The 288,358-nt window shown below is 40.3% G+C and overlaps 2 protein-coding genes across 6 annotated transcripts in view; one reads left to right on the top strand and one right to left on the bottom strand.

Moving 5' to 3' along the window:
• The window catches only part of LOC124795484 (zeta-crystallin-like), a 155,060-nt gene extending 74,762 nt beyond the window's left edge, over window positions 1-80,298 (top strand). For 2 of the 3 annotated variants that reach the window (XM_047259528.1, XM_047259529.1), the window contains exons 3-8: window positions 854-1,017; window positions 24,554-24,642; window positions 35,726-35,810; window positions 38,658-38,787; window positions 55,663-55,758; window positions 79,647-80,298. In XM_047259528.1, the coding sequence (XP_047115484.1) occupies window positions 854-1,017; window positions 24,554-24,642; window positions 35,726-35,810; window positions 38,658-38,787; window positions 55,663-55,758; window positions 79,647-79,808 (726 nt within the window). In that variant the 3' untranslated portion in view covers window positions 79,809-80,298. The remainder of the gene's footprint in view (window positions 1-853; window positions 1,018-24,553; window positions 24,643-35,725; window positions 35,811-38,657; window positions 38,788-55,662; window positions 55,759-79,646) is intronic. The other variant, XM_047259526.1, reaches the window with a different exon arrangement.
• A 34,998-nt stretch (window positions 80,299-115,296) lies between these two features.
• LOC124795021 (mothers against decapentaplegic homolog 4) lies at window positions 115,297-277,188 on the bottom strand. 3 transcript variants are annotated; one of them, XM_047258787.1, is made up of 13 exons: window positions 276,732-277,188; window positions 276,489-276,637; window positions 274,272-274,376; window positions 243,365-243,539; window positions 242,022-242,213; window positions 212,201-212,338; window positions 203,474-203,905; window positions 191,760-191,957; window positions 181,309-181,558; window positions 172,766-172,934; window positions 148,017-148,155; window positions 134,129-134,259; window positions 115,297-117,542 (listed from the first exon to the last, which is right to left on the bottom strand). In XM_047258787.1, the coding sequence occupies exons 2-13, from the start codon at window positions 276,627-276,629 to the stop codon at window positions 117,462-117,464; spliced, it is 2,151 nt and encodes a 716-aa protein (XP_047114743.1). In that variant the 5' UTR covers window positions 276,630-276,637; window positions 276,732-277,188; the 3' UTR covers window positions 115,297-117,461. The 3 variants fall into 3 exon arrangements, with proteins under 3 accessions (XP_047114743.1, XP_047114742.1, XP_047114744.1); XM_047258786.1 differs by having other exon boundaries at window positions 276,955-277,188; XM_047258788.1 differs by lacking the exon at window positions 212,201-212,338 and having other exon boundaries at window positions 276,955-277,188.
• Between the last annotated feature and the right edge of the window lie 11,170 nt (window positions 277,189-288,358).

Raw genomic sequence — 288,358 nt, 5'->3', positions numbered from 1 at the left:
ATGGTGCAAGACCCCAGTCCTCAGCAGTAGTGAACTGAATTTTCTCATGCTGTTGCCCAACACCGCACTGCCTTGTTCACCATCTTGAGTGAAGCAGGGTAGAGAAATTATAAATATTCAGTACTTTGTCTTTGGCTTCTGTCACATACTCCACACCAGCCTTCGGTATTGTGTGGACAAACCAGCTTTGACTGTGTTTAGCCGTATCACCTGCAGGCTGCTGGTCTACAAGCTGCCTTTAAACCTGATGGTAGCGGGGCTCAAACCAGTGCCACCAAGAGGGGCCTACCGTTGACTACATCTTATCTCTGGATGTCTCTGAGGCGTCCTGAGTTTGGCACTTTGACACCAGTTTGCTGTGCACTTGACTGATTACTAGGACCAGCCAGCTAAGGCCACACAAGCCACTGCTACTTTGCTGAGGCAACAGTCGGCCACTATGTGTACTCACAGTGCCGTAGGCCAAGCACACCGCTGTGTGTTATGCTGCCTGGGTGCCTGGGTGCCTGGGGTTACATATGCCATTGAATTGCCATCATAAACATCTCTATGAATGTCTTACTGAATAAAGAATGTTATCACTAATTGAGCTCTTCTGATTCCATAACTACTGGGTAGTTGGTAGTATGCAATTCATTATTGTGCACACACTGTCGTCAGACAACCATCCTGGAATTTAATAGTGCCCGCACCTCCAACACTATCACAAGTGTGTAAGCAGGATCTACTGTTGCTCATATTCATTTTCTGCTGTTGGCAATTTTGGAGCCATTAACTTGTGGTTCAAAGTACTGTATTGTTTGTGTTTTATGCAGACATGAATTATAATTTTGTGATTGTACTGTTGTTCCAGGAAGGGGATAGAGTATTCACATGCTTGCCAGATAATGGAGGCTATGCAGAATATGTTACGTGCAAGAAAAACTATGTCTTCCCGCTCTCAGAAAGGCTGTCATTTAGTCAAGGTGCAGGGCTATATGTACCGTACTTTACAGCATATAGAGCTTTGGTGACTAAGTAAGTGTTTACTGTTGTTGTGTAATCAAATGTATTGTTGAAATGTATGGGTAAATATTGTTTGGTGTGGTTGTTAATAAGTGCAAATAGAGCCAACTTTCACAAAGTTAGTTTCTACTGTACTTCTTACAAAAAGGAAAATGTGGCATAAGGGGCTGTGTTAACATGAATGTAATGTGAATCAAAAGTAGCGTCATTCTTTGGTGTGGTGGTATCACTGCAATTTAGGCTAATTTCTATTTATGAGAGACTCCAGTTGAAAAATATACTTGAGAAGGTAATATGACAAATAGGTGCATACTGTGCTACTCACTTGACTACCTAGGAGACTTCTCCGAAATGATTAAAATTGGGATACTTAACTATTAGCTGTACACAATCACATTTATAAAAATTGTTTAGCTTCCATTTTGTGTAATCATTGAAATTCTTTTCAGTCTCTAATGTTATGCACCCCTATATCCTCTGTTCTTTGTATGTCTGTCTGAAATAATTAAATTGGAATACTTAACTACAAGCTGTATACAAACATGTTTATAAAAATTGTTTAACTACCATTTTCTGTAATCTTTGAAATTCTTTTCAGTGTCTAATGCTATTGCGCCCCTGTTTTCTCTTTTCTTTGTATGTCTTCTGTTATTGAACACTCTATCACGTCGATTTGTCAGTCTCTTGCCTCTTCGAGCATGATATCCTCTACATCTGCTTTTTTCCCTCGTGTTTATTCACTCTTTTTCCCTTTTTCTCCCTTTGCACCCATGCTTTTCTCCCTGTTAGACACTTTCCATGGGGTTGGGGACTGCTCATGAGGGCACATAAACTGATTTACGATATTCTGGTAGATAAACATCATTTATTTGAACCATAAGAATCTTATTGTTAGTTTGTGGCACAAGGATGACACTGTTCTTTTGAGCTATAAAATTGGGATTAGATTCCTAATTTGAACCATAAGGATTGGATTGATCTTTTAAGCTGTAACACAAATTTAGGTTAATGGTGAAATGAAAATTAGCAAACAACCATAGTACAGTCAAGCATTGAGTAATGGATGGTTAGCTGCATAAATGTGAACCTAATCATATTAGCGCAGCTTATGAACTGGTTATACTCTTCCTCACATACAATACAAATGGGGACACGCAAGCCGCTGCCTCCCTCTGCTCCCCCCTCCCCTCCCCCCTCCCCCCCCCCTCCCCCCCCCCCTCCCCCCTCTCTCCTGACCACCTGCCAGTTTTCCCACTTTTTGCCCTTTTTGTTATCCAGTGTTTCGACTGTTCCTTTGATTGGTATGTAGTGATATATTTATTTGTTTGTTTTGTGTTCATTATGTTCAGGTAATGGGTGATTCCGAAGGATGTGAAATGTGCCAAATTGTGCTTAACTCAAATATAACTCGCGTAATGTTGAGACTGGGAGGCGACTCCAACAGTGATGGGGGAAACAGCAGTACAGAGGTCAGGATGGAGCACAGCTTCTTTTGTTTGGATGTGGGTTGAGAGTGGTGGTGGTGGTGACGAATTGAGTGGCAGACGTCTAGTAAGATATTCCTGAATAAATTCCTTTTTTTGTTAGGTACAAAGGTGTGGTCACTCCTGAAGTGGAGGCTGTTGGTCCTGAGATGACATAGTGAGCCATAGAAGTTCAGCGAGCCATCACCATGTTGGCAGTGGTGTGCATAGCTAGGATGACCTGTTTATCTCAGCAGGAAGAGGTAGCTGACAGGCAGTGCACACCATGGCCTATACAAGGCATCTATGTACAAGCTGTGTGCCTAACTCAGGCTGTGGAATACAGCACATAGGACTGTACTCATATCCTAGACCCCAGCTTGTCATAGGGGTTGTGGCCCGCCCTGAGCAGTAATCAGCAACAAGGCGATCCACAAGGAGTGGAGTGCAGTGGCAGCTTAGTCAGCAGCTAACAGTCTAGACTCAAACACACATCCTGGGAGGTGGACATCCTCAGGAGGTAGTCACCCAGTAAGTGACTTGGAAGACGACGTGTAGTCTGCATATAATATGCTCACGCTGGTTCCTGTAGCGTCTGGGAGCCTATGTCCAAAGTATATGATTGGCTGTACCACTGTGTACTGCAAATGGTCTCCATCTAGAAGTTGGAGGATGGTGCTGGAAGTGTAGCTAGACATCACGTACACACCTGGATAATATCAGAGAATGAATATATTTTAGAGAGAGAGAGGGCCTGATATTCAAGTACTGTTTATGTGATCCTGGCTAGCTAGTGTTTTTCTCTTGCCAACACTTTAGCCCAGAAAGTAAAACAAGTTAGCATGCTCACTCATCACCGTAAAGCACCTCGTTCCTTATGACGCCGTTTTGTTGTATCAGCATCAGGCAGTTCCGTGCTCCAGACTAAGTCATGGTACAAAAATAAATAAGAAATACAAATTAAACAAGACATCAGCTACAGAACATGACTCCAAGTAATGGAAAATTATGTAACACTGTTGAAGGATAGGTAATATACGAAAGCAAAGTTAAGCTACATATTACAATAAATAAATAAATAAATCCATGAATACCAAAAACCACATTTTCACATGCCTATTATTGAGCACAAAATAAAATTAATTAATTAAAACTAGTTCTGAAGCTGTTGTACAGTTTGTGGTGGTATTCATTTCCTCTCAGATGTTCACTGAGCATGTAAAAAGATTTCTCCATTAGGTACTCTCTGAGATTCGTTTGAATTTCAGCAATTGTTTATCAAGACATTTGATAGTAGTTGTAATGCACTAAAGAGCTTAATGTTGGGGTAAGAAACTCCTTTTTGAAGCAGAGTAAGACTTTTCAATTCAGTGTGCAGACAGGTTTTGGTTTGCGTGTTGTAGTGATGATATCTGCTGTTGTCTTTGCATTGAGAAAAGTTAGTACGGACAAAAGTGAACAAGTAAAATATCTACTGTGAAGAGGTGGTAAGGATCCTAATGGTGAAAGAAGTACACGATGTATTTTTCTGATGACTTGTTTGAGTGAGCTTTGAGCAGCCGCTGGTGAAGTATCAGTGCAGCAGCAGTGCAGTAGCGAGTCGCATATTTAGCTTTTGTAATTTGATTCTTAATTTCTTTCTGAGTGTTTGTGCGCTTACATATTTAATTACATAAAATCCTTGCGTATTCTCGTATTTGAGAGGAGTAATATTGCTTATTGATAGCCGTAGAGTATAAATTTGCAGAGTCTTTAGATATTAGCATTAGGATGGATAGGGTGTGTGCGTGCTGTGTGCGGGCACAGGAGGAACTGGCCGCGGTTTGCGAGCAGCTGAGTGTGCTGTTGGTCACGGTCAGCCGCCTTCAGGCTGATGCCTCAAGGTGCAGCGACGGCAGAGGGTCTGGCACGTCGCTTGAGACACCCCAGGTGTCGCTTGCTGCGTCCGCTGACTCAGCCGCCGAGGCACCTTCTAGTGTACCCAGCGCCTTGGAGCCGCCCTCACCTCAGGGTGAGTGGCGAACTGCAACGCGTTCGCGTCGCTCGAGGTGGAGGGCCGATGTGGAAGCTGGCCGGGTGGCCTTGCCCGTTCATCCTGTCAGTGGACAGGTGGCCGCTCCTTCAGCAGGGCCCGAGCAGGCACACGGGGGCAAGGGCTTGCTGGTTATTGGGAGCTCCAACGTTAGGCGGGTGATGGAGCCCCTTAGGGAAATAGCGTACAGGGCTGGAAAGAAATCGAACGTGCACTCGGTTTGTCTGCTGGGGGGCCTCATCCAAGATGTGGACGCGGCCTTGCCTGCGGCTATCGAGCATACGGGGTGTAGTCGTCTGCAAGTAGTTTCCTGCCGCTTGGTTTCTGAGCCGATCCTCAGTTCATACAGGTGGCTGGCGGATTTGGTGAAGACCACTGCCCTCGCACGCAGGGTGCAAGCAGAGCTCTCTATTTGCAACTTCGTTCCCAGAGTGGATCGGGGTCCTTTGGTTTGGAGCCAAGTGGAGGGTCTCAGTCAGAGGCTTCGTCGACTCTGTGACGGTCTTGGCTGCAGATTTCTAGACTTGTGCTATTGGGTGGGGTATTGTAGGACGCCCCTAGATAGGTCAGGAGTGCACTACACAAAGGAAGCGGCTACTCTGGTAGCAGAGTACTTGTGTCATGCACATGAGGTTTTTTTTAGGCTAGGCAGTAGTGCGAGGTGTTCTGTGATGAAAACTCACCAGTTGACGTGCAGGCAGGGAAATCAGGACGCTCTCAGTATAAAGACACTTCAGCTATCAAGATATTAGCAGTAAATTTTCAGAGTGTTCGGAATAAAGTTCCTGAATTTACTGCCCTCCAAGAAGCGTGTGGCACACAAATTATTCTCGGGACTGAGACCTGGCTGAATCCTGAGATAGGAAGTTCTGAAATATTTAGTGAGGGTTGGAACGTGTATCGGAAAGACAGATTAGACACTGTAGGAGGTGGTGTCTTCATTTCAGTTGACAAAAATATTGTGTCTACTGAGGTCGAAGTACAGTGTGATTGTGAAGTTATGTGGACACGTTTAACGGGGCTAGGAGAAATAAAGTTAATTGTTGGGTGTTATTACTGGCCACCAGGTTCCACCGTGACAGTTCTAGAATCATTCAAAGGCAGTCTACACTCTGTATCGCAGAAGTACCCGGATCATGCTATATTAGTCAGAGGCGACATCAACCTACCTAGAATAGACTGGGATGTCTATGGATTCATTACAGGTGGTTCAGACAAGCCGTCGTGTGAATTACTTTTGAACACATTATCCGAAAACTGTCTTGAGCAGCTAAATCGACAGCCAACGCGTAATGGAAATATTTTAGATTTGGTAGCCACGAACAGACCAGACCTCATCGATGGTGTCAGTGTTGAGACAGGGATTAGTGATAATGATGTTGTCATTACGACTATGGTTATGAAAGTTAAAAAGTCGGTCAAGAAGGCTAGGAGAGTATTCTTACCAGAAAGAGCAGATAAGCAGTTGTTAGCATCCCAGTTAGTAAATGAATCAACTCCATTTACTTCTGGTACGATGGACGTGGAAGAATTATGGGCAAATTTTAAACACATTGTAAATCACGCATTGGACAAGTATGTGCCAAAAAAGTGGGTTACGGATGGAAAAGACCCACCATGGTTTAACAGCGCAATTCGGAGAATGCTCAGGAAGCAAAGGCAGTTGCACTCGCGGTACAAGAAAGATCGGGAGAATGAGGGCAGGCAAAAGTTAGTAGAGATTTGTGCTGCTGTAAAAAGAGTGATGCGCGAAGCGTTCAACCCTACCACCATCATACCTTAGCAAAAGATCTTGCTGAAAACCCAAGGAAATTCTGGTCTTACGTAAAATCAGTAAGCGGGTCTAAGTCTTCCATCCAGTCACTCACTGACCAGTCTGGCCTGGCAACGGAAGACAGCAAACGAAAGCTGAAATTTTAAATTTAGCATTTGGGAAATCTTTCACGCAGGAGGATCGTACAAACATACCGACATTTGAGTCTCGTACAGATTCTCGTATGGAGGACATAGTGATAGACATCCCTGGGGTTGTGAAGCAGCTGAATGGGTTGAAAATAAATAAATCGCCAGGTCCTGATGGGCTTCCAATTTGGTTTTACAGAGAGTACTCTACTGCATTGGCTCCTTACTTAGCTTGCATTTATCGTGAATCTCTTGCCCAACGTAAAGTCCTGAGCAACTGGAATAAAGCGCAGGTGACGCATGTATATAAGAAAGGTAGAAGGACGGATCCTCAAAATTACAGACCAATATCCTTAACATCGGTTTGTTGCAGGATTCTCGAACATATTCTCAGTTCGAATATAATGAATTTCCTCGAGACAGAGAAGTTGCTGTCCATGCATCAGCACGGCTTTAGAAAGCATCGCTCCTGCGAAACGCAACTCGCCATTTTTTCACATGATATCTTGTGAACCATGGATGAAGGGTATCAGTCGGATGCCATATTCCTTGACTTCCGGAAAGCGTTTGACTCGGTTCTCCACTGCAGACTCCTAACTAAGGTACGAGCATATGGGATCGTTTCCCAAGTATGTGATTGCTCCAAGACTTCTTAAGTAATAGAACCCAGTACATTGTCCTCGGTGGTGAGTGTTCATCGGAGGTGAGGGTATCATCTGGAGTGCCACAGAGAAGTGTGGTAGGTCCGCTGTTGTTTTCTATCTACATAAATGATCTTTTGGGTAGGGTGGATAGCGATGTGCGCCTGTTTGCTGATGATGCTGTGGTGTACGGGAAGGTGTCGTCGTTGAGTGACTGTAGGAGAATACAAGATGACTTGCTCAGGATTTGTGATTGGTGTAAAGAATGGCAGCTAACTCTAAATATAGATAGATGTAAATTAATGCAGATGAATAGGAAAAAGAATCCCGTAATGTTTGAATACTCCATTAGTAGTGTAGTGCTTGACACAGTCATGTCAATTAAATATTTGGGCGTAACATTGCAGAGTGATATGAAGTGGGACAAGCATGTAATGGCAGTTGTGGGGAAGGCGGATAGTCGTCTTCGGTCATTGGTAGAATTTTGGGAAGAAGTGGTTCATCTGTAAAGGAGACCACTTATAAAACCCTAATATGACCTATTCTTGAGTACTGCTCAAGCGTTTGGGATCCCTATCAGGTCGGATTGAGGGAGGACATAGAAGCAATTCAGAGGCGGGCTGCTAGATTTGTTACTGGTAGGTTTGATCATCACGCGATTGTTACGGAAATGCTTCAGGAACTCAGGTGGGTGTCTCTGGAGGAAAGGAGGCGTTCTTTTCGTGAATCACTACTGAGCAAATTTAGAGAACCTGCATTTGAGACTGACTGCAGTACAATTTTACTGCCGCCAACTTATATTTCGTGGAAAGACCACAAAGATAAGATAAGAGAGATTAGGGCTCGTACAGAGGCATATAGGCAGTCATTTTCCTTTGTTCTGTTTGGGAGTGGAACAGGGAGAGAAGATGCTAGTTGTGGTACGAGCTACCCTCCGCCACGCACCATTTGGTGGATTGCGGAGTATGTATGTAGATGTAGATGTAAATCCATTGAACTTTCTTGAATAGGTTGTTACTCAGAGAATATAATAGCATACAACATTAATGAATGAAAGTAGCCAAAGTAGGAATGGTTAAAGGTATCTGCTTCAGCTTGTGAAGCAATAACCTGTACTGCAAATATGACTGAGATAAGTCTTTTAAAAAGCTGAAGAATGTGGGGCAACTATTTAAATTTCCTGCTGACTAATTACATTTGCTGTCTTTATAAGCCCCCAGGAATTTTGTATCCTCACCTTTTTGCTTTGATTGAATTTTGAACTTTGTTAATTTCTTAAAGATTTATTTGTGGTGTATTGAACCTCATTAGTGAGAGACGATTTGAAGGAAACCAGTTTGACATAAATGAAAACTTCGTTCAGTTTGTTCAAGATTATTATCTGAAAATTTGTCAATGATAAATTGTAATCATCTGTGAAATGGGCAAATTACTCTTTTTGTCAGAACAAAAAGAAATGTCATTGATGAAATTAAGAAAAAGCAATGGATCTAAAACAGTGGGTCCCATTTAGATGAAAAAAGTTTTCTGGATGAGCCATTCAGCATAACAAAATGGTTCAAATGGCTCTGAGCACTATGGATTCAGTATAACAGTCTGCTCTCACTCCTGTATGTGTGACTGAAGCCACGAGCTGACAGCTCCACAGTATAAAGATGAGCAAGAGAATCAAATGTATTATTGTTGAGGATATTGTGGAAGGTAATTGGAGAGGGAGACAAAGAGATGAATACACTAAACAGATTCAGAAAGATGTAGGTTGCAGTAGGTACTGGGAGATGAAGAAGCTTGCACAGGATAGAGTAGCATGGAAAGCTGCATCAAACCAGTCTCTGGACTGAAGACCACAACAACAACAACAACAACAACAACAACATTGTGGAAGGTGAGATGACGTATGATCAGTCTGTGTATTGGTTTTTCAAGAATTTTGGAAAAGATGGTTAAAAGCAAGATTGGGTAATAGTTCATGAAATTAGGTTTATCACTTTTTTTTAAATTGGGTATCACTACTGTCAGTTTTAGTGTTTCAGGGACAATTTCTACTTGCAGAGAAGTATTGAGTATGTTGCATAAAACTGGATGTATGCATTTACAATAATGTTTCAGTAGAAATATTGCACAGATTAACAGCCTTTATATTTTTAATGGGTTTATTATTCTTTCAGTCTCATTTACTGTAACAGGAGGTAAGGATATCTACGGGGTTCTGTTGCTAATAGCTTTCTGTAGGAGAGCCATTGGTTTGTCCACACATCCATTTACGCCTTCTCTGGTGCTGGTAAAAAATGTTTTTCAAGATTTCTGCAACCATTTCAGGTTCCATTACAATATTGCATCCTGTTTAATTTGTATGTGAGCCATGGCCCATGATTTTCTGCCAGTTTCCTCTTTATTGCATTTCAAATAGTTTTTATTTTGCTTTCTCACTTCTTAATTTCAAGTTTTATGCACATACTTTTAATCTTATTCAACATCTGCTTTAGTGTACTACAGTAAAGTTCTGTAGTGAGCCATGTCTTCTCGTTGGTGCCTACATGACTGTTTCTAATTATTTTTTGGGGAAAAGTAGCTACAAAGAGACATGAATTCATTTAAAAATTTATTACACTTTTTGTTTACATTTGTGTCACTGAAAATTGGACTCCAATATGTCTCTTGCAGTCTGTAAATGAAATTTTTAAGGGTCCTGTCATTTATTGTCCAAGATTGCTCAAATCTGTTTTTAGTTTGATGTGTGAGCAATTGACCACCATGGTCAGAAAGTCATTAACAATTGGATGTACACTGACTCTGTTGACTCTTGATGTATCTATAAATGTATTGTGAACTGAATTTTTTATCAGTAACCTTAATTGGAAAATCTACTTCTGTCTTCAGATTAAAAGACTCAACTAAATGTTTTACATCTGCTTCATTCCTGGTCCCATTTAGAAATTTTAAATTAAAAGCATTTGCAGTTATTAAATTCTTGGGCTTGGAGGACACTTGGGATAAAAGAGGGTATAACTGCCTCACAAACACATTCATGTTCCCTGCAGAAACTCTGTAAAGTGCTGTCACTACAACTGACAAGTTATTTGTAGTAATCTCTCCCCCACATATTTTAATATATTGCCCTATACAGTGATTCTTTAAATCTAATGCTTTGTGTGGAAGTGCTGAAGATGACATAGAACCCACGAAGGAGCATCAGAACAGCGAACAGTTTGTCCTGTAACAGCAGGAAACAGCAAGGTAGAATTGGCAGGCATCAGTAGTTGATGGGAGATAGAAGCTTGACCAACGATTGCAGTGAGGCTAAGCCACCATGTCACCAATTTTTGCCTGTGGGTGGACAAGCTGTTAGGTGCCTCGAGGACAATGGCACTCTCCAGACATCAGGGGTCGGCAGCTGGTGGGAGCATGGCTCTGCCAAATGCTGCTGCTGGTGCGATGATGATACTTCCGGGATGTTGAGCATCAGCAGCTGATAGGAGCCAGCTCTACCCAAGACAACTGCCAGTGGGATGACAGGCATGGTTCTGCAAGGCAGGCTGCAGCAGTTAGTAAGGTGAGATGTGTGGGACTGTTGTTGCCAGCCGCACTGTTAACCAGTGCAGTGCGGCATGACTGGAGCATCTCATCGTAGACTTTTGTGTCCTTGCACAGTAACAAGAGCATGGAAAATAAACAAAGGCTCACAGTGACATCTGCAAGAGTTTCTGCACAAAGTTACAATAACATGACACATGATATTGTATATTCTGTATCTGGTCTGTACCTGGCATGGTGCTGTGCTAGGGTGCGCAGGTGCCCGGTGATGGTGGGCAGTGCGTGGCAGGCACCTGGTGATTGATGTTGTGGCAAGAGGGGTGTGGCTGTACACAGCAAGACAGGCAGCATCGGTAGCCCAGTGAGCTGGCATTGGTAGGCATCAGCAGCTGCTGGGAGACAATGTTTGATTAGGTGTGAGATGACCTGGGATGTGGCAAGATCAATGAGCCGGTGAGGTTGAAGTTGCTCTGGGTAATGAAGGCATTGACAGCAGAAGGCGGCAGTCAACCAGCAGGACTGCCCAGGATGTGATGACGCCAATGGAGTGCACTGGCATAGAGATGATGAGCCAGTGACGATATTGGCTGCGGTTGGGGATCAGTAGGGTTGACGGCTCAATCATTGGCAGCACCCGAGGACATGGCAATACTGATGGGCTGGCGAGATGGACAGTGATGCTCTGAGTGGTGGTCCGGTAATGGCTGACATAATTGGCCAGATTGGGAAAACTGTTGGCCTGCTTGTGGCCTTGGCACAGCCTTTAAAGGCAGGTGGGCGGATAAGTGCAAAATCAAGTGACTGTGATTGCAGTGCTGCTATGGATGGTGTGTCTGCAGATGTGTGTAGACATGTGATTATGGGTGTAAAATAGTTCCACAATCACTGTGCCACTATTGGTGGTGTGCACATAGCTAACAGGAAACTGGCACCTGTGTGAGGAAATGCCTGTGGCCCAATCACTAGACAACCCGCGAGACATGGGAGTAATGTTGGTGGTTGTAATGGCACAGTTAGGGGCTGGGTACAGTAGACCTACTTGATCAATAGTTGAACTGTGTCAAAGTTCAACTGGGTACGTAGGGCCTATATGATGTCTGCCCTGTGTCGAACACATCCAACAACTTCCACAGTGTCCAGTACATAGCAAAAAGTCAACCGTTCTGAAATTAGTTCAGCTGAGATGACTTTCACTAGTATTCCTAAACTGGGTTAGACTCTAGCGATTAACAATGACTTGAAGAGCCAATATACCATCTGTACTCACAGCTTATGTGTAAACAAAAGGGACCAGTATTATCACTTTCAAACCTACACACAACGTATATGTAACATCTTCAATTACATAATGTATTATCAAAACTACTGCTTTAATGCCATTTCTAATGTTTGCAAAGACTCTCAAAAACCCCTTTAATTACTATAGCAAACCTATTGTCAGTAGAAAACCACTGTAATTAATGCAAAGTTGTACCTTCTCACTACGATAATGCAATGTAATTCAGTTTTAACTCTTGTTGTTGTTGTTGTTGTTGTTGTTGTGGTCTTCAGTCCTGAGACTGGTTTGATGCAGCTCTCCATGCTAATCTATCCTGCACAAGCTTCATCATCTCCCAGTACCTACTGCAACCTTCATCCTTCTGAATCTGCTTAGTGTATACATCTCTTGGTCTCCCTCTACAATTTTTACCCTCCACGCTGCCCAACTTCTCTTCTCCCCAATCCTATTCAATACTTCCTCATTAGTTATGTGATCTACCCATCTAATATTCAGCATTCTTCTGTAGCACCACATTTCAAAAGCTTCTATTCTCTTCTTGTCCAAACTATTTATCATCCATGTTTCACTTCCATACATGGCTACACTCCGTACAAATACTTTCAGAAATGACTTCCTGACACTTAAATCTATACTCGATGTTAACAAATTTCTCTTCTTCAGAAACGCTTTCCTTGCCATTGCCAGTCTACATTTTATATCCTCTCTACTTCGACCATCATCAGTTATTTTGCTCCCGAAATAGCAAAATTCCTTTACTACTTTAAGTGTCTCATTTCTTAATCTAATTCCCTCAGCATCACCCAACTTCATTTGACTACATTCCATTATCCTTGTTTTGCTTTTGTTGATGTTCATCTTATACCCTCCTTTCAAGACACTATCCATTCCATTCAACTGCTCTTCCAAGTCCTTTGCTGTCTCTGACAGAATTACAATGTCATTGGCGAACTTCAAAGTTTTTATTTCTTCTCCATGGATATTAATACCTACTTCGAATTTTCTTTTGTTTCCTTCACTGCTTGCTCAATATACAGGTAGAATAACATCGGGGAGAGACTACAACCCTGTCTCACTCCCGTCCCAACCACTGCTTCCCTTTCATACCCCTCGGCTCTTATAACTGCCATCTGGTTTCTGTACAAATTGTAAATAGCCTTTCGCTCCCTGTATTTTACCCCTGCCACCTTCAGAATTTGAAAGAGCGTATTCCAGTCAACATTGTCAAAAGCTTTCTCTAAGTCTACAAATGCTAGAAACGTAGGTTTGCTTTTCCTTAATCTAGCTTCTAAGATAAGTCGTAGGGTCAGTATTGCCTCACGTGTCCCAACATTTCTACGGAATCCAAACTGATCTTCCCCGAGGTCGGCTTCTACTAGTTTTTCCATTCGTATGTAAAGAATTCGTGTTAGTATTTTGCAGCCGTGACTTATTAAACTGATAGTTTGGTAATTTTCACATTTGTCAACACCTGCTTTCTTTGGGATTGGAATTATTATATTCTTCTTGAAGTCTGAGGGTATTTCGCCTGTTTCATACATCTTGCTCACCAGATGGTAGAGTTTTGTCAGGACTGGCTCTCCCAAGGCTGTCAGTAGTGCAAATGGAATGTTGTCTACTCCGGGGGCCTTGTTTTGACTCAGGTCATTCAGTGCTCTGTCAAACTCTTCACGCAGTATCATATCTCCCATTTCATCTTCATGTACATCCTCTTCCATTTCCATAATATTGTCCTCAAGTACATCGCCCTTGTATAGACCCTCTATATACTCCTTCCACCTTTCTGCTTTCCCTTCTTTGCTTAGAACTGAGTTTCCATATGAGCTTTTGATATTCAGACAAGTGGTTCTCTTTTCTCTGAAGGCCTCTTTAATTTTCCTGTAGGCTGTATCTATCTTACCCCTACTGAGATAAGCCTCTACATCCTTACATTTGTACTCTAGCCATCCCTGCTTAGCCACTTTGCACTTCCTGTCGATCTCATTTTTGAGACTTTTGTATTCCTTTTTGCCTGCTTCATTTACTGCATTTTTATATTTTCTCCTTTCATCAATTAAATTCAGTATTTCTTCTGTCACCCAAGGATTTCTACTAGCCCTCATCTTTTTACCTACTTGATCCTCAGCTGCCTTCACTACTTCATCCCTCAAAGCTACCCGTTCTTCTTCTACTGTATTTCTTTCCCCCATTCCTGTCAATTGTTCCCTTATGCTCTCCCTGAAACTCTGTACAACTTCTGGTTTAGTCAGTTTATCCAGGTCCCATCTCCTTAAATTCCCACCTTTTTGCAATTTCTTCAGTTTTAATCTACAGTTCATAACCAATAGATTGTGGTCAGAATCCACATCTGCCCCTGGAAATGTCTTACAAATTAAATCCTGGTTCCTAAATTTCTGTCTTACCATTGTATAATGTATCTGAAACCTGTCAGTATCTCCAGGTTTCTTCCATGTATACAACCTTCTTTCATGATTCTTGAACCAAGTGTTAGCTATGATTAAGTTGTGCTCTGTGCAAAACTCTACCAGGCAGCTTCCTCTTTCATTTCTTACCCCCAATCCCTATTCACCTACTACGTTTCCTTCTCTCCCTTTTCCTACTGCCGAATTCCAGTCACTCATGACTATTAAATTTTCGTCTCCCTTCACAATATGAATAATTTCTTTTATTTGATCATACATTTCTTCAATTTCTTCGTCATCTGCAGAGCTAGTTGGCATATAACCTTGTACTACTGTAGTAGGTGTGGGCTTCGTATCTATCTTGGCCACAATAATGTGTTCACTATGTTGTTTGTAGTAGCTTACCCGCATTCCTATTTTCCTATTCGTTATTAAACCTACTCCTGCATTACCCCTATTTGATTTTGTGTTTATAACCCTGTAGTCACCTGACCAGAAGTCTTGTGCCTCCTTCCACCGAACTTAACTAATTCCCACTATATCTAACTTTAACCTATCCATTTCCCTTTTTAAATTTTCTAACCTACCTGCCCGATTAAGGGACCTGACATTCCACGCTCCGATCCGTAGAACGCCAGTTTTCTTTCTCTTGATAATGACATCCTCTTGAGTAGTCCCCGCCCGGAGATCTGAATGGGGGACTATTTTACCTCCGGAATATTTTACCCAAGAGGACGCCTTCATCATTTAACCATACAGTAAAGCTGCATGCTCTCGGGAAAAATTACGGCTGTAGTTTCCCCTTGCTTTCAGCCGTTTGCAGTACCAGCACAGCAAGGCCGTTTTGGTTAGTGTTACAAGGCCAGATCAGTCAATCATCCAGACTGTTGCCCTTGCAACTATTGAAAAGGCTGCTGCCCCTTTTCAGGCACCACACGTTTGTCTGGCCTCTCAACAGATACCCCTCCATTGTGATTGCACCTACGGTACAGCTATCTGTATCTTTGAGGCACACAAGCCTCCCCACCAATGGCAAGGTCCATGGTTCATGGGGGGGGGGGGGGAGGGGGGGGGGGGCAGTTTTAACTAACCATGAAAATATTGAGAGTAGTCGGTTTATTCTCATACACCATTACTGATTGCATAATATATTGGTGCCCTTGTTAAAATAACTTGGATTAAATTGCTTTAATAATTTTTTTTATGTAATTATTTCTCGAGTCTTGTTATTTATCTTTTCTTTTGTTGACTCAATGATGTGGTAAATTTCTCACTCGGATGCACTATTATGTAAATAACATCACTGATCTAGAATTCTTATTGCTAAAATGTTAATAATAATTTCATTTAACTTTACTCTCTTACCTCCACTGTCAAGTTATTTTCCAGTAAATATAACCCCTTTAATAACTTTCAGGTTTTACCGTTTTAATTAACGTGAGTTTGTTTGGGAATATTGTCATTTTGTTATACATAATCAGTAAAGAACTTTCCAAATATCATGACAAATATCCACTCTATTTGAAATTTGTTGCATCTCACAGCACACGTTAATACTCAAAGTTTGAAATTTGAAGACGAATTTTTTAAGTTTTACTTTCTTTAGCCAGTCGTGGCTCACTTCTTTTATGATTTATTGGTAAAATCTAATTCTCAATGCATTTTCTGAATACATGCATGATCGATCGCAAACTTCACATAACACGCTGCCTGCAGCAGCAAAATAACACTCAATTACCAATCTATGAATCATTAGTGACAGCAGAAACCACAGTAATCATACAACCAACCACCACCAAATAAGCATGTATTCTTATCATTTCAGAGTCGGCCAGCAGGTTCACTAACCCATTTTCATGCAACTGTAGGACCCCAGAAGTCCAAATAAACTAACTTGCACTGGAATTATTCATCCTCACAAATACACATCTTACTGCACCGACTCCTAAGTCAAACAGTCAATCTCCCTAATCCATATAACTGCATTGTCAGCTTAATTAATCAAATTCTAACATGCGGAGCCATGCCGTTAGGAACACTCTAAATTTCTCTAACCATGCAAATTTTGGAACGAGCTAACAACGACCTCTCTCAGCAGTTTGACTTAACATGTTACCCATATTATCTCCCATCGGACGATCTGCTGAATTTTATGGCAAAACGGGATGCAGGTAACTGTCTGGCAATGTCAAAATCTCCAGGAACCACATCACGGGCAAAATACAATGAATTTTTTGCTTCACAGTATTGTTTACATTGTTGAAAAAAGCTCCCACGGCATTGTATAGCGGCCAGATACATGTGATGGTGGACTCCACTGTCACTGCTGTCCAGTGTCTGCTTTGCTGTATAGTTGATGGGTTTTGGAGCCGTCTATTGATTTGGATATCTAGAACTTATAAACAAAAATGCTTCATCAATATTTATAACATGATTTCATTAAAACCCTTCATATTTCTTCTCACCCAGGTGACGTATACGTGGAGGTGAACGATGTCTTTTAATGTACGTGAAATCTGACACAATAATAAATCACAGTCATGTAAAATACACTGGATTATACATCACATATCCTGCTCATCATGCTTACAAACATATCCAAAAAAATTGTGGTTGTTTACGTGCTAGTTATTATTAAAGTAGTCTTTACGCACAGCTTTACTCGCATATGCATTCTACTGATATATTGCTCATATCTCCTCCTCCCCCATCTCTTTGTCCATATCTTCATTAGCTCTCTCTGTCCACCTCATCCTCCCACTGTTATCTGTCCACCTCCTCCTCCCCACTCTCTCTGACCATGTCTTCCTCCCCTGGCCCCCTCCCTCTCCCTGTCCCCTCTCCCTGTCCCCTCTCCCACTCCCTCTCCCCTCTCCCACTCCCTCTCCCTGTCCCCTCTCCCACTCCCTCTCCCCTCTCCCCATCTCCCCATCTCCCCCCTTCTCCCCCCCCCTTTCTACCACCTCTCCCCCCTACCCCGCTCTCCCCCCTCTGCCACCTTGCCCCCTCTGCCCCCTCTCACCCCTCTCTCACCCCCCTGTGCTCGCTCTCACTCGCGCGCTCCCCCTCCCCCTCCTTCCTCTCACTATCCATCTCCTCCTCCCCTCTCTCTGGTCATCTATGCCCGCATGCACATGTAGCCCCTGCAAAGCATGCCAATACTACTCGCACAACACCCCTCACCCCCCTTTCTATACATCTCCTTCTCCCCCTTATCTCTGTCCATGCCCTTCCTCCCCCTGTTTTACTGTCAGTGCTCCTCCTGCTCCACCACCCTATTTTCCCATGCCCTTTCTCCCCCTCTTTCTATCACCTCCTTGCCACTTTCTGTGTGTCCACCACCTCTTCCCCAGTCTCTCAGGACAACCCCCCCTACCCATTGCATTTGCCAATCTCCTCCTCCTCCTCCTCCTCCTCCTCTCTCTGTAGTGTCCATCTTCTCGTACATTGTTCCTATCTATCCATCTCCTCCTCCCCTTCCAGTCCCTGTACATCTGCTCCTGCTCCCCTATCACCATATCTATATTCTCCTCCACCCTCTCCGTGTTCATCCCCTCCTCTATCATTTCAATTGTCTCAGCTGTGCCCATCCAGACGTGTAGCCTCTGCAAAACAGGTCAATAAAGGAGGCCGATACTACAGTTAATAATTGTGTGTTGATTGTATAAAGTTCACTTCTATCATTAATTTGTTTGTTACATAGGGTGGTCAGAAGTGTGTAAGCTTGTAAGTGTGTTGCAGAACAGTTGTGCTGAGAAATAATTGTTCAGAAAAAAATATATATGTTGTGCCATTTCAGAATTAATTAGCGTTGAAGTTAGTCAATCAGGCTGTGGCACATGCAGAGTCAAACGGTCCACAAGAAACAATTGTTGTCAGTTGTTCCTATAGTGTAGATGACAGCACATGAGACTGAGCCGGGATCAATCCTTATTAAAGTTAATATCCAGTTTTTGTATCTTTCTCTTATTTGGTTTGAGGATACCAGATAAACAACACATTTGGCAACGCTGTCTCTGGCGGGCTGCTTCAATTAATGACATGTATTATTATCTTTTGCTATAAAAAGTTCTGTACTGCATCTTGATTGTTCTTGGTTTTTTAGCCCGGTGACATGGTCTGGATGACGCGATATTTCACTAAGGTGACTTGTTGCCCGGCAGTGCTGATGACTGTTTGTCTTTGTGTGGGTATGTTGTTGTTCTCCTGTTATCTATCCTGGGCCCTTGGAGACTGCGTGTGGCTTAGTTAGTGAGGGGAGGGGAGAAGTGCACCCTTGGTGCATAAGTTGTTTTCCTCTGTTTCTGTACTGCCGCCAATGTGTTCAGGACACTGTTAGAGTAGAGGAGGCACATCATTGTGATATTGTATCAGCTTTTCAGTAAGATCTTCAAATTGAGTTTAGGCAGGCTCAGAGGTTGGTCCCACATTTTCTTAAATTGGAAACCACAGTTTTTATTTATAAGCCTGCCATATAGTTGGACCTCCACCAGTTCCTTTGGGCCACAGTCCCAGAAATTATTGGCCTTTTTGTAACACTTTGGTCCCGTCACACTCCACACTGCTTCCTGTGGAGAAGCAGTATTGTGTGACATATAACTTTGTTGACTGTTGTTTTTATCAGTGTGGCATCCACCCTGTGCTGCTCTCCTGAACCACCTGGATGCAACAGTATAGGCAAGCTGTGTAAATCTGCCAAAATATTGCACCATCTAGACCAGGCTGATCCAATGCTTCTGCTTAGGGCTCGAGCACCTGTGAGTGCCCATCGTATCTCCCATGGGCAGACACAGGTAGCATAGATTACCTGGTAAGTATCCCACTGCACGTGTTTTGTGTGTGCACAAATCACTTGGTGATCCCTGCCCGGTATCACTCGGCAGGGCAGTATTGTTGTCTAAGGTACAACACAGCTGACTGACTGCTTTTGCTTCAACTGTTTGCCCACCTCTGTTCCTGCACCCCACTGCCCACAAGCAGGCACATGAGCTGGAACAGCCTGATCCAGATGATGCTACCAAGCTGAATACCTGAAAGCAGCCCAAAATGACCCTACGTAGAGAAAGCGCAAGGTTACACGTATTGTACTTTAATTGTTGTTGTTTTTGTGGTGGTGGTCTTCAGTCCAGAGACTGGTTTGATGCAGCACTCCATGCTACTCTATCCTATGCAAGCTGCTTCATCTCCCAGTACCTACTGCAACCTACATCCTTCTGAATCTGGTTAGTGGATTCATCTCTTGGTACCCCTCTATGACTTTTACCCTACACGCTGCCCTCCAATACTAAATTGGTGATCCCTTGATGCCTCAGAACATGTCTATCAACCGATCCCTTCTGCTAGTCAAGGTGTGCCACAAATTTCTCTTCTCCGTAATTCTATTCAATACCTCCTCATTAGTTACGTGATCTACCCATATAATCTTCAGCATTCTTCTGTAGCACCACATTTCGAAAGTTTCTATTCTCTTCTTGTCCAAACTATTTATTGTTCTCGTTTCACTTCCATACATGGCCACACTCCATACAAATACTTTCAGAAACGACTTCCTGACACTTAAATGTATAACAAATTTATCTTCTTCAGAAACACTTTCCTTGCCATTTTATATCCTCTCTACTTCGACCATCATCAGTTCTTTTGTTCCCTAAATAGCAAAACTTAATTACTACTTTAAGCGTCTCATTTCCTAATCCAATACCCTCAGCATCACCCGATTTAAGTCGACCACATTCCATTACCCTCGTTTTGCTTTTGTTGACATTCATCTTATATCCTCCTTTCAAGACACTGTCCATTTTGTTCAACTGCTCTTCCAGGTTCTTTGCCGTCTCTGACAAATTACAATGTCATCGGCGAACCTCAAAAGTTTTTATTTCTTCTCCATGGATTTTAATTCCTACTCCGAATTTTTCTTTCGCTCCCTTTACTGCTTGCTCAATATACAGATTGAATAACATTGGGGATAGGTTACAACCCTGTCTCACTCCCTTCCCAACCACTGCTTCCCTTTCATGCCCCTCGACTCTTATAACTGCCTTCTGGTTTCCGTAAAAACCGTAAATAGCCTTTCACTCCCTGTATTTTACCCCTGCCACCTTCAGGATTTGGAAGAGTATTCGAGTCAACATTGTCAAAAGCTTTCTCTAAGTCTACAAATGCTTGAAATGTAGTTTGGCCTTTCCTTAATCTATTTTCTAAGATAAGTCGTAATGTCAGTACTGCCTCACATGTTCCAACATTTCTACAGAATCCAAACTGATCTTCCCCGAGGTCGGCTTCTACTAGTTTTTCCATTTGTCTGTAAAGAATTCGTGTTAGTATTTTGCAGCCGTGGCTTATTAAACTGATAGTTCGGTAATTTTCACATGTGTCAACACCTGCTTTCTTTGGGATTGGAATTATTACATTCTTCTTGAAGTCTGAGGGTATCTCACCTGTCTCATACATCTTGCTCACCAGATGTTAGAGTTTTGTCAGGGCTGGCTCTCCCAGGCCTTGTTTCGGCTTAGGTCTTTCAGTGCTCTGTCAAACTCTTCACGCAGTATCATATCTCCCATTTCATCTCCATCTACATCCTCTTCCATTTCCATAATATTGTCCTCAAGTACATCACCCTTGTACAGACCCTCTATTTACTCCTCCCATCTTTCTGCTTTCTCCTCTTAGCTTAAAACTGCGTAACCATCTGAGCTCTTCTGCGTATCCATCTGTGCTCTTCTGCGTATCCATCTGTGCTCTTCTGCGTATCCATCTGTGCTCTTGATATTCATACAAGTGGTTCTTTTTTCTCCAAAAGTCTTATTTAATTTTCCTGTAGGCAGTATCTATCTTACCCTAGTGAGACATGCCTCTACATCCTTACACTTGCCTTCTAGCCATCCCTGCTTAGCCATTTTGCGTCTCCTGTTGATCTCATTTTTGAGACGTTTGTGTTACTTTTTGTCTGCTTCATTTACTGCATTATTGTATTTTCTCCTTTCATCAATTAAATTCAATATATCTTCCATTACCCAAGGATTTCTACTAGCCCTCATCTTTTTACCTACTTGATCCTCAGCTGCCTTCACTATTTCGTCTCTCAAAGCTACCCATTCTTCTTCTACTGTATTTCTTTCCCCCATTCCTGTCAGTCGTTCCCTTATGCTCTCCCTGAAACTCTGTACAACCTCTTGTTCTGTCAGTTTATCCAGGTCCCACCTCCTTAAATTCCTACCTTTTTGCAGTGTCTTACCATTATATAATCTGTCTGAAACCTTCGAGTATCTCCAGGCCTCTTCCATGTATACAACCTTCTTTAAAGATTCTTGAACCAAGTGTTAGCTATGATTAAGTTATGATCTATGCAAAATTCTACCAGGTGGCTACCCCCATTCCATATTCACCTACTACGTTTCCTTCTCTTCCTTTTCCTGCTATAGAATTCCAGTCACCCATGACTATTAAATTTTTGTCTCCCTTCACTACCTGAATAATTTCTTTTATCTCATCATACATTTCATTAATCTCTTCATCATCTGCGGTGCTAGTTGGCATATAAACTTGTACTACTGTGGTAGGCGTGGGCTTCGTGTCTGTCTTGGCCACATTAATGTGTTCACTATGCTGTTTGTACCTGCACTCCTATTTTTTAATTCATTATTATACCTACTCCTGCATTACACCTATTTGATTTTGTATTTACAACCCTGTATTTATCTGACCAAAAGTCTTGTTCCTTGTGCCACCGAACTTCATTAATTCCCACTATATCAAACTTTAACCTATCCATTTCCCTTTTTAAATTTTCTAACCTACCTGCCTGATTAAGGGATCTGACATTCCATGCTTTGATCCGTAGAATGCCATTTTCTTTCTCCTGATAACAATGTCCTCCTGAGTAGTACCCCCCCCCCCCCCCTCACCCCTCCGGAGATCCGAATGGGGGACTATTTTACCTCTGGAATATTTTACCCAGGAGGACGCCATAATCATTTAACCATACAGTAAAGCTGCATGCCCTCGGGAAAAATTACGGCTGTAGTTTCCCCTTGCTTTCAGCCGTTCGCAGTACTAGCACAGAAAGGCCGTTTTGGCTAGTGTTACAAGGCCAGATCAGTCAATCATCCAGACTGTTGCCTCTGCAACTACTGAAAAGGCTGCTGCCCCTCTTCAGGAACGACACGTTTGTCTGACCTGTCAACAGATAGCCCTCCGCTGTGGTTGCACTTAACGGTATGGCTATCTGTATCGCTGAAGCATGCAAGCCTCCCCACCAACGGCAAGGTCCGTGGTTCATTGGGGGGGGGGGGGGGGTACTTTAATTACATATCTAAAAACAGATCACCAGACTGAGAAATATTTTCTCCTCTCAGCACTCCATTTCATACACTATTTGCGTTATAAGAGGAATTTTTAAGATAAATGAACACAAGATGTGGTTGAGACAATTGATAATGTATGAAATAGCTCATATGTGAACTCCCATTATCTTGTATCAATGAGATATTAACCTTCAGACTTCATTCAAACATATGGCACATGGTTGTTAGAGATATGCTTTCTGGATTGATCAATGTTGCATTGGGTGATCAGATGCTCAATACTCCATTATTTTTTTGGAACATACCACTCGCAAAATGCCTGCATTTGCTGTAGCGATCAATTTATTTTATTTTATTTTATTTTATTTTTTGTTTACTATATTCAACAGTTGTCTAGCAGCCTCTGGTTGTGCCCATATCAACTCTAGTCTGATACTTTTGTGTGGAAACCCTCAAATACATCACATAGCAGCTACCTGTAAGACCAAATCTCCAGTTCTCCAACCCTTGTTCATTCACTCATTTCTTCATGCCGTATGGTCTGTAAATCCCATCCTAAAAGAGAGCCTTCAGGAATGTGTTATGTGACAAGATACCACACTGCCTCTGAGCAATCTGAATTAGGTACTTTCATGAATTTTCAGTAGGAAAACCTAACAGGGGCCGTGCAGACAAGTGCTTCTTCTAGCTTCATGAAGTAATGAATAGGGGAAAATTTGTAGTCAATGGAAATTAATGTTTATAATTTTACAATGACCATCCTTTATTTTATTGCGTAAGGAAAATATTTAAATAGTAAGCAGTGTGGTGCTGACTTTGGCGAGTCAGTTGACATACCTTGATGACACGACCTGAGCCATAGTATCCTGTTACGATGCTAATTCAGCTGATATTATTGCTGCTGTTAATGATGACTGCAAAAAAGGGGATAACTTTATTCATATTGTGAAGTATTAGAGTAAGGATTACATCATTACTTTTTGAATTTTTATTTTCAAGTGGTGTCCCATGTGCTGATTAAATAAGTTTCATTATTTTGTCAGCAGATTGTATAGGGCACTGGCTTGAATTTCTTTGTCTGTTGGACAGAAAAATTAAATTCAAATTTGGGACCAATGTAAATAAGAGAAATCAGTCATTATGACATGACCCAAACTTCCTTGAAGAAATAATAGAACAGATGAAAATTGAAATATCTTATATTGTGGAATGCCTTCTAGCTCCTCCATAATTTATTCTTGAGCAAAAGCCAATGTAGCATTTTCTTTCTATAATGTATATGGATGCTTATTAACAGTGTACTTGCTGGTCATGTTACTATGCACTGTACATATGCCTGAAGGATTATCACTAACATTACGATAAAATGATGATGTATATGGATGCTTATTAACAGTGTACTTGCTGGTCATGTTACTATGCACTGTACATATGCTTGAAGGATTATCACTAACATTACGATAAAATGATGATCACTTAGTGTATAGGAACAGCCTCTCCCCCTCCCCCTCCCCCTCCCTCTCCCCCTCCCCATCCCCCTCCCTCTCCCCCTCCCTCTCCCCCTCCCCTTCCCCCACACCCTCCCCCACACCCTCACCCTCACCCTCCCTCTCCCTGTCTGCCTGCCTAAAACTTGATTCTGTCCTCTTGCATTCCCCTTTCCTCTTCTCTCTGTTCTCTTGTTGCACATCTTTTGCTTAATCTCCTGTTCATAATGCAGTTCACCTTCAAAGTGGTCTCAGATCTTTGTAATTTTCCCAGTCATTATTTAATTTTTCTATTTTGCGCTTCATTTTTCTCTTCCCACCTTCTCTCCATTCTTTTTGTCTCTGGGTATTCATTTTTTCTGACTTGTTCCCTCTTTCCTGTATGCCAAATGCCCCTTCAGCCCACCCCACTACATGTGTAAGTTATGTCATGCCGTCAGAAGTGCATTTGTGTGACAGAGAACTATTCTATGGTGAATTAACTAAATAGTTAATTTTTTTATAGGTGTCGCATTAAACCGGGAGAAGTCCTTCTAATTCATGGTGCAAGTGGTGCAGTTGGAATTGCGGCATTACAGTTGGCCAAAGCATGTGGTAAATTCTTTTTGTTTATTATGTAGTCAGAATTATTTACAGAAGGCAGAATGACACTACTTGTGTATCACAAGTCAGGCTTAATAGAAGTAAGCAGTTATCCAAAGGCCGTGGCCTTTAATATGCAAGTTCTAAACAGGTGTCCTTCTAAATTAGCAGTTTAGCAGGAGATAAGGCACAGGCAGTGAAATTAAGTTCTACTCAGCCTTGCCATAGGAAGATACATTGTTTTTGAAACAATGAGGTTTTTTTTTTGTCTGTGGTCCAAGAAAGTGATAATGCCAGCACATTTTACATCATTATGTTACTGAGTGTTAAAAACCTCTCCTCATCTTGTAAAAACAATGTGAAATAGATAGATAGTTACAAACAGCAGTCAGGCTTTAGTATCATGAGATGACAGTGGCCATGTGTATGTGAACTGGGCATGTATGCATGTGTGTGTGGTTTTTCTTTCTTTCTTTCTCTGTGTTTATTAGCTTACTCTGCTTTTAAATGTGTGTTTCTGCCGCTCAGTGCCACCTCTATGTGGTGAGGAGCAGTCTATCATAGTTGTTATTCCACCCAGATTTTTGTCCATTATTCTCTCCTGGATTCTCCTCATCCTGTTATATTCATGTAGGAAATAGGGAAGAATTGCTGGCTTCATGTGCTGAATGTGACATAATCTGGCTTACTGTACTCTCCTGATTACTCCATGAGGTATGCAGTGGGGATGGTCTGAAATCCTGGTTCTATGAATTTACCAGGTAGCAAGAAAGGCATTGATTTTCTTCCAATGATCCTATTTACATTCTCTGTTGCACTTCAGCATTTCTCAGAATTGTTTCAACATTCTTCATAATGCCAGCTAGATAAGAACAGCAAATCAGTATCCTAAAATAGGTCATACAAGAATTTGGCATGCTGTTTCCTTAACAAATACATTGTATTTGTTCAGAATTCTCCCAGCCCATTTACAGTTGTGATAAAGAGAACATGGCTTTGATAGCTGTTAGAAGTTAATGATACAGACTGGAACAGCTCTTCCTCTGCATGCAACAACGATGAATAATAGGAAGTGTACACAATGAATCATGGGTCAGTTGTTGGCAGTCAGTGACAGTCACTGAATGTATTAATTTCTTTTTGGCCAAACATGCAAATTGATTACATTTGTATGGGGAGTGTGAATAAACCTAGATGTTCTGACAGACTGACTGTAGCTAAGCCCAAGGCCCAGATTAGATTGGAATGTGACAATTTGGTTGGCAAACTGAAAGAATCTCAAGACAAAATTACGATTGCCATAGTAGATTGGTGTGTAGCATAGTTGGAGATATACGTTCATCATTGCAATAACCTACTTGTATGTCTTATTTCCAGTTTTACTGAAAATTCTGAAAATGTGGTTAAATTCTAACCTAATATAATTAAATAGTAGCTATCACTATTTATGAACCATAGGAAATTACAAATGAACATTCTGATTCAATACCAACAACCTTTCATTGCAGTTGCCAAGTGCAACAAGCAATGAGAGACCCAGAACTATCACTACTTTGTTGATTTATGGATAGTAGGCCATGGTCAAATGCATTTTCCTGCGCCTAACGTTTCATCTTCCAGTGCTAAAGACATCATCAGAGGCTGCACTGGGATAAGGAATTACTTGGCTCATTTCTCCTTACTATGGTTTTATCAAGATCCAGTAGCTACTGTGCTAGGATGTACAGATAGACCATAGAAATTCAAAATCACAAAAGTAAATTTAACAGAAAAGACACAAAAACAGTTTTAACAGAAAAGAAGGTGTGGAATTAGACAATTTGTGATCCTTAGTGCTAAATGAAGCAAACACCACTGACCCTTGTCCTCTACTAGTGCCATAACACGTCAGTGTGACTCTGCGATTTTAGGCAGTGGCTTGATGATGGCAGAACCTACAGTTGCTGTGATACATGCAGACAGTTTGACTTGCTGATGTTATGTAAGTTTGTAACTGCTTTCTTAGCCATTATAGCTTCTGATGATGTATACAGCACTGGACGATGAAACATTAGGCACAGAAACATGCCCTGGACGTCAGCCTAACGCCTATAAGAGAAAAATCATGAAGGATGCAAATACTGGCTGTGAAAGCCTGTTGTGTGTGATTAATCTCTGATGCTTTCACCAATTATGGATTATGTCTGCAGTTTGTGTAGCAAGACTAGTGCAGCCATGTTAATTTCATGTGAATTTGCTATCGTACAGAAATATAAAGAGCTATTTTCACAACTAGAGTGCCATATTCACGCGTTAAACCTAAACACTAATTTCCTCCAATAATTACCGTGTTGTCTGTAATTTACTGTAACTGGAACTAAGATTGTTAAGTGTCACATAACGAGACAGTAATCACACATTTAAAGACTGACAATCTCTTCAGTACCTTGATAGAGAACACAAGGCAAAATATTAACCACTGAAAACATATTTAGAACACTGATTCATGGTGCTGTATTTGGCACAACATTGTACACCTGTTACAGTGCAACACACTCTTTATTATACAGAAAATATGGATACATTGTAATCACTTCATAGCTCACAATTCCAGTCCTCACCGGGTTGTTGTAAATTGTAAACCACACCAAGAGAATAATGCAGATTGTCCAGAGTCAAGCAGGTCTGCCATTAACCCATAGCACAGCAATCCAAATCGTAGCCCAGCTAAATTCCAGTAAAGGGCCAGGTTATGACAGTACAGTGTAAGCGAGGTAGGGAGTTTGGCACGGTACAATCTGAAGTGTCTTGCATCTGCCCCAGTGACTGGGTTTTATATCTGGCTTAAATTTAGCTGCCAGGCCCGTGTGACAGCTTGATGCCCCCCCCCCCCCCCCCCACTCTCCAATACCAGAGAAGGAAAGTTACTACTCACCATATAGCAGAGATGGTGAGTCGCAGTGGGCACAATAAAAAGATTCACACAATAAGTGTGGTCTCAGCTCTCTGAGACTGCTGATGTGTGTGCAAGTTGCGTTTGAGTGTGTGTATGTGTGCGTGTGTGTATGTGTGTCTACTGCTGACAGAGGCCTTAATGGCCGAAAGCTTTAATTGTGTGAATCTTTTTATTGTGTCTATCACGACTCAGCATCTCCGCTACATGCTGAGTAGCAACTTTCCTTCTCTGGTATTGTTACATTCCATTGTTTGAAATAAATAAATAAATAAATGGTACAATAATTTGAGAATTGTAGCCAGTTGCATGTATAAAATGTAGCTGCGCAACACAGTTTATAATGTCAAATATAGTCTGCCAGGTGCAACACAGTGTGATTGAATCTAATACACATTTCCATTCAGGTCTAGTAAATATGTTGGATGATCTTTTAAGTGATTATTCTAGATACAATAAAAATTATGGCTCATGATACTAGTAATATTCAGGACGGAGAAACTGCTTGGTTGCAGTAACAAAGTACTTTACACTGAACTACAAAGTTAATTTTGACTAAAATGCCGGTATAAGAAGATCATGATAGCTAACATCATTGTTGCCAGCTTTCAGCTGTGTAGCACAAATGGTTGCAGGTGAAAACGAGTCATCTATATATGACATTGCCATAGAAATGTGTGCAAAATTGCATTACAGATGTTAGCACTTGGAGCTGCGGCACCCAGTCCAATGCAACTGTCGGGGATCTACTTACACCGATTCAACTACAGGCCTTAATTGAGATTCCAGTGCTTCGCCAACTGATTACCATAGCAGTTGCACTGTTGGATCTTCTGCTGGCATCTTCAGTTGCATGTACAAGTAAACCAATGCTATCATAATGATGGTGTTGGCGTCTTTCTCCTACTTACAACACTCTTGGCTAAGCTTACTGTTATAGCAAGGACAGGTATGATTTATGAAACACAGTGCTTTATATAGCCAATGTAAGATACAGTTTAGTACAGGTTGTGCATAGCATTGAACACATTGACTGGACAACTGTAATACAGGTTACAGAATAGGCTGAGCACTAGTTTGCGATCACTTAAATAATACAGTTTCTGTTGTGGCTCACCAATGTGTGCCAGGAGGCCAACCCAGGTGGCCTCTATAAACGGGCCTGTGAACTGTATGGACACACAATCTCTGAAATCGTGCACATCATGAGTGAAGGTTCATTGCTCTCCCTTCCAGTGGTGGGAAAAGCACGTACATAACACTAGACACAGAAAAATGCATGGTACAGAAAAAATGCATGGTACAGAAAAAATGCATGGTACAGAAAAAAATCACTGGTACAGAAGAAAATACTGGCACCAAAATGCACTGGTACTGAAAATGCGCCGGTACCACGAAAGAAAAAAAGCATTGATCTCACAAGGCACTGAGATTGAGTAACGAAGAACACCAATGACTGCGCTGACATCCCTTTAGTGCCCGACAACAGTGGTTGCCACAGCAAGTAGGGGTAGAAGTGATTAGGGGGCAGTTTGACATGCCTTCGCCACTTACATAAGAGGCCGTAGGACAGGACTGGGGATGGCGTCTCCATAGCGACATCCTCAACGAGGTCAACAGTCAGCGGCAATGGTGTCGGCGGGGACATAGGTGACAGCAGCCACACAGGACCCAGTAACAGAGGAGGTGACAGCTGTGGCATTGTGTGCAATGAGGGTTGCTCCAGCGACGGCAGTCAAGGAATGAAGGTGGAGGCAGGAATGCCAGACAACGATCTGCCAGACGGGGACCCCTGCTGTGGAGCCGGATGATTGGTGGCACAGGAACAGAGATCGGTGGGGGTATTGAAGGCGGTGGCCCCTCTGGAAAAGAATCTACCATTCACAGCCACAGCTGGTTGAAGTGGCGGGATGTCTGTCCATCAGGAGTACAGATGATGCGCATGCGCTGACCCGACAACTCTCGATGATTTTAGGAACCCATGTTGGCCGATGGCTGAAACCACAAGACCAGACAGGTGCACCCGCCCGAAACTGTTGTGGAGCAGGCAGCTCTGGATGAAGTGATGTCTGATGCAGCAGGTGGAGGAGGATCCAAGGTTGATATCCATGTAGAAGCTCTGCCGGGTTGCTGTCCCCCACCGGAGTGAAACGTTACAAACTCAGAAAACAGTCTGAAGTAGCTTCAGTGGACCTGCTGGATACATACGTCCACATCTGAGTTTTAGACTTCTGAACCATGTATTCAGCCTCGCCGTTATGTTGAGGATGAAACAGGGGAGCTGCAAGATAGTGAACACCAGTAGCCTGACAAAAAGATGCAAATTATTGAGAAACGAACTGAGGGCTGTTATTGGTAACCTGGGTACACAGAAATCCCTCAGTTGCAAAAATCTTAGACAGGGCCGAAAAAGTCGCCGCCACAGACGTGGACAAATGATGCACCATGTAGGGAAACTGGGAATAGGCGTCAACTACAATGAGCCAATACTGATTTAGGAGAAACCCAGCAAAAATGACATGTAGACGCTCCCATGGGTGCTGTGTATTGGCCAGGGGGAAAAGACTCCTGCAGGGCCACCTGTTGCTGAACACAGTGAGTGAAATTGATGATAAGCCACTTAATGTCCCCATCTGTGCCCAGCCAATACACATGCCGGCAGGCTAAAGCTTTGGTGCAAGCGGTTCCCCAATGACTGATGTGCAGAAGCTGCAGCACATTACGGTGTAAGGAAATGGGAATTACAACCGGAGAGCATTGTCCTCCAAAGCTAACAAAAGAACCCCATCAAACACAGAAAGGCAGTGTTGGAGGGAGAAGTAATTACGCAAGGGATCCGAGACATGGCCTGGTGGTTTTTCTATCCAACTACGCTGCACAAAAATGAGGACCCTACTAAGTAAAAGATCCATGCCGAACCAAAACCATTGACTGCGTTCTGGTTCTCATTATCCAAACAGAAACAAAGGAACTCTTCCTGATTGAACGATGGGTCTGGCCCAATCGGAAGGCAAGATAAGGCATCAGCATTGGCGAGTTGCACCTGCTGGTCAGTAATGGATCTGATATTGATAACAGGAGAGCCAACCACTGCAAACGATGCGCTGCCTTGTCTGGCATCAAAGCTGAAAGGTTAAAAAGAGCAACCAACGGCTTATGATATGTGATTAAATGGAACTTAGAACCATACAACAAGAGGTGAAATTACTTGGGGGAAAACACAAATGCTAATGCATCTTTTTCAATCTGAGAATAACGCTGCTGGGTGGTACTTAAAGTCTTAGCACTGTAAGCATTGGGTCGTTCAGATCCATCCAGGTATTTGTGCTCCAATACTCAGCGCAAAGACCATGCTGAGAGGCATCTGTAGCCAACATGAGATGCTGACCTGGATGAAAAGTGGCCAGGCACGGGGCAGATTGAGGCTTAGATTTAAACAAAGTGAATGCTTGATCACAAGCTGGGGACCAGAAAAAGACACATTTTTGTGAAAAAGTGTATCCAGGGGCTGAGCAACAGTGGATGCGTCCAGTAAAAACTTATGGTAGTGCACAGCTTCACTTAAAACACCTACAACTCGTTAACAGAGGTTGGCCCCAGCAAAGCTGTCAACATGGTGACACAATAGATTGACCCCTATGTGAGAAACATCAAAACTTACATACTCAACTGACAGCTGAAAAAATTAAGATCTGGCAAAATTGCATGTGAGGCGCTCAGACTGTAAAACAGAAAACAATAATTGGAGATTGTTAAGCTGGGCCTTGGGGGAGGAACCCGAAAGGATATAAGATGAACATCAACAAAAGCAAAACGAGGATAATGGAATGTAGTCGAATTAATTCGGGTGATGCTGAGGGAATTAGATTAGGAAATGAGACACTTAAAGTAGTAAAGGAGTTTTGCTATTTGGGGAGCAAAATAACTGATGATGGTAGAAGTAGAGAGGATATAAAATGTAGACTGGCAATGGCAAGGAAAGCGTTTCTGAAGAAGAGAAATTTAACATCGATTATAGATTGAAGTGTCGGGAAGTCGTTTCTGAAAGTATTTGTATGGAGTGTAGCCATGTATGCAAGTGAAACAGGGATGATAAATAGTTTGGAAAAGAAGAGAATAGAAGCTTTTGAAATGTGATGCTACAGAAGAATGCTGAAGATTAGATGGGTAGATCACATAACTAATGAGGAGGTATTGAAAATAGAATTGGGGAGGAGTTTGTGGCACAACTTGACAAGAAGAAGGGATTGGTTGGTAGGACATGTTCTGGGGCATCAAGGGATCACAAATTTAGCACTGAAGGGAGCGTGGAGGGTAAAAATCGTAGAGGGAGACAAAGAGATGAATACACTAAGCAGATTCAGAAGGATGTAGGTTGCAGTAAGTACTGGGAGATGAAGAAGCTTGCACAGGATAGAGTAGCATGGAGAGCTGCATCAAACCAGTCTCAGGACTGAAGACCACAACAACAACAACAACAACAACAACAACAACAATATATGCAGCTGGGTACATACACTATCAGCTGTTCTAAAAAATGCTGAAAAATTGTGGGTGCACTAGCAATGCCAAAAGGCAAGTGTCGATATTGGTACATGTTGAAAGGTGTATTGACAATGAGAAGGCACCTAGTGGCCTCATCCAAAGGAAGCTGGAGGATACTTCTGACAAATCAATCTTAGAAAAATAGTGGCCATCTGACAATTTCATGAGCAACTTGTCAGGGTAGGGCAAAGGGTACATATCTATCACGGACTGTGCATTAGTCGTGACATAGAAGTTGCCACAGAGGCAGAGCTTACCTGTCAGTTTCTTAACAATGACCAGTGGTGTAGCCCGTTCACTGGAAGAAATTGGCGGAATGACACCAAGAAACATCAAAAAGGTCCAATTCAGCCTTGACAGAGTTGCGCAATGTGACAAGCAGCTGTTGTGCCCGAAAAAAACAAGAGTGGGCAGACTCTTTTCATGGTAGTGTGGGCTTGATAATTGGTAGCACAGCTAAGCCCAGAGGAAAAATGGAGACACAAACCAAGTGCAGAGGGACTCCAGTTGCTGATGTTGTACGTGATCTGACTCTAAAATTTTCCTCATCGGCAATGGAGAAACCGAAAGCGTTAAACGCTTGTAACCAGAACAGGTCTGGAGTGTGGGAATGACCACAACAAGGAAGGTGAGAAGGTGAACAACAGATATGAAAGAGATAGGAGCAGAGAACTAATTTAGGATCAGAAACTGCTGTTTATTGTAGGTAACCAGCTTCATGAAGCCTGTGTGGAGGAATGGAGCCCAAATCCACTTATGTTTGTGCGTTTACTAAAGTCACTGCAGCTCCTATGTCTACTGCATTTTTAGCAGTTTATTAAACACTTGCAAGTCAGTAAACAATTTGTTTGGGAGAACAGTCATTGTAGAGATACTGTTTATGTCCATCAGTACTGCTGTGTCCTCTACGTTTGAAGTGGAGTATACACTGATGCGATGTGGCCTTTCTCTGACAACTGTTGCAAACTGCCCAATGCTTAGTGTGCAGCACACTTTTGTTGGACAAAGCAGTATGGGCAAGACAGAAGGGGTAACGCGGCCACTGTTTTGACGAGTTCTGTTGCTGCTGTGGATGTAACCGACACTGCCCCTGCAGCACTGAGTCAAAGGCTGTACTGCTGCAATGGCTTCCCCATCATCCTGAACACTTGCTTTGTGCCTAACAGAGATTGACTAAGCAACTTCCGATACCTCCCCTACCCCTACATAGTAGTGATCGCCTGCAGCCTGTGACACTTCAAAGGACTGCAGTATATTGATTAGACCTGTAAGCATTGGATTCTCACATTGAAGTGCTCTTTCGTGGGCTTCCCTATCTGGGGCCAGATGAATAATATCACACACCATGTGATCAGTGTAGTATTCGTGATGGATACCAGTAACAAATTTACTATGACAGTTCAACCCGTGTAATTCTGCAGCCCAGATGTTGTAAGATTGGTTTGGGCACTTCTGACAAAGGTAAAATTGTAGACACGCCACAATGACACACATTCTGTCACTGTAATAGATTGAGAGAAACTTACACATTGCATCAAATGATAAGCTGCACAGTTCTTGCAAAGATGCAAGTTGGCACAACTACTACTGATATGTGCATGGAAAAAGTGGGGAAAGAGAGAAGGCCTTACACAGTTCTGCATTGCACATGTGAAAAACCTGGAAATGTTGGCATAACTGTGTCTCGTTGAGTCCTAATCTTAAGTGGATTCATCATATGTCAGAAAGAGCGACGGTTACAATGATGGTAGAGTAACGTGCAGCCAACAAGCAGGTGCCACCTGATTGAGAACAGTGGTGAGAGCCTGCTGTTGTTCCGTGAAAGGTTGCTGCTGGGCAGTGATACATTGGAGTGTTTCTTCCATCGAGGTGTTTTGTTGGGTGACTTGACACTGACACTAACACACAGAGAAAACATAAACCTCAGTCATTATTATAGCAAGAACAAAGGCAATTTATGGGACATAATACTTGCAGAGCCAACGTGAGGTACAGTGAAGTACAGGTTGTGCCTAATGCTGAATACGTTGACTGGACAACAGTAATACAGGTTACAGAATGGGCCAAGCATTCATTTGCGAGCACTTAAATAATACAGTTTCTTTGGTGGGTTACCAGAATGTGCCAGGGGTCCAATCCAGGAAGCCTCTATAAGCGGGTGTATTGAACTGTATGGACATGCGATCTCTGAAATTGCATGCATCATGGGTGAAGCTACATCACTTACCACTCATTGCAAGCATCATTTCATGATGCACACAGTAGGTTCTGAGACCAACAAGGAACTCAAGGAAAACTAGTCTTTGGCTCACCTGCAAACAAGCAGCTAGTGCAAACTATTGAAATGGATGCTTGATCACTCACCAAAATATTTATTCTTCACAAAGTTTTTCATATATAAATAACATGTTTTGTTCAACATTTTTGTGATACACCCCAGTTTGCATATTTTCTGTTATTAAATTGAATAAATTAACATTAAAACAGTACTGTGTAAAGTAGAATAAATAGCATTTACATTTGAAGACACAGCGATTTATTTGGAGGTGTAAATTCAAAATGTAGTACAAGAAGCTACAATTAAGTTACAGATTGTGAAATAACTATGACAGTTGGAAACTATGAAGATGAGACAGAAACATATCTAGAAGCTGTAGTTAGCAGCTCTGTGAGAGGCTTTGCATACTGACAGCCTTTACAGTGTTCAGATTTAGTCAGCTTGTTGCAATATATTGAGAAAGACATTTTTTATCTGTATAAATCAACACTTCTTGTTTCTTTGGGAAATAATGTTCCTTGTCTAGTCAATGAATGTACACTTGTTGAAGGAGGATAAAATATTTTTTTTCCTGTACACATTATACTTGACCTTGTATTTTTTGCTTTGCAAACTTTCCTTTCCAAACTCTACCCCTTTTTCCCAAAGCTAACCAGTCCCATTCCTTCACACCTCTTCCTTCTCCTTCAACTCTTCTGCCAGAAGAAGGAACCACTGGCTCCAAAAGTTTGTGAATTTTGATACCTTTATATATGTGATCTCTTACCACAACTTGGTGAGAATATTTTTTTAAAATTGTAACATGTGAGTATTTTATAAAATTCACAAAGATTTGAATGGCTCTTCTTGAGAGATGGTATCTTACTTCAGTGGGCTTCCATGTTGGTAGTTATCCTATAATACATGATATTCATCTTGAGTGCACCCAAGAAAAGTCTTCCATTTATGATGTGCTAGATTCATTTGCATATTTTCACTACTGTGTGTAAAATAAAAATTTAACATCTTGTTGTTCATCTTGAATACCCCTGTGTTTAACAATTAAACCACAGTGATCAGTGTCAGTTTGGAAAACTCATACATAAAAGTTCATTGAAAAAAGATAAAAGACATCTCTACTAACAAACCTTGAAAAGTGACTAAATTAACGTTCCATACCAGTATTTTTAGATTTTTTGCTGAAATAGGTTGGAAGAACTATATTGAGCAATTATTACTACAGCAAGTGGCTTTTGCAGTATCTGTGTAATGTAGATTGATGTATGACATAGTACTTGTTAGCTCATTGTTTGTAACAGCATTATATTTAAATATGAGAACAGAAGTAAATTTTTTTCCAGGAGTTTCTGTTGTTGGCACGGCTGGAACATTGGAAGGCATGGAACTAGTAAAGAGTCTGGGAGCAGACTTCGTATTTAATCATAAGTAAGTAATTTCAAGTTTGTGCACTGTATAGAATGAAATCATTTGAAAGTGCAGTAAATGAAACAGCGCATAATGGAAAAAAGTAACACACGAAAAAGAATCATGTTTTTTAATCCAATAAAAGATCTCCAAAGTAGAGATTGAATAATGATTTTCATAGATTACGTTCTTCACCTTGGTAGCTGAGGGGGGCGGGGGTAGATAAACATTGATGTGGGGATTACATGGTTTAAAATTATTGTTATTATATCCATTAGTGAAGCATAATAAAAATAAGGATAACAGCTTATAACTGATGATTCAGTTATGTGAAGTTGCTGACTTACGGCTTAAGGTGAGTTCACTTACTTCTTGTCATTTAATTTATTTCTTACTTGTAATTGTTCTGTTGGTGTAATGTGCCCTGTAATTTTTTCTCAGTACAAACAATTTTTTGAACTAACTCATGAGAATTTTGATGTAACTCAGTGATGCGGTCTTCATTCCTTGGTTCTATGAGCTTACATGTCCTAGCACTTTAAGAAAAAGTTTATGTAACACACGTATTCAGACTGATTACTCTTCAGTAAATTCAGATACTACAGGTCAGAAAAAAGGAACTAACTACCTTCAGTGGGTAACCAATGAATAATATGTATGAATTTTTAAATCACAAAGATGTTTAGGAAAGGTGGAGGTGGATGTGGTGATTTCCAAGGTAGTTCTCTTTGAGTTGTTCACATTTGGTAACTGTGCCTGTCAGCATTGGAAAATGTAATTGAATTTATTCTGTGAATTTGCTATTAGAGTTGTCTGTTCTTTATTAAGACTCAAACTGACCACAACATTGTTCTGATTTAAGTCAAGTGAAAAGTTGCACGAAGAGTGCAGCACCCTTTTGTTTTCACCAGGCAGTGATACGTTTGGTTATTTGAAACTGTGCATTGATGTTGTACTGGCACACAAATGGAATAGTATTAGCTACATATGGCACTGGTAGGCTCTGTTGTACCCAGCCTGTGCCTGCATGTTTGCATTCAGAGTGATATTGATTAAGGGAACGTTAAAGACGAAATTGCGGTAGGCCCTTAAATGTCACACTAAAAGTCATGTAAGTCCATTCACCTCCATTTCTGTTTAAAAATTAGCAGTCACAGTGCTCATACTGTGCACGTGATCTTGCAAAAATGTGAACACATCAACATGAAAAATGTCAGAATATATCTTGAGAGCAGTGTGCAGAATTCTGTGCAGGAAGATATAGGATAAACTGGTGATGTTGCAGTATTTTCTCTGTCTTTTAGTCCCACAGAGCAGGCTGCATCTACACTCTATTAGCGGTTGTCAGTGCCGGGAGTTCTCCTTGTGGAAAGATTTAGATTTTGCTGCTACATTTTATTGAACACCGTGGCTGTTACTTGTTTGTGTACTCTTAGTGACAAACAATTTGAGAAGAAAATAGCCATTGAACATACATTTGATAGACCAATGCTGTTCACTAATGTGAAAAAGGTACACTCCATCATATTACTTCGAGTCTCCTCTCCTTTTTATCCTGTATAATTGGATCACCATCACTTACAATTATTGTGACTTTATTGCTCATTGATCTCATTCACAGCTGTTGTTTAGTGGACCTGGAATGCCTTGCTAGGAACTTTAAAATGTGGCTTGCATCAAATTGTTCAAAACTCCAAAATGAAATATTTGGAGGAAGAATGTCATCTCACATCTGCAATAACATTCATACATTTCTGTGGGAGATTTCTGCTTATGGAAGTAAAGTTTCAAAATGCGAACCAGGTGTAAGTGGCTGTTTGTCCACCAGGCTTTATTCTGATCCTTATGTCAGATGCAGAGGTATGGAAAGGGGATTGGGGGGGGGGGGGGGAGGAGGGTCAGGCTTTTGTATGAGTGTGTGCTGCATCTGGAAGGGGATCTTGTCTGAAAGTTTGACTGGTTAAGTGTCATTTTTGTTTGCTGTGCAGCATTGCTTCTGTTCAGAGAATTCTATTCCACCTCATACAGCTATTTACTGTATAGGAATGTTGTAGCTTATATGAATGTAAGAAAATATAAATGTATTTTGATGAATTGAAGAGCCCTTAATGATTTTTTGCAGCTCTCAACATTACCTTAAGGCTTTTTTACTTTAGCCTCATGAAAAATAAATTTGCAGGTTGATAGGTTTGATGAGGTCCTAACTGTACAGTGTACCATTGTCAGTAAGTTGTTTGGATAAATAGGTATGTACATGCTTTTAGCAATGTTCTGTGTTGTCAATTGGTATGTCATGTTAAAAACAAAAATAAAGTGGTTGTCAGTGCAAAGATTGCTTTGAACAACAAAATGCTCTGACGGTGATGGTCCTTTCAAATGAAGTATGATGTTATCGCCCTCTGATCCACGAACTGAATTACGCAGCCAGTTATTTGAGTCCTACAGTATAATGTAGAATTCGAACCACTGTGCTACTTCCCATTTTTCTCTTTGTAAAGACATATCATGAGTGCCCTGTGCTAGGAAAGGATACTCCTAAAACACCAGGCATTGAAACCCATTCAGTTAGACATTTATCCAAGGAGTCTCCCTCCAAGATACATAATTTTTTTGTACTTTGGTCATTGTAGACAACTTCATTAAGAGCTGCTGATATTTAAATTTTTATGTATATAGGTATTTGAAATAACCTACTTTGTGAACAGCAGCAGCCTGATTTTCATGAACAAAAGATGACAGAATTACTAGTTTTTGTCATTGTATTGCATAATGTGTTGTTATGCCATGACTGCCTCCTCTGATATTTACAGTTTTAAATGTTATTGACTGAAGTTACTTTAAAGTAACTTGTTGCTGTTTTATTTTCAGAGAAAAGGGTTATCTCAACAATGCCGTAGCCGCAATAGGAGGGCAAGGTTTCAATGTTGTTTTGGAAAATCTTGCTAATATTAACCTTGGTGCTGACCTCACAGTTCTGAATCAACAAGCAAGAGTTGCTGTAAGAATTCCAATACATAATATTCATTGCATTGTTTTTGTTGAATATGTAATAATGTTTAATGATAACATAATGAAAAGGAGAGATTGCTACCCACCATATAATGGAGGTGCTGAGTCATAGACAGGCACAACAAAAAGACTATTAAACACGTAAGCTTGCAGCCATAAGTCTTCTTCTGAAATAGTCATCATAGACACACATTCATGCTAATGCAGCTCACACTGTCTGGACAAGTCGGGGCGGAACAGGGCAGGAGCAAAGGCAGTGTACAGTTTTCTGCAAACACCTGAAGCTGAGTCAATAGTCATGTGTGTGTGTGAGCTGCGTTTGCATGAATGTGTGTGTGTAAGTTGTCTATTTCACAAGAAGGCCTTTTGGCTGAAAGCTTAACATGTTCAGTAGCCTTTCTGTTGTACCTGTCTGCGACTCAACATTTCCACTATATGGTGAGTAGCAATCTATCCTTTTCATAATATTGGCATTATTCCATCCTGGCTTTTCTATTGTTTGATATAATATTGTTTGATATAATATTGTTTGATATAATATTGTTTGATATAATAGTAATGTTTGATATAATAGTAATGTTTGATATAATAGTAATGTTTGATATAATAATGTTTGATTGACTTAAGCTAATACTTTGTTAATTTTTTATTTTATTTAAATTTCACCTAAATAAGATGTAAATCCTGTTACCTATTATTCTACAATAGGTTGTATTTTCTGTCTGCAGTTGTATTTCTTTATTTACTTCAGGTTAAATAATAACGATGAGGTATATACTCTAAATACTATTACTACTACTACTACTACTACTACTACTACTACTACTACTACTGATACTACCACTGACATCATAGTTGCTGCTGCTGATGCTACTACTGCTACAACATCAATAGCAACAACAACAATGACAACATCAATAGCAACGATGACAACGACAACATTAATAGCAACAAAAACAACAACAACTACTACTACAACATCAGGTTTTGCATCAGAGACTCCTCACAGTCAGTTCGTAGTATGCTGATCTGTAGCTGCAGTCCTGGCTTATGATGTGCCTCCCAGGCCTTAATGGACACTGCATGGGCAATGTTTCCCAGAATGTGTCAGGTTGACGCATGAAGCAGAGTCAATTGTTACCTGGCACTGGCCACATCTGTCTACAGAGTGCATTACCATATAGTGTCCTCAGAAGTGCCTACTTCTCCCTCTGATGTTGTGGCAGTATGTGGCATATGGACCACCATAGTCAGAAAGTGGGCCAGTTCTCTTGAGGAGTCTTGTAATCCAAGCCTTTGTTTGATGTTTGGGAAGAAGCTCTCTTTGTTGTTGGTGATAATGCTTCAGGAGAAAGTAGTAAGGAAACCTTTTCTATTTCAAATCACAAATGATGTTACGTGATGGTTCCCAGCAGAGCTGACTAATATCATTTTGTGCTCAAAATTTCATTGACTGATCTAATTGTCATCTACAGGTACTCCTGCAATGTCCTTTGATGCTTGCTTATTGTCATGTCACAGGGCACCTGCTAATTATCCAGGGTGGAAGCCGCCACCCGTACTTCAGTGCTGGCCAGTGACAATAAAATGTAGTGTGTTTGCCTTGCTGAGCTGGTACATCATGTATTGGAATTAAATAAAGACATTCTTCCACTAGGTCTGCCTCCCTGTCACCACCTACTCACCCCCTGAGTGCAGCCGCTCTTTTCAGAATGGTGTCAGATTGGTTGTCTGCTCCGGGTACCCTTAAGAATGGTGTCAGGAGAACTGATGGTGCCAAAAGCAGCAGCAGATTGTCTGTCACTCTGCTGTGTAATGTCCGACTCACAAGTCGCAATATCATTGGTTACAGTGAATTGGACCATTTTGTTCTTGTGTGGTGACTGTCATGGGAATGAAGTCTAGGGAGTGTAATTGATAATACAAGTAGCTGTGGAGTGTTCTGTCTGTGTTAGTGCGGTATTATTGTTTTTGTGTTATTTTTGATATATTATCGCACAGTGTTTTCATGAGCAATTGGTTATGGTTTCCAGAAGGCATAATTCGGCAGTAGAGGACTTTGCCTATAGAGTTATGAAGTTGAATTTACACATTTATGAATTGTCATATAGTGAGGAGGTAGATAAAGTAGTACTACAGGAGGCTGAGCAACTAACACTGGATGTTTCCTTTATACATATAGATAGTTTATCACCAGAAATGTCGAGGAGGGTGCACACTGGGGTATCTAAAAATCTGTGTGCGGGGATTGGTTAGCATTGGAGTATGAGAAAATCGATACTTTTGTGGGGGTAAGGGAGCGGAGAGGCATGTGTTTACATCAAATGTAAAATTTTTTAATTGTGGGGATACCTGGCATATGCAAAAGCAGTGCTACCAGCCACAAAGAAGTGTTGGGAATAGCATGGCCTATCACCAATTTAATGGGAATAGTAGTTGGGGGTAGTACAGGTCATCAACAGGGATATATGGGTAGTGTCAGTGACCTTGAGAGGCCATAGGAGGCATTTGGAACCCACCACGTTACAAGTTGCGTGAAACAGGAGGGCATAGGATGTTGCTAGGACTGCATTTCATGAAAAATTGAAGCATCTGGAAGGGATAAAGAGGACAGAGATGGAGGATCTGTTACTGGAATTCCAAGATCTACATATTTTTTTTTTTTTTCACAAGGGCCGTTGGCTGCTACACCAGTGCCACAGCACAGGATTCCGACAAGGAATGAAGCACAGGTGTATCAGAGAGCTTACAGAATACCATGATAACTGCAACCATTTCTGGAGGAATTTATAAATCAACAATTGGCTGATGAGATAATAGAAGAAAGTAGTAGCCATGGGAGATGGGAATTGTTATCATGCCCAAGAAGTCTGTGGTGGCTTGAAGAAGTTATGTTTTTGCTCGATTACCACCATTTAAATTGTAAAGGTATGACAGATGCCTAACCAATTCCAAGCGTTACAGAAATGATAGATAACATGGGGCAATGCCACTAATTCTTGACAATGAACTCGAAGGGTGGATACCATCGTTTGGAAGTAGCTCTGGAAGATACATCAGAAACTGTGTTTTCATCATCTTTGGGACAGTATCAGATTAGAAGAATGCCTTTTCGGTTAAAAAAAATTGTAGGCAACATTCCAGCAAGTATTGGTTGAGATTCTGAAAGGATTAAAATCTTATCAGTGTCTGGTGTATCTTGACAAGACAATTGTCTTTTGAAGGAATATGTAGGAGCATAGGCAACGGTTGAGGGACGTGTTGGAAAGATGTGTGGAAAAAGGTCACTTTGCGCTGGAGAAGTCAACTATTTAGGCCATATTATTGGTTATGATGGTGTGAGGGCAGATCCTAGATTAATACAAGCAGTACAAGACTTTCCAGTACCAGGAACAAACAAGGAATTACAATCATTTGTGGGTCTCTGAGATTACTATAGGAAGTTTGTGAGGGGATTTGTTGATACAGCACAACTGCTTACAAAGTTGTTGAGAAAGGGTACTAAGTTTGTGGGTCAGAGGAATACCATGGAGCATTTGTCAAATTGAAAAAGATGTTGACGTGGGTTTGGTGTTTGTTTTTCCAGACTTAACAGAAGGCATTTCTATTATCATGTGATGTATCAAACCATGCTCTTGGGTGCATTTTATGAGATGTGTGAGAAAAGACTTTTTATCTACCAAAGTTTATACTTTATTTCAACCAATATTGTCCCCTTCAAAGTAGTTCCCTTCAGTAGCTATACACTGACTGTCTTGGTAGCTATGCTGAAAGGCTTCAGTTGATAGGGACTGTAATTGTTGGTTACATTCTTATGAATGTCCTCCATGCCAGTACTTCTTGACAATGAACTTAAACAGTGGATACCATCAGTGGGAAGTAGCTCCGCAGGATACACCAAAAACTCTGTTTTCAGCACCTTTGGGACACTACCAACATAGAAGGATACCTTGTGGTTTTAAATTAAAAAAAAAAAAAAAAAAAAACCCTCACTGGCAATATTCCAGCAGTTAATGGTAAAGATGCTGAAAGGATTAAAACTGTGCCAGTGTCTGGTGTATCTTGCGACACAATCGTCCTTTCAGCGATGTTCTTGTAAGACATTTTTCAATTTCAGGAAAAGAAAAAAAGTCACAAGGACTGAGATCAGATGAATAGAGGGCTCTGGTACAACAGGCATGCCTTTTGAGACCACAAATTCCATGATGGAAGTGGCCATGTGATGTGGAGTGTTGTCATGATGCAGCTTCCACTTGTCTGCAGTGTCTGGTCATCTCACTTGAGTCACCTATTTCTTGAGCCTTTCAAGGATATCTTTGTAAAAAAATCAGTTGGTGTTAAACATCAGTCTGATCTCAGAAGAGCATACACATTTGACTTTTTGAAGTTTAAGGTCTCTGTGAGTGAAATTCACCTTCAATGTGTTCTTGGCCTTCCAAAAATGATTTGTGCCAGCAAAAGCTGGTGCTCTTCGTAAGTGATGTTCCCTGTAGGCCTGTATCAACTTTTCAGTGGACACACTCATGGAGTCCTCAAGTTTAACACAAAACTAGGTGGCAGCGTTGCTCTAACAATAATCTGTCATGCATGCCGAACTGGTTGTGCTTGCCATATCGTTTACATTCCGCATCAGTTCTGATGAGGAATATAAATATTTTAGAAATCATGTAGAGTATGCGCAACGTGCAGATTTGAATTGAAAGTAGGCTGGTACTGTTGCAAAGGTTGCAAGAGGCAGTGGAATGTTTAATTTCATAGGGGTGGATGTGGTAGGACCATTCATCTGAACAGCAGTGGGTAACCATTTTGTACTGGCCATAATAGACAGTTTTTTTCATTACATAGGCCAACATGCAGTCAGTCGCACAGGTGTCAGTGAAAAGTTGGATACGGAAGTTTGTAGTGCCGGGAACAGTAATTACGGAACAGGGGACAAACTTTGTCAGACCTGATGAAAAAGTTCTTTTGGTTATTAAGAGAAAGAAAAGAGCAAGTCCAGAAAAGTTAAGAACAAGTCCACTTCATCCTGAGGCCAATGGAAGGATGGAATGAGTTCATTAGGCAGTTGGATAGATACTTGGTTGTGATGTGAGTGCACACCATTCAGATTGGGACACAAATTTATCCCTTGTAATGAGTGCGTATAATTCCCAAGTACACACTAGCAAAGGTTGTCACTATTTGAGGTGGCATACGGGAAAAAGATGCCCTCACCATTTGCCACGATTGTAGAGAAAGGAGGCAGGAACAAGGAGTCAGTTGGAGAATTCGCAAGAAAAGTGAAGGAAGTTTTGAGAAAGGTCCAACGAGCGCATAGTAAGACTTTGGAGAAGCAAGAAAGTTCAGTGAACTGAGCGATGTTATCAAGTCTATATACTCTGAAGGGAAAATGAATAAATTTGTAATACTGTTCTAGGGCCCTTACCACGTGATTGAGACCACTTCATCAGCTAATGTAAAGCTACAGCTATTACAGTTACCAGCAAGGTCAACAATTGTGCATGTTGGACATCTATGGCCATTCAAGGATACGCAAGAAATGATTCCAAAGGAGATAGAATTGAAAGTGAAGAAGGAGCCAGAGTAGAAGGGATGAGGGGTGAACAACAGGAGGAGGTGGTCCAGGTACCTCATGCTCAATATTTGTTAAGGCCAAGGAAATAAACAATATGTAATGTATTTTTGTGATCTTAGGTACTTTTTTCACATATGTAGTATAGGTTGTTTATGTCCTTTCAGATCAGGTTGTATATTTTGTTAGAGAAGGATATATCGGTAGTCTGTTGAGATTTGCCATTGGAGACGATGCGCTTCTGGGGAAGGTTAGGTGATAATGGGCCCTGTCCTCAGGTTGCATATTCAGAAAGGGCCAGAGGAGAGGAATATTAGTTTTCGCAAAGGGTATTACCACCAGAATTACAGTTAGTCGCAGAGCCGGGTAGCCAGACCTTGCTGTTCTACCACCATAGTGTGACAGTGGATGTGGTCACAGATAAAGCAAAGTTATATGTATCAATGAGGATGCTGGTAGTAAGCATGCATGCATTATTAGATGTTACATGATACACACCTATGTGGTGAAGTTAGTGGCAGTTGGAAAGTTTGCACAAGTGAGAGAAGAAGGCATAATACAGGGGTAGACATGTGGTAATGATCAGGGGTGAGCTTCAGCAGAGTGATCACCTTATGCCAAGCACATGAAGTGGCAGTGGGTGAGAGTACAAGTATTGAGCAATTGCTCAGAGGTGGAGCAGAGGGGTGTCAATGTCCATAAGAGGTAATCAAACCAAAACCATATTTTTGGAGAAAAGGACATTGGATATGTTCAGTATATGACGATGTAGTAGTAGTGGTGGTTTGTTGCTGTGAGCAAGGGAAACTCAAGACAGCAAGGCATTTAGATTTCCGAGGTAGTGGGTTGTTGATCAAAGGAACTAAGTGTGATGTTATGGTACCTACATTTCATTTACTAGCCACTATGACAGTCTAATGACACGTGGGAACCCAGACTGGACCACTTATTGAGTCATATGAAAGCCATACAGGAGTGGCGATTCACAGTGGAACAGTTGTTGCAGCATGTAAGACAATATTGGCATGGAAGATGTCAGGTAACTATGAGTTCCTAGTGCCATACTGACTCTCATTTTGCTTGGCTTAACTTTTACATATATGAGATGATGAGTAATTCAGACACATGATCCAGAGACAGTTCAAGTTCTCAAGTCCAGGCTCTACTGTTTGGCAAACCAAGTCTAAATCAGTTCAGGTAAACAGCCATGGCAGCCAGAGTTCACTTGTGGAAGTAAAGTTGGATAATAGCAACTGAATAAGAGACCACCACTGTGTAGCCTTATATTTTCCCACTAAGAAAGTTCATCTTGTTGACCTGCAGTAACTTCCATTTGTATGCCCAGCAGTATTACCAAACAGATGACAAGTGGAGAGTCTATTTGTACCACAACAAACAGTCAAAGAAGAGAGTGAGACCGAGAGCAGCAAAAAAGTCAAGGGTCACCTTCAAGCCCTGCACTAGTCTAATCTTTGGAAAATTGGTAGAGTCCTAAAGAAATATTGCATCCAATGTGTATCACTCTCACTTATGAAGATGGAAGCATTGCTGCAACATTAAAGGTAATCCAGTCCTCAAAAAATGGGTTGTGTATGATGCAAACATGGCATTTGATTCACAGACAGATGATCAGAACAATTGCAGAGCGATGCAAGCAACATCAGTGACACGCCTAAAGGAAGCTGCTGTTGTCCAGCACTGATTGGTGTAGAAAGATGTGGCAAGACAGGTATTCTGTTTCAGGTAATTAAGGAGTTTATTGAAACAAAGGTGTTAAGAAAGTTACAAACAGGAACAGAGGTTTTGCATTAGGAAGGCATGGTATTTGGCACTTGGTTTGTAAAGATATCACTGTTCATTTCAGAGCTTGAAAACATAGAGAAAATGTATGTTTTATGAAATAATGGAATGGGAGCAGAAAAATAAATGTGCATAAAAGGATGTAGCAAGCATATAGAGTTGAATTTGGCTATACACACATGACACCAACAGTTCCTCACAATTTGGTTGAAGTCAAGACGGTGAGCACCTGCTCATGCAAGATGATAGCTTGGAGTACCTGAAGATGATTAGGTCTGTAGAAATAAATATTGTGTGCCAAATGTAACTGTCAAGTGAGCTAGGAACCCAAAAGCATTATCAACCTATCATATAGAGAGAACCTTAACAGTCACACCACTGTGGCTATCTCTGTGGACAATATCTTCAGTGGAAGAAGATAACTGTATCTGCTAAGTTGCCACTAACCCTTTGACTTTACAGATGTGTTCTCAGCATTCCGTGCTGACTGCAGCTTTGTTGTTGCGGTACTGCTTCCCAATGCTGCTACCTGTGCTGAGAGATAGTGTTCTGGCCGCTATGAAACACTTATCATCTGATTTTAAGAAAACTATTCAGTGAAAATATTTGATTTTTGCATGTCTCAGTGTCTGTGATATCTTCTCTTGATAGAGGACTGAATTTCTTTTTGTTATTTATCATGGTTACTGTGCTGCATCAACTCAAGTAAAGCATTGGATGAAATTACAAAACCCTACAGAGGTAAAAATGCTCATACATCGATGTTTATGAAATGTAGATAAAATATTGAAATTTTATGTAAAATTAAGAGCAGAACGAAATCTCACCTTGTTCTCTAGTTATTGGTTTTTATAGCTGGCGGACAGTTCCATCTTTGCGCATTGGGAATAATGGCCATAACAGCCATCATATTTCGTAATCGGTTCAATATACTGAAACATGGTTCTTTGGAAATGACAGTATGCAAAGAGGCACATATGTTGTATTATAAATACTTGAAACTATTTTAATTCATCGAAATATGGAAGTAACTCATTCACAGCAGTGAGAGGGTTGGCAGAACAGCACACATTGACACATCGACAGCACTTACGGAAAGCCCAGATGCTCCATTTACACGCATCCTCAGAACCTGCGAAGCAGTGCAGCATGACGAGTTAACTTGCCCACAGCATTCAAAGGGTTAATTAATGCTTACCAGGTCATTAATATAAAATAATGAGCATCAAGGGTTCTAACACAATCTGCTGGGGCATACCTGATGTTACTTCTATGGCTGTCAATGACTCTCCATCCTAACTAACATGCTACGTCCTCCCTACCAGAAATCCTCAATTGCATCGTACACTTTGTTTTAATACACATTATTATTGTAGTATCATTAATAAGTGCTGGTGTAGTATGGAGTCAAATGCTTTTAATAAGTCAAGAAATACTGCGTTATCTGATTGCCGTGATCCATGGCTTTTTGGCTGTCACATGAGAAAAGCACGTGATGGGTTTCATGTGATGAATGCTGATTTGCTTAGGTATCATTTTATTTGAGATACCTCATTATATTTGAGCTAGAAATATGTTATATGATTCTGCAACTGATGGATGTTGATGGTGTTAGATGATAGTTTTGTGGTTAACTTCTGCTGCCCTTCTTGTAGCTGGGTGTGACCTGCCCTTTCTTCCAACTACTAGGCACAGTTTTTGATTGAGGGATCTACAGTATATTATCGTTGAAAGAGGGGCCAACTCAGCTGCAAATTCTGTTTAGAATCTGATAGGGATTCCATCAGGACCTGATGAGGAAAAGTGATAAAAATAGTTCAGTAGTTACGTTCAGAGATGATGATGGCAGTTCCACAGAATGGGGCAGAGGAAAGAGGATCCAGGTAGGAATAATATGTAAGTATATTTTATACTGGTTATGGCTGCTGGGGTGTGCATCAATTTCAGTAACCGGGCAATAAAGTTCGTTGCTGGTTGCAGTTTAGCAATGGTCATTTTTACACATGTTGCTGTTGTGGTCTTCAGTCCTGAGACTGGTTTGATGCAGCTCTCCATGATACTCTATCCTGTGCAAGCTTCTTCATCTCCCAGTACTTACTGCAACCTACATCCTTCTGAATCTGCTTAGTGTATTCATCTCTTGGTCTCCCTCTACGATTTTTACCCTCCACACTGCCCTCCAATGCGAAATTTGTGATCCCCTGATGCTTCAGAACATGTCCTACCAACCGATCCCTTCTTCTGGTCAAGTTGTGCCACAAACTCCTCTTCTCCCCAATTCTATTCAATACCTCCTCATTAGTTATGTGATCTACCCATCTAATCTTCAGCATTCTTCTGTAGCATCACATTTCGAAAGCTTCTATTCAAATTTAGCATTGGAGGGCAGCGTGGAGGGTAAAAATCGTAGAGGGAGACCAAGAGATCAATACACTAAGCAGATTCAGAAGGATGTAGGTTGCAGTGGGTACTGGGAGATGAAGAAGCTTGCACAGGATAGAGCAGCATGGAGAGCTGCATCAAACCGGTCTCAGGACTAAAGACCACAACAACAACTACTATTCTCTTTATTGTCCAAACTATTTAAAGTCCAAGTTTCACTTCCATACATGGCTACACTCCCTACAAATACTTTCAGAAACGACTTCCTGTCACTTAAATCTATACTAAATGTTAACAAATTTCTCTTCTTCAGAAACGCTTTCCTTGCCATTGCCAGTCTGCATTTTATATCCTCTCTACTTCGACCATCATCAGTTAATTTGCTCCCCAAATAGCAAAACTCATTTACTACTTTAAGTGTCTCATTTCCTAATCTAATTCCCTCAGCATCACCAGACTTAATTCGACTACATTCCATTATCCTTGTTTTGCTTTTGTTGATGTTCATCTTATATCCTCCTTTCAAGACACTGTCCATTCTGTTCAACTGCTCTTCCAAGTCCTTTGCTGTCTCTGACAGAATTACAATGTCATCGGCGAACCTCAAAGTTTTTATTTCTTCTCCATGGATTTTAATACCTACTCCGAACTTTTCCTTTGTTTCCTTTACTGCTTGCTCAATATAGAGGTAGAATAACATCGGGGAAACACTACAAACCTGTCTCACTCCCTTCCCAACCACTGCTTCCCTTTCATGTCCCTCGACTCTTATAACTGCCATCTGGTTTCTATACAAATTGTAAATAGCCTTTTGCTCCCTGTATTTTACCCCTACCATCTTAAGAATTTGAAAGAGAGTATTCCAGTCAACATTGTGAAAGCTTTCTCTTAGTCTACAAGTGCTAGAAACATAGGTTTGCCTTTCCTTAATCTTTCTTCTAAGATATGGCGTAAGGTCTGTATTGCCTCAGGTGTTCCAACATTTCTACGGAATTCAAACTGATCTTCCCCGAGGTCGGCTTCTACCAGTTTTTCCATTCGTCTGTAAAGAATTCGCGTTAGTATTTTGCAGCCATGACTTATTAAACTGATAGTTCGATAATTTTCACATCTGTCAACACCTGCTTTCTTTGGGATTGGAATTATTATATTCTTCTTGAAGTCTGAGGGTATTTCGCCTGTCTCATACATCTTGCTCACCAGATGGTAGAGTTTTGTCAGGACTGGCTCTCCCAAGGCCGTCAGTAGTTCTAATGGAATGTTGTCTACTCCCGGGGCCTTGTTTCGACTCAGGTCTTTCAGTGCTGTGTCAAACTCTTCACGCAGTATCATGTCTCCCATTTCATCTTCATCTATGTCCTCTCCCATTTCCATAATATTGTCCTCAAGTACATCGCCCTTGTATAGACCCTCTATATACTCCTTCCACCTTTCTGCTTTCCCTTCTTTGCTTAAAACTGGGTTTCCATCTAAGCTCTTGATATTCATACAAGTGGTTCTCTTTTCTCCAAAGGTCTCTGTAATTTTTCTGTAGGCAGTATCTATCTTACCCCTAGTGAGATAAGCCTCTACATTCTTACATTTGTCCTCTAGCCATGCCTGCTTAGCCATTTTGCACTTCCTGTCGATCTCATTTTTGAGACGTTTGTATTCCTTTTTTCCTGCTTCATTTACTGCATTTTTATATTTTCTCCTTTCATCAATTAAATTCAATATTTCTTCTGTTATCCAAGGATTTCTACTAGCCCTTGTCTTTTTACCTACTTGATCCTCTGCTGCCTTCACTACTTCATCCCTCAAAGCTACCCATTCTTCTTCTACTGTATTTCTTTCCCCCATTCCTGTCAATTGTTCCCTTATGCTCTCCCTGAAACTCTTGTTCTGTCAGTGTATCCAGATTCCTTAAACTCCCAACTTTTTAGCTGTTTCTTCAGTTTTAATCTACAGTTCATAACCAATAGATTTTGGTCAGAGTCCACATCTGCCCCTGGAAATGTCTTACAATTTAAAACCTGGTTCCTAAATCTCTGTCTTCCCATTATATAATGTATCTGATACCTACTAGTATCTCCAGGATTAATCCATGTATACAACCTTCTTTTATGATTCTTGAACCAAGTGTTAGCTATGATTAAGTTATGCTCTGTGCAAAATTCTACCAGACGGCTTCCTCTTTCATTTCTTACCCCCAATCCATATTCGCCTACTATGTTTCCTTCTCTCCCTTTTCCTACTCTCAAATTCCAGTCACCCATGACTATTAAATTTTCGTCTCCCTTCACTACTACATAGACATCTAATTAGTTATGATTCCTACATACAATACTGCTTAGTGAAATGACATGTTCCCAGTTGTGCTCCACTGGATCACATCTTCAACAACTACTTCAATACACATAATATTTGGATCCTCCTCCTCCTCCTCTTCATAATAATAATAATAATAATAATAATAATAATAATAATAATTCAAGACTTCACACTTTACTTCACACCACAAATGCCTTGAGGAATCTACATCTACACCTACATCCATACTCCGAAAGCCACCTGACGGTGTGCAGCAGAGGGTACCTTGGGTACCTCTATCAGTTCTCCCTTCTATTTCAGTCTCGTATTGTTCGTGGAAAGGAGGATTGTCAGTATGCCTCTTTGTGGGCTCTAATCTCTCTGATTTTATCCTCAGTCTCTTCGCGAGGTATACATAGGAGGGAGCAATATACTGCTTGACTCCTTGGTTAAGGTATGTTCTCGAAACTTCAACAAAAGCCTGTACCGAGCTACTGAGCGTCTCTCCTGCAGAGTCTTCCACTGGAGTTTATCTATCATCTCCGTAACGCTTTCGCAATTACTAAATGATCTTGTAACGAAGCGCGCTGCTCTCCGTTGGATCTTCTCTATCTCTTCTATCAACCCTATCTGGTACAGATCCCACACTGCTGAGCAGTATTCAAGCAGTGGGCGAACAAGCATTTCCTTAGGATTCTTCCAATGAAACTCAGTCTGGCATCTGATTTACCGACGATCAACTTTATATGATCATTCCATTTTAAATCACTCCTAATGCCTACTCTCAGATAATTTATGGAATTAACTGCTTCCAGTTGCTGATCTGCTATATTGTAGCTAAATGATAAGGGATCTTTCTTTCTGTGTATTCGCAGTACATTACACTTCTCTACATTGAGTTTCAATTGCCGTTCCCTGCACCATGCGTCAATTCGCTGCAGACCCTCCTGCATTTCAGTACAATTTTCCATTGTTACAACCTCTCGATATATCACAGCATCATCCGCAAAAAGCCCCAGTGAACTTCCGATGTCATCCACAAGGTCATTTATGTATATTGTGAATAGCAACGGTCCTATGACACTCCCCTGCGGCACACCTGAAATGACTCTTACTTCGGAAGACTTCTCTCCATTGAGAATGACATGCTGCGTTCTGTTATCTAGGAACTCTTCAATCCAATCACACAATTGGTCTTATAGTCCATATGCTCTTACTTTGTTCATTAAACGACTGTGGGGAACTGTATCGAACGCCTTGCGGAAGTCAAGAAACACGGCATCTACCTGGGAACCCGTGTCTATGGCCCTTTGAGTCTCGTGGACGAATAGCGCGACCTGGGTTTCACATGATCGTCTTTTACGAAACCCATGCTGATTCCTACAGAGTAGATTTCTAGTCTCCAGAAAAGTCATTATACTCGAACATAATACGTGTTCCAAAATTCTACAACTGATAGACGTTAGAGATATAGGTCTACAGTTCTGCACATCTGTTCAATGTCCCTTCTTGAAAATGGGGATGACCTGTGCCCTTTTCCAATCCTTTGGAACGCTACGCTCCTCTAGAGACCTACGGTACACCGCTGCAAGTAGGGGGGCAAGTTCCTTCGCGTACTCTGTGTAAAATCGAACTGGTATCCCATCAGGTCCAGCGGCCTTTCCTCTTTTGAGCGATTTTCATTGTTCCTCTCTCTCTCTCTCTCTCTCTCTCTCTCTCTCTCTCTCTCTCTCTCTCTCTCTGTCGTCTATTTCGATTTCTACCATTTTGTCATCTGTGCGACAATCTAGAGAAGGAACTACAGTGCAGTCTTCCTCTGTGAAACAGCTTTGGAAAAGACATTTAGTATTTCTGCCTTTATTCTGTCATCCCCTGTTTCAGTACCATTTTGGTCACAGAGGTCTGGACATTTTGTTTTGATCCACCTACCGCTTTGACATAAGACCAAAATTTCTTAGGATTTTGTGCCAAGTCAGTACATAGAACTTTGCTTTCAAATTCATTGAACACCTCTCGCATAGCCCTCCTCACACTACATTTCACTTCGCGTAATTTTTGTTTGTCTGCAAGGCTTTGGCTATTTTTATGTTTGCTGTGAAGTTCCCTTTGCTTCCACAGCAGTTTTCTAACTCGGTTGTTGTACCGCGGTGGCTCTTTTCCATCTCTTACGATCTTGCTTGGCACATACTCATCTAACGCATATTGTACGATGGTTTTGAACTTTGTCCACTGATCCTCAACACTATCTGCACTTGAGACAAAACTTTTGTGCTGAGCCATGAGGTACTCTGAAATATGCTTTTTGTCACTTTTGCTAAACAGAAAAATCTTCCTACCTTTTTTAATATTTCTATTCACGGCTGAAATCATTGATGCAGTAACCGCTTTATGATTGCTGATTCCTTGTTCTGCATTAACTGTTTCAAATAGTTCGGGTCTGTTTGTCACCAGAAGGTCTAATATGTTATCGCCACAAGTTGGTCCTCTGTTTAACTGCTCAATGTAGTTTTCAGATAAAGCACTTAAAAAAATTTCACTGGATTCTTTGTCCCTGCCACCCGTTATGAATGTTTGATCCTCCCAGTCCATATCCAAATATTTTCCAAATTATCCTTCAGGTGCTCAGCCACAACAGCTGCTGAGCCAGGGGGCCTATAGAGACATCCAATTACCATGTCTGAGCCTGCTTTAACCTTGACCTTCACCCAAATTATTTCACATTTCGGATCTCCATCAATTTCCTTTGATAGTATTGCACTTCTTATCGCTATAAAAACGCCTCCCCGTTCATTGTCCAGCCTGTCTCTGTGGTATACATTCCAATCTGAGTTTAGAGTTTCATTAGTGTTTACATCTGGTTTCAGCCAACTTTCTGTCCCTAATACTATGTGGGCATTGTGACCGTTTATTATAGACGCTCCTGCAGTTTACTATTAGCACATTAATATTGTTATTCCCTGTTGCATTTTGCCTACTCCTACCTTGCCACATCTCAGGAGGCATCTTGTCGGGCCTAGGGAGGGAATTCTCTAACCTAAAAAACCCACATGTGCACTCAACATGTACTCCGCTACCCTATTAGGCGCTTCCTGCGTGTAGTGCACGCCTGACCTGTTCAGGGGGACCCTACATTTCTCGACCCGATAGCGGAGGTCGAGAAATTTTCACCCCAGATCTCCGCAGAATCATCTGAGCCTCTGGTTTAAGCCTTCCACTCGGCTCCAAACCAGAGGACCACGATTGGTTCTGGGAACGATGCTACAAAAAGTTAGCTCAGATTCCACCCCGTGAGCGAGGCTTTCCGCCTTCACCAACTCCGCCAACAGCCTGTATGAACTGAGGATGACCTCTAAGCCCAGACGGCAGGAGTCATTGGTACTGACATGAGGAACAATTTGCAGTCGGGTGCACCCAGTGCTCTCTATCGCCGCCGGCAGGGCCTCCTCCACATCTCGGATGAGACCCCCCGGCAAGCAGGCAGAGTGAACACTGGCCTTCTTCTTCCCTGACCTTTCCGCTATTTCCCTAAGGGGCTCCATCACCTGCCTAACATTGGAGCCCCCAATAACTAATAAACCCCTCCCCCCATGTGCCTGCTCAGACCTTGCTGAAGGAGCGGCCACATGTCCACCCACAGGCAGAGCAGACGATGCCACATGGCCAGCCTCCACATTGACCCTCCACCTCGTGCACCACGAACGCCGCTGAACCTGCCACTCCCCTTGGGGAGAGGGTGGCCCAACCACACCCGGTACCCGTGAAGATGTCTCGACAGCAGGGACAGTGGGTGAAGCATGTAACACCTGGGGTGTACCATGCGACTCACCAGACTCCCCACTGCCACTACAATCCGAGGCAGCAGCCTGAAGACGGCTGACCGTGGCCATCAACACGTTCAGCTGTTCGCGAACAGTGGCCAGCTCCTCCTGCGTCCGTACACAGCAGTCACACATCCTATCCGTCCTAAGAAATCAATTTACTGTAGAGAGTTAATCAACTTTTAACTAGACTGCTAATTCACTAAAGGCAGCTGATAGTTGACTAAACTGTGTTTACTAGACACTTCTTGTAGAAAACAATGAAAGTAGCACTACCTGTCTCTGGACTGTATTCAAAACAAACACTAGCACTACTGGCACTATGGCTGACTAAAGGGACTCTGTCTGACTGTATTCAAAACAAACACGAAATCTATGGAACACTATTACTAGCACTCAACAATTAAAGCTTCCTAAAAGCAAAAACACATGGAAGAAGAAGTGACAAGTAAGAAAAATACAGTTAATACTTAAATTAACGTAGCTCGCTGCACAGCAGACGTGATGAGAAAGGGCAGTTACGACGGCACTGCAGATCCATAACTGTCGTTTTCAGTTTCATATCTAGGACATGATAGGATGACGTACTTTCATAACAGCCTCCAGCCAGCAGTCTGAATGAATGAAGCATTTGTTTCAGGGAAGAAATTTATCAGCATGACATTTGGAGGCTATTTGCTTCTGTACCACAACAAATAAGAGTGTATTCGTGGCCTTGAAGAGTCAGATTGAGGATGATGATGGGATCTCAGCTTTGAACAGAATGAAAGTTTAATATTTTAATCCCCATTATGTGATGAACATCACAAATAGAATAAATATCAATCTGGTGCTTCATGATGTAACACTTTCCATTTTAATCAGTGAATTTTGTTACAGTGGTGTAAATATACTAAGTTTCTTGTGAAATATTTCTTGATATTGTATTTGTTGCAGTTAATATGTCTTTTTTTAAACTTACCAGCATTTTTGGAACAGCCGTTCTAATATGCAACTCTTACAGGTTGTAGGTTCTCGTGGATCAGTTGAAGTGAATCCTCGTTCACTCATGCTGACTGAAAGTACCATCATAGGTGTTAAGCTGATGGGGAATACAGAGGTATGTTTTAAACACAGTTTGGAAACTAAGACTTAATATATTAAAACTGAAATAAAGAGCATTAATGTCCACAATAATATTTATTTTTTATTTCATTGTGAACTATTTTTTGGCTTTCTTAAGACTAAACACGGTCCACTCAACAGCAGAGAGGGCTTGAATCTGGATGAATATTGTTATTTTCAAAGATACGTGACTATTTTATGGCTATATATCAACTGTGAGGGTTCAGTCATTGTATAAATTATCTCATTGCTGGTCTTCAGCTCTGAGAAGCTTCTGAACCCCCGACTCATTGATAATTCTTATGGCTATAGAAGAGCTCAACTTCCACTAAAACCAGGGCTCATCAACTCAGATTTATAGAAAGGCTTTTATTGTGCCTTTAATTACAAAATGTGATTAAAGGTTAATCATCTAGCTACAACACATCTGAAGCAAACACCGAAACTTTCCTTTAAAAACAAGAGTATCAATACATCAGTATATACATTATTGTTACAATCTTCTGGCCACAGTTCACACATAAGATTCTTTGCCACGTCTGATTACTTTGCACATAATGATTCCAACTACAGCTTTAATGCTCTTGTGATGGCATGGAGACCACGCGGAATACCTCAGACGAGTAATAGAACATATGAAACAAGACTTGCTCCTTATTAAAGCCTTTGAAATAATAATTAAACTTAAGTTCAGGAAGATTTTTCATAATTAAAAAAATGAAAAGATCTTTTGCTAATAAAGTTTGTTCATTTATATTCAAAATTAGTATTACATTTCACATTCAGTCAATGAATTGATATATTTCCAAAAATTTTGGCTACTAAACACCTGGAAAATCTCATACCCCAACACAACACTAAAAATACAAATTGCAGTATTTCAGTTTGATATGTGTTCAAAACAAGAAATATTCTGTAATGATATGCAGAATGTTTAGACTCTAAAGATGGAGAGTGAATCCCTAAACCCACTGACTGAGTGACATACAACATATTGTGCTATCCACATTAATATAAATACTGGTTAATGTCTCTCACTTATACAGAAACTGATAAATCGTCATTAAGGATACTGACATAGACACAAAGAAGGTATGAAGAGATAAACATTATATTAGATTCATAGATTAAAAGCAAAATGGGATGGTGGAGGGAGGGGGGGGGGGGGCAAAAGGGAGTAAGGAATCAGTGCAATGTGGGGAGTGGGAAACAGTTCAACTATTTACAACAAGGACGTTACCATATGGTGGGTAAAATGTTAACTGGCTTCTGCTACTTTCGTGAAGATGAATAGTGGAACTTTATTTGATCATTAATCCTCTGGTCAGGATTCTGAGATTTGTGCGTACTGATAGCCAGAAATTCTAGTAATGTTAGTTTTCTTCCTTTATTTGGTCTGTGGAAAACATCACATTTACTATCATGACACTCATTCTCAACGTGCTCAGCAAAGGAAGAATCTTTCTTTTTTGTTCTCCAACTCGTTTCATGTTCAGTCAGTCTAGTAGTTGTAGGCCTACCTAATTGACTTACATATAATTGGCAACACAAATTGCAGAAAATCCTGTAAATTCCACTCTGTTCTAAAGGTAGAATCTTATCTTTGCTGTTGAAAAAAATATGAGCAACATTATTCTGAATGTAGAGAGCAACAGTATTCTGAATGTAGAGAGCAACAGTATTCTGAATGTAGAAAGTTGACGTATATTTCCTACCTACAAATAACATGGGGGCCAATTTGCTGTCAGTATCATTTAATGCCTTCTGAGGAGGATACAGATGTGATGTTATCCCCTACTATGTATGATATCAATCAGGATAGGGCTAGAACCATTACTGCATGCAATTTCTTTAATTATTTTTAAGTAATTTCAAAATTTGATTTGGTTTGTGGGGTAGATAGCAGGCAGTTGCGAGCTATGACTCCCTTTTGCAGACTACAATCCTTCCTAGTGAGGAAACATAAATGTACAATCGGATTTTATCATAATTTTGGTTCATCAGACTTTGTATATGGTCAGTTGTACACTGCTATGAAATAGTTCTCTTTAAAATGATCTCAAGTTTATAATGTCCTAGCCGACCAGCTACCTGCATTCTAACCAAATCTGTGTAGCTGGAGTTGGATTTTACAAATGAAACTAGATGACACAATGAACTTTGTTTATTTAATAACAACTGTTTACCAATGATACTTCTTATCTGTCGCTTCTGCTGTAGTCAGTTTACCAGGCAGACACAAAATCTTACTTAATAGTTTGGAAAAAACTACTCTAATGTTCCTGAGCCCGGCCACACTAACATGATTTTTTTGGCTTAGATGTGATGTTACTGGCCAGAGTAATCCAAAAGAGAGAAATCCATTGAACGCTCAAAACTCTTAAAGTTCAACCACACAAAAATCTTCTAAAATGCGGTATACTCTTGACAAAAAGCAAAATTTGGAGACTTACACATTTCAGAAAACACAGCTCCTTCTAAGACCGATATGCCTTTTCCTTCTTGAGCCCCGACCGAAGTCCCTAATCCATTTAAAGGAAATGTCTCATATCCCCTCTACATTCTTCAGTCTCTTGCTATTGGCTGACTGCCTCCCTGGATGTTATTTCATCATTGTGCTGTGAAATAAGATACAATTACATATGATGTGAACCAGTTGGCCAGCCTTAACAACTATAACCAAACAAAAGTTATTTCCTAAGTTACACTTAAATGCTGATTTTAATGATATCAAACACTGTATATTTACAAAGTCTGCTCTGTCTTTATCTTGCATTATTCTATTACCATGTACTAATTTTGTCATTGAATTAAATACACAGATGTTTTCCACGTCACTGATACACACTGCTATTCATATTTTGATGTGATAAGACAGTTAATTAAAAGAAAAAGAAAAAAAGAAAAGGAACAGCCAATCTAATACTCTGTGTCCCTACATTACTTACCCTGATAAGGGTGGTGAGCCTCAAGCAATGCTGACAATACGTACAATACGATATTATAGTGTCTGCATTATTCTGAATTACGATGCAAAGTTCCTTTGGACATGCAAAGGAACAGGCACTGCGGTTACTACAATCATTGCGAAATGCATTAAATGTATTCGAAATGGCACTTATGGATGACCATCAGCTGTAGACTGGAATTACGACAATGAAAATTTGTGCTGGACTGGTACTCAAACCCGGATTTGCTGCTTATCGCAAGTGGTCGGCATACCTTTTAGCTATCCATACATGACTCACAGGCAGGCCCAAACTTTCATATGTCGTCAACCATGTGTCCATAGCCTGTACTCATACATCCATTATGTATATTTCCATATAGCTGAGACATTTTACTTGAAAGTCGCTTGCCCAGTGTCGGTGGATAAATATGATTTTGCAGTGCCTCTGTTGTTCCAAATTACGATCCAAAGTTCCTTTGGACATGCATATACATTTAATGTAATACGTACAATAGTTCTTTTGAAAGTGTTGCAAGACAGGATGCCTCTTTGGCGCTTGTCTTTCATGCAGTGTTTAACAAATAGCATACAATATTTTGGGTGACTGACACACACTGCCAGTTCCCCACAGGTGGCAAAATCATGCATTCATTTCGAGTATTTGAGGAGATGAAGGCCCTTTGAAAATCCTTTTGAAAAAAAACTTGCTTTGGAGGCATCTAACAAATGTGCTGGTTTGAGTTCAAAGCAGCACGACGAGCCCCTGTTCGTGAAAGAGACAAAACCCTTTTATATCACATTTTAAAAGAAGCATCCCCTTATCCTAAACATGTCTGAAGTGAGTAATATGTCAAGCAGTTTAATGCGGGACACTTCTGAAGAGTGTGACCCTCTTGGTCTTATGTGCTTTAAACATGCATCTCACTTGTGCTGGTATCCTCAGCTCACTCAAACTCGTGGGCACCCTATGCGTGATGCATGTAAAAGACATGGCATTCTACCACTCTAACTAGCCCTGGAGATCCAACAGAGCTATTGCAACTTGGCACATTTAAGCACATAGAATGCTCAGCCTGGAGATCTCTTGGCCTACCTGTAGCTCTCACAGTGCACCATTAAGTGGGAGGCTGCATGCTTTTGTGTTACAGGATGCTGAAAAGTGGCAGGTATTACTTGTCTGTAGAAGTTACTTTTTGCTGTGTGCCTTAAATGTTTTAGCTTGCTAATGTCGTGGTAAGGTCTAAGAAGGTTATTGAGTGTCCTTCCAACTCCACTGTAAACTTACCTTTCAAGGATGTGAATTTAAATATAAAAAAAAGTGTTTCTTTGGAATTAAAGGAGGAAAACTGGCATTACAACATTACTTGAAATTCTGGCTCTCAGTATACACCAACCACAGAAGCTTCACTTAATACTAAAGGGCCATATACACCAATTTATTGTCCAACCAACCAACCAATTTGTGCACAACCTACACATTTCCCAATCAATTACACTAAGTGATTGCAGTGGCACTCTGTTCCAGTCAGTGGTTGTAAATTATTTATAGTAAATTCATTGAGGTTTTGTTTGATGTGATGCCACCTTTTTTGACACAGAAAAAAATTGAGATTTATCTTGGCTGTTTTAGAGGTAACAAAGCCGAGAAAACAGAGAGAAAGCTGTGGGCAAAGAAGTAACTGATGCAAAGAAGTAACTGATGCAAAGAAAGAAATTCACCCATGCTCTTTACTTAAGGACCTGTGAGCTTGATTATTTTCATGATTACCTAAGAATTGATGAAAATGCTTTGTGGAGCTGCTGAATGTCATGAAAACATTGTTAATGAAAAAGAACAGTTACGAGAGAGACTGTACGCTGCAAGGAGAAGCTGTTAGAAACATTGTGGTTTCTAGCCTCTGGAAGAAGTTAAAGGATCTCAGATTCACTGCTGTTGTTTCTCCACAATTATTGTCCAGAATGATTCCTAAGACCTGCAACATGATTTATAGTTGCCTGAGGAAATATATCAAGATAAATTAAAACAAATACCAAAATGAAATAAATAATATTCAGGTAAACAATATTATTGTCATTTGTAGCATAAATAGTCATAATAAATAATAGTAATGAAGCAGAAGGCATCTCTCTATAAATTATCTCATAACACCTTTATCTTCCTTGCTATCTGCCACATTAGCCATTTTAAAAAGCATATCTGTTCATGCACGCAAACTGCAGATGATCATTTCAGGAAGTTGGTCGGACAGCGTAATGCATGGCACAATTTGTTGAGTGAAGTGGTGGTGGTCAGAGGGAGGTGTGTGTTGGATATCAGACGGTCAGACCCAACTGACCACCTGACAAGAAAAATTGGTTGGGAAGCCCCTGCACACATCCAATTTATTGGAAGGCTGATTATAAATTGGTACACATGTAGGGCCCATGCTAAAATAGCAGCAGCCAGTTAACACACTTTTTCACCATTAGATAATGTTTGTGTTCCCCTCTCCCCACATTGCGTTGACTCCTTCCTCCTCTCTGCCCTCTGATCCCCAATCCCCCATTTTGGCTGTTCCTTACTTTCACCTGTAATTTTGTCCATATAATGTAGTAGCCTGTGCCAATACTCACTTGGTGTACTATTTTGGCCTTTATATTATTATACTGTTAATCTTTGAAGTTAATATAAGGTTTATTTGTCCAGAGCTTCTTTGTGTCTACTTCAGTATGCTTAAGGACAGTGTATCAGTATGTGTATAGTTGAGAGACTTTAATCAACATCTGTATAACATGAATAGTACAGTATGTTTGTCGGTCACTCAGGGGGTTCAGGGATTTATACTCGCGTCTTTAGTGTCCAATACATTCAGCAAATGATTACAGAATATTTATTGTTTTGCACCAATATCAGATTGAGATATTGCAATGTGTGTTTTTCATGTAGGTATATAGCCATAAAAGTGTCGCATATCTTTGAAAAGAACCATATTTGTCCAGATACAAGCTCTCTTTTGATGTTTTATCGACTGTCTGTCTAGTCTTAAGTTGTCTGATGGTGACCTAGAAAGCCAAAAATGTGTTAAATATAAAATAAGTATTGATGTGAACATTAATTCTTTATATTTCAGTTTTAATATGTCTATGTTCCTCCATGTGCCCATGGAATATTACATAAATGTTTTTTTAGTATGTTGGCTCTACGAGTCTGAGATAAATTTGTTGAAAAATTCAGCAGCTCGCTGTCAGTGGAGTTAATATTAGTACATATTTATAGCATCTTCTTTAATAAAAAAAAAAAAAAAACTGTAAAAAATGCAGATAATATATACTTTGAGTCATGCAAATTTTGTGGTGCTATAGTATGCTTTTTGGAGTTAATTATACAATTATGAAGCATTCTATGTAATAATCATTTGATTATTCATCAGTTTAAAAATTTTCTTTTAGTAATATTAATTAAGATATTCACTTGCAAAATACAGCACTTGCATTATGTAAAATTTCTTAATGTTTTCATAACATCAGCTGGGTTTTTGTGATTTCTGTGTGGAAAATATGCAAATAAAAGTAATCTATTATGTACAGATAATGGTAATTGCAGTGAAGTTTTCAGGTGCACAACTGCATTCACAAGTGTAACACACTGCGTTACAGTAAGAATCTTACCTTAAATCAACCAAACCATTACTGCTGTCACATTCCTTGGGTCCACTCATCTGCCATCATACATGGCAAAAATTACAAAAATGGAGATTCTAGTATGGAAACAACAAATATGAGAAAAGGCAACTACTCACTTGCAAGGCAGGGGACTGATAGTTTTCCTTCATTAGTAAAGACTGTACTCTAAAAGTTTGACATCTTTTTTTTTCCATTGCAGCATACTTTAAAACTACTGACAAATGCATGTGACATTCCATTTGTGAGTACTGTGATATGCTGTGTGTTCTCTGTGCTGAAAGAAAACAAATCATGATATACGTTTCCCCAAATACCCAGATATGTAGCACCTTCACCATTTTTTTTAAACTCTCATTGTGCTAATATTCTGCTTCACTGCTTTGCACACTGTGTGCTGCTTATCATTGACATTGCAAACTGGAAGTAGTGTAAATTACAACAAAATCAGTTTGGTTGACTAAACTTTTGGAAGCTTTCACCCACTGTGTTTTTTAAAGTTGTTTATGTGTTGAAGTCATTTATTAAATTTAGTCAGCTGATAGGTATTCCTGCTTAAAGGAAGTCCCTCTAACAAAGGAATCACATTCAGAGGAGGTAAGTAGAGAAGGAATTAGCACATTTCATCAAAATGTAAGAGGTTTTAGAGATAAAGTTAGTGAACTGCTTATAGATGCTGACTCTGACAGAATTGGTATATTGGAGCACCACTTAAATTATTTGACAGTTCAGAGTTGGAGCAAATGACCAAAGCACTAAAGGAGGCTACCACCAAATTTGTGCTAAACATAAACGAAGCCAAGACAGAGTCCCTCGTTATGACGTGTGGTCATTGTCAGACTGCTGATCATGTACAATCACGGCAGGTTGGGGACCAGTCCTACAAGAGAGTACATGAATTCAAATACCTAGGGGCACTTTTCACTGAGAACTCGTCATGTGAAGCAGAGATCAATGCCAGAATACAAGCAGGAAACCAATCTTACCACATCCTAGCACACTGCTTCAGTCCAGATATCTCTCCATCAGTTCAAGACCCGACTGTACAAAACCCTGATCCAGCCTGTTGTTCTATATGGCTGTGAGACATGAAGTATCCGGAAACAGGACTTCCATAAGCTCCTTGTTTTTGAGAGAAAAGTGCCTCAGAAGACCTTCGGTCCGGTTCTGGATGCAAATACGGGGGAATGGAGGATCAGATACAACCAAGAGCTTGAGGAACTATACCAACAGCCCAACATAGCAGGAACTGTCAAAGCCAAATGAATGCAGTGGGCCGGCCATGTGGCCCGGATAGAGGATCACAGATGGCCTCGGACGCTCCTGGATTTCACACCTACAGGAAAGAGACCGCCAGGGAGACCCAAGAAGCGTTGGAGGGATGGACTCCATGAAGATTTAAACCAAGTGTCAATAGATGTCGACGGATGGCGGATAGCAGCAATGGACAGAATACAGTGGAGGAGGAAACTTGTAGATGCGTGCGGTCCACTGGGCCAGATCACGTCGTAGTAGTAGTAGTAGTAGTAGTAGTAGTAGAGGCTTTCTTTACCAGGATAAAGATTAGCTGGCTGTTCTTAGAGCAGTTCTTTGTGGAGCAGGGGAGTGGCCATGTACATAAAAAAACAGTATCCAAATTGATGATATGAATATAATGGAGGGAAACATTCCACGTGGGAAAAATATATCTAAAAACAAAGATGATGTAACTTACCGAACGAAAGCGTTGGTATGTTGATAGACACACAAATATAAACAAACACACACACACACACACACACACACACACACACACACACACACACACACACACACACAAAATTCAAGCTTTCCCAACCGACGGTTGCTTCATCAGGAAAGAGGGAAGGAGAGGGAAAACGAAAGGATGTGGGTTTTAAGGGAGAGGGTAAAGAGTCATTCCAATCCCAGGAGTGAAAAGACTTACCTTAGGGGGGAAAAAGGACAGGTATACACTCGTGCGCGCACACACACACACACACACACACACACACACACACACACACACACACATATCCATCCACACATATACAGACACAAGCAGACATTTGTAAAGGCAAAGAGTTTAGGCTAAACTCTTTGCCTTTACAAATGTCTGCTTGTGTCTGTATATGTGCGGATGGATGTGTGTGTGTGTGTGCGAGTGTATACCTGTCCTTTTTTCCCCCTAAGGTAAGTCTTTTCGCTCCCAGGATTGGAATGACTCCTTACCCTCTTCCTTAAAACCCACATCCTTTCGTGTTTCCCTCTCCTTCCCTCTTTCCTGATGAAGCAACCGTTGGTTGCGAAAGCTTGGATTTTGTGTTTGTGTTTGTGTTTATTTGTGTGTTTATCAACATACCAATGCTTTCGTTTGGTAAGTTACATCATCTTTGTTTTTAGATAAAAAACAGTATTCCATAGATGTATCGCGGCACTGCACTCAACAAGTATTTGAATGTTGTGCAGGGGCAGTTGAATTTAGAGAAACTAAACTTCTAATTGTTGTTGTTTATAGATCCCCAAACTCGTGACTTCAGATCATTTTTGCTCAATCTAGAGAGGGTTCTTGGTTCATTTTATAGGACGTACATACCAAAAGTTAGTTATATGTGGTGACTTCAGTATTAATTTTGTATGTGATTGTGCTAGAAAAAGGATGCTGGGACATCTCCTAAATTCATATGATCTAATGCTGACTGTGTTTTTTCCAGCCAGGGTGCAGGGGAACAGTAACACAGCCATAATAATATTTTTATTGATTCTTCATTATTAGATTGGCATTCTCTTAGTAAAATGGTGAATGGCCTTTCAGACCATGATGCACAAATTTTAGCACTGAAAGGTTTTGGTACTCAAAAATTACACAGTATGTTGAAAAACTAATCCAATGGCAATAGAGTGTTTTTTAAACCTCATTGAGGAACAAAAGTGGCAGGATGTTCATAGTGCCGATAACATAGTGCGGTGGCCCGGTGTAATGTTAAGCTCTCTCTATACAGCTTAAGCGTTTTCATGGACTTACTTGTTGAAGAATGCTGGTTCTGCTTTCTTGCAGCGCCAATGTCTCCGGCTAGCACCGGACACTTCTCCGAAGATTTTACTGCTAGGAAAGGGAAATTTTCACTCTTTCACTCTCTCGCGCTCTCTCTCTCTCTCTCTCTCTCTCTCTCTCTCTCTCTCTCTCTCTCTTCTTATTTAAAAAATACGCAACTCTTGGAATATCATTCAATCCACCAGAACATATTTATTTCCACTTTGTACAAAAAAACAACGAAACTTTGACGTAAGGCCACACGTTACCGGGTACCCAGAATCAATTAATTACACATTTTTGAACACAATTAATACATAAGCTTTTATCATGGTTGACTATCCACGTACTCTCAACAGCAGTTCAACGTCTAATAAACAGTCACTATTTCGAGTATCTCCATTTATTTTTTAACAATACAATGCTGCATTACTCTTTGCAGCCAGCCACGGAGCTTCCGGGCTGTATTTGCTTAATCTTGGCAGGTCGCGCTGAACACTTGCCAGTGCCGACGAATTATCTCCCTTCCAGTTTCGCCTACACAAACAATAAATGGGCGCAGTATCCCATGCTCATCCTTATGACCTGCTTTAAAATAACGCGTGTTCAAAATGGCTGGAACACAAGTGTCTCCAGACTTTTGTGAAATTCTGGGGGCACTACCATAGGTGACTAATATAATGCTTTCCTTAACACATTTCTCATGCTCTTTGAAAGCTGCTTTCCATTAGAACATTCTAAACAGGGTACTAGTAGTAAAAGGCAGTCTGGGTGGGTGACTAGTGGGATAAGAATATCATGTAGAACAAAGTGGGATTTGTATCATAATGTTAGAAGCTATCATAGCCCATTTCAAACGGTATTGTAAGTTGCTTAAAAATGTTAATAGGAAGGGAAAAGGTAGAACAGCTAATTCACTGGATAAAATTAAAACCATATGGCCAGGAAGTGTCTGATCAGCAGCACAAGGTTGATGATATAAAGTCAGTTTGTAGTAAAAATATTTCTGTTGCTGATAGATAGATATGTGTACAATATTTAAAATCACTTTCTGAGCATTGCTGTTGCTGAATTAAATAAAATCGTAGTTTCTACAGGGAATCATATAAATCTCTTGGAAAATGCCTTTCTGAGATTGATGTCTGAAATACTCCTCTGTGATACTGACAAGGGGGAGATTGGGTCAATAATTAAATCACTGAAGACTAAGGGCTCTTATGGATATGATGGAGTGACTAGCACATGTTAGTCCTATACTTAGGCATATTTGTAATTTTTCCTTGAAGAATGGTCGGTTTCCTGATCGAGTAAAGCACTAAGTAGTAAAGCTACTTTATAAAAATGGATAAAGGGATAATGTAGACAATTTAGATCTATTTCTATGCTATTAGTATTTGCTGAAGTTATTGAAAAGGCTGTGTAAGGATAATTGATCATTTTATTTCTCATAAATTGCTGTCAAATGTACAGATCGGTTTTAGAAGTGGTTTAGCAACTAAAAATGTTTTATTCTCTTTTCTCTGTGAGGTACTGGATGGGTTAAACAAAAGGTTTTGAATGCTAGTCATCTTTTTTGATTTAACTAAGGCATTTGATTGTGTTGATCACAAAATATTGCTCCAGAAGTTATGGAATACGTGTAGTAGCTCACAATTGGTTCACCTCTTACTTTAGCAAGAGACAGCAAAAGGTCATTATCCAGTGTTGAGAATGGCTACGATATGGGGTCTGAGGGAGGGTTATAGTCAAATGGGGGGGGGGGGGGGGGAGCAGTGTGCTGAGATATCAGTGCTGGGGGGGGGGGGAGGGGGGACGGCACTCCTGTTTCTTATTTATATAAATGATATGCCCTCTAGTATTACAGGTGATTCTAAAATATTTGTATGTGCTGCTGACACGAGCTTGGCAGTAAAGGATGTTGAGTGTAACATTGGCACTGCTTCAAGTACTACAGTTCATGACAGAAGTTCATAGCTTGTAGAAAATAAGCTAACTCTAAATCACAGTAATACTCAGTTTTTACAGTTTCTAACACACAGTTCAGCAAAACTCTACATTTTAATTTCACAGAATGGGCATATGATAAGTGAAACTGAGCAGTTGAAATTTCTAGGTGTTCAGATAGACAGTAAACTGTCATGGAAAGCCCACATTCAGGATCTTGTTCAAAGACTTAATGCTACCATTTTTAGTATTCAAATGGTATCTGAAGTGTTAGTTCAACATGACAAATAGCGAGCTTTACTTATTTTAATTTGATTATGACATATGGTATTATATTCTGGGGTAATTCTTCCCAGTCTCAAAAGATATTTTTGGCACAGAAATGGGTGGTTTGGGCAGTAAGTGGCGTAAGTTAACAAACTTCTTGTATATCACTGTTCATTAATTTGGGTGTTCTGACATTGGCATCTCAATATATATATTCTTTACTGTTGTCTCTTGTTAACAGTATCAGCTTATTCCCAAGAATTAGAAACTTTCATTCAGTTAATACTAGGCACAAATTTAATCTGCATTTGGGTCGCGCTTCCTTGACTCTTGTGCAGAAGGGTGTGCAGTATACTGCTGCATCCATTTTCAATAAGCTACCACAAGAATTGAAAAATCTTAGCAGTAATCCACACGCTCTCAAGTCAAAACTGAAGAGTTTCCGCATGGGTCACTTGTTCTATTCTGTCAATGCGTTCCTTGAATAATTAAGCTGATTCCTGCATTATATTGTTGATTGTGTTTAGATAAACTTGTGGCTTGGTTTTGTTTTTCTTCATAAACATTTTATTTTATCTGTTATTACTTTTATGTTGTAATTTCATGTACTGACACATTCCATGACCTTGGAGATTTGCTACTGAATTTGATCCTACGGAACTAGACGCGTAAAATATAACTAAAATACATACTTGAATAAGAAAATTAACAACAGTTGTACTTCGTTAGTGTACCACACTGATAAAGTATGATTTGCCAAGGTTTTTACAGAGACAGATAGGCTGGACAGTAATTACATGCAGAAGGCACAATACTCATTAATTAATTAATTAATTAAAGGGAAGCAGTGGTTGGGAAGGGAGTGAGACAAGGTTATAGCCTATCCGCGATGTTATTCAATCTGTATATAGAGCATGCAGTAAAGGAAACAAAAGAAAAATCCAGAGTAGGTATTAAAATCCGTGGAGAAGAAATAAAAACTTTGAGGTTTGCCGATGACGTTGTAATTCTGTCAGAGAGAGCAAAGGACTTGGAAGAGCAGTTGAACAGAATGGACAGTGTCGTGAAAGGAGGATATAAGATGAACATCAACAAAATCAAAATGAGGATAATCGAATGTAGTCAAATTAAGTCGAGTGACGCTGTGGGAATTAGATTAGGAAATGAGACACTCAACACTTTCAACACTGCCCTCTTTACACCCGGCACTTGGCTGTGAACTGGCATATATAATGGATGTTTGAAATTAGATTGCAAAGAACAGAAAAAGTTAGGAATATGGTTCTTACATCATTTAAAAGGAAAATAGTAAGAGCTTTACATGAATGTGAGTTTATTTTACAATATAAAATACAAATGGGTGTTATAATTAAATAAAGAAAACACAAAAATGTCGTGGACAAAAAAGTTTTACAAGATCTCTTTCCTGAGTAATGCCATTCTACTGTATCTAAATTTTAAAAAAATATCACTGGAATGCCTAACTGCAGGTATCTGTAAACTAGAGTATTTTAATAGTTCAGATGTAGTAGCCTTTGTGTGAAAATCCTGGAAACGCTGTGGGACACAAAGGCCAACACCACAGTCCTTGCACCTCCATCTACTTTCCTTCCTGATGCGCTTTCTTCCCCCTGTCTGAACATACTTTCCAATACCTAATAGTATTCACCTTGTTTGCAGTGGGTGGGACCTTCTCTGGACAGTGCCTTGCAAATTTGTGAGGATGAAGCAGCTTGTTGCTGAAAATTACTTCTGCCCTTCTCAGCCAATTTCTTCCCCACTTCGTGAATTAAGTCTACTAGGAATACATTCTTCCTAGTCTTCTCTTTATATAAAATAAAACTGTTGACAGTTGACATGTTAAACAAGTGGAAAAACAGCTTTTTCCACCACTTCAAAGTTTTTCGGGCAAACGGATAATAGCTGGAGAACTAATCTGCTCTGTCAACCCCAGCTTTATTCTTATTGTAATCAATAATAGCGTCTGGCTTTACAATTTCCACCTTTGGCCCTCACTTGAATACTAGTGCTGGTAGACTTAATGCTTTGTGGAAAGACAAAAAACGTCTCGTTTTGACTTCCACTTCACTGCCAAGAGATGGTGTTTCCTTTGAAAACTATCTGATCTTTTTTTAGTTTTAGTGTTTTGAATATTCATGGTAAACCTTTCTTGTTTTTCATTACAGTTCCCACTCCAAGAGTTTTATTTTCCCACAACAAGTCCAAAAGAGATGGACTGGTGTAGTACCTATCCATATAAATGCAATGTCCTTTGCCAAAGTACTATGAACACAACCTTTTTACAGGGCCCTGTATACTACTGTCAACATTCCCTGCAGAACCTGTATATACATCACAGTTTAGCATATAACCAGTTGATGAATCGCAGAGAGCATACAATTTTATTCCATATTTATTGGGTTTGTTTTTCATGTATATTCTGAAGCCTATTCTACCACGAAAGGGACACATTGCCTCATCTGTTGTCAGATTCATGCCTGGATGAAAACTACTTTTGCTTTTAAAAAGGCCTCACTTTGTGAAGTGGGTCATGCTTTTCTTCACCTCTGCTAATGAACGTAGCATTGTCATTCAAGTGTAACATTGACAATATAGCGCAAAATCGGTCGCGACTCAACAATTTACTCCCAAATCCTGTCTGCAAAAATGGGTCTGTTGACCAATAATCACTGATTTTCGGCAATTTGACGATGCACATACGCAAAATAATCCTGAAAAACCAGTAAATCTCTTGCGATTTTACTGCAGACCACTTATGCCAAACAGAGTTTATTTTCAGGCTACCTTTGTGTTTCATTGCCGTAATAACGTTACCAGCGTACCAATTCGTTTCACTTTTGATGAGCCGAATAATGTCGTCATCAAACAAATAACTAAAATATTGAAGCTCCTCAGTGGCATCTGAAAAATGTGATGTTACGCCGACTACTTCCTGGAAATCCAGCAGTACTGGCTGATTGTCTAGTTCCGACCAATCTTGCTCTTTGTGCTCAGTGAGGCACACACGACCAGGTACCACAGATGGTGACTGATGGTCTGTACCACTGTCTGCATAGAAAAAAAATAATGCTAAGATTGGTACTAAGAAGTACTAAATGCAAGTGAAGTAATGAGCACTACTCAAAATACAAAATGCGGTAATGAAACTCTTCACTTTATAAACAATTGAGACACATACATACCTGAATCACCACTTGTACTTTCGTCTGGAGAGTACGAATCCTCTTTGTCAGAATCGTCAATTTCAGATCCTGCATCTCCATAAAGAATATGTAAGATCTCGGCCTCCGTCAACTCGCTGCACGCCATTTTCTTGATTGTAAGCACCTGTGAATGAACTGCAGACAACTTCGTCTTTGCAGTGCTCACAACCGCTCCCAGAATGAGATTGCGGAAGAAGAATGAACTACCTCCACAATAGTTGACGAAACTTTTTTGGAGACCCGTTAAACGCGCTTACAGAGCTAAATAAAGGCTCGTCTGTACGGTATACGGGCGCTGTCACCAATGTTAGGGTGGCAGCGCCCATATGACGTATGGGCACCGTGCTGTAAGTGTTAAAGTAGTAAATGAGTTTTGCTATTTGGGGAGCAAAATCACTGATGATGGTCGAAGTAGAGAGGATATAAAATGTAGACTGGCAATGGCAAGGAAAGCATTTCTGAAGAAGGGAAATTTGTAAACATCAAGTGTAGATTTAAATGTCAGGAAGTAGTTTCTGAAAATATTTGAATGGAGTGTAGCCATGTATGGAAGTGAAACATGGATGATAAATAGTTTAGACAAGAAGGGAATAGAAGCTTTTGAAATAGAAGAATGCTGAAGATTAGATGGGTAGATCACATAACTAATGAGGAGGTATTGAATAGAATTGGGGAGAAGAGAAATTGTGGCACAACTTGACTAGAAGAAGGGATCGGTTGGTAGGACATGTTCTGAGGCGTGAAGGGATCACCAATTTAGTATTGGGAGGGCAGCATGGAGGGTAAAAATCGTAGATTGAGACCAATAAATGAATACACTAAGCAGATTCAGAAAGATGTAGGTTGCAGTAGGTACTGGGAGGTGAAGAAGCTTGTACAAGATAGAGTAGCATGGACAGCCGCATCAAACCAGTTGTTGGACTGAAGACGACAACAACAACAAACAACAAAATGCCATCAAGAACAAAAATCTCCAGCAATGTGGAATCAGTAAAGTTGTACACTAACGTGAGACTAAGACATCATAGGAACCTAATCTGTATACTGTGTTAACAATAAACTAACTCTGTGCTGCACACATGATAAGAGTCTTTCCTTCTCTTCCATCCAGTAAGTCTCTGGTGACTTGAGGTTCTGGGTGACTTTTATGAGATCTACTCCTTTCCCTTTACCTATCCAGTCTTTTCCTTCACCCTCTTCTTTCCCCTTCAACCCTTCTGCCAGGAGGAGGAGTTGCTGGCTCTGAAAGCTTGCATACATCAAACATTTTTGTGTGTTTTCTCCTGTTGCCACTCGGGAGTAGGTTTTTAATATATTCACTTACTTTATATTTCCAAAAATAGATTATTTTCATTGTTTAAAAGACTTTTGGAAGATGTAGGATTATCCTCTTTACATAATATTCATACTGCTCACATCTGCTGAAGAAATACTTTGTTTACTTTAGGTATACTCCCTCAAAGACGAGACAACAGAGAGTGAAAATGTGCAAAATAAACCAACATTCTTCTCGTTAGATCAACACAGCGAGCGATGCTTCCAAGGCTTCATACATTCAGTACATAATGCTTAACTGAGCTTCTTGATTAGTTTATTCACGTGTTGCCTCCTTTTGAACTTGTTATCCAGCTGGAGCCCAAGGGATTTTAAATACTGGGCTTCATTCAGTGTATGACTATTAATGTCTACTTTGATGTCAAAAAGTAATTACTGTTTGTTTGAAATTGCATAAAATAAGTCTCTGCGAGGATAAAATTGAAATTGTTATCTGTGGACCACTTATAGGCCTGTTCAGCTGTCACCTGGTCTGTCTCTGTTATGGTTGAATTTGTACCCTTCATTAGCATGCTTGTGTTGTCAACAGCCATTAAAATTTTTGAACACCTATGTAGTTTAGAAACAAGATTTGGCCCCAGTACTGATATCTGTGGCACTCACATGTTATGTTCCCCCACTCTAAAGTTATTTTCATGCCAGAGATAGTCTGTTAATAAGACGAACTGCTTCCTGTTAAGGTGGTGAGATTCCATCCATGCAAGATGGGTACCATTAATGCCATAACACTTTACTTTAATAAGTACAATTTTGTGATCCACACTCTCAAAGTCTGTCAGGAAATGTGCTCTGATTCATTGATTGATTACAAAGATAGACTGAAGGTAATCTTGTAAGTCAGCACAAGATTTTTATGTTCTGCTAGAAACACCATCATTGCCAGCAGAATTTCTATTTGTAGTGACCTTATGAATTATGTAATCTCCTTAGGGGTTGTATTTTTTAAACTAATGCCCGTGGATGATGCATGCACTGTTCGCACAAGAAAATCTAACAAATCTTTATTCCATTCTTTATTACTGGCTGTAGTGTTTGCAGCCACAACTGATGGTAACAGAGTTTCACATCTTGACTACTGATTGTTGTCTGAATTACATAGTGATCTAACTTCCTAACACAAGATACTTCAATCCCAGGAGTTATCCACCCTTTACCCTTTGTCCTTACTTGTTTTAGGAAAAACAGTACTTGGAAGTGTTGTATTATTTACTGTTAACAATGCCTGCTGCATGAATTTTTCCCCGGCGTTCTTCTCGTAATTTCTCTCTGAACATAGTTATGGAGTCATTGTTTATGATTCTGTGTTACAATACTTTCCTTGTATGAGCTTTACCAAACTGGTCAGTAAATTATATTGTTAACATTTGGTGATCATGGGCAGATAAACCATAAGATATTGGTTTTACAGCTAAATCACTGCAGGTTGTTGGGTCTAAAAACAAATGCTGTAGCTGTTGCAGTATGTCTTTCAATCCTCATAGGGAATTTTGCTGAGAACAATAATTCAGACGCAACTCTCAGTACTAACTGAGGGCACAATCTGACAGAAAATCAATGATAAAGTCTCCACAAACAATAATTTTCCTTTTACATCTGCATAACCTTATTAAAGCTATTTCCAGCTGTTTTAAGAAGCTTAAGATACTTCTCACTAGTAGGGTCATTGTCATTAATAGAATTGTATGTAACTAAATGGAAAGCACTTGGAGCTTTTAAAACTACAGGTTCCTTCCCGAAGATAAAAGAGAAGGGGAAAGATGAGCAAGCTACCATGGTGTATTTGGTGGAATTCTTATTTGTACTTTTGTAATACGAAAATTTGCAGTATACATGTTGCCACACATCAGAGATCTTTTCAAAATGCTTTGTTTTTTGCTGGGTTTCGTTTTGTAAAGTGCTGGGAAGCTGTAAGCCAGTGTATAAAACCTTTACCATTCAAGGGATTGATAAGTTTTAAAGCTTCGAGGAATAGTCTATTGTCACTTGCCACAGAAATAATGTACTTTATCTCAAGTATAGTGCATTTTCAGTAGAAAAACTGTATTTTTAACTGGGAAATTCAGGATTTTTTTTCCTTGTCTGTGTTTATGGGGGAGGGGTTGGGGAGGGGTAGCTGGCAGATTAGAGGGAGACCAGCCAGTGTGTGGGATGAGAGTACAGAAACAGGAGGCAGCGGATGTGAGGTATAAGAATGCAACACACGGTGCCAGTGACTTATGTTGCACACAGTGACTATGACATAAAGTTGTGGTATGGGAAGGGTTGACAATACAGAGGAGGGGGAGAGACTGTTGGGTAGATGGTGTGGGTGCAGTGGCCTGGCTGTCCATGGATGCTGAAGGTCTTCTAAAGGCCTTCACAGACAGGCACTCTCACCCGTCCTCCCTGGTAGTCCACAAACATATTAAAGATTTCTACATCTACATCTACATTTATACTCCGCAAGCCACCCAACGGTGTGTGGCGGAGGGCACCTTTACGTGCCACTGTCATTACCTCCCCTTCCTGTTCCAGTCGCGTATGGTTCGCGGGAAGAACGACTGTCTGAAAGCCTCCGTGCGCGCTCTAATCTCTCTAATTTTACAATCGTGATCTCGGGAGGTATAAGGAGGGGGAAGCAATATATTCGATACTTCATCCAGAAACGCACCCTCTCGAAACCTGGCGAGCAAGCTACACCGCGATGCAGAGCGCCTCTCTTGCAGAGTCTGCCACTTGAGTTTGTTAAACATCTCCGTAATGCTATCACGGTTACCAAATAACCCTGTGACGAAACGCGCCGCTCTTCTTTGGATCTTCTCTATCTCCTCTGTCAATCCCACACTGATGAGCAATACTCAAGTATAGGTCGAACGAGTGTTTTGTAAGCCACCTCCTTTGTTGATGGACTACATTTTCTAAGGACTCTCCCAATGAATCTCAACCTGGTACCCACCTTACCAACAATTAATTTTATATGATCATTCCACTTCAAATCGTTCTGCACGCATACTCCCAGGTATTTTACAGAAGTAACTCCTACCAGTGTTTGTTCCGCTATCATATAATCATACAATAAAGGATCCTTCTTTCTATGTATTCGCAATACATTACATTTGTCTATGCTAAGGGTCAGTTGCCACTCCCTGCACCAAGTGCCTATCCGCTGCAGATCTTCCTGCATTTCGCTACAATTTTCTAATGCTGCAACTTCTCTGTATACTACAGCATCATCCACGAAAAGCCGCATGGAACTTCCGACACTATCTACTAGGTCATTTATATATATTGTGAAAAGCAATGGTCCCATAACACTCCCCTGTGGCACGCCAGAGGTTACTTTGTCTGTAGACGTCTCTCCATTGAGAACAACATGCTGTGTTCTGTTTGCTAAAAACTCTTCAATCCAGCCACACAGCTGGTCTGATATTCCGTAGGCTCTTACTTTGTTTATCAGGTGACAGTGCGGAACTGTATCGAATATCTTCCGGAAGTCAAGAAAAATAGCATCTACCTGGGAGCCTGTATCTAATATTTTCTGGGTCTCATGAACAAATAAAGCGAGTTAGGTCTCACACGATCGCTGTTTTCGGAATCCATGTTGATTCCTACATAGTAGATTCTGGGTTTCCAAAAACGACATGATACTCGAGCAAAAAACATGTTCTAAAATTCTACAACAGATCGACGTCAGAGATATAGGTCTATAGTTTTGCGCATCTGCTCGACGACCCTTCTTGAAGACTGGGACTACCTGTGCTCTTTTCCAATCATTTGGAACCTTCTGTTCCTCTAGAGACTTGCGTTACACGGCTGTTAGAAGGGGGGCAAGTTCTTTCGCGTTCTCTGTGTAGAATCGAATTGGTATCCCGTCAGGTCCAGTGGACTTTCCTCTGTTGAGTGATTCCAGTTGCTTTTCTATTCCTTGGACACTTATTTCGATGTCAGCCATTTTTTCATTTGTGCGAGGACTTAGAGAAGGAACTGCAGTGTGGTCTTCCTCTGTGAAACAGCTTTGGAAAAAGGTGTTTAGTATTTCAGCTTTACACGTGTCATCCTCTGTTTCAATGCCATCATCATCCCGGAGTGTCTGGATATGCTGTTTCGAGCCACTTACTGATTTAACGTAGGACCAGAACTTCCTAGGATTTTCTGTCAAGTCGGTACATAGAATTTTACTTTCGAATTCACTGAACGCTTCACGCATAGCCCTCCTTACGCTAACTTTGACATCGTTTAGCTTCTGTTTGTCTGAGAGGTTTTGGCTGCGTTTAAACTTGGAGTGAAGCTCTATTTGATTTCGCAGTAGTTTCCTAACTTTGTTGTTGTACCATGGTGGGTTTTTCCCGTCCCTCACTGTTTTACTCGGCACATGCCTGTCCAAAACGCATTTTACGATTGCCTTGAACTTTTCCATAAACACTCAACATTGTCAGTGTCGGAACAGAAATTTTCATTTTGATCTGTTAGGTAGTCTGAAATCTGCCTTCTATTACTCTTGCTAAACAGATAAACCTTCCTCCCTTTTTTTATATTCCTATTAACTTCCATATTCAGGGATGCTGCAACGGCCTTATGATCACTGATTCCCTGTTCTGCACATAGAGTCGAAAAGTTCGGGTCTGTTTGTTATCAGTAGGTCCAAGATGTTATCTCCATGAGTCGGTTTTCTGTTTAATTGCTCGAGGGTGTAATTGCTCGAGGTAATTTTCGGATAGTGCACTCAGTATAATGTCACTCGATGCTCTGTCCCTACCACCCGTCCTAAACATCTGAGTGTCCCAGTCTATATCTGGTAAATTGAAATCGCCACCTAAGACTATAAAATGCTGAGAAAATTTATGTGAAATGTATTCCAAATTTTCTCTCAGTTGTTCTGCCACTAATGGTGCTGAGTCGGGAGGTCGGTAAAAGGAGCCAATTATTAACCTAGCTCGGTTGTCGAGTGTAACCTCCACCCATAATAATTCACAGGAACTATCCACTTCTACTTCACTACAGGATAAACTACTACTAACAGCGACGAACACTCCACCACTGGTTGGATGCAATCTATCCTTTCTAAACACCGTCTGTACCTTTGTAAACATTTCGGCAGAATTTATCTCTGGCTTCAGCCAGCTTTCTGTACCTATAACGATTTGAGCTTCGATGCTTTCTATCAGCGCTTGAAGTTCCGGTACTTTACCAACGCAGCTTCGACAGTTTACAATTACAATACCGATTGCTGCTTGGTCCCCGCATGTCCTGACTTTGCCCCGCACCCGTTGAGGCTTTTGACCTTTCTGTGCTTGCCCAAGGCCATCTAACCTAAAAAACCGCCCAGCCCACGCCACACAACCCCTGCTACCCATGTAGCCGCTTGTTGCGTGTAGTGGACTCCTGACCTATCCAGCGGAACCTGAAACCCCACCACTCTATGGCGCAAGTCGAGGAATCTGCAGCCCACACGGCCGCAGAACCGTCTCAGCCTCTGATTCAGACCCTCCACTCGGCTCTGTACCAAAGGTCCGCAGTCAGTCCTGTCAATGATGCTGCAGATGGTGAGCTCTGCTTTCATCCCGCTAGCGAGACTGGCAGTCTTCACCAAATCAGATAGCCGCCAGAAGCCAGAGAGGATTTCCTCCGATCCATAGCGACACACATCATTGTTGCCGACATGAGCTACCACCTGCAGATGGGTGCACCCTGTACCCTTCATGGCATCCGGAAGGACCCTTTCCACATCTGGAATGACTCCCCCGGTATGCACACTGAGTGCACGTTGGTTTTCTTCCCCTCTCTTGCTGCCATATCCCTAAGGGGCCCCATTACGCGCCTGACGTTGGAGCTCCCAACTACCATTAAGCCCACCCTCTGCAACCGCCCGGATCTTGCAGACTGAGGGGCAACCTTTGGAACAGGACAAGCAGCCATGTCAGGCCGAAGATCAGTATCAGCCTGAGACAGAGCCTGAAACCGGTTTGTCAGACAAACTGGAAAGGCCTTCTGTTCAGCCCTCCGGAATGTCTTTCGCCCCCTGCCACACCTTGAGACGACCTCCCACTCTACCACAGGTGAGGGATCAGCCTCAGTGCGGGCAGTATCCCGGGCAACCACAGTCGTAGTCCGATCGGGGGATGCGTGGGACGAGCTGGCCATCCCCGTCAAACCCCCATCCGGACCCCCACAGTGATGCCCATTGGCATTTCCTGTAACATATCCTCACAACCCCACTAATCATCTCACCACTCCCAGGAACTAGCCGCAAAGGATTGTCCTGGACTGCAGCAACTGAACTGTGTCATTTGTCAAAGCTTTGATTATTTGTCGTCATGGCTGGAAATGAAGGACCTCCCACCCCACCGCCAGTTGTCTACCGGACTCAGTGGGCACTGCCAAACTGTGGCCAACAACCAAGTTGACCACTCAGTGACGGAACATGCTGCTGAGCACAACCCATGCCATCTGAATTACTCAATTATCCCCCCCCCCCCTCTCCTTAGCAAAGCACCAGCTTTTCTGAACTACATATTTGGGGAGTTATCCTTGAAATACATCATTCACTACTGTAATCCTCTGTCCTCAGTCTGTTAACCTACTGCACTCACTAATCCTCTGTCCTCAGTCTGTTAACCTACTGCACTCACACCTTCTACCCAACACTCTCTCCCTCCTCAGTCCTGTCTCCCACTCTCAATCCATATCTTCATGTCATTGTCATGGTGCAGCATACGACTTGCTGACTCCAGTGCTCATGTGTCGCATTCTTATCCTGTACAACTGCTGCCTTCCCCTTCTGCATTCCTATCTTGCACACTGGCTGCCTTCCTTTGAACCACCAGCTAACCCTCCCCGACACCTGCCCTCCTGCTCTCTGCCTTTTCCTTCCCCTACCAAAGCTCATTAAATAATTGGTCCAAAAGATAACAAGTTTACATTTCTTTTTGTGTTCCTGTTGATGACTCAAGCTTATACTATCAGTGAGTGGTCTACTTTATTCCTAAATTAATTACATTCTACCAGAACTTTCATTACTGTGATTTATGTTGTTACTTTTTGTATTTTCTTCTAGATCCTTATTTTTTACTCTGTCAGCTGTCTGTCACCTCCCAATGGATGATGGGACAATTAAACTGATCTTTCTTTGACCTTACAGTCCCTTTAATACATTTCCATTCATCTTTGCCTGCTATTCTCCTCATACCTCATGGAGTTTCTCTTAACATGGGGTCAAAGTGACCTGCCAATGCCCCCTTTTGGCCTTTTGATCTTTTCTCACCCTGAAGGTGGAATCAGTGGTCCCATATATTGGAGGTAATTTTCATTTGTGTCCTTTTCTGTCGTGTGTGCCAAGTGTTGTATCTCCGAAAGTGAAGTAGACATTAACACTAGCTTTCTATTCCTCATCATTTATAACTCGTAGTGTTATAAGAGATTAAGATTGTAGATACTGTTAATATTTACTGATGATGTAAATTGTGATCAGTGTTTGACATATTCATAAATTCCAGGAAGAACATTTGGAGGCTGCTGGTGTGATTCTGAAAGGAATTGAAGATGGATGGGTCAAACCTATAATTGCCAGAGAATATGCACTTGAGGAAGCTTCCCAAGCTCATCATGACATTATTCATAATAAGGGTGCTAGAGGGAAACTTGTTTTCAAGGTGTGAATTTTGTAAAATGGAAATTTACTTTATGGTACCCTAAAGATATGAAATGCAAACAGTTTGCTCAGCATTAATCATACCAATTTGAACTCTTATGTTCCTGCATATGGCTTTTATAGAGAATGAGTTCAGTTTATGGCAGTATTGAATACATTATGTAATACATTTTAGTTTCTAAAGCAACAGGTTATTTTGGATTACAACATTGGAGATACTTACAGATATTAATTTACAACGCATTTGACGTAAATTAGTATTTGTAATGTCTCTATTGAAACCAGTCTATACTGTTACTGTTGGAGAAGTTCTGAACATTGCTTCAGTGGCAAAATTAGGGACTGGATCATTGTTGAAATAATTGTATGGTCCTTAAGTATTGAAGGAAGACGTTAAGATTACAGAATTAGTTTTTCATTTTTAAAATGCATCAGTCAACTCTCTCTCTCTCTCTCTCTCTCTCTCTCTCTCTCTCTCTCTCTCTCTCTCTCTCTCTCTCTCTTTTTTTTTGGGGGGGGGGGGGGGTACTGTAAAGTAAATGTGTATCATAGTAACTTATTGTTTGATTTATATGACTTCTGTGCCTCTTGTATGTTTTTTCTTATAGATATGCTTTGTAAAAGATCAACTTATTATTATACATTTGGACAAAGCATTTTATGTTATTTTGGCAAAAGTCAGTTGTCAGTTTGGAACATATTTTTTTATTGTGATATATTAATTGAAGCTAAAGAAAGAAAATATTAAACATTTACAGTTACACAGTGATAAACAAGCTACTGCATGCACTGCATATCATGGATTACATGAATGCTGTAATACATCACTGCACATATGATCCTGCACAATTAATCATTGGAACATTTTTAATTATTTGTGTGTTCAGAATGAAGGACAAGTGTGGTTACTTCATATTAATAATCTTCATCCAGGCCTATATGTTGAGGAGTGTAAAATGGAAACATTTGTGATGTAATACGGAGTTCCCAATGCAACCCAGTTTTCATTCAGATTTTCATGATCTCGTATACATTAGTGATAAAATTCTTTGTCATAAGTGAGCAGACATTTGAGAAAATTCATGGAAAAACTGGTATATTTAACCAGTAAGTTTGCACTAAAGCACCATCATGTGATGGAATGCCTGTGGACTCATTTTATTAAATAGGCTGGGAAGTGTCTATTTGTTTGATGCACATTAAACAGAAATAAATATTTAAGTATTTTTTACACCACAGTATTGCTTAACCTTTATTGTGATCTGTGAGCTTTAAAAATGTCAGAATTGTGACTGATAGAATGGCAATTGTTTGCAGTGCTCAGAAGTTCTTGTTTAAACATATTTTGCTAGTTGCCTGTGCATTTATGCTTGGCATTTGGTCAAGACAGCTGCTATGTATTGTAATGTTTTATTACTGTTAATAAATACATTCCTTAAATAACATACATGTATGTGAAATTATTTAAATAGAATATGTAAGAAGTATGAGTTAACCAAGACTGTCATGTAAAGTATAGTGTACACACTATTCTAGAGATCTGTATACATGGAAAACTGAGTTCGCAGCAGTTCCAGTACATGTACTGCCATAATACATTATGTTACAAAATTTAAACCTAATTCACATAACAAAACTTAACGTAGTTCACATCACACTTATTCAGCAGTTGGCTGACAAGCATTTTTATAATCCTGTATAAGAAAGTAGTCTTTTTAAATATTTCTTTGAACTCATAGAATCTGAGTTCTTTACATTTTCTATTGTTAACTTACCTGGAGGCTTCTTTCTTAGTAGTTCCTCCAAATGATTGATTTTTGATTATGGCTGTTGTTTTCACTGTTGTGTGTGTTACATCTTCCATTGCATGCCGTGTGGTTCTTTGGTGGATATAGGAGGAGGAACAGATAATGTTCATGAACAGAGAATTAAGATATTAATTTATTCTACATCTAATATCAAATAGTAAAAATAATACATAACTTTGTTGCTATAGTGGCAGCATCAGTCGCGAACATAGATTTGAATGTAGAAATATATACAGGTACAAAAGATTTATGAATCTGTCACTCTGCATTACAATGTCTACTCAGAAGTTGTTGAGCACTGGTCTATGAAATGTTATTCAATTGGTAAATACAGAAAATGCGGCTCAGTGCTTGAAAGTTCGAACTTAAGTACATCCTTTGCTGGAGCTCTGGAGAGGTATGCTTGCATCTCAGTGGCAGTGGCATAATCATTCATGGCAGCACCCTCGGGCTGTGGTAGTGGCTGTAGGAAATGCAGCGGCGTAACTGGTGGCATACGTATTTCAAAGTGCGGCTGACTAGATACTGGCTGATACCGCAGTATTCATTAAATACTAGCTGTTCCCCTCCATGCATTGCTGTGACTCAGTCTGGTTAAATGGAAAAGGAAGCAAAGAGAAAGCCCACATTTCTAATACATATGAGAATTGTAATCTCCTCCTCCTCCTCCTCCTCCTCCTCTGTCCATGTCCTCCTCCCTGGTCTTTGTCCATCTCCTCCTCTTTCCCCTCTGTCTCATGCTCCTCTCTCTGTCCACCTCATCCTTTCTGCTTTCAATGTCCACTTCCTCCCACCCGTTTGTCAACTTTGTCCATCTCCTATTCCTCCCTCTCTCCCACCTTGAGCCTTGTTTATTGTTGTCAAAAATTCAAATTTTGTAGTAATATTACAGGTGGGTAGTGGGCGTGTGCGGTGTGCATGTGACCACACATTTATTACAGTAATACATAAAAATTTGAAGTAAATTGGTCAATATATTTTGAAATGTTTGCTAACACTGTTTCCCCTTTATATATTACATATATAATTACATACTGTATATATTAAAAATACATACGCTATGTCTGATGTAACTTTCATCAGAGTAGGTCAGGAACTTGTCAAGATTTTTGGTAATAGTGTTTTTTCGTTATGCATTACATGTTTATTTATGTATTACATATTTTTTAAAAAATGGTATATATAAAAACCAGCATATTCACATGCAACATAGTGTCAAAAATTTGAAGCACTTCTGTGGATTTAGGGTTTTGAACGAAAGAACATTTACATTTTTTTTATAGATTTCCCCTGTACACTGTATTGCACTCCAGTGGGTACAGTCAGTTCCACAAGAAAGTGTATGCCATATTGTTAAATGTAATGTCCACAGTGATGTGTCTGATAGTGGTCTCAAATCTATACTCAATGCGCTTTTGCACAGTGTTTGGGTAAATAGTATGAGATTTGAATGTTTTGTTTTGTCAATTGCAGTTTTGGCTATTTGCACTTATTTACAGCCAATTTAAATGCTGAAAAACGTGCAGTATTGCCTTCTGAGGTCTGTTAAGAAGCTATTTGGCTCGAACAAGGCAAACTGGGTGCTTCAAGAGGATAATGATCTGAAACATCGCAGCCATCTCTACAGTGTGGAAACAAGACAGTGGGGTGTCATGATGGATTGGCCTGCAATGTCTCTGGATGCAATTGCGATTGAAAATGTTTGGTCGTATATTAAGATGAAGCTTGAAGGAAAGCCAATATATACTTTGAAGGAGCTGTCGTATAAAATCAGGATGATATGGATACGCTTTCTTGTGAAACTGACTGTAGATAAAGACGTGTGTATTCAAATATAATGTTGTGTCAGAATTTGAAAGTAATCGGTGAACAAGTTTCCAATGTTTAAGATTTTGAACAAAGAACATTTACCTTATTGTTTATATAGATGTAAATGTTCATTTGTTCTAAATCTGAAATCTACACAAGTTCTTCAGTGATCCCTTGGTTATTTTGACACAACATTGCATTTGAATATGTGCATTGTTATAAACCTATGGGAGCATCCTAATGTGTCTCTGAGACAATGTTGCATTCAAATATGTGCATGTTTTTATATACTTACTAGATGGTGCTCCAGTAAGTATATAAAGATGTGCATATTTGAATGCAACATTGTGCCAAAATTTCAAGGGAATCTGTGAAGAATTACCAGGGATTTTAAGATTTTGAACAAACAAACATAAAGGTTTTGCTAACAACATATCCCCTTATCACACACACAGAGCGTATGGCATTCCAGTAGATGTAAAGCCATACTCGTATTCAAATGCAACTATTTGTAAAAATTTTAAAGCAGTTGGTGAAGAACTTTCAGAGATACATGATTTTGAAGAAACAAACATTTATATTTTTGTTTGTATAGATGCTGATCACTCTTGCTGTCTGAGGATCTCACCTCATGAAGAATCTGCTGTGCGTATCAACTGGCTCTTCTTCTTTTCTTTCAGTTTCAACTTTGCTGTAACATTTTTCTACTACACAAGTTTTAATTAGTGCTGATGCTGTTGGCATTTCTTCCATTACTGTATTTACTTCACCCTTTATTTGCTATGTCTCTCTATTTTCCTCTTAATCTGCTTGAAAAGCGTTTTCCCCCCTCAAACAAGGCCCGCCTCTCTTTACTCTTCTGCAAAAGCTTTATTACTACTAAATCCTTCTCCCAATTCCTTTCTTTCTTTTCATGTCTAATGGTGACTCTCATGTTTCTCAGAATGCTTTACATTTTGTCTACAACTTACAACTACAACTGTATTCTCCTTCTTTAGTGAAACTGTCTTGGCACAGTCTTCATTTTCAACACTAATAGCTTAACCAATTACATCTTTATTTTGTACTGCACAGTCTATCAGAGGTTCCAAGGTGGGGCTCATCTGGAATGAAATTTAGTTTTCCTGTGTGCACTTCTTTTTCATGCTCGAATCATTGGTTGATCTTTGTTCGCCTCTCATCAAAACTTCTATAATTGTGTTGGCAGTATCATTCTTGTTCATCTCTGAATCTGTCTGGTAAGTATCTGGCCTCTTGTGCATCTGTTTGGCCAGTTATTTTGTGACACCAGATGTCTACACAAAGGTGATGTAATTTCCATAAATTACCAGCTGGTGGTTTGTGAGCATTGGCCTCGTGTGCAGTACCATCCCAGATCAAGCAAATTTGGTGGCAAAGACATCAATGTGAGTGCACCATCATGATCCTCAAACCACTGTAATGTGATTACAGTCTCGAGACATGGGCAGTTATCCTGCTGAAGTGGTTATTGCCTTTGGTGAAGACATGAAGCATGAAGGGATGAAGGTGCTCTGCAATAATGTTCATGTAGTCCACAGGTATTTTGGTGCCTTTGATTACTACCACAGTTCTCATAGAAGCTGAGGTGAATCCATAGGATAGCATTGTCCCTACTGGCCTGTGTCATCCAATTAAGTAATTAGATTTCGTGTAGAGTTTGCACATTGATGTCGGTAACCTTAGATTTTGTGTTCTTGTAGAAAATTTGATAGGGATGCTTGTCATCCAAAACTGTTTGATAGTAAATTTTATTTTGCAAGTGACACAGAATACTACATACTACTAGGTCTACTACTTCGCTTCTGCCATTTTTTCTCGAAATTCGGGGCTTTATTGTGAGAAACTCTCAAAAAAATTATGGTTCATAGTATTGCCCATCGCTGGCCACTACATTCTCCGATCTTTTGGATAGCATATGAACCCTGTAGCGGAAGAACTGGGCATCTTTTGTTGGGATCAAATAATCGATTCAATTTTGCACTTGTTCATATGATCGGAAGTGCTGGTCAGCCAGACTGTATGCCACTGATCAAAAGAGGTGGTAGTCACAGATAGCAACATATGGAGAATACAGCAGGAAGGATAGGACTTCTCATGTCAATGTTTCCGTGTATATTTTGACGGGTTTTGCGACATGGGTTTGAGTACTGACGTGCTGCAAAATTGCCTTTACATGTCTATTGCTGTATTGTGGCCGTTTGTGTTTCAGTGCTGGGTTTGAGTACATCTATTGCTTTTGATGATAATGTCCTGTGACTGTCTTCGTCAGTTTCAGTAGCTACGAAAATGTTCTGTCTTCCATTACCATGCTGGTCTTCGACATCAAAATCACCTTTCTTAAAGCATTGAAAACATTCTCTGCATTTTCTTCCACTAATAGTTCCCTCACCATTGGTCTTACCCAGCATTTTAAGAGCCATAGCTGCAGATTTCTTCATGTTAAAGCAGAAGATTAAAACTTCCTGCAAATGGCAAGAAATAGGTACGTAAGTTGATGTACCGAGAATAACCTTATCATGCAATCACAAATCGACAATATTCGTATGGCATTATGTTTACAGATGCTTAAGCTTATTGTGCCCCCCCCCCCCCCCCCCCCCCCTCCATGAACCATAGACCTTGCCGTTGGTGGGGAGGCTTGTGTGCCTCAGCGATACAGATAGCCGTACCATAGGTGCAACCACAACGGAGGGGTATCTGTTGAGAGGCCAGACAAACGTGTGGTTCCTGAAGAGGGGCAGCAGCCTTTTCAGTAGTTGCAGGGGCAACAGTCTGGATTATTGACTGATCAGGCCTTGTAACAATAACCAAACCGGCCTTGCTGTGCTGGTACTGCGAACGGCTGAAAGCAAGGGGAAACTATGGCCGTAATTTTTCCCGAGAGCATGCAGCTTTACTGTATGAATAAATGATGATGTCGTCCTCTTGGGTAAAATATTCCGGAGGTAAAATAGTCCCCCATTCGGATCTCCGGGTGGGGACCACTCAGGAGGATGTCGTTATCAGGAGAAAGAAACCTGGCGTTCTACGGATCGGAGCGTGGAATGTCAGATCCCTTAATCGGGCAGGTAGGTTAGAAAATTTAAAAAGGGAAATGGATAGGTTAAAGTTGGATATAGTGGGAATTAGAGACGTTCGGTGGCAGGAGGAACAAGACTTTTAGTTAGGTGAATACAGGGTTATAAATACAAAATCAAATAGGGGTAATGCAGGAGTAGGTTTAATAATGAATAAAACAATAGGAATGTGGGTAAGCTACTACAAACAGCACAGCGAATGCATTGTTGTGGCCGAGATAGACATGAAGCCCACGCCTACGAGAGTAGTACAAGTCTATATGCCAACTAGCTCTGCAGATTACGAAGAAATTGAAGACATGTATGATGAAATAAAAGAAATTATTCAGATAGTGAAGGGAGACGAAAATTTAATAGTCATGGGTGCCTGGAATTCGGTAGTAGGAAAGGGAGAGAAGGAAACGTGTAGGTGAATATGGATTGGGGGTAAGAAATGAAAGAGGAAGCCGCCTGGTAGAATTTTGCGCAGAGCATAACCTAATCATAGCTAACACTTGGTTCAAGAATCATGAAAGAAGGTTGTATACATGGAAGAACCCTGGAGATACTAAAAGGTATCAGATAGATTATATAATGGTAAGACAGAGATTTAGGAACCAGGTTTTAAATTGTAAGGCATTTCCAGGGGCAGATGTGGACTCCGACCACAATCTATTGGTTATGAACTGTAGATTAAAACTGAAGAAATTGCGAAAAGGTGGGAATTTACGGAGATGGGACCTGGATAAATTGACTAAACCAGAGGTTGTACAGAGTTTCAGGGAGAGCATAAGGGAACAATTGACAGGAATGGGGGAAAGAAATACAGTAGAAGAAGAATGGGTAGCTTTGAGGGATGAAGTAGTGAAGGCAGCAGAGGATCAAGTAGTTAAAAAGACGAGGGCTAATAGAAATCCTTGGGTGACAGAAGAAATATTGAATTTAATTGACAAAAGGAGAAAATATAAAAATGCAGTAAATGAAGCAAGCAAAAAGGAATACAAATGTCTCAAAAATGAGATCGACAGGAAGTGCAAAATGGCTAAGCAGGCATGGCTAGAGGACAAATGTAAGGATATAGAGGCTTATCTCACTAGAGGTAAGATAGATACTGCCTACAGGAAAATTAAAGAGACCTTTGGAGAAAAGAGAGCCACTTCTATGAATATCAAGAGCTCAGATCGAAACCCAGTTCTAAGCAAAGAAGGGAAAGCAGAAAGGTGGAAAGAGTATATAGGGGGTCTATACAAGGGCGATGTACTTGAGGACAATATTATGGAAATGGAGGAGGATGTAGATGAAGATGAAATGGGAGATATGATACTGCGTGAAGAGTTTGACAGAGCATTGAAAGACCTGAGTCGAAACAAGGCCCCGGGAGTAGACACATTCCATTTGCACTACTGACAGCCTTGGGAGAGCCAGTCCTGACAAAACTCTACCATCTGGTGAGCAAGATGTATGAGACAGGCGAAATACCCTCAGACTTCAAGAAGAATATAATAATTCCAATCCCAAAGAAAGCAGGCGTTGACAGATGTGAAAATTATCGAACTATCAGTTTAATAAGTCATGGCTGCAAAATACTAACGCGAATTCTTTACAGACGAATGGAAAAACTGGTAGAAGCCGACCTTGGGGAAGATCAGTTTGGATTCCATAGAAATATGGGGACACGTGAGGCAATACTGACCCTACAACTTATTTTAGAAAATAGATTAAGGAAAGGCAAACCTACGTTTCTAGCATTTGTAGACTTAGAGAAAGCTTTTGACAATGTTGACTGGAATACTCTCTTTCAAATTCTGAAGGTGGCAGGAGTAAAATACAGGGAGTGAAAGGCTATTTACAATTTGTACAGAAACCAGAGTTATAAGAGTCGAGGGACATGAAAGGGAAGCAGTGGTTGGGAAGGGAGTGAGACAGGGTTGTAGCCTATCCCCGATGTTATTCGATCTGTATATTGAGCAAGCAGTAAAGGAAACAAAAGAAAAGTTCGGAGTAGGTATTAAAATCCATGGAGAAGAAATAAAAACTTTGAGGTTCGCCGATGACATTGTAATTCTGTCAGAGACAGCAAAGGACTTGGAAGAGCAGTTGAACGGAATGGACATTGTCTTGAAAGGAGGATATAAGATGAACATCAACAAAAGCAAAACAAGAGTAATGGAATATAGTCGAATTAAGTCGGGTGATGCTGAGGGAATTAGATTAGGAAATGAGACACTTAAAGTAGTAAAGGAGTTTTGCTATTTGGGGAGCAAAATAACTGATTATGGTCGAAGTAGAGAGGATATAAAATGTAGACTGGCAATGGCCAGGAAAGCGTTTCTGAAGAAGAGAAATTTGTTAACATCGAGTATAGATTTAAGTGTCAGGAAGTCGTTTGTGAAAGTATATGTATGGGGTGTAGCCATGTATGGAAGTGAAACATGGACGGTAAATAGTTTGGACAAGAAGAGAATAGAAGCTTTCGAAATGTGGTGCTACAGAAGAATGCTGAAGATTAGATGGGTAGATCACATAACTAATGAGGAGATACTGAATAGGATTGGGGAGAAGAGGAGTTTGTGGCACAACTTGACCAGAAGAAGGGATCGGTTGGCAGGACATGTTCTGAGGCATCAAGGGATCACAAATTTAGTATTGGAGGGCAGCGTGGAGGGTAAAAATCGTAGAGGGAGACCAAGAGATGAATACACTAAGCAGATTCAGAAGGATGTAGGTTGCAGTAGGTACTGGGAGATGAAGAAGCTTGCACAGGATAGAGTAGCGTGGAGAGCTGCATCAAACCAGTCTCAGAACTGAAGACAACAACAACAACAACAAGCTTATTGTATTACACCTATGACCAAACACCCAATCCCCACTTGCCGCAACTGACGTCTATTGCAAAACGGCGGAAGCAAAGTTGTAGACCTAATATATTATGACAATTTGTTGTTGCTCCATGCCATCATGATAAATTATATTAAGATAGTGTCCCAGGAGTACTAAATAGGATTTAAGTAAGATGACACAGGAGCCAAACAAATACAGTTATAACTTCGGAGTAAACAGAAGTGACGGGGTGGTGCACTGTCTTGCTGCAGGAACAGGTTGTCTTGTGGGGTACTGTAGGCAAATAAACAGATGTGCTTGATTAGACAGTAGGTTCCTGGGTCTTTGCCAGTAAGAGATGATGACAGATGACAAGCTATTCTTAAAAGCGTTAGACCCAGTATCACACAAATGCTTGTCAACAAAAGTATAATTGTACTGGGTATCAAACCAAATTTATGACTGGATTGAGTATTTCTTGAAAGGGGTATGCAGCATGTTATTTTGGATGGAGAGTTGCTGAAGATGTAGAAGTAACTTCAAGCATTCCTTGGGTAAGTGTGCTGGGATCCTTACTGTTCATATTGCACATTAATGACTGGATAGAATATATTAATGATAACCTCAGAGTTTTGCAGATAACACAACTATCTATAATGAGATACTGTCTGAAAAGAGAAGTTGCACAAATATCCAGTCGTATCTTGGTAAGGGTCCAACACAGTACAAAGAGTGGCATCTTGCTTTAAATGTTCATTAATATAAAACTGTCCATTTTACAAATGCAAAAAATATAGGACTTTGTGGCTGAAAATCAATGAATTAGAACTGGAACCATTTAACTCATGTGAGAGCAGTTGAATGAAGGCAAGACAGATGGGAACAAAGTAAGTACTGTTGATTGTTTCAAATGTAATCACCATAACTGTTAATACATTTATCCCACTGTGAGACAAGATGGTCAATGCCTTCATGATGTTTGCATTTGCCTGTGGAATCACTATTTTACCCAAGCATGCACCTCTTTATCCAAAGCAAACTGATGGCCACAAAAGTCTTTCTTCAGGGCTTCGAATATATGAAAATAGCATGGGGAAAGATTGGGACTGCACAGAGGATTTGTAAAGACTTTGCAGTGAAACTTCTGCAGCATAGTTGAGACAACCTTGGCAACATGTAGGTGGGCCCATGGAGTGGGTCCTCAGTTTCCTTGAAGGAGAAGATGCCCATTGTCGCTCTGTGCCTCAGGACTGTAGTAGACTTTATATGGAGGAGAGGGGGCAGGAGGGCATGTATGAAGTACCTGCACTTTTGTTGTGGTCATGAAAGGTCATAATCCAAAACTTCACATCCAACAAGTGACTAAGAATGTAATACTGCCCAAAGTGACACCTTGATAACTATTCTGATAGTTTCACTTTCTGCGCAGTCGAAAAATTCATACCAAGTGTCCCAGGCTGTATCTCACTGGCCAGTGCTTGGTGTTACAGTGCTCTCAGTCTTCCTTCTGAGTGTCTGGGCTCTGTATGCAAACAACCCGTCTTCCTTCTTCAGTCCTGGTGGTGATTGGTTTCACATAGTCATCTTGAGTACTATCCAGTTGAAACAGGCAGAATGTACCCATTATCATTTTGGGCCTTGGAACTGTGGAGCAAAAGAATGGTATGAAAGCCTGTAGAGTCTTCAGAATGAAATTTTTACTCAGCAGTGGAATGTGCACTGTTGTGAAACTTCCTGGAAGATTAAAACTGTATGCTGGACTGAGACTCAAACTTGGGACCTTTGCCTTTCGTCGGCAAGTGTTCTATCGACTGAGCTACCCAGGCATGACTCACGATCTGTCCTCACAGCTTTACTTCTGCCAGTACCTTGTCTCCTGCCTTCCAAACTACACAGAAGCTCTCATGCAAATCTTGCAAGACTTCACTTTTGGAACGAAGGATATTGCGGAGACGTTGCTTAGCTACAGCCTGGGGATTATTTCCAGAATGAAATTTTCACTTTGCAGGAGAGCTTCTGTGAAGTTTGGAATGTAGGAGATGAGGTACTGGTGGAAGTAAAGCTGTGAGCATGGGTCGTAAGTTGAGCTTGGGTAGCTCGGTCAGTAGAGTACGTGTCCGCGAAAGGCAAAGGTCCCGAGTTCGATGTTTGGGTCTGGGTCCGGCCCAGTTTTAATCTGCCTGTGGAGTCTTGCTTTGCTGTGTCACATGCAGATATCATGATGGACAGTATCGTATCCCAGTTTCTCTGTTTATCAGTGTGCATGAAGAGCATATGTACTGATGTCTTATTAAAGTATTTTGTGAGACCATTCATATGTGAGTGGTACACAGTTGTCATATTGTGGGTGGTTTCACAAAGTGAAATTACATCTGATATTAGTCTCAACTGGAAAAGTTTACCACAATCAGAGAGCAGCACAATGTAGCAGGTAAGGTAGTCAGTGCAGACTGTTACCCATCTATTGCTGTTTGTTGACTGTGAGAACATCCACAAAAGGTCGCTTCCAATGTAATGGAATGGCGTTACTGTAGGCAGAATTGATACCAGGTAACTGCAAAATGTGCTTTGGTTGCTGGCATTCCTCACATAATGTCTGCTGGATCAATAGAGATCTGGCAAGTAATACCTGCATCTGATTCTGTCTTGAATCCTAAGTAACCAGATGAGGGAGCATCGTGGATATACCTCAGGTTAACTGGCCACAAATGATCTGTGATGATGAGTAACCATTTCTGTCCCACTGGATCATTGTTCCTCATACATAATGTTCCCTTTATGAATTGGAATCTCCTTTGGCCAGTTCCTCATTCTCAAAGGCACTTATGGTTTCCAGCAATGCCAGATCTTCCCTCTTTTCGGCAACAGTACCATTTAATACAGCGATGATTAAGATTTCATCCACGCTGTTGGGTTCTGCCATAGGATTCCTCGAACGGCAGTTGGTGTTTTTCTGTTGGCATTTTTATATTACTGTGAAGTCATATTGCTGAAGCCTCAGTGCCCATCTCACCAGTTGACCTGATGGATCCTTCAGGTTAGTCAGCCAGCATAGAGAATATTGGTCCGTCATAGTGGTTTGTCAAAGAAATACAGCCAGAATTTGTGGATGGCTCAAAAAACTGCAAGGCACATTTTCTCAGTTGTAGAGTAGTCCTCCTTGAACTTGGAGAACACTATGGAAACATTAGTTATCACCTTTTCAACACTACCTGGATTTGCACCAGGACAGCACCTAGCCCATAACCATTAGCATTGGCGTGAAGTTCGATCTCATTATTCTCATAATTGATTTCTAGGGCGGAAGAAGGTGTTACACCTCTTTAAAAACAAAGAAAGATCTTCCTTGCACCCTAGTCAAGGAAAATTTGGCATTGCCCTGCAGTAGGCCTTGCAAGAAATGTGCCCTCATTCAAATGTTATTTATGACTCGTTGATAGTATGACCACATTCTGAGAAAACATCTCAATGTCAGGAGGAGAATTGGAAAATCTGTGACTGCTCTTACTTTCTTTGGATTGGGGTGGACTCCATTGCCATTCACTTGGTGCCCCAAAAATTTTATTTACCAGGTGGCAAAGAGATTTTTCAGGTTCAAGCAGAAGCCAGCTGTATGAACACACATTGACATGGTTGCCAGGTGTCTTAGATGTTCTTTGAATGTCTTAAAAAAACAGTAAAGAAATGTCCATTAAAGATGTTGAAGCTGGTTGTCATTCATATGCTCAAAGGCAACTGGGGCATTACATAGTCCAAACAGCATAACTTTGGAACCACAGAAGCCATGATGAGTTAATGGAGGCTGTCATTCTCCCAGTCAGTCTCATCAGCCTGTCCATAGTTGGGAAATACTTTGCTCCTCTCAGTGAGGCAATGTGTAGACATTTTTTTGTGATTTTTTTTTTTAAGCTGTTGGTAGTCAACGTAGAAATGCCAGATGTCATCCTCCTTCTTCACAAGGACCACAGGATAGAACCAAGAACACTCTGAAGTTCAGTGTCATTTTGGAGCACCTTTTCAATTTACACTCCAGTTATCTGTTGTTCAGGTTACCGTGGGTTGCTTTGTCTGTTTTTTTTTTGCCACTCCAGATTTGAAAGCATAAAAAAATTGGTGCAAATGGCTAATACATACCGATTGGCTAACACATACCGACGTTATTCCTCAGACAGGCTGGACCCTGTTGGTAGTCCAGTAGCTTCCTCCCATGTATTGTCTGTAGTTGTAGCAGCGACAGTGGCAAAGTATGATTCTTTGTCAATGGCTGCCCTTCCTGGACTGGTTTGGGTGTCGCTACACTCATACCATTTGGGATGAGTTGTGGCTGCTTGTCACAATTAGTGATCTGAAGTTCTCCTTGATCATCTACAGTGCTTATTGTGAGCCTGAGTAGATTTTTTCATTCAACAAAAGCTTCACAGTTTAACTGAACATCTAGATTGACAACTAGAACTTGTGTCATTGATTGTGGCGGGATAACAGTGTCTTCAATTAGAAGCAACTGCCCAAAGCAATCTTTGTTACATGTGTGTCCCAAAATAGCTTCACAAGTTTGGAACTCCGATCTTCTGTAGTCTTTGACTGGTTATGATGCCTGCGGGAAGTTCCTTTTGAGAATAACATCATGACTACATGACAAATTCAAAGGGCTGTGTTCTGTCATTGATAGTTATTGTTGCAATACATGTCATCTGGACGTATTTCCCATTTCTGACTTTCAGCACAGTTGCTTTCTCTTCATATAACATAGTCTTCTTTAGCACCTGACAAATAGTGCCCAAGCAGGCTGGCCATTGATGTTGACACCAATGCGATTTCCTGATGTCTTGATGACTGTTGTCTAGGAAGGATTTTCATCTGTGATGGCCTCACCACCATAGGGAGTTGCCTCACTGGCTAGATGAATGGCAAGTACATCCATATGGTGGCAGGGGAACAGCTGCCATGTGTTAGAGAGTGACCTTGTCCAGGGTACATACAGTAGTTGTCAAAAATTGCCCTCGTTCTCTGTACTAGCATACTTGTCCATACTGATACACCTCTCCAACATTCTTTATTACCTCCTAATATGTAGGGTTGACTTTCATGGCTGCTGTGTCTTGCTTACTCGGGTCTCACAGTTCTGGCTGCCATAAAATATTGTATCTCTTCTCTTACAAGAAGTCTTTTCTCTAATCTTCTCTGTTTTCTGTTATATTTCCTTGATGTGCTGGCACCATTTGTTGACTTCATCTGACACTGTGACAGCTTTTGCCAGAAGAGATTTGATACAAGTCTTCTATGACTCCTTTCATCAAGTGTGAGATTTTGTCAGCTTGTGTCGTATTCAGATTCACAATGTGGCATAAAACCAGAACACTCTGTGTGTTAGAACTGTGTTGTTTTCCCATGACACTGAGCCCTGTTCTTCAATGTTTCTTCAGCTAAGTGGACATACTGCTGATTGATACCAAACATTTTTTTCAGTTTGTACTGGAATTTATCAAAGCTATTGATCGTCTCACATTCCTGCTGGGCTGTGCCATCTAAGAAAGGTACACATTTGCCAAACACATCATGTCATCCCACCTGTTGTTTGAATGACTCGATCAAATCCTGCCAGCCATTTTGTTGGATCCTGACCAGTGTCTTCCTACAAGAGTGATGGATGCCTGACGTGTAGTGGCCTTGTTGCTATTTTGGAATCTGTTGGTCTTCTGAACACACGCACCGTGGGAAAAACGCACTGCTAATTGGCATAATAGTGGTGGATGCTTTCAAGTACCCAGTGCCTCCAGCAAAAAATATTACATTGTAACCACAATCAAGTCGAGATCTGAAGGCAAGGTAATCAGTGAAATATGACATTTAGCACTGAAAGCATGTTTATTACGTATACCAACTTAACTAACAAACAGCGAGAACAGAGCTGATCAGCTGGACAGTGTGTGCAGTTATTTATACGAGCATCATATATTCTATAATATACATAACAAATTTTGAGAACTAGCAAGCTAAGTGGACATACTGCTGATTGATACCAAACATTTTTTTCAGTTTGTACTGGAATTTATCAAAGCTATTGATCGTCTCACATTCCTGCTGGGCTGTGCCATCTAAGAAAGGTACACATTTGCCAAACACATCATGTCATCCCACCTGTTGTTTGAATGACTCGATCAAATCCTGCCAGCCATTTTGTTGGATCCTGACCAGTGTCTTCCTACAAGAGTGATGGATGCCTGACGTGTAGTGGCCTTGTTGCTATTTTGGAATCTGTTGGTCTTCTGAACACACGCACCGTGGGAAAAACGCACTGCTAATTGGCATAATAGTGGTGGATGCTTTCAAGTACCCAGTGCCTCCAGCAAAAAATATTACATTGTAACCACAATCAAGTCGAGATCTGAAGGCAAGGTAATCAGTGAAATATGACATTTAGCACTGAAAGCATGTTTATTACGTATACCAACTTAACTAACAAACGGCGAGAACAGAGCTGATCAGCTGGACAGTGTGTGCAGTTATTTATACGAGCATCATATATTCTATAACATACATAACAAATTTTGAGAACTAGCAACATGCTAGCCAGTGATACCAACCACTACACAACACTGCACTTGGCATAGCTTGTGGCAATATAAAATAAGTCTGATCACAGTAATAACGGATTTTACATTGTCATTTGCTTACACTGACGAGTGCAATTACCATGGCAGTTATTGGTATTGCAATACAATGACAGGTACAGCTGCCATAATGCTGTCACAGGGATATTAACAAATTTTTGGACTTTTCCAGTTTGTGGTATGACATAAAGAATCACTAAGCTGTATCCAAGGTTCTCGAGTGTCCACTCGGATCCGATCGTCGAAGTTCCATGATATTTCGGTGAATAACTGTTCCGCCATCATCAGGTGGTACTGATGGAATTCCACCAACACCACCTGATGATGGCAGAATGGTTATTCACCAAAATATCGTAGAACTTTGACAATCGGATCCGGCTGGACACCCGAGAACCTTGGATACAGCACATTCGCCGGGAAAGCCTCAGATCACATACGATCACTAAGCTATGTTTCCCGCAGTATGAGCAGGCATAAAAATTTGAGTGGGAGGCAGGCTTTCTTATCCTATAATGAAACGGTGACTCTGGTTGGTATGGCAGAACAAAGTAGTTGTTCTGAAGTACTGAATAGTTGTGTGGAGTTTTCAGCTATGTGGTTCATCTGTCCACTGCTACAATCAGCAAGAGTCAACAATGATTCGCCAACATACACACAGCTACATTGGTTGATTCGGGTGACATTGGCTTTCCCCATATCAAGGTATAGTTGATACCTTTTATGGTGCATTGCTTTTAGTGATGTATCAGTTATGACATCAAAATCTAATGGTGGCATCTACCTTTATGTAAACGCTATTACATTGTAAACACTTATTGCAACTTATAAAATGAAATGACTTCAGTTCTAAAACCAGGGAATTATAAAATCTACGTTAATACACTACAGGGAACTTCAGGTGATGAACATGCTACAAAAAATTGAAGAAGATAAAGAAACAGTTTTCAACATTATTAATGGCATTTTAATGATAATGTAAGTGTGGGAAAATATTGCTCAAAAGATAAGAGGATAGTTCCAAAAGTAATGCCTCCTATTTTTGTCTGGTGGCTTTGTATGTCCACGCCAAGTGTCGTTGGTGTAGTTCTAGTGCTTGAACCTTCCTCTTTCATTTGCAGATGGTTCCATTGTCTTGCAGTAGTTGGTGCCAGCAGAGGAGTGTTCCAGAATGGAGTCTGATATGGACGCGCGTGTAAAACAATGATGTGTTATTGAATTCCTCACTGCTGAAGAAATTGCACCAATTGAAATTCAGATGTATGGAGACAATACGATAGACATAGCAATGCGTGGCGATGGGTATGGCATTTTCAAAGTGGTGAAAAGGGTGTGCACGACAAGCCACGGCACAGTTGACCCAGCACAGCTGTCATCCCTCGCACGCAATGAAGAGAATCTCGATCAACTCATCCCTGTTGATCGGCGGATAATGACCCACAATAGCTGAATGTCAGCTATAATGTCTTGGAAACAATGCTGGAACATCTTGGTTATTGCAAAGTCTGTGCGAGATGGGTCCTGCAGATGCTTACAGAAAAACAAAAATACTCATCGAATGGAAATGTCGGGACCTGCTGGACCAATATGAAGCTAAAGGTGACAATTTTCTGAATAGCATCATCACTGGAGATGAGATGCGGTGTCACCATTATGAGCTGGATCCAAGAAGCACTCCATGAAATGGTGACATGCGAATTCCCCGTCAATGAAGAAATTCAAGACACAGCCATGTGCAGGCAAAGTGATGTGGACAGTCTTCTGGGAAAGCCAGAATGTGGTTCTTTTGGATGTCCTGGAACCTGGAGAAACTGTCAATTCAGCACTCTGCAAGATGACACTAAGTTGAAAGCCTGAATTTCCAAGGTAATGCCACAGAAGAAGATAAAATTTCACCTGCAACATGATAACACCAGGCCCCACACCAGTTTTGCAACCATGCAACTCACTGCAAAATTTGCCTGGGCTATCTTACCACATCCACCGAACAGTCCTGATTTAATGCTTGACACTTGCATCTCTTCAGACCTCTGAAAGATGGACTACATGCTGAACATTTTCAAGATTTGGATACTGTTCTCAAAGCTGTAAGGAACTGGTTAGCCTCAGCTGGTTCTGATTTTTACAAGTGTGGCATGCAGGCTCTGATTCATCACTGGCAAAAGTGCATAACGAATAGTGGTGACTGTGGAAAAATGACAGTCTGTAGCTGAAATATTGAATATTGTTCTATTTAGCTGTGCTGTTGTGTATATCCTGTAATTTCCATGAATAAAAATAGGAAGCATTACTTTCAGAACAACCCGCATAATTGTCAGTCGTTTTAAACATGCAGGACCCATAAGTCTTTCATCATCATCCCTCTGAGGGCGACACATTTTCAGCAACAACTGGTGGTAGACAAAGATGAGAGTGACATTCCTCGGGGGAAATTAGTCCATCTTTGTCAACTTGTGAAATGAGGACTTTGCCCAAGTAGACAACAGTCTTACCATGCATGCCTCAATGACTGAGGAAGAAACAGTTGCTGTTTAGATTAGATTAGATTTACTTTCATTCCAATTGATCGTAGTGAGGAGGTCCTCCAGGATGTAGAACATATCAGAAAAACAACAATGCATGACAAATATTTAGAACTAAAACAAATACGCTAATGTACCATTCCACAGGTCCCAAGCGGAATGATAGTCATTTTTTAGTGAACACTATATGAAAGAGTCATTTTACAAATACTAATGCACTGAATTTAAAATACAAAAGTTTTTTATTTATTTATAAGGTAATAAATGTGTAATACAACTACTATAATACTTATTTACAATGAACACATACTGCACTGAAATGGTGCAGAAGTTAGATTGTACTCTCACACACACACATTTATAATGAACACATTACTGCACTGAAATTGAGCAAAAGTTATATATAAATCAGTTGGTTTTACTGAGAAATTCATCAATGGAGTAGAAGGAGTTGGCCACCAATAAATCCTTTAGGCTTCTCTTAAACCGAATTTCATTGGTTGTTAAGCTTTTTATGGCTGCTGGCAAGTTATTGAAAATGTGTGTTCCTGAATAATGCACACCTTTTTGTACAAGACTAAGTGACTTTAAATCCTTGTGGAGATTATTCTTATTTCTAGTACTGATTGCATGAATTAAGCTGTTGGTTTGAAAAAGTGATATATTTTTAATGACAAATTTCATTAAGGAATAAATATATTGGGAAGCGGTAGTTAGTATCCCTAGTTCCCTAAACAGGATTCTGCAGGATGTTCTTGAGTTCACACCACATATAACCCTTACTGCACGTTTTTGTGCCCGGAAAACTTTAGCTTGGCTTGATGAATTACCCCAAAAAACAATCCCATATGACATTATGGAATGAAAGTAAGCATAGTATGCCAGCTTTTTCATTTTTATATCCCCTATGTCTGACTCATGAACCATGGACCTTGCCATTGGTGGGGAGGCTTGCGTGCCTCAACGATACAGATAGCCGTACCATAGGTGCAACCACAATAGAGGGGCATCTGTTGAGAGGTCAGACAAATGTGTGGTTCCTGAAGAGGGGCAGCAGCCTTTTCAGTAGTTGCAGGGGCAACAGTCTGGATTATTGACTGATCTGGCCTTGTAACACTAACCAAAATGGCCTTGTTGTTCTGGTACTGCGAACGACTGAAAGCAAGGGGAAACCACAGCCGTAATTTTTCCTGAGGGCATGCAGCTTTACTGTACGATTAAATGATGATGGTGTCCTCTTGGGTAAAATATTCCGGAGGTAAAATAGTCCCCCATTTGGATCTCTGGGCGAGGACTACTCAAGAGGACATCATTATCAGGAGAAAGAAAACTGGCGTTCTACGGATCGGAGCGTGGAATGTCAGATCCCTTAATCGGGCAGGTAGGTTAAAAAATTTAAAAAGGAAAATGGATAGGTTAAAGTTAGATATAGTGGGAATTAGTGAAGTTAGGTGGCAGGAGGAACAAGACTTTTGGTCTGGTGAATACTGGGTTACAAATACAAAATCAAACAGGGGTAATACAGGAGTAGGTTTAATAATGAATAAAACAATAGGAATGCGGGTAAGCTACTACAAACAGCATAGTGAACGCATTATTGTGGTCAAGATAGACACAAAGCCCACGCCTACTACAGTAGTACAAGTCTATATGCCAACTGGCTCTGCAGATGACGAGGAAATTGATGAAATGTACGATGAAATAAAAGAAATAATTCAGGTAGTGAAGGGAGGCGAAAATTTAATAGTCATGGGTGACTGGAATTCAAGAGTAGGAAAAGGGAGAGAAGGAAACATAGTAGGTGAATATGGATTGGGGCTAATAAATGAAAGAGGAAGCCGCCTGGTAGAATTTTGCACAGAGCATAACTTAATCATAGCTAACACTTGGTTCAAGAATCATAAAAGAAGGTTGTATACATGGAAGAATCCTGGAGATACTAGAAGGTATCAGATAGACTATATAATGGTAAGACAGAGATTTAGGAACCAGGTTTTAAATTGTAAGACATTTCCAGGGGCAGATGTGGACTCTGACCACAATCTATTGGTTATGAACTGTAGATTAAAACTGAAGAAATTGCGAAAAGGTGGGAATTTAAGGAGATGGTACCTGGATAAATTGAAAGAACCTGAGGTTGTACAGAGTTTCAGGGAGAGCATAAGGGAACAATTGACAGGAATGGGGGAAAGAAATACAGTAGAAGAAGAATGGGTAGCTTTGAGGGATGAAATAGTGAAGGCAGCAGAGGATCAAATAGATAAAAAGACAAGGGCTAGTAGAAACCCTTGGGTAACAGAAGAAATATTGAATTTAATTGATGAAAGGAGAAAATATAAAAATGCAGTAAATGAAGCAGTCAAAAAGGAATACAAACGTCTCAAAAATGAGATTGACAGGAAGTGCAAAATGGCTAAGCAGGGATGGCTAGAAGGCAAGTGTAAGGATGTAGAGGCTTATCTCACTAGGGGTAAGATAGATACTGCCTACAGGAAAATTAAAGAGACCTTTGGAGAAAAGAGAACCACTTGTATGAATATCAAGAGCTCAGATGGAACCCAGTTCTAAGCAAAGAAGCAAAAGCAGAGAGGTGGTAGGAGTATATAGAGGGTCTATACAAGGGCGATGTACTTGAAGACAATATTATGGAAATGGGAGAGGACATAGATGAAGATGAAATGGGAGATATGATACTGCGTGAAGAGTTTGACAGAGCACTGAAAGACCTGAGTCGAAACAAGGCCCCCGGAGTAGACAACATTCCATTAGCACTACTGATGGCCTTGGGAGAGCCAGTCCTGACAAAACTCTACCATCTGGTGAGCAAGATGTATGAGACAGGCGAAATACCCTCAGACTTCAAGAAGAATATAATAATTCCAATCCCAAAGAAAGCAGGTGTTGACACATGTGAAAATTACCGAACAGTCAGTTTAATAAGTCACAGCTGCAAAATACTAACGCGAATTCTTTACACACGAATGGAAAAACTAGTAGAAGCCGACCTCGGGGTAGATCAATTTGGATTCTGTAGAAATGTTGGAACATGTGAGGCATTACTGACCCTACGACTTATCTTAGAAGAAAGACTAAGGAAAGGCAAACCTACGTTTCTGGCATTTGTAGACTTAGAGAAAGCTTTTGACAATGTTGATTGGAATACTCTCTTTCAAATTCTGAAGGTGGCAGGGGTAAAATACAGGGAGCGAAAGGCTATTTACAATTTGTACAGAAAGCAGATGGCAGTTATAAGTCGAGGGGTATGAAAGGGAAGCAGTGGTTGGGAAGGGAGTGAGACAGGGTTGTAGCCTATCCCCGATGTTATTCGATCTGTATATTGAGCAAGCAGTAAAGGAAACAAAAGAAAAGTTCGGAGTAGGTATTAAAATCCATGGAGAAGAAATAAAAACTTTGAGGTTCGCCAATGACATTGTAATTCTGTCAGAGACAGCAAAGGACTTGGAAGAGCAGTTGAACGGAATGGACATTGTCTTGAAAGGAGGATATAAGATGAACATCAACAAAGGAAAACAAGAGTAATGGAATATAGTCGAATTAAGTCGGGTGATGCTGAGGGAATTAGATTAGGAAATGAGACACTTAAATCAGTAAAGGAGTTTTGCTATTTGGGGAGCAAAATAACTGATGATGGTCGAAGTAGAGAGGATATAAAATGTAGACTGGCAATGGCAAGGAAAGCGTTTCTGAAGAAGAGAAATTTGTTAACATTGGGTATAGATTTAAGTGTCAGGAAGTCGTTTCAGAAAGTATATGTATGGAGTGTAGCCATGTATGGAAGTGAAACATGGATGATAAATAGTTTGGACAAGAAGAGAATAGAAGCTTTCGAAATGTGGTGCTACAGAAGAATGCTGAAGATTAGATGGGTAGATCACATAACGAATGAGGAGGTACTGAATAGAATTGGGGAGAAGAGGAGCTTGCGGCACAACTTGACTAGAAGAAGGGATCGGTTGGTAGGACATGTTCTGAGACATCGAGGGATCACCAATTTAGTATTGGAGGGCAGTGTGGAGAGTAAAAACCGAAGAGGGAGTCCAAGAGATGAATACACTAAGCAGATCCAGAAGGATGCAGGCTGCAGTAGGTACTGGGAGATGAAGAAGCTTGCACAGGATAGAGTAGCATGGAGAGCTGCATCAAACCAGTCTCAGGACTGAAGACCACAACAACAACAACAACATGTCTGACATAATTCGCATTGCAAATAGAGATTTATTAAGACGCTTCAGCAGTTCTGTGGTGTGCTCCTCCCAGTTGAATTTGTTATCAACCTGTAATCCCAAGAATTTAACACTGGCCACTTCTTCTATCTGCTTGTCATCATATGTTAGGAATATACTCGTGGGACACCCGTTATAAGTTCTGAACTGCATGTAGTGTGTTTTTTCAATGTTTAGTGACAAAGAATTGGCTAGGAACCAGTGATTACTGTCCACAAATATTTTATTAGCTGATCTTTCTAAGAATACACTTGATTTGCTATTTATTGCAATGTTTGTATCATTGGCAAACAAAACGAACTTGGCATCTGGTAATGTCACTGATGAAAGGTCATTGATATACACAAGAAAAAGCAAGGGCCCCAAAATGGAACCTTGTGGGACCCCACACGCAATTAGTTCCCAGTTGGATAATGCCTGATAGCTTGATCCATGTGTCTTTCCTAATAACACCCTTTGTTTCCTGCCAGAAATATAAGATTTGAACCATTTTGCAGCATTTCCTGTTACACTATAATATTCTAATTTATTTAAAAGGATATTGTGATTTGCACAGTCAAATGCCTTTGACAGATCACAGAATATACCAGTTGCCTGCAATTTTTTGACTCATGAATTCAGCACATTTTCACTGTAAGTGTAGATAGCCTTCTCAATATCAGAACCCTTTAGAAATCCAAACTGTGACTTTGACAGTATGTTATTCGAGGTAAGATGGTTACTTTTTCTAAAATTTTTGAGAATGCTGGCAACAGTGAAATTCTTGCAAGTCACTGAAACCATCACGTGGTCAATGCAAACAAGAACAACAGTTTGTTGTACCATCACTTAATGAGGCTCTCAGTGCAGTGTAAGCTTTACAAAAATTTCTTATTTTCAAAGAAGATTTCAATCCCAAATTAAAATATCGGCATTAAAATGAATGCATCATAAAATGCAAAAAGGAAAGATGACTGATTACCTTAAGACAATATATTGTAGTACGCATTACTGTAGAACGTTTTAAACATAATGCAGTTAGTTAAAAAACTAAACAGTTGTTTTGCTGTGATTGTAGGAAACTAGAAAATTCCTATACATATTATTTCAAAGTATAGAAGTGGAATAACAGTGTATTTATTACTGACGTTTTGTGGTTATGTATGTTGCATGTTTTCAATGTTTTAGGTAAAGTTCATCATATTTGTACAGCATTTTAAAAAAGAAACATAAGAAAATATACAGGGCTTCATGAAATTATGTTCAGAATACTGTCTTTCCATTTATTAATGTTTGTAATACAGTAACTGGAACAAATATGTGTTATACTGTACAGAACTTACACGTAGTTTTGAACATGCTCAACATTTCATCTCATTTATTGTCCAAAACCATGTTTGACATTACTGAACAATTTACATTGTTGCTGCTTCTTTATTCACTTACTAAAAGTTTTTACATTTTGCTGGCATGGTAGTGCTGTATGTACTGCATAAACATATGAATAACTCCTCTTCAGTCTCAATCCACAAATATTGTGTTGCAATTACTGTAGCTATACTGTATTTCTGCTAAGTTTTGAAGTTTTAACTCTATGGCAGCCTAAAAGGTCTTCACACTTTATGACCGGTTTCGGCTTATCGCCATCTTCAGATCGTTAAAATAGTCTGATATAAATCATCATCAAGTTAAACATGTGTGATTTAATGATCTGAAGATGGCGATAAGCTGAAACCAGTCATAAAGTGTAAAGAAATCTATATGATCAAGACGGACTTGTGAAAATAAAAGTGCTAAAAATAAAATGATCACAGACTCATATAGACTTCATGTTTTAAATTTAAAACTGAGGTTAACAGTCTGTCGAGATGATGATAGTGGACATGGAGCTCAAGCTCAAAATATGCAAAGATGGGAAAAGAAAATTGGCATGTTTACTTTTCAAAGTAACAATTCCTGCATTTACCTTAAACATTTTGGTGAAGCCATGGAAAACCTAAATCTGGATGGCCAGATAGGAATTCGAACCTTACTCCTCATGTGGTGAGTTCACTTATTTAAGTACTGTACCTCCTTGCTAAGGGAATAATGGTAAGCTGCCTTGCGAAATTACACATTATGGTACGGCACATGGAACTGCTTATGTATTCTGGTAAACACTGCTTTATAACAACGAACAGTACATTTTTATGATCTCCACATGTTTCACAGTGGTTAACAACATAAAAAATTACAACCCACCCACAGAAATGTAGTAGATATTAAGTTAGGTTAGGCTGTACACTGAAGAATTGCTTGTTTTTTGTCTGCTCTGTGACTGTGGAGCTTATAATTCTTGTAATTGTCAGACTTTCAAGAAGCTGAAATGCTGTCAAACATAATTTTTCATACTCTTGACAGATTTTTTTTCGAAAACAACAGTGAACAGTGAAGTCCTGCCATGGAACCAGGCACCCCCCTCTTTTAAAATTTTTTACCATCATTGTCATTCGTCAACAAGAAGTCAGCATAAAGAACTTGAATTTCTGTCATTTATAATTTTGAAGAGCTAATTTCCCTGCATCATGTGCTGGAAGGAGCTTGACACTGTACTTCATTGTTGACTACTAACGAAGATACAATCATAGATATTATCTTTCCAGACATGTGATTGGCTTGATTTTTTGTTAATAGAACCCTGCACTTTTTCCTGGGTGGTGTAAAGTTGCTATCTTATTCTTCTCCAGTATCTTCATAGTCACAGTTGATAAACATCTTTAATTTAGTTAATATAATTCTGGTCAGAAAGGAACCTGGTTGTTATGTTAGAGGATGGGTACCAATCACAATCAGGTACAGATTTTATTGATCGCAAGAAATGTGTTAAGTCACAAATATGCTGATTTATTAACATGTAAATGTCAATAAGCCACACTTTTCACGTTCTAGCATTTGACAAAATACGTAAATAATACTGTGGCCTCTACCATCTGATAAATGTAACGAGTGTACAGGTACACATACATCTTACATGAAGGAAAGCTTGCTAGTCACTACTGTATGGCTTAAACAATACAACTCATAGCCAGTACTGCCCTGCATGTTATTATGTCAGCCTACAACAACTTTACAGTGGCGAATATTCAGCACAAACAAAAATTAGTGCACTGTCAAAAAGTAGTTATTTCCAGGATACACCGCACTAATAATGTCTAATGCTGCCTCCTGCCTGGATAGTGGCCTCAGTTTGGCACAGAAGAGAGGCCACAAATTTCTTCAGTTATGTTATATCCAACTGAAACCACAACTGATAATTAGATCCTGTAGAGTGGGGATGTTGACTGAAACATTTCACCTGCTGTTCCAGACAGTCCCCAATATTTTTCATGGGATTGTGATAGAGTGATTTAGTTTGCCAGTTGAGGTGCATTAGGGTGCCTGAGTAACATATGCATGCAGCCCTGTGAACACAGCTGTTTTCATCTTGAAAAATGGGAGCATCAACAGAATAGTCATCATGAAGATGTAGAAGAAAAGGCAACATTTGGTCACCAGAAATTTTAAAATAAATACTCCGGTTCATGTTAAGGGTAACACCTGAGTGAATGGGCACAACTCACGGTAGAAAAAACACCCAGAAAACATCATATAACCAATCCCGACTTAAACGACATGCTCCATACAGGTTAAACGCCTCAGTTGGCCACTGGCACACGCAGTGCCTTACATCATTTGAAAAGAGGTAAAAATCACGAATTTTTGTGTTGTACTACTTGCCTTCAGTGGACTACTCTCCATTTTTAATGCTGTTTGCCCCAATGAAGACATGGAGCTTTGTGTGCTGCTGTAAGTAACAATCTTTTGTTCAGTATCCTACCCCAAATGTCCAATGCAATCATTTCCCTTTTGAATGCTTTATCAGAAACTTGTTGAAATGGACCTGCATTAGCTGACAGCAGCAGCTGCTGCCAGGTTTGAAACCAATTGTCACTGACAAGGCATGGCACTTGTCTTCAGCCCCTATCTGTTAGGACCTTTTACAGGTATTGTTTTTACACTGATTGTATACAGCTGTAAGTTGTATACCATTCCTTGTTGACACCTGGAACAGTACACATTGATACACCAACAAATCAAGCAACTTCTTAGCAGTGTTGACAAGGGCACATCCAAAATGATACCGGTAGCTTCTTTCTGCTGTTCCATCACATGTTCATGTAGAAACATATTAGTGTGCTCATTCCATATAATTAACTAAGACATGCACACCACTTCACTGCCTTGACTTAATGTCAGTGACTGCCTGTACCAGTTCTACATCTACAGTAGTCTAAAGTGATCAGTTGGCTCTTCTAAGGGGGGTGGAGGCGTGACTAACAGGCCAATCAGTTTTACAGCTTATGCACATGCATGTTCTGTACACTTGTTAGAATAGGTGCTCTTATTATGCATCCTTCTCCCAACTACCCTTTGCAAAAAAGTTGAACAGCCTGTTCATTTCTGGGTGTCATATGGTCTTTTCATTGCTTGACAAAACTACAGTAAACTTCTATTACAAGGATGATGTTAACATGTCAAATACACCGTATTCTATTAAAGAATTTAGCTGTTTTCCCTATTTTGTAATCAATTATGAGCAACAAATTTTATTTGGGATTCCAGGAAACAGTCTGAATATATGAGAATGCTCCTCGCATTGCTATGAAGATTGTGTCCCTCTTTGAGTGAACAAGTGTTGGATGAAGCTTTTTGTCAAATCTGTTAATGCAGAACTTGGATCATTACTTAGGAGAAAGAGAATTGTTCACATGGGGTTGTCAGTGATGCACAACCTCTTTCTTGGTCACGCCAAAGTAACATGATCTGCATGGGAATGGTTCTGAATAGGTAAATTCTTCCTCAAGACAGAGCTTCCGAGTATAATAGGTCACAGCTGAAACAGTTACTAGTGAAGAAAAAACTACATGTTGAATGAAACCTCTTGCATAAATTGGATAAAAACTTTAATATCAATACAGGAAAATAAAAAGGGCAAATGGAAAATCAGCCAACATGTTATGTTTGTCATCACTGAAATCAAATGCATACATGTAGATGTGCACAAGCTAATTAGCCCATGTAGTCACAAATTTTTGTAAAGTCATAGGAATGAGTGTTATGAACAATGAACCAAAAATCCTGAATGGTGGAGTGTGAACGGGGTGGGGAGCGGCGTGCAGTTTAATGGTCATTTTGTTTTTATTGAGTAACTCCAAAACCGCAGCAGCTAGTGAAAATGTTTCACAGTATGAAATTAATCTATATTAAATTTCTTACAAGAAAAAAGTGTTGTTCATTTTTTCTCTAAGACTAATAGTTTGTGCACTGCAGGAGATGGAAAAATTGCTGATTATTAAAAGTAGTGTTTTAATGGCATAAAATTGAGGGTCCCTTTTAAATGAAGTTAAGTAGAAATATTTTAAAGGTATAAATTGTGTTTTTGAGTGTGTGACAGGTGGGTGAAGGATAGGTGTCTGAGGGAAAGCAGGTCACTTGATTGGGGTCGTGCACTTCCCTTCTTCATAGGTCTGCAAACTGAAGAGTGAATAGGCGAGTCCTACTCTCTCTACTCCACTATGTCACAAGAAGCAACTACAGAGTGTTCCAAAAGTTATATCAATCCTCCTCTGCACTTCTTATGAACCAATGGTTAACACTACATGGAATACAGATAGGTGTTACTAATAATGATAAAAATGCATATGTACAAAACCTAAGTAAATCTGCACCCTGTTTTACACTGATAGAGGAAAAAAATAATTCTGAGTCATTCTGTGAAGCAGTTGTAGTGTTCTTCCGGGAGAGGTGTGTTCTCCCACTACAAGTGCTGCTTCCTTTTCAGTTTACAGACCCACTATACCTCCCCAGCATTTCATATCCAGTTATCTTTCATGAATAGACAGTTTGTATTGTATACAGGGTGATTCATGAATATATGCAAATATTTTAATAAGTTATTTTACAAGTAAAACTAATGAAAAAAGTTCATAGGTCCACAAATGCTTAGTTACAGCTAACAACAGACTTTGGCTGAAATTTACTAACTTTGCTTATATGAAGCCATCACAAAACTTACGAGGTTAAAATAAAGCATGATTTCCATTTATTTTGTTGTTATTGATCTAGTGAATCTAATAAAACATGTCCCAGATGTGTATCTGCAGTAGTTTTCCAGAATATTCAGAGAAGCAAAGATGTAGTTTTGTAACATTTTAAATTTATTAATTACTTGGCCCAATTTCTATTTTAAATTCCAGACAATTGCACAAAGTTTTCAACAGAAGTTGTAAAGAATTTAATTTTTGGAAGAATGATGGTAATAATGTTAACTGAAACTGTATGAATGTGTCAGATAACTGCTTTTATTAATACCATAGCACATGTGAATTCATGTTAAACCGGAAAAAATAAAACTCAGTGTTAAGGAAGTTGTACAGTGCACATACGATTTCACAATAAATGTTCAAAAAGGTCTCTACTGTGTGTTCAATGCATTTAGCTGCATGTGTGTGAACTGATTTTGTTGCTCGTTTCAGTTTCACAGGGTTATTCTTAATTTCGTCAATTTGCATTCATAATGCAAGCAAGTAATGCCTCACGTGTATTGACTTTGTCCCCATAAACTATGTCTTTCATCCATCCCCATACACAAAGATACATTGATGTCAAATTGGGTGATCCGGGTGGCCACAGACGTGTAGCACTATGACAAATCCATTTCTGCTGAAAATGTTCATTTAAATGTGCAGTGACAGTGTTGGTATACACGGCCTAGGAAAATGACTGGCCCAATAAAGTGTGTGTGGATTATACCACACCAAACATTGATGTTAAATCGTTGTTGGAAATTGCGTTGCACTGTTGCATGTGGGTTTCCTTCAGACCTTACCACTGCTCGTTATGTAAATTGTTTATACCACCTTGAGTAAACTGTGCCTCATCAGTAAATAAAATGTATTTGTGTAACTGCCAATTAGTATTTAACCAGTTGCACAACTCCAAGCAAAGGGCAGGATCTCCCAAATGTAAATGATACAGTTTTTGTTTATGGTAAGGATACAGATTATTGTACTTCAGTGTATGCTATACCTTAGATTGTGAAATGCCTGATCATTGAGTGATCTGTCATGTACTGGTACCCAGGCTATGTTGAACAGCATCCACAATATCATCATCATCTTCTTCTTCACATATCAAGCTCTTACTGATTATGAATGCTAGGTAGAGAATGTGTAACATTGGTTTGGTATTCGGAATCCTCCGAGTTGGATAACGTACATGATATTCGTCAACTGCAGCCATCGAATTATCACCAAATTTGCCATAAACACCATATAGACATATTCCTGTGTCGTAAATTTGAAAGGCATCCCTATTTCATAAATAATATACAAACTACAACAGTTACTATGTGGTTTCACTTAAATACACTTGTTGTCATGTTCTTTAATTGAACAATACAGAAAACTAACTTCTTTCAAGGTTAGGAAACAACTCATTAATGGTTGCCAACAATGACGTACACATTTCTACATTGTTAATGGAAAGTAAACAAATTTACTTGTATAATAATCTCTGCTTCTCCAGGTGTTCTGGAAAACTACTGCAGATACATGTCTGGGACATGTTTCATTAGATTCACCAGACCAATAACAACAATAAAAAATGGAAAACATTCATTGCTTTAACCTCGTACAGGTTTTTGATGGCTTCATGTTAGTGAAGCTGCTAAATTTCAGGCAAAATCTTTTATTAGCTGTAACTCCGTAACTAAACTTTGTGGACCTTTGCTTATATGAATGTTTTTCTTTTTTCTTTAGTTTTACTTGTAGAATAACATGTTAAAATATTTACATATCTTCATGAATTTCCCTATATAGTGGAGTTATTTTCAGTTTATTAAGTGTGCACCACCCTGAAGAACCATGCCTCACATGTAACGTGTGTCAATATATATTTGAGAATATTGATTTCATTGTCTCCACCATCAGTGGCTGGAATACTTTCCGCGGCATGAGCAGCACCAAATTCATCTCCCCTCTCTCAGCCCTCTGAACATCTGAAAAGACCCAGGGGCTTAAATTGGCTCCCTCTGCAGCAGATGTGGGTCACTAGGTGACCTAGGTGTTATGCAGCTACAAACACTATGTGATCAAAAGTATCTGGACTCCCCCAAAAACATATGTTTTTCATATTAGGTGCATTGTTCTGCCACTTACTGCCAGGTATCCCATATCAGCGATCTCAGTAGTCAATAGACATCGTGAGAAAGCAGAATGGGGCACTCTGCAGAGCTCATGGACTTCGAACGTGGTCAGGTGATTGGGTGTCACTTGTCATACGTCTGTAAATGATATTCCCACACTCCTAAACATCCCTAGGTCCACCGTTTCCGATGTGATAGTGAAGTGGAAATGTGAAGGGACATGTACAGTACAAAAGCGTGCAGGCTGACCTTGTCTGTTGACTGACAGAGACTGCTGACAGATGAACAGGGTTGTAATGTGTAATAGGCAGACATCTATCCAGATCATCATACAGTAATTCCAAACTGTGTCAGGGATCCACTCCAAGTACTATGACAGTTAGGCGGAAGGTGAGAAAGCTTGGATTTCATGGTCAAGCAGCTGCTCATAAGCCACACATCACGCCGGTAAATGTTAAACGACACCTCACTTGGTGTAAGGAGTGTAAACACTGGTCGACTGAACAGTGGAAAAATGTGTGAAGTGACGAATCATGTTACACAATGTGGAGATCCGACGGCAGGGTGTGGGTATGGCGAATGCCCGGTGATTGTCATCTGCCAGCGTGTGTAGTACCAACAGTAAAATTCGGAGGTGGTGGTGTTTTTCATGGAGGGGGCTTGCACCCCCTTGTTTTGTGTGGCACTATCACAGCACAGGCCTACATTGATGTTTTAAGCACTTTCTTGCTTCCCACTGTTGCGGAACAACTCTTGGATGGCGACTGCATCTTTCAACATGATCGAGCATCATTCATAATGCATGGCCTGAATCGGAGTGCTTACACGACAATAACATTCCTGTAATGGACTGGCCTGTATGGAGTCCTGACCTGAATCCCATAGAACACCTTTGGGATGTTTTGGAATGCCGACTTCGTGCCAGGCACCACCGACCGACAACGATAACTCTCCTCAGTGCAGCACTCCGTGAAGAATGGGCTGCCATTCCCCAAGAAACCCACCTGACTGAATGTATGCCTACGAGAGTGTATGCTGTCATCAGGGCTAAGGGTGGGCCAACACCATATTGAATTCCAGTATTACCACTGGAGGGGGCCACAGACTTTTAAGTCATTTTCAGGCAGGTGTCTGGATACTTTTGATCATACAGTGTATATTTTAACAGAAGTTGCAAGACTTACTGTGAGCATGTGTTAAGCTGCTCCTCTCAGTGCAGCCCACTCTACAATCCTGAGCAGTTCCTGAATCTACCAGTAACATAAACAGCGAAGAAAGAATTGCAGTAACTTTTTGGTCAAAAAAAATGGCTCTGAGCACTATGGGACTTAACTTCTGAGGTCATCAGTCCCGTAGAACTTAGAACTACTTAAATCTACCTAAACTAAGGACATCACACACATCCATGCCCGAGGCAGGATTCGAACCTGCGACCATAGCGGTCACGCGGTTCCAGACTGTAGCGCTTAGAACCACTCGGCCACACCGGCCGGCCTTTTTGGTCATTCACTATTCACCACCAGCTGACTAAAACACATTTACCTTGATGTACAATATTCTGCCAGTGATATAGTGGTGATGTACTACATTTATCATTCCCATCCTTTTCACCAACACTACAAAGTTCACTGACAACATTGCTCTACCTGTTTTACATACAGCTCACTTAACAACTGATAATTACTCACTTAATGAACTGCAAATAGTTCCACCATATGAACACTGGTTAAGTCAAGTCATTTTGTCTACTCGCATGAGAGGACTGGACTGGAACTGGTGGCGAGGCATCGTGGGTCTGTAAACTGAAAAGGGAGCAGCACTCCCAGTGGGGGAAGTTGCCTTTCCCACAAGAATGTTACAACTGCTGTACAGAAAAACTAAGAATTAATTTCTGCTCCAGCAGTGTAGAACAGTGTGCAGAGATTTATATAGATTCTGTCCATATATTTCTTGTGATAATACACTTTGAAACTCGCATCTGTATTCCGTGAGTGTTAATGCATTTTGTGGAAAAACACGCTCAGGGCATATCTGCACAATGTGTCACCAGTGAATCATAAGGCACACTGCGGAGGGTCAGTGTAATGTTGTGAAACACCCTGTAGTTGCTTCTTGTAATGTAGTGGAGCAGAGAAAGTGGGGACTTGACTGCTCACATCAGCTTGCAGACCTCTGGAGGAGGGAAGTGCATGAGCACAATCCGGCTACCTGACTTCCCTCATACGTCTATCATCCTGTTACACATCCAGAACGCAATTTATCCCTTCAAAGGTTTCTACTGCGCTTAGATGTGGTACATATATTTAATATCTGCCGGCCGGAGTGGCCGTGCGGTTCTAGGCACTGCAGTCTGGAGCCGAGCGACCGCTACGGTTGCAGGTTCGAATCCTGCCTCGGGCATGGATGTGTGTGATGTCCTTAGGTTAGTTAGGTTTAATTAGTTCTAAGTTCTAGGCGACTGATGACCTCAGAAGTTAAGTCACATAGTGCTCAGAGCCATTTGAACCATTTTTTAATATCTGTTCTCAGCCTACTTCATTTAACAATAAGCAACAGTTTTATGCCATTAAAAAAATATTTTTAATTAACTGTGTTCTTCCATCTCCTGCAACATGAAAACTATTGGTTCTACAGAAAGAATGAGCAGTACCCTTTTTTGTAGGGAATTTACATGTATATTGCCCCGTAATTTTCCTTCAACTGGACTATTTGGCAGCCAGTAAAAGGAAATGGAGGAACAGTTATAGATACAAAAATTTGCGGTAAATACCAGGCCTCGCAGATTTGTGTTGAATCACTCTTTGAAAGCTGTGCCATGAAAGAGCATTTTGAAACATTTGTGATGTATTCTGATCATATTGTAACACTAAATCAGACAGTCAATAAAAAATAGTTTGCGATTAATTCTTTGTCTTTACTATTCTTGCACATATACTAAATGCATATAACCAACTCTCTAATTTGAAAAGAACGTTGACTAGTCTCTTCTTTGTCTAAGGCTGTATCATTTATTGCACACCAGTCAGTAGTCATAAAATCCCTACTCAAACAAAGAGAACTGTTACTGATATATTAATACAAACCTTAATTATATCCATCCAGTGGAGGATGCAGAGTTTTTTCATGCAGTCCGCCCCTGTAGCTGAGTGGTCAGTGCGACAGACTGCCATGCCAAGGGGCCTGGGTTCGATTCCCGGTTGGGTCGGAGATTTTCTCCACTCAGGGACTGGGTGTTGTGTTGTCCTAATTATCATCATCTCATCTCCATCAACGCGCAAGTCACTGAAGCGGCATCAACTCAAAAGAATTGCACCAACGGACCGGCCTACCTGACGGGAGGCCCTAGACACAGGACATTTCTTTTCATTTCTTCATCCATTTAAATGGGCAACTATTATACAAAAATTAAAATGGAAATAATACCTAGCAATATCTACAATTTCTCTCATTCAGTCTCCTATTATTGTCAAAGTACATTTCCTGTGGAACCATACTGACTGAACAGAGTTTTAAGTCGTCGTCAAAGCTTTTTCTTAAGTAATATTCCATATACCCTTTTTTTTCCAAAACACCAGTAAATACCCACTTTCTGTATCAGTGTGCATATCAGTGGTAAAGAATAAATTATCGATCATACTGTAATGTCAATAACTTACGTAAATTAGCAAATTAGCGCAGCCTTAATAGTTAAAGTGGCTATTTTCTAGAAATTCTTCTCCAGTACAGTATATGAAGCACGAAAATCTCATAGAAAGGATAGCATAGAATTACATGTCAATTTCCTTCCAATACAATTACAATGTTTGCAAAAGAAAGCGATAAAATGGACCAAAATAGCAGACTATATTAATAATTGTGATTCGTGCCAAAATAGTTCACCTATGAACTATTTCATCATGAATACATTCAATACATATTTTTTTCCAAGTGTGTTTCAACTCAATTTCTCAAAAAGCATTTTCAATGGGAAAATGTTTAACTTTGCTTACATGTGTGCCTGCTCTTACTTGTGGAGAAATACTTGTTTTTATGTTTTTAATGCTGTGCTGAAATATGTACATAAGTCTGTGCACTGTGGTGAAAAACATTTATAGTGGTCGAAGTAATAGCTTTACTAGCTGTAAGGCAAACACACAAGTGCAAGACAACTTTGTTACTGAAGAAGCTTATTGATAAATTAAAGCAGAATATAAATTGCATTTATTCAGTTACAAATGCATGACAAAAAAACTATCAATATAGTACTACTAGCAAACAACTGAAGATCAACAGGGGAATTATACATAATACCTGAGTGGATTGGTGATACTCTATATAATGGGAAACGGCACCCTAAAAGAGTTCCTGAAATTAATGTGAACAAGTAGAAATATTTTTTTTGAAATTATGAAACAATTAACCACAGTGATTTCTTAAGATAAAATTTATTTTCTTTCGCATACAAAGTAAAACATCTCAGTAGAAATAGGTGCAAGTTTGCTCTTCAGCAGCAAGATGCTAAAGCTTTTCATGAAGACATGCTTCTTTCATTTCTAGCATTACATAAATGATTGCAATGCTCTAAGAACATAAATTTTTTGTTAACATCCACTGACATACACAGAAATCTTCTGAATGCATGAGGATTCCATATAGTTCTTATGTTCACAATTATACCAGTTTATCCACATGAGTAATATTTACATTATCAGTTATGTGTATTTTTCACTGTCAGCAAGGTGCATTAACTGAATAATATTACTGATTGGGCAAAAAATACAGTCCACTTCCAAATGCATTCAGTATTACATTCACACAATTTCTTAAGCAGTGCTCTTAGTCACGTACATAACCTGCTACATAGAATCTCAATCATCCACCACTCTAAGCTTTTAATACATTTGATTAGTTTAGGAACTATAATCCCATGGTCATGTTCCTCGATGTACAAGTTGCTGTTAGTAAATGTGTGGCACAACCTTCTCAGAGTCCATCAGCTATGACAGAATGACATACTACCAATGACTTGAAACTATGTGACTCATGCCAAAAGATAACAAAATCAAATGCTTCGGGAATAGGTTAGGCCTGTTGAGGCTAACATATGCATCAAAAAGCAGGGCAGGCATTAGGATAAAAAAATTATAAAAGCAAGCAAATAGCTCTTTCAGTTATGACTGATTTACATAGCAAGACTTAATACAATAACTAAAGAATCTTCATAAAGGAAGGAGCATGCTGGGAACCATAATATACAGCAGGGAATGACCACCTACTTGCCTATCAGGAACAATGAAACCAATTTAACAACCTTACATCATACTGACACTATTTCATTTATCACTGTCCATGATAATGCCATTAGAGGCAGTCACCATTTTTATATTATCTACAAATGTGTGTAAAGAAACAAGCTAAAAAGTCAATACATACTAAATCTTTACTGAAAACTGACTTGATGCCACACTATCAGGGTCACATGCAGCAAATACAAACATTTGAACTAAATTAATTCATCAGGCTTTTGTAATAGCAGTCACTTTTCCATACATTTACCTTAGATTCTGTGAAACTTATTACTTTTATGAATCCAAGCTAGGTATACAATATTAGCATATGTCTTTCATGCTTTTCTTCTGGTTTCACGAAGGAGACATGTACTTTCCACTTCTATAAAAAGCCTCCACTGATTAAAAATCAGTTGAAGAAAATCTCACAACAGTAGACACACAAGCTTTAACATCTGTCTTTTGCAGAAAGGATCACTCACTCATTTATTTCGAAGTTGCATCTTATTACAACTGAACTCTACTTCCATTATGCAACTATCTTCTTGGAGACACACACAGCTCTTACCTAAATACAAACTGCTGTGAAGATTCACATTTCACAGAGTTCCTACACTCGACTCTGCTCTGGTCAACAAATCTGACAGGAGTTACATTTCTCTGTCTGTGGACGTGATCCACTGCCCACCAGACCTTATCATATATTAAAAACAGGGAAACAGCCTCATTCAAATGCTGTCACTTGTTCCCAAGAGCATTACATCACAATATCCTTATATTTATTTTGCAAAACAACTCCAACATTAATGATTTCCTTGCATTTTCACCTCACAAAATCCTTTGCTGCCAGCATTGTTTCCTATAAACTACAATGTTTAAGTGGTTACCTTCATTTTATACAATGTGCTAGATTGCACATACATGCCTCGTTACAAAGACTGCTCTTCTATTTAGGCTGATAGAAGGGAGCTGTAGTTGCCAATCAGCACAGATTCTACCACAAAGATTCTCTGCACCTATATGTAATGTTTAAACTGCATTACAATTTGGCACACGTCTGTTTAAATATCAAACTTCCATCCTGAACGTAACTTTGTGCCATTTCTGATAAACACTTGACTGTACAGCATAACGAACATCAAAAAGTAGTAAAAATGCTTTGATAAAATACTTTAAGTGTAGTCTCAAAGGGAATGGATTGTATCGACTGATACATCCTGACTTGTAGTCAGAAACAGTAATAAAGTACAAAATAAATACAGATGGGCAGTGTAACATAACATCATGGAACAATAACCTCTTTCACTCGATGCCTCTTGGTCCATCAATTGGCATCGTGTGTAGAACCTCGTCCAGCAACTGCAATGCTCTGTGCAGGTGTACCTGAAATAAATTACTTTTATTAGCTGCTGAGGAGTGCCCACACTACACAGGAAAAATCAATCTCCCTCTCTCATGTGTGTAAGGGGGAGAGTGAGGGGTAGAGGGATAGAGTGATGGGGAGGAGTTAATGAAGGGGAGGGAAGGCGTGAAGGCAGAAGTGAGGGGTGGAGGCCGGGAAGGAAAGGAGTGGAGTGAAGTGAGGGAGGTAGGGAAAAAGGCAGAGTGTGAGGGGAGTAGTAGTATGGGAGATAATGAGGAGTAGTAACAGGTAATGGGTGGTGGGGGACAGGGAAGTGAGAGTGTGGTGTTGGAGGGAGAGAGTGAAGGGGGGTAGGTGACTGGATGAGATTGGCGAGGGAAGTGGGAATGGGGCCAGAATATTATTAGAATATAAGAGAAAACCTAGCTAGCTCTTCAATAAAAATAATTAAATATCGTACACAAAAAGATCTTGACATTTTTGCAGCAGCTTTTTTTGATGCAATGAGAGGAATTGCAAAGTGAAGGAAAGAAATATGTAGAAAATTTCATTGGCAGTGGAGAAATCAAGAAGCATGCAGGGGAAAAAAATATGGGAGTGGACAGTCAAAATACAGACCAATAGCACCACAATGGTCCATCTCTGTAGCTGATTGGTCAACACAGCTGAATACCTTTTGGGGGACCGAGCCTCGATTCTTGGTACTGCCGGGGATTTTATCTTGGCGGTATGACTGGAACTGTGTGCATTCGGCATTGTGAGGCCAACCGAGGTGTTATTGAACTACATAATAGCAGTTCCAATGTCAATAAACTGGACAGTGGATAGAAGGACAGTGTGGCAACCACGTGTCCCTTGATTCTGCATCCAATAACGCCATTGACAGAGCATGACACACTAGTGGATCACACTCAATTGGCCCATCTAAGGCCAGAATGAGTAACATTATGTATCTTTACCTAGCAGCACAATGAGAGGGAGTAGAAAAGAAAGCAAATGGGGATGGAAATAAGTGTAGAGTAAAGGGGGAAACTATCAGGAATCAAAAAGCACCTTACAAAAGTTAGATACTGTGAGGGAAGGAAATACTGTGAAATACTGCAGTTCAGGGAAAAACCACAAAAGATAGCAACAAGAAGACATTAAAATACAAAAAAAATAATATAAAGTTGATATTAACAGACGTGGACGTGTATACCTCTTGGAAGTATTGTTTGCTACCCCCCTCTCCATATTCTGCTGACGTGGCACCCACTGATTTCTTCCTCTTTCTTTGTGTGAAGAAACCACTGCATGGCAGACATTTGCAGAATTACATCAAGGTGATTGTCAAGATTTAATGGCTTCCTGAACAGCCAAAAATAGTCATCTAGAACCAAGATCTCTGCCAAGTCACCCATTGTGGGGAATATAGTTCTGCTGTAGCTAGCAAGTTAATTGTCGTCACATTTGCCTTGCTTAGTATAATTGGAAGGAAAAAAAAAAAAAATACAAATTGATTGACACATTCGTTTTTTTTGTTACCATGAAGTAACTGCACGTTCTTGTGTCAATTTGCAGGCATAAAGTTTCCCCTATTGTGGTTTAGGGTAATGACATTCTGTAAAAGATACAGTGAAAGCATGTAGCAAAGACCCAAAGCTACAAAATGATACATGAATATGACACGCCTCTCTTTAATTGATGCTCTCCTAGTTATTTTACTCTTCTTGAACTGTGTTATTTCATGAATAGCCTTACCACACATCCAGTTTTTGGGAGGATTGTCCTATAATTTAAAGTGCTGTCCAGAATCCCAGCTAAAAGGACTCACGACATACTTTTACTCTAATCTGTAAATCACGTGAAGGAAGAGAAAATAACTGTGTGAGAATTTACTCCTCCAACCACTATATATGATCCAAAAATACACACTTGCCTGTTAAATTGGGGATTATTTGGTGGCTAAGTTGCCAGCACCTTTAACATCCCTAATGATGAAGAAAGTTCATCAACTTTGAGGAGGAAAGTTAAAAGGTATACAGCTTTCAACAAAGACTGGTTAGACATCAGAGATTTTCATCCATGGTGGATGAAAGAATATGACATCATAACAAAGTTTGTGAATTGCCTTGCCACGTGTTTGATAAAACTTGAAGGAAGAAATGCTGTAGTGGATTATCAGAAGATACAAATATGTATGCTGGCACAACAGCAGAGTTATAAAAACCCACAAAGAAATTTTCCATGCAACAAAGAATATTACAGAATCTAATTGCTTCCATCTAAAACAAGTATGTGCATGCAGTGCTGACAGTGCTCTGGTGAACTATGGAAAAACGACTCAGTTTTCGTCTTACTGAAAAACGAATGTCCATCCGTATAGAGGGCTGACTGCAACTGCCTTGTCGTAAGTAATACTGTAAAACATGATTTGAAAACCTTTCGTTATGATGAAGAGGCATTAGTTCTCAAAATCTACAGTGAATTTGGTTGGGCTGTATCAAATGTCAGTCACTGAGAGAATTTTCACAGTGGAGACAGAGTTTAAGGGAATTTTATGACAGAGCCATACAAGATGGCTCTTGCTACTTCCTCAATTGACAAAGTTGTATACTGCTGGTCTGCCATCAAATTGTATTTTATTTCAAAGACAAGAAAGATTGTTCAAGATTGATTTGACAGTTTGCGACATCAAGTGGGGAGCAGGATGCTGAAGAAACTGAACATTCACTTCCTGAATGCTATCTATATTCTCTGCAACATATTTTGCCCCTATTTAAAACTGCCATTAGAAAACTGGAAAACAGCTCTATTATTTCTGTTTAGTTGGACATAATGATAAGGGGCTTTAAGAGCAAGCTAGAGAGCAGAAAACAAGAATGAAAGTTTATGAAAGCCTGGAACAAATTGCAAGATCACAGAGGCTGGGGTTTTGAAAATGTTGTACAATCTTTCTTGTCAAATTGCATTGATTATTTGTCCTAAAACTGTAACTTTTCTGAGAACAACATGTTCAATTTGCTTAACAAAAAATAAGAATTTTGTCTGCACTGGCATTATTTTTTAAAGGTTACAAACCAACTGAATCTCACCATGCATGAAAATCAGCTACACAATGAATTCTGCGACTTCTGTAATGCGTATCCTGGACTTGATAAAACTAGGGAGATTTGGATGGATTTCTTCAAGCAGCAGACAATTTATTGATGTCTTCCGTTCCCAACTGCTTAAGCTTATATCATACATATTTTCAGTCCCTACCAGTAACTCATTCGCTGAAAGAATCTACAGTTTGATGAAGACCCAATGGTCAGACGAAAGATATCAGATGTCCATGTCCTTAGTGGAAAGAAAACTTTTGACTTATCTGAATGTGGGGGACGACAGTGAAGAACTACCGAAAACAGCAATCAATAACACAAAGTATTATGGACAGTGTAAATTACTGTAGGTCTAGCACGTTTCAGACAACCTATCATACCGTAACCACTCCTCAATTTTCTTTATTCTTCCCCCCTCCCTGTAACAGCAAAATCACAAATGCACCTCATGTATACTAGTGTTTGTCAACTATTTAATTTCTTGAAGTATGTTACATTCTATTATTATAGTTATAGAGTTTTTATTTTTAACACTGTGATGCAATTAATTTTGCATAAAGTTAACTGGTTCATGAGCTAGCTTGATTTGAAGATTTCGTAAGTTCACCTCTATGCAAAAATCTAAAACCTTAAATTTAATTTTCAGAACCAACCATCAACCAGTTTTTTTTATGGATGTCCATCCTATTGCATGGACGAGGGACGTCAGCTGATGTATATATGAGAGAAAGTACCACTACAGCAGAGAATGTCTTTATTGTCTTACACGACTAGTTTTGGCGGCACATTACCACCATCCCTAGGCCCCACCACTGCCAAAAGAGTATTAGATTTCCTCGGTGATTTATTGTGGATTTCTTGTTACTAGTACACGTGGGCTAGCTTTCTTCAGGAGTCTCTACTCGACATCGTGTTGTCTCCAATTCAGTCACATGTACATAACCAAAGCCAAATATTGTTGAGCTTGAGAAAATGATTAGTTTCTCTCCAAAATCTACATTTTAAAAGTTATTAGTTAAATAAGATTTGATTGTTAAAGTTGTAAACCAATGTAGATGATAAGTTCTCTAAATTTTGCACATTGTTTAAATTAACTTTTAAGGCAACATTTCCTCAAGTAGGCATTTCAAATCAGCAGCAACCAATTTTGTTGGCCAAGTATTGTTGACCCTGGAAAAATAATTAGTTTCTCTCAAAAATCTGATTTTTAAAGGTGTAAACCAATGCAGATGCTGATTTCTCTAGATTCCGCACATTGTTTACATTAATTTTTTGAGGAAACGTTTCCTAAAGTAGGCACTTCTAAGTAGCATCTAAGGAAGACACTCATGTTTCTCAGTTCTTCACAGAACTGCTACAGTAGTCCACAGTTCCTAGACACTATTAGAGCTATAAAAAATATGACAATACTGAATAAAAAAGAATTAATGACAAAAAATATGTAATGCAAAAAATAAAAGCAAAGTAGTACAGGATGTCGTAAAGCACGAAACTGGAAAAGGCAAACTCATGTATAATTACACACAAATCAAAGATGGAGGTAGAATAAAAGAAAATCATCAAGAACTGGCAAATTTTTGTAAATGACTACACACTAAACTATCATTACTCTGGCCCTCAATAGTCCATCCTCTCAGTAATCTGGCCCACAATCAGCCTCAAGCAGGAACGATGAAAACAATAATGAATTCTCTTGTGCAACAATATTGTTAGGCTTGAACAGACAAAGAGAGAATCAAAAACGTACAAGAAAGTTATGATGAAAGTGATAAGGAATAGCACACAAAAGGAGAGAACATAAAGATATCTCATACTGCTGGTGCTGAAGCTGCAGATGTTTTTCTGCAGTACATTATGCAACAATCAGAAAAATACAGTACTGATGTAATGCTCGTAAAACTGTTGTGTGATAAAGCACACTGCTGTCGTGTCTCATCATTGTGACAATAAAAATTTGGGATGTGTTTCATAGTGAGTGATACTACTGTATATGTACACACTCAAGAACTAAGTTTCCTATGAAAATGAATGTATCTTTGGATAAAGTATAACCTCTGTGTGTTTACATTAAATTTAAGACACTCTCAATAATCTGGCACCTGTATGTGTATGGAATGGTCAGATTATAAGTGTCTATCATATTTCTCTGGTATTTTGTGTGTGTGTGTGTGTGTGTGTGTGTGTGTGTGTGTGTGTGTTTGGGATCTTATGGGCGCCCAACGGCGAGGTTATCAGCGCCCTGACATTTACTAAAACAAACGAATATGGATAAGAACTAAAACTGTCATACACATACGCACTCAAAATGACAACACAATCACACTATCGCACAGGCACTCTCACATGCACTAAAACCAATGAGGAAGCAAGATAGCTAATCAAGAAATTAAAACAGAGGGAAAACAAAACACAGAAATTTAAAAGAACAGTACAGGGAAATGTAAAACTTGGTTGAGCCAGCCACCCTGTTGACACTTTGAAAACATCTCCCCAAAATCTTATTAAAAACGTGGGACAATTCACAAAACTTTAAAACGTGAACCACATTCGTCTGACGATTACATAAAATAGACTGCAGATCTGCCGGCAAATCCGCTGCTGTCCACTAGTTAGCAAATAAAATGCAGTCCAATAAAATGTGGCGCACCGTGATCTGCACGCCAGAAGCACCACACATTGGAGGGTCCTCTCGCTGGAGTCAAAATCCATGCGTCATAGGGCTGTGGCCAATGCGAAGAAGAGTAAGGAGGACCTCGTCCCGTCAACGTGGCTAGTAGGAAGTTTGGCACAGCCGAGTTGTGGGCTTGACGACATGGAGCTTGTTGTCGGTCACTTCTAGCTACTCATCTTCCCAACAACACAGGACTTTATACCTCAACAGTAAGGTGAGAACATGCAGGTGCAGGGGGATAGTACACCGAAAGACCTGATGGTCAGGACATGCCTCCTTGGCTGCTCGATCAGTCCTTTTGTTCCCCAGAATTCCCACGTGACCTGGTACCCAGCAGAAAGACACCTCCTTCCCCAGTCGCTATTGTTGGAGGAGGGTGTCCTGGATAGTCTGGGTTACTTTATCTGCTGGGTACAAATGTTGGAAAGAGTAAAGGGTGCTCAGAGAACCTGAACAGATGAGAAATCTAACACTTTGAGACTGTCTCATCTGCTCCAGTGCCCGCAAGATCACATAGAATTCTGCATCGAAGATGGTAAATTCGGGAGGCAGTCTGACCTTGAAGACATAATCAGGGAAAATGAGAGAGCAACCAACACTGTCACCCTGCTTAGACCCATCCGTAAAACAGCTACACGATTGTGGTGCACAGATAAAATGGTATAAAATACCGCACTAAAAACAGAAGCAGGAGCGCTATCTCTCCTGTACCGCACCAAATCTAAAATCACTCTGGGCCGCTCCAGTAACTAGCGTGGCAGACAGTTAAAACCCTGGATTTAGGGTTGGACTGGTGCCAGATCGAGTGACTCCAGCACATGCTGCACATGGATCCCAAATGGCATCGGGCTTAGATAAAAATATTCGAGGAGGATTTCCTGGAACACCGCTGGCACATGTGGAAGCATGCATACTGGATGTGGTTGTGACTGGGTGCAGTGTCTTAAGTCTCAGCCAGTGCCGATTCGAGCTCCCACATGGAGAAAGGGCAGTTGTAGGCCTCAGAACCGTTGGACCTGAAGTCCAACTTTCCCCTCTCTACATATGCTCGGTAGCGATGAAACATGGATCCTGACTTGCAGTGGCAGTAGTTCGTGCAAAATGCTCGGCCAGCATCTGAGCAAAGTCTCTGGGTGTCATCTGAAGGCACCCTTGTTTCAGCATTGCTGCTATTGGTAAATGGCTGCATGTACTGGAAATCCTCTGGATGGCTTCCCATACTTTTGTGGAACAAGTGGAACAGTTGACGGAAACCAGGAACTCCTTTGATGACCGTTTTTTGCTCTCTTTAAAGACATGGTGAGCCTTGGCTCTCGCAATTCGAAAGGCGGTGAGATTGTCCGCTTTGGGGTGGCATTTAAACTGTTGAAGAGGTGCACACGTGTCCCACATGGCTGAATGGCACTTTTCTGTCCACCAAGGTACAGGTTGCCGCTTAAGTGGGCCGAAAGACTTTGGTATGGTCAGGTCAGCAGCATGGTGGATCACACGTGTGATGTGATCCACCCATTCCTGGATGCTGTCACAGCATTCTAAGACAGGAATGAAGGTCATCAATGACCTCCCAATCGGTTTGGGCTGGAGAGCAGAGGGATAGGTTGATGGCTAAGAATGATCCAAGTAGCAGCACAGAAATGAGTCGGAGTACCAGTGTTGAGGATGCACACAACACTTGAGATGACAGGAGGCTCTCCAAAACTCGACCCTGAGGGCAAGTAGAGGTTGAGCTCCACAGGACATGATGGGCATTGAAGTCTCCCAGGAGGGGAAATGGTCAAGGAGTTGTTCTATAAGATCGAAGTCTACTGCATCCAGAGGAGGTAAATAAAGGGAGCAAACTGTAAGCCTCCAATGCGAATGAATTTCACCTGTAACTGCTTGCAGGTTGGTACCCAGGTGGAAAGCAGACGAGTGGTGGCCATTATTGACAAACATGGCGACCCCTTCTTTGGCCCTTTCCCCAGTCAGGTCATCCTTGCGACAGAGCATATAGCCCCTTAGTACAGGAGCATCAGATGTTTTTAAATGTGTTTCCTGTAAACTCATGCACGGGGACATTGCTGTGCTACGAGTTTCAGTTCCTCCACAAGTGTCCAGAATCCATTCATCCTAACTTTCTGCCAGGGAGGGGAGCCCACAATCAGTGGAGGCTCTGTTTTGGGGTGAGATGATTGCCCCAGTCTGACATCAATCTCCATCGCCTCTGAAGAAGAGTCAAGAGAGACGTCAGAGAGAATGACATCAACATCAGTTTCTGCAGTCTCCTTCAGTGGGTTAGTCTTTGCTTTTGATTTCAATTTTTTGGTTTGAGGCGGCTTTGGAGTCAGAACCTCAGAAGTGGTGGGGGTGTAGCAGTGCTGGGTGGTGCACAAGACTTGACATGTGGAGGAGCTGGAAGGGCTACGATATCAGCAACCACGGCCTTTTCTGAAGTTCAGGGAGGAGGGGCATGCTTCAAAGTAACTGCAGCAGCACATGTCCATTGATAAACACAGGTGATAGTGCTGACAGTAGCAACCTCCTTTTGTGTAGCAGCATCAGTTTTCATGACAGGCCAATTCAGAATGGAAGAAAAAGGAGGCAGCGAACGTGGGTGGCTGCACATGGACCTGTATAACTTCTTCGCTTCACCATACGGGATGTGCTTTGTGGTTTTGATCTCCTGGACCTTTCACTCCTCGAGGAAAACTCTGCAGTCCCTGCTCCACACAGTGTGATCCCCAGAGCAGTTGACACACTTTGGAGGAGAGGAGCAACCAATTCCCTCATGGGTGGCTTTCCCACATTTCCCGCAAGTGGCTTCCTCTCTGCAGCCAACAGTAGTGTGCCCAAAGTGCTGGCATTTAATACACCACATTGGATTGGGGTAATAAGGCCGTACACTGAGATGATGAAACCCATCTTCACTTGCCCTGGTAGTTTGGTGCTGTTAAAAGTAAGGATAAACGAGTCTGATTTGACGAGAGCACCATCCACCCGTTTCATAATGTGTTGCACGTCGACAATGCTTTCCCGGGACCATTCAGCTTTCAGTTCTTCTTGGGAAATGTCAACTAGATCCCTGCAAGTCACAACAACTTTGCTGTAGTTCAAGGTATTGTGCAATTCAGTTTCTATCGCAAACTCCCCAAGGCATTATGCTTTCTGAAGGTTCTTGACTTGTTGGAAGCAAGATGTTTCAACCAACAGGGTCTCATTTCACAAGCGATTAAAAGATTTTAAGGTGCCAACAATGCCTTCTACGCCTTTCTGTATGTAAAATGGTGAAACTTTGTCAAAACTCCCCTCTTTTCTTTTAACTATAAGAAACACATTCTGCGAAGCAGCATGCATTTTGTTACTACTGACTGAATCAGGAGGACTGGCTACACGAGCCCTCTTGTTGGACTGGACATTGGTACCATCCAGCGGCCCACCCTTTCCGCTGGGTGGAGGGAGGTAAGGAGAATTTCGGAGGATCCATTTCGGCCCCACAAGCAGCTAGGAAAATAAAGGTTCACTGAGACAGAGCCCCAAGTGCCTGAGTAAGCCTTATACAACTGAGATGCGGCAGGTTTCCCAGAGGTTGCCCGCTAATGACTGTTCCACCTCAACAGCTATGCATCTCATCAGTGCGCAGCACACCTTGAGACTGAGGGTATTTTTTTTTTTTTTTATAGAGGTTTAAGATCTCTGTTCCCTGTGACACACAAAATTCCACCGTCGCAATGTGCGGTGGTCACTGAAGCATGTCCAGAGCTTACAGTGGCAGAGAACTGGCGGCACTTACCAGTCCCCAGCTTAGGAACCCCGGGGTCGCCAAGCCCGTACTCAGCAAACAAATGCCGAGCCCCTGAGGGCTCTGGTATTGTGGAGAAGTTGCAATAACATCTTTGTAAAACACAGGTAGGACTCATAGAGATGTACACAACAAGCACACTGATGTTTCCCATAATGGAACTTGCAGTCAGGAAGACCATAGGAAAATTTAAAAAAAATAAGAAGTCAGCAGGAGTAGAAGAGACTCCAGGCCATCTTCTGAATGCATGCATAGACAGCATACAAGCCCCATTAACAAACATAATAAATGAATCAATCATAAAGGATAGTCTAATGTGTTACACAAATAAATACTTTTTTAATGAAGCACAGCTTTATTTCCAGTGGGAGAAGTACATTATCGGCTGTTACACATTTCAAAAAAGTGGTACTTGAAGCTATTATCAAGGATGACCATGTTACAGGCATATTCTTAAGCTTTACCAAGGCTTTAGACACTGCTGACCATAAAATACTACTAAACAAGCTAGAAGCACTACGTGTAATAGGAATAGCAAATGAGTGGTTCCAGACTTTCCTGGAACAGTGGGTGCAGATGGCAGGAGAGGTTACATGACTGCTGGTAACAAATTTTTAGTAGAACAATTGTCAGGCCAAGAAAAATATAAACACAAGTGTCCGTCAGGGTAGTATACAGGGTCCAATTCCGTTCTTAATATATATATCCATGACTTTCCAGACAGTTTAAGACATGGTGTTTGCTGATGACAGAAACATCATGCTCACTGATAAAACACCAAAATGCAAAGAAAAGTAAATGAAACCTTCGAGGACATTTATGACTGAGCAGTGCGTGATAAGTTATGTTGAATATAAAGAAAACAAACAATATGCACTTCAGCATAATGAGGGAAAACAACTGTCACATTAAGCGTAGGTGATGAATCTAAATACTGTGTAACAAACACAAAGTTTTTAGGGATGAATACTGATAGTCAGTTATCATGAAATGAACACAGAAAGGTACTGACAAAAATAGTGTCATCAGCGTGTTGTGCTCTTAGCATCTTATCATCAGTGTGTAGCAGCCAATGTATTGCAGTGACGTGCAGTTCCTATGTACGCACAATTCTTAGCTAGGCGATTCTTCTCTGGGTATCGAAGACACACAAAGCATGGAAACAGGTTTTGAACTGCAGAAAAGGGCCATAAGAGCAATAATTAGATGTAGTAGTTGGGCTTACTGTAAAGAACTATTTAAAAAATGGTATCCTTATTGCACCAAGTGAGGACATCTACCAATGTGTTGTGCATATTGTGGAAAACAGTTCTAAGTACTTCATTAATAGTTCTACACATAATTATGAAACAAGAGCCAGTTTGGACTTATATTTATCAAGGAAACCAGACAAAAAAACTCAAAACAGTATTTCCTAACAGGGAATAAAATTGTACTATAAACTGTCCAAGGAGATGAAAAGATCACTGAAATAAAACTGCTTAAAATGGGAACTAAAATATTCTTCATAAGTAATGCACTCTACACAATTAAAATCTATTTTGAGGACTGAAGAGCAGTGGTTAATGACGGGGAAAACTATAATGCCCTCTCAAATTACAAAACGTGATCACAATGTAATGCTTTTTACAAGAAAATCATGTCCAATGATCGAAAGGATATGACAGTATTGCCATGTCATTGTCCTTAGATCAATACCTCACTCATCATGAGGGGATGCTGACTCAGTTTTTCAGGTGTACTGAGGGGAGAACATGAAGAGGCACATGGGGCATAGTTGCATGTTTACAAGCCCGTAGTCAGTTTTCTGAATAGATTGGAGTTAGTGCAAGGGGTACAACAGTGTTTGTAGTCCAAAAGTCACCAGTGGGATGTTGTTAGTGTGTGCAGTGATGCATTGAAACACCATGTTTTATGCAGGGTGTATCAAAAAGAATTGTCTGATTTAAAAAATCATAACTATTATATTATTTGAGATATGTGCGTGAACAACGTACTGTTGGAAAGAGCAAACTCTTGAGTTTTACATCGTTCCCACTAGGTAGCAGCAGTGTGCCTCTGTTACCAACAACAATTAATGAACTGAGGCATCGCATAACAGCAACTGTGGAAGCTGTCACTCAAGACATGCTTGCTGCAGTGTGGGAACATTTTGAATTCCGCACTGACATATGCCATGCAGTTCAAGGGGGGCATATTACCTATGAAAATGCATGAAAAAATTTTTTTTCAGTTTCCCATTCATGAAAAAACAAAATTCATTGTATATGTTTATTAGTTTCAGAAATATAGATGTACCAAAGTGGACAGTTCTTTTTGATAGACCCTGTATTATGAGTTATCTGGTGCAAGTATTACATCAAAGAATATTGTGCAATAGGGACCAACTGAATGAGGCAGTGCAGTTGTAAGACGCTGACCTCATACAGTGGAACTTCAATTTTACGTTCTCTCATTTTATGTTCTCTGTGATAGTACACCACAAATTTGTATCAACAGTGAAAAACTCATAATATCAATGCTAAAAATTTTCTGTTTTTACCTTTATTCCTGGTAAAGTTTATTTGATTCAAAATTCTTGTTCAATGTCTCGCTTGACCTCATCCTGTTTTCTTCCTACTGACATTTGATGTGACTGAATGAGTTATAAGTGGCACAAAAGAAAATGGTTCACACTGTGGGTGATGGCAGAGTTAGGGAATATTTTGACCTGCTGCGGAGAGGGAGATGTGATAGAGGAAATGTTGACATAATCCACTATCAGCATAGCCAACAGAACTTGCATAATTTAGCTTCACCATGCAATGATGATGGGTCGAGTACATTTCACACTGTTTTTTTTTTTTTTTTTTTTTGCAAGAACTGATGTAATCATGATGTGGTGGCGCAGTGAAGGCAACCAGGAATGAGGATATTGATTTGTCGATCACTATAGCGTCAAGTTGATGTTTATGGGTTGTTAGTGACAGGAGAGTTGTAGCAAGAACTCTTTAGGGAAATATGTGTTTGTGCAATATGCAAAATATTTGTGGCAAGTAAGAATATGAATGTTATTGCTCAATGTTTCACCTCTTAGGTTCCTGCCCAACCACACACTCAGAAATCACCACACATTTGGAAATTAACAGAAAAATATTTGTTTCATCCTACATTTTCTAACCAGAAACAAATGTTTACCATCATCAAATATTGCAGAACATATTGTATTACAATCCTAAAGAACATGATAGCAAAGCTAAGTTGAAAGGGGGGGGGAATGGTATGCAGCAAGTTGCGCAAACTTATAACCTCTAATTCAGCTAACCACAATGTTAGCCATTACATTACACCTTAATCATCTGAATTTTGTACTGTGTATTAGTTATCATAATATCTCCTGAAGCCTTACATCGTTGAGCACATTTCACACTATCTTTTGCAGGAAATGACATAATCGTGACATGGTGGCACTGTGAAGACAACCAGGAATGAGGCTATTGATTTGTCGATAATGACATTTAATGATAATTGGGACATATTTGTGATATGCTTTCATTGCACCATCACTTTTAAATGGCATACTGTGCACACATGTCACACACTACAAAGGAAATGAATAATCAAAATGCACGCAGTCCACATAGGAGTCATTCAAAAGCACTCACAAAAGCTGACATTCGGAAGTCCACTAGTGACGTCGTCACAAAAAAAAAAAAAAAGTGTAAAGGTGGTGGTTAGTGTTTAACGTCCCGTCGACAACGAGGTCATTAGAGACGGAGCTCATGCTCGGGTTAGGGAAGGATTGGGAAGGAAATCGGCCGTGCCCTTTCAAAGGAACCATCCCGGCATTTGCCTGAAGCAATTTAGGGAAATCACGGAAAACCTAAATCAGGATGGCTGGAGACGGGATTGAACCGTCGTCCTCCCGAATGCGAGTCCAGTGTGCTAACCACTGCGGAAAAAAGTGTAAAGCTGCGTACACACTGTCACTGGAAACATGCTTCTGTTGGGAACATTATTTCCTACAATGTTTCACATCTATTTTGGATTTTGTTTCTGTCCATACTGGCAGCAAACATTTCTCGGTGTATTCACACTGTCTGCAATGCTATGTGTTGTATTGTTTTCATATTGTCTGCCATGTCACGTCTAGAGACGAGGAAACTGTAACAAGTGTTGCTGCATTATTAATACATGAAGGTTCATGGAAACAAAATGAAAGACATCATCGTCATTCATCCTTCCTTATTTATTGTCACTTGAGACTTGAAGGCCATACACAGTGTTTTGTAGCTTTAGGAATAAGATTGCATTTATCAAAGAATTTTGTAATTGGTTTTAAAAACGACGATGGAGAGTTTGTATAGTAATTGGTAATGGTTGATAAAATTGTTTTAGCTGTTCTTTGAAATCTAATTGTTGGGGGAACTGAATATGGAATATGGAAGACAGCTCTAGCTTCCATAATTTTACTTGGATATTGTCTAATGATTTTGATTTATGTGAGTTTATCTTATTCCCCCGGCCACCAAACTCCCCAGATTCAAACACAACTGAGAATATGTGGGACCACCTAAATCGAGCTTTTCGTGTCATTTATCCTCAACTGAGAAACTTAGTGCAGCTGGGCATGGCACTGGAGCCATCATGACTCAAAATCACTGTCAGTATATTCCAGAACATCGTTGATTCTTTTCCCATGTGCCTCACAGCAGTCTGTGCTGCAAAAGAGAGTTATTCAGGCTTTTGACAGGTGATCACATTAATGTGACTGGATAGTGTATATCCTGTATGTATACAGCAGAGACATTCAGAGACAAACTGATACAGAAAAATACCTGTGAATTTTTACACAATTAGATTTTTACTACTTCTCAATGCAACCCCCACCAATATTAATACACTTATCACAACTATGAACTACTTTCTTCCATACCGGTCTTGTTATTTGAGCCACTTTCCCACAATTTCTCTGACCATCTCACGTCGCTGAACTTTTTTCCGTATAATGTCTCCCAACACAATGGTGTCCTTGATCAGCTGTGCAGTGTGATGGCATGTAGAAATATCATACCTTTTCTTTGAGATCCATGATATTTTTCTCTCATTGCTCATTTTACTTCGTTCATCAAATGGCTCTGAGCACTATGGGACTTAACATCAGAGGTCATCATTCCCCTAGAACTTAGAACTACTTAAACCTAACTAACCTAAGGACATCACACACATCCATGCTCGAGGCAGGATTCGAACCTGCGACTGTAGCAGTCGCAGGGTTCCAGACTTAAGCGCCTAGAACTGCTTGGCCACACTGGCCGGCTCTTTGTTCATCAGCATGTCTGAGTAGCGGAAACTATTTATTGTATGAAATAATCACAAAAAATGACACCTTGGGCATCCATGATTTTCCTGCTGATGCTTTTGAACTGAATTTCTTTTAGACAGATGAGCTGGTGTGCTTCCATTCCAAGTTTTATCTTTTGCATTCTAGTTCAATATGGTGAACCCAAGTATCATCACACATTAAAATCTTGTTTAGAAAAGGGTCACCTTCCATCTCATTGGTGTCCTTCAAGTCTGCACACAGTCTTGTTTCCTTGCGTTGTTGGTTAACTATTTTGAGACCCACCTTGCACTTGTTTCACTGTAATTGAGCTTCTTATTGATTATGTTATGAACTATGCCAACAATTACTACAACTGTGTTTGCTATATGTTCAACTGTAACACTTTGGTCTTCATGAATAATGATATCAATGTAAATTTCAAGTGAAAAAGCTGACACTTCTAGAAGCCAAGCCAGAATGCTGCTCATCAGTCACTCCCGTTAAGACCATTTTTGTACTGTTCTACCTATTTATAATAATTTCCATAGTTCATCCAACTTTCACCATATTGTAAAATCATTTGACAAAATATTTTAGGTGGTTTTTCACCTTTGGAAAGCAAAAAACGGATCACTGAATGTCATTCAACTAATTTGGAAACTTTAAGTGGATGTGTCACCATTAAATGCAATATTGAGGTTATAAGCAACACAATTTTTATCTGTCAGCTGTTCTCAGCTCATCCCAGCGATGCCACCCTAAGGTTACGAAAGTGCAAAACTTGTCCTACCAACTGTTTCTTACACAGTTCGTCTCCTTAAGTAATGAATGTCCCTTATATATTTTGAGCTATTTATTTGCACTGTGTTATGACGACACGTCCTACATCATTGTGAAATGGTCACTGAATGAGTAAATCTAATAAGGAAGTATCTGGCACCGTCAGAGTACTGGTAAATATTTAAGTGAATGAACTGCCCATAAGCAGCAATTACTTAATTTCAGTTTTTTTCAATTAACACCAAAACAGTAAGCAACTCCATATCCCACTGTATCACAAGTTCCATTGTTTCTGACTTTTCAGGTCACAGTTTTAGTGGGCTATAAAGCAGTATATGATAAGAAACAGAACTGTTTCAAGTGAAAGATACAAATTTTTTTTTTTGTCTGTGTGGCCTATAAGCAGGTGATGTTTCTACCTTTACTCAAATAAAGCTTTATTTTGGACATTTTTCCGTAAATGAGCTTTATGATGTGAGATACTCACGTTAATGTCTCAGATTTTGTTGAACTACTCAAAATTAAAAAAAAAAGAATTCTAACCTTATCTTTGACAGAAGAGGAAACAGACACTTCTCATCAGTTATGCTCACAATCATCTCTGTTCAGAGTGACTTGTCGAATGCAGAAAGTATTGTTTAACATGCACATAACATATGAGATGACTGAGGTGGATAAAGTAGAAACAACAAGAATATCAACAAATATGCTATGGACTTCGAAGCAAACAAATAGTACACTCCATACCTCATGCACTAACAATTTGTTCTCCATGAAATAAAAGAACAGAAAGAGGTTCTGTAAGTATAATCCATCTTAACCCATGGTTCTTTATGCAAATGTATGTGAGGGAGAAATTAGCAAAAGCAAAGTGAACTGGTTAGAAAACAAGATGGAAGCAATATATATTGTAGGAAGAGAGCTTGATGATTACTAAGTGATTACAAAAACTAGATTTTTGAAAACTGTATTTTACAGGGCATTATTACCTCAATCCAGCATGGAGTTTCCTTTATGGACTGGCGTGGGTAGTCTGGACCCCAACCCTTCACAAAACTCAGTCGTAAGATGCAAAGCCTCCTCAAATCATCGACTCCAATTCCTGCAGCTGCACTTAAACCTAAAAGTAACACATGGAAAGTCCATATTACAGACACTGAAATAATTACTACAGGTTCTTCTCATCCACTTCTGTGGTACAAGTGGTTAGAGTTCAAAAACTAACAGCTGATATCATTTTACACATGTAACTTAATTTTATTCTTCAGACATTTAGCTGTTTACAATCAAACTTTCTTCCCTAAACCAATAACAAGGTTATAAAAAGTAAGATTACTATTATAATTTTCATCTTTTATAAGTTATATCACGTCAATAATGAGTTTTGTAGTTTCAAAATCGAACAAATACTGCTCCATTTTGTGTAAAGAGCTGCCTTTTTGATCTACAAATTCTCAGTCTACTCAGAGAATAAATAATAAATCCAACAATTATTTTTCCACGTATAAGCAACAAGAGTCTTCCAGATTTCAAGAAACATCATCACTTTATATGACCAAAACTGTCACAGGGAGACAAATGACAATGTCTATAGTAATCTAGATCAAACAATGGAAAACCAGGACGGAGGTAACAATATTATGAAAAGGAAAGTTGCTATTCACAATATAGCGAAGATGCTGAATCACAGAAAGGCACAATAAAAAGACTGTCACAAATATAACTTTCAGCTGGTAAGGCTTTTGTCAAAATTAGATGACACACACACACACACACACACACACGACTGCAGTCTCAGGCAACTGGGCCACACTGCTGTGTGTGTGTGTGTGTGTGTGTGTGTGTGTGTGTGTCATCTAATTTTGATGAAGACCTTACTGGTCAAAAGCTATATTTGTGACAGTCTTTTTATTGTACCTATCTGTGACTCAGCATCCCCGCTATATGGTGAGTAGCAACTTTCCTTTTCATAATATTGTTAGAGTAATATAGACATGTACATAACTTTAACAAAGTGCTGTTTAATATATTTAAGTGGAGGAATCTCAGCAAGCAATGCCCCCTCCCCCCCTCTAAATAGCATGAATGTGTACTCTGCAACAGAGTAGCCATGGCATTGGTGCTTAATTGGGCATTATATGGATCATCCTCCTTAATACTGAAAGCTCAGGTCTTCACAGATTGCAATTTCCTCTACAGCATGTGCTGCTTTTCAAAAACTAATTTACCCTCAACTAATGTCAACTGCTTCACTGATGTTTACCTACTTTCCAATCTCCCTTAGTCATTGTCATCAATGGCAATCCTCTACATCCCTTTCATATAGGCTATTTTCTTTCCTTTGCTCCATCCCCCCCCCCCCCCCCCCCCCCTTCTAGTTTCGGTTTGTCCTTTCCTTAACTATTACTTGTTAACTGCACTCTCTGTCACTTTTAGCTGCTTTGGTTAAAAAAAATTTCTTGTTACAAGCATTTAACTTTGTAATTCTCTCCCCCCTCCTGCCTTGCTCTTTTGTTTGGATTCCTGGCTAATTGTTGCAGTTAATTCCAGAACTGTCTCATTTTCTGAGTAAGGTGTAAGTTGTTAGGGTACTGGACTCACATTTTTGAGGAATAAGTGAAACAGAGCAAGTGCAGATGACTGGAATGGATGTGTGTAGTGTGGTGTTATGTTTGTGCTGGATGATGACAAGAGAAGGGAGTGTGTGAAACATGGTGCCAGCACACAGGCTACTCTTATCAAATAACACCAGGGGACTGCCATGCTCTCAGTCGGATCACCATCAACAGTATCACATGCTCTCATTCCATGAGATGCTGCACAGAAGTTTGGAATTTAATCCAGGACACTGGTGCAAAGCCTGGTGAGCAGGATCTCTTGGCACCAGCCGTCTTTCCCTTTGCCTGTGAAGAAGCTAGCGATATGCCACAGTCAGGCCATCTGCAGAGAATATCTTTAACTGCAAAACAAAGGATGCCTTTGACTAAAATGGTCTTCTAGATAAAAATGTACAATTATTGGCAACAAATCTAAATTAAAAACTACTATGAGGAGGTAAAAAAAAGGGGCGGGGTACAGTTGTCCCATCAGTGCTTCCACTGTTCGAAACGTTTTTGTAGTCATATGGCTGACAGCTCCTTCCTCGTTTTATTCCTTGACTTCTTCAATGTTGTCAAGTCAGTGTCCTTTCATGACCTTTTTCATGCATACTAATTAGAAAGTCACAAAGAGCCAGGTTAGGTGAATAAGGTGCATGGGGCAATGGAACAATACCATTTTTAGCCAAAAACTGCATAATAGAGATGGTTGTGTGTGCAGGTGTGTCGTCGTGGTGGAAGAAACAGTTTCCTGTCTGTCACAAATCGGGTCTTTTTTAATAAACACTACTGTGCAATCTTCTTAAAACTTCCAAATTAAAGGTTACATTGACGGTCTGACCTGGGGCAACAAATCCCGAATGAATCCTTGGCATCATAAAAGCAAATCAGCATTGTTTTGATGCTTCATTTGACTTGACAACATTTTTTTGGATGGGATGACGATGATGTCTTCCATTGACTTGACTGTTGATTTGTTTCTGGGTCATAACCATACCGTGATTCATCAACAGTAATGACATTTGACAGAAAATTTGGATCAGTTTCAAGCTGTTGTTTCAAAGCATTACATGTTTCAACTCGCCGTTCCTTTTGATTGTCAGTCAGAATCCAAGGTACAAACTTGGCAGCAATCCTTTTCATTCCCAAATCTTCTGTTAAAATTCACTGAACCAAGCTCCAAGATAACCCATTAATCTCTTACACTTGATCAATTGTCTGTCGATGGGCTGTGGGCACAAGCTCTTGAATTTTTTCAATATTTTCATTGATTTGGGCAGTTTATGGACATCCAGAATGAGGTTTGGCATCAATTGACATGTCACCATTTTTAAATAGAGCAAACCTTTCGTACATTTGAGTTTTCCCCATAGTGTCATCTTGGTAAGCTGTTTTCAACATTAAAACAGTTTCAGCAGCATTTTTATCGAGTAGAAAACAAAATTCCACAGCTGCATGTTGTTCACTTAAACTTGCCATCATAAAAAACAAAACAAGAACAAAACAGCGCTAGCGAAAGCAATCACAGCAGGTGAACAGAATACGCCAGGTCGACAATACAGGCGGCACTGAACTGGCAATGAGTTGCGTTATACACGCCCAGCCGCAGAAATGTGTATTACACAAGCTCCGCCCATGGCAATGTTATTCCGTCCCCCTGTGCACACGCACATTCACTGCTATCAGTGCGTGACTACTGCACAAAAAATGAAATCACTATGCTGCCTCATCCTCTGCTCTCTCCAGACCTGGTCCCTATGGACTTTTTTTTTTATTTCCAAAGTTGAAATCCCCATTGAAAGGATGAAGATTTGCGATGACAGATGAGATAAAAGAAAATTCGCAGATGGCGTTTCGCGTAATCCAGTAAGAGGCGTATCAAGACTGCTTCTGGAAGTGGAAACTGTGTTGGGAGCAGTGCATCAATTGTAGAGGAGATTATTTTGAAGCAGATTGTGCACAATAAGTAAAAGGTAAGCATAGAAAAATTTTGTGGACAAAGTTCCAGAATTTTTTAAACAGACCTTGTATTAGCAAAAGGAAGTCACAGCCTATAAACATGGTGGATCAAAATAGTCAAAATAGTTTTAAAGAAGTCAAAAAGAAAATACGCCACAACCTTGAATCTCTTTTCTGGTGCCTGGCTTAGGCAAATGTAAAATCTACAAAGCAGTCATGAAATTGAAGACAGGAGCAACACCAAAATTTTTCAAGCACTGACCAATATCATTGGCTATGATGGATAAAGTTAAAGAAAGACTGAACAAAGAAGAAATCTGGAAGCCAGTGAAACCCAGTTAATGAGCTACACAACTGTGGCTGTACCAGAGCCAAATGGATCAATAAGAAGCTGTGGAGATTTTAAAGAATGACCAGTATCCAATCCCTACGCCAAAGGAGCTCTTTCAAAAAATTAGATATGGCAAATGTTTTACAAAAACTGATGTATTGGACACACATCCTGTTGTGTCGGTAGCTGGGCCGACACCGTGAAGTTGAGATGGCTGAAAATGCACGCTAGACCAACGCAGACGGGCGTGATGTACTGGAACAGGATACGTAATTAATGTTAGGAAGAAAAGTACGGAGCAGGATTAATACTTATCTTTAATATCATTGTGGTACATCGATATTGACGATACACAGGAGACTTTAAGTACAATCACTGTATGGCTAATGGCGCCTTGCTAGTTCGTAGCCATTAACTTAGCTGATGGCTATTCTGTCTCTCGGCTAATGAGAGAGAAAGGCTTCGTACATCTGGTCGGTAGCTAGGTTCTCGTACAACTGGGCGGTAGCTAGGTTCTCGTACAACTGGGCGGTAGCTAGGTTCTCGTACAACTGGGGCGAGTGCTCTCTCGTATCACGAGACCTGCCTTGGTGGTGGCGCTAGGTCTGCGATTACACAGTGGCGACACGCGGGTCCGGCATGTACTAAATGGACCGCGGCCGATTTAAGCTACCACCTAGCAAGTGTGGTGTCTGGCGGTGACACCACACATCCGCAGTGGGAAGTAGATGTAGAACTCAACAAGATGACAGTTGGCAATACTCCAGTTGGTCTGTTTGTTTAGCAGATGTTACCATTCGGCATAACAAGTGCTCCTGCAATATACTAACAATTTGTGGAAGAAATGACAAGTATGAGGGTAATCCCAAAAGTAAGGTCTCCTATTTTTTTAAAAGTACATAGACTTTTTTATTTCTACAATGGTTGACATCAGTTTACAGCTTGAACATTTAGCTTATTTTTTGACATAATCACCATTTCTGTTGATGCATTTTTGTAGATGCTGTGGCAATTTTTATATGCCCATGTCATACCAGCTCGCCGCCATGCTGTTCAGAAAGCTATGAACCTCTTCTTTCACCTCGTCGTCAGAGCTGAATCGCTTTCTGGCCAAATGTTCTTTTAACCTAGGGAACAGGTGATAAGTCACTGGGCACCAAGTCAGGACTATAGGGGTGGGTGGGTGATTATGTTGTACTGAAACTTTTGCAGGAGAGCAATGGTTTGCCGAGCGATGTGTGAGCGAGCGTTGTCATGGAGAATGTGTACGCCCTTGCACAACATTCCTATTTCCCGGTTCCGAACTGCCTGTTTGAGTTTTTTCAGAGTCTAACAGTACCTGTCAGTGTTAATTGTGGTCCCAGTGGGCATAAAGTCGATCAACAATACCTCTTTCTGATCGCAAAAGACGGTTGTCATGACTTTACCGGCAGACCGTGTTTGTTTGAATTTCCGTGTCTTTGGTGAAGAAGGATGCCACCACTGGCGCGATTGTTGCTTGGTCTCAGGTGTAAAGTGGTATGCCCCGGTTTCGTCACCCATGACTATTGAGTCCAGAAAGTTATTCTGTTCAGCTGCAACGCGGTGAAGGAATGCATGGGAAGCATCAACTCATTGCCGCATGTGGTCCTCAGTCAGCACGCGTGGCACCCATCTTGCGCACACCCTCTGGTAGTTCAATCTTTCTGGTAAAATTCTGTAAGCAGTGCTTTGGGAAACCTCAGGAACCAACATGCAGAGATCATACAGGGTGACCCGCCGATCTTCACGCATGCTTTGCTAAACCTTCAACACTGTCTCCTCAGAAATTGACGATCTCCTGCTCCTTTGTTCGTCGTGAATTTCGGTCCGACCAGCTGCAAATTCTTTACACCACTTATGAACATATTTGACATCCATGCATGACTCACCATACACTTCCATCAATTGGCGATGGATTTCAATCGGTGCAGTGCCCTTTGCATTCAAAAACCGAATAACTGCGCGCAATTCTCACTTGGCGGTAACATTCAATGGGAGCTCCAGTCTCAACGGCTGCCAAGCCAAGACTGAGTGCCTCAGCATGGTGTGCGCGTATTTACAAACAGCATGTGAAGCACTCTTCATAACAGTGTGACCAACTGCCACACAAACAGACCTCTGTACTTATAAAAAAATAGGAGACCTTACTTTTGGGATTACCCTCGTACCATACCAGAACATGCTGATTACTTGGATGACATAACTGTCACAGGCACAAACGTCGATGAACACGTGGAGAATTTGGACAAGCTTTTCACATGACTGGAAGAACATGGCCTCACATGCAATAGAAAGAAATGTGAATTCCTTCAAAAACAAAGTAGAATACCTAGGCCACGAGGAATCCAGCAATCCACCAACATTGGTAGGCACTGGTATCAACAAGCTTAGAGCAATCTAAGCTTGTTGATACCAGTGCCTACCAATTTTAATTGTATATTACAGCACTGAGGATGGTCACTAAGTGACCGAAAATCAATTTTGCGGATAATAAAACAAAAAAATACGACCAATGCTGTTTCTGCTTCCAATTAAATGCCAAGAAGATATTGTTGGTCGCCAAAAACTGACTAAGAAATTGAAGAAATGGTCGTACAATGTGAACTTTGTCAAATGGCAAAACCAAACCCCAGAAAGGATCCTCAAAAGGTCCCAAACAACCGAAGCATGGGAAAGGAATTCACACTAACTACATTGAACCATTCTGGAAAACATCTTGGTCCATATTTGTGGATGCATGTCATATTTCCGTTATATATTTGACATAACCTCAGCAACAAGCCACAACAAAAGCAGTCAAAAAAATCTATGCTATATGATGATTCCCCAATACCACAGTTTCTGACAATGGTACAAAATTTGTATCAAAGAAATTCAAAAATTCTATGACATGAATCACACACACCACCTGACTACACCTCAATGGTGAAGAAGAAAGACTTGTCAGGACTTTCAAGGACGACATGAAAAGGGCTAAGTGGGGACAAGGGAACAAGCAAGATGCTATACAGAAAATTCTGATTCTTATCACACAACTCCAATTCCAATAACTGGAAAATCACCTGCTGAATTACTTCATGACAATCACCCAAAAATCACACTGTCAAGATACTTAAGCCAAAAGATGCAGCTTCTAAAACATTGTGCACAAGTTAATAGGTGTGAAAAACTAAGTGTGTTGCATGTAAAAGAGGTGGGAGGGGGGACGGCCAAAAATAGACAGGTCAGGAAATGACAGATGTAGAAAACTAAAATGGCAAGAAAAAAGGAGTAGTTACTGTGAAGAAATGCTGGGACGGAAGGAATTTATGTAATATAAGGCCAGATGGGTAGCGAGAACCAAGGCCATATTGTAGCACTAGTTCCCACTTGTTGAGTTCGGAGAAACTGGTATCTGGGGGAAGAATCCAGATGGAACATGTGATGAAACAGGTGCCGAGGTCTTGGCTCTTATGTTGTAGAACATGCTCTGCAACAGGATATTGAGTGTTGCCAGTATACACCCTCTGCCTATGCCCTGACTGATAACTGGGTGGTAGTCAAGCTAATGTAAAAGGCCAAACAGTGTTAACATAACAGCTGGTATATGATGTGTCGTTTCACAGGTGGCTCTCCCTTTGATAATATACGTCTTGCCAGTCACAAGGCTGGAATAAGTGGTAGTAGGAGGGTGCACAGGGCAATTTTTGCAGTGAGGACAGTCACAGGGGTAGGAGCCAGTGGGTAGGGAGACGGGTGCAGAAGGAGCAGCGGGTTTGACAAGGATATTGAGGATGTTGTGAGCATGATGAAAAGCTATTCTAGGTATGGTAGGCAAAATCTCAGACAGAATGGATCTCATTTCAGGGCATTATTTTACAAAGTCGTGACCTTGTCAAAGTAGCTGATTTATACTTTCAAGATAGTAGCTGATTAATTTATTCAAGACCAGGGCAACACTGGGTGACAAGTAATGTGCACCGAAGTTGTTTTTTGGAGGGATCAGCAGTACCAGGATTGGATGTGATAACCCGGGAAATGTACATTTGAACTAGGCTGTTGGGGTAATTACGTCCAGTGAAGGCTTAAGTGAGAATGGTGGTGTATTGCTCTAAAGAGTTTGCATTCAAACAAATATGTTTGCCTCAAATGCCAAGGCTGTATGGAAGGGAACATTTGACTAGGAAAGGATGGAAGCTGCCAAAATGTAAGTACTGTTGTCTGTTAGTAGGTTTAATGTGGATGGAAATGTGTGTACGGCCATAGGAACCAGGATGGCTCCTTCCTAATCCAACCTTTCATGGCTCACTTGCAGGAGACATTCCTGGGATCCATAAGCCTTCAGCCCCTGTTTTGGTTTAGATACAATGATGACACCTTTGCCATATGGACTTATGATAAGGCTGACCTGTTAAAATTCCTGGAACTTCTACATACCTTCTTCCAATTAAATTTGTCATGTTCTTATTCCAAATTCCACGCCACTTTTCTTGATGTTGATCTCATCCTCACTGAAAGCCCGCTACACACTTCTGTTCACATTACGAGGGTTAGAAAAGAAAGTCAGTCTGACCGACTTAGCAGGAGAGGCACCACAGGACATTTTAATTTCCACTGTCTATACTTTTACACATAAATTCATAAAACTTTGTCAGCATGACCAGGAAGGATAAAGTATTCACACTCACAGCAGTGGAAGTTCAAAAACATAACAATATAAATTTTTTATATGTGAAATTTCATCATTTTTTTCACTGACTATTGGCCGCATTTGTTGCTACAGGTACACTTTTCTTCCTAAGTAAGAGAGATTCTTTGATGAATTTTGCACAGCATACAAATCATACTTACAGGTGTATGAAACTCTAGAATTTACTTACTTTATGAAGCAATGAAAAAGCTGTTACATTTTAAACTTCATGTTGAACTCAAATTTTATAGTTAATTGCAGTAAAAGTTCATTTATATGTTTTTCAATGGACTACAGAAAAAAAGAGTATAAGTGTGAAACACGTATACATGAAATATAGCACCATACTATCAAATTAATTGGAAAACACAAATGAAAAATCCAGTAAATAAAAAGTTACGTTCTACAGAACATTATACAGGCTTACTAGGTACCATACTTAACAAGGATATGAAGAAAAATGTAAACCTCTACACAGAAGAAAACGTCATTTTGTAAAAAAAAAAAAAGTATGTAATTTTTGCTTGTTTTTTCTTTGATGCGGCAATAGCATACACTGTACACTCAAAATGGGATAACTCTGTCATTATTTCATCAGAAACATTGTGGCACATCACAAATTGTTTCATTATTTCTAATGTATTTACTGCATTGTAAAAATGTCACACTTTGTGGTGAAATGAATTCCCAGCCATGAATGGTTGTTGCCAACATCAACACACTAAACCACCGAAGCCATAAGTAAAATTATACCTGGTCTGCAGTTGCTTGCACTGCAATTGCATCTGCACGAAAAGCAGAATAAAAGGAAACTTACTTGGGTGAAGCTGTGGACTTCACGGCGAAATGCGAAAGATATACAACAAAATTTGCTATGGGAGCTGCAAGTCAAGGACATAAAGTTGCACGAAAATCCCTATGGGAATGGACGAAAGTACATTTCAATATGTGCTCAAGAAAGTGGCTCCTCATATTATGAAGCTGAACACTCTCCTCAGACATGGTACATCCGCAAAAGACAGACTTACCATAATACTGTGATTTCTAGCTACTCTAGTTTACAGTGCTGGTATTGCGCTCTAATGTTGCAGTGCACATTGACGAAAATAAATACCAGAAATGCTTGAAGCTATTTATAATGCACTGAAGGAGGAATATGTGAAGGCAAATAAATTTCATACGTACTGCAGTCATGAAAAATTTTTATTTCCACAGAAGTTGTAGATTTTCTCCTTTATATTCTTGGGGGTATATCCTGGCCATAATTCATGGCTAATAGCATCTGCAATTTTTTTATAGCTCTCTTTTTATTTTGTTTTTGTATCTGCCTCAAATATTTCCATCAATTTTGTTATATATGCGATGTACCATGTAAATTTGGGAGTCATACTGAAAAACATTATGTGTCAGACGGCTGCAGCGGTACTAGAGCTCCAAGCAGTTGATTTCTCCAAGCAGTAAATGTGAAACGAACGCTTCCTTTGATCAAATCTAAAGTGAGGCGCTAGATTTGATCAAAGAAAATTTGACAAATGCCTAACGTTGATAAAGTTCCTTATTACACTACCAAATTTTATTATAGTCTAATAGCGGCCTTACCAATCCACTTCCCAGCAATCCACTCTGAAACGCTGTGTCTTAACTTGTGCACACTGTGGATATTTTGCTGGGAAAAAAACCGTATAAGTGAGAAAAAAGTATAAAAATGTATAAATGAATTTTTACTGTACCTCAATTTTTACCACAGTTTTTAACAAATTGGAAAATTCTAGAGTTTCATAGATCTGTAAGTATGGTTAGTATGCTGTGCAAAATTCATCGAAGAATCTCTCTTACTTATGAAGAAAAGTGTACCTATAGCAACAAATACAGCCAATAGTAAGTGAAAAAATGATGAAATTTCACATGTAAAAAAAAAAAAAATTTATGTTTTTGAACTTCCAATGCTATGAGTGTGAATCCTGAATCCTTTCTGGTCATGCTGACAAAGATTTATGATTTTATTTGTAAAAGTTCAAACAGTGGAAATTAAAATTTCCTGTGGTGCCTCTCCTGCTCCAAGTGTGGTCATTTGACATCGTACCACACTTAAACCTACTAACAAACAACAGTACTTGCATTCTGATGGTTGCCATCCTTTCCATGTCAAACATTCCCTCACATACAGCCTTGGCATTTGAGGCAAACATATTTGTTCAGACGCAGACTCTTTAAAGCAATACATCAACATTCACACTTCCGCCTTCAATGGATGTAATTACTGCAACAGTCTAGTTCAAAAGCAGATTTCCCAGGCCACCACATCAAATTTTGGCACTGCTGATCCCTCCAAAAAACAACTTCGGAGCACACCACCTGCCACCCTGTATTCTCCTGGTCTTATATGTATCAATCAGCTACTTCAACAAGGTTATGGATTCCTAATATCATGCCCTGAAATGAGATCCATTCTGTCTGAGATTTTGCCAACCACACCTAGAAGAGCTTTTTGTCACCCTCCCATCACCGCAATATTCTTGTCAGACCCTATGCTCCTCCTACACCCATCTCTCTACCCCATGACTCCTAACCCTGTGACTGTCCCTGCTGCAAGACTTTTCCTACGCACCCTTTTACCATCACTTATTCCAGCCCTGTAACGTGCAAAACTTATATTATCAAAGGGAGAGGCACCTGTGAAACAACACGTGATATACTAGCTGTTATGTAAACACTGTTCAGCCTTTTACATCAGCATGACTACCACCCAGTTATCAGTCAGGGCATAGGCAGAGGGTGTATACTGGTAACACACGTTATCCTGTTGCAGAGCATGCTCTACAACATGAGAGCCATAAGCTCAGCGCCTGTTTCATCACACGTGCCATCTGGATTCTTCCCCCAGATACCAGTTTCTCCTAACTCAACAAGTGGGAACTAGTGCTGTATCATGTACTTGGTGCTCACCACCCACCTGACCTTAATTTATGTAAATGCCTTCCATCTCAGCATTTCTTCACAGTAAATACTCCTTTTTTTCACTCCATTGTAGTTTCCTACATCAGGATTCACACTCGTAGCATTGGAAGTTCAAAAACATAATGTTTTTTTTTTACATATGAAATTTCACCATCCCCCTCCCACCTCTTTTACATGCAACACACTTAGCTTTTCACTCTTGTGCATGATGATTTAGTAGTAATCTCTGTCTTGCATACTACTCTGTCTTCCACCTTTAAGCTCTCAAGTTTTCAAATCTCATATGGTGCAGTCCCCAACAGTTGGTCTTTCCTTCTCACCCTGTCTGGTAAATCTCCATTGACCCTGGGTGACTTCTCTGAGCTGTACCCATTTTCCTAAACCTATCCATCCTTTTCCTTCACTCCTCATCATCCTTGCCCTTCAATTCCTCTGCCAGAAGAAGGAACTACTGGTTCTGAAGGTTGTAAAAGTTAAACCTTTGTGTGAGTGTTTTCTCCTGCTGCCTCAAGGTGAGTAAATTTTTAATCTAGCCATTTACATTAATTTGTTAAGTGTGTTATATCCACATGTAGCTGGATATCAGAGCACATGTCGGTACTCAGAGGAGAAACAGGTGAAGCGCAAGGTGGAAGGGCTGTCTGTGTAAGAGAACACACTTCCAAGCAGTAGTCGAGCTAAACACAACTGACCGACAGCAGAGAAAATAACAGACTAGAAAAACCACTTAAGCAACCTAGGCAACAAAGAGAGGTAAAGCAAGAACCTTCACCACAATTATGTCAACAAGCCAAAAACAAAGATAGGGAGACAATCCAAAACACTATCAGGTAGAAGAACCAAGTGGCAAGCTAGGTTGTTATTAGTTCATAGTACAGAAATGACAGTAATCAGCAATATCAGATGCAAGTACAGAACAGACTGACTGTTTGCTGGTCAGCCATATTTATATGGGGTGTGAAGAACACTACTGGCCAGCATATTTATGTGGTGAGATGGGTGGCGAACTCGTTATGAGCATGCAATGCTGCTGTGAAACTATGTCCTCTACTGGCCACTTAGGTCCATTTCCTCCAGCGGATATTTAATTTCCGCTGAGTCTGATACCATACCTTCCTCCTCCCCCCAAAAACAGGTATGTATGGACAGAAACGCCCCGGACGGTGCTGTGGAGGTAAGGACGAAGACCCATGCCTTTCGATTGCAGGCAGTGGGAAGGAAGGTGTCCGACAGCATCTATCAGTACATTGCTGGTGATGAGCATGCAAGGGGGATCCACCAATCCATATGTACACAGAAGGTATTGCTTGGGGAGCTGCTACCAGGAGTGCTGGCTGTGGCGCCTCGGTGTCACCAGAATGCTTGTACTCAGGGTCAGACCTGGTTGTGGCGGCGGCGCTCGAGTCCCTTCTCTTTTTTGGAGCAACGTAACTCGCTACCCATGGGTCTCCACTACCTTTACTGACATTTGAGTAATTGTAGATCATGCTGCTCAGCAGACTGTGGTTTACTTTAACAGCTGCTTTACAGCCGGCACCATCTCAAACCTCACTTTTGGTTGGTCCCCATCCTCCACAGTCGCTCCCATCCTTGTTCATTCCATCCTCTTGTAACCTCCACCATACGATCTAGATACCCCCTAGCACTTTTTAACTCCACAATAGTTATCCCATATCTCCATTCCTTTATATTTTTCGCATCCTTGGGTCTCTCACTGTGCTATTTTCTTAACGTATTCTGTCCCTCCTTATGGATATAGGAACCAACAACTTCCTCTGTGCATATTTGCATACCTACACATTTCACCCCATTGTTCTTCTTCGGCCCTCATCTCACACCCCTTCCTTGATCCTCTCAATAGTCTGGTTAGTAGTGACATATCTCCATTTACATTTACCTGCCCCATATAGGTTTTTCCATAAATAAACTAGTGGAAAGAGTGATGATGACAAAGAGAACATTTTGAAAAACACTTTGAATGTATTCATATTTTGGTATCTCAAAAAGTGACAGACAAGCCTCCATCAGATGTTTCATATCACACAGGAAAACTTCGAAGTGTGTATCTGCAAAAGTTTACTTTGCTATAGTATGTCAGGTAGTATGTATCACATGACCCCTGTCACACCTCCATCCCCAAGAAAGGAGAAGACCACTGTTTCAACTCTACTAACAGACGTCGATTTATGCACACACAGAAAAATCTGTTTGGTTTGCTTTACTTATTCAATACCGATTTTATAAACAGTGTTTCAATATTCACGACTTAAAATTATATTTTTTAACTGCAATATAGAATTTGGTGGCACAAAAATTCAAATCAACATTCATTTTTTGCTTACTGATAGCAGGTGCAATGCCGCCGACAGAGTGTGGGCCTGGGATGTGCCCTGCCACGGCTGCTGCCTGAGCTGCTGCAGCAGCCTGAGCAGTCATTGCTTGCTGCTGCATCTGCTTGTGACACTGGCGTAAATCAAAAACCTGGGGGGAAAAAAATCAATGCTCCATTTCATATCTTATCCTAACAAAAGAATCACGTAAGCACGAAAAATGGTTTGCCAGGAAATAATATTAAGAAATACATCTGGCAAATTAAGCAGCACAACACACAAAAAAAGAACTACCGGTAACACTTAAGCCGAAAGATTTAGTCACTTTCACACTGAGTCATCTGTGGTGAGAGCAAGAACCAGCCCCATTACTGGAGCTGAAGGAGGCCCTATCTATTGGTTTTCATCTTCCATATACAACTTTAAGTTCCTTAATTGACTGAAAATGGGAGTTTTGAGATATAAAACCAGTCTTGTTAAAGGCAGTTGAAAGATGTGACTGTGGACTGCCACAAACTGAAGAACATCTGCTAGACTTCAGAACCTGAATGCAATCTGCCCCGACTGAGATTTTACAATATGCAGTGACAAGGATATTCTTGTAGCTACATACTGGTAAAACCAAATAGGAAATGTGATTTTAATCTATTACTATTGGTTTATTATTACAACTGTTATTGGTGAAGTATTGATATCCATATCTTGATGTATTAACATTTATAGTTGTATCCAGACCATGCCTGAGAAATGATTTGAATAAACTTATAGTATCACAGACCTTCAGCTAGGGTTGGTGGTCTAGTGGTAAAATGCACACCTGGAAGATGAGAGATACAGACCTTGAAATTTTTTAGTCTGCCTCAACCCTAGTCTTCACTTCTCAAAGATGTGAATATATGTCAGGAATGACATATGGCTTGGATTTCTAGTTAAACTATAGATCTCCTTTTGCCAGTAATATTACTGGAGTAGATTAGAGTAGACAAGTCACTGAGTGGTGCCCAACTGAGAGACTTGCAGCAAGTGGCTGAACGTCCCTTTTCAGGGGTTACCAGTAAATCAGGTCATACTACTATATTTTTAGTTTTCATTTACACTGAGGGAAATGATTATCCATTTTGCACAAACTACACCATGAGTGATTTGACACCACAACAGTAATATGAGTTTCACAAGGGAAACATGTTCTTTAAGAAATACACCAAGACACGATGAGAAGGGAAAAGGTCGAAGTTTAACATGGTGTTAACATCACAGTTATTAAAAATGAAGCACTTGCTCAGATGGATGAGAATGAAGGAGTTAATCAATAGGCCCTTGCTGACTGAACGAATCTGGTATCTCAATAAAATGAGATAAGGAAATTACAGGGAACCTAAGTCAGTACTGCCATTGGAGGCACTATTACGTCCGAGTAAGAGTCAAGTGTTATAACAACTGAACCACAGACCTTGCTATGAGAAGAATTGGAGAAAATATGAGTACAAAAGTGCAACGAAACATCAATGTGACAGAGAAATGTTGAAAGTCAGTACCCTGCTTTTAAATATTATGAATATTAACTTGGAAGACAATAAAGTGGTGTTATGTTACATTATAAATGCATCAGAGGGTGTCTAAATGCTAAAATATACGTAACTGAAAATGGGAAGGTAATAAAATCACATAATTTTTATCGATGTTCTGCTGCAGAACTGATTTTCCAATAGAAGCAAACTGTCAAGTGTACTTGCAGACCACTAAAAATAGAAGCTGAATCGATGGTAATCATATTCCCGACAAGAAGAAATTCACAATTAGATGATCCCATCATGTTCTACTTGGGGTGACACAGACAAATGAATTCTAGGGAAAGTTTACAAAATAATCGAATAAAATTAAAACTGAAGAAAATATTTAACGAAGATGCTGGTCTGCAGAAAGTGTGGCACTGTATGCACCACTAACAAAAATAGTCCTGGTACAAATGGCAAAGAAGGAAAACACTATCACATAAGACAATGAATTAAGGACTAGTGACATAAAAAACAATAGACTGTGTATAAAGGCTCACACTGCCATTAACAGCACTGCATTAATGCTACCAGATACACCATTTTACTTAAATTACAGTAAAACCAGTAAAAACAAACTCTGGATGGTGTTATGTAGGCAATGTGACCAGCCACATGTGGACAGCTCATTGCACATTGCAGGGAAGAGTTTGCACCAAGTAGCCAACATGTACAGGGCTGGGCAACTGAGAAGGGGTGCTTACAACCTCTTGTAATCCTGCTGGACATACAGGTGCATCTCTTGAAATAATTATGCACATGTCCGGCAAAGTTGCTAGGAAACACTGTGTGGAAGCACTTCTATTATCTACAAAGCCACAGCTTTATTATCAAGTGAAAAACTGGCCCTTTATCTGATGTCAGAGCTGCTTCTCACCACTATTCACTTGCTTGTAAGTGAATATTTTGCTACAAAAATGCAAGTGCTGGGCATTCATTAGAGTTCCTTCAACATTGTAAGGCACCAGACAGTTATGTATCATGGATCATAGACCTACAAGGCCTGAGCAGGAAATGCAATCATTGTGGCAGTCAGATCCCTCTTTAGCTGAAATTTTGCGTATTGCTAGGACTTTCAAGATTTCTAAATAGCTCAGGCTTTCATTTCCTGACTGTAAGATATCAGAATTGTCATCTCGATCAGCAAATGTGGTGAAACTTAGTCCATCTGATGGTGAAAATGCAAAAATGTGTAATTCAGGTAGCAGTGGAGTGGCTCCCATTTGAACGGACAGGAATCAGACTCAACACCATAACAATTTTTCCACCTCAGTTTAGCAAAATTGTTGCAGACTGCCCAGTTGTTCTGATTGTTTTCATATACATGCCAGACATAGTTGTTTACATTATAATGATGTTTGTCAAGTGTTTTTGCCAGTGTCGTACAGCAGATGTCCGTCAGAGCTAGCTGTGCCATCAGCAGTTGAATGCACCAATGTAAATGAGCAACATCCCAGAGTCAAGGGTAGCATCATGCCATTTTATGATGTCAGCAATGGTTCACGGCCTTCCCATTTATTCCTTTTTAAACAGGGCATTGGTTTTGATTATTAATCACCGTACATATTTCAGTTTGGAATCCCCACCCTTAAAATCAGTAGCAGCACAGTTGTGGAATTACATTCATAGTGAAATTCTGATACAAGACCAGATATTTCTGGAATTAATGTGTAAATCAGTAATCTTTCCTTGTGGTAGCAGAAAAGTTACTGGAAATATTTTTCACCTACATGCATATAAATCCCTTGTATTTTATATCCAGTACTCCGTCCAACGAAATAAGAATACCATTTAATGTGCTTAAGTGGACTCTTCATATCTCCAATACGCTGCCTTGTTTTCCCCAGGCCTGGGAAACAATTCTAATTTTAGCACCTACATTGCTTTAAAAGAGTTTGCAGTGTCAAAATTAATTTTTCAAAGCCCACACAATACCTTTAGCCTCGAATGACCAGGTTCATGGAGAATTGGATCACTTAGAGGAGTTAAAAATGCTATCCTCAAGTACTTGTAGCAGATGGGTATTACATTTAGTCACTGTTCGCAAGTCAGAGGGTGCATTATGCCTTAGTGGGGACTTCAAATACATGGTAAACACTCGGTCAATTGTGGTCTCATATTCACTTCCGATTCCTGATGAATTATTTTCAAAATTGGCAGGGGTGCGGGTGGTCAGCATTTCTCCCAAGATTGATCTTTCAGAAGCTTATTTTCAACTTCCAAAGCAATTTTGGTATTAAATACTCCTTTTGCTTTCTATCCATATACCAGATTGCCTTTTGGCATCAGCAAGCTTTCAGAAATTGTTGAAAAAAACTAATGCCAATATCCCACAGTGAACGAACTATTTGGATGCTTTAGTAAAAACAGGAAAGACTCAGGAGAAGCTTCTGTTGAATCTCTGGTTAGCATTTTCAATTCTTTTGCAAGTTGGTTAAAGTGTAACTTGGTGAGATGCTCCTCCTTTTAGTCTTCAATTAACTGTATAGCATATATCCTTAGTCAGGATGATGATAACCCAACATCAGAGAATGGGACAGCATTTCCCATATTCCTACACCAAAGAATGCAAAGGACCTGCAGGATTTTATATACAATAGTGCATTTGTTTAATCAACTGAGGAGAAAAGGGGTCCCTTTATAGATGTCTGCAACCTATCACCAAGCATTTCTTAAACTGAAGGAATGTCGCCAAACTGCATATTTGGTTAATCTTTGATCAGCCTCATTTACCTCATCTGTTGACTATAAACATGTCACCATGCTCTGTTGTCATAAGTATCACAATGGTTCAGAATGGCCTATTATGTTAACTTTTAAGAGGCTAACCCCGAAATTTATTCCCAAATACAAGAGGAAGCTTTCGCAATTATCTTTTGTATTCAGATGTTCCTTGTTTTACTGTATGGCAGTCTGTTTCAGCTGTTCACAGATCACAAGCTGCTGTTACCTAAATGAACATCTCGCAGGTTACAATTTTTTTTTTTAACATCAAGTTACCATTATACCATACATTATTGTACATCTGTTCAGCATGCAAATTTACCTAGAAATGTTGTCATGGTGCCTTATGGATTCTAATGAGGAATTTGATAAACAAGAGAACGTTTGCTGTCACAGTGATCACAACTGCAACAGTCAGTGGAAGATATTCCCAACACTTCTGGAGATGTCACAGTGACACTATGCTTTTTGTTATTTCAAATGTGTCTTACTAGTGAGTCAAGATGACCGTCAGTATTGAGTGATGATTCCAGAGGTTCTGCACTTAGTATATTGCAACTACTGCAACAACCCCACTGGAGCATTTCCAGAATGAAAATTCCAACCTGTCAATGTGCATTGGCCACAGGTCAATGAAGATAATGTGCATGTGGCTCAACATCGCCAAGCTTGTCAGATGCCTCAAGCTGTGGCCCCTACCAGCTGTGGCTTGTGCCTGCCCAGCTGTGGGATCAACTGCACAAGCATTTTGTGGGGCCATTCTATGGAGTCATACAGCTGATTTTAACACAGCTGTTCTCACTTCTCATTTATCATCAAGAAACAAGACCACAGCAGGAATAACTATAAGGACCTGGCCATCATTTTTTTTCTAGTGAAGGATCTCATACAGGCTCTCATCACTGACAATGAACCGCAGATTGCATCTGGTGGTTTCCAATGGTTTTGCACCCGGAATGGAAGAAGCGTATTATTATACTTCCATTTTAGCATGCCTCTAATGTAAGGGCAGAATACATTGTGTGAAGGTTGAAAATGCAAATGGGAAAAATATTTAGTTCCTTGCCTATCGATTCTGCACTACTTTCCTTTCCATCCTCTTACAAGGTGACACCTATACACAATCTAAGCCTGGAAGAAGACTTGCATGGACACTCTATTGTCCCTTGGTAGATTTGTTGCAGCCTCCATCGGTACAAGAAGAAACAGCAACAGCAGAAGCAGCAACAACACACCTTTTGAGGTAGGTGCTCCTATCTGGGTGTGCATGTTCGAACATACACATGGCAGGATGTATGGCTCACTTTCGAACAGGGCTGCCATTTGGTCCTGGTGGCCACTTCTCGAGACGTCCTCCGCTGGCAATGGAGCCAGCTCCTTTGGTGTCATCCGGCCAGACTCTGTCTCAAGATTTGCCAGACTGGTGGAATTAGTCCACCATCCTCAAACCAAAGTCTAACATCAACTGACATGGTGTCTGGTTTCAGGACTACATCCCAGGTGGTGGCACCTGGAATTCCTGGATTTCCAGCTGTCATTATCACTCCTACGGATCTGGACCAGAGCAAAAATAGCCGCCCCCCAGCCTGCACTGAGCCTTCTCCAGAGCTAGTGGCAAGCCGCAAGTCAGAACCACTGTCATCTCCTGCCTCTCTGATGTCAGACCGAAGTGACTTCCTTACCACTTGCAGCACCTGAAGAAGCACCCCAGCCTTCACAGCAGGCTATGCCCACCTCTTACTCCCTTGCATTGGCCAAAATGGTTCTGGCCTTATGGGCCAGTTCAAGGGGGAGGAATCTTGTGATTCCAATGGATATACTAACAGAGCAATTGATATAATAATGCATACATATAGTGAGGTCATTAGATGCAGTGCAGAAGTATACACCAGCCAGCACCAGGTCACATACGATCAACACCATACAGGTATCATATTTACTCGAATCTAAGCCGCACCTGAAAAACGAGACTCGAAATCAAGGAAAAAAAATTTTCCCGAATCTAAGCCGCATCTGAAATTTGAAACTCGAAATTCAAGGGGAGAGAAAAGTTTTAGGCCACACCTCCAAATCAAAACAAAGTTGGTCCATTGTAATATGAGACACAATTTAGGTCGAATGAATGACGATACAGCTACAGTAGTTTGGTTCGAGTCGTAAGCTTAGCAGTCAAGCTTTACCAGGTAGCCATTGCTACGTGTCAGGTGCTCCGTCCGTATTTATGCGGGTACCCTTCCTTTTTCACGTGCTTCGTCTAGTTTGAATTGATTGCTTATTTTTCTTTGATCTGATACGTGCCGTTCTCTTTGTTATAGGTGTTTACGTAACTCTAAGCTGAAAATGCATTATTGTACTGTGTCATGCATTGTTTGTCGCATTCTGATAATGAGTGTTTACGACCTGTCGCCGCTCGCGGCATGGCTTGCTTTTGTGCGCCCTACCGCCACTTCCAATTAAAAAAAAAGTGAGGAATCGTCTCATTAGCGAAACAATGGCAAGAGACTGCTATTTGTTGTTACTTACACTGCTGCTTTCTTTGATAATGATCAACAAGAACCAAATAATAGACTGCGTGTGACAGAAGATGCTGTGAAGGAGAGTTTAGCAAAACTTTTTCCCAGTTTGAAAATCTTTGCAGACGCCACTTCAGTACATTACATTCTGCACAGAAATTAGAGTCATCTTAGATTTAAAAATCTAGTCAGTTGTCATGCTTCATTTCTGACTGTATCACTGTTAGGCATAAGAATAATACGAATATAAACATGACACAATACGTATATTCTTCCGCGTTTGCTGTTGTCTCACTCTAGTTTCGTAGTTTATTAGGCAGACAGGATTTAAATGAGATAGCAGCAAACACGAAACAATACATGGCAAAATGTTTATATTCGTAGTATTCTTATGGTGAAGAGAATACTGCATGCGATTCACATTTCATCAGGTTCCTATTACAAACCATCTCTTCTCACAGGTAGGAAAAAAATTCAGAACGTAGAGTTGGCCATATTGACAAACATCCCAAACAGTTTTGCCAGTCAGATTTTCGTAGTACACTGAAATTCTGCTACATTCGAAGATGAACAATACGGAATTTGTATTTACTTCGTTGGATAATGTATGAAAATGCAGTGGTCGAAATTCGGGGCGGAGAAAAAAGCTCGTCTTCTACCTTTTTTAAAATTTATTTACTGACGCAGAGGTTTTGGCGCCAGTATTTATCATTGTGCCTGCAAAGCATGCCTATGTAGCGCTACATATATTCAACGGCAGGAGTTAGTTGTGGCGGCACCTGCCAACATTTTACAGAACTTCCGTTTACTTTGCACTCGATTCTAAGCCGCAGGCAGTTTTTTGGATTACAAAAACTGGAAAAAAAGTACGGCTTAGATTCGAGCAAATATGGTATTTGAGTGCTTCCCAGACAATCTTGCGCACAGTTTTCTCCTGCACTAAAAATTGAGTTATTCAACCAGCTTCTGTAGCACTATTGGCTAAGAGGTATTCACTTCCAGAAGTTTTTTCTTTTGTGTATTCTGGTCCAGTAAGAAGCTGTTACTTCCTATGATTTATTTGTAAATAATTTATGCAGATCATAAGAAAGATGGAGAATCAGGTGGCCAAGGATCTTCACATAACTGGAGCAATGAAAGATAACGTCAAGAACAGGACACTGTTGAGGAGGTTACTTGAGGCCAAAAACCTTCTGTGGTTTGCGGGATCATGAGAGTATGAGTGTGTAATTTGTACTTAAAATCTGTGTTGTTGAAGAAGCAGACTTACACCAGTTGGCAATGTGAATTTACTAAAACAAGGTTAATTAACCTGGCCATAATAGGCCAGCAATGATATTTGAGGCAATGTTTCATAAACAACCACTCCATTATGCCTCATGCGTCACAGCTGCAACAATATTGCAACACGCCAAAATCATGGTTACTATGTAAGGTAATCATAGTTAAAATATTTTTTTAATTGTACATTGATGAACCTGAATCAGAAAATGTACTAAAATTTTTTCTAACTTTGTTAAGACAAGTGGAGAGCCTGTACTTGTAGGGAAATTTCAAAGTGCAGTGAACAGTGATAGCAATAAGTGTAATATTTTTATCTTTTTAGAAGATACGGAGGATGAAAATAAAAAGTAGACAACAGAGGCACAAGTTACTCAGAATGGAGTACTGATGGAGAATGCTATGTGCAGCTCTCTATGTTGACATAAACATAATGGAACTTCCTCTATGGAGTAATGGACAAGGGTTAAAATGCATACTAACCAATACACATTACTTTATTTTCAGTTTTGTTTCATAATTTCAGCCACTTAAGTACAGCAACCCAACACCAGTGACTTTAGAGATATAGATGGTAGCTGGTCTCAAAATTGGCCACAATGCCCTTAACACATACCACTCTTTTTTGTTACTGTCTGTTCTCTGTCCACAGCCTTGTTTCATCTTACTTCAAATCTTTTCTGTCATTTCTCAATGTTTCATCTCTGTTCTTATCATCTTCAGTACATATATATTTTCTTAAACTGGATTCTGTCTTACTCCACTCTTTCTGCTGCCCCTCTTGTTGAGTTCCAAAACAAGAAATAATATAATTCCAAAGATTCAAGCTTTATACTCTCTGGCTTTGATGACTAACCTATTCTCTTACTTACAGGGGAACTTGTTAACATATTCTACAAATAAAAGTAAATGCCAGCCATGAACAAGTCTTTCAATATGACAACCGTAGTGGCGGGTGTCAGTTTTGCTTATTTTTATTTATTTTATTTTATTTAAATGTCAAGTTCCGTAGGACCAAATTGAGGAGCAAATCTCCAAGGTCATGGAACGTGTCAGTACATGAACTTACAACATAAAAGGTAATAACAGATAAAAATAAATGTTCATGAACCTGAAAGAAAATCAGTCCATAAGTTTAAGCAAACGCTATCAGCAATACAATGAGAATCGTCTTAATTTTTCAAGGAACTCCTCGACAGAATAGAAGGAGTGACCCATGAGGAAACTCTTCAGTTTCGATTTGAAAGCGCTTGGATTACTGCTAAGATTTTTGAATTCGAGTGGCAGCTCATTGAAAATGGATACAGCAGTATACTGCACACCTTTTTGCACAAGAGTTAAGGAAGTCCGATCCAAATGGAGGTTTGATTTCTGCCGAGTATAAACCGAGTGAAAGCTGCTTATTGTTGGAAATAAACTAATATTGGTAACAAGAAATGACAATAAGGAATACACATATTGAGAGGCCAATGTCAAAATACCCAGACTCGTGAAGAGAGGTCGACAAGAGGTTCGTGAACTCACACCACTTATTGCCCGAACCGCCCGTTTCTGAGCCAAAAATATCCTTCTAGAATGGGAAGAGTTACCCCAAAACATAATACCATATGACATAAGTGAATGAAAATAAGCAAAGTAGACTAATTTACGTGTCGAAATATCACTCACTTTCGATACCGTTCGAATAGTGAAAATGGCAGTATTAAGTCCTTGAACAAGATCCTGAACGTGGGCTTTCCACGACAGCTTACTATCTATCTGAACACCTAGGAATTTGAACTGTTCAGTTTCACTAATCATATGCCCGTTCTGTGAGATTAAAATGCCAGGTTTTGTTGAATTGTGTGTTAGGAACTGTAAAAACTGAGTCTTACTGTGATTTAACGTTAGTTTATTTTCTACAAGCCATGAACTGAGATCATGTACTGCTCTACTTGAAACCGAGTCAATGTTGCACACAACATCCTTTACTACCAAGCGAGTGTCATCAGCAAACAGAAATATTTTTGAGTTACCAGTAATACTAGAGGGCATATCATTTATATAAATAAGGAACAGGAGCGGCTCCAACACTGATCCCTGGGGCACCCCCCCCCCCCCCCCCCTCCCATTTTACAATACCCCACTCAGATCCCACATCACAGCCATTATCAACAATCAACATTGTGAATAATGACCTTTTGCTGCCTGTTGCTAAAGTAAGAGGTGAACCAATTGTGAGCTACTACCCTTATTCCGTAACGGTCCAATTTCTGGAGCAATATTGTGTGATCAACACAGTCAAATGCCTTTGTTAAATCAAAAAATATGCCAAGCGTTCGAAACTTTTTGTTTAGCCCATCCAGCTGCTTATCTACTCAAGTAGCTTCTCATTAGGCATCACAATCAAATCTCCCACATCACACCTTTCTACAGCAGGAAAATCTGAGGCAGTAGCCAGGAATGAACCCATAACATCCCCATCGCCAATTGGTGCCAGCAGCCATCACACTACCGAAGCAAGCTTAATGTATACTTACCAAGTGTGAGTGCAATACTTACGACAAATGAAGTGGGAGACATAAATATGGCTTAAAACTTAAACTGATATTTAAGTGTGTTAAACATACTGAAATGTTGTGACTGGAAGCATGTTACACAAGAATGAACTATAAACCACATTTGGTTCACCAATGTGAACTGCCATACGGATAAACATTTACTAGGTACCGGTAGGTTGCTATACAAAATGGTGACAGAGACATACATATATTTAAACATTAAATAAGGGTTAATATCATACAATTACTTAAATCTTCATAAAACGTGAACTTGGAGCTATCTGACACATTAGTAATTAACAAATAAAATACAATAAGAAAGAGTGCCTTGAAAGTATCAGCAAACCTCTATAATTAATACGGGAATAACATGTATTTGGAAAACGTATAAATGACTGCTTAGGAGATATGCAGTTTGCAGTGTTTACTGTGCTGCAAGACTCCTCCTTCACGCAAAATGAACCAGATTGCACACGTGACTGAGGAACTATTTGTTGTGCCATATTAATATGTGATTGTTTTTTGATCTTGAGCTGTTACTAAAGTCAATCAACTCAGAGGCAGCAGCTTTGAGATATATAACAGATATGTTCTTGTATTATATGGTCCGACACAAGAAACTGATGCTGCAAGTTTGTGTACTGGGCAAATATGTTAAATTAGCTGTGACCATCTTCAAAGCAGAAACCATTCAAGTTAACTTTCCACTCACTACCAACAACATTTCTACAGGCTGTTTCTAATTAGTGTATAGAACTGGTCCACCAGTTTTCCTTTCGGCAGAGGGCAAGAGCACAGGCGTAATAAACTGCCTGTCCATTTCCACTAAGTTTATTTGTTTGATGTAATGGGTCGCTATGTAACAATAGATCAAGCCTGAAAACAGCCCCACATTAATAAGCCACAAAAAATAATTCCTTAATGAAGCAAACTGGATTGATTCTTTTGTACCGAGATAGTATAAACTGCTGCACCCTGGATCATTTAATTGTATTAATGCAGGCAAATGACAGATCTTCTTAACACACCAGCACGTAGTTGTTTATACACACATTACTTTTCCTTATTTCTTAGTTTTTTTAAAGATGAAAGCAGTAAGAGATATGACAAGATATGACTACAGAAAAAATACATTCAATGCTTGAAGCGATCTTAACAGAATCACAAGAAAGTATAGAGAAAATATCCTAAGAAAACTAAGAAAGATAATGAAAAATCCAAGAGAGTACAGAGGCAATGTTACAAGAAAATCTGAAGGAATTCCACGAATGAATGAGGAGAGAGTTGGTAAACAGCAGCAGAACATGGGCCAACTCCATGAAGATATGAGCAAGCTGGAAGTGAAGATAACAAGAAAAGCCAAGGAAGATACTAGGGGAGTTAAAACTGAATTAGAAGGGAAGAGGGGGATGGGGTTGTTTGGGAGAAGAGACCAAACAGCGAAGTCTTCGGTCTTATCAGATTAGGGAAGGTGGGGAAGGAAGTGGGCCGTGCCCTTTCAAAGGAACCATCCCATCATTTTCCTGGAGTGATTTAGAGAAATCACAGAAAACCTAAATCAGGATGGCCGGACACGGGATCGAACCGCTGTCCTCCCAAATGCAAGTCCAGTGTGCTAACCAACGCGCCACCTCACTCGGTAGAAGGGAAGATGCAAGGAGTAGACACACATCATGACCAACAGATTAAAGTAGTAAAAAGGTACAACAATAGTGTAATGTTACTATTAATGGATTACGAAATAGAAAACTGAACTGGGTGTAAATTTAAAGAATGTGGCAGTGTTGCAGAGGCAAGAAGACAATCAGAGCGTCATGGAAGGGATTAAACATTTACAGGAAGAAATATTCCTAATGGAGAATAAAACCAAAGAGTCTGATAAGAGAATTAACAGTACAACCTTGACGACGGCAAAAGGTATCGTTGTTATACTGCTGAACAGTGATAACAAGCATATTCAGGTTAACATGGGGCAAAAGTGTAAAGCAAGGGGGAATTGTACACAGTGATATTTACCAAATAGTTACAGGAATTTTTTACAGCAGACTTTAAAGATGAATATGTGGTGTCACCGCCAGACATCACACTTGCTAGGTGGTAGCCTTTAAATGGGCCGTGGTCCGGTAGTATATGTCGGCCTCGCGTGTCGCCATTATCAGTGATTGCAGACCGAGCGCCGCCACACGGCAGGTCTAGAGAGACTTCCTAGCACTCGCCCCAGTTGTACAGCCGACTTTGCTAGTGATGGTTCACTGCCTGCTTACGTTCTCATTTGCCGAGACGATAGTTTGGCATAGCCTTCAGCTACGTCATTTGCTATGACCTAGCAAGGCGCCATTATCAGTTACTATTGATATTGTGAATCATGTAATGGATTAAAGTTAAGTATTCCACCAGCTACATCCGTTTTTCTAAATTCTAATTTCCTTGTCCTGTTCCAGACCTCATGCAAGCCTGCGTGAACTAAAACGCGTGCATTTCGGCCTCCTCTAGTAACACGGTGTCGGCTCTCCTGCCAACCACAACATTGGCGACGAGGCAAAACTGCGTTCTTATCTAAACTGCCCTGATTTCCTTGTGTAATGGCTTCGCCACAATCTCCAGATGTACTGTCCGAATTTTACCGCTTACAGAATCAGCAGATGCAGGCATTACTGGATGCCCTTGGCCAGCTCGTCCAGGGTCAACGTGCAATGCAAAATGATGTGGCAGCCGCCGCTCCACCGCTAACGCAGCCACAACACGCAGTTGCACCAACTTTTCGACCTTTTGATGCTGCACTGGAAAGCTGGATGGAGTGGTCATGCCAATTTGGATTCCATCTCGCCGTTTACAGAATTCAAGGTAACGAGCGGCAGCCGTTTTTGTTATCATCAGTCAGGGTGTACACGTACCGTGTGATCGTCAAATTATTTCCCCGCTGCGACGTAGCAACTCTGTCCTACGAAGAAATTTTGTCTGCATTAGATGCCTATTTCAAAGAATCGGTCAATGTAGTTGCGAAACTGTATACCTTCTTTCGTACAAAACATACGGCAGGTCAGACTAATGGGGAGTGGGTTGCAACCTTGCAAGGCCTTACTAGGGATTGTGCTTTTGAGTGTCAATGTGGACTCCCTTATTCAGATACTACGGTACGTGATGCAATTGCACAGAACGTTTCTGATTTTTGTATAAGGGAACAGATTTTGAAACTAGTCAATCCCTACCTTCAACAAGTGATGGACATATTGGATCGGCAGGACACACTTCACTTTGCTCAGGAATCATTTGAAACTTCGCCACCCGTGTGTCAGGTTAACCGGCCCGCCGGGCGAGCCGCACGGAACAGTAAACAGTCCTCGCGCCCGGCCGCGCCGCTGCCACCAGGCTCTCAGCCACGTTTGCCGCGCCGGCAAGCAAATGCAGTGCTCAAATCCTGCCCGCGGTGCACTACTAGACATTCGCGTGAGAATTGCCCAGCACGCCAAGCTATTTGCTTTTATTGTAATAAACAAGGACATGTTCAGAGTGTTTGCCAGAAAAAGCTCAGATCGGAAGCTCAAAACCATTCCAGGCCCTTTGCTTCGCGCCGGATTTGAACCAAGGATACTCAGGGTCGTGAAACTTCGCCCATGGAAATTCATGTAATTCATTCCACTCCGCTCAGTGCCACTCTCTCTAACAGTGACTGTGTTCGTCCCACAAATAGTGTACGTCGACATCGCCGGAAATCCCGTCAAGTCGCAAGTGATTATGTACCAGTGTCAGTTCACGCTGCACGAGACAGTCGCTCTTGTTGTCAGCAGGACAGTAAACTTTTTGTAGACTTGGACATTAACGGCAAAGTGATACCATTCCAGTTCGATACTGGAGCTGCAGTTTCACTGATCAATCAAGACACGCACAAACAGCTGGGCACACCTCTGTTGCATGCCGCAAATGTTAAGTTAACTAGTTATTCAGGTCAAGATATCCCTGTGTTAGGACAGTGCAGCCTTCTTGCAACATACAAAGGACAAACAAAACTTGTGTCATTTTACGTCCTTCATTCTTCTTCTGCAGTGAACTTGTTTGGTTTCGATTTATTTCAGTTGTTTAACTTGTCTATAGTAAATCAGGTCCTATCAGTCAACCAGACTGTGCCTTCAGACAGTGTTTCTTGTCTATGCAAAGAATTTGCAGACATTTTTGCACTGGGCCTCGGTTGCGCTAAGAACTATAAAGCACATTTGGAACTGAAAGTAAATGCGCAACCGAAATTTTTCAGAGCGCGCAATGTTCCCCACGCATAGTGTGATGCGGTCGCAAAAACATTACACAATATGGAATCACAAGGTGTAATTGAACGTGTGCAGGCTTCTCTCTGGGCATCACCCTTAGTAATTTTGCCAAAACCTTCGGGAAAATTGAGGCTTTGTGTGGACTTTAAGGCAACAGTGAATCCACAACTAGTGATTGCAACTTTTCCTTTACCCCGCCCGGAAGATCTTTTTGACTAACTGTGCCCGGGTAAATATTTTTCGAAGTTGGACCTCGCAGATGCGTACTTGCAAATACTGGTGGACGAAAAATCGCAGCGCGTTTTGGTGGTTAACACGCATCTTGGGTTGTATCAATTCAAACGACTGCCATTTGGGTGTGCATCTGCCCAGCATTGTTTCAGCAATATCTACAAACTGTTTGTGTGTTGGTCCCTACTGCAGCAAACTATCTGGACGATATTGTGATCTCCGGAAAGACGGAAGAAGAACATTTAGCCAATCTCAGAACATTATTTCAGGACTTGCGAAAAAATGGTCTTCGCTTGCGGAAGGACAAATGTGTGTTTTTTGCTCATGATTTGCCATACCTGGGACATGTACTCAATGCCCAAGGCATACATCCCAGTCCCACACACCTTCATGCCATACAAGACTTGCCTTCGCCGCAGAATTTGAAGCAACTACAGAGTGTGCTGGGAAAAATAAATTACTATAATAGATATGTGCCACATGCCTCTTCCATTTCAGCCCCACTTCATCGCTTACGCCGTAAAGGTGTTCCGTTCGTCTGGACGACGGAATGCGAACGCGCCTTTCGCCAGTTGAAATCGGCGTTGCTTTCCAATACTTGCCTTACGCCGTTCGATCCCCAGAAGCCCCTTTTGTTGATGGTGGATGCATTGGATTACAGGATCGGTGCTGTGCTTGCGCACAAAGATGGATCACATGATCGCCCTATTGCCTTTGCGTCCAAATTGCGCTCGTCTGCGCAAAGAAATTATTCACAGATCGAGAAAGAAGCATTGGCTCTCGTATTTGGTGTTACAAAGTTTCATGATTTCTTGTATGGTCATCACTTTACCATCATCACAGACCACAAACCTTTGACATCGCTTTTTCATCCGAACAAGCCTATACCTCCACGTACAGCGCAGAAATTCATTCGCTGGTCTATTTTCCTCTTGCAGTACTGCTACGATATCTTGTATCGGTCCACTGCTAAGCACCGAAACGCCGATGCGTTGTCCCGCTTGCCTGTTGCTGAGGATAGGGCATTCGATTCCTCCGAACTTGCTTGCATGTTCATTGATGCGGAAACCGATGACGTGGTCGAATCGTTTCCGATTGATTTTCGTCGTGTAGCTACAGCCACAGCTGCCGACCCTGTCCTTGCTATTGTTCTGTGTTTTGTTGCTACACAATGGCCCTTGTCAAAGTCACGGATCAGGGATCCATTGGTTCGCGATTTTTTGCTCACCAGGAGAGACTTTCTGTATGATGTGGTGTTTTGCTGTTGTGTTCTGATAATGATCAGTCCAGGGTCGTGGTACCACGTTCATTACAGTCCTCTGTCTTACAGCTTCTCCACCAAGGACATTGGGGTATAGTGAGAATGAAACAACTTGCTCGTCAGCACTGTACTTGGCTCGGCATCGATGCCGCGATTACGAATATGTGCTCTTCTTGCATGGTGTGTGCCGAACAACAATCAGCACCACTGCGGAAATTCTTTGCATGGCCAAAAGCCACTTCCCCTTGGCAACGCTTACACATCCTGTTTGCTGGTCCTTTCTTGAATGCTCGATGGTTGGTTGTGGTAGATGCATTCAGTAATTTTCCTTTTGTTGTCCGGATGTCTTCCACGATGTCATCTGCCACCATCCAAGCGTTATCTGCTATCTTTTGCACTGAAGGTCTTCCACAGACTATTGTTTCCGACAATGGCCCACAATTCATGTCCGCAGAATTTCAGTCATTCTGCAAGGCCAATGGTCTTCAACATCTGACGTCCGCGCTGTTTTCGCCACAGTCAAACGGTGCCGCTGAATGATTGGTCAGGACTTTCAAGTCACAGATGTTGAAGTTAAAGGAGTCGCATTCTCGGGAGGATGCGTTATTGCTCTTTTTGTCCTCGTATTGCTCTCAGCCCCGAGATGATCGCTCGCTGGCTGAGTTGCTCTACGGTCGACCTCATCGAACCTTGATGTCTTTGCTACATCCGCCGCATCAGGTTCATGTGCAGCGGCAGACACCTGCTTTTGCCCCAGGCGACGTTGTCTACTACTGCCACTACCGAGGTGCACGGCGTTGGCTCGAAGGGCGCATTCTTTGCTGCCTCGGACACGCTATATATCCGGTTTTGGAGGCCTCTGGTGAGGTGCGCTGGCATCTCAACCAGCTGCACCTCTGTCGTCGCACGGGATCTGCCGCTCGCCGTCTGCTTTCAGCGACGGTGCCGTCCGGTCAACGCCCTGGAGACCCATCTACTGGTTCGCCTCAGCCCCAGGTGTTACCGACGCTGCCTTCCATTTTGCCCCATGGCGACGCGCCGCCACCACTGCCGCCGCCGCCTGTTCTCCTGCCGGCGACGCCAGCAGTGGATGCGTTGCTGCAACCGTCGGGCGCCTCCCTGGGTCACGCGCCGCTGATCGCTTCCCGTGACCAGTTGTCCTCCGACATGGAACTCTTGCCTGCTCTGGACCATATGTCGTCTTCGCCCGTCGGGTGTCCCGGCCCGATGGAGGTCGACCCTTCGACCCGTCCTGTCTCTCTGCGGGCGCATACACCGCATGTTGGCGTGAACCCTGGAGCAGGTTTTCAGGTGTTTCCTAGCTCCCCGTGGTCCGAATGGCAGGGTGCGGGTGGCACAGCCTCGCCTGTTGTTAGGCTCCCCACCTCGTTGCATACATCAACATGGGGTCCTCCCCACGGCAGGCGGAAGCCTTATAAGACAACCGTATGCCAATTTGCGGGCGAGGAATGTGGTGTCACCGCCAGACACCACACTTGCTAGGTGGTAGCCTTTAATTCGGCTGCGGTCCGGTAGTATACGTCGGTCCCATGTGTCGCCACTATCAGTGATTGCAGACCGAGCACCACCACACGGCAGGTCTAGAGAGACTTCCTAGCACTAGCCCCAGTTGTACAGCCGACTTTGCTAGCGATGGTTCACTGCCTACTTACGTTCTCATTTGCCGAGACGATAGTTTAGCATAGCCTTCAGCTACGTCATTTGCTACGACCTAGCAAGGCGCCATTATCAGTTACTATTGATATTGTGAATCATGTACCATCAAGACCGACGTTCATCATTAATGGATTAAAGTTAAGTATTCCACCAGCTACGTCCGTTTTTCTAAATTCTAATTTCCTTGTCCTGTTCCAGACCTCACACCAGCCTGCATGAGCTAAAACGCGTGCATTTCGGCTTCGTCTAGTAACACGGTGTTGGCTCTCCTGCCAACCACAACAGAATAGAAAATCCAGTTCACAGTAGACACAAGGCAAGATTAAGTTTTCAACCCAGGGAGTTAAGGAGAAGGAAGAAGTTAACAATTACAATCAATTTGATGGATAATTTCTGAAGAAATACTGGTTGAAGAGTTATCAAGTAGCAACTTTGAAAGATGTGTTGCACTGCAAATCTCTTAAAATATATGGGATAACTCAAATGGCAGAGTAAAATCAGATAAGGCTAAGGGAACCAGCAACTCTTTTGCTGGTATACCAACTGGCAACTGGTACACACTCAGCTGGGTGAAACCTTACTTCTTGTTTTCAAGTTTCACTCCTCTCCCATGTTTCCTACAGACAGTTTAAGAAAACTGTGCCGTTAAATAAATTAAGCAGTGATTGTTCAAGTATTTCAATTAGGAATGATTAGTAAGACCTACCATCTAGATCTACAACTATACTCTGCAAATCACTGTGAGGTGCATGACAGAGGGTACATTCCATTGTACCAGTTACTAGGGCTTCTTCCCATTCCATTCACATATGGAGCACAGGAAGAATGAATGACTGAATGCCTCTGTGTGTGCAGTAATTAGTCTAATCTTATCCTCATGATCTCTATGTGAACAGTACGTAGAGGTTTGTAGTGTACTACTAGAGTAATCATTTAAAGCCATTTCTTGAAACTTTGTTAATAGTGTTGCTTGGGATAGTTTACGTATATCTTCAAGTCTCTTACAGTTCAGTTCCTTCAGTATCTCTGTGACACTCTCCCAGGGAACAACCAAACCTGTGACCATTCATGCTGCCCTTCTCTGTATACATTCAACATCCCCTGTTAGTCCTATTTGGTACAGGTCCCACACACACTTGAACACGATTCTAGAACTGGTCACACAAATGAATTGTAAGCAATTTCCTTTGTACACTGATAGCTCTTCCCCAGCATTCTAGCAATAAACTGAAGTCTACCACTAGCTTTACCCACAACTGATCCAATGTGATCATTCCATATCATATTCCTAGAAAGTGCTACACCCAGATATTTGTATGAGTTGGCCAAACTGAACAGTGACTTACTGACATTATAGTCATAAGATACTACATTTTTCAATTTTGTGAAGTGTACAGTTTTACATTTCTGAACATTTAAAGTAAGTTGGCCAATCCTTGCACCACTTTGAAATCTTATCAAGCTCTGGCTGAATATTTATGCAGCTTCTTTCACAGAGTATTTCACACAGATAACTGCATCGTCTGAAAAAAGTTTGAGGTTACTACTAATATTGTTGTTACTACTAATATTGTCTGCAAGCTCATTGACATACAATATGAACAGCAAGGGTGCCAACACACTTCCCTGGGGTCACCTGAAGTTACTTCTACATCTGACCTGTGGTACATTCATCATAATAATATGAAGACAACATTAAAGTAATAACTGAGATATCAAAGAATCCATCATTTGTGTAATTATTTAATGTAAACATATTACAGATGTAGTTGTGCTAAAAGAATAGAGACAAGTGCCAGATTTGAAAAACATCATCTATAAAATATTGAAATACACTAATTAGTTTCAGTAAAGAGTTCAGCGAGATCTAGTAGATTTTTTTTTACAAGTCGCAAACGGAGAAACTGTAAAGAGTTGAAGTTACGTAACAGCTGATGGTAGTGATAAATAGGAAAATGTTTAAAATGACATACAGACAAGGAGTTATTTGTTTAGATGAGTAATGTGATGTGTAAGGCTGATTAATGTGATGAGATAAATGATGCATGGAAAAGTTAAGGAGCCTGGATTAATTCTTATGCATTTTTTAAGGTGAATAAGGAGGATTAATGGATGTTGAAGGAGTAAATATTTGAGGTAAAGATGATATGGAGGTGAGAGAGAAACGTGTAGTGGAGATTTAGGGGAAATGAATGGTGTCAGGAGCATGGGATATGAAGTATTTAAGCACCAATTTTTGAATAATGTAATTTATTTTCACACAACTTGTCCTGTCTGTATTTCTATGTAAGTGATGTTGAGAAAAGTATGATGACAACAAGTAATGGGTTACTCACGAATGGCAAAGAAATTATTTAGTTAGCTGTCAAGGTCGACAATACATGTACAGGGTGACACAGAATAATGAGAATGTTTGAAATGAGTAATGGCAGCCATGGGCAGGTGACAGTACTGCAGGTTCATGACAGTTAGCAAGTAAACAATCTGCCATTTCAGTAATCATGGATCAGTGGAACGGACAACAGCGTGCGTTAGCCATAAAAATGTTTTATAAAAACAATGATAGTTTCGTAGCGGAGCAGAGGGAGTTTCGACATTTTTATAATTTAGGACGTCATGATGCCGTTCTGTCAAGATGTGCGATAAAATGTTGGATTAATAACTTTGAAGAGACTGGATCTAACCTTGAGAAGCAACCAACAGGACACCCAAGAAGTGTACGGTCTCCATCGGACATTGATGTTGTACGCGTGTCAGTCTTATGGAGCCCACAGCATTCAATTCGTAAGCAAGCAACAGTGGTTGGAATGTCCCAGGAGTGTGTTCGTAGAATTCTACATCTTGATTTAAAATTTCATCCATACAAACTAATGGTGCAACAACTGGAGGACAACGATTACCGTTTATGATTAGGATTCTGTCAACAAATGATAACAAAAAGTTTAATGACGATGAATTTCTAAACAAGTAGAGGATGTCAGGTGAGGCACATTTTCATCTCACAGGTTATGTGAATAAACAGAACAACCATTACTGGGCAAAAAACACAAATCCTAATGACGTTCATGAGCACCCTTTACACACTAGTAAAGTGACAGTGTGGTGTGGTATTTCATCTCATGGAATTATCAGACTGTTTTTTTTTCGCAAATGAACAGGGAAACACAATAACTGTCAATGCCTATCGTTACACGCAGATGTTAGGAACTTTCGTTACAACTGCATTGAACAACTTTCTAAACATTCAAGAAGCCTGGTTTCAACAGGACGGAGCGACATCACACACTACATTACAATCAATGGCATATGTGGGAGAATTGTTTGGCAACCATGTGATCTCACGATTTGGTAACATTCCCTGGTCCCCTAGATCACCAAATTTATCTGTTTGTGATTTTTTTCTTGTGGGGCTACCTCAGGAGCAAAGTCTATACGACTCGACCAAGAACCCTGGGTGAGTTAAAACAGAGAATTCAGGATGCAACTCACAGTATCCCAGCTGAGATGTTGCAGCAGTCAATGAGGAATCTCAACAGAAGAGTTCACGAATGTATTCATACAGGAGGATGCCATCTGAAGGACATAATTTAAAAAAAAATGATAAATGCTATCAATGTTTTGTAAATGGCAAAGTTGTCTGGGTTCAGAAGTAGAATTCTGGCACTATTTAATGAATAAAAAGTGCCAACACTTCACAACTTTGAATCAAATATCAATGAAATAAGAAAGTGCCATAGCAAAGTAACTGCACTGGCGATACTAACAGCTGTTTAGCCACAATAAATATACTACGGAAGAGTAAAATTCCACTGCTTCCAAAATTTCTTTCTGTGCAACCACATTAGTTACAACAGTGTTGTAATTCTTTAAGACATGTTTAAAGCATTAAGTTATGACCTACATTTTTGACTGATATAATACAAAGTAAAGAATTATCCTCCTCCCAGACATGAGATGAGCAGGAAAACAAAATCTATAAACACATCAGAGATCATGTTACCATGGAATTAAAAATAACCACTGGAAGGCATACATCTGAGAACAGAACAACATTGAGAAACTGTCATAAACCTCACACATTGCGACACTATCCGGCATAACTCACAAAAAACGAACAGTATGATTAAATTACATGAATGTAGAACCACATGAACACGAATCATACAAGCAATATCATTTTACTGGTAAGAACAAAAATATGACCAGCAGAATACCATAGAAACAGCCTGTAACCATATAAATAGCTGACTCAATTGCCAATATGGCAGTCAAGTAAAGTCATTAAGAAATAACAACTCGACAGCTTTAGAAATAACTGCTCCAACTAAAATTTAACACCCACTCTAGTTCCACCAACATCAAAGGCGCAAATTTATACAGCAGTGACAGCAACTGAGATGTCATGTCATATTGATATCAAGACCTGCTGTACTTAGCAAAGCATAATTCCATAATGCATTACATTATCTACTTAAAAATCTGCAATATTGTACCAAACTATGTATTTTCCACAGATAACATGAAGATGGCAATCTTGCTGAAACAGACCTATCATAATAAAAAATATAATCAAACACAGCAGCGTCTTGGTCTCATAGGATAACTGTAAATTAGTTGTACAATTTGATGTATTAGAGAACTATGTTTTATTTCTCATATTGCATATCAACAGTCTTGTAGAGATAGGAATGGAGTAGTTACTAAACAACTGTATTTATTCTCTATCTCTCATGAGTTGTGTCTCAGGCAAGCTGAAATAACGATGGTAACACGAATGTCAAAAGCCCTGCTAAAAGAATGGCAATCCAAAGGGGTAGCTGAATTAAATTGAGTTAGTGTGTTTCACGCTGTGCTGCTAATATGATAACCAGTGACAATTATGTGGTTTGACGGCCTACGCAAACTACTGAAAGGACAGATTCATCGTAACTGAACGTAAAACAAAAATTTGTGAAATTATTTGCCATTTTTAATTAAGATATATAGAATTTTTGTCTGATATTTCTGTAAAGGCAGTTCACTACCAGAGTCAGAGGGAATTTATCCATGATACATTTCATTTTATTGTTTTTGCTTGAATTTAATGTTCTTTATATTTTTTGTAATCCTTAACAACTTTTTCGATAGACACACAAACAAACACAAACATACACACAAAATTCAAGCTTTCGCAACAAATTGTTGCCTCATCAGGAAAGAGGGAAGGAGAGGGGAAGACGAAAGGAAGTGTCTGCTTGTGTCTGTATGTGTGGATGGATATGTGCGTGTGTGCGAGTGTATACCTGTCCTTTTTTCCCCCTAAGGTAAGTCTTTCCGCTCCCGGGATTGGAATGACTCCTTACCCTCTCCTTTAAAACCCACTTCCTTTCGTCTTCCCCTCTCCTTCCCTCTTTCCTGATGAGGCAACAATTTGTTGCGAAAGCTTGAATTTTGTGTGTATGTTTGTGTTTGTTTGTGTGTCTATCGACCTGCCAGCGTTTTTGTTCGGTAAGTCACCTCATCTTTGTATTTATATATAATTTTTCCCACGTGGAATGTTTCCTTCCATTATATTAACAACTTTTTCTATTTTCTTTTTCACATATGGCTCCAAAGAAGTATTTTAGGGTGGGGATGTAAGGGATCCATGGTTCCACACTTAAAGATAAGCATTATTTTACTCAAACAGGTCAAGGGTATGCCAAGAATTGATAGTCAAGTGCCGAGTGCTGCTAGTGAGTAGTTAGTGTTGTGAAAATGCAGTTAAGTCAGTGAGTTGGGGTCATTCACTGTGGGTTGACCCCCAGCAAATGTAAGACATATACTGAATGGTGACAATGTGTTTTTACCTGAAAGTGATTATAAACACAGAATGCCGATATTACGTGTTCGCGTGTACTGTGCTGGCCGATGGGTTGTCATGAGGACAGTGTTTGGTGATATTTCAATGCGTCTGACCTGTGTTGAGTTTAAGAATGGAAATGTAAGAATAGAAATGGCAGTGACTGGCTTTGTGAGCTGGATTAATACAAAACCTCTAGTCTTTGAATATAGCATTACCGAGGAGCCAAAACATGACTGAAGTGACTCCCTTAGCGGGCAAAACCTATTAGCACTTACCTGTTATATCGAGGTCATAAAAATAAAGGTAAGGCTGCTATAGTATTCAACTGCTAACAATGCAAGAATTTAATCGGTGGAGTTTCAAGTTCCAACACAACAATGTAATACTGATATTATTTACAATTTTCTTCAGTATCTAAGAGAGTAATCAAAATAAAAGTAAGAGCACAATACGTCTGGCATTAGTGGTAACCCAACATTTCTGGTGCTGCATTTTTACTGCCCTAGACCTTTCTTTCTCACAGTCCCTCTATTGAGTTTTTGAACAATAGCTTAGAAATACTTCTACAACTGCCTGTAATTCTAAGAACTAAATCAAAAACATCTTCCAAGGCAAGTACATATAATGGCTCCTACAAAGAAGACATTGGTATACTGCCATGTAATAAACTTACTCTTATGTAATTACTTACACGAATACACTTCACATTTGTCTTCACACAAAGTGACAAATCTGTTACAGTTCAAGTGATGTACATAGTAGTATTCTACCAGAAGCCATTAGTTACAAGCACACCTATTTTACGTGTAGGTTTTGGTGTTCTTACACAATTTCAATGTGATATACGTCAGCAACAATTATTCTTGGGGAAATATACAGACTGAAACTTACATACCTTTATATAGGCACTAGGATAAATCTTATGTACAGCATCCCCTGGAGCTCTGCCAGCTTCCCGATCTAGGTAGTAACTCTGAACAAATACAGAATGGTCACTTAAGCATCGCAACCAAACGTCTCCTTCTCCTCTCAAATCTAGCATCACACCTTTTCCTATATGTAACCTGAAACAAAATTTCATATTACCAGAAAAGGAAGGAAGACAATCACAGCATCATTTTTTTAAAAGCATTTGTCCATTCTGGTGATTATGGCAGTAACAATGCTGTGTTTTCATTGTGACTTTTTGTGACAATTGTACAAACAAAAGCACAGTCCACTTATCACGACACATTAAAAAAGATTGTTATTTCTTATTTGGTGAGCAATGTCTGGTAAAGTTTTGAGAGTCCTAATCTATGTCAGATGGAGGTAATATATACCTCAGAATATATACCTCAGAATATATACCTCAGAAATACAATGTGATTTCTTAGCAACTCTCATCAGAAAATCCAGGCACAAGGTTATTTGAAAGTCTTGGTGCTTCTGTCCAGTTGCATTTTTGCAGTTTGTTTGTCATAAGAACATGTTATAAACTACTGTTTCTCTTTTCCATAGAGTTATTGGAACTGCCCTCCATACCCCCCCCCCCCTCCCCACCCAACCTCCTTGTTTTTACAACCTTCTAAGCAGTTTTATTCATCACACATGAAAAACAGCAATCCAAGTTATGAATTTACTGTTTCTTAGTTTTAAATAAAATGTTGAGAGCAAGATACTTATACTCATCTGTCATTTTGATTTCTATGAAACACGTGAGATGTACTACCAGTACTATGAGACTGCTGTGAACCGAACTGAGTTGTGACATCAAATGAAGCAATTTTGGATGCTGGGGGAGTGGTGTCCAGTGTGAGTGATTGTTCCTGTAACTGTGCATGTGTGATGGAGCACTTTCTCTGTTAAAAATTAAATGTACTTGGGATTTTTTGTTGTAAAAAAAAAAAAAAAAAAAAAAAAAAAAAAAAAAAAAAAAAAAAAAAACCATGGCTACTCGCACTTGCTTCTTATTGCTGTTAGAGGTAACAAGTATTGTTTTGTATCTCATAAACACTGTTTTATAGAATTATATTGTAAAAATTAAGTGATGCTGAAGTAACTGAGTTAGGTGTTCAGCGTTTTCACATAGGATGCTTTGGTTGGCGGTATTAAGTAATGAGAAAGCTTAGAGCTGTAGTAACAGCAGTTGTTTAATGGACTGAGGTCAAGTTTGACTGGTGGCAGGTAATGTTTATACAGTTTGTAAAGATAGAGAATAATTCTTGTTGAAATGGCCCATGTAAAGATGTCTTTTTTTTCCCCAAGAGGAGACAGGATCATTAAATTTGTTGCCCTGTCTGTACCAGGATTGACTACTGCACAAAAAATAAAATCACTGTGCTGCCTCACCCTCTGCACTCTCCAGACCTGGTCCCTACAGACTCCTTTTTTATTTCCAAAGTTGAAAACCACGTTGAAAGGACAAAGAATTGCCCATTACATGTAGTGAAATGTCTAAAATGCATATCAGGTTCATTTCAAGGTGTGTTCCAACCCTCATTCTTTGTATTCCAAAAACGCAAACTGCATATCAGTTGAGCCAGCGTTGAAGCAATCTGTTTAGAAAAATCGTATTTTTGCAGTTACATTGTTAAACAAGTCAATTATGGCGCTAATTTATGAGGAAGCCCACATTCTGACCTTATTTATGTGCTTAGTAATGACACTGCACATGCATGGTAAAGAAACACTTATCTCCAGCATAGCAGCGAATTAGTGTTACTGTCAGGTAATTATCAGATTTAGAGAGAGATTTTTTTTTTTTTTTGCTGTGGATGCATAACATTTGTGCATGTTTGGTAGTTTGCTGAATGCTTGTACAGTTCCCAGTGCCAAGTTGCTATTGCTGTAGCTGAAAACACATACCATTTGGATGTGTTCAGCAGTTTGCAAAATGCTTGTACACTTTTCAGTGCCATCAAATATTGCTTTTTATGCGGATTAGCTTCCAAGTGAGTGTCATTAGAAATGAAACTAACTGAGACAAGATTTATGCACAAAAATGGGGTCATTCAGTCTGCTGAAGAGATGGAATACTGTCATACTGTGTTTGCAAGTTTTGCATCTTGTCTTTACCACAATTAATACTTTGTTATTTCATTGTCTGCCTGATAGACTGGAACCAAATTCTGAAAACATAATGTATTATTTTATTTTACAATATATATTGGACTTAATAACTAACCACCTGGGAACTGTCTGCTTGTTTCAGAATATTTATTTGATTTTTCCACTTCATATAGGTGAAGAAGTTCTGATGATAAGACAATTTTAAGTGTTGAGTGACTTTGGTTCCTGCGGTGCTACATTTTGGTGCATACTGCAATTTATGTCATGGCATGCACTAATGAGATGTAAATGGTTTTGCACTAGTGAGACATACACAGTTGTTATTAATCTTAAGTGTTTGTGTAACATTTGGTGGATACCATGGTAAAATGACCTTTTAGGGCATTGTTTGTTACTTCATAATCTGCATGTAGTACATTTTTCTACCTCTACATCCACATAGATACTTCGCAAGCCACTGTACAATGTGTGGCAGAAGGTACCCTGTACCACTGCTTGTCATTTCCTCTCCTGTTCCACTTGCAAATAGAGGGAGGGGAAAATGACTGACTGTACGCCTCTGTATGAGCCCTAATTTCTGGTATCTTATATTTGTGGACCTTATACACTATGTATGTTGGCACCAGAAGAATAATTTGGCAGTTAGCTTCAAATACTGGTTCTCTAAATCTTCTCTAAATCTCCATCCAGGGATTCTCATTTGAGTTCCCAAAGCATCTCCATAACACTTACGTGTAGTTCGAACCTACTGGTAACAAGTCTAGCAGCCAGCCTCTGAACTGTTTCGACGTCTTCCTTCAGTTCGACCTGGTACGGATCCCAAACACTTGAGTAGTACTCAAGAACAGGTCGCACCAGCATCCTATATACGATCTCCTTTACAGATGAACCACACTTTCCCAAAAATTCTTCCAATAAACCAAAGTCGACCATTTGCCTTCCCTACCACAGTTTTCACATCCTCGTTCCACCTCATATCACTTTGCAACATTAAGCCCAGATATTTAAACAACTTGACTGTGTCAATCAGGACACTAGTAATACAGTATCCAAACATTACAGGTTTTTTCTTCTTACTCGTCCACATTAACTTACATTTTTCCACATTTAGGGCTAGCTGCCATTCATCACACCAAATGGAAATTTTGTCTAAGCTATCTTGTATCTTCCAACAGTCACTCAATTTTGACACTTTGCTATACACAACGGTATCATCAGCAAACAACCGCAGATTGTTGCCCACCCTGTTCACCGAATCATCTATGTATATAGAGAACAACATCGGTCCTATCACAGTTCCGTGGGGCACTCCTGACAATACCCTTATCTGTGATGAACACTTGTCGTTGAGGACAACATACTGTGTTGTATTATTCTTAGTATAAGTCTTGGAGCCACTCACATATCAGTGAACTTATTCCATATGCTCGTACCTACGTTAACAGCCTGCAATGGGGTGCTGTGGCTAATGCTTTCTGGAAATTTAGATATCTGAAATCTGCTTGTTGTTCTTCATCCATAGTTCTTAGTATATCATGAGAGAAAAGGGCAAGCCGAGTTTTGCATTAGTGATGCTCTCTAAAACCATGCTGAATTGTGGACATAAACTTCTTAGTCTCAAGATTGTTAATTCTATTTGAACTGAGAATATGTTCAAGGATTCTGCAGCAAACAGAAGCTATGGATATTGGTCTGTAATTTTGCAGGTCCGTTCTTTTACATTTCTTACATACTGGAGTGACCTGTGCTTTTTTCCTGTCACTTGGGACTTTGTGCTGGGTGAGAGATTCACAATAAGTGCAAACTAGGTAAGGCGCCAATGCTGTAGAGTACTCTTTGTGAAACTGAACTGGGGTCCATAAGGACCTAATGATTTATTTGCTTTCAAATCTTTCATTTGTTTCTCTACATCAGGTGTGCTTATTCCTATGTTGTCCATATGGGGGTCTGCCCAATGGTCAAATGATGGTATGTTTGTATGGTTCTCCTGTGTAAACAATTTCTTGAATCTGAAATTTAAAACTTTGGCATTTCTTTTGCTATCTTCAACTGCCACACCTGATCTTCAACTGCCACACCTGACTGGTCAACCGGGGACCAAACAGAAGCCCTAGACCCGATAAGACCAAACAGAAGCCCTAGACCCGATAAGCGATTTTACAAAAGAGCAGAGTTTTTCGTGTTCTCTGCCAGATCTTTTGCTAAGGTGTGATGGAGGTAGTTGTTGTATGCTTTGTGCATAGATCTTTTCACAGATGCATGAATCTCTACTAACCTTCGCTTATCGTCACTTGTGCGTCTCCTTTTGAACCTAGAGTGCAACAGCCTCTGATTCCTCAGCATCTTCTGAATTTCCTTATTAAACCATGGTGGGTATTTTCCATCCTTTATTAACTTACTAAATACATAACTCTCCAGACCACAATTTTCAATCTGCTTAAACTTTACCGATAATTCATCTATATCCACCTTACTGGAACTAAGTGATGCCAATTCACTATCTAAGTGAGATGTTAATACCTGCTTGTCTGCTCTACCTAGCAGGAACACTCTCCCAACCTTCTTGACTGATTTATTAGCTTTCATAATCATAGTTGCTATAATGACATCATGACTGCTAATCCTCATTTCTGTACCGACATTGTCGATAAGGTCTATCCTATTTGTAGCTACAAGGTCTAAGATATTTCCACAGCTTGTAGGCTGCCAAGCTAGCTGCTCAAGACAATACACCTCACGCGAATGTAGGTAATATCTGACTTATAGCTGTTATAAGTTCTAATTTTTGTGTCACTTCATTATGTCTGTAAACTTGTACTTATCTTCTGGTCTATGTTTTTCATTGCTGTTGTAGATAAAGTGATTCAAATGTCTATTCTGCTTCACAGTATTCACTTATAACTTTAACTTTATAATTCCTGCTTAACAAGTACAGCCTTCTGGATATTGATAGGATCCTGATTTTGAAAGATCTTTCCATTTGACAAATAGAAATGCAATACGACAAACACATTTCTGTTAAAGACATCAGAAGTGGGTTCTGTTAGTAAAAGTTGGTCTGATCTTGGGTATTGTGTGTTCAAGTGGACTGCATTCATCAGTTCTGGTGGGAGTTTTTTTTGGTATCACACAGATATCTACGTCCCTTATGAGACTAATACCTTAAACATACTCAGTGCCTCAGAGCCTGCATTCCAATCAGTGTTTTGCCTTTTCTATAAACACCTGAGCATGTTGCCATATGTTAATGTAATATGTGAGACAGCCAACATTTGTAGAGGTACACAAGTTGCAGCAGGTACATCTGCCTTGGTGTACTCTACTAAAAGTAGTAAATCAAATAACAAAACAATAGCAGCTTTCTTTCCCAGCTTCCTTTACCATACAACAACACTTTTAACCTGTTTTGTTGTCGTACACTCTACATATTTCCTAATGTTTTGCATATACGAAGTCTGTTCCAAAAATTCCTGAACATTCTTTATTTCATGCCAATGGTTTGTTGGAGTGAAATGCAGCTGGCATCCTTGCACATGCCTGTGTTTAATGTGTAACTGCTAGAAGTTTCATTGTTGTATGTCTGTTAGCTATTGTTCAGTGCTGTACTGAGTAGAACTGTGTGTCCCACAGTTTGAGAATTTTGAGATAGCAGAAATAGAGGCGCAATGTGCCTACACTAAACTTTGCGTGAAACTCAAGAAAACCTTTTCAGAGACACACCAAGCCTACGCTTCTCCAGAAACTGTATTGAGAAACTAGTGCAACAATCCACGTGCAATGAAAATATTTTAGACATTGTGGCAAAACATAGATCTGACCTTATTGACACTGTCAGAATAGAGACAGGGATTAGTGAACACTATGTCTTTGCCACTATGGTTAATAAAGTTATTAAATACATCCTTCAGACTAGGAGAGTTTTTACTCTGGAAAGAGCTGAAAAGCAGTAATTAGCATTCTTCTTAGACAATGAATGAACATCATTTATTTCCAATATGATGAGCATAGAGAGATTATGGGCAAAGTATAAACTGATTGTAAATCACACTAGAAACCTAGAAAATTCTGGTCTTAAATAAAATCTCCAAGTAGGTCAAAGCCTTCTATTTGGTCACTCATAGATCAGTCTGGTGCAGCAATAAAAGACAGTAAAACGAAAGCTGAAATTTTAAATCTTGCATTTAAAAAACTGTTCATGCAGGACGCTTATACATACATACTGTAAATATCATTTGACCATCACACTAACTCCCATATGGACGACACAGAAATAGGCATCCCTGGCTTTGAAAACAGCTGAAAGAACTGAAAACAAATAAGTTGCCTGGTCCAGATGGAATGTCAATTCAGTTTTACAGCACTCGGCACTGGCCCCATACTTAGCTTGCATTTGTCACAAAATTTTTGCCAAGTGGAAAGTCCCAAGCGAATGGAAAAAGTGCAGTTGACTCTTGCATATATGGAGGTAAAGTGCAGACCAATATCCTTAACAATGGTTTGCTGAATAATTCTAAATTCGAGCATAATAAATTTCTTCAGAGAGAAGACAAATCATGTGAAACTTAGCTTCCTATTTCTTGCATGACGTCCTGCGAACACTGGATGAAAGTCAACAGGCGGATTTCATATTCATAGATTTCAAGAAAGTGTTTGGCACAGATCCACACTACAGACTGTTAACGAAGGTCCGAACATACGGTACAGGTTCTCAGATGTGTGTATGGCTTGAAGACTTTTTAAATAATAGAACCAAGTACGTTGTCCGGGACAGAAGTGCCCTAGGGAAGTGTAATAGGATTGTTTTTGTTCACAGTATAAGTAAATAATCTGACAAGACAGGATGATCAGGAATTTGTTACCGTTTGCTGATGATGTTGTAATGTACAGGGAAACTGTTTGCTTTGATTGACTGTAGGAGGAAACCAGATGATCCGAATAAAATTTCTATTTGGTGTGATGAGTGCTCAAAATGTGAAAAAAGGAAAGTTAACGAAGTAATATAAAAAAAAGTTCTGTTGTGCCCAGATTCAGTACTAGTGATGTGTTATTTGACGCAGTCACAGCTATTAAATATCTAGGTGTAGTGCTGCAAACTGACATGAAATGGAATGAGTATGTAAGATCAGTTGTAGGAGAGACGAACTGTTGACTTTGATTTATTGGAAGAATACTAGGGAATTGAAGTTCACATATAAAAGAGACTCCCTACAGAAAACTTGTACAATGCTTTCTTGAGTGATGCTTGAGAGTTTGGTATTTCCATGAGATCAGATCAAAGGATTACATCAAAGCAATGCTGAGGCATGTCACCAGATTTGTTAATGGGAGGTTTGGTCAACATACAATTCTTACAGAAATGCTCCAAGAACTCAAATGGAAATCCTGGAGGTCGGATGACATTCCTTTTGTGAAACACTGTTGGGAATACACAAAAATTGTAATATCATATGTGGAAAATTATTTAACACAATTAAATGAAATTATTATACACATAAAACAAATACGTATTACAGGCCACTGAAGAGGCTTCATAAATAAAAAGAAGCAAAATGTGTATGGCGTTTAGTTGCATAGGTGGATAATGTAGAAGCAACAAGTAATGATAGAGAACGCAAGAATTACCACTGAGAAAATTTAGAGAAGAAGCCTTTATGACAGACTGTTGATATCTCATAGACTGGTATAAATAAATGATTACAGTTTGGTATTAAAAAAGCTACATCACAGGAAGAGAAGAAAGTGATTGCATCTTGAGCTGCAGTGTATCCAACTTGGTTTAGGTGGTGCAATACAACAGTGAAGGTTTAACTATACACTGACAGTAAAAATGAAAACTCCAAAAGACAAGCTAAAAGAAAAGAATGGAGGCACATCACTTTGGGATAATTAATCAAACTTATAAAGGGGGAGAGGACATTGGAGATATTAAAGGAAAGTAAAAACAAGAAATCCAGGAAAAGGAAAACATGAATTTAAAGAAAGGATACTGAAAACAAAAAGAAATTACATAATAGTTATGATTAGGAGAAGTAAATCCTGATAACCTGAAAGTACTGGTAGGTCGTGCAGTTTGAAAATGGGTCAAACACAGTAACTGAAGATAAGAAAAGACAAGCAATAATGTAAAGAATAAACAAACCAACGCACTAAAAATGAACAGTATCAAGAAGTACTAACTGCACTGGTTTGGAATCAATGTTTAATTTTCAAAGGGTTATAAATCAGATCTACATCTTAAAAAATTGCCATTAAAAACAGTTAAAGAAATGAAGATTAGTGTCACAATCTCTATTTACAAATTATTTGCAGTGAAACTTCACTGAAAATAACATTCACACTCTTTGTATTTGTCATATATAATCATTACTTTTGATATAATTTTTGTACCTTGCTTTTTCACTTTGTTCAGTTCTGTGTACATTGCTAAGAGCTCCAAGGCAAAAGCGATTTCCTCCAGAAGGATCAACATAGCCATCAATAGTTACATTAGGACATGATGAAGGCACCTTGAACGTTTCTCCAACTTGTGTGTCCAGTTCAAAATAGGCAACAGAACACCAATATTCAGGTGCTGGCTGGGTTGATAACAGCCCTGTCATTGGAACATCCGAAGCTAACTGTCCAGTGCTTGGACTCCCTATGCACAAAATTATACATTTCATACATATATAAAAATCAGTAAAGTAAAATGCTGTAATTAATATTACTTCATGATGCAAACAAAAAATTACATATATTGCAGTCCTGAGAATGTGGAAAAAAACAGTGATGGATCTTTGACACAATAATCATTAGAATACAAACACCTAACAATTTTTTGGGTTAATCTGAAGTCATAACAGACAACAGTGCTATATTAATCATTAAGTACATTATTAAACAAAGCTTTTAGCTGTATTTGACTTCTACGAAAGAAACCTATGGAATTTTCTGCAAATGTACTAGTATACCCCTAAGATATGTTTAAATCAAACAATGGAAATTTGGCGCTGGAACAACAATATGAATTAAGATTGACTGCTTCTCACAGCACAGAGGAGGTGTTTAGCAGTAGACAGGCACTTTAAAAAGTAGACTGTTGATTAAGTTATTGGACTAAGTCCCTATTTCCTTACCGATTATGACATGTAAGAATCTATAAGTCAAAGTTTTTTAAGCCAATCGCCTATTTTAGAAGGTACTGCGTGTTTGAAACAGGTAAATCAATTGGGAAAACTGTTAAAATTTCAAGTAGGCTGAATGAGTAGCCACTAGTTAGTTTCAAGAGGCCAATTCCTAGTGCTGCTGGTAGAAACATTTAATGTATAAATGTGAAAACTGGAAAAAGCAAGCTGTAATTCAAATGAGTAAGTGGTCTTTTGTAAACCTCTGCTGAGCCATTGGAGAAGCTTATTTTCCTTGAGGAATGTGCATGGATTCCAGCATAGAATATGCTCTAGAATTGTGCAACAGACGTTTGTTAGGAGGTGTTGAGTAGCGGACAAACACATTTAAAAGTAGAATGTTGGATAGCTATGCGACTATGGCTTTGCCTCCCCTCCACCACCCTCCACTCCCCCCCCCCCCCCCCACACACACACACACAAGAATGACAGTGGCTCTGTGTGTGTGTGTGTGTGTGTGTGTGTGTGTGTGTGTGGACGGGCGTGTGCACACTGTACAGTCCTACAGCATTTTGTATGTTCAAACATACACAAATTCCTCAAGAAAATTAAGCTTTTCCAATGGCTCTGCAGACGTTTACGTACAACCACTCACTCATTTGAAACATCACTTGATTTTTTTTTTCCATTTTTCACATTTCTGCTTTAAATATCTCTACCAGCAGCACTATGAATTTTCCCTCCTGAAGCTCAGTACTGTCCAGCCATTCTGCCTCCTTGAAATTTTAACAGTCTTCACAACTGAATAACCTGTTTGAAAGAATGAGTACCTTCCAAAATAAGTGGCTCAAAAATTATGACTAATAGAACCTGATATGTCACAATGGAAAAGGAGTGTTACACACAGCGTGCCTTTAAGAAATGTAATAGGACTGCTAACGTTTTCAACATATAGGCATAATTTATTACATGAGGTTAACAAAGGTCTCCGATTGTTCATTAAGAATGGTGGTGTCTGCAGAATAGTATTGTCACTAGACGTCAGTAAGGAAAGGAAATGTGACTTAAACAAAATTTCCCCACAGTGACTGAATGGCAGCTGCTCTTAAACGGGGATGACGACAAGATGAATATAAATAATAAGAAAAAGGAACTGTTAGTATCTTACAGAAGATGTAAAATGATTTGAGTTTATAACAGTAACATGACTGCATAAGAAATGGAATAGAACAGAATGAAAACTTGCAGTCAGTAGGAGGGAAGGCAAAGGATTGAAATTGAATGTTGTGAGTATTCTGAGACAGTAAAGAGTATTTATTAAGGAAACTGCATACAAAATTTTAGAGCACATTATTAATAGAAAAATGATCATATGATCTAACAACAACCTTGCATATTATATAATTGGGCTTGATAACTTAAGTTGCCAGTCAAAATGAATGTCAGAGAAAAACTACGCATCAGTAACACATTAATTCCAATGGCATCAAAACTGACCAATTATTGTGTTTTCATTCATTATAATCAAAAGCTGCTGATTGTCCCATCCCATTTCCATCTGTATTAGTGTTGTTCTGCTTCTCCTACCCTATGTGTCTTAAATACTCCAATTTGGCTTACATTATCTCTATTTCATTTATGTCATTTGTATGTAACAATAACAATTATTACATTTTCTTACTGTAACCATACATTTCTTTTTTCATTCTCTCAGTTCCCCTCATTCTTTTCCTGCATTTACATTTGTATTTCATTACCTCAAAGTTAAGTTCTCACCACTGTGTTACTGATTATTAAAAATATTCTGAATCTGAATCATGGATATTACTTCTGAATCACTTAGTGGCATAAATGTTTTTATGTGACTAAAAGAAACATCAGAACAATACAGCAGTCACTCTATCAAAAGAGACTGTTGATATACAGTGGCATTAGTCCACAATTTTCTTCATATTTAACTGCTGCTGCTGCTGCTGTTGTTGTTGTCGTTGTCGTCATTGTTGTCTTCAGTCCAGAGACTGGTTTTTGATGCAGCTCTCCATACTACTCTATCCTGTGCAAGCCTCTATCTTCGAGTAACCACTGCAACCTACATTCTTCTGAATCTGTTTAGTGTATTCATCTCTTAGTCTCCCTTTACGATTTTTACCTCCCGCACTTCTCTCCAATACTGTATTGGTGATCCTTTGGTGCCTCAGAACGTGTCCTAGAAACCAATCCCTTCTTCTAGTCAAGTTGGGCCACAAATTCCTCTTCTCCCCAATTCTATTCAGTACTTCCTCATTAGTTATGTGCTCTACCCATCTAATCCTCAGCATTCTATACACGATGTTAACAAATTTCTCTTCTTCAGAAACACTTTCCTTGACATTGCCAGTCTACATTTTATATCTTCCCTACTTCGACCATCATCAGTTATTTTGCTCCCCAAATAACAAAACTCATTTACTACTTTAAGTGTCTCATTTCCTAATGTAATTCCCCTACCATCACCTGATTTAATTCGATTACATTCCATTATCCTCATTTTGCTTTTGTTGATGTTCATCTTATATCCTCCTTTTATTTATTTATTTATTTCATGTTACGTAGATCCTGGAAACGAGTGAATCGAAAGGATATGGAACGTGTCAAATTGTACATAGTTCAAGCATAACTTGTACAAATACATACAATAAAGATACAATGTAAATAAAATCAATAGACAACAGCACAATCAATAAACAGAAAACTGTTTTTTACATATTAAGGATAAGTAATATATATATGATACGGCATGTGTCTGAGTGTACACACCCAAAATATATCTTACATAAATGCAACAAAAAGATACAACGTAAATAAGATACCAACTAAACAACAGCACATTCAACTACCAGAAAGTTTTTGTTTCACATGTTAAGGATGAGTAATATATACAGGAATCAAGATAAGTTCACTATTCTAAGGGAAATACACAAAAAAAAGATAATAATAATAATAATAATAATAATAATAATAATAATAATAATAATATTCATATTCCCATTCAAGACAAAATTAATTATACTATTTAAAAAACACTTGCAAGTTTAGTGATTACATACATTTTATTTTTGAAAAAAGCAGAATATTATGGTTTGGGTGGTACCACTGGTTCATGGCTTAAGTCATACCTAAAGGACCAAAAGCAGACTGTAATGCTGAATGGCACATCCACGGAACCTGCCTCATCTGAGTGGGGCACAGTAAGTTGTGGTGTGCCACAAGGCTCTGTTTTGGCTCTACTGCTGTTTCTCATCTTCATTAATGATCTCCCACTTTGTTCTGATACAAAGAGTAAATTTACTATTTTTGCAGATGACACTTCAATTCTAATTGATGATTTTACAGACACTGTCCATTCCGTTCAACTGCTCTTCCAGATCCTTTGCTGTCTCTGAAAGAATTACAATATTATCGACAAACCGCAAAGTTTTTATTTCTTCTCCATGGATTTTAATTCCTACTTCGAATTTTTCTTTTGTTTCCCTTATTCCTTGCTGAATTGTACAGACTGAATAACATTGAGGATAGGCTACAACGCTGTCTCGCTCCCTTCCCAACCACTGCTTCCCTTTCATGCCCCTTGACTCTTACAACTGCCATATGGTTTCTGTACAAATTGTAAATAGCCTTTTGCTTCCTGTATTTTACCCCTGCCACCTTCAGGATTTGAAAAAGTATTCCAGTCAACATTGTCAAAAGCTTTCTCTAAGTCTACAAATGCTACAAACATAGGTTTGCCTTTCCTGAATCCATCTTCTAAGATAACTCGTAGGGTCAGTATTGCCTCACGTGTTCCAATATTTCTACGGAATCCAAATTGATCTTCCCTGAGGTCAGCTTTTACCAGTTTTTCCATCTGTCTCTAAAGAATTATTAAACTGACAGTTCGGTAATTTTCACATCCGTCAACACCTGCTTTCTTTGGGATTGGAATTATTCTTCTTCTTGAAGTCTGAGGGTATTTTGCCTGTCTCATGTCTTGCTCACCAGATAGTAGAGTTTTGTCAGGGGCTGGCTCTCCCAAGGCTATCAGTAGTATTGATTTAAATATCTGAATCATTTATTTCATTACACTTGTTTTGTGTAGGCTCACTGAGTGTATATGTTGTGAGACACACCAACAGAGACCTTTGTGAACTTGAAGTAGACACTGTTCAAGCTCTACTCAATTGCAGTAGTGCAGATGGTGAGTGTTAAATAAATTAATACTCAAGCAGCTTTTAATTCTAAATTCAAAGAATGAAAATGACCTTTTTTTTTTTTTTTTTTTTTTTTGGTAGTTAGCCATACTTGAGTGATGTTTACGCCTACCCCTTTGGTGTGTTAAAAGTATTGCTGTGAGAGAATCAGGTCACTGCTTACTGCATAACTGAATAATAATTCAAGTGGTACTGTTAGATTGTGGAAGTTGTTCTTTTTTATTATTTTGGAAGTAAAATATAAGCTGAGAATTTTACCTGTAAATTCAGAGACTTGATTAGCTACAGCATGAAAACACAACTTTTCACTGAATAAATGACCTCTTTTCTGTAGTTAACATTCTTTATAGACTTAGAAGCACGTGCAGAACAACAGACCATTGACGAGTCCTCAATGGAATTACAGAATCGAGTAAAAAGTACAGACTATCACTCTTCTTGAGATTTATAGTATCTGAGAAAGCTTTTGACTAAATTAAATAAAAAGCCCTTATTAACAGCCCTGGAGAAACAAGGCATTGATTCAACAGCTGAAGTGTGCTAAAGAATGTAAACATCAATATTACAGCTTCCATTAGACATCATGATGATGAAGAGAAATTCAGACATGGGGGAAAAAAAAGTGTCAAGCATGGATATTCCTATCATTGTAACTATTCCCAGCAGCCCTAAAGGAAATTCTCAGATCACTAAACAAGGAAAAGAAAGAAGGAATATGAGTTATTGGAAATATACCTGAACTACCTTCACACTGCTCGTGACATTTTACTTTGCCTCTTGTGAATATAAACTTAAAAACTAAATGAAGAACTTAATAGAGCCAGTTTGAAAATAAGCCTGAAAATAAATTACAATAAAAGAAAAATAACATACAAAAACACATCAAAAATAAAATAGTACAAATTAACAATGCGGTCATAAACGCACTTCCGGAGGTTTTGCATTTACACGTGTTGAAGATGACAACTGTATAAACAGAAAAAATAAATAAACAGAAAATTAATAAACGACCTGGATTACTTCTGGCAAATCGAACTGAGCTTATGTTACAAGCATTTAGGGTGCCTAGAAGGGAAAGCTTAAAACCATAGGGTATTGTTACCACTTTCCTCCCTGAGGATGAAACTAATAGTTCTTAAAGTACGAATTAGTATTTTGCTTTTAAATGTATGTATTGGCAGTACTGGAAGTTTGCCTCAACATGGTAAGTACTGGTCACCTGTTCTTCGTAATCTCAAAGAGATAAGAAAATACTGAAATGACAACCTAATGGATGTGGATGGATGACAAAAGAGAACAAGTTCAGAAAGGATAGACCACAAAGCACACAGAAGTCTGGAAGAGACTTTAACACAATAATAAATGCCAAAAAGCAGTTGATAATAAGTGATTTTATCTTCAGTCTAAGTAATGTGCTACCATTATTAGTTCTATGTGGATACTGAGGAAATATGTTATGCAGTGCCTGTGTTGTTAAGAAGAATGAAGGAATGTTCCTTCAGATCTGCATGCATGTTTGAAGGAGCATGGCATTGTTCTTCTTAACAACACAGGCTCTGCCATATCTTATTTATCTGCTGATACCAAGCAGTGACTTACAGTTAAAACATCCTCCCCTGTATGGAAATTACATAATTTGTGTACGAGTACAGGTTATGATGTTTGATGGACGACATGTGGAAGTTTGGATGTGGCCTTGAGTCGTACAGGGATAGTCATAGCAATTAGGGTGACTACTCATATAAAGCTGGAAATACCGGTTCGAGTCCCTGTCTGGCACAAGTTTCCACTGCCATCGATCCCTTGTACAGCTGATGGCTGTCCATATTTGCAACTGCAAAAACATTTCATTTACTGTGAAAATATGTTCATAGTCTGTTTTTTAGAAGACGAATTAAATTAAGTTTAAATCTTATTAATCAGATCTAGTCATTTATATGGATGAGCTTATATCATTTTAGCAGCTAATTTGTAAGGTTGTGAAGGAACGTTTACATAATCAATATATTTAGTTCACTTGGCTAGCATATATTTCAACACACAAGGTTCTCTCCTAAGAGTCATAAGATGAAATTTCTCTGGTGTTTTGGCAGCTATTTGCAGTTTCGTTTTGTCAATACATAGCTGTATTCAACCCCAAAAGATACTGGTCATCACATCTTTCATGTGACACCCAGCATCGATGGAAAGTGGTTTACAAGCAAAATTATTTTTACAGTAGAATTTTACATTCTCATTCAATAAAGCTCTCCCAAATTAGTCTAGTGTGATATTTGTTTTACTGATATGTAGTAACAAGGAAAGTAAAACATGAAGAATAAACAGTACTCCCAGGAGTGAGAGCACCATCCTTGGACCTGACTGCCACTGCAATGCAGCACCGCTGCTAATTCACTGCTGGAACATTGGTTATTCTTTCTCTCTTACTGTTCCCATTAATATTTACTGAAAAAAACACTAGCCTACTTTGGGACTGTTCTATTGAATGGGCATGTAAAGTTCTGCTTTAAAAATTATTTTGTTTGTTACGAGAAGCAAGCTGATGCTTTCCATTGACACTTGTTGTCTCATGAAGGACATGATGAGCAGTATTTGCTCGGGATGACTCCAGCTACACAATGCAGAAAGGAAATTGCAAATATCTTCTGATACATGACAAAAATGCACTGAATATTTTTAGGAGGGACACCTGGTAGCAGTCGAAGGTTGCTATCTAATTCCAGGGGCAAAAAAATATTTGGTTTTCAATACTTCACATAATTAAATCCTGTCATAAACTACTCATCAAGAGGGATGATCTTCTGTTACAAGTTTAACACAGTAAGATTAATGTTGTAGTCAGAAACAGTGTGAGGTAACATAACTGATTGACTTTACTCATGAAGATTTGAGAAAGAGAGCAATCAGTGACTTCCAACAAACTTTACACACAATTTCAGCCACTGATGGAACACTGGTTATTCTTTCTCTCTTACTGTTCTTGTTAATGTATATTGACAAAACAAATAACCCACTAGCCCACTATGGGACTGTTCTATTGAATGGGCACGTAAAGTTCTGCTTTAAAAATTATTTTGTTTGTTACAGTAAGCACTCCGATGCTTTTCATCGACACTCAGCATCTCATGAAGTACGTGATGAGCAGTATTTGTTTGGGATGACTACAGCTACACAATGCAGAAAGGGAATTGCAAATATCTGCTGAAACATCAGAGAAAATGTGCTGAATACTCTTAGAAGGGACACCTGGTACCAGTTGCAGATTGCTATCTAGTTGCAGGTTGGTATTTAAATCCAGGGGCCAAAAAAATATTCGTTTTTCAATACTTCACATAATTAAATCCTGTCAAACTACTCATTAAGAGGGATGATCTTATGTTAAAAATTTAACACAGTAAGGCAAGTGCTATAGTCATAAATGGTGTGAGGTAACATAACTGATGGAATTTATTCATCCAGATTTGAGAAAGAGAGCAATTAGTGACTTCCAACAAACTTTACACACTCTCTTTTCACTAACACACCCACAAAACGAAGAAACGAAAATGTTTTATCGCTTTATGTTGTTGTTCTTACAGTAAAACTTCAGCATTAGAAAGGACATTTTAATTTATTACTTCCTTACTACCAACTCTATCCGTAACGCAGTTTGCAGACAGTATCCACACATTACCACTGACTGAACCTGCACGTTATATTACTAACAGTTCAGGACATACATCATAAACATTTAGATATGTGAAGACGCTAGCTTTTTCTTAAAACAGCATACAGTAAAAATTCAACATCAGGCATGACGTTTTGCTTTACTACTTCTTTAGTACTACCTCTATTCACAATACACTTTGCAGACCGTATCTACATATATCACTGAACATTATATCACTATACAAATATGACACATAGTTAAGGAGATATGACATCATAAACATTTTGATGAGTGAAAAACTTGCTTTTCCTCAAAATGGAGAACAAATTACCCAAACCAGATTCATCCAGTGTTTTGTAATGAGAACACTTAGCAATTTCCAACAAACATTAAGCATAATTTCAATTTTCTAAACTTTTTCTTGCTTACATATTTAATATGAAATAAATAATATATTAAGACAGTTGCTATTTCACCATATGGTGGAGATGATGAGTTGCAGATACACAAGTCAAAAAGACTGTTAGAAAGTGAGCCAATAGGGCCTTCATCGAAAATAGACCACACACACACACACACACACACACACACGCACACACACACACACACACACACACTCCTGCAAATGCAACTCACACATACATGACCACAGCAGTCTCTGGCTCCTGAAGCCTCAGCAACCAGAGACTGTGGTCATGTGTGTGTGAGTTGCATTTGCTGGAGTGTGTGGGACAGGCACTGAACTTGCTTCCTCAAACAAATAAAAGTCCAGTGTACTTGTACTTTATACTGTTATGACATCTAGCAATCTTGCGGCCAGGGCAAACTGTAACAAAATCTTTATTATAACTGTTTACAGGACCAACTTCATGTGCAAACAAATAAAATAGTAGCATATTATTAAACCGACTAACACTGTTATGCTTATGTAGACCTCGAAGTGTTACAGAATTGACATCTGCTGGTATAATAAAACAACAGGACCAGAAATAAAATATGTATGGTATTTACAGTATCCACTAAAGGCAAAGTGCAGTATGTCTCTTCTGACTCAGATTTTGGCTAATGGGTTTTTCTTATAATGAAGCAATGGTTCTCCATAAGGTGATATCAAACATGCTACACAAGGTCAACACTGATAAGGGTAATTTGCCCATAACGCTCTTCATGATGGACATTTTGATGTTCTTCCCAGAATTGCCATCACCAACTGCTTATTACTGAGATCTGGCCCACAAAACGAGGAAGTAAATAATGAATCCTAAGCACTCTATGTTCTGAGCATTTAAAAATTTTATCACATACCATAATTTAAGATGGCAGGGTAACGAATCAGAACGGCCATTTCCAATCACTACAACAGTGTATTAAAGTGACTGGGAAGTGAGGCAGCTGCTGCATACAACACCAACACACACACACACACACACACACACACACACACACACACACAGAAAAACTGTGGAGGAGAAATCTGAACTCATGATCATTGCAGGAAACAAATGTGCCGATGTTATAAGATGAAACTATTTTTATTTCAATGGTACTAGCTTCTCTGAGGAAAGAACACCATAGTAACATACTTTTATTTGAAACTTCAGAAAAAAATGTTTACCAATAAAGCAACAACAAGCACATGATAGGAACAACAAACGTCACTTAAAACAAGTTGTAAATACAAAAAGGTATACTATAAAAAATTTGAAAGCTAATATGTATATTTAAAAAATAAAATAAAAAAACAAAAACTCTTGTTAAAATATTTTCCACAGCCGTTGAATAGTAGCAGTTCTAACAAATGTAACGAGTTAGCAAGCAACGTGTTCTTGAATCAAAGAAGTGATACAACGAAAAACTTACAGAAGCTGGGATGGTGAGTCCTGGGATCAGGTGGCTGCATACTCTGTGTGTAAGTTAGAGTATTATTTCCTGTCCAAGTGCCTTGAGCAGCAGTAAATGGCTGTTGTGTAGGTGAAGTACCTCTCAGTGCTGCTGCATTAAAGCCATTTTGCTGTACACTTGGTGAAATTGAAGCTGCTGGACTTTGTTGACTAGCTCCTATAACAATTAAATGATGAGCTATATACTTTTTTTTAAATCAGCAAATGAAGTAGGAACTGTAACAGGAGAAGATGAAGCAAATTAATATCCACAATGTAAAACCTTATGGAACCAACAAGAACACATTCATTAGAAAACATAATTTGAAGTCTTAGAAATGTTTACCTTTTAAAAATCAACTTCTTGTCTACATGCCTAACATATGTAAGGGGGAGGGGGACTCTTTCTCTTTGAACATAATCGCATTCTGAATGTTAAGTCCATGTCCTTTTTAAAAGACACACGGAAAATGGCACTAGAAACCAATATGTAGCTTAAAGGTAGCAAACAGACTTTGACATGGACAGTGATCAATAATAAAAAGAACAATGAGTGGTTACAGCTCAATCACCTTTTTTATTATAAATTTATTATACTATTTAAGAAGAGGTGGTTAATTTACCAAGATATTTTAGTGCACAGTAAATTTACTCTGATTTGCACACCTGTACGTTTCTGAGAACAATTTGTAATGGCAATTTTAAACAACATATGCAGAGAAAATATTATGTCCCTTGCAGCAACATTGGCACAAATTATTCTGCGCTGTTATCTTCTTCCAGTACTGCCATGGTTTCAAATATGTATGGCATATGAGACATCTTGCACTACTTTATTAGTCATAAAACACGAATGCCCAAGTTCTTGCAGTGTCAAGTAGTGTTGCGACTAAAAAATTGTCTACTTTTAAATAAGTAATGAACAAAGTTTATATGGTCATCTTTTACGACAACATCTAGTACTAAAGCAATACCACACCTTGAGTGGTAATGTCCTTTTTTGCTCTTTAAGCTTCACAATACTCGATCTGAACAGATGCAGCATATCAGTTTGCTGTTAACAGTTATGTCTCTTTTGCAAGAAATTCTATGTTCGTTATATGTACATCATTACAGTAACCATATTCTGACCCAATGTGGATAATCATTTTTCAGAGCACTGTTACTCACTGGGACACTAAAAATCACTGTCTTGCTAAGATGTAAAGAGTGACAGAGGAAGAGAAAACCCAAGGAGAAGTTTGTTTGAAATTCTGAAACACTATACAAAAATGTGATCAAGTATCGACCATAGAAAATGGAGAAAAATTGTGCTTAACTCAGACTAAAAGAAACAAATGATTCCACAGTATAAAGTGACTGGAAAATTATATCTGAAATGAAACAAACAATATTTTACGACAGGACGTGTTTTTAAAAAATTGAACACTATCCCACAGGTCTGAAAAAAGGACCATACATTGCAGAATATGTCCCATAAAGTCATGTGGTCAAGACAGTTATTTTTCACAATGTAAACACCATGCACTGAACATTCGGAAATTAAATAAACTGACACAGAACAGAAGTACTGAATGTAGAGACAATGAAGCAACAGCTGTAAAAAGAGATAAAGAACTAGTTACAAATATGGAATGAAGTGTAATGTCTTAGACCAGATGAAAATAGTACATGAAAGATCTGTTAGATATGCTTCTTGACTTTAGGGTCATGTTCATTTAATTTCCAATCCATTGGCTTCTTTCTATTATTATTTTTAAATCTTGCAACACACACCCTGTGGTTCTTTATATGTAACTAATCATATTTATCTGCTTGTCTTCTTGACAAGAAAAACATTTTTTTTAAAATTTTATTTTGTTCATAACTTCTACAAAAACCATGAAGCCATTTCATTTTTAGCTTCGTCAAAATTCTTTGGTATTAAGCAATAACCATACCTGATTTTTACAAGGAGAGGCAACAAGATCACCAATACCCAATTTTTCTTACACCATGGTTCCTTCAAAATGTCGAATTCCATTGGGAACTGTGTGACCGACAACCGTATTATTGCAAACATATTTTGGATAAATGACAGCATCGGTCATAAATATTGAAATCCATTATTTTGCACATCGATTTTGGTAACAGTGTGACTATCTGCAGTGCAAATTATTCCAACCTTGTACACCATTATTATAATGGCATAACATTTTCTATGAGGTGTAACATGCACTGTGATGATTATTTCCAACAGATATCTTCACTTTTAATGCATACAATAATTTTTAAATTTACTGTACAATGGATTGGCAACTGCTAAAGTTAACTGGTAAGGTTACAAGATATGCTCTTTTGGAAATTTAAAAATTATTGTATGCAGTGAATGTGAAGATATCTATTGAAGCAATCATCACAGAACGTGTTACTTCACAGAAAATATTGTGCTACGCGAGTGTATACCTGTCCTTTTTTCCCTCTAAGGTAAGTCTTTCCGCTCCTGGGATTGGAATGACTCCTTACCCTCTCCCTTAAAACCGACATCCTTTCGTCTTTCCCTCTCCTTCCCTCTTTCCTGATGAAGCAACCTTGGATTGCGAAAGCTTGAAATTTGTGTGTGTGTTTGTGTGTTTTTTATTGTGTCTATCTACCAGTACGTTCCCATTTGGTAAGTCACTGCATCGTTGTTTTTTATATATATTTTTCCCACATGGAATTTTTTTCCTCTATTATATTCAAATTATTTAATTGGATAGATTAAAAAATCTACTCACCAAGTGGTGGCAGAACACGCATATAAATGACTGTTGTGATTGGCAAGCTTTCGGAGCAAGTGGCTCCACCTTCAGGCAGATGGGCTGAAGAGGAAGGAAGAAGGGGGAAGAAAAAGACTGGAGAGGTCTAGGAAAAGGGGTAGATTCTGGGAAAGTCATTCAGAACTGCAGGTCAGGTGAGTCTTACCATATGGAGTGAGAAGGAAAGACATTGTTGGGGACTGCATCAAAAACAATTTAAATAATTTCTTGCCAACCTAGTTTATTATAACAAGTTTATTCTGGCAATGACAAAAATTGCATTTCCCATTGACAAATCTCAGAAAAAGTATACAATTTACCTTGTCAACAGAGTCGAGTAGACATCTCAAACCTCCATGTCTGGCTATGTTTCACCCAGGGAAGCAGCAGCTCATCATGGCTACTGGTGCTTCAGAGCAAGGGATTTGAACATACTAGTGCACAGGAACCCAGACTGCTGTGAGCAGCGAATAGCCTTTCACTTCAGAATCTCTCAATTTGACACAAAAGAAGTATTTCCAAGTTGAGAAAGAAGCACTGGACATTATCTTCACCCTCCAAAACTTTCAAGTCATCTTATATGGCATCAAATTTCATCTCATCAAGGATGTCAAGTCACTGATATCTCTGTTTGGTCCGGCAACACGGCTACTGGATAGAACTGCACACTGACTCCAGCACTGGACCCTTTCTTAAGCTGATGTAATTACGTGTCATTTCAGGAATGCAGGATAGCATGCTAGCGTCAACTCTCTCTCCTGCTCGCCTATGTGACTTAATTCAACTTTTGACCACTAAGAGATACCATGTTTTCAGTAGGATGCGGCTGAGCAAGCAGTTTATCATTTCCCTATGCCCAGCTCCTTACATAGCTGACACCGTAGGTGTCGACCTGATTATACAACAGTTGTGTCAGTTCACCATGCGAGGGATAGCTAGACTGATCCTCTGGAAAGAAGTCCCGCCCAATACAACATTTCTTTGCACTCCACCACTAGCTCATTCTAATGGATTGCATGGTTTTGCTAACTAAAGACCACAACTTGCTGTGGGTAGTGATTCCCAAAGGCCTTTGGTCCAACATGCTACAGCTTTCCTCATGGTCACTGGGGTGTATAATGCACAAAATTGCTCGCATGGAGATATGTTTACTGGCCAGGCACTTAATTCAACAATGCAAACAAAGTGTGACACACCAAGCTGTGCCTTGACATCTTTATCACCCTGGCCCATGTCCAAGGAGCCCTAGGAATGAATCCACCTGGATTTTGGAGGCTCTTTTTAGATGACAACTAGCTCACTGTCGCAGGCGATCAAGATTCCCATACATCATAAAAAGCCGCTTGACTAAAACGGAAGCTACAATAAAGGCACCCACAAAAATCTTTGCAACTGAAGGCCTCCCACGCACAATTATAATGAACAGCAGCACAAATTCTGGGCTGACATATTTGATGATTTTTGTCATCAGTACAGTGTCTACCACATCAAATATTTGCCGCTTTACCCTCAGTTGATGAGTGAAGTGAACTGGCTAATCTGCTCATTTAAAAGTAAATTGAAAAAAATACATCAAAAAGTTTCAAGCGGAAGATGGTTTGACATTTTTCTCTCTTCTTAAAGGGCAACATGGTTAGAAGACAAGTGTCTGGTGGAGCTGTTACAAGGCTGCCACCCACATATCCTGCTGCACCTCCTCATTCCAGTACCTGGAGCACAACCTCCACCACGCTTGCTGGGACCCAGTGGAATGGCACTGGACACTGACACAGGTGAAAGGATGGTTGTCCATCATTAGAATCAAATCTGCCTCCGCAGGACAACTAACAGACACCTCCACTGGACACAGCCCATACTTCACCCTATTCTGATTCTCCAATTGTTTCCCAGCCTCCACTAAAACCCTGCACTCAGCTCCCAGCTGAAGACTCATCACAATCCTGTAACACAACTACCAGCCAGAGTGCCTCTTCCTGAAGCCTGATTTGTCATTTGACACCTGTCTGATGAAGCCACTAGATCCACAACTGAGAGTGCTGCTGACTGAAACCACATGCAACCACCACTACTGTTGAGCCTGAAATGGACATAGCACCCATGCAGGCTCCACTGGCTTATGCCCATCCACCACACAGTCCTTGATGGGGCCATCCACTGTGCGGGCTGCTTCCAGCATTACACATCTGCACTGGCAAAAGGGAAGCTTTTCACCCTACTGCGCCAGTCCACTTGACATGGATATACCTGGCAGGTGTCCTCTGACATTCTGTGCAGTGTGTGGGTGCATGTTGCTGGATGGTACCCTTCTTCTGCAAGGGGGAAAGACTGTGATAACCCACTGGTTTACTACATCTTTTGGCCTGCATTATCCAGCCACAGATGCCACTGCCTCATCCAGCCACTGCTGGACCACTGCTGCACTCCACCTCTGTGTCTGCAGGACATATACACCAAGCCACACCATGTTAACCTCCAGCTGACGCGGATCTCAGAATGGGGCACCATACTGAGTCTCATCCATCAATCCAGAGGTACATTAATGAGCCAACTGCCAGGAGAAGCACCACAGATGATGGCACAAGTGTACAGCCAAGATTCAATCATTGTTGTCCTCCTAGCAACATCGCTAATTCTTCGGATTACTGCTCCTATTAAAAGCCTACACAGCAGCTCAAAAAGACATTTCATTGCTCATAATGTTAATTGTCATTCTAGTACTGTGCTTTGATACTTGGGTTTGCTATTAACTCGGTTATGCTGTTGGTCAGCCCATTGTTATCTGTGTATTACACTTGTGAACATTTTGCACTGTACTTGTGCAGTTCCAAACATGACTGTTTAACATTGTGCCATGTTTTACTGTGTTGAGAGCTACAATAGTCATCACTTTGCAGAATGGCAGGCAACTTACAGTACTGGGTTAGTGTTCCATCAAAGTACTGGAAGTTGCGCACCATGTCCACCCATAGATCTCCAATTCTTTGGCGGCATGTTGGAGAATTTCTAATAGACACTAAGCAAAGTGTGTTAGTTTTACTGATTTTAAGACCCATGTTCATGAATTCTTTATGCCAAAAATTTAGTATGGTTTTTATTTCCATTCCTCTCATCCCAAACCTTTATATCATTGGCAAAAACTAAGGAATTATACACTGAGCCATTTCTTTCGACTGCTTTTAAAACTTCATCTATTATGATCCTTCCCCATGAACCATGGACCTTGCCATTGGTGGGGAGGCTTGCGTGCCTCAGCAATACAGATGGCCATACCATAGGTGCAACCACAATGGAGGGGTATCTGTTGAGAGGTCAGACAAACGTGTGGTTCCTGAAGAGCGGCACAGCAGCCTTTTCAGTAGTTGCAGGGGCAACAGTCTGAATGATTGACTGAACTGGCCTTGCAACATTAACCAAAACGGCCTTGCTGTGCTGGTACTGCGAACGGCTGAAAGCAAGGGGAAACTACGGCTGTAATTTTTCCCGAGGGCATGCAGCTTTACTGTACGGATAAATGATGATGGCGTCCTCTTGGGTAAAATATTCCGGAGGTAAAATAGTCCCCCATTCGGATCTCCAGGCGGGGACTACTCAGGAGGACGTTGTTATCAGGAAAAAGAAAACTGGCGTTCTACTGATCGAAGCGTGGAATGTCAGATCCCTTAACAGGGCAGGTACATTAGAAAATTTAAAAAGGGAAATGGATAGGTTAAAGTTAGATATAGTGGGAATTAGTGAAGTTCATTGGCAGGAGGAACAAGACTTCTGGTCAGGTGAATACAGGGTTATAAATACAAAATCAAATAGGGGTAATGCAGGAGTAGGTTTAATAATGAATAAAAAAATAGGAGTGCGGGTAAGCTACTACAAACGGCGTAGTGAACGTATTATAGTGGCCAAGATAGACACGAAGCCCATGCCCACTACAGTAGTACAAGTTTATATGCCAACTAGTTATGCAGATGACGAAGAAATTGAAATGATGAGATAAAAGAAATTATTCAGGTAGTGAAGGGAGACGAAAATTTAATAGTCATGGGTGACTGGAATTCAAGAGTAGGAAAAGGGAGAGAAGGAAACATAGTATGTGAATATGGATTGGGGGTAAGAAATGAAAGAGGAAGCCGCCTGGTAGAGTTTTACACAGAGCATAACTTAATCATAGCTAACACTTGGTTCAAGAATCATGAAAGAAGGTTGTATACATGGAAGAATCCTGGAGATACTAGAAGGTATCAGATAGACTATATAATGGTAAGACAGAGATTTAGGAACCAGGTTTTAAATTGTAAGACATTTCCAGGGGCAGATGTGGACTCTGACCACAATCTATTGGTTATGAACTGTAGATTAAAACTGAAGAAACTGCAAAAAGGTGGGAATTTGAAGAGATGGTACCTGGATAAACTGAAAGAACCAGAAGTTGTAGAGAGCTTCAGGGAGAGCATAAGGGAACAATTGACAGGAATGGTGGAAAGAAGTACAGTAGAAGAAGAATGGGTAGCTCTGAGGGATGAAGTAGTGAAGGCAGCAGAGGATCAAATAGGTAAAAAGACAAGGGCTAGTAGAAATCCTTGGGTAACAGAAGAAATATTTAACTTAATTGACAAAAGGAGAAAATACAAAAATGCAGTAAATTAAGCAGGCAAAAAGGAATACAGACGTCTCAAAAATGAGATCGACAGGAAGTGTAAAATGGCTAAGCAGGGATGGCTAGATACTGTCTACAGGAAAATTAGAGAGACCTTTGGAGAAAAGAGAACCACTTGTATGAATATCAAGAGCTCAGATAGAAACCCAGTTCTAAGCAAAGAAGGGAAAGCAGAAAGGTGGAAGGAGTATATAGAGGGTCTATACAAGGGCAATGTACTTGAGAACAATATTATGGAAATGGAAGAGGATGTAGATGAAGATGAAATGGGAGATATGATACTGCGTGAAGAGTTTGACAGAGCACTGAAAGACCTGAGTCGAAACAAGGCCCCGGGAGTAGACAACATTCCATTAGAACTACTGATGGCCTTGGGAGAGCCAGTCCTGACAAAACTCTACCATCTGGCGGGCTAGATGTACGAGACAGGCGAAATACCCTCAGACTTCAGGAAGAATATAATAATTCCAATCCCAAAGAAAGCAGGTGTTGACACATGTGAAAATTACCGAACTATCAGTTTAATAAGTCACAGCTGCAAAATACTAATGCGAATTCTTTACAAACGAATGGAAAAACTGGTAGAAGCCGACCTCGGGGAAGATCAGTTTGGATTCCGTAGAAATATTGGAACACGTGAGGCAATACTGACCTTACGACTTATTTTAGAAGAAAGATTAAGGAAAGGCAAACCTACATTTCTAGCATTTGTAGACTTAGAGAAAGCTTTTGACAATGTTGACTGGAATACTCTCTTTCAAATTCTAAAGGTGGCAGGGGTAAAATACAGGGAGTGAAAGGCTATTGACAATTTGTACAGAAACCAGATGGCAGTTATAAGAGTCGAGGGGCATGAAAGGGAAGCAGTGGTTGGGAAGGGAGTGAGACAGAGTTGTAGCCTCTCCCTGATGTTATTCAATTTGTATATTGAGCAAGCAGTCAAGGAAACAAAAGAAAAATTCGGATTAGGAATTAAAACCCATGGAGAAGAAATAAAAACTTTGAGGTTCGCCGATGACATTGTAATTCTATCAGAGACAGCAAAGGACTTGGAAGAGCAGTTGAACGGAATGGACATTGTCTTGAAAGGAGGATATAAAATGAACATCAACAAAAGCAAAACGAGGATCATGGAATGTAGTCAAATTAATTTGGGTGATGCTGAGGGAATTAGATTAGGAAATGAGACACTTAAAGTAGTAAAGGAGTTTTGCTATTTGGGGAGCAAAATAACTGATGATGGTCGAAGTAGAGAGGATATAAAATGTAGACTGGCAATGGCAAGGAAAGCATTTCTGAAGAAGAGAAATGTGTTAACATCGAGTATAGATATAAGTGTCAGGAAGTCGTTTCTGAAAGTATTTGTATGGAGTGTAGCCATGTATGGAAGTGAAATGTGGACGATAAATAGTTTGGACAAGAAGAGAATAGAAGCTTTCGAAATGAGATGCTACAGAAGAATGCTGAAGATTAGATGGGTAGATCACATAACTAATGATGAAGTATTGAATAGAATTGGGGAGAAGAGGAGTATGTGGCACAACTTGACAAAAAAAAAGAGACCAGTTAGTAGGAAATGTTCTGAGGCATCAAGGGATCACAAATTTAGTATTGGAGGGCAGCGTAGAGGGTAAAAATCGTGGAGGGAGACCAAGAGATGAATACACTAAGCAGATTCAGAAGGATGTGGGTTGCAGTAAGTACTGGGAGATGATGAAGCTTGCACAGGATAGGGTAGCATGGAGAGCTGCATCAAACCAGTCTCAGGACTGAAGACCACAACATTATGATTACAAAGAGGAGCGATTTCTTTGTTGAACTGAACACTTTGTTTCAAACTTTCCTGACTTCCCATTCCGGACCCACATGCAGCTCCGTTTCAAAATGTAATTCCCTCACTTGTGTGGTGATGTAATAATTACTTTGCACACCAGTTATTTGTATACATCCTGCAAGGTACAATATCATAGTCTTTTTCTATGTTCAGAGAAACAGTTAAGAGTGTTTTACTTTCCTTCTAAAACTTGTGACAAAATTGAGACCAGTAGTTTATCTCCGAGGTCTAAAACCATGTTGCTCTTTCTCAAGTATATATTATTTTATTACATATTTTATTCTGAAGGAGGGACTATTAGATTTTTAGTCCACAGAATAACAGAGCTACATCATGATACACAAATTTCTGTCACCATTTTTAATAATGGAATGATTATTGCTTGCTTTCAATCATTAAGTATCACACTTTCTTTCCAAACTCTGTTTAGTGCTCTTTACAGCCACTGGTATCCAATCTTTCCGATTACTTTGATGATTTCTAGGTCAGACCAGCTGTATTCATTTTAGTTACATTGTCTTACATTGTCCAACGAGGTCAAAATATCCATCATTACATGACTAGAAGTACAGAGCAAAGTAACAGCAAATGAGCTAAACATTATTACAAAAAATTAACATCATAAATTCCTTACACAATCTGCACACATACACTTTCTGTTCATTTTTTCTCTGACACCACTTTTCATTCTCACCCTTATTGACACACTTTAACACAAAAACCTGGTAGAATACCATTGTCCGAGATTTTATCAGACAAGAACAGAAGTTTAGAATCATGTGTTTCCATTTTGGAAGTGTATGTCAAGACATCTAAGTTATTTATACTCTACATTCTTGGTAAAATACCTCCAGCCTTTCAGTATCAGTTCAAGGAAGCACATGAAGAAGTTAAGTTCTGGTGTTTTGTGCATATTTGTACACTTTTTTTGCACTCATCTTGCACACAGTTTATGAAAATTTGTTGTAATGTTGTCCCAGAACACCAGAGGAACTTATAAAACAAGTCAGCTTAGTACAAAGCTACGATTGTTCAGTACTTCGTTATTAAAACCCTAAATGATAAGCGTGACACTGCTCTCACCATTGTACACAACTGTACTGTCACTCCTAATTATATGACACTGTCTTGTTTTACGTCTGCTCACTGATTAAGATTTATAAATCCACACAGTTTTTGGTGATATTCATATGAATTATGCTCTTTTATGTTGAAAAATCCTGTCACTGGCCAGAACGCACAAGTGGCAGGACAGCTTATCTTCACAGCTGCCTTAACTTTATGCCACATAAGAAAACAACAAAAACTATATGCAACTACTTGTGCTTTTCCATATACATTATTTCTCAAGTGCAGTCTGATCCCTACAGACAGTCACACTTTTCCACCAATTGACCATTACAGGGTGTACATAAAGTCAGGGAACACTTTCAATTATTTATTGCACGAGAAGCAAACAGTGTACAGATATCATACATGTCATTTTGAAGAGAAACCTTGAAAGTTTTTTTTTCATGCATACCGCCACAGAATAGTTTGGTAATTTGCCGATAGTCAGCGTCAGTCGCAAACATGGCGAGTTTAGGTGGGATGTGGATGGTATTGTTCATCACTCAATTTTTAGCGACAAAGCCACTTTTCACACTAATGGGAAAGTGAACAGGCATAATTGTCGAAGCTGGGGTACAAAGCATCCACATGAATGCATTGAATTTGAGTGTGATTCCACAAAGGTAATTGTTTTTTGTGCCTTGTCACGTCGAAAACTGTACGGGCCTTTCTTCTTTGCCGAGAACACTGTCACTGGATATTCCTACTTGGACATGTTGCAGCAATGGCTGATGCCTCAAATGCAATCGGACTCTCTGTTCATCTTTTAGCAAGATGGGGCTCCACCCCATTTTCTTCATGAAGTTCGTGGGTACCTGAACACGGTGCTGCCGCATCGATGGTTGGTCGTGCTACAGAAGGGGGACAGCTGTTTCATGAAATGGCCTCCCCGATCACCAGATCTCACTCCGTGCGACTTTTATCTGTGGGGACACATTAAAGATCTGATGTATGTACCACCTCTACCATGTGATGTAGTAGAGCTTTGGTAGAGAATACGGGAAGTGACTGTCACAGTCGACGATGCCATGCTGGGATGGGTATGGCAAGAATTCGATTACTGTATTGACGTCTGCTGTGTCACTCATGGTTTGCATATTGAAAGCTTGTAAAAAAAAATTTCAAAGTTTCTCTTCGAAATGCAATATGTATGACATCTGTACAATGTTTAGTTCTTGTGGAATAAATAACTGAAAGTATTCCCAACTTTATGTACACTCTGTACTTTTGGGACACATGCTCAACATGTATTTGGACATATACCAACTTCTAGTATTTTTTTAATATCTAGCCACGATGCTTAATTTAGCAGTATTATATCATACCTAATGTGGAAGCAAGAGTGTCAGCTGCAGAAGAGAGGCTGTCAGTGCTAGCAAAGAAGGTCTGTGAAGCCACAATTGCAGATGAAGCAGCAACAGGAGCAGCAGTGGCAACAACTGGTGGCTGAGGTTGTGGTGTTGGTATTGGTTGTTGTTGCTGTTGTGGTGGCTGTTGTTGTTGCTGCTGCTGTTGCTGCTGCTGTGGCTGCTGTGGTTGCTGCTGTGGAGATGACACCATGGGGACAGAGCCTGGAATGTTTGCTGTCTGTGGCTGTGTTAGTTGCTGCTGTTGCTGCACAACTTGCTGTTGCTGCTGTGGAACTACAGTGGGAGTGCCTGGAACAGCAGCCAGTGGACTGGTAGCAGCCTGGACAGGTGCAGCCATACCGTGAACCAGTGTATGGCTGCCAACTGCTGGGGAGGCTGCTGCTGTCGCTGCCACAGAAAAGTTTACTATCCAAACTCGAGAAATCAGTTGTTCCTCAAATAATAAACTAATATGTTACAAGATCACTTCATAGATGATATCAACTACAAGATAGCATGTTACTGAATTTTATAATAGAACTTTCACAGTAATTACACATAAATAATTAAAAGTAATTGGAAATGTTGAAATTATTCTTTATGGCAGGTAGAGTAAATGAAAATTTAATATGTATACTGAAAACTTCATTTAAATTAGATCAACAGATTGCAAGAATAATGTATCGGCTAACTTATTAATAGCTCCAACATTTCAAATTTTGAGTAAGAAAGTTGCTTTTCCTTTATGGCCGTCACATATACAATAGGGTGAATGAGAGTCCTGCTCCCTCCCTCTTCCCAACCAGCCGGAGTATGAGCAGAAAAGAAAATAAAGTCACAGTTACTATGTACTCTTGGCTCAAATAGTGGAGGTTGATACACGAACCATATAACATGAATTAATATGCCAAAGTTAGTCAAAATACACAGAAAAGACAGCATTTTTCAAAGCAAGTTATTATGCATGTTCCAGTACAAGAATATGTTTAACCACAAGACATTTGGTAGACGTCATCAACACTTACATTCATACATACTCCACAAGCAATGGTATAGCGTGTCACAGAGGGTACCTTGTACCACTATTAGTCACTTCTTTTCCTGTTCCATTTGCAAACAGAGTGAGGTAAAAACGGACTGCCTATATGCCTTCATATAAGCCCTAATTTCTCTTACCTTCATTGTACACACACAAGATGTACATTGATGGCAGAAGAACTGTTTTTCAGTCAGCTTCAAATACCAGTTCTCTAATTTTTCCCATATCATCCCTTGAAAGGAACATTGCCCTCCCTCCGGGGATTCCCCATTTGTGTTTCTGAGGCGTCTCCTCAATACTTGAGTGTTTATCGAACCTATCATTAACAAATCTAGTGGCTCCAGTGTGGTAGCCATGAACTTTTACCGCTGCGCTACGCTGTCTTGCTTGGAACACAAGTAATTACAGATATACAAATCCCGCAATGAACTTCAAAATCGATTTTCTCAAAAACCAAGGCCCATCGCTAAAAATCCGGATACCCAGGTACTCAGGGTAAGTACCTCTATAACATATTTGAAGCGCATCAAAATCCATGATTTACAGTATGGAGTGTCCCCTTGTAAGTCATCTTGTACTCTCCTACAGTCACTCAACTATGGTACCTTCCTGTGCACCACAGCATCACCAGTAAACAACCACAGATTGCTGCTCATCCTGTCCTCCAGATAATTTATGTGTGTGCAAAAATAGCTTAGCACCCACTACTTCCCTTGCGTAGACTGTGTGGTCCGAAAAGATTTTTGTTTTTCTTTAATCAAATTACTATGTTGTTTACAAACTGCAACATCTAAACTTTCCACACTAATTAAGGCCAAAGACGCACAGTCTTTTCCAAATGCACTTCTGAGCAAAAAGCAATTCTGGTAGCTGGAGTCAGAGGTCTTAGTTAATCCTGCCTTTTGAGTTCTTGTGGTTATATTTCCAAAGAATGTTTCATCCCTGAACAAATATTTCTTTAGAAGTCAAATACAAATTTTCATAGATTTAGTTTTAAGAATATTTTAATACAAAGAAATGTTTCTACAAAATTTTTCATCCCTTTGTTCACCCCCTTAGGGGCTGAATTCCCAAAAAATGCCAAAACACTGCCCGTGAAAGGCAAATGTCCTGAGTTTGAGTCTCGGTCCGGCACACAGTTTTAATCTGCCAGAAAGTTTCACATCAGCGCACACACTGCTGCAGAGTGAAAATCTCATTCTGGAACACTGAAACACTTTTTTTTATTTCTAACCAAGAAGTGAAATACAGATTTTCAGATTTAGTTTCAAAAATTCTTTCATAATGAAATATTTCCTTAAAAACTTTATCCCATATTTTGCCACCTAAGGGATTGAATTTCCAAAAATAATGGAACATATATGTTCTTTATTTCTAACTGAGAAGCCAAACACACATTTGTTTGGATTTAGCTTTAAAAATGCTGTCATAGTGAAATGTTTTCATAAAAAATTTCATCCCGTATTTCACCCTCTTAGGGGTTGAGTTTCTAAGAACACCGAAGAATGTACTTTTTTTTTTATTTCCAACTGAAAAGTACAATAGCAATTTTCACAGATGCATCTCTGAAAATTCTTTAATAATGTTCAACTTTTTAAAAAACTGTCACTGACTATTTCACCCCCATATAACCTAAATTTCCAAAAATTCTTCAAAATATAGTTCTTTATTTCTGACAGGGAAACCAAATACCAATTGTTGTAGTTATAGCTGCAAAATTACCTAAGCAATTTCAAAAAACTTTTCATCCCCTTATGGATGGAATTTAAGGAGAAGGAGAAAAAACCTTCTTAAACAATGCCTACAGTATAAGATCAACACTCTCTCCAAATTTTATGTTCCTGTCTTTAGTAGTTTGGGCTGAGCAACACTGAGTCAGTCAGTCAGTCAGGCAGGACATTTCCATTTATATTCAGGGTGTTTGGGGAGGAAAGGTCAATATTTTACACAGTGAAAGTATAAGTAATTCTGAACAAAAAATGTTATATGAACATAGGTCTGCAAATGCTTCTTTAGGGAGGTATGGGTATTGAAAGGAACTTTAATTCTGCAAAATTGATATGCACAAGGTGAACGTATATGCAATACAACTGGACCGTAACGTAATTTTCTTGAAAACACTGTTACAGAGAAATACAGTTCTGTTACACATTTTTACATAATGTTTATTTACTTTGCATTTAGTACATAATGCATTACAACATGCATGTTACATGTATTCAGTTGAAAAAGGCGTACCATGTCTTTTACAGGCGGCTTTAACACTTATCATACAGATGTTGTACAGTTCACAGAACAGGTTCGAATATCCCACCATGAACATCAAAGCACTTTGGTGCTCTAGTGATATCATGTTATGGTGCTTGTTCAATTGCCTGTGGTTGGTTCCTAATCAGTTCAGCAGCGTCCAATGATGCAACAAAGCAGTTTATCTTGTGTATTTACCTTCACTTTGTGCATCTCTGATTTCATCCAACCCATAAACAGAAATCTAAAAGTGTAAGGTCACGAGATCTTGGAGGCCAGATAATAGCACCGCCACGGCCAATGCAGCGATTAGGGTAGGAGCAGTTGAGATGGTCCCTCACATGGAAGGTAACATGGAGGGGTACCATCATGCTGAAAGTACATTCCAGTTCGCTTGGCTAAAAGAACATCTTCCAATAGTTTCAAAAATGAATTTTCCAAAAAATTGTGTGTACCTCTCTCCCGTCAATCACTGATTGATAATAAATGGACCTATCAAAAGGTTCCTGATCATGTGGCACCAAACATTTATGCAAAACGAACTTGGAAACTGCTATCCACTGAAGCGTGTGTATTTTCCTGTGACCATCCATGATTATTGTGTCTGTTGTTTATACCATGTCACGAAAACTGGGCTTCATCAGTGAATACTATGCATGGAAGCAAATGACTATTCTCAATTACCCAGTGACAATTGAAATCATTGGGCATTGTCGCCAACGTGGAGATTTTGACACGATGTATGTGACATGGATACAGGTTTTCCACATGTAACGTTTCCCATACACGTGTCTGTGGGACATTCAACACAGGGACATTCTTCGTATGCTCGTACCGGGACTTCGCTCAACACTTGCGATAATTTCTTGCTGTTCTTGCAAAGTTTGTTGACGTGCATGCTTGGACGAAAAATGTCTTCTTGGGAGAGAGCCTGTTGCACACAAAGTGATAAACACTTTGGTAAACATCCTGCGATCAGGTAGTCACCGAGTCGGAAAGTGCCTGTAGTATTCTTCTCTCACAGTGGTAGCACTACCGTCGCAGAAGTCATAAACATAGATCATATTTGCGTATTCCTCATTACTGTAGACATGTGGCATTGTTAGCAGCAGTTGTACGAACACAATGAACACCACACACTACACAGCTAACCAATCCATCGCCGGTACACAAAAAAGTATGCGGCTTACACAGCACAACTGCGCAAACAACGGGTGATTGTACTACGTACATCACATGACCATAAAACATGGTAGGTTGCATGGCATAAACATTGCATGTGCCTGTGCATTGTTTGCAAGAAAATCACATTACGGGCCAGTTGTATTGTGTATATGCTCATGTTGTGCACATCAGTTTTGCAGAATTAAAGTTCCTTTCAATATACCCATACCTCCCTAATGAAGCATTTGCAGACCTATGTTCATACAACATTTTCTGTTCTGAATTACTTATACTATCACTGTTTAAAATATTGACCTTTCCTTCCCAAACACCCTGTATAGAGATAATATTGATCCTAATGCATTTCCCTGGGGTACTCCCTCGTTCCTGATGGACAACTGCAATAGAGGATGACTTGGTGGGTTCTATTACTGAAGAAGTCTTCAAGTCACTCGCATATTTGGGAACCTATTCCACATGATTGTAACTTCATAAACAGTCTGCAGTGGAGCGCTGTGTCAAATGCTTTCTGGAAATCTCAGAATACACAATATGCCTGCTGCCTTTCATAAGTGGTTCACAAGATATAATGTGAGAAGAAGGCAAGCCAAGTTTCACCCACGTGATGCTTTCTACATCCATATGGACAGAAGCTCTTCCATCTCAAGGAAATTTATCATATTCAAAATGAAAATACGTTCAAGAATTCTGCAGCAAACTGATGTTAAACGTACTGATCTGTAATTTTGCATGTCTGTTCTTTTACCCAACCACTGGGGACTTTGCGCTGCGTGAGACATTTGTGATAAATGCAAGCTAAGTTAAGTGGCAAATGCAGTACAGTACTCTCCGTACAACTGAATTGGGATCCCATCCAGGTCTGGTGACTGATTTTCAACACTACTAGTTGCTTCTCTATCCAAGGATGACTATTACTATACCTTGCATTTGACAGTCTGTACAACAGTCGGACAACGGTACATTTATACAATCCTCATGCATGAATAATTTCTTAAAAGTGAGATTTAAAACTTTGAGTTTCTTTTTGCTGTCTTCTACTGCCAGATCAGACTGGACAATGAGTGACCTGCTTAGTGATTTCACATAGAATCATAATTTTCTCAGGTTCTCAACAACATCACTGGCTACGGTATGACTGTGGTAGTTGTATGCTTTGCACATTGATCTCGTTACAGACACACCAAATTGTACATTTACATATTCTTTATTGAACCAAGAGACCAAGAGTTCAACAGTTTCTGTTTCCTCAGAAATTTCCAAATTCTGTTAGTAAGTCATGGTTAGTGTTTTTTATCCTTAATAAACTTACTTGACACATACTTCTCCCTCTCTCCATGGTGTGATTTACCATCTGTTTAAACTTTGCCCCTAAGCATCATACTGGAACTAAATGGTGTCAATTCATTTTCTAATTGGGATGCTAACAGCTGCTTACCTGCTCTTTCCAGGAAAAATACTCTTGTAGCCTTCTTGATGATACTAACAATTGCATACCTTCTCTTTCTAGCAAAAATACTCTCTTAGCCTTCTTGATGATTCGAACAACTGTTTACCTGCTCTTTCGAGCAACAATAATCTCCTAGCATTCTTAATGGATTTATTAACTTTAGTAGGCATCGCTGCAATGACAACATGTCCACTAATCCCTGTCTCTATACTGACACCGTCAATAAGGTCAATTGCACTGTCAAACTAGTTGGTCATGACAGTTTTAAGGAAAATATGTTCAAAAGTACTTCACAAGACTGCCTGTCTGCACCATCTGCAATGAATCCAGAAATGTTCCAGTCTATACTCGGTAGGTTAAATGTGACTTTAATTAATATTGCATAATTTGAATATTTCCACATTACTGATCACAAGTTTTCTTCGAACGACTCTATAACTGTCATGGTGGAAAAGGGTAGCTGGTAAAAATATCCAATACTTAACTTGAGTTCACCTAGGTCTGTTACAGTGTCCAGATAACTTCATGGTCAAGACTCAGTTTTGACCATGATAGGCACAATATTTTTGTCAACTGCAATGAACCATGCCCTTCTACGGCCTCTAACCTGTCTTTTTGATGTACATTCCGTGCCTTGCTAATTATTTCAGAACCTTCTGCTTCGGGTTTCAGCCAGCTTTCTGTTTTGAGAATACCTTGGGCACAATAACTTTCCCAAAGGGCAGTAAATTCAGTAATTTTGTTATGAATACTTCAACAATTTACCTTTAAACTTCTGATAGTCCAAGTGTCTTTACTTTGTCTGATTCCACTCTCTGCGTACTGACTGGTGTGCATTCATCAGAGGACTCCAAACTAATGCCTAGCTTAAAAAGCTCTCACGTGCACTCTACAAGTACTCTGCTAAATGAGGAGCTGCTTCCTTTGTGTAGTGCACCCCGACCTATCAAGGGAAGTCTTCCAATTCTCCACGCCGTAACACAGGTAAGAAATCTGCAGCCAAGACCATCACAGAACCATGGAGCCTTTGGTTGAGACCCTCCACTTGGCTCCAGACCAAAGGACCCGATCAATACTGGGTACAACGTCACAAATGCATTTAGAAAAACAGCTTGGAATCAGAATATACAACATACATAGACACAGACTATACACAACTGCTTAAATACAGGGTGTCCAGGTTGAACATGTAATAATATAAAAAGTAATAACTTGTGTGTGTTTGTGACAGTTGGTACCACTTGTGCATGCATGTAATAGCTTTGTTCATGTAAAGCTTATCAGAGCCATGTGGACTCCACAGCAGAAGGTGTTTTATGTGCTTTCTCTAACGAAGCTGAAGTATGTTACACTGATACAATGTTGCTTTCAATGTGAGTGTGGACTGCACGTCATGCCATTTTATGGACACTGTGAGGGATTTCTTGAATCACGAATGTCCAAATCACTGTATTGGGATTGCCAGTCCATCATTTGCTCGGCCTGCTAGAAGCCCAGACATTACGTCACGTAATTTTTTTTTTCTGTGGGGGTTTATGAAGAACCAGGCACCACCTCATGACCTACCAGAACTGCATCACCGCATTCATACAGCCATTGCAAATTTTACACCTGCAATGCTGCAAACAATCGGAGAGAAGTGGAATACAGATTAGATTTCTGTCATGCCACTAATAGTGTGCATATAAAGTTGCATTATATGTGTAAAAAAAACTTTTCAGATACCATACTTGTGGAAACCTACCATCAATAAATACCTCAATTATTTCTCAAGTTATTAAATTTCATATAATAATATTTTTAGCTTGCACATCCTGTATAATCTTATGGAAAATAAAAAAACTAAAAATACACTTTTGAATTCCTGTGAGAAATTGGTTGGAAGTGTGTATGATTTCTACCATTGCCTTAATGATTCAATATATTCATTCATATTAACACAATTTAATTTTATAACTATATAATCATAAAATATCCTATAAATTTACCGAGTAAGTTGTGTGCCCAAAATTAACCGCTGATGAGTAGCAGTGACATGCAAATATGACACTATAACAGCTGCTAACAAATTTTGGCAAACACCATCTCGAAATATGTCAAGTCAGTACAACCAGACTAACTATATCATCACAGAAGATCACAAATAGGCTTGTGGGTGCAAGTGTGTGCGTAACTGCCCACTCTCCCAACCCAAACAAACAAACAAACAAACAAACACACACACACACACACACACACACACACACGCACACACACGCCTGAGGGAGGACTCGAACCTCCTGCAGGAGGGGCTGCAGAGAGACAGAGAGAGAGCGAGCGAGAGAGTGAGAGAGAGAGAGAGAGAGAGAGAGAGAGAGAGAGAGAGAGAGAGAGAAGTGGTGGGGTAGTAAATAAATAAATTGATTAGTAGCTCTGTTTTTGGCCTGGAGAAGTAACAACTCAAACTGACTTTGAATAAGTGGTTTACCAACATGTCACTAAGAAAATGAAGAGAACTTCTTTTGAGACATTGTGTCAATACTATAATGTGTAGAGCTGAACAAAATTTTAGCTTACTAACTATAATTTACTTTAATCACAAACAGTAACTGAGTGTAATTAAGTTTCTTCTTCCAAGCGTAAAATGAAAGTATGGTTTCGTTATACCTCACAACAAATTTGAAATACAGGGCATTATAGTGGATTATCAATGACATATGTGTTGTTTATCTGAGTTACAATATAATGCACAGCATCTATGACATCAAGCACAACAAACAGTTATTCAGCGTGTCATCACCCTTACAATGAGAAAGTCGTGTGGGGACCCATGTTGAACGAGGACAAGAGTCTGGTGAAGGCTCCAACTCTGATGTTCGTCCATGTGTCCCATAGAGGGGTACATCAGTTGGTGGACACGGAGGGTTTGGGTACTTGCTACAAACTTGAAAACAAAAGACAAGAAAGAAACAAAAATAAAAAAATAAAAACAAAAGTAAGCATAAATAAGCTTGCAAAAAATGATATGAGTATTCTCTTTTGCGAAATTACAGCTTTATGAAAATCAAATTCAGGTAAACAGAAATACTACAGTGATAATCAATTGAAATAACTGTAAAAAGTGTGAACAAAACTATTTTCAAACATCTCTACAAAGCAGCAAACAGAATACAATTATCTTTAACTTCATATTGTGCAAACAAATAATTATAAACTTTATAAGCAAGTAAAACATGCAAAACTACCATTTAAATTACGAGACAGAACAGTTTGCCAGTATTTATCTCCAAGAGCCAAAATGTACAGTACCACTGTTACATGCATATAAAAGCAAAAGTGACACATTACCTAGCTTTCGGCACTAATAGTTTCTTTCTCAGGGAAGAGACAATAAAATGTTGGGGGAGGTTAGAATGGAAGGGCAAGTCACTTGGACACCAGAATAAGAAAGATCAGCGTATAGTATGAATGAGGGTAAACAAAGATGGAGGGGGATGGCTCACAGAGAGAAAGTGCTAGTTCACCTCCTGAAAATGCAATGAGGTGATAAAATTCATGGGATAGATATAAGCACACATACACTTGGTGGTAGTATTTTGTACATAGGGTATAAAAGGGCAATGTACTGGCAGAGCTGTGATATGTACACAGGTGATTCATGTGAAAAGGTTTCCACCATGATTATGGTTGTACTTTAAATGTGGAATGGTAATTGGAGCTAGCCTCATGATTTCACAAATCGTTAGAGAATTCAATATTCCAAGTCCACAGTGCTAAGAGTGTGTCAAGAATACCAAATTTCCAACGTTACCTCTCACCATGCACAACGCAGCAGCCAACTGCCTTCGCTTAATGACCAAGAGCAAGCGGCGTTTATGTAGAGTTGTCAATGCTAACAGACAAGTAACACAGCGTGAAATAACTGCAGAAATCTATGTGGGATATAATGAACATATAAGTTAGGACAGTGCATTTTGGCATTAATGGGCTACGACAGCAGACAATTGATGCAAGTGCCTTTGGTAACAGCACAATGTTGCCTGCAGTGCCTCTCATGGGCTTGTGACCATATTGGTTGACCCTAGAGAACTGGCCTGGTCACATGAGTCCCAATTCCAGAAGGTAAGAGCTGATGGTAGGGTTTGAGTCTGGCACAAACCCCATGAAGCAACTGATCCAAGTTGTCAATGAGGCACTGTACAGGCTGGTGGTGTTTCCACAATGGTGTGGGTTGTGTTTATATGGAATGAACTGGGTCCTCTGGTCCAACTGAAGTGATCATTGACTGGGAAAGATTATGTCCGGCTACTTGTAGACCACTTGCAGCCATTCAAGGACCTCATGTTCCCTGACAACTATGGAATTTTTATGGATGGCAATGCGACATTGTCACCAGAACACAATTGTTCGTCGCTGATTTGAAGAACATTCTGTACACTTTGAGCAAATGGTTTGGCCACCAAGACTGCACGACATGGGACTTAATTGTGAGGTCAGGTTGTGCATAAAATCCTGCAATGGCAACACTTTTGCAATATGAATAGATACAGAGGTGGCATCGCTCAATATTTCTGCAGGGGACTTCCAATGACTTGTTGAGTCCATGCCACATTGAGTCGCTGCACTAAGAGATAAGCCCCTTTTAAATGAATGACTTTCTTGCATCAGTCAACTACTTGTAGTGAGTTAGTCTGCTGCACTGCCCGTAATATATTATTCCTATACTGAGTCTCACTTGTCAGCGTTAAAATTGTGTTTGTCGTGACAGCTGCCTGCTCTGCAGTTTGGCATCCGAACAGAGAAAGCAACATTATGAGAGGCAATTATTCTTACGAAAAGTTGAAATATTGTAATAGGAACAAGGAATTAGCAATGAAAATAGTGTTTTCTAATGATCAAAGCAACACTTGCTGAATGTTCTGGACAAATATGGTAAATTTTCAACATGGTTGACAACTTAAATAATTGGTGAAATGTCACCCTCCCCTCCCTTATATTACAAAACAGCTTAATTTATTTTAGAAGGCAGTCAATAATGCATTTTTATTTTATGCTTTGTGCCTTGTTTTCTTTCTAAGAACCAAATAACATAGAAAATTATTTTTCTTGTTCAACAGAGGTGACTGTTCCAGTGTTGAAACAATTTTCATTTAAAATTTTGATCTGTTTACATTCTTATTTACGCATAGTGTAGGTATTTGCTTTGTCCAGGTTCAATGAAACCTAAATACCTTTTTACTTTCAGATATTTGGTCTCTCTTGTGAGACAACACTATAAGAAAAATATCTTTGCAGTGTGCCACAAAACAAAGCAAAACCTAAACTAAACATTAGGAACACACAAAAGCACAAAATCCATTACTATACAATGAGTGTGCATGATGGGAATTGGTTAGCTTCTGACATCAGCAGACAATGCTACAATCCCTGTTCATGTGCATGCGCAGTTTTCAGTATTCATGTGATTATAGATCTCTACTTTGACAAAGTCAATTTATCATTGACATCACTGATTTATCGGTGATGGGGTCAGCAGGTTCAGGTTGCGCATCCAACACATACAATCAATTTTGACCAAAAAGTCATCATGTAAAACACGATACATAAGGTAGAGGTGTAGCATGATGGTACAGCTGAAGCACAATTTTCAAGTAAATGGTCCTAATCTATTCATATAATACAATAAAACAGAATAAGAATTGTAGCAAAAGCAAATATGCGAAGATTGAAACCAGCACAAGACTGTGTATTCAAAATTCTGCAACCAGTATCTACTTCAATATGTGATAAAAAATAAAAATAAGACCAGATATACAGTATGAATGTAGGCCTACAGTTTTAAGAGATGTAGCCACAGAGCAAAATCTGACACATACATAGTACTGTCACAGTGTAGTCCCTACACACACAACCACACAGCACTCCACACCTCCCCCTCTCATACACTGCTATCCCTTCCCCTTCCCTGCCCCCTCTAGACTGCTGCTTCCATTCCAAGTGACAGTCGCATTCTTGTCCAAACTGCTGGAAATGGTGATCTTGTGTACATGAGACGTGCTCGCTTGTGTGAATGAATGGTGTGTGCTTCTCTTTCTTTTACTGCTGATGGCTGTGGCCAAAAGTTAATGTGTAAGTGTTATTTAATTGAGACTGTCTGCAACTTAATGTGTCATCTTCATGGTAAGTAGCGATTTAGCTTTTCCTCACATAATTTGTACTGTATCGTCAGCTGTAAATAACCTTTGTCCTTCAACAAATTTTGGTTGCATTATCTCTGGCAACACAATCACTACCCCCTGAATTCCAGTGTATGTCTATGTTTATAAATATTGTAAAAACAAAGATGATGTGACTTACCAAACGAAAGTGCTGGCAGATCGATAGACACACAAACAAACACAAACATACACACAAAATTCAAGCTTTCGCAACAAACGGTTGCTTCATCAGGAAAGAGGGAAGGAGAGGGAAAGACGAAAGGATGTGGGTTTTAAGGGAGAGGGTAAGGAGTCATTCCAAATGTCTGCTTGTGTCTGTGTATGTGCAGATGGATATGTGTGTGTGTGTGTGTGTGTGCGCGCGAGTGTATACCCGTCCTTTTTTCCCCCTAAGGTAAGTCTTTCCGCTCCCGGGATTGGAATGACTCCTTACCCTCTCCCTTAAAACCCACATCCTTTTGTCTTTCCCTCTCCTTCCCTCTTTCCTGATGAAGCAACCATTTGTTGTGAAAGCTTGAATTTTGTGTGTATGTTTGTGTTTGTTTGTGTGTCTATCGACCTGCCAGCACTTTCGTTTGGTAAGTCACATCATCTTTGTTTTTAGATATATTTTTCCCACGTGGAATGTTTCCCTCTATTATATTTATAAATATTGTGTGTAATATGTTCTAAAACTTACAGCAGTACTATCTTGTTTGGAAAAATCAATTTCTGTTAGTTGCAGTATAGATACCAATGTGATTAGTTCAATAGTTCCACTCCTTTTTAGTTTGTTGACCTAATTGTTAAAAAAAAGTGTTTGTAATAAAGATTGTAATTGCAATGCAAATGCAGCTCATCTGAAATTAACTGCTGTGGCATAATATAGTGTTCAGTGGAAATTATAATTGTCATATAGTATTCTATTTAGATTCTCTCTTCCACAGCAGTTAATATTGCAGTAAATCACCACTATTTTCAAGTTTGTTGTTACACACAACCTCAACAAAAGAAGAAAAAAGACATATTTGAATTTGTACAGGTAGCTCCAGGTAAGTAGTAAATTTTATCCCATGTTTTTTTTCTCATTATGGCCCAAATCACTTTCTTGGGCACTGTAGCTTCAGTTCTTAAAAGTAACTTGTTATCCTCATAACATAAATCATCATGAAATTACAATAGAATCATTGAGATTAATTTCATATTATTTGTTTAGTGTTTAGAAAAACATGCCAAGTCTTGATGTGGCCTGACTGTGATTGTTGTTCTTGGGAATGAGACGAGTCAGTTGCAGTTTGTAAGCAGCTGGGGATTCCCATGTCAAGCAATTGGAAGCTGCTGTGAATGGGTGTGCTACCAAGACACACTTATAATAAATATAAAAATCACTTCAAATACTATCCTTTCCTGTGGATACTGCCTCCTATACATGTAACACAGGACATACCACAGGAAAATTTCATTTCAACAACAACATAATGAAGAGTGTGAAATCAGCACTGTTTAATGAAGTAAAACAAAATCTGTGAATTTTAGTGGGATAACAAGTTACTGGTAGTTATTAAAGAAATAATGTGGAAAATAGCAGTTTCCACTACTCGAAGGTAACAAACATCGTACATCTCCGGATGTCCGTGACATCTGATAGCTATTTAACATTGAAATCAGGTACTAACTTTTCCATCATTACTGATTGTGGTAAATAATCTAGTTTAAAATAACAGTTCACTCCCCATGTTAAGAAGTGAGACTGAAGGCACTTTGCTTCCAGTCGCTGCCAACATGAGTGATTAAAGAGTATTGTGCACAATAGACAGCTGTATATATGGTTGAACTCTGTGCTTCATAAGCACTAATGTTTATTTTTGTAACAAAACTACCATTAGTGAATGTGTAAAAGTATTATGTAATTTAAACTTCTATCAGACAAAAAATTTCAGCATTCGTCATATAGGTCAAAGCACAACAAACTCTCTATCTGTCAGAGAGTAAACTTATCTTGTAATGTGTGCAGTAGAGTCCTGTTAATCCGAACTAATTGGGACCGGACCTCGTTCACATCACCGATTTGTTTGGATTAGCCGGAATTACGGTTACGAGTTTCTAGAATGAAGTATACCAAGCAGATAAATAGATACACCATGGTAACAAATGGGAACAAGTGTGGGAACAATGGCTCTCTCTCACTCCCTGCCCTTGTTGTTGTGCATTGTGGAGACTTTTGTAGTGTCTGAGGTCAGTGCACTGCCAGTCGGCTCACAAAGTGCTTGGTTACGTTAGTTATCAATCATTGGCATGCGTAACAGTTTATTTTATTCGTTCAGGTGTAGTGGTGTATGTATTTTCGTCAAGAGTAAATGGAAACATACAACGTTAACTCTCAAAGAAAAACTGAATGCTTTGAATTGGATAGACAATGGTGAGAATGTATCTAAACTGGCAATGGAACTGGCTGTTGGCAAAGCAACCATTTGTGATTGGAAGAAGAGACAGTGAAGCTTTGCAACGTCTTCAGGAAAAACACTTGAAATTTGGCAGTCTTTGAAACAGTCCCAGTGTGATAAAGTGGATGAAGCTCTTTTCCTTTGGTTTACGCAGGAAAGAGAAACGGGTACTCCTTTGAGTGGAGCACTGGTTCAGGAGAAGGCTGTTTACCTAAACAAGTTAATGAATGGTGATCAGTCTTTTAGTGCAAGTACGGGTTGGCTGGGCAGATTCAAAGAACATCATGGAATCCATCAGCTAACAATTACTGGAGAGGAACTTTCTTCTGACTGTAATGCAGCGAAGGAATGCTTGGGTGAGTTTGTAAACATGATAAGAAAGGGAAAGTATTCTCCCCAACAAATTTATAAAGCTGACAAGACTGGCCTTAATTTTAGGGCATTGTCAACAAAAAGCCTGGCATCAAAAGCAGAAGACCATGCTCCTGGTTTTAAAATGTGCAAAGATTGTGTGACTTTATTAGTGTGCAGTAATGCTGCTGGTATTCACAAGCTGCCTTTAATGCTGATCGGCAAATCTGCTAGGCCCAGAGCTTTTAAAAACTGCAACATGAAGTCCCTGCCCATATATTATTGCAACCAGAAAAAAGCAGGCATGGATGGATGGATGGATGGATGGTAAGCTGTTCAAAGAATGGCTTCACGGCCAGGAAAATCATTTGTCTCCCCATACAATCCTTTTGATTGATAATGTGTCATCTCACGCCCAGCACTGATTAATTATGTGACAGAGAAATTGTGACGAAGTTTTTGCCACTGAGTGCTACACCACTTCTACAGCTGATGGACCAGGGCGTACTGCAAACATTAAAACTGATTTACAGAAAACAATTTTTAAGAATGCTGATCCAAGATGATAGCATTCCTTTAGTGGACAAAATAAGAAAGACCAATGTGAAGCATGTTGTTTATTGGGCTGCTGAGGCATGGCAGAATATTTCAGAAAAGACTCTGAGAAAATCGTGGAGAAAAGTGTGGACACTCTTGAATTTCAGAACAATCTAGTTGAAAATGAAAAGAAAATTCTACTACAAATGATACAGACAATCACTGGGTGTGAAGAAGCTAGTGAAGGTGATGTAGACGAGTGGATGGCAGCAGATGGGGCATGTGTGGAGAACCTGACTGACACTGATTTAGTTGCTGCTGTGACTCAAGACCAGGAAGAGGTGGACAGCTGTGAAGGAAGTGATAATGAGCTTGAAAGTGACAAAGGAGAGCTGGTGCCACACAGTGACGCAGCAGAAGCCCTTGACCTTGTGCTACATTATTTGGAGCAACAGCCCACTGCTAAACTTGCTGATTTGATGTTTATGAGATGATGGCGCAGCTATGCCTTATATAACAGACTCTTCATTATGCCAAAAAACAATGACTGAGTTTTTTTCATCTAAAAAGTAGGGACAAAACGTCCACTGTATTTTAGTAAGTTTGACAACTTTTCTTTCATTGATATGCATTGTTTAAACCTAATGTTTCTTGCCATTTTTTCTAATACATGTTTACTGTACTGTGTAAATTTAAATAGTGTGTATGTACAGCAGTTTACTGCACAGTTTTCCATACTTAGACTAACATTTTTCATGTTCGAATTAACCAAACATTCGGATTACCGGGGTTTGAATTAGTGTGGCTCTGCTGTACTATGTTAGGAAAAGTGATTTAATATCAACATAATTGTTCAATTCAGACACAAATACATACAGCTTTTTGTTGTTCATCTCACCTTTCCTTTTTTTGGTCATGTAACTGTTTCACCCCAATGTTCAAAGTTTGCAGCAGTGCAGCACTATCAATGTTTTCTCTAAAATTATCATGAAATCTCAAGTTAGAACACATTCTGTCTCTATTCATTGCATCCTAAACTCGGTGAAGTACAAATGTGCTGAAGTAATTTGTAACTGTGAAAATGCTGAAGCCTACAGTGACTGCTGATGACAAGGTGTGGGAATTTGAAACTGAAGGGTTTTACGCTCCTGATAAGGCAGTAGTTTCTTTTTTCTTTTCTTTTCTTTTCTTTTCTTTTCTTAAGCAAAGACACCATTTTGAAACACAAGCAAAATAAAAAGTGTACATGCAACAAAATGAACAGTCCAGTTTGCAAATAAAGTGGCAGTCTTCAATTAGTAGCAGCTTTGAAATTGCGAAAAAGAAGAAAAGTAACTGTAGTTATCGGGCCCATTTCACTCCACAAACTGGAAAACAAAGATTTTCAGCAACAGAAGAATGATTTCATTGAAGATAGGCTGCATTTTGTTAACAGGTAAAATACAGTTTGACATTCTCCCTAATAAAAGTTAAAACTTAACATTTAATAAATTGTGTTCTAGTAGAGTATCAAATTAATTTAAAAAGCCAGGTATGTAACAGAATAAAAGATCCTTATTAGGTGCTGGTAACACAAAATGTGTAAAAGCTGTGATACAACAACAATGAAAAAAATGATGTAATGGAGCAACTAGCAGGTAAATATGTTATTATATTAGGCAATGAGCCCACCAACAGAATTGGTTTGTTTCTCTGCTGTGCAGTTGATAACTGTTGAAATGTTGTATGAGAAGAAAGTTTTTGTTGCACTTATAAAAGTTCTGGAAGCAGCAAACTCAATGCACTGTGCTTGTATAATTTTAGGGATCTTCTCAAATACGATATACAGTATGATAATGTGAAAGCTGCAATGAATGACACTGCCTGATACATGAACAAATTTGCTGACTGTTAGAAAACAATCATAGGTGATCATTTAAACCACGTTAAATGCTGGGTATATTTAATGAATGTGATTGCAAACTTTTTTTTCACAGGAATTTAATAAGCCATTTTAACACCCTGGACCCATGGTTCTCCACAACCACGGGCAGAATATTTTGAAGACATGATTGAATTCTTCCACAGTGATGATATGTGAGAGCTGTCTAATGCAGGTACAGTGTGTGGCAATTCTCTGTTGGGTGATGAAGTGAACTGGATTCTTGTGAAGACTACATTTGTTAAAGAATATGTCAGTGAATTCATTACTATGACTGCCTTGTTAAAGGGTTCAAAATGTTCCACTTTGCACACACTTTGAAGAAAGTTAAAATGGCTTGAAGAATGTTTGAGTACTGGGCAAAGGAATTTTGGTGATTAAACAAATACGATTAAAAAGAGAGAGGAAGAGAGAGAGAGAGAGAGAGAGAGAGAGAGAGAGAGAGAGAGAGAGAGACGGGGGGGGGGGGGGGGGGGGGAAGTATTTCAGACAGAAGTTAAGGAGGGATTGAAGCATACTACGTTGCATATTCAGATGAGGTTGTCAACTCTCTTGGCCACAGATCCAAATGAACCAGTCTTCAAAGCCTTAGATTCATGTTTTAACCCAAAGACAATAGGCTTGAAACGCATTAATGTAGACCTTGCAAGGATCTTGCAGACTGTACCTGGAATGACTGGTCTCAATAGTGCAGATACTCTAAAGGTGTGTAAATTTCTTCAGATGTTCACTGAAAAGCATATGTCCACGCCATGCCAATTATATGTTGACATGACAAATGTCTCGAAGTTGGTAATCAGTAGTTTTCATTGCTGGGTATTTGGATTCAGTGTTCCAGTGTACAGAATGTGAGGCTATTTTCTAACTGCAGTGAAGTGTTGACAAGTGGGTGGCACAGTCTCTCAGAAGGCTAGAAATCATGACAATGCTGCCATCTGAAAAACTGTCCACAGTATTTGGCTGAAAACATACTGCTTGGAATAGCTTTTTTTCTTTAATTATTAAGTATAATCTAAATGTTTTTCCTTTCTCTTCAAGTTAGCATAATGTAAATAAGCATGATGTGTATGGTGTAATAAATACATTGTAAATGATAGGTATAGTTTCATTTTCAACACAGAATTGGAAAGTGGTTAAACAGATCGAAAGTAAGTAATCGAAAAGAGAAACAAGTTGGCAGTAAATAACGCTGAAATTAAAAAAAAGAAACCCTGAAATGGAGAAGGCAGGGACCAGGGAGAATTCAGAGAACTACACACATTGTTCTACCAACAAATTTGAGGTGCTGATCCCAGTGAAATTGAGCCAGTGAGGCACCTTTACCTGTTGGGAAGTCTACAGTGTCCTACATCAATGGAAAGTAGATGCAGTTGGTAGGGGTGTGTTAATTGTTGGCAGTTAGAATGTAAAGTGAATAATGGTACCCATTAGAGAAACTGCATCAAATGATAAGCAGAATCACCTTGTGCAGTGGTGCATATACCTGAAGAGGCTATTCTGGTGACAGTTGAGAGAATATGGTGCAATCAGCTGCAGATTGTCATACAAATTGGAAACATTGATACCTGCCAACTGGGCTTCCAAGGTAACATTTCAATCATTCTAGCAACTGGCAGTGAATGTGAAGAACACCAGTCATGTTCACAGAATGATAATGAAGCTCATAATCTGCAGAACTTTCCCCAGAACATATTTTGTTTCCTGATTTTGACTGATTTGGAAGGCCTGAACCACAGACTTTGAAGGTTTTAGGACAGGTTAGGCTGTGATTTCCTAGACAAGCACTCTATATGTGAAAACTGTAGGATGCCCCTTAATGGATCAGGGGTGCACCACACATCAATAGCTATTACCCAGAAAACTAACTGTGTGTGGGGTGTGCAGGGCCACAAATGTATATTAGATTAGGTAGCTCTCCAAATAATGATAACTGTAGGAGATCCAATGTATTAAATCCAAAGAAGTGCAGCTTAGAGAAGAGAAATTAAAATACTAGTGATCAACTGCCAAAGCATTTGAAACAAAGTCCCAAAGTGTGTAGCACTATTAAAAAGCAGTGATCGTCACATAATCCTACATACAGAATGTTGGCTAAAATTTGACATTAACTGCAGTTTTTTGAGTTTAAACTATGTGTATAGTGAAAGGATAGGCTAATGGGAAATGGAGGTATGACATTCATCAAAGTATACGCAATACTCAATTCTACCAAAACAGATAGTGTAGCTGCAGGCGAGATTGCTGGAGCAAGACTCAGTATCCAGCGCAGGGGTAAACTTGTAACTGGGTCCTTCTATCGAACACCAGACTCACACCCAGATGTAACTGAGAACTTTTCAGTGAACATTAGCTCACTAATGCATATCTTTTCCACCCATACTACCATCATTGGAGGAGATTTTAATCGTTCAGCTATCATCTGGGAAAATTAGTTTTATAAATTGTGGATGTGAACAGACATCTTGTGAAGCAACACTAAACACATTCTCTGAAAAGTACTTTGGACAAATAGTTCAGAAGCTCCCTCATGATGGAAATATATTATACACAATGGAAACAAGAAACCTGGACTCTTTGAGGATCTCTATAGTGAGACTTGTGTCAGTGACTGTGAGGCAGTTGCAGCAGCAAAGTTTACTAAAGTACAAAGGACAATCAAAATAAGTAGAGAGATTTCTATGTTCATTAAAATAAATAAACGCACAATTATGTAATCCCTCAAGCAGGAACTCTTAAAAGAGTTAGCTCTGGGCATCAATATATACAGGAACTATGGCTCAAATGTACAAGAGTGACTGACATATCTAGCAGAACATTTGTGACTGGTGGGACCCTCCAACACAAGCTGTTCGCCTTGAGTGCCCACATGTGGGCAGGAAGGCACCTGCAGGCACAGGTGGGCATGGTGAGCAAACAACTGACATGTGGGCATGTGGGCAGTCAAACAGCCAAGCTTTAGTATAGATGTTTGTACAGCCCTAACGGTGTGTGTGAGGGCAGGAGAGTGGGCAACTGGCTCAAGCACAACAGGCAAAATGCATGCAACAGCACTGCTCCGCAAGTATCCAGTCATCTTAATAAAATTTCAAAGTAGTGCAAAGATTGGCAATTTGGTTTAACTGTTCAGAAACATAAAATTCTGCAGTCACAAAATGCAGTAACAAACTCAATGAGTCACAAATGAAATCAAGCAATGCATACAAATATCTCAGGGCAACAATTTGTGGGACTAACAACTGGAATGATCAAATAGTCTCAGACTTTGGGAAAATATATAAAGGAGATTGCTTGCAAAACTCTCAGGCAGCCAGTCCTAGAATACTGCCCAAGTGCAAAGGACACATACCAAACAGGGCTATAACAGGAAATGAACATATATGATGAATGCCAGCAGAAAAGGCGACAGCTTTGTATGAACCACAGAAGGGCACCATGGAAAAGCTGAAAAACCTGAATTCACAGAGGCTTGAAGATAAAACTATGAAGTTTAACAATGGAAAATCCAGGGTGGAATGTAACAATATTGTGAAAAGAAAGTTGCCACTCACGATATAGAAGAGATGCTGAGTCACAGATAGTCACAACAAAAAGACTGTCACAAATTAGCTTTCGGCCAGTAAGGTCTCCATCAGAATTAGACGGCAAATACACATACATACACACTCATGCAAACGCAACTAACACACGCATGACTGCAGTCATAAGCAACTGAGGTAACACTGCAAGCAGCAGCACTGGTGCATGGTGGGAGTGGCAACTGGGTGGGAGTAAGGAGGAGGCTGGGGTGGGGAGGGGGAGGGATAGTAGGGTAGGTGTGGCAGACAGACGTGCTGTTGGGGAGCACAGAGGGATGAGGTGGAAAGAGGGTAGGGCAGCTATGTGCAGTTGGGAGGTTAGACGGAGGGAGGGATGAGGTGGAGAGAGGGTGGGGGATAGTGGGAAAGGAGAGAAGTAAAAAGACAGCATATGATGGAGGAATGAGGGCTGTGTAGTGCTGGAATAGGAACAGTGAAGGGGGTGGATGGGAGAGGACAATGACTAAGGAAGGCTGAGGTCAGGAGGGTTATAGGAACGTACGATATATTGCAAGGAAAGTTCCCAAGTGTGCAATTCAGAAAAGCTGGTGTTGGTGGAAAGGATCCATATGGCACAGGCTGTGAAGCAGTCATTGTAATGAAGGATGTCACGTCTGCCAGTGTACTCAGCAGCAGGTTGGTCCACTTGTTTCTTGGCCACAGTTTGTCGGTGGCCATTCATGCGGACAGACAGCTAGTTGGTTGTCATGTCCACATAGAATGCAGCACAGTGGTTGCAGCCTAGCTTGTAGATTACATGACTGGTTTCACAGGTAGCGCTGGCTTTGATGGGATAGGTTATGTTTGTGATTGGACTGGAGTAGGTGGTGGTGGGAGGATGTATAGGACAGGTCTTAAATCTAGGTCTATTACAGGAGTATGAGCCATGAGGTAAGGGGCTGGGAGCAGGGGTTGTGTAGGCATGGAAAAGTATATTGTGTAGGTTCGGTGGACAGTAGAATACCACTGAAGGAGGGGAGGGAAGGATAGTGGGCAGGACATTTCTCATTTCAGGGCATGACGAGAGGTAGTGGAAACCCTGGCAGAGAATATGATTCAGTTCCTCCAATCCTGGGTGGTACCAAGTTATGAGGGGAATACTCCTCTGTGGTCAGACGGTGGGACTTAGTGAGGTGGTGGGAGACTGGAAAGATAAGGCACAGGAGATTTGTTTTTGTACAAGGTTGTGAGGATAATTAACACGTATTTATGCTAAATCACTGCTGGAAATTATGTTGCACTGTTGCATGTGGGTTTGCTTCAGACTAATGTGCTCATTATGTGAATTATTTCTACCATCTCGAGTAAACTGTGCCTCATCAGTAAATATAAAATGTACTTGCGTAACCGCCAATTAGTATTTAACCAATTGCACAACTCCAAGTGAAGCACAGGATCTCCTGGATATAAATGATGCACTTTTGTTAATGGTAAGGATATAAATTATTGTACCTCAGTGTACGCCACACCTTAGATTATGAAATGTTAATCATTGAGAAAAGAAAGCAGGTGTTGACAGATTTGAAAATTACCGAACTATCAGTTTAATAAATCACAGCTGCAAAATACTAACGTGAATTCTTCACAGACAAATGGAAAAACTGGTAGAAGCAGACCTCGGGGAAGATCAGTTTGGATTCCGTAGAAATGTTGGAACACGTGAGGCAATACTAGCCTTTCGACTTATCTTAGAAGAAAGATTAAGGAAAGGCAAACCTACGTTTCTAGCATATGTAGACTTAGAGAAAGCTTTTGACAACGTTAACTGGAATACTCTCTTTCAAATTCTGAGGGTGGCAGGGGTAAAATACAAGGAGCGAAAGGCTATTTACAATTTGTACAGAAACCAGATGGCAGTTATAATAGTCGAGGAGCATGAAAGTGAAGCAGTGGTTGGGAAAGGAGTGAGACAGGGTTGTAGCCTCTCCCCGATGTTATTCAATCTGTATATTGAGCAAGCAGTAAAGGAAACAAAAGAAAAATTCGGAGTAGGTATTAAAATTCATGGAGAAGTAGTAAAAACTTTGAGGTTCGCCGATGACATTGTAATTCTGTCAGAGACAGCAAAGGACTTGGAAGAGCAGTTGAACGGAATGGACAGTGTCTTGAAAGGAGGATATAAGATGAACATCAACAAAAGCAAAACAAGGATAATGGAATGTAGTCTAATTAAGTCGGGTGATGCCGAGGGAATTAGATTAGGAAATGAGGCACTTAAAGTAGTAAAGGAGTTTCGCTATTTGGGGAGCAAAATAACTGATGATGGTCGAAGTAGAGAGGATATAAAATGTGGGCTGGCAATGGCAAGGAAAGCGTTTCTGAAGAAGAGAAATTTGTTAACATCCAGTATTGATTTAAATGTCAGGAAGTCATTTCTGAAAGTATTCGTATGGAGTGTAGCCATGTATGGAAGTGAAACATGGACGATAAATAGTTTGGACAAGAAGAGAATAGAAGCTTTCGAAATGTGGTGCTACAGAAGAATGCTGAAGATTAGATGGGTAGATCACATAACTAATGAGGAAGTATTGAATAGGATTGGGGAGAAGAGAAGTTTGTGGCACAACTTGACTAGAAGAAGGGATCGGTTGGTAGGACATGTTTTGAGGCATCAAGGGATCACAAATTTAGCATTGGAGGGCAGCGTGGAGGGTAAAAATCGTAGAGGGAGACCAAGAGATCAATACACTAAGCAGATTCAGAAGGATGTAGGTTGCAGTAGCTATGGGAGATGAAGAAGCTTGCACAGGATAGAGTAGCATGGAGAGCTGCATCAAACCAGTCTCAGGACTGAAGACCACAACAACAACAACAACAACAACAACAACAATCATTGAGAGATACGTCATGTACTGGCACCTAGGCTATGTTGAACAGCATCCATAATATCCTAATCACCATCTTCACGTATTGAGCACTCGTACTGATTATGAACGCTAGGTGGAGAACCTGGCTCCTGTAACATTTGAAATACTCCACTAAGGGTCGGTGCATTTGGAGTCGGATAACATACACGATATTTGTTAACTGCAGCCATAACATTACCATCACATTTACCAGAAATAAACACCACATCAGTGTATTCCTCTGTCGTAAATTTGAAAGGCCTCTCTATTTCATAAATAATCTACAAAGGAGTGGAGACTAGTGCAGAGTCTACCAATACTTTCTGTGGTCTTAGTATCTTTTGTCCTCTGCACAAGGAATGCGTTCTTTCTGTGCTGTACGAAAGTACCTACTTAGGGCCAGGTCACTTCTTCTACCCCTCATCTTTACTGCGTTACTAAGTGCCAATGAGAAGCCTTTGACCAATTCCAGCTTGTTCCACGACTCTACGCTCAGCCATGCATGCCGTTCAGGTGGCATTGTAAGCAGCAATGGCTAACAAACAAACACCTATCATTAACAGAATTCTTGTGGCAATACTGTACATCATTCATGCTGCTACAGGTACGGCATGTTGCTATCTGCTTTCCAGCATTCGTTTGTGTGTATGCAACATGGAAGTGTATGTTTGCAAAGAGAACACTGATTTTCACTGAGCAGTATTTTTTTGTTTGAAAATTAGGATGGGCGAGTTTCAAGATGCAGAGAGCAAAACAAAGACTGTTGTATACCAGGTATACGAATTCCTTTGTGATCTTAAAGACAATGCCAGAAGAGACGAAATTGTATTGCCAATGCAACAACAAGGACATGTGGTGTTTCACTACGAACTGCACACAGCATATTTTCAGAAGCATAGGCAACGGAAACCTATGGTCAAAAAATGAAATTTCGATCTCCGAGAAAAGATATTAGTGGAAGAATAACTGTCACTGAATTGCAGTTTTATCCACAAGATGTTGTTCATTGCACTGTATTAGAATTTTATGACTGGCAAGTATATTACAAGGCAAAGGGTCACAGATATATTAAATGACAAGATTGCTTTCACAGGGGACGCCATTCAAGTGGAAGAATTTTGATATCGCTAGAATTTAGGTACAGAAAATGCAATGATGGAAGACACATTCTGATGGAAGAGATCTGATACTGCAACAGCCAGGACTACTTTTCTGAAAAAACATGCACAACATCTGGAAAGAAAATCATCATTGCCCTATTATATATCTCAATGAGACCTAGCTAAGTCAAACTCATACCAGAAAGGAGATCTGGCAGGATTTGAAAGTCAATGATGGGTTGAAAGTATCGACTGGCAGAGGAAACAAGACTTATTGTCTGTCATCCAGCATCATTTGAATACGGTTTTATCATAAGAGCAAAGCTAATATTTACATCCTGCAAATCCATTGATTATCATGAAGAACTGAGCAGTTTTGTATTTAAACATTAATCCTAATTCAAGTACAAAGAAGGAAGAAATTGTACAGTCGCTAAAAGAGTGGAGTATTTCTATTTCAGCCACAATACAAAAGCAGATATGTTGAGGAAGTCAGGCACCACAAGCACCTTTATAATCAATATGAATTTGACAGCTTAGCAGCAAAAATGGGCCATGAAGTTGTGAGGCTGTTGCTCTACCACTGCTAATACAATCCCGGAGAAAATTTGTGGGCTCTAGTGAAGGGAAAGGTCACATCCAGAAATTGGACATTCAAAATGAAAGATGTGCAGCATGTCCTTGAGGAAGCGACTGATGATGTCACAGCTGTGAACACTGTTCCCTCTCTCTGCTCCCTTTCCTGTCATCTTACCTCTGACCCCGTCACCTCTCCCCACAAAAAAATAAAAAAAAGTCAACAAGAGGCAGAACAACCACCTGGTGCACACTGCCTGTGGTGACATTTGTCAATGTTACTTTTGGGGAGGAGACAACACGTGTTTTCTGCCTGGTATCTAGGTTAAACCTAATGCGCAAAATGAAGGAATGCTTAAATGTTTACATAATCTTAACAGAAATTTAACATATGAATAGTAATACTGTAGCTGGCTTAATATAACTTCTACAACATACGAGAATACCTTAATATGAGGGGACTGCTGTTGCACAACAATATTTTCTAAGCACTTTCTTGGCATACAGCTTCACAGCCATAATAAATACTTTAAAATAAGTCACTGCCTGCTTCTGATTCAAAAATCATTATTTCAATGTGCTGTCTGCCAATTTTGGTTATCAATGTGCTGTCTGCCAATTTTGCCTATAAAATACCACTTTCAAGTGAGCGCCATGTAATGTACTGAGCATACATGTGCCAGGAAGCACTGCCAGACCACACAGTTTGCTGGGTTCAGTTCAACATGTGCAGGACAAGAGTTATCGACATGGGATGATACAGGTGTGTGGCAAGGACAAAGCATATAGAAAAGATACAAGTGATGCCATCTACGCTTGCCCCTCCAGCCGTCACTTTTGCTGCTCCCTAATATAGTTGTAATTACTGTTGTCTTTGTACCTTGTGCACAGAAGCTATATTGTTTTTCTGTTAAAGAGGTTGATCAGTTTCTGCTTGGAATTTGCTGAAACAGGAGAGTTCACAAGTAATGGTGATGCTAATAGTAACTCAAATACTTGACGAAACAGAACATCCTCCAACTCTTCCATTACAATTTAATGACATCAATCCACTAACAAGTTTAGATTAAGGTTATTATCTAAATTAATGTTTTTATCTGTCCAAGTACACAATATAAGCGAAGATCTTATGGAACATACGGTAGGATATTTTATAATGGATTTAATTTAATAAATGACAGAATCACGTGAGGGTTTATATAATTTTCTACTGGATGGCAATTATAATTATAGATAATGGTTGGGTTTGTACAACTTTTTTAGGGCAGGTTAATTTACACTTTAGGTAGCCAAGTTATATGACCCCGACTTTAATAATAACACTAAGATGAAGTATAAAATGTTAATAGCTAATCTATCCTCTTTGTAGCTTAGTTGACATGTAGGATATAAGTTACTGCTTTGGGTGCTACACTCTCCATATGCATACAATGCTAGCTTGTTAGTGTCATTTCATGTGGCCTGTGGAAGTTAAGCTGATGGTGTCCATTGTGGAGGACTGATGAAGATCTTCATCCTCTGGCCTACCATGGAAGTACCCCCTTGGGAAGGTTTATTGGGGTAAGGGGTGGTATGCGTGTCTGTCTTTTTTCCTCCTCCAGTTTTAACACATTTAGCCTTACATATTCCTTCTTTCTTGCCTACCATGGGTACTATTCTGTCCCACTTTTCAGATTCAACAGTTCCACCGCAAGGTCACTTCTTTCACCTGTACACTTAACCTGTTATCACAGGAGAGCCTGAGAGGTATCAACACTTAATTAACTTCCATACAAAGTGTTTTAATATGCCAGCACCAAAACAAAATTTACATTTTTCTCTTTTATTTTCAAATTCCTTACTTCTACACATATTATAAAAATGTATATTTGTGTGTGTAGGTGTGTCTAGGAAGGGATGCACGTGTGTGTGTGTGTGTGTGTGTGTGTGTGTGTGTGTGTGTGTGTGTGTGTGTGTGTGTGTGTTTTCCCCATCTCATTCTAAACCACTGAGCTGATTTCAACCAAACTTGGTACATATATCCCTTACTGTCAGACAACCATCACTGTGGCAGTAAGAACCATCTATCTATCACAGTTCAGAAGATATGACATCATAAACACCAAGATACATGAAAAAATGCTGCAGTGTGCATGAAGTTGTAATCTATTTATTCTTTACTACTGAGACACTCCTACTGTCATCTTCAGGAAATCCATGACACCTGGCAGTACTTTTCACAGATTTCAACTGTGAAGTGCAAATGGCTGTAGGTAAAGACAATAGCTGTGTATAGAGCAATGAAGAGACATTGCCACAGAGATGTTTACAAAATCGATTTGTAGACATATGATGCAGCTGCAATTATGCATTTGTACATTATGCACATTTCTCTGTATGACAGCCTCATAATTTCAATGGTGTTTTTGTGAATACATGGAAATACATTTTTTTCTACCTTAAGCTACAAACAGAGTTCGTTTTTTGATTTCGTTTCTAATAGAAAATTGGCAAAATGAATATCCAGCAATGTAGGGTTTGTCAGCTGGTGTGTGTGTGTGTGTGTGTGTGTGTGTGTGTGTGTGTTGTGGGGTTTAGAGCTTTGTAGCTCCAAAAGGAGTGGGAATACAGGCAAAAACATGTTTTTTCCCAAGTCCTTAGCATACAGGCTGTCCTACATGACAGGTGTGTTAAGTTGGAGCAAGATCAATCTACCTTTGTGGCCTGCTTTGCAGGGCAGCCAACACATCATGGTCGGGGTAAAGGTAGGTAGGTTGGTTGGTTGGTTGTGAGGGATTAAAGGGACCAGACTGCTATGGTCATCGGTCCCTTGTTCCAAAATGGCAAAACCCCACACAGAATAAAAAGGAACAGTGACAAAGACGACAGACGACAGAGGACAAGAGGACGGAGACAAAGACCAGACAAGAGGAAATAAAAATCACACAGAGTGTGACAGTGGTTGGCCGACCACAGAGACAAAGAAAGGAAAAGCCAACCACTGAGAAACACATTAAAAACTCAGTCTAAAACCGTAGGCTAAATGCCAGACTCAACACAAAAAAGGACAAACACTTAAATTAAGTGATAAAAGCCCCCTGCCCGAATAAAACACAAAACTAAGCCTGTCATGGCAGTATCATCTGTTAAAAGGGCAGGGAGCATATCAGGCAGCGCAAATGTCTGCCTGACCACAGCTAAAAGGGGACAGGCCAACAAAATGTGGGCCACTGTCAAAGCTGCTCCGCAGCAACAGAGGAGGGTCGTCCCGACGCAGTAAATAACTGTGCGTCAGCTGGGTGTGGCCAATGCGGAGCCGACAAAGGACAACTGAGTCCCTGCAAGTGGCTCGCATGGATGACCGCCACACAGTCATCGTCTCCTTAATAGCATGGAGTTTATTGGGTGTGGTCAGACTGCGCCATTCAGCGTCCCATAGCGCAAAAACTTTGTGGTGTAAGAAGGCTTGCAAATCAGTCTCAGGGGTGCCAATGTCCAGAGATGGTTTACTCGTGGCCTCTTTTGCCAGGCGGTCAACATTTTCATTGCCAGGTATCCCAACATGGCCTGGGGTCACACAAAGACCACAGAGTGGCCACAATGGGCAAAAGCATGGAGGGACTCCTGGACAGCCATCACCAGATGAGAGCGAGGGAAACACTGGTCGATAGCTCGTAAACTGCTCAGGGAGTTGCTACAGATAACGAAGGACTCACCTGAGCAGGAGCGGATATAGTCTAGGGCACGAAAGATGGTGAACAGCTCAGAAGTGAAAACGCTGCAGCCAGCCAGCAAGGATTGTTGTTCGTAATGGTCCCCTAGAGTTAGAGCATAACCGACACGACCAGCAACCAGCGAACCGTCAGTGTAAAACATGCCAGAGTCCTGATACGTGGCTAGGATGGAATAAAAGTGGCGGCGGAAGGCCTCCAGAGGGACTGAGTCCTTCAGGCCCTGTGCCAATTCGAGCCAAACGCAAGGGCGAGGCACACACCACGGGGGTGTACGCAGAGGAGCCCGGAAAGGAGGTGGAAGAGGGAAAACCCCAAGCCCGGAGAGAAGCTCTCTGACGCAGATGGCGATCGTACAACCCGACCGGGGCCGACGTTCTGGGAGATGGACAACTGACAGCGGGAACAGGAGACAATAATTAGGATGCCCGGGCAAGCTACAAACATGCACAGCATAAGCGGCCAGTAAGTGTTGGCGCTGTATCTGCAGTGGAGGGACACCTGCCTCCACAAGTAAGCTGTTTACAGGGCTGGTCCGGAAAGCACCAGTGGCAAGGCGTATCCCGCTGTGAAGGATTGGGCCCAGCACCCACAACGCCGAAGGGGATGCTGAACCATAAGCCAGGCTCCCATAATCCAGACAGGACTGGATTAACGCCTGGTAGAGCCGTAAGAGGGTAGATCGGTCGGCGCCCCAGCTCGTGTCGAGCATCGCAGAGCATTTAGATGCCGCCAAGACATCTGTTTAAGCTGCCGAATATGAGGCAGCCAAGTCAACCGGGCATCAACAACCACACCCAAAAACCTATGTGACTCCACCACAGCAAGAAGTTTGCCATCAAGATAAAGCCGCGGCTCTGGGTGAACAGTGCGTCGCTGGCAGAAATGCATAACGCAGGTCTTGGCAGCCGAAAACTGGAAGCCATGCACTACAGCCCAAGACTGCGCCTCGCGAATAGCGCCCTGCAGCTGATGTTCAGCAGCGGCAATGCCAATGGAGCTATAGTAGAGGCAGAAGTCGTCAGCACACAAGGAAGCGGAGACAGACATTCCCACCACCGCAGCGAACCCATTAATTGCAATTAAAAACAGGCAGACACTTAAGACTGATCCTTGTGGTACCCCATTCTCCTGAACTTGGGAGGAACTATGGGAGGCCAGGACATGCACGCGGAAGGTACGATGCGACAGAAAATTGCATATGAAAATTGGCAGCGGACCCCAAAGACCCCAATCATGAAGTGTAGAGAGGATGTGATGGCGCCATGTCATATTGTACACCTTCCGCATGTCAAAAAAGACAGCAATGAGGTGCTGATGATGGGCAAAGGCCGTACAGATGGCGGACTCCAGGCTCACCAGATTGTCGGCGGCAGAGCGGCCTTTACGGAACCCACCCTGGCCAGGAGGCCCCGAGACTCGAGTACCCAACTCAAACGCCGGCTCACCATCCGTTCGAGCAACTTGCAAAGAACATTGGTGAGGCTAATGGGGCGGTAGCTGTCCACCTCCAAAGGGTTCTTGCCAGGTTTCAAAACGGGGATGACAATGCTTTCCTGCCATTGTGACGGAAACTCACCCTCGACCCAGAGACGGTTGTAAAGGTCGAGGAGGCGTCGCTGGCAGTCCACTGAAAGGTGTTTCAGCATCTGACAGTGGATGCGATCTGGCCCAGGAGCGGTATCAGGGCAAGCGGCTAGGGCACTGTGAAATTCCCACTCACTGAATGGAGGAGTCAGGATGGTGGGTGCGAAATGAAAGGCTCCGACGTTCCATCCACACTTTAATGGAGCGGAAGGCCAGTGGGTAATTCGCAGAAGCGAAAATCAGAGCAATATGCTCTGCCAAGCGGTTGGCAATTACATCGGAGTCAGTACAAACTGCTCCATTCAGTGAGAGAGCAGGGACGCTGACTGGGGTCCGATAGCCATAGAGGTGTCGAATCTTGGCCCAGACCTGCGATGGAGAGACATGGAGGCCAATGGTGGACACATACCGCTCCCAGCACTCCTGCTTGTGTTGGCGAATGATGCGACGGGCCCGTGCACAGAGCCGTTTAAAGGCGACGAGGGTTTCTAAAGATGGATGCTGCTTGTGACGCTGGAGCACCCGCCGGCGATCTTTAATTGCCTCAGTGATCGCAGGCAACCACCAAGGCACAGTCCTCCACCGAGGGGACCCAGAAGAACGGGGAATGGCAGATTCCGCGGCAGTAACAATGCCGGTGGTGACCGAGTGAACCACCGCATCAATGGCGTCATTAGAGAGAGGATCAATAGCGGCAATGGAGGAGAACAAGTCCAAGTCAGCCTTATTCATAGCCCATCTGCTAGGGCGCCCAGAAGAGTGACGCTGTGGCAGTGATGGAAAGATCGGAAAGTGGTCACTACCACACAGGTCGTTATGCACACTCCATTGGACAGAAGGTAAGAGGCTAGGGCTGCAGATCGAAAGGTCGATGGTGGAGTACGTGCCATGCCCCACACTGAATTGTGTGAAGGCACCATCATTTAAAATGGAAAGATCGAGCTGTGCCAATACATGCTCAACGGTGGCACCTCGACCTGTTGCCACTGACCCACCCCAAAGAGGGTTATGGGTGTTGAAGTCGCCCAGTAACAAGAAAGGTGGTGGCAACTGGGCTGTCAGCGCAGCCAGGACATGCTGCGCGACATCACCATCCGGTGGAAGGTAAAGACTGCAGATGGTAACAGCCTGTGGCATCCACACCCAAACAGCGACAGCCTCTAAAGGTGTTTGTAGATGGACAGATTTGCTGTAAAGAGAGTGAAAGACATAGATGCAGATGCCACCAGACACCCTTTCATAAGCTGCCCGGTTCTTATAATAACCCCGATAGTCACGGAGGGTGGGGATTTGCGTTGTTGGAAACCAAGTTTCCTGAAGAGCAATGCAGAAGAAAGGGTGAAGGCTGATAAGTTGTCGGAGCTCAGCTAGATGGTGGCAGAAACCGTTGCAGTTCCACTGGAGGATGATATTGTCCATGGCTGAGAAAGGCATGAAGGGACTGGGAAGGTAGATTACGCCGCTGGGTCACGTGCTGCCTCCGATTGAGCACCTGTGCTAGTGCTATCCATGGTGTCTGAGGGACCGGCGAGATCGAGGTCCTCAGCGGATGCCAGGATCACAACCTCATCCTCAGACGCAGACACAGAGCTCGAAGGGTGTGGTGGGGTCAGTACCACCGCAAGTTCTTTTGCCTTAGAGGTCTTTCTCTTGAGCTTCTCTCGCTGAATCTTGGGTTTCACTGGCTGGGAGGGTTTCAGTCTCCGGGACGGAGGAGGATCACGAAGCCCTACGACCAGCCACTGGTGGGAACTTATGCCACTGTCTGGTGTCATCCTTCCCACGGGTGGAAGCCTGGGAAGGGAGGGACCCAAGGGACCCCTTACGAGCAAGAGTAGCTGAAGAAGTGGAACGCTTCTCCGGCTGAGAAGCAGGGGACGGACGTCCCCGATGGGTGGGAGGGTGTTGCTCCTGAGGTAGGTGGTGCAGGAGCAACCGGGTGGATAGAGCCCCCCATGGGCGAGGGGGCAGGAGGAGTTGTACTGCTCATCGATCCGGCCAGAATTCTCGAAACTGATGGGGCTAGCACAGTTGTTGTAGCAGCAGTGTAGGAAGATGTCATTCTCACAGGATGTAGTCAGTCATATTTCTTTTTGGCCTCAGTATAGTTCAGTCGGTCCAGGGTCTTATATTCCATGTTTTTGCACCCTTTCTGGAAGATTCTGCAGTCTGGCGAGCAAGGTGAATGATGTTCTCCGCAGTTGACACAGATGGGAGGCGGGGCACTTGGAGTATTGGGATGTGATGGGCGTCCGCAATCTCGACATGTGAGGCTGAAAGAGCAGCAGGAAGACATATGGCCGAACTTCCAGCACTTAAAGCACCGCATCGGAGGAGCGATATAGGGCTTGACGTCACATCGGTAGACCATCACCTTGACCTTCTCCAGTAATGTATCACCCTCGAAGGCCAAGATGAAGGCACCGGTAGCAATCTGATTATCCTTCGGACCCCAATGAACGTGCTGGATGAAATGTGCACCTCGGTGCTCTAAATTGGCGCGCAGCTCGTCATCAGACTACAAAAGAAGGTGCCTATGGTAAATAACTCCCTGGACCATATTTAAACTCTTATGGGGTGTGATCTTAACGGCAACATCCCCCAACTTGTCACAAGCAAGTAACCGTCGTGACTGGGCAGAGGATGCCGTTTGTATCAGTAGTGACCCAGAGCGCATTTTGGACAAGCCCTCCACCTCCCCAAACTTGTCCTCTAAATGCTCAACGAAGAACTGAGGCTTTGTGGATAGAAAAGACTCCCCATCAGCTCTCATACAAACTAAGAATCGGGGCGAATAACTGTGACTGCCATCCTGAGACATACGCTCCTCCCACGGTGTGGCCAGAGAGGGGAATGTTTTCGAATCGTACTTCTGAGCATTAAATTGAGCCCGAGAACGCTTAGAGACTGTTGGCACCTGGCCACCAGCGAGAGATGATGTACCATGCTTCATTGCGGGTCATCCGCCCTGATGCCACCTACTCCAACCAAGGGCCCTCCTCACGGGCGCCACCCAGCCTCAGCAAGGGCCACCTGGCAGGATGGCCATTGCTGGGAGTCCTGATACCCCAGGAGGATGGGCATCTACTCCATGGCATATGTGGGGAGTTAACGGCGCAGGCACCAATAGAGCGATCCCTGTGTTGTCAGGGGGATACAACCAACAAGGTACATGGCGGCCCCACCACAACGGACTGGCTACCGTGTTGAATCTTAGGTGCTAAAATGTCCAAGGTCATCGTCTCAGGAAAAAGCAACACTGCACGGTGCATAGTTGTAATCGCACCCAGGAACGTATCCTCCCCCAAGAGGTGGAAAACGAACGGGGAGGATTGAGACGACGAGAAAGCCGGCTAAAGGTCTCATTGTACGACGGATACAGTGCACCATGTAAGCCGCCCTTCCCCATTTGGCTCGCTCTTCAGAAGAATTTAGAAAGATGGAGGTCAAACCCGAGAGGGGACCATCACATAAGACCGAAACGTTTGAGACTCTTTTTAGTCGCCTCTTACGACAGGCAGGAATACCGCAGGCCTATCCTAACCCCCAAACCCAGGGGGAGGGGGAGGGGAGAGGAGGGGTGGGGGGGGGTGGGGGGGTGTCAGGGGTAAAAGAACAGTTTTCAAGAACATGAACTGGAGGCTTCCCTGCACGACAGACATGTCTTGCTAGACTAGTATTGGCCTACTTTGTCAACACGCTTTACAGGGAGGCTGTACATCAAGGGCAAATAAATTAGTTTTGAGGCCTTGATGTGTAGCATGCCCTGCATGACAGGCATGTTGTCAGAGAGAGGGGGAGGAGGATATGCTCAGGGAGAGGGGGAGGAGGATATGGTCAGACAGAGCGGATGGACGAAATGGACAAAGAGAGGGGTAAATGGCGATGAAGAGATGGAATCAGTAGGAAGAAGTATAGAGATAGAAGTCGTATGATTAGGTGGACAGATAGGGGAGGAAGACGAACACAGAGAGGTGAAGAAGATGACAAATGTTGAACATGTAATGTCACCAGATGACGTAGCTTGTCGCAAGAGCAATGGTTGGGCTTTTCAATCCTACACTAACCAGGAGGGAGCAGTGCTACGCATTGCCACACAACAGTGCAAAATTTTGAACACCTTTTGTAAACATGATCAGTTGTAAATGTAAAAATTACAAAATTACTGCCCTCACTGCACCAAACAAAAGCTGTTCTTACTTCGTGTTTTTTCCCTTTAGTCCCTATCTTTTTTGTTTACACATATTATTTAGTAAAGAAAAGTGGCTCATTTACTGGTAACAACGAAATTTGGATGCTCATACCCATTTACTTCTGATGCAATACAGTAGTTGTTTGTTGTACTGTACTTTGCAATAAGCCAGATGAGACAAAGGGACAAGCAAATTAAATAATAAATCTTACCTCAATGTACATAAACCCATAACTGTCTAATGCAATGAAAAAGATACTGCCTTCCAGATGCAAGACTTAACAAACCCCAAGCCCCATGTGCTCTGGAGCCACACAGACATGAATACTTCACTTGGGTTGGGATAATCGGGTGTGACAGACCGATAGGCTCAACTGCTTCATGTGTGGTGACATGTGTCATCTGGCAATATCACGTGCTCAGCTTGTCATCCACTTTTGGGGTATTTTCTGACATTTGCGGCGTCATGTGTCTTTATGTTAAATTATTTGTCTCAGCATCAAATACGTTACTTTGGAGGTTTTTAAATGTTAATAAGAATCCCCGTGTGTGTGTGTGTGTGTGTGTGTGTGTGTGTGTGTGTGTGTGTATGTGTGTGTGTGTGTGTGTGTGTGTTTTGCAAAAAATGGTTTCAATGTACAGAAATATTGTTATATTATGAGAACTGATGTAATTAACAGAGTCTTTTTAGACATATATGATTACTGGACTTAAAAAACACAAAAAACAATAATAATGATAAATTATGATACAAGAAGTATATACTTACCTGATGTAATTTCAACTTCTTGTTTTTAATAAGCAAATCAAAATAACAAGGATTTTTAAAGAGGAAATACAAATATGAATTATGTTGAAATGAAAAAAAGTTTAATTTCTATTATACTACTTAATTACACTACTTAAGGAATACATGTAGTAACATGCTTACTCACTTATAGGGAGCAGCATATGTGAGTTTATAGAATTTTGCATGGTTAAATTCGGGATCTTTCCCTTAAGAACAAGAGATATGAAGTTTTCTGTACTCTTGTCATCATATATAAATGAGTAATCGTGTAGTCTATTAATGATAGGTTAAATGGGAACATTCAAACACTGCACAAGTCCAGCTCTTTTTAAGATATTATCAGTTAGTAAAAATATTTGTGTGTGTTGTTTTGTTATCCGTTTGCCCTACTCCTTGCGCAGCATATAGCATTTGGAGCTCACCAATAGATGCAAGTATTTCACAGAGCTTCCAACACTAGATGGATGTTGAGGGGCACCTCTGAATAGGCAGCATCAAGATTTTCCAATGAAGTACAGCCAACAACAGAATTATAAAAATATGTTCTATAAAATATCTGTAAGTCATTTAGTCTTCTTGAGATACCCACGATGAAAGTTCATTTGTACAAATTCATACAATATGTGTTAACAGCTGTGTAAATCAGCTGAAAGTTATTTCGAATGCAAGAGTGTACAATTAATAATTGCTATATGAAAACTAAAGTTACTTCAAGAGTATTTTGTGACTCTGCCACCTCAAATGCTCTCTATTTGCAATTGAAAAATCAATGTCAGTACCAGTAACAATATTACGATAGTGAGTACCGTATCATATCATTCTCATGAACTGCTGCATAACTTAGTAAGATATTACAGCTGTAATCTACCTGGGCAGCATCAGGCTTAAGAAAAGATGTCAGATAACTATCCAATAATAAAAGTAAGGCAAAATGAAACAAAAACTTAGAAGAAATCAAAATGGAGACAAAAATGAAATTTTGGCAAATGGTCTTACTGAAACAAGACAATGGACACTGCACTGCACAATGATTATTGCAGATGGCCACCTGCTTCGTCATGCACAGAGATTAACTAAAGGGTTTAGCAAGGAAGAGAGACTTAAGATTCGTGCCAGTCATCCATTCTAGTTTTGCATATGATGACTTTATTAACAAATAGTACTGTTCAAAATATACAAGGTGTTACAAAAAGGTACGGCCAAACTTTCAGGAAACATTCCTCACACACAAAGATAGAAAATATGGTATGTGGACAGGTGTCCGGAAACGCTTACTTTCCATGTTAGAGCTCATTTTATTACTTCTCTTCAAATCACATTAATCATGGAATGGAAACACACAGCAACGGGATGTACCAGCGTGACTTCAAACACTTTGTTACAGGAAATGTTCAAAATGTCCTCCATTAGTGAGGATACATGCATCCACCCTCTGTGGCATGGAATCCCTGATGCGCAGATGCAGCCCTGGAGAATGGTGCATTGTAACACAGCCATCCACAATACGAGCACGAAGAGTCTCTACATTTGGTACCGGGGTTGCGTAGACAAGAGCTTTCAAATGCCCCCATAAATGAAAGTCAAGAGGGTTGAGGTCAGGACAGCGTGGAGGCCATGGAATTGGTCCGCCTCTACCAATCCATCGGTCACCGAATCTGTTGTTGAGAAGCATATGAACACTTCGACTGAAATGTGCAGGAGCTCCATCGTGCATGAACCACATGTTGTGTCATACTTGTAAACGCACATGTCCTAGCAGCACAGGTAGAGTATCCCATATGAAATCATGATAATATGCTCCATTGAGCGTAGGTGGAAGAACATGGGGCCCAATCAAGACATCACCAACAATGCCTGCCCAGACACTCACAGAAAATCTGTGTTGATGACGTGATTGCACAATTGCGTGCTGATTCTCGTCAGCCCACACATGTTGATTGTGAAAATTTACAATTTGATCACGTTGGAATGAAGCCTCATCCGTAAAGAGAACACTTGCACTGAAATGAGGATTGACACATTGTTGGATGAACCAATGAACCATTCACAGAAGCGTACCCGTGGAGGCCAATCAGCTGCTGATAGTGCCTGCACACGCTGTACATGGTACGGACATGGTCAACATTACCTTGTACTGCAGCAACTTCTCTGACGCAGACATTAGGGTTATCGTCAACTGCACGAAGAATTGCCTCATCCATTGCAGGTGTCCTCGTCGTTCTAGGTCTTCCCCAGTTGCGAGTCATAGGCTGGAATGTTCCGTGCTCCCTAAGACGCCGATCAATTGCTTCGAACGTGTTCCTGTCGGGACACCTTCGTTCTGGAAATCTGTCTCGATACAAATGTACCGCAACACGGCTATTGCCCCGTGCTAATCCATACATCAAATGGGCATCTGCCAACTCCGCGTTTGTAAACATCGCACAGACTGCAAAACCATGTTCGTGATGAATACTAACCTGTAGAGCAATGAGTCGCATGTCAACACAAGCACCGAAGTCAACATTATCTTCCTTCAATTGCGCCAACTGGCGGTGAATCGAGGAAGTACAGTACATACTGACGAAACTAAAATGAGCTCTAACATGGAAATTAAGCATTTCTGGACGCATGTCCACATAACATCTGTTCTTTATTTGTGTGTGAGGAATGTTTCCTGAAAGTTTGGCCATACCTTTATGTAACACCCTGTATACCTAACATTAATGAACACTTACCAATTTAGTCAAGCATCCAGAACCTGTGGTGTTCTCACAAAGAAAACATATGGGTAAAGGCTGTGACTGAAACAGCAGTATTACCTGGTTGCTGGGGCTGCATGGCAAGAGAAAACTGTGTAGGTGGCGGGTGATGCTGTATTGTCTGGGGAACACTATGTGTAACTCCTACATCTCCATCAACTTCCATTCCACTGCCTGTGGCTACAACACCGGCTGAGTATTCATCTTTCACAAGCCGACTAGGGCCTGACTGCAGAGAAAGTCCAGAAAGATCTGAAACAATGGCAGTTTCATTCACAGTCGACAAATTACAGAACCATAAATTAATAAATAAAATTATATCATTAATCAAGTAATGTCAATTTTCTATAAAATCTACACTATATGGGAATCAACTCTGCCACGCAGTCAGTGGTAGGAACTACTAGCTGCCATATTACACCTGTAGACTTACTCAGCCCTTTTATATCCTCGTTACAACAACTTGTGAACAGTTACCAGAATCAACAGGGATGTTGACATAAAGTGAAACTTGCCACAATGACTGCTACTGTATCAACACCAAATAGGAATATTTGTTTCATGCAGTAGACTTATTGCAGATGTGAGATAATGAACAGCTGAGCATGCTGCAACTTTGTGCTGATTTCTAGGCTATGTCAAATATAGCAGAAAAATAACTGCGTTTACTTTTCCACAACTCTTTCAATTTGCAAGAGGATTCACCAACTAGTCTCACACTGTAAAGCACAGAGTCCTTGTTCTTATTTCATCCTGGACTTTCCATTGTTTGGCTGTAAACTGTACAATATACGTCATGCTTTCCCTTGAATACATATTGTGTTATACAGAGGTTAGGTTAGGTTAATGTAGCTCTGGAAGTAATTGGTGTTGCATGGGATCTGTAGCAGGTTGGGGTTTTCAGTAGATTCATGAGGTGTTCTGGAGCGAACTGTCTATGAGTGGTAATTATCCGGGTTTGAGTCCAAGTAAGGCATGCCGGTTACACATTTTGTATACAATAAAAAAACATTTAAGATAATTAGAGAAAAATAAATGAAATATTGTACTTTTTAATATATAATCTTCACCTTACATGGCACATTATGCAATGCTACAAATTAAATTAGTGACATACCTAGACTATAACCAGCATAAACTGTGTATTCTGGTGAACTTTATATACAAATACACATTACAAACAAAAACCAATCTGTAATGGAAATATAAAACAAATACGAAGGCCACAAAAATGGAAACAAGCTGTATGGACAACATTTTCCATAACATTAGCATTAATTTTGCGAAAGTTAACTTTAAAATTAATCAATTCTATTTCCTTGTCTATACTCAAGCAGGAAAAACTCCTGTTCCATGAAAACATCAAGTGACACTGAATTATTACTTTTAAGGAAGAAACAAACCTATTCCCGGAGAAACAACTCTCTCATAGTGGTATGGATTAACACAGACGGAATCACACTTCAGGTCAAACGCAAACTGGCAGAACTTCACATGTTTCAGCTCATTCTTGTGCAAATCTGGCCATCGCCAAATTCGTGCATAAATGACATGAGGGAATCCTTTTCTACCAGCAACCTGAAAGGAGATGAAAATAACTTACAAATATTGCAGACACTAGATACAGAATTTACTATATCAGACTGTTTCTTGGATGCATGATTATTCTCTCATAGTTATTTTAATAATCTCATTACACTTCTGTCCCACAAGAGTCCATAAAAATATTTTCATTGGAGGGGGTCGGGAAGGAGAGACATGATTTTAAAATTTTCATTTTTTATTTAACAGAGCAGTGAGATTGGAGATACGTAATGAATCAACATCTCAATTTTAAATGAGGTACACAAAACTTATGTCTCAAAGAATTCACAGTTACCAACTTCATATTTTTTGTAGGGAGATTACTACTGCATATAATGGTACACATCTCAGCAGCATACAGGTATACTAATTATATCTTCATGTAATTAAATTCAACAAGATTATTCATGAGTTGAGGAAAAAAAACTAGAAAACATTCAGAAAGAATATTTTTGTTAATATACCAATGTCGTTAGGTTCACCCTGGAAAAAAAAAAAAAACTGAAATGGAAAATGTCGGAGCAAATGGCAATCATGCAGGACATCAACAATTTTTTTTTTTTTTTAAACACATTAAGTAACTTCTTCCAGTTATTTATGAAGAACTGTATCCTTTATATGACCACTCAACACCGTACGGCAACAAGCACTGCGTTCACTGAAGTTCTCGATGACACGTTCACAAACATCTGGTACTATGCCGTTAATAACCCTTTTTATTTCATCCTTCAATTGGTGTATTGTTTGTGCTTCGTTCACTTACACTTTTGATTTCACAAAAAAAAAAAGGTCACAAGGCATAAGATCATGTGATCTGGCAGGCCATTCCTGGTTGCCACACAAAGTGATAATTTTTTGAGGAATTTTTTCATTCAGCAGAGCAATTGCTTCATGAGATGTGTGACATGTTGCACAATCTTACTGAAACTAAAAACCATCATTTTCATCAATAAGTGGGAAAAACCAAACATAAAGCATGTTTTTGTAACGATCGTCATTCACAGTGACATGAGCTACCATTGAACAAACTGATATCTCTTTCCATTATCTGCAGGTTTCAACTCTTGTGTAAGTTGAATCTTGTGCTCATACAGTTTCAGACCTTTTGAAAGGATTTCATGCAGTGAACTTGGTGATAAATTTAATTTCTGGGCTCATCAGCTAACCAATTTTCTGAGGCTTATGGTCACACTGTCACACACTATAGCAATGTTTCATTGTTTTCGAAGGGAACTGGTCGTCCTTTATTCTTAACATTTGAAATAGAATTCGTGGTCTCAAACTTCTAGATCAACTTCTGAACTGATGATTTGGTTGCACCAGCATTACTTCTGAGTGTCACATCAATTCGTGAATGGTTGGCATGGGACTTGCACTGTTTTGTAGTAACTTTTTATCAGTTGGATATGTTGCTCTGTTGTAAACTGCTCCATGGCAAAAATAAACGTCAAACAACAACGCTCACCACACAAAAGCTATCAGGCTACCAATGGGAAGGATCACAGATAACAAACATGAACATGATTATTATTATTATTATTATCATTATCATTATTATTATCATCATTTGGGTTTAGGGGTCACTCGACATCATGGTCATCAGCACCCTGATGAAAAGTCAGCATGCATATCTCATGGGTGGGGACAAAGGCTATCCCCACCAATTTGGGGATGGGGCCTGACAATTCACAAAATTTCACCACCCTTATAACACCGGAACTGGTATCTGCGAGGATGGTGGGCAGATCTCCAGCGAGACTGAGAGCTGCCCTAAGATCAGTATACAGAAAACTCGTAGCTACAATTATGCTGAACTGAAAGTGGCACACCAAAAACTTCACAGATTGTCAAAGGGCTATGCCTGATGTGCAGTCTGGTAAGCAAAAACTTCTTCCAGCGGCGAGGCTGACATGAAGTCCGCCAAGCTTGTGTGGTCGATTTCAGCAATCACAGTTTGTTGCGTCACCTGCAACAGTCAGTCTCACACTGACACATGATGCATCTGTGAAAAAATGAGATGATGGCATGCAATGGCATGGGATATTGATTGACAGCACTATGCCAACATGCTTCCTTGGCGGCTTTGTCGGCCATGGCATTGCCCTGTATCCCAATGTGGCCAGGTACCCAGCAAAAGATCAACTCCTTGCCATGGTGTTGGAGCCACTGTAAGGAGATATGGGTGAGCTGAATCAGTGCGTCTACTGGATACATTTGGTGAAGTGCTTGCAGTGCACTAAGAGAGTTGGAACAGGTAACGAACCTTGTACGGTGATGTCTGTGAACCCTCTCCAGTGCCATCAGAATGCCATATAATTCCGCATCATAGTTTGTAAATTACTTGGGAAGACGCACTTTAAAAACCCTATTGGGGAAAACAGCAGAACAGAGAGCATTCCCTTGCTGGGATCCATCTGTATAAACAATGATACATCTGTGGTATGTATTTAAAATGGATGAAAACAAAGTTGTAAAAACAAAATCTGGAGTAAAAGTTTTCTTGTACTGTGTCAAGCTTAAAATCACTTTGGGCCTCTGAAGATGCCACGGCGTTCAATCCTTGGCTGTGTATTTTGATGCCCGAGAGATCCAGATCCTTGAGACAGTCTGTAGCATGTATCCCAAATGGCTTGGTTGCATGGGGCCGATTCCTAAACAGTCATTCAAAGGTGGGTTGGACCAGTGAACTAAATGTCAATGACTGAGGTGAAGCTGAGATTTTCAACACCTGCCGAGCCAAAAGGATACTTCGCCGAATCCAGAGTGGTGGTTCACCCGCCTCTGCACACAGATTCGGAACTTGGTTGGTCCGAAAGGCTCCAGTCGAAATCCGAATGCCCTCGTGGTGGACAGCAACTAAACTCTTGAGGTAGGAAGGACGGGCCGATCTGTAGACCACACTGCCACAATCTAAGTGGGGTCAAACAAATGCCCTATAAAACTGTAGGAGGTGGGACCTGTCAGCTACCCGTGTTTTTCCGCTAAGGTATTTCAAAATATTCAACAACTGGAAGCCGTCTGTTCATAGGTCTTTCAGGTGTGGAAGCCAAGTTAATTTCAAGTCAAGTAATAAACCCAAAAAGCGCATAGTGTCTTGAAAACGTAAAATATTGTCCCCCATTGTGAGCAATGGTTGGTTAAAACTTCAACAAGCACAGTAAAAATTGATACATGTAGTCTTCTAGGGTGAGAACCAAAAACCAGTTGTCCTGTCCCAGGTTTTCAGCCTCCTAAAGGTCAGGTGTAGCTGCCTCATCATTGTCGTCATAAGATCAGAGGAAGAGTAGAAGATTGCAACGTCATTCACAAACGAAGAGCACTTGACAGGTCTCCTGACTGCGGAGGAAATGCCACAGATAGAGATGGCAAACAATGTGACACTGAGGACACTGCCTGGGCGGACCCCATTCTCCTGAATGTAGCAGTCAGATATGGCATCGCCAATGTCATATCGAAAACACCGGTCTTTGAGAAAGGATTGGAAAGAAGTGGCAGGCATCCACGAAGTCCCCATTCATGAAGTTGGCGAAGGATGTTGTACCTCCTATCAGTGTCATATGCTTTTTCGAGGTCAAAAAATGCACAAACGAAATGGTTTTCGTGTAAGAAGGACTCCTGTATCGCCATCTCCAGTAGAATTTTAAGTTGTCATAGGTGGAACGGTAGCGCCTGATACCGCACTGGGAGTGGATCAGGTAACTTCGGGATTCGAGCAGCCAGCCTCACAGCACATTGTGTGCATTGAAGTCCCCCGCAAGGAGGAATGGGCATGGGAATGCCCGGAAGAGTTCTGCCAGTGTGTCTGCTACCAAAGCATCATTAGGGGGCAAGTACAAAGAATACACAGTGATATTAAAGGGTGCGAGAACTTTCACAGCAATTGTTTGCATGGTCATGGTAAGAGCGACAGGAGATGAGTGGCATCTGTCATCAATGAAAACAGCCACTCCACCTTTAGCCCTATCTCCAGTAGTATCGTCCTTCCTGTAGGCATGGCAGCCCCGAAATGCAGGTGTATTGGTGACTTTAAAATGTGTTTCTTGTACGCAAATGCATAACGGTTGCTCCTGGACCAGCAGCTGCTATCCTTCCAAATGTGAGTGATATCCATTCAAATTCCACTGCAACACAGAAATCCCTGTGGAAGCCGCTGGTTAGGGATGGTTGTTCTTTTCTTTCTTCCTTGGAGGTGGTGATTTACTGGGGAGGCCAGGAGGAACATTATCCGATTCCTTGCTCTCCGGTTGCTCCAATTGGAAGTCCATATCCTCAAGAACATAGTCCCCACCAGAAAGAGAGTGCACTCACCTGTAGCTTTCTTGGACTTATAACTACTTTTCGAAGGACGATTTTCTTTACTGACAGAAGGAGATGCTTGCCTGGGTTGCGGGGATAGCTTAGTTGACTTCTGATTTTGGGTACTGGTATGTGGCTTAGGTGGTAAGCCTATTGCTGACGGCTTCTGAATGACTTTGGTTTCAAGTGGAACATTTCCCTCCCAGGTACATTGACAAATGCATGTGCTCGTACTTGAATCTGTGGCCTGAGTTTGTGTGGAGGAATCACACTTAGCAATTGGTGTCTTAAGGGCTGATGCAAAAGAAGTCTTTTTACTTTCAACTCCTGAATTTTCCTTTCCTAGTTGTAAACCTCACACTTTCTGCCCCACATTGGGTGATCCCTGGAGCAGTTTACACTTTTTGGAGGAAGTGTATAAGAATTGCCTGACTTGTGAGCTGAGCCTCCAGGGTTGCCGCACATAGCCTTGCCATTACATCCCATAGTGGTATGGCCAAATCTTTGACATTTGTAGCATCACATTGGGTTAGGAACAAACGGGCGAATCTTAAGACAGATTTAGCCTGCAAGGATATGTTCAGGTTATTCTGGAATACTAAACATTATAATAAATGTTGTCGATTTTTCCAATTTTCCATTGACTCTCCTCATAGTTCTGCACTTCCGTGACACCCATATTTTTCCATTCTTCACGTAACTCCGCGGGGTCCACCTCCATTATATTTGAACATGTAACCATGCCCTTACTATAGTTATGGGTGTTATGCAACTCAGCCTCAACTGTGTAGTCACCTAAGGTCTTACATCCCAGAAGCTTAGATATCTGGTCTGAATTAGCAGTTACAACTAGAAGTGTTCCATTACGAAGTTGTTTGACACATTTTAGAGACCCAGCAATACCTTCCAACACCCTGTGAATATAGAACGGGGAGATCTTCTCAAAGGTTCCCCCTATTCACTTTATAACAATGAAAGCGTTATGACACACTAATGTTCTGTTACTATAATTCTGAGACTTCTTTTTGGGAGGACTAACCAACCAAGCTCTCTTTGAGGAGTGGGTATAGGTACTGCCTGACGCTACACCTGTCTCATCAGTAGTAGTTTGATGAGACCATTCTATAGGGATTCTGTGAGACGTTAGGAAAACTATCGTCGACCCAGGCAGAGCCCTGCATACCTGAGCAAACCTTATACAACTGGAGGGGGGGAGGGGCCCATAAGTTGCCTGCTAGAGACTGTTTTACCTCAACAGCCAATCACCTCATCAGCACATAGGACACCTTGAGGTTGAGGTTTTTCTTATAGAGGTCCAGACGATGAAGCCAAGACCCTGCAGTCTGTGAAGCATGCCCATAGCTTACAATGACAGAGGGCTAGTGGCGCTTACCAGTCCCCAGTTCAGGAACTGCAGGGTCGCCAAGCACTTACTCAGCAAACAAATGCCAAGTCCCCGAGGGGACAAAGATGAACAAACCACGGCTGCCAACCGTCATATGACCAAATGGTGCAAGATTCAAATTTGTCCTTACTTCCTGATCACACATTAATTTACAAACTTTGGGGTGGAATATTCCTCATGCCAATGAGAAAAAGTCGAATGTGTCCAAGGTGAACCGCAGCAAGTAAAGTTTGTAACCAACACTTAAAACTGATTTTGTTTGTTAAATGAGTGATAACATTGACACAAGGGGGTGTCAATCTGCTGATGGCAATGTGGTAGTATGGAGACATTTTTATATTTAATGTTTGTGCACATTTAAGATTGATATATATTGAATGTTTCAAAAAGTGGCAACTGTGAGATAGCTGATGAATTTTCGAGCTAAATATTCATTTTATGAATGCATGGCCATATCAATGGCAATGGGCACAAAGTTGCATCAAAACACATTTCCAGACAGAAGACAGCCAAGCCATCCAGCCTTTGCTGGTACTCATCACCACATTGCTGAGGCAGCACAGATGTTGTGTCATGGTAAATGAAGATTTGCAAAGGCCGAACCAGAAAGGACACATCGTGTCTCCTGCTGTGGGAGCTGGAATTACAGGTGACTGCCACTTAGGTTCATATCTTATCCCTATATATTATACAGCTACTGTCTACAAGAACTTTATTCAGAACCTTCTTCCAGAGTTGCTACAGGATGAGCTCCAGAAAAAGGGAGGAAGCCTATAGTTTCTGCATGATAAGGCTCTATCACACTTCAGTCACACTGTTCATGATGCACTGGACAATATCTCAAATGACAGATAGATAGACAGAGGAAAATAAGTTACAGGGTCAGTACATCCCCCCCCCCCCCCCAGCCCCACTCCTCTGTAGGGCTGTCTGTGAAATCAATTGGTTTATGCAGCACACATTGATAATGCAACGATGCCTCATCAGAGTATCAAGGAAGCCTTCAAAGCACTTGTCACCATTCAGATGTGTTTGATAGTGGGTGAAAGCCAAAGATTTCAACTCCATGTGATTGTACAGGAATGCACAGGATATTTTTTACATTGTTTTCGTTTCATGACTTCAGAATTTTGAGATATGTTCCTTTATTACTTACCCAAACAAGAAGAATTTTCTTGTGTACATTTACTTGAAATTCTTCCTTGTTTCGGTGTGAGAAATCCCCCCCCCCCCCCCCCCCCTTACTAAGTTCGTAGAAGTTTTTTGTCAGATCCTGTACTGTTGTTTATTTGTTAACAAAAAATCAAATATGATCATATTAGTGGATGTTCTGCACTATAGCAAGGCATCTATTATTTAACATTAAAAAACAATCTTTAAAAAAAAAAGATGCACCATGAAGGAGTTATGGCAATTGGTCACAAATTAATACTCATAGGGGTACCGATGGAAAATACAAAATTGTAAACTTCGGTGGTTGATGGATGAACGTTTGGCAGTGCAGTGCAATTTCACCTCGCACCTGTCAAGCGTAGTAAACAGGGGACATGACTATACAATGGCATAAAGTCTTTGTGAATTTCATTCTACATACTCAGTTAGACAGTAACTAAAATTCACAGACATATGAGTGAACAATTTATAGGCAAATGCCTGCATTTGAGAGAGGAGATGTAGTTGGGCTCAGAGAAGCCAGTTGGAGTAATCAGTGAACTGCTCAATATTTGAATAGGAGTGATTAGAACAGAGAGATGACAGAGCACGAGGACCGAGCAATCGTCAGACAGGCACCCAGATCCTCAGTTTCATCATCATCATCACTGATCTCATGTGCAACTAGTGCTTCAGTGACCACGAGCAGCATTATTATGCTGGTCACAGAAAGAGGGCTGAGCTCAAGGCATCCCTTGGGCCAACTATCATTGACCTCTGTAAACTGACAAGACCATTTGCAGTTGTGCTGGGCACATTCAGCCTGGAATCTGATTGAATGGAATAGACTCGTCATCATGATGAGCCCCGCTTCAAATTGAGCCCCAATTACCAGCAAAGACATTTCTGGAGACATCCCAGACAGCAGTAGAATACCAATCAGACTATGAGCAGTCATCGATGCAAAACTGCCATACACCGATGGTATTCTCCACCCCATTTTGTTGCCCTCCATGGCAAGCCGTCCTGGGCTTACGTTTCAGAAAGATAATATCTACCTGCACACAATGAGAATTTCTACTAGGGTTGTTTTCATGCTTTCCAAACCCTAACTTGACCAGCAAGGTCACCAGATCTCACCACAATTGAGAATGTTTGGAGCATTATGGGCAGGGGCTTCCAATCAGCTAGGGCTTTTGATGATTTTACATGTCATTTGGACAGAATTTGTCATGATATCCCTCAGGAGGGCAAAGTGCATTTCTATCAATCAATGCCAAGCTGAATAATTGTTGTATAAGGACTAGAAGGGGACCAACGCATTACTGATTTGCTCAATTTGCAAAACTCTTTCTCTTGAATAAATCATTCACTTTTCTGAAATTGTAATCATTTGTTTGTCAATACACATACATCACATTTACTGATTTCAACCCGTTTTGGATAATCCCTTCAGGTACAACTTTTTTTTTTATATTAGAGTGTAGTTACAATTGAACAGATATATGTTGAAAGCTACAAGTTTTGGATTGACAGGCAAAGTGTAACCCAGGTCCAGAATGCATCTAAATTAATGTGGCAAACATCTTAGAAAGTTATTTAAATTGTCTGGTAGAACCAACTCTTAACAGTCTAGAATTATACTAAGACAGCTCTCATATCCACGGTGTCATTGTTGTTTGACCATAACAGTGGGTTGCTAGTACAGATTGCACACTCCAATTGTAGAAGGGAATCACCCATGCCCTATCGAAAGAAACCATCCTGGCTTTGCATTGGTCACTTTAGGGAAATCATGGAAAGCCTAAATCTGGATGACTGGACAGGGATTTCAAATGCCCTTCTCCTACATGCGAGTCCAGTGTGCTACTTGATGTACCATCTTGCTACATAACTACATTGTCGAGTTAGAGTATGTGTCAATTCCTGTATGTGGTGCTTCCCTCAACTCTTTTAAGCTGCCGACCCCCCCCCCCCATCCCTTTTATCCTTTTTCCTCCTTTTTTTCTGACTGATGCATTTGAGTCCACAAGTGAAGCCCAGTAAAGCCCACCTACTCTATCGTGCCTGATGTTCAAAGGAGAGCTAAGTACAATTGCTCTGCTAGATGATTAAACTGAATGTAGTCTCAGTGAGCTACTACACATCCAGGATTTGAACAGACAAAAGATATAATGTGGTGAATAAGTTGGTCAATGGGGGATGAGCTGTCCAAATGGGAAGTGCATGCAGATGTTAAACCACGTATACAACAAAGTATGCTGGTGAAGGAGGAGAGCAGTGTATAGGTAACTGTTGATTGATTCCGTACACTTGGCTATTGAACCAGTAAACCGTTGCAACTCAATCAAGCTGTGAAATTGTTAGTAAGTCAAAGGACAAGGGTTATTTACTGTGAACAGCATGACCCATCAAACTTATGTTGTGTAGTGATTATTTCTTATCATGATTGACCATGTAATGCCACAATAAGTTAAACATGCGGTTGTGCAGACTTACAGACATCAATTGCTGGGAATGCATGAGATACTAAAATGAATAAGAACTCTGTACTTCAGAGTCCAGTAGAGTGGGTGTCCTTTCCGGTCCACCCACCCTATGGCCCTTGCAGCATAAGGAACACAGTGATTGCAATAGAATATTTAATCTAAACTGGCTACAATTAAAGGGCACACAACACATCAATGTTGAAAATGCATCCAGATAACAGGAGATGGCTGTGCCCCCCCCCCCCCACCTCTCTTGTGAATGCCTATGCCTCTGTCTGATTTGGTAAATTCTTCTCCTGCTCACTGTCTGTCTCAAGAGTTTAGAAACCACTTAACCACTTTTTTTAGTGTGTTAGTGGCTAGAAAGGTCAATGTGTATCCAGTCTGCAAATTAAGGTTTTGGGTTCTACAAACAATATCAATATATCTGTCCTCAGTATGAACCTTCCTCCCTTCCCCACAATGCTAACATTTGTAACTGTTAAAATTTTCTGTTAATGTTCATTCAGCTTATCTCTATTTAAAACACAATAAAATTTAATCAAAATATCCACGGGTATGCTGCCGGTCTATAGTGTCCAACGGGCACAATATTTCGGCGATCATACATGTCGCCATCATCAGGTGAACTGACGGACTGAGCTCCTGTGAACGTGCCGGCACGGAGATCCGTACGCTATGGCTGCTCAGAGCGAACTGGGTTCGGTCGTGGTGGCGGCCGATTTAAATACCCTCTGCCCACGGCGCGCTCCCTCCGATGTCCGCGCCCTGCGCCACGGTCGCGCGGTGGAACAGATTGCGACGGCGTCTGAGATGACGTCGGTGTGATGGCTCTGTCCGCCCTGGTCGTCACAACTATACGTTTGCTCAAGTTACTCTTGATTAACCCGATCGCTGGTTCCCAAGCCTTGCTAAGATTATAGCCACAGTCACGGTTTATGAGGTCATCATTGGTGCGAATTTCGATGGCCTCTCTAACAACGCTGTCCCAGTATCTCGACGTCTGTACCAGAATCCTCGTGCGGTCATACTCCATGGCGTGATTTTCCGACAAACAATGTTCAGCGACCGCTGACTTGCTCGGATACATCAGTCGAGTGAGCCTCTGGTGTTCACGGCATCGATCCTCAACGGTACGCATCGTCTGACCAATATACGACTTGCCACATTGACACGGAACCTGGTTCACGCCGGCCTTCCTCAAACCGAGGTCATCTTTGGCGCTCCCCACCAGTGCACGAGTTTTATTTGGAGGACAAAACACAGTTCCGACCCGGTGTTTCTTCAGAATGCGGGCGATTTTCCCCGAGAGTGCACCTGTGTATGGAATAAATGCAGTGCCTACCTCCTCCCTCGTGACTTCATCCATCTCAACAGGTTGTGCTGCAGTGGTTGGGCGGAGAGCACGTTGAATCTGCCACTCTGAGTACCCATTTTTTCGAAATACAGTTCTCAGATGTTCCAATTCCTGGGGTAGACTCTCTGCGTCAGAGATAGTGCGCGTCCTATGTACTAGAGTTTTAAGTACCCCATTCCTCTGTGAAGGGTGGTGGCAGCTGTCTGTGTGCAAATACAGATCAGTGTGCGTAGTCTTCCGATACACCCCATGACCTAGGGTGCCGTCAGCCCTTCTCTTGACCAAGATGTCAAGGAAAGGTAATTTACCCTCCGTTTCAGTCTCCATAGTGAATTTGATGTTGGGGTGTATGGAGTTTAGATGTGTAAGGAAGTCAAGGAGGGCTGATGGCACCCTAGGTCATGGGGTGTATCGGAAGACTACGCACACTGATCTGTATTTGCACACAGACAGCTGCCACCACCCTTCACAGAGGAATGGGGTACTTAAAACTCTAGTACATAGGACGCGCACTATCTCTGACGCAGAGAGTCTACCCCAGGAATTGGAACATCTGAGAACTGTATTTCGAAAAAATGGGTACTCAGAGTGGCAGATTCAACGTGCTCTCCGCCCAACCACTGCAGCACAACCTGTTGAGATGGATGAAGTCACGAGGGAGGAGGTAGGCACTGCATTTATTCCATACACAGGCGCACTCTCGGGGAAAATCGCCCGCATTCTGAAGAAACACCGGGTCGGAACTGTGTTTTGTCCTCCAAATAAAACTTGTGCACTGGTGGGGAGCGCCAAAGATGACCTCGGTTTGAGGAAGGCCGGCGTGTACCAGATTCCGTGTCAATGTGGCAAGTCGTATATTGGTCAGACGATGCGTACCGTCGAGGATCGATGCCGTGAACACTAGAGGCACACTCGACTGATGTATCTGAGCAAGTCGGCGGTCGCTGAACATTGTTTGTCGGAAAATCATGCCATGGAGTATGACCGCACAAGGATTCTGGTACAGACGTAGAGATACTGGGACAGCGTTGTTAGAGAGGTCATCGAAATTCGCACCAATGACGACCTCATAAACCGTGACTGTGGCTATAATCTTAGCAAGGCTTGGGAACCAGCGATTGGGTTAATCAAGAGTAAATTGAGCAAACGTATAGTTGTGACGACCAGGGCGGACAGAGCCATCACACCGACGTCATCTCAGACGCCGTCGCAATCTGTTCCACCGCGCGACCGTGGCGCAGGGCGCGGACATCGGAGGGAGCGCGCCGTGGGCGGAGGGTATTTAAATCGGCCGCCGCCGCGACCGAACCCAGTTCGTTCTGAGCAGCCACAGCGTACGGATCTCCGTGCCGGCACGTTCACAGGAGCTCAGTCCGTCAGTTCACCTGATGATGGCGACATGTATGATCGCCAAAATATTGTGCCCGTTGGACACTATAGACCGGCAGCATACCCGTGGATATTTTGATTATCAAATACGCCGGGAGAAACTCAAGAATTACACCAATAAAATTTGTGTCAAAATCTTTACAACGCTCACAGTTTTCATCCCCAGCAGGTCAAGAGATTAATTCAAAAAGCTTAGAAAGAGGGAGCACATACACATAGAAGTTCACTTAGATTCTATGGTGTGTTGAATCTAGAAACTTAAGGTAACGAAGGGTAGGCAGGAATTCAAAGACAAATAAAAGTGATCAAGAACTACCGTGTTACTTTATCATTAATAAATGTAAATTTTTGTGAGGAACTGTCAGACAGGCACTCAGAGCCCCACACTCATCACTGTCATCAATCTGCTGTGCAACTGGTGCTCCAGTGACCACAAAGAGCATTAATATATGGGTCGCAGAAAGGGGGCTCAGCTCACAGTGCCCCTTGCACTGACTACCACTGACATCTGTACACCAACAAGCCCGTTTGCAGTGGTGCCGGGCATATTTGGAATGGAATCTCATTGACTGGAGTACAATTGTCTTCAGTGATGAGGCTCACTTCAAACTGAACCACAATGACCAGCAAAGATGTGTCTGAAGACAACATGGACAGTGGTGGGATATCAACTCGTCTGTCATCTGCCATACGACCCGACAACTAGAAGTGATGATCTGAGATGATATTTCATTTCATAGCAAGGTTGTCACCCCATTTTCTCTCGTAAATTGGACGCCATCCTGGACTTACATTTAAGGGTACTTCAACAATATTCTATGCCCTGCTTTGTTTCCACGAATGGGAAGCCATCTTGGGCTTACATGTCAGAGATAGAATGTCTTCTTGCAGGTGGCAAGAATTTCTACTGGTTGTCTTAGTGTTTGCCAAAACATACAAGTACTATGAGCATGACTCTCCAACCATCTCAGGATTTTGATGATCCAATGCACCAATTGGACACAATTTGGCACAATACCGTATTTACTCGAATCTAAGCCGCACTTTTTTTCCAGTTTTTGTAATCCAAAAAACCGCCTGCGGCTTAGAATCGAGTGCAAAGTAAGCGGAAGTTCTGAAAAATGTTGGTAGGTGTCGCCACAACTAACTTCTGCCGTCAAATATATGTCGCGCTAGACAGGTATGCTTTGCAGGCACAAAGATAAATACTGGCGCCAAAACCTCTGCGTCAGTAACTAAATTAAAAGGTAGAAGAATGTAAACATTATGCAATGTATTCTTTCGTGTTTGCTGCTATTTCATTTAAATCCTGTCTGCCTAATTAACTACGAAACTAGAACAGCAAACGCGGAAGAATATACATATCATGTTATGTTTATATTCGTATTATTCTTATGCTGAATAGTAATACAGTCAGAAACTAAGCACGGCAACTGACTAGATTTTTAAATCTAAGATGACTCTAATTTCTGTGCAGAATGTAATGTACTAAAGAAGTCGTCTGCAAAGATTTTCAAACAGAGAAAAATTTTCACTAAACTCTCGTTCAGAACATCTTCCATCATACGCAGTCTGTTATTTGGTTCTTGTTGATCATTATCAAAGAAAGCAGCAGTTTAAGTAACAACAAATAGCAGACTCCCGCCATTGTTTCGCTTATGAGACAATTCCTCTCTTTTTTTTTCCTTTTTTTTTTTAATTGTAAGCCGCGGTAGCGCGCACAAAAGCAAGCCTTGCCGCGAGCGGCGACAGGTCGTAAACACGCATTATCAGAATGTAACAAACAATGCATGACACAGTACAATAATGCATTTTCAGCTTAGAGTGACATAAACACCTATAACAAAGAGAACGGCACTTATCAGATCAAAGCAAAATAAGCAATCGATTCAAACCAGACGAAGCACACGAAAAAGGAAGGGTACTCGTATAAATACGGACGGAGTGCCTGACATAGCAATGGCTACCTGGTAAAGCTTAACTGTTAAGCTTACGACTCAAACCAAACTACTGTAGCTGTATCTTCATCCATTCGACCTCAATTGTGTTTCACGTTACAATGGACCAACTGTTTTTCGATTTGGAGGGGCGGTCTAAAACTTTTCTCTCACCTTGAATTTCGAGTCTCAAATTTCGGGAGCGGCTTAGATTCGGGAAAAATTGTTTTCCTTGATTTCGAGTCTCATTTTTTGGGTGCGGCTTAGATTCGAGTGCGGTTTAGATTCGAGTAAATACGGTATCCCTCAGGAGAACATCCAATACCTCTGTCAATCAATGTCAAGCCAAATAACTGTTCGCAAAAGGACCAGAGGTGGACCACTGCATTACTGACTAGCTCCATTTGCAAAGCTCTTTCTCTTTCTCCTGAATATATCATCCACTTTTCTGAATACTCATTTGTTTCAATAATCATTTGTTTGTCAGTACATTACATCAAATCTAAATATTTCCATCCCAGTCAGATAATTCCTTCATGGCGTATTGTTTTGTGTTAAGAGTGTACTAAAATACAATTTGACCAAGTTAGGATTTTTGTGCGTCCAGTAGTAAACTGCAAGAAGTCCAATGTACGGTTGAAATAATATTAGAAATTTTCTACATTGGAGGATAACAGAAACTAAGAGTATTGGCGACAATCCTACTACAGAAAAGCCTATTCATCAGACACAAAGTAATCTTTTGAAAGAGTGTAGGTGAGAATGTAGTTAAATGCTGCACATAACTCAAAGGACCCAATTAAGTACATAATGACTAATATTTTACTTAAAAAGAGTAATCTTTCCATTCTGTTTATAACCTAATTAAGATATGATAAGTGGGCAGCAATCATTCAGATAAGAAAACTACAAACAGCCTGATTTGGGCAAAGGAGACAACAGAGTGTTCTGCCTGGCTCTCAGCAGGATTATATGGTTAACTGGACGTCCCTTAAAGAGAATGGTAAAAGCCCCCTTCACGAATAAAATGTAAAACTAAGTCAGCTGCTGAGGCATAATCCCCTGACACCAAGGTTAGCAAGTTGGGGAGATTAAGAGTCTGCCACAGGATGGCTAGGTTGGGACAGTTCAGTAAAATGTGGACGGTCCTTGTAAGAGAGGACATGACGATGAGTCAGCCAATTACGACCAATGTGTAGCCAGCAAATTACAGCAAGTCACCCAATTATAGCCGATGTGCAGCCAGCAAAAAACGGTGAAGTCCTTGCAAGAGGCCTCCACACATTCATAGTCTCTTTTATCACCCCCTAGTTAGTTTGGTGAAGTCAGAGTGGCCCATTCTGTATTCCAGATCCCTAAAACTTGATGGCGTAATACCAATCAGATGTCTGTTTATGAAATACTTATCTAAAAATTTGTCTTGCTTTACAGGGAATCCTGGATAGCCATGACTAAGGGATGGCAAAAGTAACACTGGTCAAGATCTTGCAAATTGCTCAAGGAGTTGCTGCAGATGAGGAAGGACTCACTGGTCCAGGAAATGGAAAAACTTATGAACATGAGAAATGGCTACTAACTCTGCAGCGAAAATACAACAGCCATCAGGCAAGGAGTGCAGTTCAATATGTCCCATGTGAGTATAAATAAAGCTTACGTGAGCCATTAGTATGGCCTACTTCTGAAACTCCATCGAGCCATTTGTATGGTCTACTTCTGAAGCCCCGGATGCGCGAAGTATGGAGAATAATTGGTGGTGGAGGGCCTCGGGATTAACCCAGTCTTTCAGACCTTGTGAAAGGTCATGATGAAGCTGTGGCTGAGGGGTGCACCATCGAGGTGTTCATGTGTGGGCCTGGAGGAGGGATGGCAGAGGAAATAATTCAGTTCAGAGCAGAGTAGTGTGATCTGCACTCCCGCTGAAGAAACAGCTCGAGGCATATTTGGGCCTGGCCTCCTTTTTCAGGAAATGTGTGCCCAACTAACTATTAAATAGTGATGCAGTGTTGCACTTACCAAGAAAAAAACATTTGGTTATGGACAAATCAATGGCAAAAAGATCTTGAAAACGTAGAGGAGGCACTTGTCAATGCTGATATTTTAAACCACTCTGACATGAGCCAGGAATTTTGTCTAAGTACACACGCGTCATCACAAGGTCTGGGAGCATATCTTTTCCAAATTAAACAGCTAAATGGTAAACAAACACCAAGCATTATTAGTTTCACAAGTAGAAGGCTTACAGAGTGAGAGAGGGCATACTCTGTATCTGAATTCTAAGCACTTGCTGTCATGCAGGCATTTCAAAAATTTGAATATCATTTATGGGGCACACACAAAACGTTTACTGTGATCATCAAGCCCTCTCATTTCTCCTAACCTGCGAACTACTACACAGAAAGATAGCTCGGTGGTGCCCATATTTACAAGAATTTGGTTTTGAAATAGTGTACACTAGGAGTGAACAACACATAATAACTGTTGTGATATCGAGACTGCCACATGGTTTGGATGACTTTTTGGAATTTACTGAACAGATCTCAGATACCAGAGTCCAACAAATGTAGGACAGAACCTATCAACCATACTTTGCAAAACTGTAAAGCTCTCTAGGACATCTGCAAGAAGAGGATCGGCACTGGCAAAAGGTAAGAAAAAAGTTACAGGAAGCTAAGGACAATAATGTAGACAAGTTCTACATGATATATCAATGAGCACTATTTCATAGACACACACCAGAACAAGAAAACTGGTGTGTTTGCTTACCAGAGGACTATGTTGATAACTTTTTTAAGTATACTCTTAACTTGTCGAGCACTAGTGTCTCCAAATGTACAGGCAAAAATTACCACCTACTGCTATTTCCTGAATATGAAACGCAGGAGACAACAAGTGATCAGAAAATGTATAATATGCTGAAAAACTCAACACACAAATAAGCCTGGGTGGAACGAATTACGTCATTCTGACGAAACCACTTGAATTAGTATCAATAGACACAGATGGTCCATATCCACAAGGAAAGGGGACACTGAAATATGTGAAAGCATTGCATGATGTCTCTCCTAAATACCTCAAATTATATGCTGTAGGGTCAGTAACTTCAGGACCAATCATAAGGAGAATAGTGGAAGATTACTTCCGAAGAGTAAGAAAGTCAAAGATAATGTTGAGTGACAATGCACCATATTTCACCAGCATGAAATGGAAAAATGGAAAGAATTTGTCAGTAAATACAGCATCAAACACATACTAGCATCTTGTTTTCATCCGAAGGCCAACCCAATTGAAAGAGTATTCAGAGAGTTTAACCGATTCATCCACACATATAGTCCACAGAAACACCTAAGTGGATTGCATTAGTATCACCATTCCAACAGATCGTAAATAATTTACCACACACAACTACTGTTTTGACACCCACAGAGTTGATGTTCAAGAAAGTTACGATAGACGAATGGGCAAAACCTTTACTAAAGACATATAAAGAAGAAATGACTGCGGAGAAGAGAAAGCTCTAGTAACCTTAGAGGAAAAGGCAGAAGCTAGGGAAAAATAAAGAAATAAATAAATAAAAAATAAAAAAAATCATATAAGAGGTTAGGACGTGTAACTAAATTCCAAGTGGGTCAGGATGTGTTGTTGTGATCCCATCCAAAGTTGACAAAATACAAGAAACTCAGTCACAAGTGGTAATTATTATACACTGGACCATTTGTAATACTCAATATTCCACATCCAGAATGTTACTGAGTAGTGTATCCCAATAGTGGGAAGGGAAAGGGATTGTACCCACATAAAGACCTGAAAAAGTTTGTTCATTAACACAAATCAATACAATCAGTACACACAATATGAAAGAACATACATCAGTTCAATAGCAAGCAAATCCTACACCATATATGGGAGGAGGCACTGTAAATGAACTTACGGAAATATCATGTATTAAACACCTAATCAGGGCCAATAAGATCACTATGATAAAATTCAGATATTGCCAGGTAATACAAAGGTAGGATTATTTGGAAGGATGTTTAACGACATAGTTTGAGAAACACATTCTGGCCTATGGAACGTGATTGCTGTGAAGGGGAGAAGCAATTCTGACTTATAGTAATAGTAGCGGGAGATGTGTAGATGCTGCATACACTACTGCACATGTCGAGAAACTTGACGCACGCGCAGAACGATATGGATTATTAATAAAGCATGGTGGTAACGTAAAATCGTTCACATACCAAAATCCTACACAACAAGCAATGGTACTGATATCAGCACAGAAATGAAATTAATAAAATAATATGTATATAATAGGATTGAGGTAATTTAGAAGGAATATTTACGATGAATAGGGAATTGAGAAAAATATAAAGCTAAATTAAGTAAAATAAACACTACTACACAAAAGGGTAGAGGAACGAAAGAACATGTACAAGACAATGAAAGGGAAGTAAATTCAACAAACATTACACCTCATTTTGAATTGAACTAGTATTTACACTAGATACTGTGACTTACAGTTGGACTTTTTTATCACATAAGCCAACTACAGTATTTAAACAAAACTACAAACTATACAGTAAAGGACTGAAAATCGAGTACCATATATTAAAAGAATAACTACTACCTTATTTGTGCTACACATTAGATTACACAACGTTACACATGAAGCCATTTGTGTAATACTGTAGGCATAATCAGAAGAAGCAGCTGGTAAGTCGAAGGGACCTATAATAATATTTGTGTTCATATTAAAAACAAAACGTGTGTTCACGAACACAAGGTTTAGAATACTTTAAGAATTTAACTCTGCTGAGGGTGAAAGTAAACAAAAAAGAAAATACTCCCACATACGGAGCCAGTATGAGTAAGTGATTAAAGGATGGATGTGATGTGAGATGATACACAGGCAATAACACACCTAGCAGTTTAATTATTGATAAGAATACTTTTTAGGGAATGATGCAAAGCCGCATCCCAAATAAACACAGAAATATTATGGTGGTAGGTACCTTTGAAGATGGGCCCACCGTACTGCAAATGTTGTGCGTATGAATGTATAAGTACCGATATGTATGTGGAGTGGGAGAGTTTTTTGGAGATTAAAGTACGTGAATGAATTTATGAAATAAAGGAAAGATCTGCTACCATAAAAAATGAGTTAAAAGGTAATTTACTATGAGGCAAATGACACACGGTGTAAAGATCAAATAATCTTTTAAACGGCGAACTGTACAAGCGAAAATGCCTATCCCTCTCTGGGTATGTACATTGGTCATAAGAAGGGATACTAAGAACTGTAAGTAATACAATCAAAACTTTAAACCATTATGACATCTGAACATAATTACTGATAAAAGCATATGGTAAGTACAAGAAGTAAAAACCCAACTCCAGTGGAAATGCAAGTTGGAAATGTAGCAGTCTTCTGCGCCAAGATATGAGAGGATGAGTAAAAATGTACATGATGGAACTCTTTAAGCTGGGAGACTAAGAACATTTAAAGAAGAATTGTCTAACAGTTAACACAAATACATGTAGGTAGCACGATAAGCACACATGAAAACATTAGATACAATGAAATGTATGCTTGATTATGATATGGTGAATTTCAGATGAAGTTTGGACAGAAAATCCCACATTTTTCCTTCATTCAAAACCCACAGTTCCCTGTAGATAATAGATCTCTTTCCCGCTGAGTTGATAGAGGTATCGCTGAATGTAGTTGTGTTCTGTTACTGTTAGAAGACACAAGGAGAACAGATTATTTCAGTTTCCTTTTTCTGGGCACTTGTAATAAAGGGAGGATATGTAAATAAATGAAAATAAAGCTGCTTTTCTTTTGTTACAAAAAAGAGAGGAAAGAAAACTTACATGTGTCAGCTCAAGAATGTTGAGAAAATTGAAGTTTACTTCTAAAATAAAATCTCTGATTCTTGAATATAACCATGTAATTATATGTAATATTTTCTGTATACTAAGTAAAGACAATTACATCATCATGATGCAAAATGTACCTGAACCATGTGAGGTGCAAAAAGTGATACTGGTGGCTTACTACCATGAATACAGCATGTGCCTACCACAAGGATAAAACGAGGATAAACCTTCTATTGTGGCGCAACATGCAGGACGTGGTGTCGATTGTAGAAAGTGGCTTTTTCGGACTCTACAGTGTTTCAAGGTTCACTGTAGTCTACAAACAAATGGACAGAAATTTACACAGCTCCTTCATTGTGATATCAGAAAAAAAAGAGGACAATCATCGATGTGCCGATTGTAGGAAGTGGTTTCTTTGGTCTCTACAGCACTGAAGAGTTTGTTGGAGTTTATGAACTAGAAGACAGGAACTTATATGGCTCCTCTGTTGTGGTTCCGACAGGTATAAGAGGCCCACGAGGTCACGATGCCGCGTGGACATACTGACTGGCAACAATAGTGTGCAATGATTATGCACTAACAATGCGGAGTGGAGACTTGACTTAAACAATCAATATACCCACTGCAGGGATAATATATAAGAAAATACCACCTGAACTAAGGAAGGCATAGAGAAGAGAAACAAAGTATATTAATATTGTAAATGATGTTACTGTACAAAAGAGTTTTGTCAAGTGAATATTAAATAATCGGTAAAAGTTAATATAAAAAAATTGTAATTTAAAGTCTGCTCTGGGCCAACCAGAAAAGTGCACCACTACTGTATACTGTCACCCGGTAAAGTCTGGACAATACCAGTACACAGTAGGGTGGCAGTTGTAATGTACTTAAACTGGAATACCAAAAGAATATAATTTTTTAGATTGCTTCTCTCTCTCTTTCTCGTCATTTACAGGAAGATAAACCTAACATGACTGTTACCTCACCAATTTCAATGTTTTTCATGTTCATTTGTTAACAGTTTTCTTTCATTAACCACTTGTCTAGTTTCTGATGCCTCCGTGGTAGGATGTTTTATGGAGACTGTTGTGTTGGCAGAAGAGCCAACACAGTGTTACGATTGGAGGCCAAAATGCATGCATTTTAGCTCAGGCAGGCTGGCGTGAGGAGGGAAGAACTATACTGACGTGAGGTCTGGAACATGACAAGGAATTAGAATTCAGAAAGCGGACGTAGCTAGTTTGATACTTAACTTTAATCCATTAATGATGAACGTCACTCTTGACGGTACATGGTTCACAATATTATCTGTTCAGAAGACATAGTAACTGAATATGGTGCCTTGCTAGGTCATAGCAAATGACGTAGCTGAAGGCTATGCTAAACTGTCGTCTCTGCAAATGGGAGCGTATGTAGACAGTGAACCATCACTAGCAAAGTCGGCTGTACAACTGGGACGAGTGCTAGGGAGTCTCTCTAGACTAGACCTGCCGTGTGGCGACACTCGGCCTGCAATCACTGATAGTGGCGACACGCGCGTCCGACGTATACTAACGGATGGTGGCCGATTTAAAGGCTACCACATAGCAAGTGTGGTGTCTGGTGGTGACACCACAGAGACGCTCTGTCTTTGTGTGAAGGGAGAAAGTGTAAACTCGCATTAAAAAATATTCAATACAGTGGTCATTACAAGTTTGGTGTGCAGTTTCATTTAGTAGGAGAAAAAACCTATGACCATTAGGATTCCTTCTACAACAATTTTATATCACTACGACAATGCCTTATCGATGTGACATGGTCACAAGAAATTTATTTATCTTGTAAGATGAAGATCGAAAAAAAAAGAGAAACACATCACTTGCAATTCAGCGTTCCCTCGATGGGTGGTACTTATGGTCTTGGAGAGCCTGGCTACGGCCTCTAATGGCCTCTGCGATTCCTGATGAGTACCAAGAAACTGTCTTCTGTTGGGGTGGTCCTGAGAAACAGGGGATCACTAAATCAGCTGCCGAAAGACTGGTTGTAGTTGTATTCTGGATTGCCTCATCAACATCACTGTGGTGGGGAGCCAAAGGCAACAGCAGAGGTGAAAGCATCCCAGTCAACACTGTTGAGGACCCATCTGGGCAAGCATCCTGCAGATTTATGCTGAGGGAGAGAGACAAGAAGATCAGGAAGGTCACTACCACACATGACGCTATGGACACACTAGTGGATGGATGGGAGAAGACAAGAGCCGCAGATGGAAAAATCAATGGCCAAGAAAGTTCTGTGCGGCTCACTGAAGTTGGTTAGTTGGTTGATTTGGGGGAGGGTACCAAACAGTGAAGTCATTGCTCCCATTAGATTAGGGGACGTCAGCCGTGCTCTTTCCAAGGAAGTGTCCGGGCATTTCCTGAAGCGATTTAGGGAAATCACGGAAAACCCAAATCAGGATGGCTGGACACAGATCCCACTGAAGTGTTTAGGGACATCAGTATTCACAAGACAGAGGTGAATTTGTGCCAGTAAGTTTTTGAGGTCTTCACCATGGCCAGTGATCATTGTTCCACTACCAAGGGTTATGGACAATGAAATTACCCAAGAATAGGAAAGGGGGGGGCAGGGGCAGGGGGGAGGGGCAGGGGGGGAGGGGCAGGGGGGAGGGGCAGGGGGGAGGGGCAGGGGGGAGGGGCAGGGGGGGAGGGGACTGTTGGGGGAGCTGAGAAACCAATGCAAACAATATCTTATGAGGCACTTCACCATTGGGAAGGAGGTAAACACTCCAGATGATAGAATTGTAAAACACACTTACCTGAACAACCATAGCCTCCATAGGTGTATTAAGAGGCACACTTTCACTCTATAGAATTTTTGGAATGTATGTGTGAACTGTGCCCGACACATGCCGTATGTAGCATAATTCTTATAATATCCCCCGGTATCCACGAAGGGCCAGGTTCTGCAACGCTGGAAACCAAGTTTCCTGAAGAGCAATGAAGAAGGCAGGAGAAGTGCTTAAAAGATTATGTAGCTCAGCTAGGGGGCAGAAAAAACCACTACTATTCCACTGGAGAATAATATTGTCAACGTACTGTGAGGCCATGAAGGGACCAAAGAGACAGTTTATGCCCAGGGTCACCCACTGCCACTGGTTGAGGTGTTATGGCATCAACACACTTAGGTTTTGCATTAGATTGTGTGGTAAACTTGGGGCCTCAGGGGCTGCCAGAATTTCTGTCAGCCACACGAGTGGAACGGGAGATTTGGTGGTGTGGGGGCCATCGTGATATCCCTGTTCTTGGAGGACTACTACTTATCTTTCCTCTCCTTCGGGGATTTGGATGACTGTGAGGCCTCCTCTGAATCAGTTTCAGGTAATGATGATCGTGAAGCCCTATGACCTGCAGCCTGTTTCTCCAGCCACTGGCTGGTGTCTGGTTGCAGACTGATAGAAACCTTGGACAAAGTGTCCGGAGGGACCTTTTCCTGTCAAGAGAAATTGATTTGTCTCTAACTGCAAGGTGGGAGCCAATGTCCCTGGGGACATGGGTGGGAAGACAATGACCCTAAATCAGGTGTGAGGGAAGCAGCAAGAGGGGAGCCCCCAACTGTCAAGGGGAGGGCGGGGGGCCTGAACGGGGGGGGGGGGGGGGGGGGGGGGGGGGGGGAGGGGGGTTGAAGAGCGCAGGCATGGTCGAATGGCCCTGACGGCCCACTGTGGGAGGTGGAACAGGGGGGAGTACCGTCGCCAAAGGATGCGACATCGTCATAGCTGTAGCATGTGACACTGTTGTACATGTCTGGAGCAACCGCTCGTACTACTTCTTTGCCTCTTGGTAAGTTAGTTTGTTGAGAGTCTTCTATTCTCGTATTTTCTTCTCTCTTAGGAAAATGGTGCAATGAGGTGGGCACAGAGAATGTTGCTTTCCAAGTTTGACACAGATGGGGGAAGGCGCTCAAGTAGCGTTCCTGTGCAGCGGTCATTTAAAATCTCTGCACATGGGGCTAGCATTGCAATGCGAAGACATGTGTCCAAATTTCAAACACTTGAAGCGTCACATGGGGGCAACATACAGTTTCACATCACATAGGTATACCATCACCTTCATCTTTTCACGCAATAAATTGTCCTCAAAGGTCAAGATGAAAGCAGTGGTAGCAACTTTATTGTTCTTTGGCCCCCTATGGACACAATGGACAAAGTGGACATCCTGACACTCCAAGTTGGCGCAAAGCTCATCATCAGATCGCAAGAGCAGGTCTCTGTGGGAAACGATGCCCAGAACCATATTTAGACTATTATGGGGATTGACAGTCACTGGTATGTCACCCAGCTTGTTAGAAGTCAGTACCAACCGTGAATGGGCAGGGGATGCTGTTTTGATTAAAATTGACCCATTTTCCATTTTAGGGATGGCGGAAACTTCACCAAACTTGTCTTCTGTGGTCTCCACAAAGAATAAGGGCTTTGTGGCCTAGAAGGTATCTCCATTAGTGTTTCTCTACTTGGCACTTAGATCTATGTTCCTCCCATGGTATAGCAACAGAAGGGAACATTTTAGGGCTATATCTCTCTCTGCATTAAATGAGAACTTTCCTTCCCCAGAGACTGCTGCACCATTGGCTGTCAGTGGGAGATAACTTCATCTGCTTCATTTGTCGCTCATCCGCCATGGTGCCAACCATTCTGAATGGGGGCTCTCCCCACCCAGCCTCAACAATGGCAACCTGGCCAGTATTCTATCGCTCAAAGTCCCTGTGCTCCAGTCATGACAGGCGCACACTCCTTGGCATAGATTATGAGTTTCCAATTCAGGCACCAACAGTGCAATGCCTGCGTGGTCAGGGGGGCCACCACCATGCAGGTACATGACAACAAGCTCCCCCCCCCCCTCCCCCCCCTCCCCACCTGCCATTCCCACAACGGGATGGCTACCACACTGGGTTTTGGGTGTACTGCCTTATTAAAGGGAAGGGCGCAAAAACGGAAAGACAGAAAGGTGGAGACTACATTGGCCAACCTTCTCTGCACGATCTGCACCTAGCAGAATTTTGAAAATTTGTCACAGGCAAACCCACCAATGGGCACCATGTATTTATTTAATGAAAAGTTGTGGGAGTATAAGCTCGCTAGGCTCGCAGAATGGGAAGGAAGTAATGTTGCAAGTGCTGCGGCCTAATGGTAGCCAAACACATACTCATAAGAAGAGGTGGGAGCCCCTTTGGGTTGGGGGTAGGGGAGGGGGGGCAGCAGGTGAGGTGGCAGTGTGGTGGTTCTCAGTCATTAAGTGAAGAAAATCAGTCACTGCATTGTCTGTGGTCAAATGTAATGCCTGAAATTTGGCATTCTCAGCACACTATAGATCTCGGAACATTGAATTCCCCAACGATTCACAATATGGAATGTCCTATGTGTCTAGCTCCAACTACCTACCCACATTCAAAGTCTGTTAAATCTTTTCACATGAACCACTGGAGAATAAATGACAGCTCTGCCAATCCACTAAGCTTTTATAACTTGTTTACACAATACAACCACCGTGTGTTTCTGTAGATACTGCTACCCCATGACTTTTGTCATCTTAGTGTGAAAGTACATACACTACCTTGTTTTTGGAATTAACGGCTAGGTTTGTGGGGAGAAGAGAGGACAGAGTGGAGGAAGTTAAAAAAGAAAGGCAGGTTCCTCAGATCCCAAGATCCCTCTCAGCCTCACTTCCATCACTGGAATAAATAAAATTTTTACAATTTGCTGGATACAGCACACAAATTTATAACAAAGCTAACTCCTGAAACTGAATAGGAGGAAAGTGAGAACTTAAAAAAAATCTCATATGGAAAAATTATTTCAATGAAGCGGAATATGAATATCCCGAGAACACGCTATATTATTAACACACCATCTTCTGCAGCAATTAATGATTAACTAATAATGTTAATCTGCTTCTACTATTAAATTTCAATTAACAAAAAGCTGCAGCTCTGTTCTGAAATACTATTTGTTTGGTACTATGGACTGAAGTTTTACTTGCAAAATCTGATGAAAATTATCTGGACACCTCTATGTAACGTGGAACTGACCCTAGATGTCACTGTTAGTGATGTGATTGTGAAGCGTAAATGTGAAGGAACAACTGCAGCTAAACAATGGCCGGACAGCCCTTATGTACTGACAGACAGGGACCATCAAGCATTGTGGACGGTGGTTGTAAAAAAAGTCAAATGAAGTCAGAAGAATATGAGTTCCAAAGTATTACCAGCATCCCAACCAGCACAGTGACTGTGCATATGGAACTGGTTGGTTGGTTGATTGGGGTTGAGGGGACCAAACAGCAAGGTAATCAGTCCCTTGTTTTAAAGGTGGTCTATTAGGATGAATTTACATCTCACAAGAGTCATAACGGGTGGGGGGGGGGGGGGGGCGTAAAAGTGCAATCGTGTTGTCAATGGTGAAAACAAAAGAAGGGAAGTCAGCAAGTGGGCAACCCCAAGGCTATGCTAGAGGCAGGAAATATCCCACCCCACTGCAGTATAGGCAAGACCACCTGCTACTTAAAAGCATTCAACCACTAGAATGTAAAAGTGTGTATTGGAAAAGGAGACTAACCAAATCTAAAAAGCGATAAAAACAGAGTAAAAGGGAGATAAAAGAGGATCTTGGCCAGGGAGGGGAGTCAGGAATCTCCAAACACAGCTTACAGTGGGAGACACCCCAACCCTCACTGCCCTGCCCCTACTCCAGAGGGAGATTAAAAACTTAAAACTGAAAATAAAAACCACTTTCATAGAGGAAACTGAGAACCAGATCCACCATCTGGGAATCGTCTGCCAATATTAAATGTAATATGCGAGGAAGTCCGTACTTAGTACGCAGAGCCAAAAGGAGGGGGCATTTCACCAAAATGTGGGCTACTGACTGGAAGGCCCCACAACCACAAAGAGCGGGCGGCTCATTACGCAAAAGAAAACCATGGTCAGCCAGGTATGGCTGATGTGGAGATAACACAGGGTGGTCAAGTCCTTTCAGGAGAGGCGGAAGGAAGAATGCCACGGGACAGGTGTCACCTTAATCGCACGAAGTTTATTAGACAGGGAGGTAGCCTCCCAAGAGTTGGCCCATGATTGTGCGAAGTGGGATTTGATATGAAGCCGTAAATCCACCGCAGGAGGGGTTACAGGGAAGGGGACGGGGGTTAAGTGACTGCTTCCCCAGCCGAACAATCAGCAAGCTCATTACCTGGGATACCCACATGGCCAGAGACCCAAAGGAAGTCAACGGAACAAGCAGCATGGTGAAGATCAGCGAGATAGTCATGGATGGCAGAGACCAAGGGATGGCAGGAAAAACACTGGTCAATAGCCCGAAGGCCACTCATTGAGTCCATACATAACAAAATGCGGCAGAGTTGGGACTGTTTAATAAAGGTAAGGGCCTGGGAAATTTCCATCAATTCAGCAGTAAACACCCCACATGCAGTTGGGATTTTCCATCCCAACACAGGACGTGAAGGCATATCCCACACAATCAGCAGAGTTAGAGCCATCAGTGTAAGAAACAACAGCATCCTGAAACTCTCATAAAATTCGGCGGAAAAAACAGCGGAACACCATCGGGGGAACGGAATCTTTCGGACCTTGGCAAGAGATCCATCTGAATCCGGGGCCAAGGAACTAACCAAGGGGGGTGTTGGGGAGGGAACGTGGGAGACAGGACAAAGAAGGAAGCTAAAAATCAGTAAACCCGCCCAAGGGCAGGAATCAGGTGGGCGATGTCCTTGGTCTGGGAACAGGATAGAATAGGAAGGATGAGTGGAGAGGAACGGACAGTGATTGCATAAGAAACCAGAAGCTGGGATCACCGAACAGAAAAGGGGGGGGGGGAATCCCAGCTTCAACCAGGAGACTATCAACAGGGCTAGAAGGGAAGGCACCAGTGGCCAAACAGATACAACAATGGTGGACTGGATCCAGGAGGTGCAGTGTGGAAGGAGCAGCCGAACCATAAACTTGACAACTATAGTCCAAGCGAGACAGCACTAAAGACCGATAAAGGCGGAGAAGAGTGGAATGATTCGCACCCCGAGGGGTGTGGGCAAGGAAGCAAATGACATTTCGTTAACGGAAACATCCTATCTTCAGAAGTCTTGATATGAGGCAGCCAAGTGAGCTTCTTGTCGAAAAGAAGACCCAGGGGACGAAACTGTGGAACCACAGGTAATTGTTGTGCATCGAGGTAGAGCTCCAGATCGGGGTGGACTGCAGTACGGCAATAGGAGTGGACACCCGCGATTTTAAAGGGGAGAATTGAAACCCGTGTGAGAGGGTCCTTGCAGAGGCATGCCATATAGCAACCTGGAGCTGCTGCTCTGCAGAGGCCATCGAAGAGGAACTAACCAAAATGCAGAAATCATTCACATACAGAGCAAAGGACCAACGGAGGCAACAAGTCCAGTTATAGCAATGAGGAAAAGAAGTACACTCAATACGGAACCCTGTGGGATGCCATTCTCCTGGGTCCGTGGAGAACTAAAAACAGTACCAACCCGAACCCTGAACGACCAATGGAACAGGAACTGGCGGATAAAAATCGGGAGTGAGCCTCAAAGATCCCACTCATGAAGCGTAAGAAAGATATGATGGCGCCAAGCTGTGTCATAGGCCTGTAGAGACTTTCAGATAGGATGCATTATGGCCGTGTGCAACTACTAATACATTTTGCATGAAAAATTTAAAACTCTGCTTTGGTCTTCAGCAGAGAAGCATTATATATAAATGGACATTATTGTCATATCTTTTGCTGCAGTTTATACTCCACAGTTCTTCTAAAACCGAATTTTGTAATTTGAGGCATCTATCTAATTAAAAGGTCTACGTCATTACATGTGTGAGTAACAGCTCCAGCTCCTTATTAGGTCTATGCAAAGTGTTCTGTTATTTATTTAACATAAATTCTTCGTGTTACATTTCACAGATCAGACATCTCAGAGACAAGAATCTAGAACAGGGCTATGCCATGAAATACATGTTTTGTGGAAGCATGTGTCAAGACAAGAATGCAAGGGGCTATGCCCACAACTGGATATAAATACCGAATTATAAAGCATCAAACAGACAATATGTGATCTCTCATGTTTTATCGGTGTGATCTATTAACAGCTTGCTTTAAGGTGTTCTGACAAATCGTTTTTTCCATTTTATGCATGAAATTATGACAACTGACCCAGCTGTCTTCTTCAGGTGCTGCAAATTTTGCTTTTATTTGTACTTGTTACCTGGATTGTGAATTATAATTGGCCTCATGTCACTAACTATAGCTGAATTTGGGTCCTGATGCCCACTATATCCTTTCATGGCTTTTCGGAGCCCACATTGTTATTCTGCAAACCACAAATTCCCAGCCCTGGTATACATGATGTCTGGTGAGGTCATTAAGGTCTTGCTGTCCATGGAAAGAGGAATATCATATGGGGAGGGCCTCCCAGCAAGTAGACCTGATCATCTGGTGCAAGTCTTTTGAGGTGACGCCACTTCAGCAACTTGCGCATCGATGAGGATGAAATGATGATGATGAAAGATGACACAAACACCCAGTCCCTGGGCGGAGAAAATCTCCAACCCACCTGGGAATCGAACCAGGGGCCCCCGGCATGACAAGCCAGCATGCTGTTGACTCAGCTACAGTGGTGGACTTGCTGCCCATCAGTGCTGGGAAAATGCTAAGAGAATTTGTGTTACACAGAGTATCAGTGGGGGCTCTGAAAAACAAAAGAGCATCAAAGGGCATAGTTGGCTCTGCTATAAATGGATCAACGGTAGTTCACAATTTGGTTGAAGTCTGGGCAGTGAGTACACACAACAAAATTCACAGCAACTGAAAAAGAAGGATGGGACGGTCACTGAAACAATGTGCATAAAATGAAAAAATAACTTGGCACAACAACTGGAAACACACCATTAAGTATATGGAATAATAAGTAGCTGAAGTACCTATATCAAATACTGAAGTCAAAATAATCACAGTGCGTACTACGAATTTGGGAGAACAGTGATCATAATTCTAAAAGTTTGCAAGATATTTCCATAGGCCTACAAACAAAAATAATTTTGTGCCAAATGACGTACAGCCAAAAATCTCTAAACTGATTATTTATCAACTAGCTGAGTTTTTTCCATGACATACATTTGTAGCAGCAGCAGCAGATTTTTTTTCTCAAAATCTCCAGCTTTGTCAATTTACAATCACCTTATCACCTTCCAATCTAACCCAGGCCTCAGGTTACACTACAGCTCAATCCCAAGAGAGCCTTCATTTCAAAGAGGTAGAAAATTTTACATATATTGTGGTGACAGGAATCTATGACACCCTTCTGTGACCTAACAAATCCAACATAACCAGTGAAGAATATTGAATAGTTTCAATTGTGGCACTAAAATGCATCACCTCTTTATCATCTTTCATTGGTCCCCTAAAACTGTCTTTCCGATGGCTACTTGAAACAGGCACTTGTCAACCAATGTACCTTAGATAAGCCACACCCTGACTGACACTGTCCCTGTTTTAGACTTTTAGCCTGTCAGAGAGACAAGAATACAAATATAGACAGAATATGTTGTACATATTTATAAGGCGTTTTGTATATAAATGCCACTAGCAAAGACTGAATACTAAAATTACTTTGCTCAGTATGTTCAGTGTCATGCCTAATTTATCTATAATCAGTGCTTATCTACAGATTTCATAAATTCACATTGTTATATGATTATAGTATTTAAATGACTGTTACAGTATGATTTGTCTACTAAGTACTGGGATGATAATATTTATCTTCAAGTCATGCTAACCTGCAGTCTGCCATCCAGAGTACGCTGAATTGTAACACATTTACTTGGATGAGCCCCATTTGTTGTAATGGCTGTTATTAAACTGTCCAGTTCATCACGCTTTTCCTGCAAAGAAGGATTTCATTGTTTCAGTCAGCAACAATAAATTAGTTTTTCTTATGCTAACTTGGGCTCTTTATGATACAATTTTATCACCACTAACTGAAGACATAATTAAGAAATATGTAAGAATTTGGGACCAAATCATCATGATGTGGTGAAGCAATCGAGAAGATTCCCTACCATAATCAAAGTCCTTAAGAAATTCTTTTACAGTTTATAATCATCTGGGCCTATAATTTTCCCTCTTTACGGCTCATTTAAAATATATGTTAACCATTACTGTATCAGTAGCGAGATGTCTCACAAACAGCTTTACTGCAGCCACGGGAGAGTACACGTGTGCGTGTCTGTACTTCATTTAGAAAAACAGCATCTAGAAAACTACCACTATTGCTCCATGTATTTATGCAGCACACATTACAGGAATAAGAGGTCATTTCTGATGGAACTGTAGGTTCAAAACAGACAAGGTTAGAGATGGAAATTAGATATGTACTTTTCAAAGGAACCACTCATGCATTCATCTTGTGTTGAAGGGAAATGTGGAGAAACCTAAATTCGTATGGATGGATAGATGAGCACTTGAGTTCACTCCTGCCAAATGATAGTCCAGTGTCTGAAAGACTGACCCATCTTGTTACTTACTCTCATTTACAGTAATACCATTATCTGGACAAACAGTTCCCAAAATTGCTTACTCAATTTTATATCAACATTCACTAAAATTAAAGAATCTATTTAATTGAACAAAGGTTATTTCACCTGCACCAATGTGTTTGTCATCTCAATTGCTATGGAAACCTCCCGTAAGTCTACAAACCGTTCTCCAGTCTGTATACAAATGTAATCATCGAAAAGACGTTACATTTTGACAGTGTTCAATATCTACCTTTATTTTCTGAAAAAGTGTTAAGCTAATGTCTTGTCTCTTTATGATTCATTTCAAGTATGTGTAGTGCCATCACTGTGAGTAGCTCTTTCCTTCACGATGAGGGCCTGTAGGTGCAGCAGTGCTACGGAAATGGATCACACTCAAATCTAGGTGATGTCTACTAGGTGAGTGGACCACAGAGAATGTCTTCAGTGTTTGAACGTCCTTTTTCTCTTTACTCTAGTACTTTCTGTTCTTTTCTGCATTGACATGTCACTAGTGATTCTTCTACTTTTAAAATCAAGTAGGTCTACTAACTTTAAGGACAAAAGTGTGATCTGTTGTTATTCACTACTAATATTGTCAATACTAATTCCTGTGTTGGATACAAGGAACCCATAGTATACATACTGTTATTCGGATTTACAGGGCCTCAAAACAAATACTGCACAATTTCTACAGTTGTTACAAGCAGTATCCTTCTCTTCCTATGCTATTACCACAGTTTGGTAGATCTACACACACATTTTCTCTTTTCAGTTTGGTAAAGTAATGTCAGTATAATAGAAGAGAAATGATATCTACTGTTACTGATCTTTAAAAAATTAAGGCCTAATATCATTAGATTACTGTGAATCTACTATTGGAAATAGTGGAAATACTCTAACACTGATCCATTATTAGTTATGTGTTCTTAGGAAGTATTTTTTCATCTGATTTAAAGCATAAGTATTTGATCAGATCGCAGAAAAATACAAACTGAATAACGGGTCTAACATAGCATAGTGCCCGTATATATTTTTCAGAGGCCGACTGATGACAAGAAGTTTAACTATACTATTTATAATGTGCCACGAAATAATGCGACTGCGTAAAAACACTGAGTGTTGACTACTCACGTTTCGGAAAATGATCAAAATCATTTATGATGTTAAGTTTATGTCACATAAATTTTGTACTTAGCACTCTATGATTATCGACAAGTAACTGATAGTGAATATGGATAACTACGTGAATTGTGTGACGACAGTGAATTAAATTACATAACCTACCAGCCTGTCACTACTTAAAACACTTTGGTGGACACTAACTGGGAAATGAATTTACAGGTGTCCATAATGCGAACAACTGTTATCGTCGCTGACATAGGCTATTACCTTCATAAATACACGAAGTAATCAGTTTATCAGAACACAAGACACGGCTGAACTGCTGTACTTAACTAAAGTCTAAGAAGTACCAACCTTCAATTTCTTCACTAAACTTTCAATAGCGCGTTTTGCAAAACCTTCTGATTCTCCTCCTTGGCGATGACACATTAAACTATGCACTATACTCAAGCAGGCGTCGGCTGATGTTGGTGCATTTGTTGTTATAGCAGTCATGTCTCGATCTGTAAGCAATATTAACACATTCACACCGTCTTACATCACAAGACTGAAACGTGCTTTCGTCCTGCTTTCCTATTACAGATGTCCATTACCTACCCTTAAGTTCTTCCTATTGATACAGTAGAGTTGACAGTCACAAAAAATCCACTAAGCTTGAAAATTACGTTTATACTTAATTCAGTCATATAGCTTTACTGGGTATCATACAATTAAATAACAGGATTCACAACGTTTTTACATGTTTCCACTAAGACTGATATCACCCATATCTTCGAAATTACGCGTTTCACTTAAACTGATGGTCACAGAAAATCCAAACCTTCTGCTGTTGCCGCAGGACTGAAGAGGTGTCCGCCGCCAGACAAGCCTACCATTCTTGCAGTTTGTAGTGTAACACTCCTTTAATGACAGTCAATACTGTTTCTGCATAATGTTTAACGTCCACACTGAACGACAACCGATGTAAACATGTCTCCAGAGATGTTTACAACAAATTCACTGAGTTTCCTACATTACCTAACCACAAACACTGCCTGCAGACATGCTCTAGAAACAAAAACACTACTACCGATTAGCACCACAGATGTCGATAGCACAAAACTAATGGTAGTTCATCTGTGGATTCCGACGCTAAGGTGTTTCCAATTGCAGCTAAAATTGAATTAATTGATTCCACATATTTATATGTTTATCTCACTGTAGTAGAAGAAACACCATATGCTCAATATATAAATGCATATTAGCAATATATTACATAGAAGTAAGTTTAATGTCCCACCGAAGACATACTCACACTAGACGACAACGCAACGTCAGGGGACGTCACCGTCAAATGGCGAAGAGTCCATCACGATAGACCGAACATCAACGCGACGTCAATTCCCTTAGCGCAATATCGAACGATGAAAGTGAGATTATGAGATACCGTCCGCGGTACAAAAAAATCAGAATGTAACATCAGAATACACACACACACACACACACACACACACACACACACACACACACACACATATATATATATATATATATATATATATATATATATATATATATATATATATATATATATAATAGAATACATAGACCATGTTCATCTTTTCCATTTTGTTTTTACTATATTGAAAATTACGTAAAAAATTGCATTTTTCTGCTTCAGTAGAGCTTACAGACACATTATTTAATGCAAATTGCTTCATCAGTTTATGTTCTTAATTATACACAGTGTAGATGTCACTTCTCTTCATTTACTGTAATAGATAAATAAGTATTTGCTTGCAGTTGTCTGGCATATATTGTGGCAGAACACCCAGTGTAAAAAATATGCAAGTCTTCATTGAACAGTTAATTAGTTAATTAAGTGATCTAGAGATCATTTGAACGATTCTTCTTCCAAATTGATGTGAAACAAGTTAGTTTACAGGAAATTTATACATTTACACATTATGTTTTAGTATTATTCATACAACTACACTTACAAACTAGTTTTTTTTCAGGGCTACCAATTTTCGAATAGAAATTCGTCCATCGCATAGAATGAATTGTTGAAGAGAAGTCGTGCTGTAGGTGTGGGCACCATTATTCTTCTCAAATTGTGCTGGATTATTTATAACAAATTTCATTAGCAAAAATACGTACTGTGATGATGCATTTCAAATGCCTGACTCCTCGAAGAGGTATCTACATGGTGATAATAGGCGAACACCAGATGTTATTCTTAGTGCTCAATTTTGAGCAATCAATACTAACTTTGTGAGTGATAAGCCTCCCAAAAAAGTTATCCCATAAGACATTACTGAGTAGAAATATCAAAATTATTTCCAAGACTAGCGATTATATCAAGGACAAAAGTAACTGCACATAATCGTTTGAGCAACTCAGTGTTACACTTCTTCCAGTTCCCTTTTTCATCACATATGGATCCAAAAATTTTGAGCATTTTACCATAATTACTGACTCATGTTCATGTGCTACATTAGCTGTTGGTATGACCCTATTTGTTTTAGAGAGCTGAATACAGTGTGTTTTCTCGAAAGTATGGGAGAGCCCACTTTCAGAGAAACAATAATTGTTTGAAAAATATTATTTACAGTCTCTTTTGTAACTTTCTCTCTAATGGGATTTATTACAACACTAGCACCGCCTTGTAACATATCTTTTCTTAATGATCAATAAATGTGAGAGAAATGAGTTTGTGCCAGGAAAGACACATTACAAATGTGATGGCACAGTGTGGTTAGCAACTTATCACACATCAAGAAATAATATTCAATTCTTTGAAATAATGAATCATTGTTGTTTTAGACCTTTCTGCCTTTATATGCTATATTCTTCTGTGGTTATCGAGCATCATCACTGTTTGAAGCCTTGTTGACCATAAAATACTATTGTGATTTCTGTGTAAAAAGTGACAACGAATATTCGATCACACTTCATAAAAACTGATCTGCTAGTTCGACTTGTGGAAAATGAAATATTTAAATAACATGATGCAATGAGCAATTGGTCACTTTGATTTCAGACAATGTAAGCTCAATTTCTTGTTATATTTGCCTGAAAAATTTAAATTCATTAAAAAATCAATAAGGAGATATCAAGAGTTTCGCTACAATAACTGGCAGTTCATAAGAATGCACAGTGTATGATTTTGGTGACATTACATCTTAGTACACTGAAGGCTATAACAAAAGTAATACATTATAGGAGCAAGTGTCTGTTTTCTTCCAAAAATATTTGTTTCCTTTAGAAATAAAAGGATGTATTTTCTGACAGAGGCCTCTTCTTACATTTCATATACAAAGTCTCTTAATCCTCCTTAACGTTTGTTAATTTGTCATTAATATTACCAACTATTTGTAGTACAATAATAAATAATATACTGAACTTTCTTCAAATGATAAATTTTTTTGTAAGGTGCACTTTAGTCTTAAAAAAATAAGAGTTCCAATTCTGTTTTCTGAAAGTTAAGTGTTGGGTCATTCACATGTCTAAGCAATAATATTGGAGTGAAAATTGAACCCTGTAGGACTCCCTTTTTGATTTCTCTCCAGTCACTAACATTTTCTACATTCCCAACATTGTTTCAATTAATCAGCACAACCGTTTCCATTCTGTTTGTTAAGTTTGACTCAAACTAGTTGTGTGTAAAGGCATCACTTACATAAAAGTTGAGTTTTTCTGGTAGTATAAAATGACCTGTCAAATCAGACTCATTGGAAAGGTCACACAAAATATCAACTGAAGATATTTTACTATGTAAGGCTTGTAATGTTCGGTGGTTGAATATGGAAACAGCATTGTTGTTCGAGCAAGATCTAGAATCCAAACTGTGATGTGCCAAGTAAAGTGTTTTTACTTAAATGCAGGACTACTATTGAGCAAATTACTTGTATGAATACTTCAGAAAGGATGTTAGTAATAAAACTGGAAGATGATCTTTTAAGTCTTTCTTGTTATCTTCCTTGTAAAGCGTTTTAACAATAACATGTTTTAATCTGCCTGGAAAAATTCTCTGTACCAGTGTTGCTATGTCTATCACTGAGGACAATGATAATTAAGTTAGAGCAATGGTTCAGAATTCCGTCTGAAAATCCATCAGCACCAAATAAGATACTGTTTTAGTATTTTTATAATTCTATTAATTTTGGTGTAGGGTGTTTGTGCTCTTTATAGTTGCTTAAAGTTTTGTGGAATTATATTTTTAATTTATTCTCTTGCTACTTCAACTCAACCATTTAATCCTGCTTTGGCTCCTATATTTAAAAGATGATTGTTAAAAGTACCTGCAATTTGTAAATTATCAGTCACACCAATGTCATTGTTCACTGACTGGTTCTCCAGTCACCCGTTTTACAATATCCATATAAACACGAAATGAATTCGCAATAACGAATATGGACTCCCACCAGCTGTATAATGGAATGAGAGCCATGAAGATTTGTTCTGGTCGGTGACTCGAACGCGGATTTCCCACTTTTCGCATGCAGTCACCTTACCATTTGGCTATCTGTGCACAACTCGTGGGCAGACCCAAACTTCTATATGTCGTCAACAATGTGTCAACAACTTATACTCGTATGTCCATTATGTATATTCTCGTACAGGAGAGATATTTTACTCGAAAGTCACTTGCCCACTGTCAGCGTATAAATATGATATTGCGGTGCCTGTGTTTTTCCAAATTACGATGCAAAGTTCCTTCAGACATGCCTGCATGTCCGAAGGAACAGGCACTGCAGTAGTAAGGCCATTATGAAAGACATGAAATATATTTGCAGTCTGCAAATATTGGGTACTGTCAGCTGTGTAAGGGAATGATAAGAACGAAAGTTTGTGCCAGACTGGAACTTGAATCCAGATTTCACTTTTATCACGAGTGGTCGTCTTTCCATTTGGCTAGTCAAGCAAGACTCATGGGCACCCAAGCTTACATATATCGTCCAGTCTGCCACAAATTTTTATTGTTGTCATTGCATTATACAGCTTATGGTAGTCCTTATCCACAACTGTGAATACATTTCATGTATTTCATAGCAGATGTAGTGGTTGCAGTACCAGTTTCTTCAGACATGCATGCATGTACGAAAGAACTTTGCATTGTAATTTGGAATAACACAGGCACTGCAATATCGTATTTCACCATCAACACCGGGAAAGCAACTTTCAAGTAAAATGTCTCCCCTGTTCAGGAATACACATAATAGATGTTGTTGACACACAGTTGGTGGCATATAGTAGTTTGGATCAGGCTGCGATTTGTGCTCAGATAGCCAAATGGTAAGACGACTGCTCGAAATAAGCAGGAAATCTGGGTTTGTGTCCAGGTCAAGCACAAATTTTCAATGTCGTTATTCCGTTATACAGTTGTCCATATCCGTAATTGCGAATACATTTCATGTCTTTCATAATGGCTGTAGTCGCCGCAGTGCCCGAAGGAACTTTGTTATGTAATTCGAAATAACTCAGGCACTGCAATATCATATATTTAATACAGTTTTAATCTTATTATCTACATTAATTCTTTCTTTCAGGACATGCATACTTCAGACATTTTATGGCTTTCCTTAAAATGTAAAGTATTTTTAATTATGCAATTAATGTCAGATCTTGACTTACTTTCTCTTCCTCTTACACGAGTTGTTAGTTCCCTTAGTTACCAATGACTTACTTGCTTTTTAATGGATTTTCTGGATATATTGTTAGTAAAGTTACTTTCAAATACAGACACAAATTCACTATGGAATAAACAGAATCTGACATTAGCATCTCTTTCTATATATGCCTCATCTCATATCACCTCTTTTAACTTACTTTTAGAACACTGTATCCTGTGCTCGTTAATATGGCTTATTGCTTTGTACAAATCTCCCTCAGGACTGGATTGTAAGGCACCATATTGTTTATTTATCTTGCTATACTTGAGTCGGAAAATTAACTACTGATCCAAATAATGATTCCATTTCATTTTTCCTATCTGTGTCTTTTAAGAGCTCTGCATTGCAGCCTCTGTAACTACTAAATGTTTCTTACTGCCTGACAGGTAGCTCAACAATGCTTCTAGATTTCTAATAAGTAGGTGAATGTTTGCTAGTGGGGATCCATAAAAAGTTACAATTAGAAGACAAGTATTCCATAGTAGGAGCTTGTATGTCCATGCTTCTACACTGAAACTCCAAAGAAACTGGTATAGACATGTGTATTCAAATACAGGGATATGTAAACAGGCAGAATACCGCGCTGTGGTCGGTAATGCCTATATAACACAAGTGTTGTTACATCGGCTACTGCTGTTACAATGGCAGGTTATCAAGATTTAAGTAAGTGTGAATGTGCTGATATAGTTGGCACATGAGCAATGGGTCACGGCACCTCGGAGGTAGTGATGAAGTCGGGATTTTCGGTTTCACAAGTGTACTATGAATATCAGGAATCTGGTAAAAATGAATCCCTCACCATCACTGGGACTGGAAAAAGATCCTACAAAAAAGAGACCAATGACGAGTGAAGGCGATCGTTCTATGTGACAGAAGTGCAACCCTTCCGCAGATTGCTACAGATTTCATTTCTGGGCCATCAACAAGTATCAGTGTGCGAACCATTCAATGAAACATCGTCTATACGGGCTTTCAGAGCTGAAAGCCCACTCATGTACCCTTGATGACTGCATGACACAAAGATTTACACCTCTCCTGGGCCCTTCAACATCGACATTTGACTGTTGATGACTGGAAACATGTTGTCTGGTCGGGCGAGTCTCGTTTCAAATTGCATGAGCGGATGGACATGTATGGGAATGGAGATAACCTCATGAATCCATGGACCTGCATATCAGCAGGGGACTGTCCAAGCTGGTGGGGGCTCTGTAATAATGTGGGATGTGTGCAGTTGGAGTGATACAGGACCCCTGATACATCTAGATACGACTCTGACAGGTGACATGTATGTAAGCATCCTGCCTGGTCACCTGCATCCATTCATGTCCATTGTGCATTCCGACGGACTTGGGCAATTCCACCAGGACAATGTGACACCCCACATGTCGAGAATTGCTACAGAGTGGCTACACGAACTGTCTTCTGAGTTTAAACATTTCTGCTGGCCACCAAACTCCCCAGACATGAACATTATGGGACATATCTGGGATGTTTGCAATATGCAGTTCAGAAGAGATCTCCACCCCCTCATACTCTTACGGATTTATGGACAGCCCTGCAGGATTCATGGTGTTAACTCCGTCAATCACTGCTTCAGACATTAGTTGAGTTGATGCCACGTCAAGTTGTGGTACTTCTGCATGCTTCGGGGGCCTACACGATGTTAGGCAGGTGTACCAGTTTCTTTGGTTCTTCAGTGTAGTTCGTTTTCTGCACAAAAATTGCTTGTTTCTATATTTTTGAAACTATGTCCAACTTTTACATATGTTGCAATTTCTCCTTTTTGCATTTTCACTCTACAGGGACATGATGCGAGTTTACAATCTTTTATATTTAATTTCCCTATCCCTATGGTTATATGGTGTTCAGGGAGGCACAGAAGTCTATCATTTCAGGATTTTTCACATCATTTAAACGTACAAGAAGCTAATATATCTTGTTTTTCCAACCTTCTAATATTCTGATGAAACAAATTAATTTTTTTGGAAACTGTTACATATTTTATGGTCTTGTTCTGCTGTAATTTCTTTCAATACTGTCTGCCTATAACTTGACCGTAACCTAAAACTCCAGGAAAGCTCCAGTAATCACAGAGGTTTTGCTGTCAGTGCTTGTGGTCCCCTTACACTTTCTGCAAGATGCTCACCTAATTTATACTTCCCCTTCATACTACCGAGTGAGGTGGTGCAGTAGTTAGCACAATGGACTTGCATGCAGGAGGATGACAGTTCAAACCCGTGTCTGGCCACCCTGTTTTAGGTTTTCCATGGTTTCCCTAAACCGCTTCAGGGAAATGTCAAGATAGTATCTTTGAATGGGCATGGCCAGCTTCCTTCCCCATCCTTCCCTAATCTGCTGGGATTGATGACCTCACTGTTTGGTACCCTTCCACAATCCAACCAACCAACCCCCACCTATTTAATAGCAGGCCATCATTAATGTATCCTCACCTTCCATTCGCAGCAACAGGTACAGCAGAGATACAAGACTGTGTTTCAGTTGAAAACAACACACTGAGCTCTTTGTTTACATCTGTATTAACTCTGAACTGATTTCTGCGCTGCAGACCCTCTACTATCCCCATACAAATGTGTGCTTGTGCTGTACCTATTTCCTTCAGGTCACCTTTAATACTATACTGTATATTGGTAGCCAGGCTGTTTTTTGCCTCTCCTGTTATTCGCACCTTATCCTCTTCATTAAAATCCGTGTACAATGCGCCTGTGTTCTTTGTCATCTGGTTAAGTTTGGCACTAGGGTTCACAATGCTTATGAGCTAGCATTCTACACCAAGTTTCTCCTGTAGCATTTGGCCTGCACCCCTCTCATGACTGTTATCTAGCAGCAGTACTCTTTTCTTTCTAACAGTCTTTTCAACTGACCTAACCTTATAGTTGTTCCTACGAGTTTGCTGTACTGTAATCTGGTCAAAAACGGTTGAGGCTTTGCTTCTATTTCAAGTAACAACCGAAACTGATTGCTAACTGGAATCTGAAATGTAATTTCTGAGGTTTTCTCCTTTTGCTCCCACATTCTCTTTCCCAGTTTAACCTCTCTAATTCAAAGTACACGATCTCTAATTCTGCTTGTAGGGCACAAATCTTTCTTCCCTGTTCCACAGTTCTCTTGTCTCGACTACATAAGCTACAACCCAAAGGAGAGCGTCATCTAATATTCTACTGGCTTCCCTGCTGCAATCACTCCAGTGAAATGCCAACCAACTGTCCTGACAATTTTCTCCCATTCTGACTAATCTACATCAACATCCGTATTTGTGACACATTATGATGCTTTTACCATAAACTAAAAAGCACCTTCACACAATTAAACCGTAATGAAATAAGCATAAGTGAAAACTTACCTTTCACTGAGCTGTAGAGCTAACTTCTAGGTGGCACGTTGCTATAAAACATGAGAATGAAAACATGACACATACATAAACTAAACATAAGTTTTAGGTAGCAGAAGGTATGAAATCAATGAAAACTAAAAAGGACAATATTTTTTAACAACAGTCTTCAACTGGCACTATCAGGAATTTATGAAAAGCACTTCATGTATCCAAACAACATGTAATGATGAAATGGGTGTATCACATTTACACCAATATGTAAACACTACAGATATTCAACGAATTTAAGTTTTATCTAAGAGTTTACACAAAAGGAATGAAAACTCAAAAAATTACGATATTTTTTACAATATTAAAAAGACATTCTCCAGAAATTTTAAAAAGCACTGGAATGTATTCGAAGCAAAACAAGGCGTAGTGCAACTACTCAGTCTGTTGTCGGAGTGCTTGGAGAGTGCGACCAGCTTCTGCAACTGGCAACTGCCAACTTCGGCCGGCCAGAGTGGCCGTGCAGTTCTAGGCGCTACAGCCTGGAACCGAGCGACCGCTACGGTCGCAGGTTCGAATACTGCCTCGGTCATGGATATGTGTGATGTCCTTAGGTTAGTTACGTTTAATTAGTTCTAAGTTCTAGGCGACTGATGACCTCAGAAGTTAAGTTGCATAGTGCTCAGAGCCATTTGAACCAAGCGAACTTCGCAATGGGTCGCAGAAACAAAGCAGACTAATGATAAATTAATTTAAGGAGAAGCAAAAGCACAAAAACACGTACGAGTTTGGAGGAAATAAGTTAACTTCCATTGTTAGGAAACAAAGAGACAGTTCACATCACCAATGACAAAACTTTCGTCCCAAGAAACTTTGACTTCGATGTCTCATCCTGTTCCATTCCAATGACAGCCTGTGTGAATCCTGCCATTTGATATGTATTTTATTGTTCATTTTGCCCTGTTCACTTCTGTCTTAATGCTGTATTCGTAAACTGCACATACAAGTATTGTGTTTATCACTGGGACAAAACTAGAGATTAATCTGGATTAATCAAGCTTAACTGCAATTCTTAAGCCAACAACATAGGATATGTAAACTTAAGACTCAGAAAAGGGCACACTTCAAAGGGTGGAGGATCATGCATTTATATCACCAAAGGAACCAAGTTCAAATCAAGACATGACCTCAGTACTGTAAGTGAAGACAAACACTTTGAAATATCAGCTATAGAATTAACAGGGCTTGTTATCACCAAGAAATTGGTCATTTTGTGTGTGTATAGATCTCACAGTGGTAGTGTGGAGACTTTTTTCAATAAGTTAACAGAAGTTCTAGATAAAGTCTCAAGTACAAAGGTGAACATAATTGTGTGTGGGGACATTAACATCAACACTAAAATCATAAATGAATCCAGCAGCACCTTCATAAATATCTGTCAAAGTTTTGGCATGTCCCTATTGGTCAATAGCGCAACAAGAGTTACCACAACGACTTAATCAGTAATGGACCATGTAACCACAAATATGGACAGGGAAAATGTGATGTACCTGTAAAAGATCTCGGACTATCAGACCATTTCTGTCAGATAACAACAGTAAAGTCAGGCACAAAATCTTACAAACCAATATAAAAGATTTTTCAAAGGAACTAGAAAAACAAAACTGGGATGAAGTGTGTAAAGAAACCAATATGAATATGAAATTCTTTAAATTCTCCACGTTGTTTAAACTGAACTTTGAAAAGGCATTTCCAAAAGTATGGATGTCTGTATCAATATCTCACAAAAACAGATGGATAACAGTAGGTATTAAGAAGTCCTCCCAAACACTTAAACACCTCAGTTCCATGAAAAAGATTCGCAATGATCCTGAATTCTTAAATTTCTATCATAGATACAAAAAGATCTATAGGAAAGTGCTGATTGCTGCAAAAAAGTCATTTAATGACAAAATAATATATAATGCAGAGAATAAAAGCAAAGCAGTCTGGGGTATTATAAAAAAGGAAACAAGGAGAGGTAAACAAACACACAATAATATACTGCTAAGGGAAGGGGATAAAGTAATAAATGATCCACAGCACTTAGCAAACTACGTAAACGAGCATTTTTCAACTATTGCAGAGAAGTTACAGCAAAAATTCCCCTAAATAAATATAAAACCTATAAATAATGTTGCACTAAATACAATGATGTTACTTCCAACCACAGAGAATGAAGTCAGTAAAACCATTCAGAAACTAAAAAATTAAAAGCCAGTAGGCTTAGATGATGTACCAATTTGTGTACTGAAACAATGCATAGGGATTATACACGGCCCCTTAACAAATATAATAAATGAATCCTTCACTTCAGGGACATTTCCAGAGCAGTTAAAACAGGCAAGAGTTGTACCTTTGCTTAAGGAAGGTAATGCAGAAGACATAGAAAATTACTGGCCCATTTACCTTCTGTCAGCATTCTCAAAAATAATAGAAGCAATTATGAAAGACAGATTAATGAATTACCTGAATAAATAAAATCTTTGGAGTGAACCAGAGTTTGGTTTCCAAAGTGGCAAAAATACGCAGTCAGCCATAGTAGAATTCACAAAAGTTATACTTGATGGTCTTGATAAAGATGAGTGTACCACAGGCATATTTTTGGATCTTTCTAAGACGTCTGATACAGTCGACCACAAGATTCTATTAAATAAATTAGAAGCATTAGGAATAAGAGGGGTAGCTAATGACTGGTTCTGATCATATCTAACAGATAGGGTACAAAGAGTAGAGGTAACTTCAAATAGATCTAAACATCTAGTAAAACACTTATCAGAATCAAAATAAATTAACATAGGGGTTCTGGGCGGTAGCATATTAGCAATAATACTGTTCCTAATATACAGCAATGAATTTCCTAGTAGTGTTACTCATGGTGAAAAAATTCTCTTTGCTGATCACAACAATATTATAGTCACTGAGAAAACAAGAGACCTCCTTGCTGAGAAAGCAAATGAAACTTTCAAGGAAGTTTATGATTGGTCAATAAGCAATAAAGTGACGCTGAATGTAAAGAAAACTAATACCATGAATTTCAGTCTTAGAGGAAAAATGACAACGTTAAATTAAATGTAGATGGCACCTCTATAGACTGTGTAACAAATGCAAAATTTCTAGGAATGAATATTGATTTTCAGTTGAAGTGGTATGAACATACAAAGGTACTTGCAAACAGAATGTCATCAGCT

This window comes from Schistocerca piceifrons, chromosome 4 (assembly GCF_021461385.2).
Source record: "Schistocerca piceifrons isolate TAMUIC-IGC-003096 chromosome 4, iqSchPice1.1, whole genome shotgun sequence".
In the NCBI taxonomy this organism is placed as follows: Eukaryota; Metazoa; Arthropoda; class Insecta; order Orthoptera; family Acrididae; genus Schistocerca; species Schistocerca piceifrons.
The sequence above is the reverse complement of the archived record's forward strand: the minus strand, read 5'-3'. Positions and strand labels throughout refer to the sequence as shown.

What these genes read in the sequence shown, in the direction of transcription:
- LOC124795021 (XM_047258786.1), bottom strand. Translation starts at nt 277,009, where the DNA reads ATGGTAGGCTTGTCTGGCGGCGGACACCTCTTCAGTCCTGCGGCAACA. An exon ending in GTTTAGTGAAGAAATTGAAG is followed by an intron (nt 274,377 to 276,488) that starts GTTGGTACTTCT and finishes CCTTCTTTGCAG; the next exon opens with GAAAAGCGTGATGAACTGGA. An exon ending in AAACTCCATGCTGGATTGAG is followed by an intron (nt 117,543 to 134,128) that starts GTAATAATGCCC and finishes AATTTATTTCAG; the next exon opens with GTACACCTGCACAGAGCATT.